The sequence below is a fragment of the Eschrichtius robustus genome, chromosome 5 (assembly GCF_028021215.1).
Source record: "Eschrichtius robustus isolate mEscRob2 chromosome 5, mEscRob2.pri, whole genome shotgun sequence".
Lineage (NCBI taxonomy): Eukaryota > Metazoa > Chordata > Mammalia > Artiodactyla > Eschrichtiidae > Eschrichtius > Eschrichtius robustus.
In genome coordinates, this window is record NC_090828.1 from 29,777,654 (window position 1) to 30,043,501 (window position 265,848).

A 265,848-nucleotide genomic window follows, 5' to 3' on the forward strand; every position below is an offset into this window, starting at 1 on the left:
TGAAGCATGAAGAAAATTTTATTTTTTAATATCTCTACTCGTGTGTCTTAGTTCTTCAGAGTAGAGCCTTGGGAGTGAGGAGTGATAGAGGAAAATGGAAAGAAGGAGCCGAGTCAAATCCAGATGTGCTGCATTTCCAATAGAGGCCCTTTCTTTGAATACATTGGTAGTAATATTCAAGTGTGTGATCTACAGGAATTCATGCAACTATCTTCTTCAATATCTGAATTACCAAATTGATGACCTAATTTTCTATCTACATGCTCCTGCTGGAGAATAGGCTTGGCAAAGAACTAAATACACACACAACACACATACACACACATATGTGCATACCAGACACACACTTGAGTGCATGCAGATCTGGTGAGATCTGAATGAACTCTGTGGGTTGTACCAATGTCAATCTTCTGGTTGTGTTATTATACTATAGTTATGCAAGATGTTACTATGGAGGGAAACTGGATGAAGGGTATACAGGATGTCTCTGTATTATCTCTTACAACGTATATGAATCAGCAATTATCTCAAAATAAATTTATTTTAAAAACATGAATGTTTCTTACTAAAACCCTACATTCGATGAATTTGGCCAAAGTACTTGTGTGCTTCCATCCTCTGTATGTATGATTAGGGTATAGATGCTTAACTTAATAATGTCCAAAGTAGTAGCTAACATTTTTTGACTGTGAGAGCACTTAGCTTCTAAGCACCATGTATGTATCAATACTAATTTAAACCTCACAACAAACCTGGTAAGTAGATATCTCTTTTTATGAGACAACTGAGGCACAAAGAGGGTCAGTAACTTGTCCGTAGTCGTTTGGTCACTACTTGACAAAGTTGAGATTCGAACCCAGCTCCTAAGCCTGTACTCTAACCACTGCTTACACTTTCTCTAAATAAATATTGTTATGGTTCCATTGTTTCACCTGTTTTCTTGATGTGCAGTCCGTATTACATTCAGAGAGGCTCTGGGCTCTTATTTATATGATCCATAACTTCTAGTAATGTTTCCAGAGTGAAATAATGTCCAACTGGGTAGGATTAAGACTAGGTTACCCCTGTTCAATCTCATCCTAATCTTTTTGAATTTGCTTTTCAGCCTATCATGAATTTTTTATTTTGGTTTTGTTGTTCAACATATTCACTCTCCTTCTTACTTCATTCCAGCTTGTTCCTTACAAGTTTGGTAAGTATGCCCCAGCGCACTGGTCAGCAAACTACAGCCCACAGGCCAAATGTGCCCACTGCCAGTTTTGTGCAGGCTGCGAAATTATTACATTTTTAAAAAAATAATAGAAAAAATCAGATGGCGAATAATATTTTGTAACAGTTGAAAATGACATGGAGTCAAATTTCAGTGTCCGCGAGCAAAGTTTTAAAATTGGAACACCGCCGTGCTCATGTATTTACATATTATCTACAGCTGCTTTAATTCTACAAAGACAGAACTGATTAGTTGCACCAGAGACTGGATGGCCCACAAAGCATCAGAAAAAGTTGGCAGCCCCTATTGTGTAGTACCAAGGTGTGGGAGGAGCAAGGGGCAGGCATCTCTTCAGCGATTTATAAGAGGTAATGAGTTTATATAATGGTTTTTAAGAATATGATGCAAGACATTAGAGAAAGTAGCACAGAAGCGAAGCCATGAGCCTCTGTAGAAATGGTAGTCAAAGAGTGGCAGCTTTTAATGCGCTTATTCTTCTAATCAAGTTAAAGCTGAGGCTGGACCCCCTCCCCAGTTCCTTCCCCAGACTTGCTTCCCCTATTGTTAAGATTTGGCTAATCTTCAGATGCAGCTGTGTCTTCTAATAATAACCCTTTGGATAAGATTTTTCGCTTAAGGAGGGCCATAAACCTTCAGTGAAAACACTTACTGAGGCTTCCTTTGGACCTGGGAAAAACAAGTGAAATGCTAACATATCTGAAATTCAAACTGGTTGTCAACCATCAGTTATAATAGAATGGTTGGAGAGATGAGCGTAATTAGAGATAAAAATAACATTGTGTCTGGAACTCAAATATATTTGTTAATTGGACTTCTTTGCTATGAACCGCATTCAAGCCTGGTCATTTGGAGAGCAAATATTTTTATGGGTTCTTTTCTCATAATGCTGTTCATTTGATTTTTAGTTTTCTTTTCAATGTAAAGTGTAACCAGTTATAATCTTAATATTTAATCCAATAGAAAATATGCTGAGAAAAAATTTATACCTACTGCTATTTTATTAGAGTTTGGATTATCATTAATGGTAACATTAAATATTGAAATAAAAAGACTCCAATAACATTACTTGGGGTCGAGAGCTTTTATTAATTTTGTTTATATTAGAAGAATGCTTTATTCACCAGTTTTGTGTTTTGTTTTTTGCTTCACTCAGTTCAAAATATTCAAAAATATTCTTTCAAACAAAATTCAGGTAACTACCACCAATAACTGGTAATTAATAAGCAATCCAGTGGTTAATATTTCAAAGTCATGCAGTGTATTCAAGTTAAATGTGTGGCACTCTAGTTCATTAACAATGTCAAGCATCCCAAAACAATGATCAAGATGAATACAAGAATCTGAGTAGCACGATCCCCTACTTATCTTTGGAAGCTATTTTAACTGTTTCAGACAGTGGGATGGTCTGGCAGTAATGTCGCCATTTGAAGGAACATGCTAGCAGCCTAAAAGAATGAAACTAAGTACTCAGAGAATGTGGCTTAAGAGTTGTCTCTGGATGCTCCCACCATTTCAAGTAAATAAATGATCAGTAGTCAAGAAAAATATATATATATATTTAAATTCCAAGATGTGCATTAGCTCTGAGGTTCAATTTATTTTCTCTTTATTTCCAGGACATCGGTCACTTTTCCAATGAACTTAGACCCACTCCTATGTGCATGCATGCTTATCAAGTCTTCAATCAACTCTTTCTTCTTTAGGGAAGGGATTCTTGGTTGCTGAGGATATACACCTAAAAGTAGAGAAAAGCAACTAGTCATGAGGTCACCAAATTATTTTCAGGCTAATTAAGTATCAATGACTTGGTTTTTAAAAGAATGTTTGCTGTTTCTGCCACTTGGCTATTAATATTCTGTATAAATTTATTGCAGAGGTGTATTTGAAATTTTTATTTATGCAAAACTTTGTGTCCTATGAAGTTTAATTATATAATATGAATTAAGTAGATTATAATAAATACATTTCCTATTTGATTAATATGTATTAAAATATATTTTTCTGACTAAAAAAGTAAAAAATTGTCATCATATAATTTTAATATAAAAATATAAAGAAAAATGTTTAAACCACCCATAATATAATCTTGCAGAGAGAACCATAGTTTTACACATACATACTTTATACCATAATTTAGTTTACCATTACCCTATTATGGGACATTTAGACTATTTCCAATTTTCTGTTGCTATAAATAATATTGCAGTGAAGAACCTCATACTGCAAAATTGGCTACAGCTCTGAATGATTCTTTAGAATAGATATCTAGATTGGTAATTTCTTAATGTGTTGCTTACAAAATTTCTCGGAGTGAGTAAAGTAGAAAATCAAGCATTTGTGAATCTAACTTATATTTCTGAAGCATTGTTTTCTCTTCTGCTTAATGTTTAAAAAATAAGCATTATGAACATTTGCCAGCTAGTTAGACACTGACTGCAAACATCATCAAATTATAAATCTAAATTTTAACTTTCACGTCACGGAGGAAAGCAAAGACTCACAATTTTTCTAGACCATCCAAACTGCCAGGCTCAGGCAGGCAAGTTTTTCTGTTCCTCTCAGGGGCAGAGCAAGATTTGTTGAGGGAAGAGATCATCATTTTTGACACAAACAAGGATGTACTTCAAAATCCTTTCATTTGTATTGAAGCCTTTACTAACCCTTGTGTTAACCTCAACTCTGTTATTTTCTATTTGGGAGATATTATCAGCCTACTCTTTTCCTAAATCAATTTCTCTCTCTCTCTGTGCCTTCACAGAATCCATCATAATTTAGTAGTGAAGCCTGGGTATAGCCTCTTCAGCCTTCTGACTATTTTGGCATTCAGCTGTTAGCTTGTATCTTTCTAGACAAAATAACAATGTTCTTTTGAGTCTTCTCAAACGATGATATCTTTGGCCCTCAGAATTTTTGGAATTCTCATTTCTGGATTGCCTCTGTTTCTGCTTATTAAAGTTATAAACCACCACAATGTCTAGGTCATCACTCAGCTCGGTAAGCGGTCCTTGGAGTAAAGCTCTTCCAGATTCTTTCTATAGTTAAATCCACACTTTTCATACATTTATTGTTTATAGAATCACAGAACTTCAGAACACAGAATGCGAAGAGACTTTAAGGGTCTTCTAATTCTTCCCATATCCCTCGTTTTCAGATGAAGAAACTGAGAGCTAAATAAGTCAATTAACTTGCCCAAGGTTACGTAGCTATTTGATATCTCTTGTGTTCATATTTGCTGACTCAATATTAACAAATATATTAACATACAAAGTTGTATAGGAGTTTTGTGTTTTTAATAAGGCATGATTCATTGCAATATTTCTCAAGTGAATTTAAACTATTTAACTTGAAGACATCAAAATAGCAAGAACCGTTCCGGGTATTATGTAGACACTTATTTTAGTTTTTCCCTTCTGCTCTGATGATGTGATTTCCCTGAGAACTATGGAGACAAACACTTCTTCACCCTCACCCCCATCCCAACCTAGTAGAATATTAACTCCCCAGGGACAAAAGAAAAAATTAGTGAAGAATCTGTGCAGGTACATCCAGAGCCCAGTTGAGCCACTAGAGATTTAATCAAGCCTCTTGAGATGAAATCTCGATGTTCCTGAAACTAACTTTCAGACAGGGTGTCTTCTTGACCCAAGACCCTCTTTGACTGATTATACAATACAAATGGAAAGTCTTATTTCCTGGTCTGCAACAATTGTTTATGTCAAACATTAAAATAACTTCAATAAAGTGAAATGTTTGCCCCTAATATTTGCAAAGCAACGCCTAGTAAAGTTTGCAGACCAGCTGGGTCAATAGCAACTCTGTAGCAAGATGAAGGAAGTGACTTCCAAAGCTGAAGACAAATCTACTTTTTTATTTTAAAAAAGAAGATAGAAATGCCATATTGAAGTATGCTCAGAAAATTACATGTTGTCTCAGACTATTATAGTAGCCTGTTGCAAGCAAGCAAACTGAAAGCTGTTTTTGAGATTATATATATATGTAATTTTAATATACAATTAAATTATATAATATAATTAATTTAATTAATTATAATATATAATTATAGATAATTATTTTCTGGTTAAATTGAACACAAATATTATTTTCATTTATTCTATAGATACTTAAAGTAATTCAAAGTGAGTGCAAAATACAAAAACAAGAAATAGTGGTAGTAATTTGAGTACCACTGTTAAGTAGAGTAAGAATGGAAAAAAGAGCCTACAGTACAGATGAAGAAAATATACAGTCCTTACTGATGCTGATGCCTGGGAAGCCTCTGTTCAAAATATTTTTAAAATATTGGTAACCAACATTTAAAGACAGTCATTTTGTATTTCTGCTTTAGTAGCTAAGCTGCTAAAAGAATATTTCCTTTGAAAAAGGAAATTGGTTTAAGTGACAATAACACTTGCCAAAATAATAAATTTATCTATAAATAATTGTGGTGGATTATCTGGCTTTATGGATCAGCTAATCATAGTTTTTGTTACTGTAAAACAAACTAGATATTTAAATGTTCTACAATATCTTGGGAAAAGATTGATGTGTAACTATTACTGTTAATTGCTATTTTAATAGACTTTTTACAGGAACATATAACAGTTCTCACAATCAAATGTACAACTGCAAAAATTATTTATGCTTCAGTTTTCCACTAGTGCATAAATAGTTACTACCACCCAAACAGCCCTTGCTGCAAGCTTTAGAAGCTCATTGGTTGAAACACCACCAAAAAAGGAACAAAAACAGTATGAATAAGGCTGTTATTCTCAGCTTACAGTGATTTATTCACCCTCTTTCTAATTCTATAAAGCATATTTTTTCTAGTGCCCCTGGAGAAGACTGCATTTGATTACCATATTTACTTCAGTGAAAAATCTCTAAATTTGTAGGAAGTTCCAGATTTCTAAAAATTAATTACTCAGCTTGCTGGAAGTTAATTACTTATTTGCAATTTGTTCAAAAAAAACAAGGAAGAGTGAATTTGCAAGCCAGCTGATTTTTCTACCATTTATCCATCAACTAAGTAAGTACATCTCAAGGAGTCCTTCCCATTTACATGAAAGCAATTAGTTTTTGTTTCTGGTTTTGTTTTTCTATTTAAAAGGGGCAAGAGCTTGTGTGCTGTGAGCCTTCCCCAGGCTTATATTCAAGTCTTCCCAATTCCATAGCAAGTGAACACAGGTTATGACTACCAATGTTCAGCCTAACTGAAAAAAATAATGTTAATTTGGGGGCATCCCTTTATACCTTGATATTGTATTTTAGGGATCCTCTCTTTTCCTACTTGTCTTTCTGATTCTTCTTTGCTGCTGTTGAAGTATGAAGATGAGGACAATATGTTGATAAAAACATCTACTGCAAATTACAAAAGGAAGTGCTATCTATCTTCCTATCACTTGCGCGCTCTTTGGGCTCACCCCTGAGGAGGCTATGTGTGGCAATGGATTCCCCTAAAGCCATTTCCCTCTTCCTCACAATTCAGCACATTCATACTTGATTGATCCTTTCAAAAGACATAGGACCTGGGGTTGACCACCTTTTTTTCTCCCTGTGTGCTGTGGATGCACTGCTGAGATCTTCTCTTCCTCTCCAGCCAATTGCCTCCTTCCTAAGCCATGGTTTCTGGAGAGGACACAGTCCACATAGATGTCCCAGAAGAGTTGGGCCAGATCCCAAAACAATGCCCCATGCTGCAAGTTCTCAGATGACTTCAGGTAGATCATAAAATCCCAGAAACCTGAAACAGTGTTGGAAATTCGAGGCTTCCGCATTCCTAGGAGGAGTACTGAAGAAGATTCCCAGCACTGAGGATCAGCTTGGTTAAGAGCCAGCAGATCTGTCTGGCTGTGACAGAAGAAAGGAGACACACAGCACATCCCCACAATGAGCAGGGAGCAGGTGAGACTCAAGGGGCGGTAGATCCCTCCTCTGTTCCCAGGATCGGCCATGGCCTTGAAACTGCGCAAGATGGAAATATTTCATATGAGTTCCTGCTTGTGCTCCACTCAGTAAAGAAAATAATTATGCCTTTAAGAACCTTGGTGCCAGCAAAGGAAACATACCATCATCTCTGGGAAAAGTCTTATCCTACCTCCCATCTCACAAGCCCCATTCTATCTAAAATGATGCATTGTCAAGCCAGGTAGTATAAAACCAAGATGTTTAGATTAAGAAAGATTTATTCCTAAGATGTGCTCTTTTGTAAGATAAATAAGTAAACTTGTTTTTCTCTAGCACAGAGAAATACAGTTTAAAAGAGTATTAAGTGAAATTTTTCAGTCTTGCTACATGGCTTTTATTATTCTATAATTGCATAATTTAGCCTAGCTATCCTAAACCAGGACTCCCATGCAATTAAGAATTTGAACATATTTTACCCTTGGATGCTTTCCTATTATGGTTCCTTTTATTATTAAAAAAAGGCATAAGAATTGTAAAATGTTATAAATAAAAATAAACACAAGAAAGTGTGATAGAAGCATGGGAACCAAGGTATATTCAACCCATTAGAGCAGAATTAATAAACATTTTACAAACACCTAAAATGTTCTGCAATTCTGACATAATTTTCATAAAGATGATCTTTTCTCATTTTTCTCATCTTGCTATAAATCTCAAGAATTTCAACAAAAATTATTTGCCTCTCATTCAGCTTTTCTGGCTTTCAAAGCTGGTTGCAATAAAACCAAGACATCCATATACACTTTGAAATTATTATGTTACACTTCAGACAAGTCCAATGAGAAATGATGTACTTAAAATAATAATAAACCAATTTTTTTCCCAGCAAAAAAGGTTTACCTGAATCTTCACAAATGTATATGATATACAAAATGTATATTACACTTAAACAACTCTAGTGTAAAGAAAAAGCAGGAGGGCATATACAGCTGACTTTCAGTTTTATATTTCCAAATCTTTTAGATGTTAGTATCATGAAGGCAAGCAAGGCACAGCTCATGGGAATTCTCATGAGCATATGTCTATATTGGAAACATTTCATAATAACACCATGAGATGGAATCTTTCTCTTCTGTACGGCAGCAAAACATATTGAGTCTCCCTTAAATCGGTATTTCAGAAACTGTCTTTGAACAGGCGCATTCCTGAAGAGGCACGTTGAGATACAAAGTTATTCAAAAATATTTCCTCTGTATTTCAGATTATTTACACAGGATACCTACCTGAACAAAATCAAATTTAATATGTCCTCTTCTGAACTAAAATATCAAAGTCGAGGGGCCGTAAAAGTTGTTTTTCCTTAGGGGACAAGTCGAAGCTGTCAGTGCTAAGTTTATTAGAAGACCAAGGGCGGGATACTGTCCAGGGTGCTGAAGTTGGCGAGTCTGGGACTCGCTGCCTGCTCGCGCCGCAGCGCTCACATTGGCTCCGTCAGCTTCCCTTCCCTTCGGAGAGTCTTCCCCAAGCCTGGAAGGTCCTCTACCCTGGGATCCTGCGTGCGTCCTGCCACAAGCCCCGCGCTGTGCTCCCTACGGCTCGATCCCGCACCTGGTTCCACCGCCTCTCCCTCCTCAGGGCGGAGCTGCCTGGGACACCCTGTGTCCTTCGTGCCCCATTAGCCTCCTTACCCCGCGGCTTTACTCCCAGGTCACAGAAGGGAGCCCCTCCGCACTTACCTGCGCAGCCCTCTCTGGATTCCTTGGAGTGCGTGGAGAGAAAATGCTGACTGCTCCCTGAGCAAGTGACGGTCCCCAGCTTCAGCGTCCTGAAGGTTACGGTGCCTCTTCTTAAGCAGCGGGAGTGCTCGGCGCCTCTTCAAGTCTACGTCAAAACGCCGGGAAACGGCCGCCACCTCTTGTCCCCAAGTCCATCTCCTGCACCCTCCTCTTCCCTCCCTCCCCTGAAGATTTCGTTTCAGAAAACAAGCAGGCTTAGCCGCACACACCTCACTGACACTGACCCACACCCCCGCCTCCACCAGCGGAACTGAGCCTTTGTGTGGTTGGGCTTCCCGGTCCTACCTTGGGAGGCGGGACACTGCTGGCGGGAACTGGAAAGTTGGGACCCAGTCCCGCGCCCTTCAAGGAGCAAGTGAGGCTCCCTAGATCTCTACTCTCCAGACGTTCCTTGTTTGAGAATAAAGTGATAGCAGGGAAGACCCAGGACTCCTAGGGTCAGAGAATGCAGGTGGGTGCCCTCCCAGCGGTCAGTAAGGAAATTAAGGTGCATCCCAGTGACATCCTGGGTGTGAATTTCTCCTGCCTGCCTGTGGTCCTGGGCTCTGAAAAGAAACACACCCTTGAGGCAAGAATGTGGGTAGGGACAAGGCACCACTGGAAGCTCCCCTTGACTGGGGACGGGAGACCCCATTATGTCCAGGCTCTGTGGCTTGGATCACCCCAGGAGCCCGAGCTGCTGCTAGTATTGCTTGCGTCAGCCCACTGCTTAAGATTTCACAGAGGGGTTCCTGCTTTCCGAGAAGAGGAGACGTCTGGGATTCTCTTTGGTTCTCAACTCAAAGCTAGTTAATATCTTAGTCAGTCCTGTCACCTTTTGGGGGCTGCTGAGAATTAGGGCCCACCCTAACTGAAATACACCCAGACCAAGAGCCTGAGGCAAAAGTCTTACCTTTGCCACGGTTTCCAGGTTTTGCCCCCTCACCTCAAAACCCTCTAAGCATCCTGAAAACCACTGGTAGTCTCCACTAACTGAAGGCTTTTGTGCCAGCTCAATAGTATCCATGGTTACCTTCCAGAGGGGCACAGGGAGGAACCCAGGCTTATAGCAAGGTTTACCAAAGACATGAGGAACATTCCCTCTACTGAAGTGGTAGGAAGAAAGAGATCTCGAGAGGATTCCTAGGGGTTCTGGGCTTTTTCTCTTCCTCTGAAATCAGTTTCTCAATCTGTGAACTGAACATACGAATGTCTGCTTCTATTTATCTTCTGAGGAAGTGGGAAAAGATCATAAATGAGGGCTTCAACTTGCTTCCTGAACTTCAAGGAGCTCTCAGCCTCTTGGAGAAGATAATTACAGAAGCATAGTGTGTGAGCACAAGGGATAGAGATTGGTGTGGGAGAACCCCGAGAAAGAGAAAGGGAAAGGAGGGGGCAGAGACAGTGTGTTTGAGGAGGTGACTGGTGACCTTCTTGAAGAAAAAGTTATACAGTTTTCCTGGAGCCATAGAGGAAGGAATGGTCTCCTTCAGGCAGAAAAGTTAGCATGATCAAAGGCAGGGAGGGAGCATCCAAGTGGTCCTGTGCTTCTGGGGAACAAAGTCAAGTGATAGGAAGAAGGGAAGTCAAGGGAAGGAGTGCAGAGAGAGAAAGGAGAACAGAGGTAAAGATGTGGGGATTTAATTCTGGTTTTAGACATGTTGAAAGTTACATTACCCTTGAAAATATTGGTATATAAATATGCAGTGCTTACTTTATTTTCAAGTGCCTGTGTGTCAGGCACTGTTCTAGATGCTGTGCACACAGAAGGGATAAAACAAAGTCCCTGTACTTATGGAGTTTATACTGTAGTGGGGGTGGGAGAAGAAAATTTATATTTTAATTTAAAAATTATATATGTATAGTGATTTGTGTTTCTAGTTTCTGTGTTAAATGATGAGTTTACAGCTGTGTATCAAAAACAAACACACAACTAGTTAATTAAATAAACAAATAGTGTCATGAGTCAATAATGAGTGTTTATAATTCTGAAGCCCAAGGAAAAGTATATGTGTAATGTGTCAGTTATGGTAAGAAAAAAACAAAGGATCACCAAGGAAAAGTAAAGTGGGACTAGGAAAGGATAATGGGGGAAGAGCTATTTTATATGGAATACTGAGAAGTCCTTCCTGAGGAAGAGATATTTAAGTAAAGATTTATTAATGTGAAAGAGTGAGTCATGCATATGCATGCGAGAGAATGCTCCAGGTAGAGCATAGGGGAAGCATAATTGCCTTGGAACATATGTGGTGTGATAAGAGTGTTTTCTGGGTATTGTGGTAGGAGATAAGGTCAGAAAGGTGGTCAGAAATCCACTCTGGTTGCCCAGTAGAGCACAGACTAGAGGGGAGCAAGGGCAGAGGCAGGGAGTCCAGTTAGGAGCTACTGCAATAATCCAGATGAGATGTAATAGTGGCTTAGATAAGGGTGGTAGCAGTACAGTTGGTGAAAGTGATCAGATTCTGAATATATTTTGATGGTAGAAAGGACAGGATTTATTGATAGACTGGATGTATTGTGCAAGAAAAAGAGAAAAATTCAAGATTACTTCAAGTTTTGGGGGCTAAGCAAGTGAAGGTTTGGAACCATCAGCTGAGAGAGGAAAAATGGTTTGAGGAATAGGTTTGGGAAAGGGAACTCAAGAATATGCTTTTCTACAAGGATATATTGTACAGCATAGGGAATATAGCCAATATTTTATAATAACTTCAAACAGACTACAATAGATAAAATTTTGAATCACCATGTTGTACACCTGAAACTAATAAAAAAAAGAATTTGCTTTTCAACACGTTAAGTTTGAGATGACTGACATCCAAATGGAGAAGCTGAATAGTCAAGGAAGAGGAGGGGACTAAAGATAAACACATACATAGCGCCCAAGAAAGAAGTCTAAATTCGGGATTTTGTCAACCTGTGGGCAATAGTTAAAAACCTCATAGGAAAGTATGTAAAGTGGGTACAATAGTAACCTAAGGATAGAATCTGGGAAATGCCAATATCTAAGTGATTAAAAAGTAGAGTTAAGAGGAACCAGGAGAATGTGGTGCCTTGGAAAGCAATGAAATAAAGATTTTCACAGAGGGAAGAAATAAACCACAGCACACAGATTCAGAAAAGGGGGTCCATAAAAATGAAGACAAAGAATTTTCCATTGGCTCTAAAAAATAGTACGTCACCAAATTGCTTATTAAGAACAATTTTGACTGAGTGTTGGGGGAGAAATGGTGAGCTGAGGCAGAAATGGAAAGGAAGGAAATGCAGACAGCCCCTGAGAAGCACTTTCTATGAAGTTTAGAAAAGAAGAGGGAGAAGAATTGGAACAAGAGGTTAGGGGTTGGGTCTTTGTCATGTTTACAAGCTGAGGGAGAGAAACCAACAGACAGGGAGGAGTTTAAATTCAAGATAGAAGGATAACTAACAATCTCAGAAGACAGAGAAGCAATAGGGATAAGGGAATAAGGAAGAGTCAGCATTACACAGAAGGGATAGCTTTGCTCTGTGAACAAGGAGAAAGAAAGGCTCCCTCTGGATATGGATACATCTGTGTATGGTATGTTGGATGGAGAGCAGGAGTTGAGAGAGATGGTGACCAACGGTCTCAATTTCTTGATGAACTAAGGTCCGTAGTCATTCACAAAAAGTGAATGAGAGGAGGTATTAAGTAAGGAATTTAAGGAGAGTGAAAAGGCTTTGAATAATCTTTGAAAAGAAAAGAAAGAAGAGAGGAGATAAGAGAAGGGAGAGAAGGAGGCTAAAGGAAGTACTAAATGCCCAGGCAAAATTTGAGACCATGAATTTGTAACAGACCATTTTGCATGCTTGTTTGGCTTTTATGAGGCAGAATAGCATATGGATGAATCTCCAAACTGCCTGGGTTTGCACCATATCTCCCTCATGTGTCACATTTGATTGATTCTTAGATGCAAATTTTCACATTTAACACCACTGAAATCAGGTTTTATCTATCAACTGAAGGCACCTTACAATCAGAATTGCAATATTTTCTTTTGCTTTTTTCAGATAATGAGATGTCTACAATAGACGGTGTCTTCTATTTGATGTAATACTTTGTACAAGTTACTTAACCCTTATGAAACAGTTTTATTGCGTGTAAAATGGGCAAAAATCTCCCTATGGCTAGTGAGGATAAAATGAGTTCATACATGCAAAGCACTTAGAATGGTGCTGCATGTAGCAAAGTGTTTGTTAAATGCTAGTTATTATTTTTATCCTTCAGTGCTCATCTGACTGAATGTAGGAGAAAAGAACGGTCATGATTATATTGATCCTCTGTTAGAACTTTTTTGGGCAAATGCTGATGAAGGAGAGGGATGCAAAGCAATCAAGGGTATACACAGGTTAGAAAAAAAGAGATGAGGGGTAGAGAGATGAAAGACTGGTTGGAAATGAAGAAAACTGAAGCCCTGTTGAAGGGAAAAAACAGGTGTAAGAGGAGAAAAAAGGGGACACTGAAAGGTACTAGTCAGGAAGAGGGACATTCAGGCTTCAGATTTCAGAGGTGGAGCAGCTCTGTATTCTGAGCACAGCCTCTGAAGTGAGAGGCTGAAGCGAAGTGAAGGTAAAGACCACTGTAGTTGGGCTCCAGCTGTACTATAATAAGTAATAATAAGATGTAAGTATAATAAGATAATAAATTGAAATGGTCACCCCAGCTTTATAGCAGCTGAGGGTGTGTGACATTGCCGTCCCAACCAGAAATCCTAGGACAACTCTTGCCAATGGGAGCTAAGACTTTAAAAATATATATTTTAAAAAGCCTAGCTAGTGTCTGCTCATATACTTTTTTTCTTTTCTTTCCAATATAATTACTTGGGACTGGAAGTTTTGACCTTTAGTAAAACTTTTTATACTGGCAGTCTAGAAAATAATATTTTGATTAAACATTTCTCTTAAATACAATTTACCAACTTGCACGTGAAATTTAAGTAGTCATCTTATGAATATTTTTATTTAGAAGATCTTAACTATATATTCTGTTGTAACATACATTTAGAATTCCTTGCTTAGGGCAATTTGGAGAGATCCTTGGAAAGAAATATGTATCTTTAATCTGAACCTTACTAATAACTGCAAGAGGAAAATGGCACACTAATTCTTGCATTTCAATAAAAAGAAAGCCACCATCAAATCATTTTAATGAAACATTTAATACTCTGTTAAACATATAAGTTTGCTTAGTTTGATATCTTATCCCTGTGGTTTCATTTCCACAGACTAGCCTCTCTCTAACAATGACACACATTTGATTAGCACCTACATTTTACCAAACATTATTTTCATATATATGGTCTCACATTTATTCTCCTCTTTCCCCCCAGTTTGCTGCTAAGGGATTTTCCTTGAGTAAGTTAGTTGGTAAGAATTAGAACATGGTTCTGTTTCCAAAACTTAGCTTTACACATTGTCATTTATCTGTCCTAAACAGTGTGCGTGTACAAACACATACACTGACTGTCACTCTCTATTCTCTTCACAGTAGTCTATCCTTATTCACCTATTGGCTCCCCAATACCAACTGGGAGGGAGCATATGGCAGGTACAACTTACAGAGAGAATAATTTTAACAAGTTACTTCTGCAATCAATCCATTACATCATCATTCTGACTTGTTAAACAATATTCAGGAAACCAATGGGTCATTTAAAATGACATGACGCTAAATAACTGGTTTGACTGGCATTTGTCATCCGGAGAGTTGTTTCAGTTTTGTGCGGTTGCAGCCTAGGCTGAAAGAATGACTAGTGGAGAAGTAAATCGCAAGTAGCTGATGTGACCCATGGGTAGATTTTCTGATTTTTGCCACTTGAAGCAATTCTCAAAGACATTAAAAAGGACTTCCGATTAATTTTAATGAAATTCGAGAGCAGTTATATAGATAGTTTGCATCTTCAGCAGTGCATCAATTTGCAAATGATGGGGCCAGCCTTTAAGAATAGGGTGCTTCTTTAACATTTAGGATCAGATAGTAAAAATAATTACTTTCTCTCATTTTTTTATGCTATTCCATCATTTGAAGATGGCAATAAACAAGGACAATTTCCTGGAATGCCCATTGGGATAAGTGGATCAGTCTTTAAGTGTCATCAAATTCATAAGGACAAGTTGAAGTAAGTAGTCAGATGATATTGGACATTGAGTCTAAAATGTGCAGAAAAGGAAAGCTACTCGGGAATACAAGAATGGTTCATTGGGCTTCCCTGGTGGCGCAGTGGTTGGGAATCTGCCTGCCAATGCAGGGGACACGGGTTCGAGCCCTGGTCTGGGAGGATCCCACGTGCCGCAGAGCAGCTGGACCCGTGAGCCACAACTGCTGAGCCTGCGCATCTGGAGCCTGTGCTCCGCAACGGGAGAGGCCGCGATAGTGAGAGGCCCGCGCACCGCGATGAAGAGTGGCCCCGCTTGCCGCAACTAGAGAAAGCCCTCGCACAGAAACGAAGACCCAACACAGCCATAAATAAATAAATAAAATTTAAAGTTTAAAAAAAATAATAATAATGAATTAAAAAAAAAAACTTCAGCCCCTTATGCTTATAAAATTGACTTGTATCGACCAAATTCAAGTGTCATTAGGCACACATATCTGAAACTACTGAAACCTACTAAAATATGCGGAGAGCACACACTGCTTCACCATTCAGCCACTCTGCAATCAGGCTCCTTTTAACCCTCCCCTCACCCCTTCCTTAAAAACCTTCAGAAATTGAGGTGACCACCCTTCCTGTAATGACCAGCAGCTCCTGAAGCAGAGTAAATTTCTTTTAACAGGCCCCATGCTTCTGACATATCTGAGGGTGAAATCCTAGGGGAATTTAAATTTATACATAATTTTTATAGGCATAGATTTAGAAGAGCATATTACATATTCAAATATGTATACACATATCTATGTTTGTATGTATGTATATGTATATCCATCCTATCTTGGGATCCCATATTTTGATGAAGTTTCATACCTAACACATATCTTGGGGCATCCATTTACACATGGCTTTGAATTAATAATCATGCAAGAAAATATCTAGACTCCAACAAATGTGCGACGTCAGCAAAGTCATTGATTAAATCTTAGTGAGAAGTTTACAAATTCTCATATATAAGTTCGTGATTTTTTCCAGCTTGTAAGCCTGATCCAGAGCTGCTATCTGAAAATTGACCCCCTCTGCTCTCAAACATGACATCTGCCCTTGATACCCAACATAGGTTGTCATCACCAGCGGAAAAAGAAATTTGATCTTGGAACAGATTTCTTGAGTTCAATACCTCTTCCTCACTAGGTAACAGGCATAAGTGAGAGAATTGTCCAAAAGATCTATTATACAACCATTGCATTGATCCAGTTCAAGACCAGAAAGATCAAGCAACAAACCACACACCAGAAGCATTTGCATTAAACAATTTATCGAATGCCCAGCTGGTCTGGAAACGCTCTAGTGTCCTGCTGGTTGTAAAGACTGTTGAACCCCTACCTTACCTTCCCCAGTTACAAATGTTTCAGACAGAAAACCTTAGACCACGGGAGAGAATCCGAGCAAACGAAATAAAGTTAAAGTCATGCTCATCTGCTAACAGACCCAAACTCTGTCTCTCACCACTTTTGAAAACTCATATTTACAAATATGACCCACTTCATTTCTAAATCACTGTAGTTCAACCAGTGTCCAGAACCAGGATGTCAGTAAGTGTCTGATACCATGCTTCTCCCTTTCTCTGAAATGGTTCCCAGAACAAGTGTTAGCCCCATTTAACACATTGTATAGTACAGTCTTTCTCACATTGAATAGAAAGGTTAATGCGTTCTCAGGCCCTCAGAGAATCTATAAAAGAGGAAGAACAGTATTATGAGGGGTTGGGATTATTCCACTAGGGATGCTTGCAGGGTTTAATTTTTCCATGGTAGAAACAAAATCTCTTGTTTCCAAAGCAAGATGTCAACATCATTTTTAGCTGTCAACCACTTTTTGTGCAAGAAGTTCAGTTTTAGATAGCAATCACTTTTTTGTGCAAGGAATTCAATACTTATCCTTCTCTTTCACTATAATAAAAGTAAATATATATAAAGCTTTTTAACCAAACTAATTGCAAAGCTATTTAGCTAACTCTCAAATTATTGCAGGAAAGTCACCCAAACAGAGAGATGATTTATGTCACAAAATATTTGTAATAGTCTGCTAACATAAGTGATATGTGATTTGTGGACATATGAATTGTTTGCCTTTCCGGGTAACTAACTGGAAATCCTACAAACTTTGATAGTCAAAGGATTTCTTCCACAAACATTCATCTGTAGTTCATTTGTCTGTAAAAAGTCAAAGGCTTTTTAGTTCATATGGGCAGCTACCTAGTCGGTATAGACCCTGAGAACAAAGCAAAAATGGACTGAATGTCTACATTTTCCTCCTTTCATCTGAGTGTTTCGTCCATATAAATATTTGAGTACAAGGCCTTCTCAGAGTTTTTTTTAACTTTAGTAAAGAAAAAATTATTTCTTTGTTTCTAACCATAACTAATGAAATGTGGCTCCAGGCAACACATCACCAGGAAAGGAGAGGTTACACAAGAACTCAGTGACGTATAGAGCCATTTTGATTACCTGTAACCATGAGTTTCTACTTGGATTGGCTCCTTTTATTTCTTAGGTTCAACTCACATTTCTCAAAATACCAAATGCCTGATAAAATGCCTTAAGCATCTTATCTCTCTGCATGGCGTTGAAAATGTAGTTTTGAGACTCAAGAACAGTTACCACCTTCCTTGTGTTCCACTTTAGGTCATAATGGCCCAGCAATAATATTTTTCTGTGGAGAGCTACCATGATGTTATTAATAAATAGCTACTCTGCTGAAAAATCAATATTCGGCTCCTAATAAGTATGGGAGTGTCGTTCTCATCTCTTGTTTCTGAAATGCTGAATGCTTACAATTTCAGTTTCAGACCAAAATAGTATAATTATGGTTATAGTCATGGAAGTAAGAGGTTTTTTTTTTAAATTCATTTTTTGCTACACAGAGATATGGTCAAAAGTTTCTTTAAGTGTAACCATCCCAATTTTCCTCAAAAAAAATTGTAAAGGTATTTTTATTAACCTGAGGGGGGAAATTTTTTTTTTTTAATTTTTTTTTGGCTGTGTTAGATCTTCATTGCTGCGCACAGGCTTTCTCTAGTTCCTGCAAGGCAGGGGCTTCTCATTGTGGTGGCTTCTCTTGTTGCAGAGCACAAGCTCTAGGCGCATAGGCTTCAGTAGTTGTGGCACGTGGGCTCAGTAGTTGTGGCGCACGGGCTTAGGTGCTCCGCAGCACGTGGGATCTTCCCGGACCAGGGCTCGTACCCGTGTCCCCTGCATTGGCGGGTGGATTCTTTTTTTTTTTTTTTTTTGACAGCAGAGCACAAGTTCTTTTAATCACAACGCTTGAAAAGTGTCACAAGTCACAACTCTGGAGCACAGGAGAGGCCCAGAGTCCGGCCTTGGCCAGAGGCACGGGAGCCCGTGTCCGCCGCAGCCTTCCGGGAGAGCCCGGCTGGCAGGTGGATTCTTAAACACTGTGCCACCAGGGAAGTCCCTCCTCAAAATTTTTTTGAGGAAAAACGGTCCGCTAATCACCAAGTATCAAACCTGGCCTTTAGCATTTACTCTTCTCTCTTTCATACGTTCCACAACCAGCTGCCCAGTTCTGTTGATTCTACGTGTGTGATCTGTCCCACTCCTTTCTGCATTTCCACAGCCCTGTTTCAGTTCTTCATTATCCTGGATCTGTGGTGTGACCCTGGTATCCTAACTGGTTTGCCCACCTCCTGCCTCTCTTACCCACAGCCCATCATATACACTGCTGCCGGACAACTTCCATCCCTCCAAGCCTCAGAAACCTGCTTGCAGCAGCAAAGTCCATGCACAACAGCTCAAGATCTCTACAATTTTACCTGGAGCTGCAGGCCATTCCTCTCTTCCTGCTGTCCCCTTTATACACTCTATGCTCCAAACCAAACCAGTCGTTTGGCGACTGTCCCAGATGGGGTTCCCTGGGAAGCAGACTCCGAGGCAGAGGTTGGTGGACAGAATGTTTATTAGGGAGTGCTTTTCTACAGCTGTGAAAGGGGACAGAAGTAAGTAGGACCGGGCAGAGGAAGATGAGCTTCCATGAAGGCCCAACACAGGAGGAGCTTTTGGAGCCTGTCTGGTCCTGAGTTGGGGTGAGGAGGCTGGGCCTTGAGGAACCCACACTGATTCATCTTTGGATGTAGCCTACTTTGAGGGCAGTTTTCTTCATTAGGGGAAACCTCCAAAAGGGCCAACAGCTGATGTCTGCCTTCCAGCAGCACTCCCAGCAGATAGGGAAATAAACCCTTTATATAATCTCTTTATTTCTCAAAGCAGATCTGAGCAGTGCATCATGCACCCGCCCAAGGGCACTTTTCTATAAGCTCAGTGGCAGGCTGAGAGCTGTCTCTCAGTGCCCATTTCTAAACTTTTTCTTTAGTAGTAATATGCCTCCACCCCTGTTAAATTTCTAGTCTCCTTTGCAACTAGGTGTGACTAAGTTCCAATTTCTCATAGCATACTTTTCAACTCTCAATTTTCTGTTTTCACAGACACCTGGGTATTTATCAGGCTGATTTGTAATTACAGGTTTATATTGGGACTTTATGACCTTAAAAATAGGTTAGGAAAGCTATTCACAATTACTTGGCTAATTAGTGACTAGTTTGTCACCACAAAGCCCAGTGTTCTTTTCAGCACTTTTACTTGGTTTCCCTCATCTTGCATGGTAGACTGAAAAAAACGAATATTCCTTTTTCTGACCAGACTCTCATAAATACTGAATTTGTTACAACAAGCAAATAAAAAGGCCGCTTGGAAATGGGAACTGAAAAGTAAAAGTGATATATGCAACTGCCAGATTGGTACCCAGAGGAACTGATAGGCCTTCCACGTCTCCTCCTTTCCTTTGCTTCCTGGAAGGTAGACAGGCTGATGGGAGCTGAAGCAGAGAATTTGTTCCATGAGGTGAAAGATGTGTGCTAAGGATTTCACAGCAAGAAGATGGAGGGTGTGTGGAGCCATCTACTAGCTCTGGATGGCTCATGTGCGAGACAAAAACTTCTATCTTGTTTAAGCTACTGGCCTTTTGGTCTTTGTTATTTCAGCTGAAATTGTACATCTACAATTGTACATCTAGTTCAATTTGCAACACTTTTCTCACCATTTCCATATGTCCATAGTTCACCAGTTATTCAGATAACTGAATGCTTCCTCATCCAGAGAATCTTGTTGATCTCCCTACACCCCAAAGCAGGAAGTAGTATTTTCCTCTGCTGATCTCCCATGGTAGTTTATCTATTTTTCCTTTACCTAGTGTGACACTTTTATCATAAATGGTCACTCTTGAAATAATGTCATTTATAGCAACACAGATGGACCTACAGATTATCATACTAAGTAAAACAGAGAATGATAAACACCATATGGTATCACCTATATGTGGAATCTTAAAAAAATGATACAAATGAACTTATTTACAAAACAGAAATAGACTCACAGACATAGAAAACAAACTTAATGGTTACCAAAGGGGAAAGGGTGGGGAGGGATAAACTAGGAGTTTGGGATTAACATATACACACTACTATATATAAAATAAACAAACAGGACCTACTGTATAGCACAGGGAACTATACTTAATATCTTATAATAACCTATAATGAAAAAGAATCTGAAAAAGAATAGATACATATATATGTATAACTGAATCACTTTGCTGTACAGCTGAAACATTATAAATCAACTATACTTCAATAAAAAAAAAAGAAATGCTCATTCTTTCCCTATTCTCAGCTCCTGTACTGAACTATAATGTCCTGTAGAACAGCATCTGGGTGTCATATTTTCTGTTCCAGCATCTAGCAAAGATCTTTTATTTAGTAGATGTTTGTATTATTTGTTGACTCAATGAAGTTTTTTTAAAATATAGGATGAAAAGGGACATTCATGTCAATTTTCACTTAGTTTTGTAACAGAAAATGGTTTAACTCAACAGAGGTAACAGAAAAATCCCATTTCTTCTCTCACTTGACATCCTGCAGATTTGCAAGCTGATTAACACATTCCTTCTCAGGTGGAGTAAATTTTGTAGGAATACATTTTTAACTTTTTCCTTTGGTCTTGCTATCCTCTCTCTCTCTCTCTAGTTCTAACAAATGTCCAGAATGTACATTTAGAGAGTGAAGTTATTACAATACAGATCCTCTAAACTGGGACACTCCCACTCTCTTCTAGTGGCAGCAGCAGTGGTTCCAGTTGTGGTTCCCAGCAGAATCAGCCCACAAACATAGGCAGAAACCTCAGCACTCTCTCTAACCAATGGTAGCTATGGCTTAGGAGCCAGGCAGCCACTAAGCTGCTTTAGCAAGCATTGAGATACACCTATTTGCCAACACTGGACCAGTTCATCTCCCACAAATGAGCACATCTGAATAAGCTTAGCACACGAAGCACCACAAAAAGGAAGTAGCTTCAGGCAGGCTGTCTTTGATTCTCTGTGGCTTTCACATCCACATGAAACAGCAGTAAGTTGACATATAAGTGGGCAACTCATGAGAACGCCTCTGTGACCCTTCACACAGCCACCTTCAGCCCTGACTGGGGTCAAGGCCACGTCTGCGCACTCACTGGAACTATCAGACGATTGCAGGGGCCACACGTGAAAACGTCTCATTATTTGATGCAGAACTTGGACCCACTAGGGGCCATAGGCTCAATCCTGTGCAAAGACAAGTTCTGTTTACACTGCCTTTATCCACACAGTGTTTTTGAAATATGAATTGGCTGCATGATTTAAAAACTAGGAAATTTTAGATACATATCTGGACTTAGGGCTTCTCTAGAAAGATAAATGGGAGGGGCAACCAGGGGTCCAATTTTCCACACGGTGACCCTTGGCTGGAGCTGAGCAGAGACAGGGTGTGTGCTCTCCGGCTCAGCTCAGGCTCCTTCACTCTCGCATCTCCTAGACTGAGTTGTCCTACTCATCCAGGGAACTGGCTCCTGCAGACGTTAAACGGTTCACCCTTGCTTCACAGCCATTTCACCTATGTAGGAAGAGCAGTTTAAACCTACTGAGTACCGTCCATTCACTATCTCTACGGGAGTGACATTGGCTCGGTAGCGGAAGCGCTGTCTCTTGCTGCAGGGCAGAGGCCTCCCTGATGTCATTTACCGTTTTCAGTTTTCTCCCTGACACCTGGGTCTGAAGAAGCAGGGAGCTTTGCTGTAAGCTCATTTACCTCCTGAGGCTGGAAGCTATTTAAAGCTCCAAAGAGATCTGAAGAACTCTTGATACCCTCCTGATCATTCAGGATGAAGATTTTTCTGTTTTGTTTTGTTTTGCCTTGTTTTTGGAGGACCATTCAATTTCCTGGGCCGATTTGGCTTTCAGTGATCATCACAGTCAGATAAATGTTCTCATGAGTGAACTCCGCGGGGTCACAAGTGCAGCCTTTGCAGCCACACCAGGGCAAGTGTGTGTGCTCACAACATCAGCTGGCAAAGGTGCATCAGCAGATCCCAGCAGGACAACTATTTTCAGGTAATGAGGGATCATGGCATTTCCTTTCTCTCCGCAAGTCAGGTACGTGACCAATAACTTGTTCTAGTCAAGGAGCCAGAGAGGCTAATAGGTTTTTGAAAAGATTGAGGAAGGTTAACCTTCTCTCCAAGGCATAAAAGATAGATAAACACTAACTTTGGTGGACTGGAAGTGAAGGTGAACTTGGAAAATGATTTTGACCCCTCATTAACTGAAGGACTTACTAAATGTTGCTTTAAAAGCATTTATGGTTCTTATCCACCCCCTCATGCCAGACTGAGATTAGCCAGGGATTTTTATGCTCAGAAAATATGAGAGGTTTACAGGTCAGGTCAAGAAGCCCTCTATGTCATTAATGACAGCCCCAAATACTAAAGACTGATCCATGATGAGTTCATCAGTGGAAAAATATCTAAAAATATAAGGTTTTGATGGAGAACCTCATAATCATCATCATCATCATCACTCAAGCAAAAGAAATCCAGATATCTGAAGCAGAAAACTAGATCTGACTATTACAGGTTATTCTACTCCCATGGCATTTGTAGATGGACTTCCTTCTGTGAACCAAAATGAGCCCTCGTTAAACATAATACGTGATCATGGTTTGAAGGTCCAACTGCACGGCCTTTCGCTCAAGTGCCACCTCCTCTGTGAAACCCTCCTTGATCTCAAGGGCAGGGATAGAGTCTCCCTCCTCTCTTCTGAGGCACTTAATTACTTAACGTCTATTGGGACACTTAGCACATCGAATGTAAATGTTACATTTAAAAGATTGAGAGCTCAGAGTCATTGTGTCCTTAAGACCTGGCACAGTACTGTAGAATTTTTATAGATCAAGTTCAGGAAAGGTAGGAAGGAAAGAAGAAGGTGGGGGCTGGGATGGGAGAGGGGGGTTGGCGGGCTAGCAAAATGGAAGGAAACACGGGCCAGGTGGAAGGAAACAGACATTTAGCACTACTTACCCGAAGTGTCTGAGCTCTTCTTCTTGGGTCTTGAAGCATGCTGCTTCCTGTGCCTTGAGTGTTTCCCACTTTATTAGACTAGTGAACTTGTCATCTTTCAAGATAGTTCAACACTCATTTTTGGAAAGCCTTCCTGCATCCCTCTTCCCACATCAGTTCTCTTCTATTCATTTCCTACATGATTTAGTTTACTTATCACCTTGGGCTCAGAGGTTTTTGACTTTGTGATTTTCAACACGTCTCTCCCTGCTAAATTGTGAACAACTTTAGGCCAAGAATTTTCTTTTGTTCCTTCAATTCCCAGGAAGAGTTCCTGGCATAGAGGCTTAATAAATGCTTGTCGAATGAATAAATTAATGAGTAGAAATCCCTAATTTTGTACATTAACCTAAAGGGGGCCTACATTAAATTTGAAAAGTTACTTAGGATCCCATTGTGAGCATATGGATTATCTACCTATTTATTCATGTCAAAGTTTTGACTCTAGGACTGCTGTTAGATTTTCTAGGAAGTTTTTGGTTTCTGGGTCACCTTTCACAGTCAGTTACCAAGGGAGCAAGGAGAATTCAATACAATGTCAAACTCAAAAAAAGAATGAGAAAGGAAAACATATAAAAATCAGATAATTCCTTTAAAAGTCAAATATAAATTGTACTTTAATGTTCTTTCTTATTTAAAGTATAATATTCATGTTATTTTAAGTGTTTCATATTTCTTTTATTGCATGAAATGACATAGAAACAAATGAACTATGGTGAGTGGACATAAAATTTACATAAGACTGTTCAGACCTGGGCAGAAGAGGCTCTTTGAGGGGAAATGTAAGTAGGGTGACTATGGGAGGATAAGAATTGATGAAGACTAGAAAAATAAACAAGGGTGAGGCCATGAAAAGCAGCCAGCACTTTAAGTCACATTATTAAGTTTGGACTTTATCCTATAGGAAATGAAGACCTCCTGCAAACTCTACCAGAGGAATGATGTGGTCAGATTAGGCTCTTTCCGTGTTAGTGCAGTATATACCTGTGAGGTACACATGAGGTACACGTGAGGTACACGTGAGATACATGTGGCTGTTGAGCACACACCAAAAGATGGCAGTAGGGAGGGAGAGGAAACACTGAGAGACCTTCATGAAGAATGAATATTATTTGATGACCAATCCCATGCAAGGTGTGAGGAAATACCTTCCTTCTTTGAATGTTTCTGATCATACAATTTAGATAACCAAATACTTCTATTTTCTTTTTAGTTTGATTCTAATGGTACCAGGTCAAAAGTGTGGATGCTATGACTAGCCATCCCCTCTTTAAACCCAGAAGAGAGACACTAAAGAAAAAAAAAAAGGTAATGGTATAATCCTAAGGTGGTTTTTTTCCCCTGACTTATAAAAAGCAAAGCATTTCCAATAAATCCACTGAAACTGAATCCTCATCAGCAATATATTTATCATTAATCAGAGATTTTATTTTGCTCCATTGACTGATTAAATTTTTAGTGAGCCTTTGATTAAGAGACCAGTGCTAAAACTCTTGATCGTGTCAGGCACACAGCCACTTAATCAACAATACAAGAGAACACAGAAAAAGGGTTTAAGAAAAATGATCAAAGTAAAAAGCTACAACACTCAATGTTAACAAAAGTTTTAATATACACTTGACTACAGATGCATACAATGACTACTGAATCTCCATCCATAGACAGCCAACAAGGTATGAATGAATTTATTAACTTCCAACAAAACTTCAGGTTGTGCACTTAAAAAACTGGAAACTATTTAAAAATAAAAATTAACAATGGAAGCAATAATGGCTATAAAATATGATGGGATTACTTTAAAGAAAGGGTTCAAGTACTGTTTGGAAAGTTCTTCAGACACTAGTCTTTGAGAATTTTGTGCATTTCCCATCTTTGCATAGTAAAAAAAGAAAAACAGAAACTAAACCCACACACATACCACTTGGTAAAACTCCACAGCTCTACGTGATTCATGTTTTATAACATGCACTTATGTGTACTGCTCATTTATCTAATAGGAGTAGCTCTAATTTGATGGGCTCATGCAGTATCCCAGGGTGAGCAATGAAGTCAGTGCACATCTCCTCATCCATGTGTTATTAATTAATGTAGCAAAAGTAAGCAGGTGAAATGGGAACTTGTCATCACTTAACACTAACTCTTGTTGGGTAACATTAAACAGTGATATGCTTGTGTTTTGAGCTCAAAGGAATAAAAAGGCATATTCACACCACAAGAATCAGCAAATGAATGGCATATGCAAGAGAAAACACAACAGAGTTTGAAACTACATAACCTAATACCATCAAAAATAACTATAATCCACTGTTCACAACTGGTATGGTTGCATTATCTTTCATAGTCATACACAGATAGCTTAAAGCTTGTGTATTTTACATATACACACAAATAATTTAACACTGGAGCATAGGTTTCGTTACCTATGAAATTGCCAGTCTAACAAAAAGTTACACTGACATTTGCCATATGTACATAATATTTGGGGACCACTGTGGTCTGATTTAAAACATAACATCGCACATTTACAATGTTGTTTGTGAAATGCTCAAAAGTTAACAATAGATTTAACTTGTTTGCACTACCATGGTTTTGTATCTATTAAGTCACCAGTGGTGCCTCTGGAACAGCAGTGAAATGTGTACGGTGGACTCAGCAGCAGCTAAGTATCCACTGATGAATAGGACCCAGCAACAGAGAGATATAAACAATGTGGTGACAGGAAGAGATGCCGAGTAATCTGAGTTTCCTCCAAGCTTCCTCTAAGAGCCAATGCCGCTTGGTAGAGGGATACACCCTGTGTCTTATGAAGCCAAGAGTAAGGCTGATAAACCTTGTAGGTAGCCCTGTTAGTACAATATAAACATACAGCTAGTTCTAGAGAAAGACTGCATACCTGTGTAGCACCTAGGACTCAGAAAGCAGTAACAGGATTAAGATGTTAGGTTATGGTTTATTGTAGCATATAGAAATTAAGGTTTCTGCTCTATAATTGCGATACTTCCACAATTAAAGATAACTTGGGAAAAACCCCACTGTTTAAGCAGTACATTTTTAGGACTTAATCCTTTGCAAAGTTCAAGCAAGAGTGGTGAGACTAGTGTCATGAATCTCGCTGAAGAGGAATTTAAAGCTCAATCTAGCAACTAATTTGGTTGTCATGAAGAAGTGACTAGTACAATTGGATGTCCTGTTTCTAAAAACAGGACATTAAAGAAGTGTGGGCTCTTTGGGGGCCTTCAGTAAAACTCATCTCTAGAAGAATGCTCACAGAAAGGATCATGTACAAGTTTTTACATTCAAAACAAAGCTGGGACCAAATTTCTTTATGAACGTATATACTTAACACTTGAACAAAAGCTATCTTGACCATAAATGGAAGAAGAATTCAATGACAGTGAATTAAATTTAGAGGGACCTGGGAACCCAGATTACATCTGCAAATCTGCCTGGAGGGCAAAGAAGGGTGTGAATTTGTATATAGTAGAATCCCGTTGTAATCCAGCGCAACATTCCACGGACCGGCCATACACTGTGGGCCAAACATGGTTTGTTGAAAATACAACACACAGAAGTAAAGCCTATTTTAACAATGCTCACAAGAAGGTAATTGTTGTTTCTGTCCCCATTACCAGCTTTACAGTGGGTATCTACCATATATATTTTGAGGCAGGAAGTTGAAAGCATGAATGAAATATTGACAATAATAGATATGAATAAAATGGAAAGCTTAACTTCTTCCTCAAGCTTTCAACATTTAAAAATTATTTTTTAATTTAAGGCTTTAAGTTTATCCTCCTTTCACATTAAAGACAGGGAAAGAAAATCGTCGGAACCAAAAACTAAAATCATGAGCTTGGCACTTTTGTGATTAATTTGAGAGGGTGTCTACTTTCTTACATTATATACATATGTTTATAATGACATCAAAAAAAATTTAAAGACTTAGTACATATATTTGCATTTACACAATTTTTATATTTTTCATATGGGTTATTTTGTTCTTTGTGTCCCCCACCCTTTGTTTATTTTTGGTTTCAAGCATTTCATCTCATTCAAGCGTTTCATTTTTTAATTGCACCTGTTTTGTGCCCCAAATCCCTGAATCTGTGGCCACATCTGTCTTTTTTTAAGCAAACCTAAGAATCACTGTACAACATGCTACGAGAGAGAAGGACAGAGACAGAAAGAAATAGAGAAAAGAACCCAAAAAGATGGGGAGCAAACAATAAACTCAAATTTACAGAGAACCTTTACAAGAGAAATATTTCAGTACAGACAAGTGAAAATGATGTGTCAAAATCTCTTATTTCCATATTTACATTTATAAAAGAACTGTACAATAGCTTCATTGTTCAAATTCCAGCTCCCATTTCCAAAGGATGCTCGGTCCAGGAGAAAAGACAACAGGAAAGTGAATCAACAAGAGCAGGGGTGTGTGGAGCTCCTTGGGGCCTGGTCTAGACTAGGGGGCTGGGGGTCAGGCAGCTTCCATGGGCTCATCTGTCACCTTCACCTTAGGAATTCAGTTGCAGGTTTTGCTGTGGATTGGCTTGCTAGCTGCTTGTTGTATATATGCCATGCAGATTTTACCCTTTGATCTTCATGCCACCGGAGTGTGTCATTGGTAGGAAAAGAAAAAACAAATCATGCCAAACCATTTAGAAGATATAAAGTGCCAACAGGCTGAGGAAAGAAAAAAACATTTGCTATTTTTTAATGGTTCTTTTATTGCACTTAATTTTTGTTGTTGTTCCTTCTTCCTTTCATTGGAAAAAAAAAAAGATTCTGAAATCGTTCTTTTTATAACATTGTCTTTTGCTCCCTTTTATTGACAGGTGGTGGGAGGGGGTTCTTTGAAATTATTTCCAAAAAGGACAGTTTTCTTTTACCCCATCCCTGTCACCCCAACTTTAGTTCTGTAGTCATTACCACCCAGTGTTTTTGTTTACAGACTTAATAGTTCCGGCAACGATGATGCAAGTATGTCATACCCAGAATCCAACAGTGCGAGATGCCGTTCATCCAGTGCCGCTGATTCAGATGGGGCCTTGCTGAGTAGGATCGAACCTCCTCTTCTTGACATTTCTTCCAGAGTGCGTCAAAAGAAGATGCAAGCAGAGGGGAAAAATCCACAATATTAATCAGATCGTGATGAGAGAAGGGTAATGATAATGACAACAATGCTAGTTCCAGAGCAAAGTAATCAACTGGCCCCCCCGAGGCAGATTTTCCAAAATAACTTGAAATTGAAACACAGAATGGCTCACACTTTTGGATGTTGTTACAACCTCCCTGCCAGTGTATATTCATTTATGAACACCAAAAGAAGCTTCAAGTTGTTCATTGTAAATCACAGAAAGCCTCAGCAGCCCAATTTGTCTATTTCAGAAGTAAATGACATGGCTAATTTTAACTAGATGTAAATTATTCCAGGGAGGCTCTCCCACTGAGGGGGCTATTAGCAAAACTAAGAAAAATTCTGCAAGTCTTAGAGCTACTTCCTTCCAGAACTTGAGAGTTCTGTATCAGTGGATCAGCCTTTGTCAAAGTGGAAAAAAAAAACAAACAACTTTGCTCTACTCAGTTATCTTGCTGCCTTGGTGGTGTGAGCTCTTACCCTACTCTGGAACAAGCATTTTTCTTACCTAGAAAGTTGAAAACCTGAGTGCACAGTAAGACAGTACACTCAAGGGAGAATGGACACAGGCTTGGGTTAGTTAAGCAAATGCAGCAGCTTAGCTTAGTTTGAAGTAAGCAAGTTAAAATGCCTTGCTCATGGTGTCCGGTCTCCTAAAAAGAGGTTCCTACGTTTAAAAAGAGAAAAGAAAGAACCAGCAAGACACTACAAGGCAACAACAAAAGTTAGTTGCAACCTCCCCGTGGTCTGGCTTCATGTGGGGCATCAAGCAAGGGGGCTCATGCATTCAGTCTGCACACTGGGCGGGTGCAACGCAACTGCCACCGCGGCATCATGCAAAACTGGACACCAAGGGGTCCCCAGGATCCCTCATTCCCCTGCCCACTCACTTGGGGCCAGCTGGATACCCTTACAGCCCTAAGTACCAAAAGGATTACAGTATATTCCTCCTCGCCCATAGGTAATTCAAAATAAAAACAATACCAAAGCTCAAAATATGTAGAAAGACATCCTGCAAAGTTCTTTTTTTTTTTTCCAAGATGACCACTTTTATGCTTCTCTTTTGAAATAGCAAAAATAAAAATCTTTAAAGAAAATCTCCCTTCTCTTTAACGTTTTCATTGCGGCATCTTCATTAATGGCTTAAACATGTGGATCACTGGCTAACATGTAGTGCAAACACTATTTCCAACAGTGCTACTTCTTTCCTTTCACCATTCCCCACCCCTTCAACCCTCTTTTGGGTCAGTATTCTTAAAAGCAGCCATTACTGACGCTGCCCAGGAAAGAGGGGAGAACAAACAGGAAGTCTCCCGAGATGTATCTGTCACTGAGCTAGTTTCCTGCAGAGCACAGGACCTGTGTCTCTACCTACGTTCACTGCCCTTGAAGGTAGATGTATAAGGAACCACACGTCCTGTGAGTCAGGTGGGGAAAAACAGGGACTGCTTGACCTTGTGAAATGACCCTGAAGGACTAGGAGCCCCAACCTATTTAGATATGTATTGCTGGAACGCATGAGAAATGTTAAACTAATGTCTCCCCAATTAAAAGCGGATGTGGAGGAAAGATCAAGTGTGCTTATGCGACCCATGTAAATGACTATATTGCCCTCATTCAAATTCAGGGAACGTCAGATAAATAGCCACGTTTACGGTCATAATGGCAATCTGGTTCTTTTTTTTTTTTTTTGGCCGCACCGTGCAGCTTGCAGCATCTTAGTTCCCTGACCAAGGATCGAACCCGGGCCCACGGCAGTGAAAGCACTGAGTCCTAACCAGGAATTCCCTGGTTCATTTTTAAATGGAGATATGAAATTCCATTTCAGCCTGGCATACAGGCAACCTCTAGTGTCCAAAAGCTTGTGCTCCTTTTAAAAGTCAGTTTTTGAAGCTTAGATTGCATTTTTTATACAAAAAATGTTCTACAGTATGACTGGACTCCCAGGGCAGACCAGGAGGCCAAGCCACCCTCCTGTCTATGGGAAAATGGACTCTAGAAACTAATGGGGAGTTCCAGGACCACGTTTCCTCCACTGATGTCCCAGCAGGGAGAAAGTGGAGCCCCGTGATGAAGACAGAGAGGGATACTCCTGCACCAGGCTGATTTTGAGGGCTCCTCAGGGGTAAACTGTAAAACCACTATGGGCCACTGTATGTTGAGAACTGCCTGTCAAGTCTTTTTGTTCTATTTTAATGTGAAAGCACTACTCTCGTGCGTAGGTGCTTGCTGCTTTTCTTCCACAAGTGTTTCCTCTGAATACCTCTGCTCACTAGATTCTGAAGGCAGCTCACCTTTTCATCATAACCTGCAAGGCATTTCTGGATCATTATAAAATATTAGTGTAATCCATAAACCCTGCATTGACCCAGTTTTCATCCATTTTCACTATTTCTGAAAAACCTGTACTTTTGTCTACTATATATTATACTATATATACATCTATACAAAATTTTTAAAAAGCACTTCAGGTAACAATAACCATCTTGGAATTGCAAAGTCTTAGGTCTTCTTTTAAGGGTATGTTTATCCACCACTAAGACCTTCTTTTCTTTCCATGATGAGTCATCACCTGCCCACCAAGAACCCTTTGCCCAACCCCGCCTCCTTGGTCACCTTAGACTGAGTTCCCTTCCCCAGGGGGTTGAGTCAGGGAGCTGAACTGGGTCTTTCTGGCCAACCCAACACCACCACCACCTGTGGGGTCTGAGTGAGAAAGTGCCTAACCCAGGAGTCGCAGGTACTAGAGGAATCAGGCTCCTTACTTTGCACTGGGATATGGTCATGGAATTCAGGTAAGCGGCAATCTGGTTATCTTCCTCATGGAAAGACTACCTAAAATTGATCCCATTTCCTAACTCTATAAAAATGAGAAGCAAAAAAAAGAAAAAAGGACATTTGCTTTTTTGAGAAAACATAATTAGCAATATTAAGTTCCTTTCAGATTTCATCCAAGGTGACATTCAAACAATTCATTTAACTTTCCTTGTGATAATCCAGATGTGGCCCTTTAAATTTCATTTATTGCAAGCACCTACACAGTCTTTTCTTTAGCACTTCCAATGACAAGGAACATAAGCCAGACAGCATCTCCTAGAGTTCAAGTCAGGCTCCGTAAGGACTTGTATCCCAAGTAACTTCTCATAGAGAGGAAACCACATACGTAATTCCACAGACTTATTAAATTAACACTTTTAATGTCAGGAGGAGCCCTGCCAGGCTAGGACGGCCACTCCTGCCACCAAATCCCATGCAGAGAGGAAGCAGCGGAATAATGGGACATGGCAACAGTCTTCCACAGACTGAGATTATAATATGGTTGGAAGAACTCAATATTCCTCCTAAAATCTTGTGATATGAATTGTCAACAAACTATGGCACCACCTATTACCTTCAAGTTCTTTTCCTAGCATCACCTAGAATTCCTCTTTTCTACTACCATCGCCTGTGATGTTGATATACTTTATGGGCATATAAATGACCATATTGTTCACGTCAAAACTCCTGTCTTCAAATTTCAGGAATTCAGCTAAAACGCCATATCTAGGTTAATAACAGCAAATCTGTTCATTTTTAGATGGAGAGAGGAAATTTTCTTTTTATATATTTGTCACTTTTCCTAAGCTTTAGAGAATGATCCTAAATGCTACTAAAACGATCCTTCATTTTCTCGATTTTTTCCAAAGTCCAGGGAAAGCAACAGCGCTAATAACCTAGTGGAGTAGAATTATTATTCAGCACTGGATAGGGGCCATGAGTCTCCATGAGTCAACCAGGACAGAGGTTTGCAATCTTCTGCATCACAATTCGTAGCTTTATTTAGTGTGTGTAGGGATGGAGAGAAAAAAAGAGCATGGGGTGAGTGTAAATCGATGCAGATGTGGTGGAAAGTTGGAGAAATTGGTGTGCCAAGGGCCTATGTTCAGTTTTCACAGGATTTCTCAGAGAAAAATCCTGACACCCCCAAAGACTGAGAGTTCATAGATTGAATTATCCCTTAGCCATCTTCATACTTGGAATATGCAATTAACTGAAGTTACTAAGGTATGCCTACCACATTATCCAATACATCAGAATATTAAAAAAAAAAATAACCTACCAAATGAAGCATTTTTTTCTTTTTAAGAGTTTCACAACCTTGCTCATGCAAGTCTTACTTACGTTAACCAAAACTTTCAGACTCTACTAGTCTGCTAAAAAGAAGTAATCTAAATTCATATTATTTTTTTGACCACAACAATCTTGATAAAGCTTCATTATCACTTTACACACACAAATATGTACACATTCACACATGCATGTACACTCACATATGCTTATGCTTTTACACACACAATATGTACACATTCACACATGCATGTACACTCACATATGCTTATGCTTTTACCACCTGTTTCAGGGGAAATATGGTTTAAAAAAAGAACCATAAAGAACGGCAGACAGTGTCAGGAGTCAGAGTACAGCTGTATTTCTCATGCATACTCTAACAGATTATGTTTGGTATGATACTTCCTCCACATCTATGTTACTCAGTGTTATACCTAAAGAAATGTGGCATTAGGAAAAAGCAGTACTTCCCCTGAGCAGTTAATATATTTTCCTTTAATCTAAAAGTTTATGTACCCTCAGATTCTTCAGGCTACTTTGCCAACTTCCCGTCTAGTAATAAAAACCCATTTCAGGAGGGATTTCCAATAAAGGTATTTAGAGCAATCCTTTTTAAAAACTGTTTTCAACTTCTGATTCTAAAGAAAGCTCTTTTGTGTCTACACTGAACTCAAAGAAAAAACTCGAAGTTTCAGTTCAACTAGCAAATAATTATATTTCCAAATCACCTCTAGACTAATCATCTCCAAAACTGTCCCAATGGTGGGAAAACCTAAGCTTTATCATTCAGCACCCAAAGCTTTTTATTGCAAGGTGTAAGCAGTTATTTAAAGTTTAATACAAACCACATGGTTACTATTAAAATCTAAAGATCTAAACTCTGAAAATATAAAGCTCCTCATGGAGCAACCAGTAGCACAAAGAGTAGCAGCTTCTCCGAATTTAAACGGCTAAAGTGATATGTTCAAGAATTCTGCCTTCATTTTTTTTCTTTGTTTCAGGGCATACAAATATTTACTTCGCACTACTGTGTGCCTCCTACAATGTTTTCCTATATATAAGGGTCATAGGGATGGGAAGGGGTATTGACACAGCCCAGCTGCACATGTGTCGGCACAGCGTCCCCACAAAGGCTGTTTTTCTCACCTCACTAAGTATCCATTTCTCCCCCTCTTTTTGTGTGTGTGTGTGTGTTCTTCTGATGATTAGACATCTCTCTCAGATATAAATAAACTGTACGGGCCTAATCCACTTATATACACAGTGATAAAGGCTTTTTTGTTTTTCCCCAAAGAAACATGCAATTCAAGCTGTGAGCTAGGCCAGGCCACTGTTTTGAGGTCCTGCTACAGAACAGTGCTCTTATCTCCAAATGCTGAAGCGGTACATCTGTCACTGCATGTGGCTGGATGGCAAAGATGCCCAGCAGACTCTTCTCCAGCCCTTTCTTTGAAACTGAGGTTTCCTAACACTAAGGAGGCATAAGCCTGGGCATGAGCCAAATTTATTTTTCTTGAGGCATATTTATGAAAAAGTTCAAAGGAGCATTCTAGAATGATAACAGATCATGGAACTACTGCAACGTACAGTGACATTTTTACAGTAGTGAGACACTAAAAAGTTTTTGCTGGAATTAGGTCAGCCCAAACAAACATATATTCTTTTGTTAGGTACCATGTGAGAGACTCACCATCTGGGCAATATTTTGTTCATACCGTACAAGAAATTTAAACAGGACTTGCTTACTTTGTGTGTGTGTGTTTTTCAAAGCATTTTGATGCCAAAATTACTGTTTCACCAAACAAGTTCAAGTTTATAAATATCTCTGTAGAAAAGAAGTCCCATCTGATAACACCTTTCCAGTTGAAGCCACTCAAAACCTTGTAGGCTTATGCATTAAATCTTAATATAATAACAAAATTAGCAGAAAATGTTGAATTTATTTAAATCATCTATTGGTTTGTTTTTCTTTCATAATCAGTTTCTAATAATAACATTTTACCTGGTTTAAATATATTGAATTCAGAATTCCAAACATAAAATAGAATAAAGTTCATAATTAAGGCAATTATTCAGATACTTCAAGGTCAGAAACTTTCAATTTCAATTGAAACTTTCAGTTTCAATTTAGGTCAAAAACTTCCTCTGTTAAATAACCAGATGGAGGCAAGTGGGTTTTGAATTTGGGTAATGGTCTTATTTCCTGCTTAAATTTGTTTCCCTAGATCTAACTGAAACTGAATTTATCACAGGGAGTGTTTGGCACAGGAGGTCTTATCTACAAACCACAATAATCAAGTCATCACAGCACGAAAAGGTATAAAAGGCAATTATCCAATGAATCCAAGGTATGGAAACATCCAAACTGGATAAATTAGGTCCAAAAATTTGGACCACAATTAAGGTTTGTTTGTGATTATCTGGTGTGTCTATTTAAACAAACTTACTTCAGTGATCAATGTACAATCCAAACTGAAAGGTCATATGAAAACACAAAGGCCTATCAGTCATGTCAATATTAACAGTTCATTAGAAAATAGTAAGTGTCACAAAGCCACAGACTTCAAATTCCAATGAGAAACCAATTCAGAAGGTTAGGGAATTAATAAAACTATTTTTTAAAAATCTGTTTTTATAAAATAATGAAGCTTTTCAAATCACAAAGCTATACATGTTACATGTGAAAAATAAGAACCAAATGGTTACTTAGGCTGTGAAAATTTCAAAATGTCAATGGCATATACAGCAGTTTTAAACAGATACAAGGAACTTATATCCACTTATTTCCAATGACATAGTTTCCTCGATAATCTGCCTATAAATAAATGTTTCTCAGGATGCTTGCTCCTAAAAGTTCTTTTATCAAAGAACTTCTCCTTTAAGCAGTGCATGTGACTGACTTCTACATTTCATGTTTTCCCACTTGCCTGAAGATGATATTTGAGGTTCCATGTTTCTTCTTTTCTGACCCATTTCTGAACAAAAATATTTATTTTTAGCAGTTTTACCATTGAAACTCGAAATCTGGTAGCAGGAACTCAAAACTTAGTTATGTAAGCAGAAAAGAGAAGTGCCAGAGCCACTGAGAAGAAGACATGCGGCATTGCTTACTTAAATCCCCATCCTGTGCCCCCAAGGACAATAGCTGCTACCAGTATGGCACCAGCGATGGAGCCTATTATGAGATTGGTGGCACTAGGACCTGTGACAAAGGATCATGGGAAGAAAGTCATATGAGCAGACCACTTTCATTACCACCAGGGACAGGCAGATAAGCGGTTTCACGAAGTAAGTCCCCTGCGTAAAAGATCGCTAAACACTTAAATCGCCTTTATTTATAGACAGCTACTGCTTGGATTCACCTCCCTGGAAATCTAAAGTTTCTGCACCACTGACAGAATAATTCATTCCATTCACCTTTTTCAGACTTTGAAGCAAATTATGCATGCCCAATTGCTGCCGTTGCCCACCTTTCTTCTCCTCCCCTTTCCCAGTATCACGAATCAAACAAGTAAAAGAGCAAATAAAGAACACGACTGCGTTAGAATTCTTCCAATCTGACTGGCAAATGAGGGCAAGAAAAGAAGGAAAACTATTCCACTGAAATGCTCTTTCAAGCAGCACATAAAGTTGTCTGAATGCTACATTTTTTATCCCCCGTTGGAGACAGTTAAAATTTAGAAGTCGGAAGGAGGGTATCAATAAATAAATAGAAACTTTGAAGCTCTCAAAGAGCTTCACTGCACAGACCTATACAGTGTTTACACAGCAACATGGGGTTCCAAAGACAAGATATAAAGGAAGCATAAAATTCATTCGGGTAATTCTGTAGAAATGGGAAAAAGATTCCTTGGGTTCGACTGAATCTATCTTCAATTTTCTAGTTATTGCTAAGAGAAATCTGAGGCTTAGAGATAGTAAAAAAAATAAAATAAAATAAAAAGAGAGAGAGAGAGAGTCGGAAAGACAGCAAGAAAGAAAATGCAAGGTGGAGCTTCTATCAGTTGTTTAAGAGTTGAAACATACAGTAAATCCTCTCCACCCACACGGAAAACACTTTAGCTCACTATTTTTAAATGTAAGAAACGCTAACTTCAGCACACGAATTATTCTAAGTATCACAACCTCCAGGATGCTAATATGCAGGTCCAGTGCTCCTAACAGCAAGCCACTTCCAGTCCTAACTATGCATCTCTGTTCCAGAAGTCTCGAGGCCAATTTTCATAGCTCCCCTAAAATCCTGAGTTTGTGTATACATTCATTTCTGTGTAAAAAATTCTCTTTTCTGCTCACATCAGTGCCCTCAACTGTGTACATAAATGGATGCCACTTTTAGCAGCACCAAAATTGTGTGCATTATATGTTTTTACTCGGAGACCACCCAGGGCTGTGGGCATGAGTGGGGAGATGGAGGATGAGTGAGTCTGGGGGACAATGGGAGGCTGGGGGATGTGGTCTTCACAGGCTCCTGGGCTGTGACACGCTCTTAGGACTAACCACTGAGGTTCTACAGAACACAAATCTCAGTGGCCTGTAGAGACACACTGAAAATAATAAATAATAATGAGTGCAGGAAAAGCAGATTACCTACTGTATATTGAGCACTTACTACATGCCGGGTGCAGTTCTAAGCTCTTGACAAATATTATTTCATTTGATCCTCACAAAAACCTTACGAGATAGGAACTATGATTATCCCTGCTTAATAGATGAAGAAACAGAGGCTTCTAGAAGTTAATAAGTGACAGAGGCAAAATCTGAACACAAATTTGTCTGACTCTCAAGCTTATGCTACAAATTGAGGGTCAGCCAAATACAGACCACAGGCCAAATATGCCCCCGATGCTTTTTTTGGCAAAGAAATTTTATTGGAACACGGCCACGTTCATTGGTTTACATCCTGTTTATGGCTGCTTTCATGCAGAGACAGCAGAGGTACACACAAGGCTATGACAGACACCCTGCGGCCTGCAAAGCCAAAACAATTTACTATCTTTAAGATGGCTAAACATTATCCCATTTAGCTGTATTTCCTCCCCACATTTTTTTCTGCTCTTGTTCTCTTTTTTTTAATTTTTATTTTATATTGGAGTATGGTTGATTAACAATGTTGTGTTAGTTTCAGGTGTACAGCAAAGTGATTCAGTTATACATATACATGTATCTATTTTTTTTCAAATTCTTTTCCCAGTTAGGTTGTTACAGAATATTGAGCAGAGGTCCTTGGGCTATACAGTAGGTCCTTGTTGGTTATCTATTTTAAATATAGCAGTGTGTATATGTCAATCCCAAACTCCCACATTTTAATAAGGAATCAAATTTTGAAACAAACTTTCAAAAAATTTGCATTGCCATCTACATTCTGTATGCTTTAGAAATGATTTGTACTTTACCAGCTCAGAAAGCATAGGTTGGGATTAGAATCAATACATAATCCATGAGGAATGATTCCTGATTTACAATTATAAACTAAGGAGTAGAAGTAAAGGCAAAAATCCCAAACAAAACCAAAAAAAAAAAGCTCTGTGGACTCCTCAGTGACTAAATGAACATTAATACTATCAGTTGAACCAAAAAGTGTTAAAACCATCTATATGATACTATGTGGATTTTATTTTTAAAAAGCTATATTTCTGTTTTTAGCAATTATGGCAAAATTTAGAATTTGAAGGAAAAAAATCAGTAAACTAATAGACAAAAAGAGTGCAGAAACCAAGTTAAATAAATAAATCTATTTTTTTAAAAAATATATATGCTTATACGGACTTAACCTGTCACAACCAGAAATAGCCACAAACTGACAACAGTGCAAGGGTAGATGAAACAAAGGTTGGTAACAAAGACTATGCTTTACAGCAAAGGCCTTGGACTTTGCCCAGCTCTAAATTTTTCCAAGGCAAATTTATTAAAATTCATCCCTTCTGTTAGTACATTGCAGTTATGGCCAATAAATAATATAAAATGATGTAAAAATGGAATTTATATACTATAAAATAATATAAAAAATGGAATTGGGATGATTTTTTAGAAAACTACCTTTCTTCAAGGAGGAATTTCACATAAATGTATACAGAATTTCTCCTGGAAAAGGAATGTTGCTTCTGTATATAATCCAGTTAACAGACCCAAAGTGAAATTTTACAGGACAAAGTTCTTGTTTTCTCTAAATATTTTACCTCTGTCATATACAAGTAAGTAAGGAGAGATAAAATATTTATTTTCTAACAGGTAAAGAGAAATAAAATATCTTTTCCAGTATTTTAGCTTCCCTTGGGTTAATTAGCTTCACAGTCAATACAGATGGGATGTGAGTTAGAAGATCCCAGTCTAGTCAAAGCCCTTCAGTCAAGGGGAGAGAAAGCTTAGGTAATCTTCAACACAAAGTGAGACCTCTGGACTCCCTCCTCTCTTAATGCTATTTTGGTGCCTAGGTCTCCCAGGCCCGTACTGTACTGTGTGCAGCAACTAATGGGACTAAGGCGGAACGTGTGTGATGTTAGCAAAGCGCCCGTGGTTTGCGGAGGTTGAATAGAGTTTATCTGGTGTTTCCTTAAGATACTAGGAAATCATTCCTGGGCCACTGGGGAATGTTACCACCACTACACTGAATAGAAAAGACAGCATGTGTGGGGTATTTCTGTTATTTGTAAATGTTCTCTCTGTAATTAGAGGGGGAAAAAATCAGGATAATCTTTTAGTCTACAGATTGGCAATCTCATAAAAGCAATATCCCGTGGAGAAATGACAGCTCTTGTGAGGATGTGGATCAAGTACAGGGCAACCTAAATTAAAGCACCAGTGAGGAGAGCTGTATTTCTGTGTAGGGCAAGTGGCACACAGTATATTTATTTATACACTGGTTATTTTTAAGACAAACCCACCAGATAATTTGCAACTGTTCACTTAAGGTTTGCACTAAATATCTTCCCTTTCTTAAGGCTCCTTGTTTCCAAATATTTCTGTAAACTTCTGATTTGAATGATTAACCTATTCTATAAGAAGAAAATAAAGGCAGTATCCTGAATATCTTCTTTTTTTAAAAAAATTAAGCTGAAGCCTCCTATATCACTCTCAATAAATGGAGGAAATATTAGTGGCTACATTTGGATTATCTTTAAAAGGAGCTACAACTGTTGATAATTCCTAGCTGTATACGTGGATCTATTTGACTGGTGAAGATTACACTTGTTATAAGAATCCTAACAAACTCTCATATAAAAGCATTTTTGTCGATAGTTTGTCCAAAAAAAGTCTGTATCTTAAAATTACTTTTACAAATGGAGAAGCAATGGAAGCTTTTGGACCATTGCCTTAATTGTGAAGACATCATAAGCACCCCAATATTATTTTATGCCCCACATTGTTCCAGACAGGAGAAGGTTCTCCACTGCACGAGAAAACCACAGGACACAAACACATCCAAATCACACCACAAAGGGCACTACCACGGGGGACACCGCAAGGAGACAACACATGGGGGAGTCAGATGCCAAGGGTCAGCTCACACGCCAGGAACCAAACAGAAACACTCTGAAACTCAGAAAGATGCTTACTCCATTCCCCACCCTGTGCCTCCAAAAATCACCCCCAGGGCCAGAACGGTGCCGGCCACGGCACCTATTAGCCTGCTTGTGGCCATGTTCACTGTGTGGAGGGAGAAACGGAGATTTTTTTTAACAAAGGAAATTAATTACACACTGATTTCACTATCATACATATAATCCGTTCAGGAAATGCTTTGAAAGTCAGTTAAAGATTGAGATCTTTGCTTTAAGATTTGAAATTAAGATCTACATACACATTGCAAATATTTGAGGATGATTTTGAATTTATGATCAAATTCCACAAATGCTACTTAAAAACATAATCTTTTATAAATACTTTAAACATGTAAATAATCCAATTTGAGTTATAGGTCCTACACGGAGTGAGATAAAATTAAAATGTAATTTTAATTGCATAACAGCAAATCTGTATTTTGGTTATGAAAGTAATAAACCATTACTATGCTTTTTATAAACTTCTCAAACCGTGAAATATGCCCAAGAAGCTATATCTTTTTTAAAATTCAGATCTTATTCAAATTTTGTGAAAATCCTTACAAATTTAAAACAGAATATATTTCAAACGAACCGCATTTTTACCTGGAAAGTTACTTTATCTAAAGGAAAAGCGTATCTCAAATAACCTGTAATGTTTGGGACATACATTGCATTGGGACATTTAGTTTTTGTTTATAGTCTCCAGTGTATAAACTATGCACTGAGAGAAAGTTAGGGTCTCCGGGCAACTGTCTTAATTGCTTCAAAGCATGCAGTAGCGGATGGCTGAGTGGAGACACTCCATCCCCGCACATCACGACTTCTGTGAATAGCTTTAGCATGTTGCAGAATGGGCCTGGGATGAGCACAGGTCCCCAGCGTTCTCTGCATGGGCAAGATGAAGTTTAGCGCTGAAGGAAGAAGGCAGGTTATTCAGGGTTGAACGTGTCTGTGCGGCTGTGACTCTACATGCAAACCTGTGGACAAAAATGCACTTTAACTCACATTTCTATGTGAATCAAAAGTACTGGCTTCAGTCACTTTACCAGTTAAGACCGAAATTAGCTTCCACAAGGCTGCATTCACACGGATTGTGTGTTATGGCAAACAAAGAACTATGACTCGAAGTCACAATTTTTTAAGGCTTAATATTGGGCTTGTTAACATTTTGAGCTAAATATTCTCCCAAAGAAGAGAGAGGACCTTGGTGAGCAACTGTACAATTGCTTCATTTTATCACAGAGCAAATAATCTGAGTGAGAGATTCTAGTTTTATCATTAACTAAGCACAACCTGAGTTGTTCTTAAAATAACGAAGAAGATGGGGGACACAACAGAAAACAGAGAAAGTCTATGGAGAGCATTGAGGGGAAAAGAAAGAAGACCAACATATAAGGTGGTGGCAATGTTTTCCAAATATGACAGTACATTATAATTCAAAATAACCTAACTGATGGCTCAGATTTTCAAATTGTGGAGGTAAATATTGGGATGAAAGGTATTCTAGATCGAGTGCCTTATTTTTTCTTTTTTTGAGTCCTTAGAAAATCATTGCTTTCAGAATACTAAATTAACCAGGATACATCATGTTATCATTTTTTTTTCTTTTTCTGCGTAAGTTTTAGGCATTGGCCCTCAGACCCGAAGTACGTGAGAGTACTATTACCTCGTTAATTCTTATATAAGCTCTATGTGCTAAATTACAGGAAACACACACACATCTCTGTAAAACATAATGATAAATGAATATTTGTTATCTTTATAGTAACTGTATGAATGATGACTAAAAATAGCTATTTTAAAAGGCTTTTTGTATTTGCTATGGATGTAATTTATCACTGCAGAACCGAATTAGGCAATCAATCATGCAGGTGTTAGAAACAACCAGAGGAACAAGACTTCTACAGATGCTTCAAATATGTATTCAAGATAAACAGATATAGTCTGTAATCTCCCCTGAGCAAGAACAATTATCTCCAATTCTTAACTGATGAGTAGTCAACACCAAAGCAACATAAAAGTAAGTGGAAAAATAGCTTTTTCAAAGGTATCCTCTCCCGTCTTTGCTCTCCCTCCCTCCCACTACTTTTAATGGTGGTATACTAAAAATATATGTAAAATCCATTTGATTCTTTATCATGATACTTGACAGGGTTATCTCTTTCAGTAGGTAGCGACTCAACGTCTTTTCAAACTGGCATGAATTCACTGAGTGGCTCACAGGTGGGTGGATTTGTACAGGGGAAAATATTCAGAAACCAAGGTCTCAGCTGCTCTTCACAGCGTCAAAGAATTTATCTTCTCATTGAAAAAAATTCCTTGGATCTTTAGGGGCCTATGATCTAGTTTCATTTCTGTAATAATTTATTTATTATGTAACTGTATTTGTTCATTCACTCACTCATTTGTTATCTACCAAATGCTTCTTCTTTTGGTTCCAGAAAATACAGTGTAAGAGTAAGGGAGCAAAGAGCACAGTCTGGTTAAAGATTAAGTATAGTATTTATTTCTAATCTTAAATTTTGACAAGATAATAAATCTCTGCAGAAAGAACTTTGGTGCATAGAGTACAAATGATGGCTTTGATGCCTCCTGCCTTTGAAGTATTAAAGGATGCAGGATTACAGCCCCTTTTGGCTCTTTGGAATCACATAGATGAAATAATGCAGCTTTTTGTTTCAGAAAGTCTCTAAAAGTAGGAAAAGAAAAAAGCCAATCGCTCAGTTTCAAAAACACAATTTCAAAGTGTCTGAAGCATGACTAGTCTGTGGAAGAATTCTACGTATAAAATAGAAATTCCTAAGAAAAGGAAAAATTTCATAGTCCGTATCTTGATATTATATACGTCTCAAAAATTCTACCTCTTATCACATATGATATCAGGGACCAAGATTAAAAATAATAATAATAATCCAGCAAACAACAGAAAGAGGAAAACAAAACTGAAAACATACTGCTGAATGTTAATAATATAATGCTTCCTTTGACAAGCAATGGATCAGCTAATAAGCTTAATCATTACCTGTTTATTTTTTTCACCCTTTCTACTTAGTACTGCTATGAAAACTAGCAGCATAACTTAACACCCAGCTTTAACTCAGGCTGTGTGCAATAACAGAAAAAAAACATTGGGCTGAAGATCAGGTGATCTACGTTTTATTGTTGGCTCTGCACCTAACTAGCTGTTAACCTTGTTAATTTAGTTTTCTCATTTTTAAAACAATGGGTCTGAACTGAATTGCCACTAAGGCCCCTCCATCTCTGATCCGATGACTATTGTCATGATGACAGGGTCTGACCAAAGCTTCCCAGGACCGTTCTTTGCCCTTATATATATCAATGAAAACATGTGATATGTTCCAGTTTCTTCTCTTTCCTCCTACAATGGTGCTGCCAACCAACCAGTGAGAAAAGTTCCGCTGTATTTCATAATAAGCACTGTGCAGCGATGCCTCCACATTACAAAAATTACTGGTACTCAACGTGGCTCTCCTTACAGCAGGTGGAAATTCTAGGTCTTCTGAACAGAGTTCAAACATATTTTACCCTTGTAGAACAAACCAAAATAACTTCTTTCAGGGAGTTCAGTGGAAACAGGTTGGGAGAAGAGGGACCCAGAAAAGTCTTCATATGTAAAATGAATGACGACGTAGAAAACATGAATGAAGTAATATGTGATAGAAAATCTTTTTAAAAAAATCCTCGCCCACATGGTTTTTGCACTGAGATCCTATTTCTTGTCTTTTAGTAATTTTGATTTGAGAGTTGGAGCAAATAGTCTAGCATGCTTTAAACAGTGGGTTAACAGTGGACAACTTTAGCGAGTACAGAGTGACTTCAATGGCAATACTTTCATGTGTGTTTTTCATCCCTAACCTAGATGGAGAAGTTGAATTTTTATTCTTCCAGGAACCTATAGTTAAAATGAAAGGAATGCCCAAAACACATTGGTTCATTTCTGACCTCCTCAAATCAATGGAAACAGAGTCACAGAATTCACCTTTATTTTTTACTAGTTTGGTCTTGATCCAACACCAGACCAATTCAATCATGAGAAAGAATGTAGAGCACAAAGTTACAGAGAAAAACTTTGGCACCTCATACAGCTGCTGAACCTACAGTCAAGGAAGTACTGATTGTTTCAATACCTTGAGTTCATTACTTGTTACTCTTCAGCAAGGCAATACAACAAATGGATTCTGATAAATGGAAAATCAGCGCTACATGCACCATTTCACTTCCTTTATATATTCCCAAAGAGAAGGGATGTGATATTTATTGAATGCCTACTATGTGGAAGGATGTGCTGACTTTTAAATAGTAGAGAATCAATAAATATTTGCTATCTGGATTAAAAAATAGAAGTAAAGTACCTAGTTTCTCTTTTAGCATCTTCTTTTAACCAGAATATCAAAAATCTACAGTCAAGTGTTTAAATTTTTATTTCTGTTGTTTCCCATTTTCCTAGTGTATTACTGGAGTTTCCTACAGAGGCTGCAAATATATAAACGACCGTTATAGATAGAGCCATTATTTAGTTGTTCTAAAATTGCTTGACTTTTCTGGAAATCTGATAATTTACAATAATAACTGCTCTTTGTTTATATCAATTAATGGCTTTTTTTCAAATGAATCAAGATTATTAGAGATTCATGAGGATTTTAGAAATTTTAGAGCCAATTGGTAGGTTTACTCAAATGATTCCACTGTCTTCATTAAGAATTTAAAAAAAAGGAAAATATGCAATAGGAAAGAAATTTACCAGAATGCTAACATTGATTACCTCTGAGTTGCCAGATTAAGAATGATTTTTATCCTCTTTTTAATCTTTTCTGTATTTTCAAATTTTCCTACAATAAACTTGAATGATCAAGAAGGTTATCTTTAGAAGATAATGAAGACTAGCACCACATTAAATGGGAAGAAAGCAAAACAAAACAAAAGGCAGCTATGGATATTCTCTTCTCTAGAATGTAGTTGTTTACTTTATGCTTCCAACTAAGTTTTCTAGGCACAGGTGAGTGAAGGAACAGGGAATAGAGAGAACCAGACAATTAATAATCCCCTATCCTACATAATGAAAAAGGACAAAGTCTAAGCCACTTTAGCTCTGCTCATCTGTTCGGGCATCCTTATACATCACTTGAGCAAACAGCATCTAGATCTTTAAGAGAATCACAGACATGCTATGGCGAGAAAATTTGGAAAGAATGAATCTCTCCTTCTTGTCAGAGCCTAAATCTTCTCTAAATCTAAGTTCTGAAGGTGGATCCAAGAATTTTTTGTACTAATTTTAAAGTAACAAAAGACTAAATGTAAAAGTGGAATTGGTTCCTTTTTAGAAATAGAAGGAGAACAGAAATAGACTGTGAGGGTGTGCTTGTGATTCTTATAGAATCTTAATATCATGGCATATTAAGCAAACTCATGAGAAGTGTTTTAACACACCCACTCCTACTGAACATTACACATGCACCCAAATCAGCCTAAATCTCTTCAGGAATTGAGGACTATGGAACTTCATATGCTTTCGAAGTCATAGTTTCCTATACGGACAATACTGAAGCTCAGAGTTTAAAGGCACTTTCATCCAAAACTAAGCAGATCAAAATGACACTATTTCTATATGTATTTTTCCCACCTGCAGGAAAAAAAAGCATGATAGTTATTTACAAAATACTGTTAGCAGTACCATGAAAAAGAAGAACCTGATATACAATGCCCATTGGTGCACAACATTCGTTCTAGTAAATTTTTGGTTTCTCAGGTACAATGCTATATAGATGCTATAGTAAGCCTACTTAACTGATGACTTTTCTAGATCTTTGAAAATCATAAAATGGGTTGGGAATGGGAAGAATAGTGAGAAAGTGACTATCATATTTATGATGACATAGGCTACATTATAACACGATGTAAAAAAAGAGAATAGGCCTGAGATTGGGCACTTGGGTCCTGGTCCCAGCCCTGCCTCTGGTTACCTGAGTAACCATAGTATGTCACCTGACCTCAGGAGCTGAGAGTTCCCATCTACAAAATGTGGGTGGTTCCAGTCAGAATGGCCATCATCAAAAAATCTACAAACAATAAATGCTGGAGAGGGTTTGGAGAAAAGGGAACCCTCTTGCACTGTTGGTGGGAATGTAAATTGATACAGCCACTACAGAGAACAGTATGGAAGTTCCTTAAAAAACTAAAAATAGAACTACCACACGACCCAGCAATCCCACTACTGGGCATATACCCTGAGAAAACCATAATTCAAAAACACACATGCACCCCAATGTTCACTGCAGCACTATTTACAATAGCCAGGACATGGAAGCAACCTAAGTGTCCATCGACAGATGAATGGATAAAGAAGATGTGGCACATATATACAATGGAATATTACTCAGCCATAAAAAGAAACAAAACTGAGTTATTTGTAGTGAAGTGGATGGACCTAGAGACTGTCATACAGAGTGAAGTAAGCCAGAAAGAGAAAAACAAATACCATATGCTAACACATATATATGGAATCTAAAAAAAAAAAAAAAGGTTCTGAAGAACCTAGGGGCAGGACAGGAATAAAGACGCAGACGTAGAGAATGGACTTGAGGACATGGGAAGGGGGAAGGGTAAGCTGGGACAAAGTGAGAGAGTGGCATGGACATATATATACTACCAAATGTAAAATAGATAGCTAGTAGGAAGCAGCAGCATAGCACGGGGAGATCAGCTCGGTGCTTTGTGACCACCTGGAGGGGTGGGATAGGGAGGGTGGGAGGGAGACGCAAGAGGGAGGATATATGGGGATATATGTATATGTACAGCTTATTCACTTTGTTATAAAGCAGAAACTAACACACCATTGTAAAGCAATTATACTCCAATAAAAATGTAAAAAAAAAAAAAATGAGGGTGGTTCTAGATGGCCACTGAGACTCCTTCTAACTCTAAACTCCTTTTAATGGCTGGTTAAAACAAAGGTCCAGATCTTTCACGTTTTCTTTTTGAAGTATTAAAGGTCTGTGAAGTATTCCAATTTCTTCCTAATCAAAAGTGTGCTTAAACAGAGCATGGACGACTACAACTTCCTTCTGGAAGGACTCAAGTAGTGAGGAATGACCAGAGTCTCATGTCAGTGAAAAAGAGTTTATCCATTAAAAAACTGGCATAGCTTAGACAAACTATAAAATGATTAACATTTGTGATTATGGAAGAAGAACGAGGTTTAAAGGAAAGAAAGGAAATCGGTATATTTACTTCTTCCCAATCTCAGTTCTAGGCTAAGGGGTACCTTAAACATTTTTTTCAATGTTATATTACAAGAACCCTTAATTCTGCAGTAATATGAATCATACATTTTAATGGCAAAAAGAGATATTCTTATGTGTCTCCTGTCAAATCTATGAAGTTGTTATATTGGCGCCATTGGAAGAGTACCAATGAATTCAGTATGCAAGGAATTGAAACTGAAATCACACAAACCCTTGGGTCCTTCGTCCTTCGGGGGGTGCAGGCTCCTAACTGGATCCCGGATACTACAGTCTGTCCCTGCCCAGGTGAAATCACAGATGCAGGTGGCTTCATTACTACACACCTGTGAAGAACAAAGAACAGAGATGTGCCATTTTCACTGCACTTGGTGGAATAATGGTGATAAATGTAAAAGGGACACGGAACAAGGCAGAAGCTTTAAAACCCATTGGGAATTTTTAAAAATCTCCCATGGTTTTGAATACTAGACAAGGGGAAACAACGTATAGATCCAATAGTTGGATGATGTTCTTTTCAGTTAATTATAGAAAAATCAAGAATAAAAGGAAGAAATTTTTAAATTAAATGTTAATTACTCGTGTTGATATTATTTAAGTACACAAATGTCTGACAATGTAGAAACATACATGCTTAATTCAAGAAATTAAGTGATGCTGGGTTTAAGAGGCATTGCCAGAGATTAAATACTTGGAGGCATAAATCACCAATGCACTGCATTATCTCACCATGCTCAACACAAAAGTCATTAGGTGGCACTCTGCCAGCCAAACACACACCCTCCCACCTTCCCTGCCTGCCCGTGGTATCACTCCTCTCTCAGTCAGCCAGGCTGAAGACCCTCCTAGAGCGATCTTGTCCCTTTCTCTTCCTCTGGGGACCAAGCAGCATGCTGGAATGGATGTGTAATTTAGATGAAATAAATAACCATCCACAAACTAGAGACAGAGTAGGTTAAAGCCCCATCTGCCTGTGAAATACATTCGGAGATAGATTATTTAGAGATGATAAAATCGAATTTAGGCTTATTGGTATAAGAGCTTTTTAACCTGAAATGACATAACATCATGATTATGATTAACAGGCTGAATTTAACCCTTTTTTTAACAAGATGAAAAAGTGGGAGGGGTAGTGGAGACTCATGGGCCTTTTAAAGGCATTAAATTTTATAATGCTTTCAGAACAATAACTGAATAACTGAGAGGTCTGCCCAGTGCTTTTACTTTACTGTAGCAATTATTGAATATTTACTACATTTACTATGTGCTGGGTACTTATGCTCAGTGCTTTGTGTATAGCATCTCATTTAATACTCACACTAGCACCCTGATGGCTGAGAGAGGTTGAGTGACTTGCCCAAAGTCACTGGGATAGAAAGAAGCAGAGCCAGGATTCAAACCCAGGATTCTTTCTAGCCACAAAACCCATGCTCTTGATCACTAGGCTGTACTGCCTCCCAATGAGCCTATGATTTCAACCAAACATGAAATCATAGTCATTGGGCATAAGCTTCTTATGTCTTTCTACCTTGTTCTACGACATATCACCTGTTTAGCTATCTATATTTTGGATTATTTTTACCTTCATTGCAGCATCTTCCTTTGAGATGATCACTCTGAGTTTCTTCATGTCTGTTTTTTCCATTTCAGAAGGCTGTTTAAATTCTGAACTGCTTTTCTTTTACTAAACCCAATTTAAATAATTATTAAAATGTGCTTTTAGGTATTAAACCTCGGTTTGCCAGGAAGCATCTGCCCAAACACTTTGTGCATAGAATTAAAGCTACACGCAGTTGTGAGTAGAGAGTACATCTTCCCTTTGGCTGCCAAAGGTCCAAGCATAACCGTACAACTTTAAACACGTGAATTATAGCAGTGATCCAACCTCTAGTCTAGTGTGATCTTGCACACATAGATACTCAGTATGTTTGTGCACACATAGATACTCAACATGTTTGCATGTTGAGTAGCTGGAAGGCAATTACTGAGAGGCTGTAAATTATTGTGAATGGTACAAAGCAGTCACATGGAGTCTACAGTTTCTTTAGGAACCACATCAATTTTCTTCCAACTCCTTGGATGCCAAGCTATCTCTAGAGACTGCAGTGAATACAAATAGCCAGTGGTAAAAGAAACAACAAAAATAAAACCATATCAACACGTATAGGAGTTATTCTTAGCAGATAAGGATACTAAGGAAATAATCATAGTCAGTGCATAGATATTAACAACAGTCACGGAAGGAGAATGGCTGAACTGGAAGTCCAACCACTGTGAAGCTGGAGGATGCCAGACAATGTTTGCCATACTCCAACTTCAGATTTGGGCTGGACACTGATGCCTGCTTACCCCATGGCCGGAACAGACTTTACCCTTGGAACCGAGAGGGCAGCTGCTCATATTTAGGGCCTGAATCTGTAGGCACTTCCGATCTAAACACATCATAGATGGGCCACATGGTGTTCCATCTTCTACATAGCCCACATCTGTATCATCATCTAAAACCACATGAGCACCACTAAAAAGAGAAAAATAGTCATACAACCATTAGCACCAGACTTAGAAATATAACATCAACGTGAATGAGGTTTGCTCTTTAGGAAACTGAAGAGGCTGTCAGAGGACATGGATTTCTTCTAGCATTTCTCCACTCTTCTCTTCCTTTCCCCCTTTCCCCACCTCCCCTAAATAAAAGAAACTGTCTTTCACTATCATTATTACACTGCAGTTCATCAGAACAAAAAAAATGTAATTTTCACAAAGTGTGTTCTAAATCTTCCCTTGTTTTCAAGACCAACGTTAAAACTAGGGGAGAGGTGTGCATAAACACAAGACAAGCAATCTTATCATTAGCTCTTCAAGACTTTCAGCTGTTTCATGATGCAAAAAGGCAGATGTTGAGCATAAATAGCAAATGAAAATATTTTTTAAATTATTACTTTAGAGGATTGGACTATTCATGATTGAAAAAAATAAGCCGGTTCCTCTCTATTGATACATATAATTCTAAAACCTCAAAATGAAGGACAGCCTGAATTTGAATAATAATCAATGTTATAATTACTAATTAAGTACCTTGCTGAATATTTTTAAAATATACTAGTTTAGAATAAAACAATATAATTTAACAAGGTTGTTGTATCTAAAGACGTGCAAAAATTTACACATTCAAAGGAAGCTTCTGTGCATCAAAGTAACTAGATCTGAGGACTACAGATTTATTCCAGGAAGGATCTTATTGTCTAAGACACTGTTAGAATAGCCTTTAGAGCCATTTAAAAGACAGAAAATCAGCAACCATTTGACCAAGACAGCAATATCCAATTTGGTTCCCCAATCAATTTACTAAATTCTATTCAAAATTACTTTGGGATGTTTCCAAATCTTTCATTCACTCATACAAGAGGAAGGTTTGCTATTTGGGGAATACTAGGGATAAACATTGCAGACCCTGAAGGCAATTCTGTAGGGGGAAATCCCAAAAGTGTTTTGGGCAACGACAGTTATCATCTGAATGAGGGCACAGAATCTTAGAATTATGACTACTTTAACGGGAACAATATTTATTTAAAATATAATATGACTCCCAGTGTTCAAAAATAAGCCTCATATCTTCTGTGCCTTGTACTCGCAGATAACTGGACATCAAATGTCTCACTACAGCTATAAATAATATTTTAGTGTATATTTTCTATATGTGATTAGGCATTAATTAAGCCATCTTCTAAACCAGACACATGCTACATAGAGTATAGCTTAAATTCTTTATTTCTTGTCACAAAAAACGAAACACACAGTGTTCAAATAGTGACATATTTCAATGCTCAAAACTTTAATCATGTGTCAAAATGAATACCGTAAAATTCTACTTTTAAGATTATAATTACGAGGAATGCCTCCCTACTAATAACTGGTATAATTTTTAAGCAAATATAATTTGCAAATCAGTATATAACTTTGTTTTTTAAATGACTTTCAACATGCAAGGTGATAATAAAATCTAAGTTACCATTTCCCTTGATTTTTCTAAATTTGTAATTCTCGCGATTCATTAGGTTTTCCAACATTTAATGTGTTACCTGCAGTCAATCACCCGGCCTTGGTGGTAGAAGGAAGTTGGGATGATCTCACCCTGAAGTTGACCAATACGTGGAGCTCGAGTAAGATTGGTACAGAGTAAAAATCCACAGAACACATCGCTGAACATATTTAAAAAAAAAAAAGAAGAACAAGACAGGAGGAATCAAACTGAAAAAATTGAAACTATTCAGTCTACAAATATTTTTAAATGGGAAATATTCCCTTTTCTTCTAAATAAAAATATTTGTTCAGATATTGTTGGTTGGCGAGGACTCCCTCCTTCCTTGCTAACAGGATCACAGTTTCTTTGGAGTAGCAAAGTGCCCAGCCCTGAAAGATGGCTCATGACTGGTGTCTGAGTTCATCATGGCACCCCCATTTGCTACACCCACTTTCCTAGCCATCCCTCCTTCCCGCCCTCCTGGAGCTAAGAGTGGCCCCTGGGTGTTGAGATGTGAGGAAAAGCCAGCTAGGGATTGCTGGGGAGAATTCTGTGCTCTGGATTAAAGGTTAGAGCCTGACAGGGAGAAGACCTTTTCCTCCTACCCCTGCTTCCTGCCTTTGAGTGTGGAGCCTTTGCATTCGCCTTGCAATCGTGAATTCACAAATGTAAAGACACAAATTGAACATGCTAAGCATTACAAAGAAGAGGGGCAGAAATCATCTGGGTCCTTGGCGACATTGTTAAACGGCTCACCCACCATGAGGGCACCTACCTCCAGCGAAGTAAACAATGAACTCCTTAAAAAATGTGCAAAGAATTAAAGTGGCACATCACAAAAAAGGACATCCATGTCCAAGAAATGCATGAAAATGTACTAACTTCCATTTGTAATCAGGAAAATACAAATTAAAACCACAATAATAAAGCAGTTCACACCCAGCAGAATACCTAAAAGTAAAATGTCTGATAATGCCAAGTATTGGTGAGAATGTAGTACAACAAAATTCTCATACAAATTCTCGATGGTAGGGTTTACTAGTACAACCATTTTAGAAAACAGTGTCACATCATCTGGTAGCACTGAAAATATACATCCCCTATGACTTAGCAATTTTTCTTCCAGGAAAGGCCTTAGAAAAGTATGTGCAAACGTGTCCTAAGTTACATGTATCGGAATGTTCACAGCAGCATGGTTCCTAATAGCCAAAACATGGAAACAATCTAAATGTCTATCAACGTAGAATGGAGAAACAAATCAAGGTATATAAATATGAATGAAAATGAAACAAATGAACAATAAATATGATCCAACAGCTACACATACCATGGAAAACTCTTAAAATAATGAACTTAAGAAGCAAAATGCAAAATAATACATGAGATATGATTCCTTTTATATAAAGTTACCGAAACTTTAGGCAAAATATACGGTTTAGGGCTGAACATTTGAGCAGTAAATCTCTAAAGAAAAGAAAGAAAGCAATTGCCAGAAAAGTCAGGACGACAGTACCTCCAGCAGAGAGACACGGGCACTGTGAGGGGGAAGAATACATTTCTGGAATGTTCTACTTCTTGATCCACATAGGGGTTACATGAGAGTTCACTTCGCATTTATTTGGCAAAATGTATATCTGTATATTAATCACTTTTCTATGTTATATTTCCCAGTTTTTTAAAGTTTAAAAAAACATGCATTTATTTTCTTTAACTCATTGGTGGTTGGCTATTCTAACTGCCAGATATTCAAAAGCTATCTTCTACAATGATCTGATACAATGCCTCCCAACTTTTTGAAGTCACAGAGGCACAGAGAAATGATCAGATTTGTCTATGACATCGATTTAATGAATGAAGCTAATCAAATCCAGAGGCGTCCAACCCCATGGATTTTGACTATTTTAGTCCCCACTTCCTCCCTGGCACCTCGAGGACCGAACAGCTCAGAACATCTATAACTCACTCGTGAGACATCAGATGGGAAGTTCTGTTCTGTTATTTTGGTTTAACTTTAAAGAAGTCAAAGATTTGTTGCCTCCTAAGGCCTCATCTACCATCAAAGACTACATAGAATGGCAAAGTTTCCTAAAGTACGTTAGAGACCATTAACTAGAGGAATAAAACTTCCCTTAAATCCTTGCTCTGCTTCAAAATGGGAGAAGAATCCTCACTGTTATGGAAGGAGAACGGAGGAGCTTTGGTGTATCACTTAGTGGTCCCATAGATCCAAGTCATTGAGTTAACCTTAATAAACTATTAAATCACAGTTTTAACTTTCCTCACCAAATCAAGGGAAAATATTACCAACGTGCTCTGAAAGTATCTCATTTCCTGAGTAAAGATGCCTCCAATATGCACTGACTAGCTACTTTTTAGAAGGGAAAACAGAACTCTAATATAGACATTAGACGTTTAATTCAATCAAATGGTATTACATTCGAGAAATAATTAAGTATATATATTACTTCACTTTAAATGGTCCCTCAAATTATATATACAGTCTATATCTTTTGCTTGTAGAATTCTGTGTATACTAGTACATTCATAGGCCTTTTCTGCTAGCAAAAGTAGAGAATTAAAACCCACTATTAATTTAAAATACCTTGGCAAAGTATCTCTTCAAAACAAGCTTCAAGTAAAATACAGCATGCAAGAACTTTTCTGAATTTTACAGAAATGGTGTGAGTCTGTACCACAGAAATAGTTTAGTTCATAGCCATTTGCCTCTAGCTATACTAATGTATTTTTAAAATCCATACTTCAAAATTTTAAGTAGTCGAATATGTATTAAAAAATCAGTAACATTTATTTTGTGCTCATTTTACATTTGGACCAGGGTTTCCAAGTCCACTCACTATGCTCCCAGAGCTGACCACTCACTGTTTGCTGCACTGGATCCATCGGTCTCCATCCTTCCCGCAGTTGCCTTTCTCTGTGCCTTCTGTATTCAGCTTTTCATAACAGAATTTGTCAGACCCCGAAGCCTCTTTTGGAGATGAGCAAGAAAAGAGAATTAATTTTAGTTCTCTTTGTTATCCATAACCGGTAGTGTGCCAGTAAATATTTTAATAACTGGTGTTTCAGAAAAAGGAAAAAAAAATTCCTAATTTGTAGCACTTGCCAATCTCCATGGTGTAAATTTCCATGGTGTAATACATGGCTAATTTCAAACTAAGAACATGATGTCAACTGGCTTCTAAAATTCCTGAAAATTTAACCAATGGTTCTTATAAGCTAAGACAGGACAGCTCCAACACACCATTGTTTTTAACTTGGGAGACAAATTTATTCCCAATTCTTGTTGGTGGGTTTGAGGGTGGGAGGTAGGATTAATCATCAGCAGGAACTAGTGAAGTGACACAGAGAAAACTAATATCATTCCTAATCCTGCTTTCTATTAATATCAGTAGGCAATATAAAGTCTGAGCTCATTGAGATTTTACACTGGCACATGGATTTTGATATTTAAACCCTTTTAAAAGACAAAAATGCCTCTACTATCTTTCCCTTGTCAAAACTGAAGCACTGAAAGTAAATCTTTCAGTTAAATGACATTTGCCAAACACTGAAATCACTTGTGCATGGGTCCTAGTCTCCTCTTGCGTGCTTTCTTTTCCTGGTGGGTGACCCAGCCTCTGCCAGCAAGGCAGAGCCATTTCTCTCTCTTCCGGCCTGGCCCTCGTGAACTGAAGTTCACTGGCGAGGCACTACAAATGTCAGGAAGAGAATACGTGTACTGACATGTAGGGAAGGTACTGAGAAGCGTGACCATGTACCCGAATCTCTATCTGTCTGCGTCTCACGAAGTACTTGTGTTTCTTCACTTCAAGCTGAGATAATCAATTATAGAATTAAAAACAACAACAACAAAAAAGTCTGGTTCTATCCTGGGGTAAAAGAACAGAAAGCTAACTTGAGGGGGTGAATGTTAAATCCACGGTACAAAGAAAATCAGCCAAGTGGCTGGATAATAAGCATGACCACTGCACTCAATCCGGTCTTTGCAGGAGGGTGTAGCATCCCTTCTGTCACAGCCACAATCACTGATTGGCACTTTTTGGTTCAGATGACAAGTCCCCAACGTCAGCAGTTGTTTGCTGTGGTTTTGTGACTAAGATTCACCATTCTCTTCAGCCTTTTCTAGTTGTTTGTTTGTTTGTTTTTTAATCACCCCCAAGCTGTATATCTCTTTCTGCAAGACTGGCAGTGAACGATATTAAGAGAAACCTGTGTGTGACCAGCAAGCAGGAAACATGACCTACTTGTTCCCCAGATGTACTGACACTGGTTATCCCGTGTCTTGCACTCCCCGTTGTAGCAGCGGCCCTGAGGACAGAACATATGTTATGAGGCACATGCAGCCAGTTCCATTTTCCCCCAGACTCTCACTGCAAGGTCTCCTTTTCATTGTTTCAGACAAAATTGTTTTCTTTTTCATTCGGTACCCTAATACTTTCACAGTGAAAATAAAAGCCATAAACATCTTAAGAGAAGCGTAAGAATGACAGTTACAATTTAAAACACAAAACATACCTCATAGTACAGCTCTTCAAATCCAACTAACTGTCTAAACTTTGAAATTTTATGGAAAACAAAAATTGAGACATTCCTTTGGGTGATACCAATGATTTTTAGCTTTTTTTGCATGTGCATGGTTAGGTTATAACATAGCTTCAGGAAAAAAAACAAACAAACAACCACATTACAACAGATTACCATATTTTCCCATCAGAGACAGGCTGAAATGATTAAAAGATAGTCACAACTCAATAAATTAGATTTCTAATTCATCAGCCATTACATTTTTTTCCTCACCCTCAATCTGGACAGTTTGTACCCAGAGATAAATATAACATATTTGTATTTTATATGACATAAAGCAACTCTGAATTAGAAGACCACTGCAATAATTTACTGTTGTTTGAATTGCAATTCCCCATCAAAATTACATTTATCAAAAAAAACACCTTGAAATCTAATCTTTTTATAAAATCCCATTTAAAACCTAGAGCCCAGCATACCTGATTTTGATTGCATGCATATCCATCTTGCTTATGAAGATTTGGTGGGCACTGAAAAACAAAACCTTTTTAGTTAACATTCAGCATGTGAAGTATCTTCAGATTATGTGCACAATATATTAAAATGCAAAAAAAATGCAAGCATGATTTTATTATTACTTGTGAATTGTGTGCTACAGATCATTCATACCAGTAAAAGTTATAGTAAGTATTTTAAAAATGCAAGCATGGTGACTCTATAATTAGGAAAACATGAGTAACTCTTTGAGTAGGTTATCCAAATTTATTCTGCAATTATTGGTAAAAATGAATCAATTAGGTCCATGCAGTGGGTGCTTTTTATGTTTCTCTGTTTTCCATGAGATGGGCTAAAATAATAATTTACGTTCACTTGCCTGTGGAGTTAAAAGTAGAAGGGATTAAAATGGATAATGAAGGGAACAAATCAGCTTGTTATGCAGGAGTGGACATGTTCAGGAGCTAATTTACAAGACTTCGCTCAGCCCTGTGAAAATGTCAAATTTGCATGGGACACCCATGACACTCACCTCTAGGCCACATTACTGAGAGAGAAGAAATACACTGCCCTTCAACTCAATGTAAGTGCTGTATCTCCATTACATTTCTGACCTCTTGAACTACAGATTTTTTACTAGAACAATCATGATGTGACAGTTCTTTCTTTTTCCAGGTATATTTATCAAATTATTTTTTATAAGTAAAAATAAGGAAAATTTCATTTTCCCCCAACATTACCCTGAGTAAATTAAAATTTTAACTTTCTGTGCGTCTCATTTACTACATTTAAGAGAGCTAAAAAAATTAAGTCAAGGCTCTGCTACGGCATTCAAAACAAATACAAAAAGGAAAAAAAAAAATACATGGGTGTGGCAAGTGAATAAGAAACATAGCAATACCCACTGAGGTCCTCCCTTAGTTTTCACCTTCTCAGTAAATGACAGTCCCACTCTTCCAACTGTTCAAGGCCAAAACCATGGAGTCATCCTGTGTTCCTCTCTTTTTCTCACACTCTCCTTCTAGTCCATCAACAGATCTTGGTAGCTTCTACCTTCAAAATATAATCGCAATCTGACTTTTCTCCATTTCCACCGCTAATGCCGGGTCCACACCACCACCATCTCTCACCACCATCTCTCATCTCTCTGATTATGCAACAGCCTCCAACTGATTCCCCTGCTTCCACTCTACTCTCCTTATAGGCTATAGAGCTACCAGAGTGTCCCTTGAAAAACCTAAACCACCTCATGTTGCTCCTCTGTTGATGGCTTCCCCATCTACTCACTGGCCTTCCAAGTTCATCATGATCTGCTCCTATGCCGGCCCCATCCTCATCTTCATCTCTCTGACCTCATTCCTACTCTCTACCATAAATACTTGACTCTACGTGAATGTACCAGCCATGCTGCCACCCCACGGCCTTTGTCCTTGCTCTTCCTCCAATCTTTGCCCCAGATTTCTGCCTGGCTTGCTCTCTCACCTTTTTTAGGACGTTGCTCAAATATCAACATCTCAGAGAAGCCTTCTCTAACCATGCTCTTCAAAACCGTAACCTCCTTCCCCATGCTGGCACCCTCTGTTCCCCATTCCCTATTTTTTTTCTTCTCCATAACATGTATCACCAACTGGGGATCCGTATATTTTATGTATTTGCTTGTCTTTTGTCTGCATCCTAATGCGAGCACCATGCAGGCAGGGATTTTCTGTCCCTGCTGCCTCCCCAGCACCTAGAACAAAACTGGCTCAATTATTATTGAGATGGTGCTCAATGACAACTGACTGACTGAGAAAATAAATAAATGACCCACACAGATACAATTACGTTATTCTATTCTGCAACAACAAGCTGTTTATCATGGTCACTACAGAAAGATAACAGAACTAATTTAGAAGTGCGAAGAAGCAGTAACTTATGAAGGAACACATTGAGATTAAATGCTTTGGTTCTACATCTTTCTCAGGAACAACTGACTCTCATACAAGCTTTCATTCAACCTAATGGTAACTCTTCAAAAGGTGTAATTATCAGCACGAGAAGTTGGTTTACTGGACCAACTGCCCAAAAACAGAGATCCCTGGGCCTCTTTCATCCAAATCCACTCAAAACACCATCATTTTCTTATTAATCAACTAACATTAATTATTCATTTACTCCAAAATGAACACAACCACACTGGACAAAAATGCAAAAGAAATGTTGCTACTAGAATAGGTACATCAGGGGCTAAACAGGTTTCATATTTGACTTTTGTGATGTTTCAAGAGGAAAAAACTAGTAGGAGTCACTAATTACAAAAAAAAGCTCTTGTTATAAACTGTCACAGCTACATGGAAGAAGATTTCTAATCAATCTATTTTTCGTTTAGGCTAATAAAAGCAAGTTACTTATCACTGAAATGTTTAACAAAGGAAATTATGGATGTCTCTCGTTGTCTGGAGACATTTAAAGCAGAGGGACCATAAATCTGTGTACTTTATTCTGCCTGTGAGCAGAGCTCTGGATTCGGTCTCTAAATGCCATTTGAGCCCCCAGTTCTGCTGTGCAGGAAGGTCCAGTTGAGGCCGGCTTTCACAGTGCAATAGCCTTTAAATGTACTTATTTTTAATTGTGCTATACTCCCATTTTGATGACATATTTCATAGTACTAACAAAACACATTTCCCACATCTTTAAAAAATATCTTTATTAGATCATCCAGACTGTTTGCCCAGGATTTCTCTCAGTTCCACATGTATTACTTTTTCTCTTATAAATTGTGAATTCAAAAAGCAGCTCAGAAGCATTAGTAAATGCTAGTATCAAAATTAAGCAAAAATATACTATAAAATAAAAGAGATCAAGTCATAATGTTGCCAACGATACTGATTTTCAGAGATGCAGAGATTCTCAGAGATCCTATTTTCTTAATCATTATTAGCATCAATTAAGTTCACAGTTCACTGCCTCTTACAAAGCAAAAGAATTTGGGGTGGGTGTTTAACTCCCTCTATTCCACTTATCTAGTTCAGGTTCATTCTGGTCATATAAGGGAATTGTTACTAAAGGTACGTTCTTTTCTACTATGCCACTGAGAATTTAACAGTAGAATTTTCACCTTGGACACATGAGATAAAAAGAACATTTTAAAAATTTGGACAATAGAATATTAAGTTGAACACAGAGCCCTCATTATAAAAACCTTATTTCCAGTAAAGTCTATGGCAATTCAAGAGTTAAAGGTTGAAATGAAAAAACTATACTTTTAAAAGAACTGAATACACAGAACCAAAACAATATATGATGGGTATAAAAATAGTATTATTCTACAAAACTAAAAATATAACTCAGTGAAACAGTATATCAAGAACGTCAGTACACTTGTCATAAAACACTGAATCCACAATTCTTACATTCTGCCACTATATTATTTAAAAATTGCAGAGAAACCTATTTACATATTTATATATAAAAACGGATACACATAAAAATCACAAAAGAATAATAGCCTGAATAGAGTTCACTGTACCATTCCTTTGTACCATATCCACGTGAATCGAGCCTCAGATGATACATATCAAAACCTTTCAAAAAGGTTAATTAGGAACCTTTGTTTTCCTCTCCTCATGTTTCCTTCCAGGGAGGGGAACTCAGTGTAACTCCAGTTACTCTCTGCTCCTGGACTCAATTCTCCAGGCAGGTAGAGTGAATGGCTGGGTTGGTTGGCTGGCTGATTTGATAAACTTGAGAAGAGTAACTTGGCATTCTGGCCCGGTCCTGCCATCCTTCTCTTGCCTACTCACATAAATCACCCTCTCTCTATTGCTCCTCCATGGCATACAAGGATAGGGCTGGCTCTGCAAGGACAGGTCATTCCAGGCCCAATTTTGTCAAAAACGTGTTGCTATAGCCTGAATCTGGGATCTATAAAGAGTCCCATTTAGCCCTCACACTAACTATGGCTTTCAACTTGGCTATTTGCAGTAGCAAAAATGATATTTTGGCTTCTAACTGTACTCTATCAGGAGCCCTACCTGGAAATAGGTAACTCCACTCCTGAGAACTTGTCCTAAGGTGCTAACTCCAAACAAGAAACACTCTTAAAAATGCACAGAGGTTCACGACCGTATTAATCATAATAATGAAATACTGCCAACAATCTAAATATCTACCACCACTGGATGTAGAAGTGACTGGTATATCCACATGGCAGACTTTCATGCAACTGTAAAGAGGATATTTATAAAAACTGTGTCATAGCATGAGAAAATGCTCTTGAAATAACGTTAGAAAGAAATGAAGGTAGAATGAAGTCAAAAATTCTTACCAAGCCCCTACCTGCCTGATTCCTGACTTCCTCTCTGAATTGTTTCCACTATTCCCCAGCTATCCCTGCTTTCATTCCATCTCTTGAAGAAGCCACGCTTCTGTACTCACTGGGTTTTTTGTTCATTTATTTGCCTTTCTCCATCCAGCAGAATGCAAGCCCCGTAAGAGCAAGGACTTTTCTATTTCAATTCCTCCCATATCCCAGCATTCACAGCAGTGCTTGTGAGCAGTGCTTGTGAGCACAGAGCAGGGGCTCCACAAATGTTCATTTGAATGACAAATAAAGACATAAAACAACACAATATAAATGTTTAAAAATGTAAAAATTAAAGAAGGAATGCCGGAAGGCAACCTTAATGATAATGTGATAACTTTAATGTGAAGAAGATCATGCCAAGTGTGTGGGCCATGAAGCCAGGGCTTCGTAAGTGGAGCGAGATGGTGACAGAGCTAAGGAAGGCAGACTTCTGCTCCCAATCCCATTTCAACCACAGCAGCGCTACTCTTCCCAGATTTCTACATTGGGCTTCCATCCAAAATTTTGTTGGTAAGCTGGGACGAAGTGAGAGAGTGGCATGGACATATATACACTACCAAATGTAAAACAGATAGCTAGTGGGAAGCAGCCGCATAGCACAGGGAGATCAGCTCAGTGCTTTGTCACCACCTAGAGGGGTGGGATAGGGAGGGTGGGAGGGAGACGCAAGAGGGAGGAGATATGGGGATATATGTACACGTACAGCTGATTCACTTTGTTATACAGCAGAAACCAACACACCATTGTAAAGCAATTATACTCCAATAACGATGTAAAAAAAAAAAGAAAGGGTTTTGTGGCTTAAAAATGCTCGAAAATAGTACTATTAGCGCTTTATCAGTGTGAGGGTACTGTTTTAGATGTGGGGACCAGGAAAGAAAAATCAATTAGTTGGATATAAGCAATATAAAGGGAACTAATTATGAAGGGGAAATTTGGAAGAAAAGAGATCTTTTAGGTCCAAAAAACCACAATAAACGTTCCTAAAATAAAGGCATGGTAGGAGCTAGAAATTACTAGAAAACAGAGCAAAACAAAACAAAAAACAAAAGAACCAAATCATATTCACACACGTAATCCAAACTGAAAGCTTTACAATATGTATTTGCGAGTAAGATGTATTACCTAAAACTCAGTTTGCCATACCTGGCCAGAGTCTCCAGTACAATATTCGGTAATATCACACCCATTCACAGCATCCCGACATTCATACCCTCGCGGCTGAAACTGCAAATCAAAACTCAATATTAGGAACCAGTATTAATTAATATTTCAAAGAGTTAACATTCTTATATTCACCAACAATCATGACATCCTTTCATAACCACCGCCAAACTCTTTTTATGAATCAGCAAGATAGTTCCAGGATAGAGATAATGCCCAAATACCACTCTGTGTAGTAAATATGAATCATTAACCAAGGCATTACATGGTCAGATTTCAAAATCCACTATCTCAGAGTATTATTTTTGGAAAACATTGTGATGACAATTACGCAAAGAAGAAACACTGGTGTGGCTTAAGACAAGAGAACAAAACACTGAAATATAAACATTTAGGATCTCTCTGAAGACTGATATGCACACCCAACCTGCACTGATTTACCAACTAGCTTGGATATTAGTCTTGCTTTAGCTAAATATACACAATCAGATTTCAATTAATTCATGTGAATTTCCTTCAGTGATGCCAGTGAATGCCTACTGAATACAAGGCATTTTGTTTCTCTGGGTGGTGGGTGGGTAAAAGATGAAGGAAAGAGTCCATCATCTTCAAGCAATTTATAATCTGGTTGGGGACATAAGCAAGTACAAACTAAGCTAGAATCGCCTAGATTACCACATGCATAATATCCCTTTGGTGTTGGATAAAGTTAAATCATATACTTTTATGGTTTTAAAGAATATTAGAGATTTTATAGATGAGAAAAAGGAAAATTTAAAAAACGGTTTTTAAAAATATTAACCAGAGGTCTCTAAAGATGGAAGTAACTGTGTGTCCACACATACACAAGTTGTGCATATACACATATAAACATACATACATAGACATATATTACTTCCTTATCTAGCTTTCTTGCTTTTATAAGTGATTTAAAATATCAAATGTAAAAATATGAGCACTAGGTTTCTGCTCAGGGTCTAAAATAAATTAGGACGAGTTTTAAAGAAAAAGGTTATAAGTAGGGCTTATTAGAAAAAGACCATAAGAATTGTCCCTCTTCTATTCAACTATTTAATTTGGTTTTCACTCATGATAGTAGAGCAATTCTCAATGTTTATTTTGGAAGGATTATAGATATATTTTCTTAGGGAGGTACCAGAGAATAGGATGGTTGGTAGTGAATCATAGTAAAGATAATCGTTGTAACCCACAGAATTTGGATAGATTTATTGATTCTACAAAATCGCCAGGCCAATATGCACAGTGTCGATCAACAAGTGAGTGACAAGTTGTAAAAATACTCAATGTACACATTGAGATATTTGGCCAATATGTCAACGATAAGAAAGATGAAACTGTCAGAGAACTCACAAGACATGAGGTATTATTACAGCAGGGCCCGTCGCTGCAGTGGGCCCCATTGGAGAGAGAGCATTTCTTACAGCACAATCCATAGCATTCCTAGAGAAAACATTTCACGTGAGTAAGTGATGAAACCTACCCACTGGTCATTCAACATTCTCTCCACATGTAACTTATGCGTAATCCACGTGAGGAGATGTATATAATAGTAAGCAAATCTTTTAGGAAAGAATGAACCACTTTAAGCAATGATAGATTCCATCCGGCTATACTTCTCAGCAAAGTACGATCTTCTAAGAAGGGGCTTCTCTACCAAAAAGTAAGCTTATTTTTTAGCAGGCGCCCAACCCTTGGTTAGCTCTGTTATATTCTTAATACTCAATCTAGTTTTACAAAGACAAAAATAATATACAAAACAGAAAGAATTTTCATGAGTTAGTAAAACGTGTCTGAGATGAATATGAGCTATGAATTTTTAAGAGATACGAATTTGATTAGAAGAATCCATTAGGTTTCTTCAGACAGAGCCAATGATTAATTCTAACGTGTCTGAGCTAGGATTAAGCATTGATGAGAGAGCTCAGAAATAAAGGCAGTAAGACCACAATGAATGATGGGGCAGACTTCCCACTAACGCTATTCTTCTGCACTCTGGGTAGATGTGCTGAAGGTAGAAAAGATCTCTTATACCTACCACATGGATTCCACAATCACACTCCTCCCCAGCTTCCACATATCCATTTCCACATTCTGTGGGCTCAAATAGCTGAAAGAGATTAGAAAGATAAAGGGAAACCATTTTAATTTACCACAGAAAATCAACACTCCAATCAGGCTACATACATGGCCCTATAATCAGCTATCATGTGGTATTCTTATATGATCTGTTGTTATGGCATCTTACAAATGTGTCTGTGTGAGAATCACTGTTAATTTATTAATAACACTTCCAAAAAGCATATTTTAAATGGGGTAATATCTCTTGGAGGATTCTGCGGTAGTGGGCTCCAGAGATGACCTCTACCATTAGAGCTACTTTTCAGAGAAATAAGCTGTCAAGAGGAATAGATCACTTTTCATATTTGCTAATGGAGCTAAAATGCACTGCTAAAATAAGACTCACAGATACCTAATTTGTTGACTTATAACCAGGCAGCTGAGAAGATACAAAAACTGTCAAGAAGATAAAAATGCTTCATTCACAGCTAAATGTGATATATGCCATCAAGTAAATGCAAATAAACTTAGGGGAAAAAAATGTTGCTGGAAATCCTTGCCCATCATTCTCAGTGAAAAGAAATCTGCACTGTCTGAATCATATTAAGTAAATGTGCAGACATATGCACAGATGTATAGAAATTTCTCAATCATTCCTGGAGCCATGGGAGAGTCAAATTTCTAGAATGATCCACCCTACTGGTGCTATGAACTTGCCTGCCAAATAAACTGTATTACAGACCAGTTGTTGAGGCAGCTGATTATTTATAAGAAACATTCCTATTTCCCATCACCTGGGGCAAGATTTTTCTGTGTGTATCTACTATACTCAGGTGAAGATTAGAACAGGACATCCCAACCCAAATGCTCAGAGCCATATCTGTGACAGGGAGCAGTACACACCCAAGGAACAGCTGCCTTCCACTGAGTCCACCAAAGAAAGATATGCTCCTCCTTCCACTTCCAGGAAAGGAAAATTGTTATAAGGAGCAAGGAAGTTTTCCACGATACTTGGGTGGGACTTCCCTATGGGAAAATCCAATGACTAAAATCAACAGTCCTCATCTCTGTGATATTTTGATCAGCAGGGAGGAGAAAATGGAAAAGGGAAAGGCAGACTGGAACATGAGTAGGGCTTTATATCAGGACTCCCATGCAACCCACTGTTCGATTTCATTCTTAGGACTCTTCTTCCATCCTGAGACAGGTCACTATCACAAACCATATGGCAAACATGGCAGTTGAGAAGGTTCCCAGAGCACAGAAAAGATGCACTTAGATAATGTGAAAATAACTCATAAAACCTGCATACATCCATCCATTGACTACAACACTTGGAAGAAAGTCAGTTCTTTCACACATACATATAAATTATTCCACTGTAATCCATAGCAGCTGTTAAAAAATTATTCTATATATGTTGTTGAAAAAGAAAGAATTCCATATTTATTAATTTTTAAAATTGAAGATGTATATGTATTTTTATTTAGTTTCCACATTATCCGAATAATTTGCTTTCTACTCACAGGCAATTTCAGAAATCTAATGATGGATCCTTATACACACACTAGAGATCTTAGTATTTTCAAACAACTCAATGTTGTTTCCTCAGGCATGATGCTTATAGTTAGCTGGTGAAAAATTAGCCATGTACTTTGCAATTCAGAAATGCCAACAGCTCACATTAATTCATTATTACTCAATGCACCCATTTTAAACACTCTGAAGCTTTCAGATTTCTGTTGCATTGAGATCGACGCCATGAAAAGCAGGGAGCTGAGTTTAATGATGCAAGGTCACTTTCAAATTCCTGTTTCGTTTTTCTGCAGCTTTACTGAGATTTTATACAGCTGTCAGGCATTAAAGTATCATCCCTAACTTAGCAGTATCACTTAATTATGGGGATAGGAATAAATTATTCTGACAGTTATCGACATCAGACACTGATTTGTTTTAAAAAAGGCTAACATGATTTCACTGCTCTCTCAATTTGCAGAGTTATTAAACATTTTGTATAGCAATGGACTATATTTGACTTATGATGTAGTATCTTAAAAAGAAATATGAAATGTGCAGTGTTAGAATGTCTATGCCATCTGCTAATTCACATCAATCCTGTCCTTTTGCCTGTTAAGCAACTTCGTTTCTAAACATGTTATTGGTCGACAGTCCCATATCCAAAAGCTCTATAGCCTGTGAGTTTAAGAATTCTGGCTTTGCTGGATTTTAGAAAAGTATGATGCATTTACCCTGTTCTATATAACGGCCCTGAGGGGTCTGGTATACACCCTATAATCAAACACATTAACATTTGTGCAGTAACATTTGTTCACTAAGACTTATGAACACTTACACTATGAGGGATAAATAAAGATTTTCAGTTCAGGATAAGTTTTACCATCCACTATGTTTTCTGCAAACTCATAAAAAATACTTCCAATTGTCAGAAGTTTTGAATTAAGGAATTGTGGATAAGAGAATATGACATTGTGTATATAAATTTTAATGAAATGCCAATTGACAATGTGGACCTTCCCAAGTAAAGATATGTATATCTCTTCATATATATATATATATATGCCTGTATTGATGGGGTCCATAAATACTTTGGGTCATTTTTTGGCTGGCTGATATTAGTAATGCTTTCTATCTGGGAGAATGGACCACACATACCTCTCCTGCCAAAAAGAAAAAGAAAGTAAGAAAAGCCTAGGAATTAGTTATACCCCTAGAGAAAATGTCAAGGGGAAATAGAATTTTTGTCAGAGAAATGGGCTAAAGTAATGTATCTTAATCTAACCCACTATCTCTTAGCAGCAAGTGAAGACCCCAACATGAAAATTTCAAAGATATTTTAATTGAAGGATTGTCTGTTTTTTGGAGGGGAGGGCCAAGAGGAGGTACAGCTAGCACTGAAACACCAGAGCTTCAGAACAGTGAAACTATGGTCTTGTAATTCATTTAAACGAGACTTAATCTTTAACGTGATAAAGCCTTTTATAACTAAATATTAATCTGATTGGAAAGAAACCTGCTTTCCAAGTCAAGTATCTGATATTTGGCATAGTTCCATTGTAAAAAAATTGGAGAAATAATTACACTTTCTAAATTACTAACCTTTGTTGGCCTGTTGAAAAGACAGGCTCCACCCCCTCTGTGTAAAAAGTCTCTATACTCCAAAATGCTGCACTTTGAGAACTTTCTGGAATGGGATACCCTGAGGAAATAAAGAATCAATTATGTAAAAAATTTACCAAAAGCAGTCATCAGAGAAGAAAATTAAACCCTTGAATTAGAATAAAATCATCACTCTGGATCCAGATGATTCTACACAAACTTTGACAAGGCACTTATGTTCAAACTGCTAAGTAAGTATGTGTGGTAGAGTCTGTAAAAATAGAAATTCAAAGAAAATCACAGATTTGGGGGCTAGGTTACAATCTCCTTAGCAGTCAAGTCCCTTGGTGCTCAGGCTTAAAAGAGTTTTTGAAAAGTTCATCCCCAAACTTCATCTAGGCTGTATATTAAAATGTGGTTACTAGCACTGACCTATATACACTACCAAACGTAAAATAGATAGCTAGTGGGAAGCAGTGGCATAGCACAGGGAGATCAGCTCGGTGCTTTGTGACCACCTAGAGGGGTGGGATAGGGAGGGTGGGAGGGAGACGCAAGAGGGAGGAGACATGGGGACATAGGTATACATATAGCTGATTCACTTTGTTATACAGCAGAAACACAACATTGTAAAGCAATTATACTCTAATAAAGATGTTAAAAAAAAATGTAGTCACTTTTATTCGCTCTGTCTCAGTAAAGATAAGCAGGTTTTTGTTTTTTTTTTTTTTTTTTTTTTTTTGCCTCTGTCCTGAATAAAAGGAACTCGGGAACCTACTAGATTTTTACTTTGGAGAAGGACGTTGTGAGGGTCAACTGATTAAAGATTATGTATTGCAGGCTTCAGCGACACAATTGAGGTGAACAAGGAAACCCTAAAGAGATGTGTTAGACTATATATGTTTTTATGTGTATATACACACAGTCAAAACAGAATTAGGGTAAGCGCCTTCTGAATTAGAATTAGGTAATAGCTCCTTATTCTCAACTTCAAATACTATTTGGTAATATTCATGATTTTGCAGGAATATAGTGAACCTCTTTGTGAGTTAATCAGATTACTATCACTATGTCAGTACATAGGGGAATATTATACGTATGGTCAAGGTTAAACTGAGTCATACACATTGATTCCTTGGACATATTTGTCATAGTACTTGATTTGAGAGTACTAGGTCACTTATCTAGGATGCGATCCAATAGATTTATATTTCCTTATGTATGAGGGTAGTGTATGGAAGTAGGTAAAATCTGCCATTGTTGACAGTGATCTCTTACAAGAACTATGTAGAAATATATACTTGAGAAAATACAAATTAAGCTTAAATAATTTTATTATATCCTATGGGTAGTCAGTCTAAAAATCTATTTAGAAATTGGAAGTTTAGAAGACAGAAGACCTCTCCCGATAGAACCAGTATTATGAATGGTGTTACCGTTCTGTAGGAGGCCTCAGGGGAGGGGGAGCATGAAAGCTAACGGTTTCAAGTTTAAACTACATTTCTAGAAACATGTGTTCTAAAGTAGCAAGCATAATGGCTGACTCTCTCCTCAAGCCTTCATGCTCACACACCTCTTGTTCCCTGGACTCCTGGTGCACAAATAAGGAAGGGACTCTGTAAAAGTAGGTCAGGGCTTCTGGCAACTGGGGAATCACAGGGAGGGGGCAGGACCAGAAACGGTGATGTGTTGAGCAGATGTCTGGCATGGGCAAAGGAAGTGGGAGAGACACATGAGTGAGGAAACCTCTTCTATCTATTAGGAGTGGGCTCTAGCTTAGGAGGCCTTGTGGCAGTGGCTCCCATGGGGCAGGGGTCCCTGGGAAACAGGGCAATGTTTCTAGGCCTTGGTTCACAGATGCAAAGGCAACCCTCTAGTTTCCAAATTATCCACAATAGGAGACAGGAGTTAGGTGAGCAACTATTCAAGTGTCTATCAGTAGAAGACCACCTAGACATGATAAATCTGTCTTAATTTGTTTAAAAAAGCGTTATTGATTATATAAGGAATACAGTACAATTTTATTACAGTAAACATGTCTATTTACGAGTTCCTTAAAACATAAATTGTTGACTAAATTGGTTTTCACTGACAGACAACCAGCTTTTATCCTAACTGTACTAAAAAATTAATACATCCACTAAACTTAGACGCATTTAATCATGTGCTTCCTTTAAGGGTTAATAGACGTAGAAGTGGTTACTTTATTTTACTTTTATTACCAACTTTAAATAAAAAATTAAAGTATAAAGTAAACTAGCCATTTCATTTTTTAAAATATCAGATAATGAATTATTGAGTTTTTTCTAAGGCTTAGCCTAAAAGACCAGTACCTGAGAGACTGTGTATCTAATTATAGGTAACAATTTCGGTAAAAGGTATATAACAAATGCATGTACAATGAAAATTTACCCCGTCTCCTCCATGATGCAGCCGCCCCAGGATTCTGTGCAGTCACATTCTAGTCCAATGAAACAATAAAAAGCAACAAAAGAAAAGGGAAACAACAAAAGTCACATCTTTAATTTGCATCGCAGCTCTTGAAATAGTTCCTTGTTACCAATTCCATGTCAGACAGGTAGTACAGAATGTGAAGTCTCACCAAACAAAACCTATTTCTTTTAAATCAATATTTCTTTTTCCTTTCCAACACTACAGCTTGCTTCCTAAGATAACAGCTGCAAGAAATAAAGTTGTGCCTCTCTTCATTTCTGTAACTCAGAGAATTCAATTAAGTTCCTAGTGCCAATGTTTAATGAAAAGTACCTGGTCTAGAGATTGTAAAGCCTGAGTTCTAGTCTGAGTTCTGTCTGATGAGAGAGTTTCATAGGCAAGTGACTTAGCATTTCTTGGGTCTCAGTGTTTCCACCTCTAAAACGCAAATGCATCTCTCTATCTCCCAGAGTGGTTCTGGGGCTCACATGAGATGGTAGTCTGTGTGCTCTCTGGGAACTACAAAGCTCTACTGCACAAACGCAATGAGTCCTCACTGAAGTCCTGCTAACAGACCACACCGGACGTTAGAGGAGAGAATTCAATTTGCTGGAGCCAAAGCAAGAATCAGCCAGAGACTTGAAGAACACTAAGCTAAAAGGTTCAGCAAAAGAGAGAAATCTAAAATAGAAATGTAAAATCATCTAAATTAGATAACAACCATAAACTTAACATAGATACCACAGATGGACATATGGATATTGTGACGGGCTGTCCTTTTCATTTATTTTTTCCTATTCTCTTTCCTATGATAGACAAAGATATTTTTAAAGAAAGACTTCCAAATGGATCTTTAAAAATTCAAAGTACAGAACGAATCTACCTAAACAAACAATTCACAAAGGAATAAAGAATTTTCGGAAGGAATTATGCCCGGCATTAGTAATGAAGCCTATTGTTCACCCTACTCCATCATCTGACTCAGCAATATCTCTCAGCTGCCCCCAGCACTGGCCTCTTCCTGGCTCCAGGCTTTTCAAACAAGGACATAAACCTGGTTCTACTCCTTTCTGGTGTTCAGGTATTGATGCCAGCCAATGAAACCTGAATCACTTCCTTTAATGTGTACTATGTGTTTCCCTGGGAAAGCAAATACTCTGAGCAAGAAATTAATAGATGAAAGTTTGTGGAGATTTGCTCAATGCCACCAGACTTAATGTACCCATAAAGTGATGACTTAATATGCCCTTAAAGGGAAGCAAGACACCCTGGATACATATTTTGCTTCAAGTTTCCATAACACTATGTATTAATGACAATTATTTGATAGTAGTCAAAAAATATAAAATACAGGATAATGTTAAGGTAGATTTTTGTCCTCGTCTTCTTTAGGGAGGCTGTGGTAGAGAGGGGGACCTTTATTCCTAGCGTCTGATATTTTCACTGAGGGGAGTAGATTTCCACTTAATTCCTAGGTAACACATTAGGAGTGAATATCTCAGGTTTTTCTTTCCACAGGATCTCATTGTGTGTGCCCTAGGCACTTCCGCCTTCTGCCACAAAAGTGTGTTAGCAATTATATTTTACTAGTGTATTGATATAAAGAGGAATATAATCCAAGTTGGATTCTATACCGATTTTAAAAGAAGTTAAAAACGTTCAAGGGCCCCCTAAAATTATTGTGGGCCTTCAACACTTCGCCCCTAGAATCTCAGCCCTGTCTTTCCATCTGCATCTCCTCTGGTTAAAGAGGAGAGTGACACCCAGCAGCCACCAGCTGTGTTTTCCTACTGGATGGGATTTGTGGCTGCTTCTCTTGGCCCTGCCTGCCCAGTAGAGGAGAGTTTTCCTCTATCATCATCTGCCCCCGTGTTTAAAAGGTCCAGGACAGGACTGCCTGTACGGGAAGCTTCTCCAATGTTTCTGATGGCACTAGGTGGGTAAGTTTAATTAGAGGTAAGTAGATGGGTAAGTTTAATTAGAGTGTGAGCTCCTTTTAACTCTAGGCCTAAGCTATTTTCTGATCCAACTGTACTTGTGGTGGAGCTTCACTGACATCTTGTGTCTATACTCAACTGGTTAGAATCCAGAGGGTGAGTATTCACCACCACTCACCCCAACATTCTGCAGTGTGAGAAAGAGCTGATCACGCCCTGAGAAAGTATGATTTTATGGACTTTGAAAGGGACACTTCTCCAACCCACACAGATTAAGAATTACCTTAAATAGCTCATCTTATCATTTGTTTAGAGGAAGGAGATACACTACAGTTAAGGTATTATGACTTAGGAGGGAAAAATATTTCTTTCTTGACCGGACATGCATTATACAGACAGAATGGCACATGAAAGTAAGAAGGTCAATGTACATACTTGGCTTTCTGCTAGAAGGTTCCCATTGGATTCCAAGGTTTTGAGCCAGGCTCTGCGATAATACTTGTGCCACTGCCATTGGAAGACCATACTGTTTTTCAGAGTTGAAAGTGTGTGGGAAACATTTGAGAGAGGGCACAAAGCTAGTTATTATTTCTTAATCATCACCACATTTCATCTCAGTCCCCTAAGTAGAGCCTCACAGCATCAAAAGACGGCTTACGTTCCTTATCACTTCTTCCTTGCAACTGGGCCCAAGAAGCAGAAAGCCTCTCTTACCATGTGGCACCTCTCAGAACTTGATGTTCTCACATGGAAACATAAAATCATAAAAGGCTGTGCCCCATTTCAATTCATACCAAACCAAGAATAAATTCAACTTACTACAAATCTGTCAAGAGAGGTCTCCACTGAATGATGGCTACTGGGATAACCTGGTATAATAGATTCAGGTACTGACCAAGGTTTAGATTTGGTTGGTTCGACTTTTGGGATGTGTTAAACCTAACATAGGCAGAAGAGCAAATAACTTTTTAAACAAGTCATAAAAGAAGGATAAACAAGCTTATAAGAACTTATCTATAGAGGCCAAGAAATTTCTGGGCCAATCTTTGGTTTGCATCTGCCTGATAAATATGAAAAACTATCATTATGATATGAAGCAATACCTCTTTTCTAACACCAAAGACCACTTTGGGTTCTATTTACTAATACGAACCACTCATACTATAGTCTCAATGTCATTATCACTCTAAACAGGCCTGAAAAGGGAAGTAAACTAGGCCATGGGGAAGAAAGAGACTAGATGCACAGATAAAGCTCTACTTTAGGAAAATTGATAACATTTACCTCATTCACCCCAACTCCCCTTGTGTGAGAACAGACACCTCCAAAGTAACTCAGGCTGCTTCTCTTATAGTGGAATGTCACACGCCTTAGGAAAAATAAGTGCTATTAGGAAACCAATGTAGTGACCATTATGTTTCAACTCTCCGCAAATACGTCTGTTGTCCTACATTGAATACCCCAAACCAACCCTCCTTTAGAAAACCAAAAACTGTATTTTAAATACCTTTAAATGTATGTTATCATAAATACCTTTAGATTAATGTTACGTTAAATAATCTCAGTTGAGCAAACATCAATTGAGCACCTAACTAAGCATCATGTACTGGCACAGGAACTGAGGACACAAAGATAAACAGACCACAGTCCTTGACTTTTTTCTAGTAGAGACTATATAGTAGTTATACAAAATATTGATGATTGTAAATTGGTGATTAAACACTGAGAGAAAAGCAAAGAGTAACAGGTGAGAAGAAAGGAAGGAGGACTTTGGTTGGTTTGATCCCAGGACAGAACCTTAGAGGACTGTCTGAAAACAGCTTAGCCACCAGGCGGGGGGGAAGGAAGCAACTTATGATATCAAAAGTGAACAAAGCACCCCTTTTCCTTAGAGATGAAACGTCAATTTTAGTCAATAGTTCATTTTCACTTTGCTGTACACCTGAAACGAACACAACATTGTAAACCAACTATACCCCAATAAAAATTAAAAAAAAAAAAAGATCCAGCAAATGATTTGTTGGTGAAAGTGATGTGTGCAAGCTTTCAGGAAATCTGCTTTAAAGGAGCTAACTCAGCTGGAAGGAGGGCCCTTTCGCAATCCTCCCTCCCTGGCATTCCTGCTGCCTGTGATGAAGGCTGGAGTGTCAGCAGCTGTCTTGAATCATGAGTTGACCCCGAGGATGGAAGGTCTGAAGGTAGAGGTGTGCTCTGAAAGTAAATCTCATGACTGTGGAACCACCACTCCAGCACTGGGCAGCCTATTTCTGTGCTTCTTATGTAACAGAGGAATCAACCTCAAACTTGTTCAGGATTGATTTATTGATATATAACCCAACTGATACAATAAAGGGATAAAGATCAACGTCAAGCCAAGGGCTGGGGATACGTACGAGATGAGATGCACAGCATCAGCATGCTGCCTGATACGCTGCCGGTATTTGGAGAATTCGTGGAGCATCTGCACAGGGTTGGTGGTGATGTCAATGTGATCCTTCTCAGTCCAGGTCTCTACAGCCACCAGGACAACCCTGGTATTAAGCTGCTCCTTGTAAATCTGAGGGTATACAACAGGACAGGTGCAGGAGGAAAACACTGGGTCAAACATGCACAATCAGTGTTTCAGAATCAGCGGAAGGACAGGAGGGGGAGGTGAGAGGAGAACACGACGTCAGAATTAGCTCATCAGAGAGAATCTTCTTTCCTTTCTCTTTTCCAAGAGCAAAAAGAAAGAACAATCATACAACTCAGCCTCTCCTACAAAGTTACTTCAATCCCAAATCAGCACCTTTAGCGGCCAGGCATCTCACTAGGGGATCTATACTAGGAGTATCATGATTCTAAAGTCTGGACGTAAGTTCAAAACAGGGTTTAGTAAAATCACCCTTTCAAACCTCATAGGAGATAACAGGTTGGAGCCTGATATACTGGTTCTGAGTAAGTGTGATATGACCAGTTACTCCTGCAGGATTGGAACAGATCACTAAATCCTTGGACAAGCACTAACACCATGGCTGGCTTGCCCTTGGAAGCCTTGTTGTATGAAAAGTAAAATAACAGTGGAAGAGAATCACAATCTGAGGCCAAAAGAGGGAAAAGCAGACTTACATTACCTATGTCACCCTCACCACAGGGTGACATCACTCGCAATACTTAAATTGTAATTTTCTGCTCTCTTTTTCTGCTTTTGGCCCAGTAGCTAAATAATTCACACATGTAAGCAATTTTGATGAATGTTGTCATTTTGTCCTATTCTCAAGCTAATTAAGAAAACAATGGATGATCTTAGGACACACTGAGGAAAGGAAATATTATCATGCCTAAATCAACGTGAAGCTATAATGATTTTACAACAGGGAGTGAGTTAAGTGTAATGTCTTTAAAAAAAAATTAGTTGGTCAGCTTCAGAACCTTGTATGGTAAATCAAAATAAAAATGACCCTTTGCAAGATGTGATTCTGTTCAATCATGGTGAAATGACAAACACAGAGATTCTACCAAGTAAACAGCTGGGGCAGAGGGAAAGGTGTGTTTAATATTCTCTTTTTCATATCCACTTATAGTTTTCCTCTGAGAAGACTGACAAGGGCTGAAATTAAAGAAAATTAATAAAGCAGGTGATAACTGGCTTTCAGAATTTCAATCCTAACACTACATGCTACTCTATTACCCTGCACCCATTTTCTACTGCTCAGCTGTGCCTATCAGGTATTATATGTTATGAGTGTTTACATGATTGGAGACTTCTGGACTGTTTAGAAGGCAGTTCTTTAGAGAAAATAAGTATCATTTAGATATTAAGCAATTTATAAAGGTTTTTTTTCCCAGTTAAGAGGGAACATACAATAAATATCAGATAAACATACATTTAGCTGAGCAAAACAGCACTTTACATTAGAATACACAAAATACTATGCTATATTTATGACTAGCCAAATTGAATTATTTATTGGAACATAATGAATAATATTCACATTTATGGATTTCCTATCTAAAGGAAAAAGGAAGAAAATCTTAACCATCATTCTCTGTAACTGACAGAATGAGAGGAGGAAAAAAACTCAATAAGAAAGATTTATAGAAGTCTTTTTAAGAAGATATACATTTTACTGTTTTAAATTAGCTTTATTTTGGGACTGCACTTAATTCTGTCATCTAAAAATAAAGTCTGAAGCATTCTTACGGAGACATGAAGAAAATAAATTTGGGTTCTTTTAAAAAAATTTTTTTTGTATTGCCTGTACCCTCCAAACATAATCCACCTCAATCTATTAGTTCTTCTGCCTTATATTTAAGGTGATAAGCTCATCTGATTATTATTAATGAAGTCTCATTTGCCAAGTTTAATTTACACTCTTTTCGGTAGCTAATTTTCTCCAGTATTTTTGTCCTATCTAGACTCTTGTGACAATAATATCTAGACATCACTTAGAAGCAACATCAATGCATCTTTGGGATCCCACGAATAACTCAACAGTCCCCTGAAACTCTGATAACACTGCCGTTTGTGAATCAGACCACTCTATAATTTCTTATTAGCCAGATGAGATAAGGATAGCATTTTTACTTTTGTCTCAGAAAGAACTAAAGCAGCAAGTAAGCAAACAGAGATATAAACCATGCCATCTTGGAAAAAGAGGTTCAAGAAAACCAGGATACTTACTGAATCCACAAGGTTGACCACAGACTTTGCAAAGTTGTTTGTATGCGCATGAGAAGAGCGACACTTCTTATACTGGGAGGGGGAAAGATATACCAGTCACTGTCAAACCATAATTTAATGATAAATTTCAAAATTCTGTAAAAACAGAAATCTGACAGCAATAGTAGAAATGGGGATTAAAAATACAGAATTCAGTTTGTGCCGTGTTTGGATATAGTGGTGTTCTTATTTTATTTCTCTGTTAGGCAGGAAAACTATAACTGTCTAAAATACCCATGATGTTCCAGGTAATGGAGACAGCCTAGTGATTCTGAGTGAGAAACTTTACACTTGAGAAGTAAGCTGTTAATTCAGTCTCAATGTCTAACAAATGCAATCCTTTTTTTTTTTATTTGTTTGTTTCACGGAAATGAACCTTACCAGTTCATAAAGAGCTTAGATCAAGAAATTTAATCCCAACTGGACACCCTCCTCACTTGAATTCAAGCGCATACAAAGATCAAGAAAATTTCTTAGGCAACACTTCAGATTCAGTCCATGATATGGAATGCATCTGTCGTACATTTTGGTATATTCTTTCAGAAGAATGCCTTCTCCAAACGAAGCCTTTTGCTTTTGACGGCTCAGAAGTCAAAACACAGAAGAGACAAAAAGTAAAACTGAAGTGTGCTGATAGTGTATAGTTGCTTATGGTTATTTATGATCACTTAAGAAAATAAAGTAAATTAATAGAATAATTACATAACATCTGAAGGGCTACAGTTTTAGCAAGGAGTACTGCAATTAATATGGCTTTGAGAAGACATTTAAAAACTGAAGTTCATCACAGGGGGATCATGCCCTCTGCTGAGGAAAAAGAAAAACATCCTCAAAACTACTGAATCAGGTTTGCACCATGTCTTTAAAATTTGACTTCATTTATAATTATAAAAATAATGCATCTTCATAAAGATTAAAAATACTTCCACGTTGGAATATCATGATATTCTTTTCTTCTCCTTTGCCCATTTTCACATTATAAATTTGTCAGACCCCCTTCATTTCATTCTCTCTTTAACCCTGTTACAATGTTTTTTAAATGAAGAATATGTCTTAATGCTTATAGATCTGATATATATTTTTTTAATAATACTGAGCATACTGACAACCTATGATAAATGTGCAATAACTCAGTATTGTGTTATTAGTAGCATTCATTAATTTATGACTATTTATAATATTTGCAATGGTGTGAATGTTTGTGTGCCCCCAAAATTCATGCTGAAATCCCAGCCCTCAAAATGATGGTATTAGGACATGGGACCTTTGAGTGGTACTTAGGTTATGAGGGTGGAGCCATCATGAATGGGATTAGTGCCTTATAAAAGAGGCTCCAGAGAGATCCTTAGTCCCTTCCACCATGTGAGGACACAGTGAGACATGTTAACAGTTTTTTTTTAAACTTAGCATAAAGAAGTTGTTGTAAAGAGCTCAGCATTTTAAGCTGCCTAGCAAATTCCACAAGCTGAAAAACTTCAAAGATATCTTTTAAAATATTGGGTTGGCCAAAAAGTTTGTTCGGGTCTTTCTGTAACATCTTACTTTTTGGCCAACACAGTAAAAGCAAAAGTCTCAACATTAAGTCTCTTTGGGGTGATGAAATGTTTTGAAACTAGACAGAGGTAATGATTGCACCATATAGTGAAGGTATGAAATGTCACTGAATTGTACACTTAAAAAAAAAAAAAGTCCTGACATGAAGAAGCACTTATCACAAAAAGAAAGGGAAAATATTAGCTGACACCTATTCTAATGCAGTGGTGTTACATATCTATTCAAATGAATTTTACTTTGCTTCCGAACATTTATTTGTCCTTTTGGGATATGTCTTTTTGTAGTATAATGGTCATGGAAAACATGACATGTAAGTTAAAAACAATGAGGACCTTGGGCTTCCCTTGGTGGCACAGTGGTTGAGAATCTGCCTGCCAATGCAGGGGACACGGGTTCGAGCCCTGGTCTGGGAAGATCCCACATGCCACGGAGCAACTAGGCCCGTGAGCCAAAATTACTGAGCCTGCGCGTCTGGAGCCTGTGCCCCGCAACGGGAGGGGCCGCGATGGTGAGAGGCCCGCGCACCGCGATGAAGAGTGGCCCCCGCTTGCCACAACTAGAGAAAGCCCTCGCAGAGAAACGAAGACCCAACACAGCCAAAAATAAATAAATAAACAAAGTAAACAATGCCTTAAAAAAAAAAATTCTTAAAACAAAAAAAACAATGAGGACCTTAAAAGTTTATTAAAATGTGATGTTTTCCATTTATTTCATATTTATAACTTCCAATTCTCTGATTTTCTTTATTTTGGGCCACGTGGCTTACAGGATTTTTTAGTTCCCTGACCAAGGATCGAACCTGTGCCCACTGCAGTGGAAGCGCAGAGACCTAACCACTGGACCGCCAGAGAATTACCTCTGGTTTTCTTTTTAGAAAGATCACTCTGCCTGCTGAGGTGAGTGAATTAGAAAGGGTCAAGAATGCATGCAGAGAGACCTGTTGGGAAACTGCTGCAATAGTCCAGGTTAAAAAATAATGAAGGCTGGACATCATTATAGGATGTTGGAAGGTAAGGAAAGAGAAGAAAAAAAGATGACTCCTAGGTTTTGAACTTGAATAGCTGGGGGTGGGGGAGCTGCCATTTAAAATAATGAGAAAGACTGGGGGAGGGCAGTTTAGAACTAGGGAACCAAGAGTTCTGATTTAGAAATGTTAAATGTGAGATGCCTATTCAATACTGAAGTAAAGATGTCAAGTAGGCAGTTGAATATAGAACTATGGAACACAGAACGCTAGAGTATAAAGTTGAGAGTGATGAATTTAAGTCATGATATATTTTAAAGACTTAAGATGGGAAGTGATCACTTGAGGAAGAGTTATAGAAAGAAAAGAGAGCCCCAAATCAAGCTATGGGGCACTCCCATAACTCTAGAGGCCAGACATAAAAGACTAAGAAGAAATGGCCAGTGAAGTGAGAAAGATATTGTGTCATAGAAGCTGAAAGATTAAGAAAATGTTTCAAACAGGAAAGAGTAATCAACTGTGTCCCATGCTACTGAGAAGGCAAGTACGATAAGGACAAAGAATAACCACTAGATTTATTCACTTGAAATTCCATATAATTGAGTACCTAGGATTTATTAGGGTCTATCATTAGTGTTTCTCCTACAACAAATACTTGCTCCTCACAACTCAGTGAGGTAGGTTTTATTATCCCCATTTTTATAAATGTGGAAAGTGAGGCTCAGAGAGGACAAATAACTTATCCAAGATCACAAAGCTGAAATTCAATGTTTACCCTGGGTTGACATAGGAGATAAAACTTGTTCAGTTAACAAGTCATATAAAATAGTTTATGTATGCTTCTAGTAAATCATGATTATTGATGAGAAATCATAATATGTTGGGTTCCTATAAAATATAGTGGCTTTCAAATAAGGAAAACCAAATGAGGTTTAAATTAAAAAGTATATGAGCTATCCTTTCATGTTTGCACCTATATACATAAGGATATAGCAACAATGTAAGAAAAACATTTGTTTTTCATGCACTTTAAAATATTTCAACTAATTTTCTAATAGAATAAGGTTTTTAATATTTATATTGAGCTGAATTGGCTCAAAGAAATGTTTGGCAGACCACTATAAGGCTTTAATTGGCTCACAAATTGGACTCTGCCAGCCTGCTACTAAAATGCTTTATACAAAATTGAGGGATTTTTCTTTTCTAATTGAAAGCTACTGATAATATATGATGCTTGTTCAAAATAAGATATCTGCATTTTTTCTGAAAGGTTACTCTGAATTAAAGCGGTAAGTGTGAATGTAAACGTAGGCAAATGTTTCTACTTTCTTCATGAATGAGAATTAATTTTACAAAGAAAAACATGAAATCTCCATTTATGATAGAATTTATTTCCACATTTTCCGATCACTGAATATAATTTACATTTAAAGGGCCAAATTTGCTTTTCCTGTCTGAATAAACACAATCCTTAAGGTATCTGCTTTTTGAAAAAAATTAAAATTAGAGCTTGACTTTCAACCTGAGGGTGATAGTTATCAAAATAAGTGTGCTGCCTCATCTAGCACAAAGATTATAAAATGAGTACTGTCAGTGGGATGACATTTTAAAATCCAATAGCAAATCTCCAGTTATTTAAGAATAGATGTCAATTATTCTAGTTTAGTTTTACTTTCAACACATGAATTTAAGTACTCTGATCCATGTTCTGATTCATCCCTTCTTTGAAGCATTCAAATTCAAAAACTATCTTCATCTCATATAAAGCACACCTTTAAAAAAGAACTTCTCTCAACTCTCAAAAGAAAAAAAATTCTTATAAAATGACACACTTATTTGGGACTATTATGGACTAGAGTGTAACTTGGTCTTAAAGGAAAAGGAATCTATTTAGTTCTGTTGTATCGATGCAATATTTATTTAAATAGTAGAAATCTAACAAGGACCTACTGTATAGCACAGGGAACTATATTTAATACCTTGTAATAACCTATAATGGAAAAGAATCTGTGTAACGGTATCACTTTGTTGTATACCTGAAATACTGTAAATCAACTATACTTCAATTAAAAAAAAACAATAGAAGTCTTCTTAGGTAATTTCTTTCTACTTTAGGCATTATTATCACTCAATAATAAAGGCTTTCATTTTTTTTTCATTTCCTAACATGTATTCCCTCCAAACTTATCAGTACAAATTACAGGGTTTTATCTGGTTTCAAAGATAGATGTATACACATTCCTAGTTCTCACTCATTTTAATAAGAATAATAAAACAAATTACCAAAATTTACCATTAAAAGATTTGGTAGTCTAAATAACATAACTTTATCACAGACTATACGGTATAATATTAGAAAATTTCTATTTACAAAAACAATATTTTAAAGGAGGGCATTATTTTACTATTCATAAGATAAAGACAAGATTATTTAAATGCTTCCCATTTTAAAAGATTTACAAATAAATTCAAAATATATATAATGTTTAAAAAATTATCATTTCCTATTTGTATAGTTACTGAAATCTGCTCTCTGATTAATAGGTTCATGTATTTTCCTAATAGAGATTTGGTAGAACAAGAGATTTGGAATTACAAGTCATGGGTTGGAGAATTCTTCTATCAATTACCAGCTGTATGTGAACGCACGTTGTGAATTTAAAGGCACTGTATATATCTTAATTATTTTCACTACTCTAAAAGTATATATTGGATGTTGGAAAAAGTTTAACCTTCTAAAGCCATAATTTCACAACATGCCACAATGTTAAGGATTGAGAAGTAGCTGGACAAAATCTCAATGTCCCAATCAACAAAAATAATTCAGATGAAAAAATTATCTTGGGGTTTCAAGGAAATTAATGTCCATCAGAAACTCATATTTTAGCCTTCATTATCTAAAACGGCTACCCATCCATTTGGTTTTCCTTCCTATCAGGGAAGATCTGTCCTAAATTGTATGTAATTCTTTTTTTTTAATTGTATGTAATTCCAATAATTCTGGTTCTTACCGACATATCTCAAGCAATGTACTTGAAAGCTACTGGTACAGAAAATAAATCTGCATTCCATACTAAGAGGTATGCTATTGCATAACTTCTTGTTCAGCATAATTGAGCCAGTGTTTGGTAATTAATAGAAAACACCTGTTAAAGTAGAGACTCAGAAGTTTATATATAAATTAAATCATCATTTTAAAAAATGTATGGTTTCAAGGTCTTTTCTACTGATTAGAATTTCACTTTTTCATTTTTGTATGAAACACAACCTTATTCTATAGTCTACTAATCTAATTTTGATTTCCTTAAAGAAAAACAAGGACTTCAAGATATTTGCAAAGCAATCAGAATTTTTGCTGCAATCTTTCACAAGTTTTTCACCTATACCTGACTCTTAGGTATGTCTTAAGAGTCTCACCTTTATAAAGTCTCTCCAGAGATGTAACTTAGTTTTCATAAAGCAAATTACTCTTTGTCTTAGTTTATACAATTTAAAAAATTAAATTATGTAATTACAACAAAAATTACAAGTGGCCTAAACAGTTTGGAAAGTGGGGCAGTGGGTTGCTGGAGCCAGCTCCCACCAGTTCAGGATTCAACTGGATGCATCTTTTCCCAGGTCCTCATTTAATGACCTCACTTTGGTAGCCTGAAATCAGCCACGGTGGGAGTATTTACACCATGGATATAAACAAACATTATAAATCAAGGCTTTTTTTCAGAGAGCCAGGTATTAAACATTTACCAGCACGGCACAAGTACTGAGTACACAGCTGTCCCTCAGTATCAGAGGGGGATTGGTTTCAGGAGCCCCAAAGATGCCAAAATCCACTGATGCTCAAGAGCCTTATATAATCTGGTGCAGTACATTACAATGGATTCAGTCGGCCATCTGCCTCTGTGGATACAACTATACTAGCAAATAGTGTATTGACCAAGACCCTTCAGAATGCTCTAGGCTTCAACCAAGATATTTTTTTAACTCTAATATTTTTTAATTAATTTTTATTGGAGTATGGTTGCTTTAGAATGTTGTGTTAGCCTCCACTGCACAACAAAATGTATCAGCCATACACATACAGATATCCCCTCCCTTTTGGACTTCCCTCCGATTTAGGTTACCACAGTGCACTAGGTGAGTTCCCTGTGCTATACAGCATGTTCCCATCAGTTGTCCATTTTATACATAGTATCAGTAATGTATGTGTGTCAATCCCAGTCTCCCAATTCCTCCCACCCCACCCCTTTCCCCCTTGGTATCCATACATTTGTTCTCTAAGTCTGTGTCTCTATTTCTGCTTTGTAACTAAGATTATCTATACCATTCTTCTAGATTCCACATATATGCGTTATTATACGGTATTTGCTTTTCTCTTTCTGACTTACTTCACTCTGTATGACACTCTCTAGGTCCATCCACACCTCTACAAATGACCCAATTTCATTCCTTTTTATGGCTGAGTAATATTCCATTGTATATATGTACCACATCTTCTTTATCCATTCTTCTGTCGATGGGCATTTAGGTTGCTTCCATGTCCTGGCTATTGTAAATAGCGCTGCAATGAACATTGGGGTGCATGTGTTTTTTTGAATTACGGTTTCTCTGGGTATATGCCCAATAGTGGGATTGCTGGGTCATATGGTATCAACCAAGATATTTTATAAGGGAAATGGTTAAGCAGAGTATGGTTAAGAAAGTTCCTACTTTATCTTCAAGAAGGGCCAATGGAGGACAATAATTGTTTTCATATGTCTTTTAAGCACTGAATCACATTTTATTTTGACAGAAGTTAACAAAAGATTATTATTCTTTCTTAAGTAAGCTGTCGGATCTAAAATTCATTGATTCTATATTCTTACCGTTTTATGATCATTAACAATCATAAGTTCCAAATATTTCATTTCTTCAAACACACCACGAGATGGCTGTGGAAAATAAAAATATGTGGTCAGAATGGTGGTTGATAGAAAATATCTCTGATGCTGACTGTTAAGTGGTAGACTGACTTTGAATTTCAGAAGAACTCTTTGCTGCTCACTTTATGAACATCCTCAAAGAAACTTGCTCAGGGAAATGAAAAAAAAAGTGACTGTAAAGTGTGGGTAAACATACAAGTATTCAGAAAAGAACTGTATTTAATTATCATTAAAGTATTCATCCAGATAGAGAGAGCTCATGTTGTTTTTATTTGATTTTTATATGTAAAAATATTCTAGAGAAAAATGTTCAGTGTAATTCTGTTAAAATAAATAAATCTCAATTTCTTTGGCATTAAGATACGATAAAAATATTCACATCTACTCAAAACTTCAAAGAAAAACTGCACAAAACTTTAATAAGAATAGCACAGTACATCTGGAACAGGTACCAATGTAAGCATATAGAAACCTTAATTCAGTGGAGTGAAATTCTCATAATAATGTACTAATTCTTAACCACACAACTTCTCAAAGGAACAAATGTTGACAGTTACAATATTCTGAATTCTTCTAAATTTTGATTACTACTAGATAATCCTTTAAGAGCAAGAGCTAAGGATTTTAGCTGTCGTTTGGACTTTTATTTCTTTTTCATAGTTGGAAGAGTACATGATCATTGATCAGTTGTATTTGATAGGGGTGGGCTGTAGTGAAACATCAATAGCCTATATAAAACTTATTACCAACTGCATCTTCAAGAGTAGGCAAAAAGAGATCTCTAAGTTAAAAAAAATTGTTTCCATAATCACCATAATACAAAGAGCAGGCTCGTAAAAGAGAGGACGATTTGACCTACAACCAAGTTTTTGATGGCTGGTGGTCTAATTTTTTCACAAAAGTACATTCAGCAAAACATTATCTAAAGTGTGCAATTTTCAGTATAATTACTCATTAAGTTATCTAGCAAATTACCATGTAATCTATATGCCGTGGAATTAATTTTCGGTTACATAGCATTCACGATGTAATTACTAAACAGTCCCCATCATTACAGCTTTCTAATCTATTATGAAATAGACTAGGAAGATAATTTCAGTTACAAAGCCCCTATACATTTATCAATACATGGGAGCTCTATGACAGTTGTTGATTATATAATTACATGATTCTTATTTAGTAACTATCATGATACTAATGGTCAAAGAGATTTATTCTGTTCAGAAAAACACATCCAGCTTCTAAGTGTGGTATAACTGTTTTTAATTTGAAAAGAAATACAAATAAGCATGATTAGTCAACATTTCAAAACCTAACTCTTCCCCTACTTTTTTGTTAGTAGATTATTTCATATGATAAGTCATACCAGAAAAAAATAAACAAATAGAAAGCCTGCTCTACTTTCAATAGAAAAAATGCACTGCAATTTTCATACGAAAAATGCTTTGAAAACAGAGCTAAAACAATACATTCTTCAGATGCCTTCAGGGTTCATAGAACATCAAAATCAGTTTATATCACTTACAGGGAAAGCTGAATAAAAAGCACCATGCCCATAAGACTCAAATCATAGGGTATTTTGGTTTTGGGTTTTGTTTGTAAGAGGAAATTGCCCAAATCTAAACCGTTTTAGGTACACTTAGCCACAGTGTGATGACAGGCACACAATTTGAGTGAAAGAGCCCCACCTACGACTCAACGCCACACTCACATTCACTGCTCTCTTCCTTCTCCTTTTCAACCACTGTAATTCAGATAGGAAGGGCCACTGGTCACTGCTTTCCATACCTGTGCAAAAGAAAAAGAATACCAAAATTTATGTTTGACTGCATTTCAATGGGAGAATGTTTTTTAAATATTCTATGAAGGAATAGTAGCACTGATAGCATTTGTCATCTCAAAATCAAAATAAACTAAGGTGAAAAAATAAATAAATAAATAAACTAAGGTGAAAAAAGCACGCCAATCATTAAATATTTCACATTTTCATAGTCACAAATATTAATATAATTCAAAGGTATAATTTTCTTCCAAACCTCATGAAAAACTTTACGAGCTATTCAAGACTCCTTGGAATATGCGTACTTCATCTACAACCACCTGACCCTGGATATCTGAAAATTTAGAAGAATTCTACTATGCTTAATTCATTTTAGAATTAAAAATAATGTCTGGCATAAGCTTTTGCATAAATTACTAAAGATTTTGGGTATTAATATACAGAAGTAACATCACATACTCCAATAATCCAAAAGAAGCTTTTGCCAAATCAGCATGCTTGAGATGCCACAGGACGAGAGCATAAGACACTACAAGTTGGTTAAAGAGCAGCAAACTTCCAGGAGAATCTAAGGATGAACCTCCCTGTAAATCACTCTGTTAAATCTGGCCACACTCTCCAGTTCCTAACACAGCTTTACTTCTGGGCTTCATATTTCAGTCTTTCCATCAGAAATGGCTCTCCATGCTTCATTACATGAAAGCCACAGTTCACTCCACTGCCCACCCACACTGCTCACGCCAGATCTCAAACCTACTCCATTTCCCAACAAGCCTGCATGTCCACTGAGCTCCAAGTCAAGGCTCCTAGCACATAAAATAGAGTGGCTTCCTTAATTAAAACTTACTGAGATTCTTCATTTGCTTAGAATATTGTCCTGCCAAGGTTTTCTCGATTATGTGTGGTCGACCTGTGCTTTTCTGAAACAAAAACAATTGTAGTCAATTAAAAAGCAAGATGTGATCACACCTCTACGGAACAGTGTTAGCACTTTCTCTAATATCTTTCCTAAAATGGAAACATTTATATGCTGATGTGTTAGTTATCAAAAATGAAAAGTAGACGGTTTATTGAAACTTGAATTTTAAATAAAATAGAGCATCATCCAATTGCCCCAGTTTAGATAAAAGCATAGTTTCATTAGCTACTCTTAAACCTTGGCTTTCTTCAAAGCCATGAATAGGAAATTCACAAGAAAAAAACACAAATGGGCAATGAATATATTTTTTAAAAGGTGAATACTACTTGAACACTCCTTCAAAATGCAAATAAAAAGATATACCAATTACTGACATCACGTTGGCAAAGGTTTAAAAATTATGATAACTCTAGTCAATTATAGTTGCAAGGCAAAACAGTTTCACACTGCTGGTAGGAGTAAATTGGTAGCATAGTTCAGAGAGAAATGTAGCAATTCTATCAACAATCTTGAAAATATTCATATCCTTTGCCCTAGATACTACACTTTTAGAAAAGTCTTATTTCCATCACTACTATTAGCTTCCATTACTGAGTGCATAGTATGTGTCAGCCAATTTAATCCTCACAAGAGAACTCCATACGTGCATATTTTATCCCCATTTTACAAATTAAAATATTGAGGCTCAGAAAGATACATTGTTGAGTTAAAATTATATTACAAAATAATGATCCAATTTATTTTTGAAAATATGGGAACATATCATTGAAAAACTGGAAGAATGTACACTGAAAGGTGAGGAGAAGTTATCTCTGGGGGATGGGATGATGGATAATTACTACTTGGTTAAGTATTTGCTTAATTTGCTTTTCCAAATTCCTTACAGTGTTTTATAATCAGAAAAGTTATTTTAAAAAGTGTTCTTAATAGATTACATAAAAGACTTACAATAATGAAAAGTTTTGCTCTTTATTTATTACTTGAGAAATAACATGAATTCTTACTATAAATACTAGATCCATATTACTGGACTTATTATAAAGCATACTAAAATTAATAATAATAAACTAAACATCAAAAATCTAAATTCAGACTTCCCTGGTGGCGCAGTGGTTAAGAATCTGCCTGCCAATGCAGGAGACACAGGTTCGAGCCCTGGACCGGGAAGATTCCACATGCCGCGGAGCAACTAAGCCCGTGCGCCACAACTACTGAAGCCCGTGCACCTGGAGCCTGTGCTCCGCAACAAGAGAAGCCACCGCAATGAGAAGCCCGCGCACCACAACGAAGGGTAGACCCTGCTCGCCGCAACTAGAGAAAACCCGCGTACAGCAACGAAGACCCAACACAGCCTAAATAAATAAATAATATTTTTTTTTTAATGGACTGTATTTTTTAAAAAAATCTAAATTCAAGTAGACTAAACTCTTAATTCTGGTATCAGGTGAAAAGAAAGATACATAGAGTGATGAAACTCACAACTAGCAACATAATTTTAAAAACTAATTTAAAGTTTCAAGCACTGTTCCTTTCCCTCTACCCATGAAGAAAATGAGGATAAATCATTACATGATTATGTAATCATTACATCATGAATGAAAGTCAGGCAGTAAAAAAGGAAGGCAAAAAAGAAAAGGCATGAAGTATATAACAATCAGCTCCTAAAGAATATGATTATGGGTTTAACAATGCAAAACCAATGCTTTAAACATTATGATAATAACAGTTTATAAATCTCTTCAAGAGTTTAATAGACATAGTCACATATATTTATTAATTCATCAAATGTGTAAAATTGTCCTACTAGGGATGTAATGAAAAAATTATCTCATTTTACCTATTTAAAAACTCAAGGCTTAGGGAGTTGTTATTTTGGGTTTTTTGTTTTGTTCTTTGTTTCTGTTTTTGTTTTGTTTTGTTTTGTTTTAGATTCACAGGGCCATTAATCAATGCCAGAAATCAAAGTCAATTTTTTGCTGTATGAGTCAAATAATTTTGCTGTGTACAGGTTATCTACCTACAATTGGAGTAGGGGAAAAATATTTTACTTAATGAAAATGTCTTTATCTAGGTGGGATGGTCTTCATTATCTGGTAATTTTTATAATTACTAGTTGAAAAATAATACTGGTTTATTCAAACATAAAACATTTAAAACTTAATGACTTTTCTGCCTCAAATTTGAGATTACCCCATATTCATACATACACAGCAACATAAAGAAAATAAACGTTTGTCAACTGTTCTTGTCAATAGACTGAATGACTGTTTCCTGTCTCAAAATTATTTTGTCTACATTTGAAATCTCTAAAGATTAAAAAAAAAACATTTTCTGCTCCCCATCAATGATTGCAATATCCTGACTCTATCACTTTCAAAATATTCTTTTCCCATTAGCAGTTCTTTTCACTGATATGACTCCCCTACTGTTACCTCTTAGTGCCTTCACCTCCTACCATCCTCCCCTGTCTGCTCCTCTCCAACCTAGTTGGGTTCCTCACAGTTCCTAGAACACACTGGGAATACTCCTGCCTCAGGGCCTGTGCATTTGCTCTTCTCCTGCAATGCTTTTCCAGCCCCCTAATTTCCTGAGGGTCTTCATTCAAAACTCACCACCTCATTGTGTGTTAAAATATAAATTTTAACTCTCCTCTCCACTTTCCTGGCTTCATTTTTTCTCCTTAGCATGCACTATCTAACATACCATATGCAATTACTTATTCACCTATTTATTCCTGTCTCTGCCACTGTAGATTACAAGCCCTACTAGGCTCAGGCTCTGTGTCTATTTTGTTCACCACTGTATCCCCAGCACCTAAAATACTACCCAGTATGTAGAAAGCCTTCATTACAATATTTTTTAATATATATATATTAAATTTGGTTGCCTTCTATTAGTGAGCAATATGATTAGAGTACATGATTTACTTTTTTTCCAGTTTTATTGAGATCTTATTGAAATATAGCATTGGATAAGTTTAAAGTGTACAACATAATGATTTGATATATGTATATATTACACAATGATCACCACAGTAAGTTTAGCTAACATCCATCACCTCACATAGTTACACATTTTTTTCTTGTGATGAGAACTTTTAAAATCTATTCTCTTAGCAGCTTTCAAATATACAATACTGTATTGTTAACGATAGTTACATGTTGTACATTACATCCCCAGAATTTATCTTATAACTGGAAGTTTGACCTTTTGACAACCTTCACTCATTTCCCCCACTGGCCTCTGGTAACCACTAATCTATTCTCTGTTTACATGAGTTCAGTTTTTTTAGATTCCACATGTAAGTGAAATTATATAGTATTTGTTTTTCCCTGGCTGATTTATTTCACTCAGCATAATGCCTTCTTGATTTCTTATCTAGGTTGCTGGCCTATACATGACTCCTAACATTATTTTCTCCCCTATCTCAAAAGAAAACTAATATTGTATAATGTAATCATAGTTCAACCCACAGATTTCCCCACTGAAGATTCTTAGACTCACAAAAGTTATGTACTTGCTTGCAGTCATACAATTATCTAAAGACCGTGAGAATAAAAGCTAGCTTAAAGGAAAACAAGGTGGTCAGTACAAAATAAAGCATCCTCTCTGCTCTTTCAGTAGACTGGGAAGAACTGGTCTTAGCTTCAGAAAACCTAGGTTTGATGCCTCTTACCATGCCTTACTGGCATGTGGCCTGGGATGTGTAACTTAAGCTTCAAAACTCATGGTATCAGTCCAAGTGTGAAATAAGGTGCTATAGATAAATGCACTTTGAAATCTACCGGATTGTCTCTTTATTCCTCAAAAACAAAGATGCTGGAAAAGTAAGGAAAAGGAAACCATAAGGAAACTGATGTCACAGTCAGACTCATCTCATCATGAACCAGCTCAGACTCACCTCATCATGAACCAGCTCCAGTGGTTCTATCATATACACGAAGGTATTATCTTCAAACATACCACTATGAAAAGAAACCACAGGAGGAGACAGTTAACAAATATAGCACACATAGTATGTCTTTAAAAATAAAGAGTGTATCTGAATAAATACCTTTATACTGTCCCAAATCAAATTCACACACCTGCATGGAATCACACTGTGGTCCCAGCACTGCACTAGACAGCGTATAGGCTACAGAGAGTGTAAAAAGTGTACACCAAGAGCATACACATTATACCTGGCATAATTAGTTTTTGAAATTAAATGGACAGATAAGAAGATTAAACTGGGATAGAACTATTCATGCTGTTCCAGTATCTCAAGTTATTATTACAGAACCATGTACAACTAGCACAAATTTGTTATGCAAATCCAGTATCATCTGTGAGAAAATAGGTTCTTCATGTGTAAGAAAAAGCTAAAACCATCTGATTCTGAAGAGGCAAACAGAAGTATCTTTATGCTTGCAAATTGCGAATTTCCATTAAGACTCTGTGTTGAAAATCACATTTAATTTTGAGAGACACAGGATTTTTTATAAAGTGTGGAGACAGGATTTTCAAGATCCCTTTCATCACATAGCCACAACAGACCTTTACATGAAGTGTTACTGTGTTCGAGTCTAAAAGGCACCTACAGATGTTTTTTAAGAGCCTGCCTGAAAGCCGAAGCATGGGCTCCTCTCTTTCGAACCCCACCCTTGCCTGGCCACCTCCTGCTTATCCTTAGGTTACGCTGAGTGATAGTTCCTCTGTGGGATACCTCTGGGAAACCTTTCTGGACTAGGGTCGGTCATCCCAAAAGTCCCTGTCCTTCCCCTTCACAGTACCCACCAAAATGGCAATTAAATAATAATCTGTATAATCATTTGTTTAATCTCTAAATCACCGGCAAACTCTATGTGTTAAGAGAGCAGGGACTTTGCCCTCCTTGTTCATGACTCCACATCCACTCTCTAACCCAGGACTGGTACAGAAGAGTCACTAAAATAACTATGAAAGACAAGATGCAAAGGGTGAATGGATGAAACCAAGTTCATTCTCCCAATGACAGTCCCACATACTGAAGTCCATTGCAGGTCGACAGAGCCACCCTGGAGTCCTTGATACCTCTGATGTTTCCATGGTAATAACAGTGCTCTCCACCCTGCAATGCAGAAGAAGATTTCATTGATAAATTATGCTTTCTCCATCACGATTCACTCTTTGGGATGATTCTGTAAAGCAAAAAAGAAAGGCAAGGATGATCCTAGAAATTCCTCCTGTTTGATAGGAAATCTCAAAGAGCACTAGGCAATTTTTCAACTTTTCTATAAGAAGCAGGTGTATATTCAATGTAACGAAGGAGAAAAGCCTTTAACAGAGGAATACGACACCAATGCAACTGGAACAACTTATATACCTTTCCTAAGCATGTGAGGGAGTACACACTTACCAGACATTGTTAGGGAATAAAGTCTTCTACATCACTGAGGAGAGGCCCCCAAAGGTGCTATTTAGAATCATTTTTTATGGAAAACTACACAAAGCTTGGGGATTTGCTTTCTTACCTTTTAAAATCAGTTTTAAAATTTTCTTAGAAATAATATATGAACTTAGTTTTCAAAGGCAAATAGTAACTGTGAGGACTGTTTTAAAAAACACAGCAATTTCCTGTCGCTTTCTCTCACCACCGACACATTTTTAACACTTTTAGCTGTTTCTTCTGTTGTTTACCAATGTATTTCTGAATGGAATATTTATACTGTTATGTCCTGATTTATTTCACTTTAGAAATTACCTTCCTAATATAGAATCTTGAAATCCCCTCTCGCCCCCCATACATTCCAACACACATCACAGGCTTTTGGTTAAATTGATATTTAGTGTTTGTATTATGACTATGCACATATTGTTCATAGCTGTGCCACTCTGATTACATTGTCTTTTTTGCTCCATTTTAAATTTTTTCGAGAACTTTTATTTTCTTCTTTGCTTTTCCATGTATTTAGCACATACATAGACCCTATTATCTAAAACATTATCTACAACTCTTCTAGTATGGTCAAGCACATCAGGTAATTTATCACATCCATTTTGTTCCTGGAGACAACCCTCCTGCTTCACCCTCCTGCTGGGCCTGATGCACAGCTGCTTTACAGGACTTGTCTGTAGCACCATCCTGGGAACTCCTTTGTCCCCTTTCTGTATTGAATCCTAGATCCCATGTCTTCTCCATTCATGGTCCCCTTTCCTGGAGGTATATATCCCCTGGTAATTTGTTGAAAAAGTGTTTGTAGAAGATAAATTTGATGAGAACTTGCATGTTTGAAAACCCCTTTTTCTATCTTCACACTAGATTGATCTTGTGGGTGGGTAGAGAATTCTAGATTGGAAATTATTTTCTCTCAGCATTTCAAAGGCATTGTGCACAGTCTTAAAGCTTCTAATGTTGCTGTTGAGAACTGGAAATTATTCTAATTGTTGACATTGTCTATACAATCTATTTTTCCCCTTTCAAGAAGACTGTAGGAAATTCTATTCACACCCATTTTCACGAAATCTCAGGATGTGCCTCAGTGGGGACTTTGCTTACTGATTGCACTGGGCACTCTGTGGCACCTTTGAATCAAGAAAATGCACTTTACCCAATATTCTGTAATAATCTATATGGGAAAAGAATCTGAAAAAAAATGGATATATGTATAATATATGTAACTGAATCACTTTGCTGTACACCGGAAAGTAACACAACATTGTAAATCAACTATAGTCCAATATAAAATAAAAATTAAAAAAAAAAAAACTCAGACTCCTCATGAAACATATTTGAGCCTGTGGCAGTGCAGGTAATAAATAATATATCCATTAAAATATTTTAAAAAAGAAAATGCATGCACTTCAGTTCTGGGAAACTTCTATTATTTCTCTGATAACCCCCCTCGTTTCCATTTTCCTCTACAAGCTGAGCTCTTCTACCAGAGTAGAGAAGGAATGGCTGCCTATCTATCTGGGGTAGGGAGTAGATCAGGAATTTAGTACCTTCTCCATGTAGACTTTCAACCAATCTTTCTGTTTTCTGGCACCTTCCATTCCTGGGGCTTTCTGGGTGCAGGGACACAAGTTGGCTTTGTTCTGCTTGGTTTTGTCCCAGTGGAACTTAGCAAAGCAAGAAAAAACTCAAACCTAAGACAATTACTCCTCATCCGTCTGCTTTCTATCACCTACAATTTTATGGACACCTCTGGTCAGCTGTCTTCTCTTCTCTTGTCTTTATCCTTGTGCGTTTATACCCTTTTTAAAATTCCTTAACTGTTATTTGAGTGGGTTATTACCAGGGAATTGAGATAAATATAAGTACTGAATCCACATTGCCTAACCAGAAGCTTCCTATTTGTTTTCTTTTATTTATTTATTTATTTTATATTGAAGTATAGTTGATTTACAATGTTGTGTTAGTTTCAGGTGTATTGCAAAGGGATTCAGTTATACATATATATATATATATCTCATTTTTTTCAGATTCTTTTCCCATATAGGTAATTACAAAATACTGAATATAGTTCCCTGTGCTATACAGCAGGTCCTTGTTGGTTACCTATTTTATATATAGTAGTGTGTATATGTTAATCACAAATTCCTTAAAGAGAATACTGATTTTGACTTTTTATTAATGATTTACATTCATCTTGATCACTGCTTATTAAACTGTATTACAATAGCCTCAGAGGCTATTTAAGTGCCTAAAGGGGTTCACCCACACATCAAATGACCACTCCCCAACCAACTCAGTTTGTTTCCTTTTAGTAACTATAATACACAGTTTCAATGTTGGTTTCTAAAATTGGTATTATAATATTTTTACTATTTTGTAAAGGATTGCTTTTCCATTCTCAAAGAGCAACTCTGTATATAAATATTCACTTCTATATAATATGTCAAGTTCTATTTGCATTTTCAACTCTGGAACTTATAAGCACAAACGGTATCACACATTTCAGTAATTTGAGAATCCAGGTCAATACTCGGCAATTAAATTTCAGACTCTTCCCATGATTCTAAAAACAACCATAGGTAACTGTAAATTCCATGAAACCAGTTATTTAGCACTTTGTGTCACACCAAAAGGCTATCTTAAGTCAGGTGATTGTTAGAAGTACACAGCAAACACTGTCATATTTACTTGACCTTTCTAAGAAAAGCTCTGTTTTTTAGATTTTCCTACAAACAATCTTTTTCCCCCCAGAAAATATTCCCAAGTCCTTTCTTAGATTTTAGTTTCATTCACTTGCTGAAGGTTAATGCTCTCTCAGTATAAAGGTCATTGGTACCTGTTTTAACTAAGGCAGAATATTATCTGAAGGGAACTGTTTGGTTCACTGTATATCTGGATGTGGATCACCATATTTTCTGGACTTTAAATGATATTTGTAGTAACATCTAATCCCTGATGTTTGTCATCATAAGAAAGCTTTAATATCTAAATTGTGGAATTATATTAAGCACTCTAAGCAATTTGGCAGGTTCTAATTTAGTGTTAGTATTAGTAGCATTAGAGGATTTTCTGAGTTTCTTATTGCTAAATTTATACCAAGTTTTTGAGAAAGCATTACCAGAAAAATACTGTTTGGCAACTCTCCAGATTATGCAGCATTTTGTTAACACCACTACAAAGTAACATCTTCGGGTATTTCATATTAAATAAATCCCCGTTAAGAAGACATATTCCCTCTTGGATATCAGGATGACAGGAGCGGGTCACTGCAGAGGGGCCCCTTGCAGAGGGCCTCGTTAACGAAGACACTGAGTAGTCAGCTCTGGGTGTGCCTCCACCCAAGGAGCTAGCCATCTGGAACCCTCACTGTCTCACTGTAACTGCTATCTCTATGCACAAATAGGAAGACACTCACAATGTGCTAAAAGGCTCTGCCAAAGACAGCAAAAAGCCAAACTAAATCCCCCAACTTCAGGCTCCCGTGTTTCTTTCTCCAATCAGGAAGGCCTCAGATAGTTCAAGAGTGCTGGCCAGACCCTTCGAGATCACCACTTATGAGTGGATCACAGATCTGTGACTAGGTAAACAGCAGGCAGGAGAACCAAAAAGGGCTCATTCAGCACATGACACAAGTCTATGTGTGCCTCCATGGGCATCAGCATTTTCAGATTAAAAACTGTCAGTCAGTTACTTATATTCAACAAAAACGGAACATCTAATAAATGAAGATTACTGGGTAGTCAAAGGAACTTAAAAATCCTAGTAAGCGTGCTCCCCAACTTTCTCAGCCCACCACTTCCATATAAAATCCCACAAGCCAGATAATGCTCGAACAACCCCATTGGAAACCATCAGGCAACTCCCGCAAATAATGAAACACCGAAGTCATGTGCATCCTTTAACACATTTCCTAATCAGATGTGTAACAGCTCTGTGAGTCTAGTGATAACTTGGCAAGGGAAAAAAAAAGATTTGGCTCCCTGGTATTATTGACTGAATGACAGGAATGATTTGATTCTACTCACTTTATTTTTTTCACTTTTTTTTGTTCTTTTTTTAAAATTGGAATATAGTTGACTTACAATGTTGTGTTAGTTTCAGGTGTACAGCAAAGTGATTCAGTTTATCTATCTATCTATCTATATTCTTTTTTAGATTCTTGTACATTATAGGTTATTACAAGATATTGAGTATAGTTCCTTGTGCTACAATATAGTAGGTCCTTGTTGGTTATCTATTTTATATACAGTAGTATGTATATTTTAACCCCATACTCCTAATTAATCCCTCCCCCACCTTCCCCTTTGATTTTACTCATTTTAAATAGAACCTATTGGAAACAGAATCTATCATTTCAATATAATTTATTTTAAAATTGCCCCACCTTTGTGTCTGTTTAATTATCTCATCTGCTTCAGTAAAGTTCAATCAGCCAATTCTTATTATCTTCATTGCTTAAGAAACCCTCATAAACCTGGGCATTCATGGTGACCAGGAACTGATGTTTTCAATCAACTCCTGTACATCTGGATAAACATTTGAAAAGAAACTCCACAGGCCACATCTCACAAATGTGTATATTATGATATTCCAGGTTCTGAATATGGTAATTAAAAACTCTGACACTACACTCAAGTGATTATTCTATATGCATATCTTTAAATACTTCAAACTTGTCAACCAGCATGATATATCAATCTATTTAATAAATCATTGGGCTGGTTGCAAAAAAAGAAATAAGTTTTTAATAATCTATGGGCTTCCTTGGTAGCACAGTGGTTAAGAATCCACCTGCCAATGCAGGGGACACAGATTCGAGCCCTGGTCCAGGAAGAGCCCACATGCCGCGGAGCAACTAAGCCCATGCACCACAACTACTAAACCTGCGTGCCACAACTACTGAAGCCTGAGCGCCTAGAGCCCGCGCTCCACCACAACAGAAGCCACCGTAATGAGAAGTCCGTGCACTGCAACTAAGAGTAGCCCCCGCTCACCACAACTAGAGAAAGCCCACGCGCATCAACGAAGACCCAGTGCAGCCAAAAATAAATAAATAAAATTTTTTTAAAATCTATAATGGGACACATGTACCTGAATTTGAATACTACAGAATAAGGATACAAAAAAATATTTCAGAGAATTGGACAACTTGAGAGCAAAACACCAGTTTAATTATTTACCTTCATTAAACTCAAGGGGAAAAACATGTTCGGGTATGAGAACAGTTTGGCTGTACTATATATATTTTAATGCTATATACATTTTTAATAGTTCACACAAATCATATTATTCAAATTTAAAATAGCTTTGTGAGGAGCCAGTGTGGTCTGCTCTCTTGATTTCCTGGGGAATTTTTTTAGCCTCCCAGTCAGGAGCTTTGCCCGCAGAAGCCCATTCCCTCTGACAACAATCCCTGCCAAGAAGCCTTCATGGACGAAGTGAGCTTGAGCTGAACCATGGTAATGATTTAATATGGAAAGCATAAAAAACATTCTAGGAGGGAGACGTGATTAAAATGACAAAAGAACAAAGGCGAGAATAGAATATAGAACCCACAAGGACAGGGATTTTTATCTGCTTGGTTCACTAATGCACATCCAGCCCCTAGATCAGTGACTAGATCAGAGTGAGTGAAATCAATATCTGTTTAATAGATAAATAAGAATGGCTTCTTCATGAGTCCAAGTGACAAGACCAATCTGAAAGGACCAGAGGATTTATGTTTGTTGAGACAGTGGGTAGATAAACTCCCATTACCTACCTGAGAAGTTTTTTATTTTGAGATGCTCTTTTATAGAGTATAATTCAGTGGTTTTTAGTATATTAAAACAGGGCTGTGTAACAATCACCACTTTCTAATTCCAGGATATTTTCATCACCTCAAAAGGAAATCCTTTGCCCATTAGCAGTCATTCCCCATTCCTCCTTATACCTCCCTAACCTCCCCCAGGCCCTGGCAACCACTAATGTACTTTCAGTCTCTGAATTTCCCTACTCTGGACATTTCAAATAAATGGAACCACATAATATGTGGTCCTTTGCAACTAATTTCTTTCACTTAGCGTAATGTTTATAAGATTCATCCATGTTGTAGCATGTATCAATCAGTACTTCATTCCTTTTTATAGCTGAAAAATAGACCACGTTTTGTTTATTTATTCACCAACTGATGGACATTTGGTTTGTTTCCATTTTTTTGCTATTATGAATAACACTGCTATAAACATCCATGTACAAATTTTTTCTTGGACATACATTTTCAATGCACTTGGATATATACCGAGATGTAGAATTGCTGGGTCACAAGATAATTCTATTTTTAATTTTTTGAGGAACTGCCAAACTCTTTTCCAAAGCAGATCCACCATTTTCCATTCCCATCAACAGTATATGAGGGCTCCAGTTCTCCAGATCCTTGCCTGCACTTGCTATTGTCCATGTTTTTGGTTACAGCCATCCTAGAGGGTGTGAAGTGGTACCCATCCAAGTTTAAAATCAAATGAGGGAGTGACAAAGGTGAAATAGGGATCAAAATATCACCTTCAGTTTTAGTGTTGCTACATTGGAGGAGAGGATCAGCTGAGAATCCAGTGGGCCTACTAATGCTGCCCCCTAAGTTAGCCAGACTTACCCACCAAGGCACAGACAACATGGGATAACCAACACCCTCCCCCAACCCACCCACACCCACAAGGGCTGCCACTGCACAACTGAAAACAAGTAGAGAAAACGTGCTCTTCTTGTAGGGAGGTGGATCTCACCCAAAAAAGGGAGGAAAGGACTATGTAGCCATGCCCAGCTCCTTCCCATCAGTTAAGTCGCTCTTCTTTCCCTGAGCAAGAGGGAGCAAGGGGTCAGGAAGAAGCCAGGGTGAGAAAATAGAGCTGGGAAAGGACGATTTCCCCACCCCCTAAGGATGAAGAGTAATAAAGGGAAGTAGGGACAGAAGTACTGTATCTATCTATTCAGTCTTACACTGTTGGCCAGGTGGCAGTTCTTTTCATAAGAAGAGAAACCAAAGTATTAGTAAGCATTTAAAGTTAATGGTTCACCTAAAAGGGATTTAATAGAAATATATAAAATTTGAAAATAACTATTATACCATCATACTGATGCCTAACTCCTTTAGAAGAACTGACACACTAAACATTAGCTTATTTTTAATAGGTTCATCAACGAAGTTGACCAACAAATCAACAAAGTTGTTTTGTCACATACTGAGTGCAAAGCACTGTGCTAGGAACTCTAGCAAAAGCTATTGCTCTGTTGGTGCAGAAGGAAAGTTCTTCCACGTGCGTTTACTAATACCTGGCACCTATTCTATACTGCCTACTTAATCTGTTGATCTCTCCAGTTCCTATATTTGCTTCACAAGGAAAGAAGCCCATTTAGTCCACTTTCGTCCAATAAAAGTAAAAGCCTAAGACTTTAGCCTCTTCTTAACTAGAAGTGGGAACTAGGTAGGGGTTTCATAGCTGTGATATGGGAAGACCTAGACAGGTTCCTCCAAAGTGTGGTTCATCATTTTGTTCGACTCTAATTCCCAGAATATTTTAAACGTCCACATTTAGATTTCACTTCAAAGCCAAGTAGCTTATTAGTGATTCTGTTCCTCCCTAGTCATGTGAATAATGGTGTGTGTGTGTGTGCACGTGCACACGCATGTACTTTTGTCTAAATAGTTTTGAGATCTTTGGAAGAAAGGTTGCACGGGTGTAAAAACAGGTTTATTTAATCTAGCCATTCTTACATACTGATTTTCTTTTCTGGTACTTGATACAAAGATTTTCTTAAACAACATGGAAGGCAATGTGAAGTTTAAAAACATGCTTTTAAAAATGTGTATGTAATGGTAGTAGGAGCATGAATTTATACAAACTTTCAGAAAAAAAAACTGTCAATATGTAGCAAAAGCCTTAAAAATATACCAACTCTTTAACCCAGAAAATTCCATTCTCAAAATTAATCCTTAATCAATTATTAAAGAAGTGTTCAAAATGTATCTGGAAGGCCTTTCCTTAAAGTTATTTGTACAGTGAAAGAGTAGAAGCAATCTAAATGTCTATCACTATGGGATTAAACAAATTATAGCAAATGAATTGGAAACAATATGATACATTTTTTAAAACTAAAAGTTTAGATGAATTTTTAATGCATGCTAAAATGTTTATAATATTGTTAGCTTAAAAAATTCTCCCACAAGATAATGTGTACCATATCATCTCAGGTTTTGGAGTGTTTGTATAGATACATACACATAAAAAACAGACTGTTACCATTCATTCATTACATATAAAGCAAGTAAGTTTGGGTATATAAACTGGAGAAAATGGGTCATAAATAAGAAAAAAGCAATGAATACAAAAACAAACTGCAATGAACACTTCTTTTGTCAGAGTTAAAATACCCTTTGTTTTAAGTTTTAGTTACAACTGATGCAAGATTTGACGTGTCTTATTCATGATAAGGCCTCCATTTGGGACCTCAAATGACCTCTGAAGGCCAATTAGCTATTTCATTTCTTTAAAAAAAAAAAAGACCTTCTTAGTGAGAAGTTTGGATCAGGTTACCGCAGCCTGCAAAGGTGGTTCATTTGCTGAGTCTGTAAAGGTCTCATGCAATCTTCTCTTCTCCAGACTCATGATTCAGCATCTGCAGTGCTCACAGCACTGGTACAGCTGACAGAAGCTTTGTTTCGTACAAATGCCAGGCAGCACTGTTCCCATGCTTGATTTAGCATTTCTGTTCACTTTCCACAGCATTAACTTTTAGGGAGATTCAACAACCCCCCAGATGCAGCCTAAGGTGAGAACTGACAGACTAGTAAGAATAATATATGGAAGTTCTTAATCTAGGGCATAAAATTCAAAGGTTTGGAACGCACATCAAACTACAAACGTCCCAACTGTTAGTTGGACAGTTATAAATCCTGAGAAATGCCATGACCCTTGGGCAGTAATCTCAGTTCACACCACCTATAAATACTTGTTGAGAGGTTATCGGACTGACAAGCCCAGGTCTCCACACTGTACAACCCAACAAACCCATACATGAAAAGTCCACTTCTGTGCCAGTGCTCATTAGCAATCAAAGAAAAAACCCAGTAATGTTTCCCCCCTTTTTTTGTTTCCCTGTTTGTGTCCCATTCCCATGGCACCCATGGACACTGCTTAGGCTCAATGGCACTCTGTGGCCTTCTTACAAATCAGAGTCTCTGGATGCAGCCATTCCAGGGATTGTCACCCTGACTGGTGGAGATCAACTGTGTTCCTTACATACAAGTAATCTCTCTCTCTTGTTTTAATCTAAACCCACTTTTCCTTATCGATCTTCCAGGAAAAGAACAGTTAACCTCCAAATGAAGGAAATCAAGCACCCCACTGCATTTATATTGCAATGCTTGGTGGCCTTGAGAAGGCTTATGTGTCCTCTTTCCACTTCAATTTCTTCCTTTGAGCAACAGGAATAATAATACCCACCTCAGAGAACTGTTGTGAAGATGGAGAGGGAGAATGTTCCCGACATTCCTTTCCCCATCTGTCCTCTGTCCTTCTTGGGTACCAAAGTCCCTTGGACTAAACAGTCACTCTAACAGCCCACCCAGTCTGGTCATTCAATTTCTCTGCCCATGAGTCTAGTGCTGCCAAGGAACTGGAGAGCTCTTGATACGTTCACTTACGTAAGATACTCTACGTATAACCAAAACAATGATCATTTCTTTATTGGCTGGGGTCTCTAATGTTATCTCAAACATTTGTAAATTTTAATCAATTTCTCCTAAACTTATTTTAAATCTAAAAATAATAGCCTTGCATAAGAGGCCAGAGGATTTTAGTGAGATAGACAACAAACAATGAAGTGTGCAATGAACAGTTCTATGATTAAGTATATTTATACTACAGGATGTCCATATGCTATTGACCATACCTTAGAGTACTGTGGTTTCCCATTTTTGTAGTGAATCTCCACATAATCAGAAGACAGCAAACCACTACAAAGGAAAGAAAATAGAGTGATTTCCACATCTAAGACACTTGGAGGTTTAAAAATAACCAGCTCAATAAATGGATGTGAGAGCCTTGTAAAGCACAAAGGGCTCCAGTCCACAGTAAGGACAGAACAGGTTATCATCAAGAGTCTCAAATGTTAACCAGCAACAAATCATTCCTCGTCTGTTAAAAAAGATAAAATACAAATAATTTAAAGATGAACCCCTTTTATACACACATTCATCATTTGATTGATATGTTAATATGGAACAAAGAAAAAGGCAGGTAACGGGAGAAGACAGGCTCTATATAAATCCCACAATTACGCTCTAAACAATTGGGATCTCAAAACAATCGTTGAGGAAGAGCACAGAGAAAAGACCAGATAGAAAATATTTCAGGCTTTTCAAGCCACAGGGTCTCTATAACAACTACTCAACTCTGCTGTTTTATCACATAAGTAGCCACAGGCAGTGCGGTTATGTTCCAACAACACCTCATTTAGGGACACTGAAATCTGAATTTCACATAATTTTCACCAGTCAGGAAATTTTTCTTCTTTAATTTTTTTCAACCATTTGAAAGTGTAAAAAACATTCTTAGCTTGAGGTCTGTACAAAAACAGGAATGCTGGATTTGGCCCACGGGCTATAGTTTGCTAACTCCTGGAATAAAGAATAACAGTTAAGAATATAGATTGTGAAGTCGGAGTGGGGTTTAAAACCTAGCCCAGCTCCTTGCTAGTAGTGTGACTGTGGGCAAGTTACCCAACTCAGCCTTTACATGAGTCACATGGAGACAACAAAGAGTGTGAATCTCATACACACCAAGAGGATTACATGAAAGCATGCACATGAGAACTCAGCGCTGAGTATGTGCCCAGTAACGGGCATTGCGGCTGTCACTATTTTTAACTCAGCTTCTTCCAACACATTTCTCCCTATACAATGTGGGAAATAAGAAATATGTGCCTCCGAGGCAGCTCTGGATTGTTAGGACATCCGGGTTCCTGTCTGGGCTCTGCCACTAGAAATAATGATTATAAGAGATCGCTCACATTGACTGAACACTTACTACATCCCAGCCACTGTTCTAAGGACTATAAAGGTAGAACTCATTTAACCCTAATGGTAACTGAAGGACAACAGTAGGTTCTACAACGAGCTGGATGTGTGCCCTGCATTTAGGCCTCCATCTCCTCTTCTGCAAAAGGGTTGGAGCAGACGATGCCTCAGGTCCCTCTTGCTCTGACATTCTATTTTCTATAATTCTGCCTAGGAGTAGGTTTTCTTATTAGGAAAACTTGACACTGCTTCTTTAACAGAAGGATGGGAGGACCCAATGATTTCGCATCATTTTGAGAGCTGCACCCGATGTGGCTCTAAAATGACCCAGTGCGGAGGGCTGGAGGAGGCTTGGAGCCAGTCAACAGAATAACTGGGAGCCACGTGTGTGCCTGGTCCAGCCTGGCTTCCTGTGTGAGGAGAAGGACAACCTTTACAACATGGAAATAAAGCAGGTGCTTGTACCTTGGACAGGTTTTCCTATTGAAATGACTAATCAAGTGTGTGTCTACTGATGATTCGACATTTGAAACTAAATTATGGTACGTCTACTCATTCCCTTTTCAAAATCTCAATAATGATAAAAGTAATGAGAGTTCTTAGCTCTCTAGACTTGAGAATACCTGAGAAGATACAGAAACGTCTTTCAGTTCTAGTTAATGAAGTCAGCACTGCGAATGTACGTAAACAGGGTTGTTGCTGGCAACATTTCTCTGAGGAATCTTTCTGCAACACCAAGAGGCAGGGAGGTTGCACTAACTGCATTTTAATTACCTCTCTCTACAGGTAATTCATTATTTTCAAAATTCTCAACCACACCATCACTGGAGCATGTCTAACAGTTGAAAACAAGGTTATTTTAGACCCCAACTTTTGTTTGTAATTACAAAAGCAGATAAAAACATTCTAACCATTAACCACCAAATGGATAAAGGTCACTTTAATTATCGTATTTCTCTCTTTTCAAGGGCCTTTTCCCCACCATGGACATACCTATATCTAATATCTCCCGCATTTGAGAATCTTTTTTTTTTTAACTTATTTATTTTATTTTATTTAGTTTTGGCTGTGTTGGGTCCCACACAGGCTTTCTCTAGTTGTGGCGAGCGGGGGCTACTCTTCGTCGCAGTGAGCAGGCTTCTCATTGCAGTGTCTTCTCTTGTTGCAGAGCACAGGCTCTAGGCACGTGGGCTTCAGTAGTTGTGGTGCGCGGGCTTCAGTAGCTGTGGCTCGCGGGCTCTAGAGCGCAGGCTCAGTAGTTGTGGCGCACGGGCTTAGTTGCTCCGTGGCATGCGGGATCTTCCCAGACCAGGGCTCGAACCCGTGTTCCCTGCACTGGCAGGCGGATTCTTAACCACTGCGCCACCAGGGAAGCCCTGAGAATCTTAAAGAAGAAAAATAGCTACTTTTCTAGGACAGACAGAGATAGACATAAGACCATATCTTCCCTTTCACAGAGACACTCTACTCTCCCACCTCCTATAAATAGCACCGCATCCCCATTTGCACTATCCTTCCCTCCTGTCTGACCATTCTTCCCTTAAAACTGTTTCTTTCACTTATCACAGTGTCCCCAGCACCTGGCATAATGCCTAGTGCATAGCAGATGCTTAATCAACATCTGCTGAGTGAGCAAACATCTTCCAATATCCACTATACGCCAGGCCCATACCATGTGCTGGGAAGTGGGGATGAAGAATGCAACTCTCTGAAACCAAAACTAAGCAAATCAGTACAAATGTATGAGATTCGCCATCTCATCCTAGAATATTATTTGTAATCTTCCTGAAAGTGAATTAATGTCAACTGAAATGTAATCTAATTACAAAAATCTTAACATAATTTTGAAATGAGACTTTTCAGTGAGGGGCAAGTAACACTGGAAAGGAAGAACTGAACAGCTAATTGTGTGGTGGTGTGTCTCCAGCTCCACCCTGCAGAAAAGGAACAGGTCATCTGTATCTCTGTAGGCCTGAAGATGAGTTGTCTGGCAATCTCCGCCTGCAGATGTTCTCCAAGGCCCTTTCTCCACCTCTGCTCTCTGTAGTTTCCCTAGTAGGACTTCCTGTTGGAAATACAATGTTCTAACATGCCAATACTGATCTACTTAGCAATTATGGTCCCGACTATAAATAGTCATTGTACTTTCTTGATCAGCCAGTTCGGTGTTTGGTTCTGAGTTGTCTGATAACTTGGGGGGACTGATGAAAAGGAAGTTCTGAACATTCTAAGTTCTGAAATAAACATCCTATCTCTAGTCATTTAAGTTACAGAAAAGCTATACACCCCAGCTACTACAGTCCTTCTCATGCAGGTTATCTGGTGAAAGAGAGGTGGCTTTGGGAAGTAAGGAGATAAATGTAGGATGGAAGTTCAAAGCAAGGTGAAAGAGAGTGGAAGAACTGGAATAAGAAAATTCTCTTTTGATTATTGTTACGGAACCCTCTTGCCCACCGCCTTCATGGTGAATCTGCATCACAAAGGTAGTGAAAAGAACTTGAACTAGACAATATGATTTTACTCAGCATATGAAGAACAAGTATAAGCACCTTAATGATGCTGAACTCCAAGAGAAGGAGAATGGCAAGACTATTAAAACATGGCAAATGAGCCAAGAGTCAGATCAATGAAGGGGACTGTGGCAGAAATAATGCTGAGTATCCACCAAATCCCATTTCATCTTCCCCTTCCTAGAACATTAAGACTGTATTTCACAGCTTTCAGAGCAGTTAGGTTAGGGTCAAGAGATTGAATTTTGGCTCATGAGATATGGGGGGAAGTAATGTCTATTCTTCCAGTTTGACCATTAAAATCCATGCTTGATTATCCAAGCTCTCTCTTCCCTGGAACCCTGGCAGTCACATGCCCTCGTAGCCACATGCCCTAGATGGCATAGCTACAAGGTGAATGCAGCCTAGGTTCCTACATCTTGACTGGAGAAGAGCTTCCTAGGAAAGCCACTCAAATTGCATTAGACCGTAATGTGGGTAAGAGACAAAATATTACAGTGTTAATTCTCAGATTTCATCTTTACTATTGAAACATGGTCTAAATGATTCTAATTCCAGCATCTATCACAAAAAAAGTTTTAGAAATTTATGTTCAAAGAATTTCAGAGTCATCAGCAAATACACAAAGAGAACTTCTATAAGATCTAGGTATTGGAAAATCACACAAAGAGAGAAGTTTTGCCTATATAAATATTTGTTGGAGTCCTTGAGTTTGAGATTTATGTGTCTAATGAAAGAAGGTACACGAATAGTCAGGTGGTCAAAACTCCAAAAGTTTATATCTTACATTCCTCCAAGGAGGCTCATTATGGAAAAGCCAAGGATCTGAGTAATTGGAAAAGTAACTTACCAAGAATCCCTAGTGCCTGGAAAAGTCATTAACCAAGAAGAGTGAATGACTTCTAGTTTTTTGGAAGATAACTTGAATCCCTTACTTTTTTTTTTTTTTTAAAACATCTTTATTGAAGTATAATTGCTTTACAATGGTGTGTTAGTTTCTGCTTTATAACAAAGTGAATCAGTTATACATATACATATGTTCCCATATCTCTTCCCTCTTGCATCTCCCTCCCTCCCACCCTCCCCATCCCACCCCTCTAGGTGGTCACAAAGCACCGAGCTGATCTCCCTGTGCTATGCGGCTGCTTCCCACTAGCTATCTATTTTACCTTTGGTAGTGTATATATGTCCATGACACTCTCTCACCCTGAATCCCTTACTTTAAAGAAAGAACTATATGCCTTCTTTTGGACAATCCCGGTCATGGTGAGCTGTGAGTGGGTTAATCAAACAAATTAAATTGTTCAGAATGAGATGACATAGAGAACAGGGCCTTGAGCTCTAAGGAAGACTACTAGGAATGGCAAACATTGGACCACAAGATGTGGTCATCTGCCCTCTTACCAATTTCTGTTGATTAAAGAGTCCAAGGATCTGGCTTGGTAACACACTCATTCATTTAGTGACAACAAATGCTGAGCACTCTGGAGATTCTCAACTTCATGGGGCAGCAAGGATGACAGCGTTGGACAACGAAGCACCATGCCTGCCCCCTCTTCCCACTAGAAGCTTCACATTTTTCCTTTTATACACATAATTATTTTAATTCATTAAATAATTACTCTAAGTTGTAAAGAGGAGAGACACAGAATTTAAACTAGTACATTCATACAAGCAGAAGCTTGTAACTTTACTATTATCCTACTGTCCTTACACTGCTTTCCTTTTTGAACACAACAGACTTAAAAAGTAAGATGATTCTTCAACCACCACTTCTCTCAAGTCTTAAGAAAAAGTTAGACTCATCCCACCTAAAATAATTTGTATGCCAAAAGTTATTTCAGCTAGGAAATATACACTCCTTTGAGTGTAGACAATACAGTAAGAGTTTTAAAGCTGTGTTCAAAGATTGTAGACATGGAGAGGTTGAGATTTAAGAGAGTAGAAATGATACGTTAAATGGGTGAAAGTAATTATAGGTTGAATTGAGGCTTGGTGTTAAGTCAAACAAAGATGGTGTGGTAGGCAAGGGCTGGGGAATGTGGGCATATTTCATAGGAACAGAGCCGGAGGTGGAGACTACTCCTAGCACAGGCAGCTTGTAGAGATGTAAGCTTCTTTGAGGGTCACGACAGGAATTTAATGAGTTCCTAAACCACATAGGAGGTTGCAGTACTTTAATGTGTAGGCACTCATAAGTGATGGCCCATGCACCATAATACAGTGAAGAACACTCAAATATAATAAGAATAGGAAACATAGGCAGGGCTGCAAGTTAATAGGTAGGGCAGTAGAGAGAAGAGGAATTAGGGGAGAAATAAGGGATGAACTTGAGGTGATGTAAAAGCTGAGGACCCCCACTTGATCAGCCGATAAGAGGAGCCAATTATGAGTTCCCCTCTGAGGAAGTAGCATCAATAGAGACATTTTTAATTACACACAAAAAAAAGATGTCTAATTTCTCCTCCCCAGTTTTTAAGCCATACCACTTGAAGTGGCTAATACATTCCTAGCATGGCTGCCAGCATCTCTATAAGTATACCAGTAATTTTGAGATTCCTCTATGATAGAATTGTAGTTACTTTCACACAAATGGGTAATTTTACCCCCAAATGTCATGAAACAAAAACAATTTTAAACACAGGGAAAACTGAATCCAAATAAAGATAGCATATCTTTTGAACACAGTTATGCATAACTGAAATGCTTTGGTGCACCATTTTCAAAGCTAATAATGAATATTATAGTTTGTTGAATATTGCTAATATAGGTTCTTTTCTGATCTGCCCAATATTTATTTATACTATTATCAAACAAGGCTTTACATGCAGTAAAATAGTAGAGAAATAGATATGGATCTATTATCAGCCTTGCCTTCGGGTAACTTTGTCTCGAAGAAAAAAACTCTCCTCCAAGTCTAGTTTTTGCCATCTCCCAGGACAAGAGCTCCCTACTTCTTTCATTTTTCAGTCTATAGAGAAAAAGTGTACATTTGTTTATACAGTGTCCATCCTTCCCAGGTATACATGAAATAGTCAAAAGCGTAAAAAGGAAATGAATGGGAAAACTACCAGAAATAATAAGAATTAAGTAAGATAGCCAGTTATAAGATATATATGCAAAAGCAAAATACATTTCTATGTGCACAAGCAAAAATAACCTAGAAATAATCCAGGGGTAAAGTTTCTACTAACAATGACAACAGTGGCAACAAATGTTATATACGTATTATGCATGCGGATATTTACACATATACGTATAGATGTACATGTACTCTGTAACATTAATGTAATTCCAAACAAAATCTCAGAAAGTTTGTTTAACTTGATGAAATTATTCTAAAGTTCACCTTAAAGAATAAATGTTTATGACAACCCAAACATGTTTTTCAAAAGAGGAGTAACAATAGGACCTCATATTACTACTACAGTAAATGAAATACAGAGCACTGGCCTGATTAGATGGACAGCCCAAAGGACAGAACAGAAAGTCCAGAGATTCAAGTTCATATAAAAAATGTAATATATGAAAATAATGACACTTTAAATTGGTAAAGAAGAGAATAAATAGGTTTGGGACAAGTGACTAAACATTTTGGGAAAGTTAGATCCCTATATCAGATCTTATACCAAATAATAATATATTCTTTAAAGGAATGTATGTTTTAAAATAAACTTACTATAAAAATACAGTTGAATGTTAGGAAGCAGAGACCATTTTATGCATGATCTTAAACCCAGAAATAATTTTTAATAACCAATAAGACTATATAGTTTTTTTAAATTTCCATAAGTTAAATTTAAAAATACCATAAACAATTGCAAGGCAAACTGAGAAAAAACAAGTATATGAAAAACAAAGGGTTGCTATTTTTTGACATAAGGAGCCAAAAACAAATAAAAACAAACAACCCAACAGAACATAGGCAAAGGACATGGGCAGATGATTCACAAAATATTATGTACAAAATGCAATTCACAGAAAAAAGAAAACAGAAATACTAACGGTGATCAATCATATACAAATCTACAATTGTATTAGTAATAAAACACCTGTAAATTAAAATAGCAATATGAGACCATTTTCCCCCATCAGTTCAGAAAATTAAAAATGAGTAATAGTAGCTAGATCTGGCGAGAGTATAGAAAAATTGGCACTTCACACATTACTGTGGGGAAAATGAATTAATATGTCTTTCTAGGGGACAATTTACCAATAGCCATCAAGCCCTGAGAGCATGTTCACCTTAAATCCATAAGCTTTTATAATCTTATAAGAGCTACTTATAAAGGTTTCCTGAGGAAATAGCTAGACAAGAGCAAATAAACACACACACACACACACACACACACACACACAGCTATTCTCTGCAGGTGATGTAGCTGCGAGTAGGTTTAAATGTGCTTTTACATAACAGATGCTTGGAAACATGGGAAAGATGTTCACATCATTCACTGAAAAAAGCTAATGAGAGGATGTTATGATGTTGTCTGGTAACTTTTTAAAAGTATGTTTATACGTGTATATTCACATATAGAAAAAAAATCTGCAAAGATATACACACAAATATAATAGTAGGTTATTGCTTCCTGTAGAACTTTCAAAGGTTTTTATTTTCTTCCTTTTGTTTACCTATAATTCCTAAAGTTTTTACAATGAACATACTTTTGCCTTTTAAAATGAGAAACCACAATACAAGCTATATTTTTTTAAAGGAAGAGAAACATAGCTCTTTAGGAAGGGGATGAATTAATTAACTAATTAATTAATGACTAATTTCAGGCCCAGGAAAAGAAAAGAGTCACAGGCATTGACAACCACCACTAACCTCGCTGGGAGCAGTGGTCAGGCCCGGCTGCCTCCATCCCCTCACATGGAGGTTGGGGTGAGGACAGAAAAAGAAACAAAATGCAATCCCCACCCTCAAGGTGACTATAATCTCACAGCTAAAATAAGACAGGACGGCATGTACCCTAATATCATAAATAGTAAACCATCAAGCTGCCCCAAAGGGAAAATTAATTTCAACTAAGATGATCAGGAAAGCAGGGCCAGGGCAGGTTCAGGACAGAATATAGGCAGGGAAATACAGGCAGGAAAGAGCAGGTCACATAGACAGGAACCAGGGTGTGCAGCCAGGGAGGATATTCAGGGTACGGATAGAAGTCCAGTGGCCAGGGCATAAGTCACGGGTGGATGGTGTTTAAAAGGCAGGATTGGGACCAGGCAGTACACAGATTTAAGCAGAGGAGTTGGAACTTCTGAAGGAAAGGGCACCCTAGGACCAGGAACTCACACTTGGAATTGCTGAGAGTAAGCACTGCATTTGTGTCTTCAGAAGCTGCAAAGTCTTTAGGACCTGAGGACTGAACACAGATATGGCTCTTTTACTGGGTCAATTAGAGCCATCTGCAAAGTAATTAATATTAGCAGCAGGAGAGAATGGCATGAGACCAGCAAAGACACTAAGAAAAGGCCTTTCCACATGTGAAAACCTGTAGATTTAACTTTCCTTCACTCATTCAATTAATGGCTGAAGACTGGATGAGAAGCAAAAAAAAAAAAAAAACAGAAAACAATAAAATAGATGAAGGTTAGATAAAGAAATGATTTTTAACAAAAAGTAAAGATTATTTCATTTTTATTTAAAATTTCCATTTCTTTTTTTATTTGTATTAATGCAGTTAGTTTTATTTTTTAATTTTTTAATTTCTATACAATTTTTAAAGGTTACTTTCCACTTACAGTTATTAAAAATATGGGCTATATTCCCCATGTTGTACAACACATCCTTGAGTCTAGCTTACACCCAATAATATGTACCTCCCACTCCCACACCCCTATGTTGACCCACCTTCCCACTGGTAACCACTAGTTTGTTCTCTGTATCTGTGAGCCTGCTTCTTTTGTGCTGTATTCACTAGTTTGTTGTATTTTTTAGCTTCCACATATAAGTGATACCATGCAGTATTTGTCTTTGTCTGACTTACTTCGTTAGCATAATGCCCTCCAAGTCTGTCCATGTTGCTACAAATGGCAAAATTTCTTTAAATGTTTTTACTGTGAATTATAGATATTTGTCCTAAAATTTAGTTATGCAAATACTAGCGTGAACAGCGATTTTATGCTGTTCTAGTAAAGAGTAAGATTTTTGTAGAACAATTACAGTTGTCTTTTGTGTGCTCTCCTCCTCTTTTTACCCTACCAAGGAGGGGCCTAACCATTTCTTTCTCTTGTGTTGACACAGTCTGAGCATGTACGGTATCTGCTGGCTGACCTGAGACCCAAGGCCTCCACAGAACCTGCACGGCCCTATAAAGGAAAAGGCATTTGACGTTGTCATTTCTCTGCACTGATCAGAAACCAACATTCTGTGCAATCATGGGATCTTTCATACATAGAACACAGGGACCTTTAGAGATGATAACCGTGGTCCTTCTAAATACTAGATATGTTTATGAAATTATCAGAATGTAGCAATTAGAAACACAGCTCTGCAGTAATATCAAACCAGTACAGCAGCTAAGACCACCACATAGCAAGAAGAAGACGAGGAAGGAAAAGGAGAACTTCTTTGTGGTTTCTTCAAGACACTACAAAATTACTCTTATACAAAGTGACACCTATTTTTTAAATTAGCACTATAGAAAAATGATCTTCAAACTTCTGAGCACATTTCATGGCATCGAGAAATTATTCACTGGGCCTTTAATCGTTTAAAAGAAAAAGTCATGATTTACCTAATTGCTCTAACAAAAGAGATTTTTTCATTCTTACAAATTATGTACCATTTCAAAATAATGACAACAGACCTCTGAAAATTATAGAATTTATTGGAAAAACTACCATTAATTTGTAGCTTCTTTGGAAAGGGGAATTCTTCCAACTAGCATGGACTTTCCGATTCAGTATAGTTCGTTCGAGTGTTATCTAGGCCTTTTTCACTCTGCTCACTGTTATACCCTCAGTCAAGGAAGAATGCCTGAACTAAACAGGCACCCAGGAGCCATTTGTTGGTTGAATTAATGAATGAATAATTAATGAATGAACAGGTAACAGAAATCAGGAGATCCAACTCCTAACCTGACTCTTATTGTTTCTGAGTCCTTCGAGAAGTCCCTAACATTGTGGAACAAGTTTTCTCCCTTACAAAAACCAAGATTGTTGGATTACAGGATCTCTAAGGAAACTTCCAAGTCTAAAATAGTGAATGCATGACTGCCATCATCTCCTACCCTAAAAGTATAGCTGTGCTAAGCTGGGACTTGGGATTGTTAACACACACATATCATCTATAATATTTGGTACCTGCTTTGGGCTTCCCTGGTGGCGCAGTGGTTGAGAGTCTGCTTGTCAATGCAGGGGACACGGGTTCGAGCCCTGGTCTGGGAGGATCCCGCATGCCGCGGAGCGACTGGGCCCGTGAGCCACAATTACTGAGCCTGCGCGTCTGGAGCCTGTGCTCCGCAACAAGAGAGGCCGCGATGGTGGGGGGCCCGCGCACCGCGATGAAGAGTGGCTCCCGCTTGCCACAGCTGGAGAAAGCCCTCGCACAGAGGCGAAGACCCAACACAGCCATAAATAAATAAAATTAAAAATTAAAAAAAAAAAAATTTGGTACCTGCTTTATCAAATAATCAACTGTCTGTATATTGGGATGACTTCGGGCCAACTTTTCCAGAATGGTGCTAAAAGAATGGTTGCATTCATGTTCCATATATACTGCAAAGAGCTGCTTTATAATTTTTTTTCTAATTCTACATATTTCTACGTACCTCAACCAAAAAAGAACACTTCAGTTTCCAAGAAGGAAAGTGATAAACTCTTCCTACAGATTAGATTAATAAAGAACAAAAAACCTTTACATAGAAATTAAACTGAGCCATGATCAAGATCTGCTAAAGCTACATTGTATTAACACCAACCTATTTAAGGGGTGTGTTGAAAATCAGACAACACAATTACAGTACTGTTACTTGACTGCAACTAAAAATAAGTCAAAAATTTAAAATCAACTATCATGCTTTATCATAAAGATATTGAAAACCAAAGAAAGCAGGGAAAAATAAGAACTTATCCTGTGTAAGTTGCTTATGATAAGCAAATCTGATGACACCTGATGTCATTTTGAAAGACATGTATACAACAGTGACTACAGCTGTGTAATTTAATCTATTCCAGTTTTATTATATCGTCTGGACATTTTGCATAATACTAAAACTGAATTTTTATCTCTCAAAAGCTACCCAGATCATTAGTTATTTGCACTTGATTCTCTCTTAAAATTCACTTTAAATAATGTATAGACAGACACCTTCCTTCTATTTTAAGAAATATAATGTGTCAGTAATAAAATCAAGTCAGTGGTGGTAGAAAAAAGCAGAACAACAAATCTATAAATCAGAGTTTTAAGCCAATTCCTGTAAATGGGCCTTTCCTGCAGCAAGACAACTTTCATTAAATTGTATTAAAATTTTAAGTCCAAGTAGATAATCTTACCCACAGTCACCATTAAAGTGCCTCTCAATGTTTGGAGGAAAAGCAAAGCCTTTATAAGATTCTAGAAGCAGCCAAATCTCAGAGAGACTGACACAGAAAAAAGGAGAAACTATTCTATTTAGGTTCTTTCAGAGAAACTGTTTTTAGTTTAATCCTAAAACCAGACATTTTTAGAACCCTGGTGGAAATTCTAACAATTAACTATGTGATCCATAGTGGCAAATTCACTGGGTATCAATAGTATATTCAAGGATCATGAGTACTTAGGGTTGGGGATGATGATGGGGAAGAAGAAAGATCCTAAGCGAACTGATTCACATCCAAGAAAGCCGTACCAAGGTTGGTAATTCACGACAGGGATAGAAAATGGAGTGGATTACCTTCAGAGAAAAATCCAGAAGCTAATAGTCTGGTAGAGTTAAAACTCTGGGCCAAGAGCATATTTAGGAGTTGAAATGCATATAGAGTCTAGAGATCACACCAGCATGTAAACAACAGATAAGCAAATGAGATTCTCCAAACTACCATCCCACAGAAATGGCAGGTACCATGTAGTATCCATAGCTCTTGGTATTGCCACCTACACAGAGGAAGCATCTAATCAAGTTCTGTGGCTGATGAGCCCACAAGCCAGGAAGCTCAGAAGAAACAAAAGACAAGATGGCACGTCACACTTTAGTCAGAGGAATCCTCAGGAACTCGAGGGTCCTACAAGCAGAGCTCAGCCCCCCAGGTAGGCAAGGTGAGGCCAGAGACAGTCCGTGGCAGAAGCAACAAGAAAACTGAGACTCAGGCTTCTTTCTGTCTGTCTGGTTTTTTTTTTTTAATTAATTAATTTATTTATTTATAATTAATTTATTTTTTAAATTTATTTATTTATTTATTTGGCTGCTTTGGGTCTTTGTTGCTGTGCACCGGCTTTCTCTAGTTTCAGTGAGCAGGGGCTACTCTTCATTGCGGTGTGCGGACTTATTGCAGTGGCTTCTCTTGTTGTGGAGCGCAGGCTTCAGTAGTTGTGGCACACAGGCTCAGTAGTTGTGGCTCAAGGGCTCTAGAGCGCAGACTCAGTAATTGTGGCACACGGGCTTAGTTGCTCCGCAGCATGCGGGATCTTGCCGGACCAGGGCTCGAATCGGCATCCCCTGCATTGGCAGGCAGATTCTTAACCACTGCGCTACCAGGGAAGTCCATGTCTCTATCTTTTACAGCTAGGTATCCATGAAGTCAAAAGCCAATCCCAGGTAGTCAGCCCATGAAGAGTGGAAATATATGGCTGAAAGAAGAATTAAGGATGAAAGCAGATGTGATTGTAAGATTACTCTAAGAGCAGTGTTGTTTACTATTTCAACACCTATCTAGAGCTTTATGAAAGGGGTGTGCGTGTGTGTGTGTGTGTGTGTAATTTCTTAATGGGCTATCCACAACAAACAGTAAGACATGGAAATGCCACAAGTATATATATCCTCAAGGACCAAGAGTCAACAAGATAAGGAGAAGTTGTGTACTCTCAATATGATAGACCAAGATAGGACATTTCTAACTCTTCTTTATAACATCAGACGAGGGTATGTTGCATAACAGTCCACTGAATATTTTCATGACATATGTTTGAACCTTTCATGTTACTCTAATTCTAATTTCAATAAGACAGCATGAATAGCTGAACCCTTTCAAGAGTGTTAATTCTCCTTACAATCTTAAACTAATTTTTCTTTTACAGAAATGTAAGAAATAAACATGCATCCACATTTTCTTTATTTTCTTCTGAAAACTCGATTGTGATTATTCATTATCACTATTTTGTTTTTTGTGTGTGTAAAAAAACCCCCAAGGGCTTCCCTGGTGGTGCAGTGGTTGAGAATCCGCCTGGCAATGCAGGGGACACGGGTTCGAGCCCTGTTCTGGGAGGATCCCACATGCCGCGGAACGACTGGGCCCGTGAGCCACAACTGCTGAGCCTGCGCGTCTGGAGCCTGTGCTCCGCAACAAGAGAGGCCGCGATGGTGAGAGGCCCGCGCACCGCGATGAAGGGTGGCCCCCGCTCGCCGCAACTAGAGAAAGACCTCGCACAGAAACGAAGACCCAACACAGCCAAAAAATAAATTAATTAATTAATTAATTAATTTAAAAAAAAAAAAAAAAACCAAATCTCCTACACAGGCTTTAGGATGAGCAGTTTCCTGGGTGGGGGATGGGATGGAGGAAATGTTTTGGTGAAGGGACACACAGAGAGCTTCTAAGATATTAGCCATGTTCTATTTCAACCCAGATGGTGGGCATTATACGAATATCCATTTTATTATTCTTCTTTAAACTGTAAAAATATATTTTCACTCCTTTATGTGTACATTTTATAATTTTAGTAAAATAAAGAAAAAGAAATCCAAAATATCTATAAGTAATAAAAACAGAAGAGCCTAGTCCAATACTGACATTGAAAAATTTGAGTATGAGACAACTTGAGCCAGAAATGGACCAAGGAAAAGGCACCTGGAATTAGAAAGTTATCACGACTAAGACCAGAGGGGAAAAAGACTTTAAAGAACAAGTGGGAGGTGAAAAGCACAGAGAGAAGAAAAGGCAACTTTCTCCTTCTCTAAAAATAGCAGGCTTATTAGGCCACTTTTAGAGCCAGTGTTCACGTGGGAGTCCATTTCTATTAAAAGAATAAAACTTAGAAAGGGAAAAGAAGTTCCTGGAGGATACCAAAGTATGGAAAAGAAAAGTTCAGAAATGTAACAAAATGTAATAGACCAGACAGAATTTGAACTATATATGACTTTATTATCAAAATATTTAACTCTCAGACTAAAGAGCTAAAGGAACAGAAAATGAGAGCGTGAGGCAAAGAAAATCCTTCCACGCACTGATTTTCTGCAGAACTACACTTAAAAAGTGAAGAGTGTGTGTGGTGTAAGGTTAAGTAAACCTTATAGAGAGCACTGCCATGGCAAATGACTGCTTTCCAAATAAAGTGGCAAAAGATACCATCCTATACCCTTCACTGAAATACTCAAACTTAAATTTAACTTTAAAAAAATCCTCATTTTCAATCACCAAGACTAACATCGCTGGAAAACATCAATCTCAGTTGTTCTGATAATCATTTACAATCACATTTATGAATTCGTAATGCCAACAATATCTTCCCTTTCTCACTCCCACATTCTCCTATTGTTTAAAAGACTTATCTGTACACAGGAAGGTGGAATTTATGGATGACAACACCAACAGTGGGTCCGAGAACAAGCAAGACCTGTGTCACAGCTATACGAAGCCCTACTCATGTTACACAATACAAGCCACTTCTAGACGTTTTATGCTCAACAAGATAAAATCTTCTCCAGAGTTCCTATTTTTCATCAAAGACAATGTATTACAGTGTTAGACATTTAAAACATCCAATAATTCTAAAAAAGGTTATTCGAGGAGTGTTTTCACATGCATGCTCTGAGGGTCAAATAAGTATCTCTATTTTTATACACAATTTTTTAAATCCTAGGGCCATGTAATGGCACTTAACAGCCTTTTTGGATGACTAAGAACATCTAAAACCAGAGAACAGTTTTGAGATGACTAATAACTTAAATACCCACACTAAACTTCAACCCCAAATCAGAAAGGATGAGTGAAGTAATAACATAATGAGGCTTTTTCCCTTTTTTCCATGCCTCAGGCGCAATCATTCCTATAATTCTTAACTAGAAAAGAATTTTAGTTTGCTTATCCTTTAAGAGGATATTAAACAGCTTGTACAAAAAATTGAAAGATAATTCTCATTTTTTATCCCATAAGCTCAGATAACAAGCATGTGGCTATCAGTTCTCTTTAGCTCTTTTATCTGGATTCTAGGCATTGCATCATTTTCTAAAGTTGCCTAAATTCTACCACAGGTGTCACTGAAACAAATCCCAAACCCCAGTCATCTCCACCTAGTGTTGGATAACTCAGTGAAAGTTCCTAGTTAATAGACCCTCACTGTTACTAAGTCATCCATTCTACAAATTCTACAAATTCACTATAAATCCATTCTACAAATTCACTATAAATACCTAAGAGAAATACATGATGGTCACAATACTTCCAAAGACTGAAAATGTTCCCCTCCCTCCCACTTTCCATCTTAGACTATCATTGATTTTTTTTCCATGTTCATATTCCTTACAAGGATTACAAACTCCTCATAAATGACAAAAGAAGAATAAAAATTATAGGAACAAAAAACTACTGCATTTCCCTATAAAGAGAAATGGTCCTAATTTCAAGCTACTAAAAACTATGAAGCTAAATACTGGGAAATCTGAGCCAACATACCCTTTCCCAGAATTTGAATAGGTCAGAGCAAAAATTTCATATCCAGCCCAATTATTCTTCAAGTATAAGATTAATAAATATTGTTAAGCATTCAGGAACTCATGAAATCTATCTTGCACTTATACTCTTCAATTAATTCCGGTCAAGCAAAATACAAATAATCCAGGAAGAATGGAGAAACCATGGTAAAGGGACTCACAGTGGGTGCTGAATCCCTTAAGTAAAGAACGAATGCTTATTATGGAAATTGTGGTTGCTGAGCAAAATGCAAATGTTATACACCTTGACGATGTAAAAAGTATTATAACTAACAGGTGAGGAAGGAAAGTGGAAAAAGTATAAGTGTGTTTATTTTACCTTCATTCAAATATACAGTCTAGTTGAAATAAGTCTTTTCTTTTTTTTTCTTTGATGACTCCAAACAATGTTACTCACAACTTTGGTAAGACATTTTTAGCAAGTAACATTTCTTGTTATGAAGAAATATTCATCTGACTTTCATAAATCTCTTTAATTTCACTTGTTTTCTTTTGTTAAATTTAGTATTCATTATATTTGCATTTTGTTAAGTGTAATCATTTATATTTAAAATATTATTATAATATAACCCCATTTTTGCAAACTATCTATCACACCTTCTATCTGTATGCATAGAGAGTTCACGGAATAGAGTGTACAAATAATAGTAATGGTTACTTCTGAATGGTAATTTTTAACTTTTCCTTTGCACTTATTTTGTACTGACTTTAAATTTTATAATGAGCAGTATCATTTTATGAAAACAACAAAATATTTTCATCAGAAAACTGCTTTTGCTATAACAGCTACTCTTCTATGTCTCAGAAGTACAAAGATTTCTGACAGTGAAGTGGAAACTAACTGAAACATTCACCATTAGCTGCTTCTCATATGGTAGTTGGGTAACAGCACACCTGTAGCTTCAGTGTGGAGGATTAAGAGGTAACAGGGGAGATCCATCACTTGGGAGAGCCATTACTTCATCATGGCAAGTTGCCATTTTAATGAACTCCTGCTTCAGGATGGAAATCAATTAATACAGCTTTGCCAGCAATCTCAGAGAGAAAAGGTGAGAGAATTATCTGCAGAGCTACTAAGGTGCTTTTTTTTTTTTTTTTTTTTTTTTTTAGATAACCAATGCATGTTTATTGAAGCAAAGGAGGAAGTACAGGAGGCCCAGGCTATAGGGAACTTTGCTCCTTAGACGGAGAGTTACACTTCTCTAGCTAATTTTCTTTTTTTAACATCTTTATTGGAGTATAATTACTTTACAATGTTGTGTTAGTTTCTGCGGTATAACAAAGTGAATGAGCTATATGTATACATATATCCCCATATCCCCTCCCTCTTTCGTCTCCCTCCCACCCTCCCTATCCCACCCCTCTAGGCGGTCACAAAGCACTGAGCTGATCTCCCTGTGCTATGCGGCTGCTTCCCACTAGCTATCTGTTTTACATTTGGTAGTGTATATATGTCCATGCCACTCTCTCACTTCGTCCCAGCTTACCCTTCCCCCTCCCCGTGTCCTCAAGTCCATTCTCTACGTCTGTGTCTTTATTCCTGTCCTGCCCCTAAGTTCATCAGAACCCTTTCTTTTTCTTTTTTTAGATTCCATATATATGTGTTAGCATATGGTATTTGTTTTTCTCTGGAACCTCCATACTTTTCTCCACAGTGGCTGTATCAATTTACATTCTCACCAACAGTGCAAGAGGGTTCCCTTTTCTCCACACCCTCTCCAGCATTTATTGTTTGTAGATTTTTTGACGATGGCCATTCTGACCGGTGTGAGGTGATATACTCACAAAAGGTGCTTTTGTTACAAGTCTATGTTGTCACTGACTTCTCAGAAATAAGACACGATCTTTATTATCAAATACAAAATGCTTACGTCAGCACCTGGAACTTGCTAGTGCCTGATAACATCTACCTTAATTAAGTGCCATCTAAAAAGCAGAGGCTTTACTGAGCCCTTTTCTAAGTACTGTTGGGGAAGTAATTTAAAAATGAACTAGGCAATTAAAAAAAAAGAAAAAAGTTATCTTTTTATCTCCTCTTCTCCATTCCCTCCCTACCCTTACCTCCACTGGAGAACAGACCTAGTAATGAAGGAAGCCCAAGCAGGCTGTACAGTGATCACTGCCCTGCAGATCTGTGCTCTATAATCACTGTCTGTTCCCAGCTTATAAAAATAAAGGCTGGAATAAAGTCTACCTGGAAAAAAGGGCACTCCTGAAAAGTTTAAAGACACCCACAAATGTAAAACCATGTTTGCGTTTTTTATATCAGTGAGACCAAACACAAGCATGAGACTATGACTTTAAAATACACAGCATTGGACATTCAGACAAAATATCATTAAGAAAAGTGCATTTTCGAATGAAGCCCTCGAGAAAACTTCATACAGTAAATCCTATGAGGCAAGGATCTGACTGCAACTTGTCATCCAGAACGCCATGACTTTGTCAACTGTCAAAACTTTAAATACACTTTCTTCTTGTTAAAAAAAAAAAAAATAGCCCTGCCTTTATTTCTAACTATGGCAATGCTGAAAAGCAAGAGTCCTTAAATAGATGTGAATTTCCTTTTATTGCAAGATAATGTATAATCCCACAATATTTTTCAGATCCCCTGAACACCTTTTTACTTTTTTAAAAAATGATTTCAGCCATCCTATCCTCTTTCATTTATACTTCTAGGTTTAGACAATCATTAATTTTGACAAATGTCTATCTTTCTGTGTCAAAATACAAGTATGGTTGACTGGAAAACAAAATTTTTCTCATTCCACTTAGACAAAACTAAGGGACATAACGACACATCTGTTAAAGACAAAAAAGTTGTTTTGTCAGTAACAGAGAAGTTAAAAAATTTTTTTCCAGTTGATAATAAAACATAGGAGGCTTTATCCTGCCAACAGCAAACATCTGTAGAAATAAAGAGAGTGGATCTCAACACTAAGACAAAATTCAAATGCAGGTAGCCTGTTTACCTGGAAATGCAAATATAGATTCAAGCTGTAACTGAGGAAAAGTTAGAAAGAGCAAAGGCTGGAAAGTGGAAACATAGGAATATTAAGCTGTATGATAGCTTGTGTTGTGAGTAGGTGAGGTAGCCCTGGAGAAAGAGTCCTGACTGAGGTTCTCTTCTACCTAGCAAAAACACCAACCACTTGGTGAACGTCAGGAACAGAGGCTTCATTTAAGACCACCCATTTCACTTTTCAGCTGAAATTACTACTGTTTGTATCCTCCCTCTCCCTCTCCCTCTTTATTCCCCCCACCATCCTGCCTTCTCCGGGCTCAGCATGTGGTAACGAATCTATTCGTATAAGCTCTTTCCTCTGAAAAACTTGCTCAAATATAACAAAGAATCACCATGTAGATAAAGACCACTGTCTTGTAGAGACTGTAGTGGTGAAAAAGAATGCATGGTTTGTCTAGAGTCTTAGTAAGAAATTCAAATCAACCTGGTGACCCCCCTGAGAGTCAGATGTTAATTCAGGGGAAAGAAATGATGCTGTCTTGTAAGAGAACTCTAAACGTTAAATCTAACCCTTCTTAATGTGATGATGCGTTTTATAAAATGTCAACAACACAAGTAAATTGAAGCCAGACGTTCCCAGGAATCAGTGTAAATCTGAGTTGCCCCCCAAGATACCCAAACTCTCTCTCTCAAGGAAAGTAAAAAGCTGGGTGAAAATCTAGATTTCCTTACAGCTAAATGGGGTTACCTCTCTAGAGAGAAAATGGAGCTCTAGAGCTAAAATGGGGATTAAATCCCAGGGTTACCACTAACTAACTAGATGTGTGATTTTAGCATGCAACACCTGTCTAAAATATGATACAAACAAACTTATCTACAAAACAGAAATAAACTCACAGATATAGAGAACAGACTTGTGGTTGCCAAGGGGGAAGGGGATGGGGGAGGGAAGGATTGGGAGTTTGGGATTAGCAGAAGCAAACTATTATATATATAGGATGGATTAACAACAAGGTCCTACTGTATAGCACAAGGAACTATATTCAATATCTTGTGATAAACCATAATGGAAAAGAATATGAAAAAGAATATACATATATGTATAAATGAGTCATAAAAGAAATTAACACAACATTGTAAATCAACTATAGTAAATTTTTTTTTAAATGTGCAACACCTAACTTCTCTGTGCCTCAGTTTCACCATCTATAGAGGGTGGGTAATAATGTACCCATCACTTGGGTTATCGTGAAGATTAAATGAGTCAGTTCACATATGACACTCTGAACTGCAGCACACCCTGGAAGTGATCAGTAAGTCATTTATTATTGTCATTTTTGCCCGAATTCCAAGTCCTGCTAACTTAGTCTGTCTGGTTTAAAATTTTTATCCCTTTGCTGATAATTCTGGAGGTGAAAACCAGATCTAAACCATTCTTGTTAGAAGCCTTAGTTTGCAAATATATACCCACTTGCAAATTCAGTCACTGGGAGGCTTGGTAGTCCCTTCTTTGTTCTGCAAGCCACCTGGCTCTACCAAGGTCAGGAGAGGAAACTTCATGGGAATCAAGTCTGGTATTTAATACCTCAAAACCTACCTTCTCAGTCCCAGAATCCTCATCAAATTTCTGATACACTCATTCTTTCTTCTACTTTACCTGTGCTATTTAAATAATTTGAAATATTTAGGTACAGAGTGTACGGTTGAATAATATCATGTATATAATCCATAGTCATATACTTAAGAGCCCTACAGGCAATGCCTTCCATATTGGGAAAGGAGAATGACAAGAGCCAGAAGTTATGGGTCCTGGGACTCAACGTATACCAGGGTCACCTTGGGCAAAACAGCTTATTTTTGAATTTCAGGGTCTTCATCTGTAAGCGGTGAAATTTGGTGCAAACTCTGTGACTCTACAAAGTATGTATCAAATTGATACATACGCTTCTACAGTTATTCTGTTATAAAGTAAAATAATACCCCTTACTTTCCTCAGATTCATGATACTCTTAACCACCTGGAATGTGGCCAGCATGCAGGACACAAAGCAAAAAGGCTTACTGAGTCTTTGAAATCACTATTTTAAAGGCAGGGTATCTCTTACATATGGATAAAGGAGACCTCAAGTCTTTATTCAAGGTTACTAACTCTTACATAAAATGCTAACAATTTTGGTTATTTCTTATTCTGGCTGTAACATATGAAAAACAATAAATTAGTAAGACCTGGGCTAAAATGACAGGTTCACTGAGAGAAAAAGCTACAGCCTACAGCAGGAAACCAGACAGAATACCTATTATATTGCTGGTCAGGCAAGCAAAACAATAACCTTGCATATTGTTCTAAAGTTAAATTACATCTAAAATATATTCTATCAAAGAAACAGGAAGATATGTTACCCATTTTAGAAGAATTCTTTCAAAAATAACTCTTTTTTTAAAGTTTAGCATGCCAAGGAACAAACTTTAGTTATCTGGAAAACCCACTTCGTGTGGAACAATCCATTCCCTAGCAACCTTGTGTAAATGAAGTTTCACAATCCAAGACCTTTAAAAATAGTCTTTTATAGGTTTTAGGTGATGGGAAAAAAATAGGTCAAAATTTACATAGTTTCAGCATACACAATTGTGTAAGTGAAGTGGTCATCATTTTGAATGGTTTTTAAATAGAACCTTACTATAGTTTTCAGTCAAGTACTTCCATGAATAGCAAAATAGAAAATAAGGGACTGTTTAGAAACCCTTACACCAGCCATCAAAAAGGCCAAGACTAAAGTCAACTTATGACAGAATATTTTCAAAAGATTCTTAATGGTCAGGAAACAGAAATATGTACTTTACTGAAGGAACTGAACACCTGTTAAGTGTCTATTATATACACTGGTCTCTTTCACAGATGGCAACTTGGTTAGTCCTCCCATCAATTTCAGTTCAGTTTAATAAACTGAGGCTCAGAATAGTTCTGGGATTTCCCCAAGTTGCAAAATCAGAATGCAAATCAAAACATTTAGCTATAAATCTAAAGCATACTTTCCACCATACCACACTACTAATTCACTCATCACACAAATATTGACTGCATCTCTACTGCATGCCAGGCAAGGTTCTAGGTGCTAATGGACCATGTATTCCTTCATCCCTCTTCCTTTTCTCACCTCTTATCTCCTCTCGTCCAACTTTCAGACAGGTGCCTTTTTATCTCATCTACTGTAAGAAGTCATATACATAAACTTTTCTTCTTATGCCACAGGTACAGGTGCTCTCTTGGCATATGGTATGACCCTTGACTTTAAGTAAATATGAATCCAATTCTACAAAGTGAATATGCTTCTCCTTTTTAATTATGCTAGTTTTTCAATTAACACCATGACAATATCAGACAACACTGTGCACTAGAAGAGTAAAAGTCCGTTTCCCGAAGGATCACAGTGGCCTGACCAAATTCATGAATCCCAAGGGAAGTAATTTATACAGGAGATAATGCTTCACCTCATAAGGTTTAATCTTATACTTCTGAAATCATTAACCAATAAAAACAAGCAATCAGTTTCCCAACATACAGAAAATAACTATGCCTGGAGGGAAAAAAAAATCACTTGATCCATCCCACAGATGAATGGGATGATCTACTGAGCATCAGGCCTTGCTTAAGAGTAGACTAGTGCAGCCTTTCTTCAGGGTAACTCTGCAGTACTTCATCAAATTACGTATAAACCTGTCTACAATGTATGATCCGGCATCCTCCTCCTGGGTACATGCACCGGAGAAATTCTTACACAGGTCCATGGGCAATGGGTCCACAGGTCCATTACAACCTGGCTTGTGGTTGTAGAGAGCCGAAGGGAATCTAGACTTCTCCCTTGGGAGAATGGAAGAGTGTTGGACATACTCCATAGGGTACTCTCCAACAGTTAGGTATAATGGACTAGATATACACAGTCACAGGCATAAGTCTTTAAACATTGTATTGAGTAGCATAACACCATTTATATAAAATAAAATTACACGCCCACAAAACTGAAATATATATATATATTGACAAGAACACATACAAATAAAAGATCATGTAAGATACCTTAAAATGGTTGCCTCATTTGGATAAGGGTGGGGAGAATAAGAAGGCGACTGGAGATAGACCAAAATGAAAACAGCGAACAATACTGGGGCTTTGCCCAGATCAATGACACAGTATATTATGTCATTGTCGTATGTATTTCCAATACATGAATGAGAAAGATGATTAACGGTCTGGTGTTTGTGTCACACTAACCCTCTGCACCTGAAGTTCATGTGGAAATTAACAAGCTATCAGTCATAATCACCAAAACATGCTATTTATAGGTGCTTGACTTCTTTTCTACTGTTCTTCAAAGTCAACGGAAAATACTGATTTTTACCATTAATATTTGTTTTACATGGTAAAGATTCAATTAACAGCATGCTATTGAAAAAGAACATGCTTTAAAAAAACAAACTTTATATCCCTTAACCCAGAGGAAACGTTTTTGCTGGTTCACAGATAACACAGGAGAAAATAACTACAGTTATTTATGAAATCTTTTAACATAAACTCATCAGAAGGTGATCTGTTTTGAATAAAGAGGATGGTCAAACACTTAGCCAATTTAAAGGGCACACCCTTACATACAGGTGCCTGCTATGTGTATATAAAAAGAGAATTTTCAATCAGATTTGAATGGTAGATATGTTAAGAATAATAAACATAATAAATAATAAATTTAAAAGTATGGTATTTCACACTGACAGTTTTTAGATGATTTTTCTATGCACCACCCTCACTCTCCAAACCAGGGCAAAGGAAGTTAGTGTGTTTTTTATATTATCCTTCCCAGTACAATCAGATCAGATACAGATTAATTTTGGACATCAAATTTGATTTTTGAAATAGCCTAATATTTTCTCCAAAGAAGACACTAAAAACATATTTAGGTTACTGCATTTCGATTCTAACCAGAATGCTAAAATGTTTTATCATATTTCAATGCAATTTTAGAAACAAAACTAAATTATATTTAATACATTGGGTTGTATATCGATTAATGGGTAGTTAGTTATTAACTGCTCTCTTAATAGACTGTATTAAGTTCAGCTCATCTGTAAAACATGTTGAGATAGCAAAAATCTGGCAGAATTCAACCTGAATTGCTTTCGCCTTGCAGAAAGTTCTTACAGACTTCAAAATACCATTTTTTAGACTGCAAAAAGCTCCTGCTGTTTAATGGTACTGAACACTGGCAGGGAGAAACCATAAATGACTTCTTACATGCTTAAAAAATAGTACTTTTCAAATATGTGAAAAATGATCTGCATTCTTACTTTGTATTCTAGGTGAACACCTTATGAACAGAGTCTTGACTATTTTGGGGGGACAACGGGAACCACTTTCTAGAAAGCGCTGATAATTGAATGAAGTAGACTAATATCTAGTCTCCATGAATGAGTGGATTTTAAATACAAAATCTGAGACTCGGAGGTAAAAAATTTCAGACAGATATTTTTAAAAGGACTGGATAAATCAGCACAGTCTAAGAATCAGCTACCTGAGGCCTGAAGGTGTTCTGGAATACACTAGAAGACTACTCAGTGGGGATAAGAAAGGATTTGAGAATCAGCTAGGGAGCTGGACTGCTTGACTTTTAAGAATTTATCTAACCTCAATGTCTCATGATTCAAAGGAAGCTCATAAAAGAAGCTGTAACTTGTTCTTGGAAACAGGAACCAAATACACAAATATACCTGTAATAGTTTTCATTCAGGGATCACAAATAAAGGTGAAAGAAATTTCACCTTCATTGAGGTATAACTGACAAAAGTGTAAGATATTTAAAGTACACAATGTGATGATTTGATATACATATACATCGTGAAAACCCTTTTAATCAATTCAGCAGCCTTTGTAAATCCCTCCAACTTCAACGTGGAGATTCAAAAATCATACACTTTAGCCAAATCAAAAGAGGAAGCAAGGTCACCTAGCTCTTAGCCTCTTTTAATTCAAGAAACGAGACCTTTAAAAAGGACATTTATATATTGACTTTTAACTCTCAAAAACACCAGAGTAGGAAATAATGCAATTAAGTCCAGCTCTCAAAAGATAATTTGGATCATGCTTTCTTTAAATAGTAAGAAAACATTTTCTATTTTTAAAAAATAATAAAATAAATATGGGATTGCTACGTTCAAAGCCCTAAATCAGAAGTGGAAGATGGCAGAGGGATTAATGGCGGCAGGAAAGCATCCCCCAGCTAACCACGGGCTCCTCTCACGGATGAAGGCAGATCAGAGTAGACCTAAGTACATCTAGCTCAAAGACGCACACTCTCACGTTCTTGGACTTACCCTGATGCCAAGAGCAAAGCAAGGATAGGACTGACCCTCTGGATTTTGCACAAAAGAGAGGAGAGAGGCACCTAAGCTGCTCTACAAAAAGCATTGCTACAGAGCTGCTAGGGAAATTCTACTAAGAAAAACATTTGGATTCCAGAGTCCTGTATCATCCTCTGCTGTGACAGAGATAAGTCTTAGTAACATAAAAGGTTTTGTGTCCTTCTTAAAGGCCAATTTTCATGAATGTAGTAGTATCATCCATTATCATGGCTACCCACCCACACACCTGTGCTACACACATGCTGAGTAACACCTAAGGATTTGTGAGGCTTGTACTTTGAGGGCCATGTAATTTAATTATTATTTACCGGGAAGTGGCCTTCAAAGAAAGAGCCAAAAATATTGGTTTTCTGTTGGCTTTTTATGTAGCTTTACTATAAGACAATGGGGACGATGCTATAAGATACTCTACATCGACATCAGTATCTGATCAACACCACCAGATATTCAGCAAGCCTTATATACTGAACCTTGCAGGAAGAAAGAAAAACATCCTGCATATAAAACAGAAAAAAATTATTTTCAAATAAGTCATGCAATATTTGAATTATAAAAAGTACTTCCAAACAGCATATCTTGAGGAGAACTATACAGTCAAAACAAAGAACGCGCAATATGGGCGTCTTGCTGATGGTGCCGGGTGTAGAAACAGTTTGACGCCTTTAATCCTCAGACCTGGAAACCTTGCCTCAAACTGCTCTTATGAAAAAAGAATAATTAATAGTGTATCGCAGTTTGCTCATTTTTTATAGTTCACCAAATCAAAAGCGCACAAAGAACCCAGGTATTCAAAGCTGGATGAAAAAAGGTAGATGTGTTATTTACTTCTGAAAGCACTGCTGTCACTAAGTGTTTGCATTCCATCATGAGTACATTAATGATTTCATGGGAACAAGGTTAACTAAACCTCCCCCAAAGAAAAGGGCACAGATGAATTTTTAACCTCAGTAAAATAACAATACTTCATTTTCACAGCCCATAAAACTGCTCCTGACTATTAAAGCTGTATCAGGTAGAGATACTGGTGGGGGAAAAAATGCAAAATAACTACCCTGTATCAACAGCCCATCACTTGTATACATCCAGTGAGCATTCCATATCAAACACTGACTCGCCAGCAAAAATAAATGGGTGCCCAAAAGAATTACTGCCCCCCCCGCCCATCCAAAAATATTAAACCACTCATCTTTGAATTACTCATCCTTCAAAATTCGGCTCAACCATCCCCTCCTCTGTGTAGCTTTCCCTGATTCCACCCTACTTTGTGGGCTCCATAAGGAGACTGCATCTTATTCTTCTTTATTTTCCCTTAACCTAGGACAGTGTAGAGGGACGGAGCAGGGGGAGGATGGTCAAGTGCCAGTAGTCACATAAAGAAACCCTTTACCATTGTCTGAATAGCTTTAAAGAGCAAAGCATCTCCTTAGGGTCAAGTACCAGGTCGGTCAGCATTCAATGAATAAATACTAACAGCAATGAGGAAGAGCCTCAGATGCAATTAAGTCTCTAAGAAATTCTACCGATTTATAAGAGACATAGTCTTGTCCTTATGCTGTGAGATCCTTCTTGTCACATAGTTTCATCTGATTTATTACACGTATGAAGTGTTGGGCAAAAAAATAAAGGAAGAAGAAATGAAATGTGCATTCTACAATGTATTAGAGATTTTCAGCCTCTTGTTTGAAAAATATTCCTGTAAGAAAGATAGATAATTTAATTTTAAAATTATTTTTATTGAATTAAAGACTTGAAATTTTTGCAGGAATGGTCACATGAAAAAGCCTGTATAGATTTTGTCTTTAAACACAATCAAAATACTAAAGCACATGGTTATCGTCATGGAAGATGAGTTACAACTGACCACTTAGAACACTTTTATCAACAAATCATAATAAACCATAGTTTGGGTTCTAATATTAGAGATTCTACTCTTACAGTAATTTTAAAAGATTAGGGGAAATGATCCTACGTGATGATTCTAGTCTATGAATCACGAAAAAAATTGGTTCTAGAAAACAACATAATTCTAATTGGCAGCAGATGATGACCAAGAATCTTAATGAGCTCTTTTATCGGATGTCAAACCCTTACTTCATATAGATTTTACAGTACTTAAAGGAAATTTAATAAATTACTGTTTGGGACTAGATTTATGCAAAATATAGGAGTAGTGAAAGCGAAGCGAGATGAAAAAGTCAAGTGATATAAAACTTATGTCTCTATTTATTTATAGCTAAGGTTCACCTTTGTAGAGCTTTTGAAACATAACTTCAATGGGATTACTTTATTGCTGAAAAACATCTCAGCTCTCAAAGGCTTTGACAGTGGGTGAGACCGTGAATTCTGATGCCAGTTCTGTCACTTACTGCGTGATTCTTTTTTTTTTGAGAGTAGGAAAAAAGACTATTTAATGAATTAAAAGTCAGAACATGGCATAAAATAAACTGCCAGGATACAGTACATGAAATAATATTCCATTAATTATGAAAACTATACAGAGAATAGCCATTATATCAGAAGCAGGTTGTAGAAGATTTCGGCAGGTCAGCCATGCTTCCCTTGTCTATCATTTCCTCTGTGGAGGTTACATGGGGAGGAACACGGACCATCTTTGTTGGGACAAAATTCTGCTGGATGTACTAAAACAGCAATTACTGTCTATTCAGAGCAAAAAAACAATTTAAGCAGGTGATGAGAAGAATGTAGAATTCATTAACCTTCCTGCCCACAGCTCCTATAGGAGAAAAAAATCCTATTGCTTAAAAGATACAATTTGAAACATAGCAATTGGTGGTACTTTCAGGTGTGTATTTACAAAGCTGCCCCAGACATACCACCCTGCCATGACAAAGTTTCTATTTTTTCTCCAACTTGCTGTGTGGTTTTATCAATTTCTCCAAGCCTGCACAGAGTCAGTGTTTGATATGGAATGCTCACGGGCTGTATACAAGGGACGGGCTGTTGATACAGGGTAGTTACTGCCTCACCTCTCTTGCCTACCTTTCAGGCCCTCACACTCTCTGACCCTCAAACCTTTGGCCAACTCTTACACTTTAGGTCTGGGCTTAGACATTTAGTTCCATAGACTTTAACTTCCTATTCAATGCCACCCCTCCTACGGGAGATAAAAGCTTCCTCAATTTTCCCCACCATGGCGCTCCCCAGACTGTATGCAATTGAGATGCCTGTAGGATCGTCTTTCTCCTTCACTGTTCTATAAGCTTCATGAGGGAAGAGTTTCTCTCTGGCAGCTTCAACATTGTCTGGGACTTAGCAGGTACTCAGTAAACATTTCTGGAAAAAAGTGCTTGAAATGGTTCATAAAAGGCTTCAATCAATAGAAATCTATCCATCAATCCACTGAGGTTAGAAAGTATGTTATGCTTGGCTACTACATGAGAAGTCCATTTATGTAACTTTTCTGGTCATTCACAAAATCATGGTTGCAGACGTCAACCATTATGCTACCAAATGTTCTGCTACATCAGCACCAAAGGGATAAATTTCTCCCTGATAGGAAAACATTTATATCTCTAGACAGACAGATAAACTTCCTTTATCAGATAATGGAAATTATACACCCCAGCACCTGGCCTTTCCCACTTAACTGTCAGAAAAGTAAGATCTAAAATCAGTAGCTTATGCACTTAACTCATCTCAGATGCCTTATAACAGCTAATCCTCTGTGCTTTTCAATTTTTTTTGTCAAAATTAACTTCTGCTGTAATTCTTCATTAATCATTAGTCTGTCTTGAGTTCTTTTCCCATTTAGGTTATTACAGAATATTGAGCAGAGTTCTCTGTGCTATACAGTAGATGTTTGTTGGTTATCTGTTTTAAATATAGCAGTGTGTACATGTCAACCTCAAACTCCCAGTCTATCCCTGCCCCACCCCATCCTACCCACCCTGGTAACCATAAAGACCAAGAAGTAGTCTGAAGAATGAACTAAGTTCTAGTTTAATTTGGCCACATTCTGCATGGGGGTGGACACCTGCAAAGGGTTTCCTTTAATCCATCAGTCAAGAAATAGTCTCTTGGGCTTCCCTGGTCGCGCAGTGGTTAAGAATCCACTTGCCAATGCAGGGGACACGGGTTCGAGCCCTGGTCCAGGAAGATCTCACATGCTGCGGAGCAACTAAGACTGTGAGCCACAACTGCTGAGCGCACGTGCCTAGAGCCCGTGCTCCACAAGAGAAGCCACCGCAATAAGAAGCGCGCGCACCGCAACGAAGAGTAGCCCCTGCTCGCCGCAACTAGAGAAAGCCAGCGCGCAGCAATGAAGACCCAACGCAACCAAAAATAAATAAATAAATAAATAAATAAATAAATAAATAAATTTTTTTTAAAGTAATAGTCTCTTAATTCAATACATCCCAGATTAAAAAAACAATGCCATGTGATCCCATTGACAATTAGATCCCTTTGATTCTGCTAGAAAATCTTAGATGCCTATTTTTTTTTCTTTTCTGTGTGAGAGGCTATCACCACAGCTCCTCATTTCTGGGCAATCACAGTCTTCTCATTTCTTAGAACTTAAGAGAATTTAAATCTAGCTCCTATAGCCCTCATGATTTCCTAAGTCTGGTGTTTAATTTCCCTGGATCCCATTCACCCATAATAATTATTGTCAACAGGCAAGAAGGGGAGAGGGTAATGAAGTCTCTTACTGCAGGTAGAGGGCAAACATCCACAGTCCTTCACCACTTACACTAGATCTCATCCACCTACGGAAATCAAGAATCAGTACAAATATACCAATGGTTTAATTGTGATTTTACTTTTAATGCTTCTGCTATTACGTTTAATTGTGGAAGTCATTCTCAACCCATTTTGAAAGTAGGTCAGACACACATACTAAAAAATAGAATTAGAACCTACTAACATTTAGGCAATACTTATTTTAAATCTTTTCAAGAGTTTCAGGACCTGGTCTAGCAGCTTAAAGATGGGTCATCAAAAGCAAATGATAATGACATTATCCAAAGCATTCAATATAGGTTTAACTCTTCAAACAGGAACGCCCAAGGGAGACCTGATAGGTACTCACCTGATCAGAGAAAGTAAGGCAAAAAGAACTACCTTGTACTATGGAATCAAAATGCTTAAAAATATACAGGAAAGGATGACTTAAGGAGAGAAGCCCCACAGCAACTCATTCCTGCCAGCACTGGAAATCTTAGAACACTACTGGGCCTCTAGGACATAGGAAAAGCAATATTTATCTTCATCGTATTGCACATGGCACAGTGGCAATCAATACTCACAGCAACTTTGGGGATCTGTGCCTCTTAAGGTTCCTTATTATCACAGAAACTTTTTCAAAATTGCATAAATAGTTCTACTCTCCCTGAAGTACATAAATGCAAAAGAGACCATAATCTCTCAGAACAACACTTTGAAATTATAGCAGCAGAATTAGCTACCAGAAACAAACAGACTTACCCATTAACAAGCAGCAGCTTAATGCTGACTGTCCCACTGCAATAAACAATAAATGGATGAGGCTGGTGTATTTGTTTGCTAGGGCTGCCATAACAAAGAACAACAGAAATTTATTTCCTCATAGTTCTGCAGGCTAGAAGTCTAAGAGCAAGGTCTGGGCAACACTGGTTTCATTTTGAGGCCTCTCTCCTCGACTTGCAGGTGGCTTCCTTCTCACTATGTCCTCACATGGTCTTTCCTCTGTGCACACACAAGCCTGTATCCAAATTTCCTCTTCTTAAAGGAAACCAGTCATACGGGATTAGGGCCCACCATAAAGATTTCATTGTAACTTAATTACCTCTTTAAAGTCCTTATCTCCAAATACAGTTACATTCTGAGTTACTAGGAAGTTAAGTCTTCAACATATAAGTTTGGTGGGGGGACAAAATTTGGCCCATAACAGATGGTCTGGTCTGCTCAACAAACAGGATTATTTTTACTAAGAGGGAAGTTTATAGCAATGCACGCCTTTTTCCAGAAACAAGAAAAATATCAAATAAACAATCTAACTTTACACCTAAAGGAACTAGACAAAGAAGGGCAAATGAAGTCTAAAGTCAACAGAAGGAAGGAAATAATAAAGATCAAAGTGGATTAAATAAAATAAGAGACTAAAAAGAGAACAGAAAATATCATTGAAACTAAGAGCTGGATCTTTGAAAAGGTAAACAAAATTGACAAACCTTTAACTAGACTCACTAAGAAAAAAGAGAGAAGGCTCTGCTAAATAAAATCAGAAATCAGAAAGGAGAAATAACAATGGACGCCAGAGAAATACAAAGGATTATAAGAGAATATTACAAATACCTACATACACCAACACATTGGACAACCTGGAAGAAATGGACAAATTCTTAAAATCATATAATCTTCCAAGACTGAATCATGAAGAAATAGAAAATCTGAATAGACCAATCACTAGTTAAGAGATTAAGAGAGTAACCAAAAACAAAAGTTCAGGACCAGGTGGCTTCACAGGTAAATTCTCCCAAACATTTGAAGAAGATTTAATACCTGGCCTTCCCAAACTCTTCTCAAAAACTGAAGAGGAAAGAATGTTTACTAACTCATTTTATGAGGTCAACATTACCCTAATAACAAAACCAGACAAGAACAACACACAAAAAATTTACAGGCCAATAAGTATATGACAAGATTCAACACCAAAAGCTCTCAATAAAGTGGGCATAGAGGGAGTGTACCTCAGCATAATAAAGCCCATACATGACAAACCCACAGCTAACATCATACTCAATGATGAAAAACTGAAAGCTATCCCTCTAAAATTAGGAAGAAGACAAGGATGCCCACTCTCACCACTCTTATTCAACATAGTATTGGAAGTCCTAGCAAGAGCAATTAGGCAAGAAAAAGAAATGAGGCATTCAAACTGGAAAGGAAGAAGTAAAACTGTCACTATTTGCAGATGACATGATTGTATACATAGAAAACCCTAAAGACACCACAAAAAAAACTATTAGAAATAATAAATGAATACAGTAAAGTTGCAGGATACAAAATCAATACACAAAAATCTCTTGCATTTCTAACGCTAACAATGAACTAGAAGAAAGAGAAATTTTAAAAACAAGTCCATTTACAATCACAACAAAAAGAATAAAACACATAGTAATAAATTTAACCAAGGAAGTGAAAGGCCTGCACTCTGGAAACTATTAAGACACTGTTGAAAGAAATTGAAGAAAACACAAATAAATGGAAAGACATTTCATGCTCATGGACTGAAAGAATGAACAGTGTTAAAATGTTCATCTTACCCAAAACAATCTATTTCAAACGATATTACAAAGCTATAGTAATCAAAACAGTATGGCATTGGCAGAAACCAGATACACAGGTCAATGGAACAGAATTGATGGCCCACACATACATGGTCAATTTACAACAAAGGAGCAAAGAGCATACAATGGAAAAAGGATCATCTCTTCAATAAATGGTGTTGGGAACACTAGACAGCCACATGCAAAAAAATGAAACTAGACCACTATCTCACACCACATACAAAAATCAACTCAAAATGGACTAAAGACCTGAATGTTATTTCTGAAACCATGAAACTCCTAGAAGAAAACATAAGCAATACACTCTTTGACATCAGTCTTAGTTATATCTTTCTGGATATGTCTCCTCAGGCAAGGGAAACAAAAGGAAAAATAAACAAGTGGGACTACATTGAACTAAAAAGCTTCTGCACAGCAAAAGAAACTATTAACCAAACAAAAAGACAGCTATCAAACGGGAAAAGATATTTGCAAATCACATATTTGATAAGGGGTTAATAGCCCTTATACATAAACAACTCATACAACTCAACAACAAAAAAACTAACAACCCAATTTAAAAATAGGCAGAGGAGCTAAACAGATATTTTTCCAAAGAAGACATACAGATGGCCAACAAGCACATGAAAAGATGTTCAACATCACTAATTAACACAAATAAAAAAGAGATATCACTTCATGCCTGTTAGAATGGCTATTATCAAAAAGGCAAGAAATAACAAGTGCTGGCAAGGATGTGGAGAAAAGGGAACCCTCATATACTGTTGGTGGGAGTGTAAATTGGTGCAAACACTGTGGAAAACAGTATGGATAGTCCTAAAAAAATTAAGAATAGAGTTACCATATGATCCAGCTATTCTACTTCTGGGTATTTATCCAAAGAATAAGAAAACACTAATTTGAAAAGATATATGCACCCCTATGTTCACTACAGCATTATTTACAGTAACCAAGATATTGGAACAACCTAAGTGCCCATCAACAGATGAATGCATAAAGAACATGTGGTATATATACATAGAAAGAAATACTACTTAGTCATAAAAAAAAGATGAAATCTTGGGACTTCCCTGGTGGTCCAGTGGTTAAGAATCCTCCTTCCAATGCAGGGGACATGGGTTCGATCCCTGGTCGGGAAACTAAGATCCCACATGCCGCAGGGCAACTAAGCCCACGTGCTCTGGAGCCCGCGCACCACAACCAGAGAGCTCGCGTGCCACAATTAGAGAGAAGCCTGAGCGCCACAACGAAGATCCCGTGCACTGCAACAAAGATCCCATGTGCCACAACTAAGACACGATGCAGCCAAATAAATAAATAAATAAATATTTTTTAAAATAAAGATGAAATCTTGCCATTTGTGACAACATGGATGGACCTTGAGGGTATTATGCTAAGTGAAATAAGTCAGATGGAAAAAGACAAATACCATATGATTTCATTCATATGTAGAATATTGAAAACAAACTTAACTAAGTAAATAAACCAAACAAAACAAAAACAAACACATAGATACAGAGAACAGAGTAGGGGTTACCAGAGAGGAAGGAGCAGGAATGAGGGCGGGGAGGTGTGAAACGGGTAAGGGGGATCAATTGTACTGATGAATGATAACTAAATTTTGGGTGGTAAGCACACTGTAGTGTATACATGAGTAGAAATATAATGTTGCACACATGTAACTTACATAATGTTATAAACCAATGTTACCTAATAAATTTTTTTTTAAAACAACAGGATTATTTTAAATCCTATATGGACCTTCTGCATTTTCTTTATACTGTTAAAAATTGACTGAAATAGTTATATTCTTTTTTCTCACCTACTGTGAACAGATGAGCAATCATTAGAATTATGCCCAGCTCCCTTGTAAATGTATAGTCCAGTGCTGTGATCAAAGCAGCCACAGAAGAAGACTCCAGACAGACTGCCCAGGCTGCACACCAGCATGTGACTGAGTGTCACCAGGTCTCAGGTTGCTGGAAATTATCACATCTTCCTTCCAGGGTTGGTGACAGGATTTAAATTGGAGAATATGGGTAAAGGGCTTAGCACAGGATCTATCACCATCATTACTATTGCAGTAGATAGCCTTCCTTCTACAGACCCCAGAAATTAGGAAATAAAGTATTTACCCTATGAGTTAGCAGCATCTTAAAGACATAGAATTCTGAAATGGAAAGCAAGGTTACTCGTCATTTCTAACTCCTCTGGACTCAAACCCAGAAAACATGCCTCAGCTGGCAGCCTCAGCAGCAAGTTTGAGACCAAAAGCCTGAATTCCGAAAAGCCAGTGCCTTCCCTCGCCCAGATGTGTGAGAGGAGTTCCAGCAGTTGAGACTGATAGGCAGATAACAGGAGAGAAGCAAGGGGTCAGCACTGACACGTATGGCCAGCCAACCTTAGGTCAGGAGTCAAGCCAACTCACGAGCCCGCCCCGGACTGCACTGCAGGTGGATCTGCCTCACTCTTCTCCAGCCACAGCTCCTGCTCCTATTCATTCACAACAGGAAAATGGGGCAGGAGGCCTGTCTCTCCTCCACACGCTTCTCCTTATAAACCAAATTTTAAGTTCAAATCTCCAAATTTGCAGAGCTGGAAAGACAGTCAACAGAACAAGACTGAAATTCCCCCTCTGAATCCAGTGACTCCAAGCAGGAAGCTTGCCTTCCATCTGCTGATTGGTGGTTCAGGCTTCTTTGACAGAAGGGGTTCACTAGTCTTCACTCATACCCAGGGTTCGATGCTTTCCTGCTCTCAAACCTTTGCTCTGCCACTTCCCCAAGTAAAATGCACCTTTCTTCCTACCACATCTTCCCAAATCGAAGCATCTGTAGCAGACTCCAACATGCCCTGCCCACATGCCCTCAGCATAACACGCTGAAGGCAGGTGACTGGAAATACCTAAGATTTCTGGCTTTTTTTCTACCTGAGAGGAGGCACGAGGGACATACTGAAAAGTTATTGCCCCCAGAAACAGCTCTCAACCAACAACAGACTGGCACTTGGTGAACAAAACTCCAGCTTCCTCACCCCTCAGTTCAATAATATTCTGGCATGTTCTAGAGGATGAATCCATGGACTCCCAGGGTTTCGTCACTGGGAATGAGCCCCAGTTGGGCACGTGGGAAATCACCCTTTTTTAGCTTCCTTCCCTTCCACTTGTCACTCCTCAGCTCCCTAAATGTATTTCCTGGAATTCTTGCTTCAGGATCTGCTACCAGGGGAACCAAAACCAAGACAGCATCCTTTAAGAAAAACATTAAATCTCATCTTCCCCATAAAACCTTCCAACACCAAGGCTTCCCAAGTCACTTCCTATCATGTTTACTATAATTTGTATATATTTTAATCTCTTTTCTCTGCTATGGGCTCTTGGAGAGGAGGGATTCTTTTACACAGCTCTGAATTCCCTGGGTTGCTCAGCACAGTACCTTACACAAACTAGATGCTCAATAAATGTTTGTTGGCTGAATAAAGAATGAATTAACCATGCTAATCAGCACGAAAGCCAGGGTCTTTATTTAATCTAGCTGAAACTACATCAATGTGGCTGTTTTCTTCTTTCAAAAGCATTGCATGAACTACATTTCATGAGCAAACTACTGTGTGCATATATTTCTTTAAATCAGCATTTTCTAGATATTCATCTTAAATCAAATACCCCCCAAAATCAGAACAAAGATACCATAAACTGGGTGGTTAAACAACAGAAATCTATTTCTCATACTTCTGGAGACTAGAAATCCAAGAACAAGATGCTGGCTGATTCAGTTCCTGGTGAGGACTCTCTTCCTGGCTTGCAGATGGCTGCCTTCTTGCTGTGTCCTCACACAGCAGAGAGAGAGGGAGCAAACTCTCTGGTATCTATCTTATAATAACACTAATCCTATCAGATCAAGGCTCCACCATATGACCTCATTTAACCTTAATTACCTCCTTAGAGGCTCTGTCTCCAAATACAGTCACATTGCAGGTTAAGGCTTAAACATAGGAATTTTAGGGGGAATTCAGTCCACAGCATGAAGCATGCCTTTCCAATTAGCAGACATGTATAAGTACCACACATTATCTTAGTTAGTCCTTACAACAACCTATAGCTTAAGAAGGAAACTAAAGCTTAAGAAGCTAAGAATATATCCATACAATGGCATATTATTCAGCTACAACATAAATGAACCTACAACATAAATGAACCTTGAAAATATTACACTACGTAAAGAAGCCAATCACAAAAGGTCACAAGTTGTATAAATCCATTTATATACCAGAATAAGAAAATTCATAGCGACAGAAAGTAGATGAGTGGTTACCAGAAGCCTGGAGGGGAGGAGGAGGGGGTGTGACTGCTATAGATACAGGGTTTCTTTCTGGGGCAACAAAAATGCTCTGGAATTAGATGGTGGTAATAACTGCACAACTCTGTGAATATAATAAAAACCATTGAAGGGAACACTTTAAAGGAGTGAATTTCATGGCGTGTGAATTGTATCTCAAACTATTACTAAAAAAGAAGTTAAGAAATTTGCCCAAGGTCACACAGCTAGTAAATGACAGCCTCCAGATTCAAACCCAGGTCTGTTTGACTCCAGAACCTATGCTCTCAACCATTATGTAACTCTGATCACAATTATTCCCAGTTAACATTTGCTGAAGACACCAGCAAATTTAACTGTAGGTAATATGGCATAATTCCAATCACACATATCGGAGAGACAATCTTCAGACTCCCTGAGGGCTTCCAAGGATCGACAATACACATTAAGAATTGCTGGGGACTTCCCTGGCGGTCCAGTGGTTAAGAATCTGTGCTTCCACTGCAGAGGGCAAGGGTTCGATCCCTGGAGATCCCACATGCCGCGGGGTACAGCCAAAAAAAAAAAAAAGAATTGTTAATCTAGTAATCCTTTTTAAACCTTATGTAACTTGGAACAATGGTCATTCTAGAGAAAAAAACAAAACAAAATTGAAAAGGGGAGTATCCTGAAAGGAGTATGACAAAAGATCCTCTGAAGCCACAACTAGGACTTCTTGGGCTAAAAAATATGTAAACCCAATGGTGTGATGCCTGTGCTTCCTGCCCTCCAGTGGCGTCCTACGCTAATGCCTCCCCGTGGACAACGGCCCTTCACGGTCTGGCTACACGGCTTCCTCTCTGACCTCATCTCCTCAGTCTCCCACCATCCCCTGCCCCCTGCTGCACTCCAGTCACAGCAGCCTCGGTCCTTCTTGAACATTCCACGTTCTCCTCAGCACTTGCTGTCTCACAGTCCCAGCTGAGTGGAACCTTCTCACCTTCCAGCCTCATGTGGTGTCTCATCTTGGATGATCAGGTCTCAGCTCAATGTCCCTCCTCAGACAGACCTTCTGGCTTCTGTGACATGTAAACCACACTGGCCACTCCCAGCTGAAGTCTCTCTCCATCACGTAGCCCAGCTATATGTTTTTCAACGCGCTCGTCTTTATTTAGTGGTTCACTGTCTGTCTCTTCCCCTGGAACAAAGCTCCATGAGGGGAGACAGAGAACTTGTCTATTTCACTCCCAGCAGCATCAGCACCTACAGCAATTGCAGGCATAGAGCAGATGCTCACTCAATATTTGTTGGCTAAATTAAAACACGCGCCTCTGCCACGAGATGCCTCAGCAAGCCAAGGTCTCACTTGTTCAGTCCATGAAAGCACAGACTCAGAAAGCTCTCCTCCCAGGAACTCACATCAGGGCAGTCTTCACAAGCTGGCAGTCCAGCCCTGGTGAGGTCATTAACCATTTAGATTCTGCCACTTTGATTAGTTTATGTTAACACCTTAATGCTTTCTTTCCTTCACTGAGCTCGTATACCTATCATACACCTTTTGCCCTTCCCCTCCTTAACAATTTAAAATTGTTGTAAATAGTATGGCAACGACCACCCTTTGGTGGAAATGAGATTCCTCTTTGCTCAGAAGCTCTTTCTCCATGACTGATTTTAAAAATTCTCTTGACTCTTTACGTTCCTTCTAATGGAGCAGCCATTGAAAGTTAGTGAATCACAGCCATCGAAAGTTATTTAAACTAGAGACCCACCCTGGCCAACACTTGTCACACTCTTACCCAGTTCCCTTGTCTCCGGAGGTCATGTGAGTATTGCACACACACGCTGCACTCAGAAGGCTCGGGACTCTGAACAGGGGAGATACCATGTGATTATAGGTCTCATGGTCTCCCTCTCACTGCATTTACTTGTCCCTACAGAGGCCTCCATTTTCTCCTGGTCCTCTTGACCTCATCTCCATTCTTACCCAAACTGGATCCTGATAGCAAACTACCCTAGTTATTCACCAGTATTCAAAGAGCTCTGTCTCCACTGCTCTTCCTCTGAGTCACCACCAGAAAACATGAACCCTGCTCCACACGACAATCTACCTTCCTCCCCCACACAGTGCGGTGACGGAAGCACTGAGCACTCCAGGTTAAAAAAATAAAATAAAACACCATCAGGTACAATGGCACAAAGACCAACACACAATATACGACTCCTAATGAAGATTGCTCATAAATTCTTTAACACGACCTTGGTGAGCGCTTCCTCACCCATTTCTCTCCGTGTTAGCCTAAACTTTCATCATTTTCCTCAAGCCCCACCCCACCCTCCTTCTCCATCCCAATGGTAGATAATGCTGTCTCCAAGAAGAAGGAAATCTTCAGAGATGCACTGAACTCCATCCCTTCTCCTGCAAACTTGTCTCTACCTGCCCATGCCCTAATACCTTCATACAAGTTAGGAATGAACTGTCTCTCCTGGTTCAAAACTAAGTTGCCCTTGTGCTCTTGCTCTCACTCCCTTCTATCTTCACCCAGATCGTGTGCCATAAATTATCTCCTCTCTTTTGTATCTTCATCTCTCACTCTTAACATCTCCATTTGTCAGCCTAACACCTGCTCTGTTATCCCTAAAAACCCCTTCCTACACCCCAATGTCTTCTTCTGGCTACTGCTCTAGCTCTCTTTTCTTCTCACCCAGACTTACCCAATGAGCAATGCCGTCCCCAAACCATCTCCTCTCAATCACTCCCAGCCCACTGTAACCTGGTTTCTGCCCCAAACTTTACGGAAACTGCTGCCTTCAGACCATCAGCGATTACTTAATAGGTAAATACAAAGGCAATCTTTGCCCGTTATCTCACTACATCAGTCTACTGCCTGTGAGGCTATATATCACAACTTTCTGTTTTGAAACTCTCTATTCAATCATGCTCCTGATTCTCCTCCCACTACTCTGATCACTCATTCTCTGTCCCTTCATTGGCTCCTCTTCCTCTCCTCAACGCTTAACAATCTTCCCAGCTTATGCTCTCCTTATTTTACCCACCCTTCCTGAATGAACATGGTCTCATTCACAACCACATTTGTCATTAACATTCATATGGAAACTACTTTCAACTCTACTATCTCTAGCCCCCACCTCTTCCCTGAGCTTTAGACTGTTATATCCACTTACTGCCTAGACATGGCTTCATGTATGTCCCAAAGCCCCTCAAATCAATTATGTCTACTCTGATTTCACATTCTTTCCTCTTCACCATTTAACCTGTTTTTTCCCTGTGCTGCCCATTTCACCTGGATACCACCTTCCACCCAGCTATGCAATCAAGGTACCTGTTAACTTTAACTCTTCTTTCTGCCTTGTCACCCATATCAAAGCAATCCTAATGATTTTTATCAATCGAAGACTTCTTAAAAGCATTCCCTCTCCATGCCTTTTAGCACTTCCTGAGAACAGAACTTCTGTTTATCTGCTGACTTCATTTTTCACAGTCTAGGGGATAATAGCCCAGCACTGAGCACGACATACAAGATCTTGCATGAGTTGAGCTGTCCCCGGGCCCACCTCTTCGGACTCACCTCCCTCAACCTTGTAATTTACCAAGAAATTCAACAAAAGACTCATGCTCCCTTTAACATGCCACACTGCTACATGGCCCGCCTCCTTAGCACACACTCTCTCCTCTGCCTAGAACACAATTCTCCATTTTCTCTCTCTCTCTCTCTCTCTCTCACCCATCCATCCCCAACACTTCCCTTCCTCACTAGCACTTGCCCTCCAAGATTTAGCTCAAGCATCACCTTTCCTAAGATGCCTTTTCACACTCCTCCAGCCTGGAGAGCTTCCTCTCTAGTGCTACCATAGCATTCCATGTTTATCTCCAGCACAACCAATTTCACACTGCTCTAAAATTATACATTTATCTATTAACCTCTCCCAAGTAGACTATAAGCTCCTTAAAGCAACGACTGCTCATAGTAGGTGCTCAGTTTGATTCCTCTGCATGTTAAATATTAGTGGTAAATAATTGTCTGATGTGTCTCCAGACCTCTAAGTACCCCGGATGCCCCCATATGACCCTTTTGCAGGCACAGTGCTGACCCAGCATGGTGAAAAGGAACTCAACCAATGCTCAGCAGACTCAAAGAGGAAAACCTGCAATATCTTCAACACAGGAAATTCTGAGTTCTGCTGATTCATTCTGACTTAAAGCTGCAATTACACTTGAGTAAGGAGCACCCAAGCTGACCCTGCATCTTTTTTTCTGCAGAGCTCACAGAATTTGGCACACAAGAAATTTAATAGTTGTTCTTTATAGTCTTCTGCAATTTCTCAGATATTGACTGTGGTCACCCACATTATAGTGTCTGATAGCATTACGTGGTATTTTTCTGGCAAAAATGCAGTCTTGGTCAAAATACTGATGAGAGTTTAAAATATTGACTGGAGCGTCTTAAACTAAAGAAAACCATGCAGGAAAGCTCTTTCACCAAAGAAAGGCTCACTGCTGGCTCAATTCGAGGCTGAAGAGCCCTGCTTAAGGCAACAGCTCTTGTTCATGCTTTGTACAAAGACATCTGTGCAATTGGTTCCAACTTGGGAAATAGCATTTAAATATCAACATAAACACATGCTCAGAGAAAAATCGGGTAAATCTTCATCAGGACCAAAATTTCTAAGAAACTGTATTAGAGCAAATTACGAAGCAAAGAACCTTCTCAAAATAGGTATTTGCAAGTCATCATTTTCTTCTGTTCTTCTGTTCTTCATACAGAAGTCGTGTGAATTGCATACTGAAAGGTAAAGTGGAATTTCTAGACTGAAATCTAACTATACTTGAGTCAGTAATTTATCATGCTTGCTATATATTGTAAAGATTATAGTTAGCACTTAATTAACTAGCATTACTTTAAATATTTGTACCATTTAAAATCACAATATCTAAGTACTGTATTTGAGATTTTTAACAAATTAAATGTTAAATGCCTCTTCTTTCAGGAATAAAAAGACATTATTATTATTAAAAGAATTAACTTCAGACTTTTATATTTTTCTTTAAGTGCTATATGACATATAATCAGCTAGAAAATATCAGTTGCTTCAACAACAGACATTATTTTGACTAAAATATTATCATGACGTAGAGTTTTATTGCACTTACTTCTTAACAGGATCATAACTAAATACCTACTTGTTCAGTGTGAGGTCAAGAATGAATTTGGAGCCGAAGGCTTCAATCTGGAAGCTTGCCTGGGCCAGATGGACAGCCTATGGATTCAAAAAGACAGAAAGAACCTTAGCTTACTTTCCTATCTTTAAAGCTGATTATACTGATATCAAGAATGATATTTAATAAGAAGAAAACTTTATGGACTGATTCATTTCTTTATGGATCCTTATGTAACAATTCATTTCTTTAAGAAGAGATCAGGTGCATTGTCATGGCCTTACTTGGAAGACCTAAATATCTGTGCAGCAAGGAACTAATAAAAGTCCTTTAAAAGGGACCCATCGTGACAAAGATTAAGAGCAGATTCAACTGGACTTTCAAAGGAACCGTGATGAATTATGCAAAAGTCTGACTAATTAAAGCTTGATTTCAGCCTATTCTGTGCACAAAGCTAACCGATTCTTTCTGCACACCTAAGTGAAAACTCATGTCAGCGCTCTGCTCTTCATCAGGAACTGGAACTTTCTCTAAATGATGTATCAGCAGAATGTGCCGGTAAAATGGGATAGCACAACCTATTAACTTCAGAAAGCACTTCAAACCAGGCCCTCCGTGGATAACGAGAGTTTATATCCCCCCTTGAAAGTCACACATTTACAAATACTGTCCTCATTGTGATTTAATCCAAATACAAAGATAATCTCATCTAAACATGAATCATATGTTCTAGGTATTAAAGATCGGTATAGCTCACAGAAGCGTCTTGCATAACATCAATGAACAAGTCAATGAAGTTTGGTTAAAGTATTATCCAAGATAAAACTCTCTTTTGTCACCCAATCAGGAAAAAAAAAAAAAAAAAAGAAGGACAAGGATGCATGCAACACCTACCCCCTACACACACACAAACCTCCTTCCTCCAGACCTCATTCCTAAGGTACAGTGGGTGTCGTATGTGAAGTGCTACATGCATGGCAACCAGACACTTTCCACTCCCCCTCCCCTCAATGCCACCCCATGCTCCTCTTTGCCTTTCTCCTCCACTTCGCATTATCGACATCTTACTCCTCCTTCAAGCGCAGCCCAACGCCATTACTTTCCAGGAAGCTTCCTTCACATGCCTTCTGGGAACGAACTCAGGACTTCAGGAGCACTGCATTTGTCCCTCCCTCCACAATGATGTATGATCGCTTCCCACCCTGTACGGTTTGCTCCACAACTCGTATCACAAGGGTTTTGCGAACAGTTGTACATTAACAACCCTTCCCCCAAATACATGAACTTTCAATTAATTAACCAAATATTTATTATCAGGACTCTTTTACCATGCCAAACTTATAAAATACTATAAATAAACCATGACTTCTACTTCTTGTCAAGCATAACTGCTGATCAGATAGTCACTCTGTAATAAATAAATAACATTAAAAGGAAATTAACATATTAAATTTTAAATACAGAGCAATGAGAGAGAAGGCACCTCAATCCTTAATACCACAGGACGCCATGTCTACCCCAAACAACCATGTATCAGTAGAACAGGGTCATAATCCTTGATCTGAGCTTCCTGTATTCAGACAACTCCTTGAGAGAGAAAGAAATTTCTGTCCTGTCAGGTATGGTCTCTGTCATCTGTAGCAGAACCTCTATTTATCTACTATAAATACCACAGAGTCTTTAATCTAAATTCATTCTGTGTCTTGAAGCATTAATTTTTGCATGAAAATTTTTATTTGATGAATAATTTGTACAAGGGGAAATTTTTCATCTCTGGGTCCCAAAAGTTTAAAAAAAAAAAAAAAAAAACCTTACTTCCTGAGAATAAGATAGGTCCTTAGGCATATTTCTCTTAAGAATATTAAATAGTAGAGAAGAGTTCATTACTGGCACCCTGACCTAAAAGAGGTGATAAATGTACTTCTTTGAGCATCTTTATAAACAAGAATATATTGTGGTAAAAAGAGTAACTACACATAAAACAAAAAACTACACATAAATTATGACTTAGCAAAACAAATGAAGCAAAACTTCCAAATGAGTATTCCAAAGAAAAGTGTTTTGAATTCAAATTTAGGCAAATCTCTGTATGTCTGTTATTGATGTAAAGAACCTCCCAGCAAAAGGCTCATTTTACAGCAAATAAGCAATGAGACAAGTACAAACCCCAAGAAAACCCTGTTGCAAAATAACGTAGCCCAGTAGTAACTGCTTACTCCATTTTAGAGAAATTGCTCAGAGTCAGACAATTTGATCGTTGTGAAATAAGTTTATACCGAGTCAATGTGACAAGCTTCAGTTTAACAGAATTCAGTGAAAGGGCTGGCAAATAATATTAATACTGGGATTTTCCTTTGCTTATTTTATTTACTCCTTCCACACACACACGCGTTGAGTCCCACCCTGTGTAGAAAGATGGCTGGGACACAGCGCCACGCTCAAGGAAGTGGCGGCCTCCAGAGAAGCAGGCAGGGCTGCCATCCTCCGTGTGTCTAAGGGGCCACAGGGACCAAGGCTTCAGTGACAAGGTGCGGTTTGAACAAAATTTTTTTAAATGAGTAAGAATCTTCCTGCCAAGAGAAGAAAAGACATTCAGGACCTGGGAGGAAACATCTGTAAAAAACAGAGTAAAAAATGAATATGGGAAACAAACTTTAAAAAAATTTTTAATGAATATGGCCTGTAGAAAAATGGCTTTTGGAGGAAATGTCAAACAATGAACCTGAAAAGGTGGGCAGGAGACTGTGGGGCTTTGTGTGACGTGATCAATGACGTGTCTGCTCACATATATACACATGTGGCCAAGACACAGAGCTTTCCTTTAAATGTCCCCCACTTACTCAGCACAGTGTCTGGCATATGTCGTCATCATCATCATCATCATCATCAATACCAACACTATGATTCAAACATATTGACAGATTACTTTCCCCAACAACTGAAACAATTAGTGCAATGTCATCAACAGCATTCTTGTTTCTCCATAGGAAAAAAAAAAATCTGATTTTGTTACCTTTATCGGGAAGACTGTTTTAACATTTGAATTCACTTTAATGCTGAGAGGCAGCACATTTTCCTATAAAATGATTTAAGATTTCCTTAAACAGTCATCTTCCTTGCATAGATAGCAAATGGAATTAGTATATTCATCTAAAATATCTGTATCCATTTTAAGTAATTTCAATCCAGTGATTTATGTTATTTTTCTTACATTCCGTTTCTCTTTCCTTTGCTATACATTCTGCATTTGTACACAGAGTACAGATTCTTCTCTATACCAAAATAAATACCTGACAAATGCTACATTTCCCTATCATTCTGTTATTTCTGCTCTGTCCTAGAAATGATTAAAGTAAGTTTTAACTTCTGGTATCTCTATGTTATTCCATATCAACTGATCCATTTTTCTTTAACAAAATACCACGCATATAGTTTTGATAACTGTCAATTTTAAATATGTTTTCAAATCAGGTAAAATGAGTCCTCATCATTGTTGTTTTACAAATTACATTTTTTGATATTATTTGTTTTTATTTCATATTAACCCACTTCTTCCAAATGATAGAAAAATTAGAAGAATGGCTGGGATGGGTAGAAAGTTTTTATAATATACAGCCATATCACTTATGGTTTATTAAATATTTTAGAGTTGACTAACTGACCAGCACCACTGAAATCCACTGAAAACACAAAGACTACCTCAAAGAGTATTGCTCTTCTTTTACAAAGAAGGACCTGCACAGCGAGATTTAGGAATGTGTTCAATGATACAAAATCACGGGAATACTTCAGAGAAGACTTCATGAACCACACGTAAGGTCATAATGGGCTATTTTCTCCATTGGGCTATCTGCTAAACAGACTTAAAGATTAACACATGTTTTTACAAGACCTGTCACTGTAATAGCACTGTGGAAGAATGCAGGGTTTTAAAGTCAAAGAGCGTCATTTCACGACAAGAATAAGCACAACCCTGGGCTCAGAATTACCACCCTGAAAGACTGAGAACAGCTGTTGCCTAAGCACTTTGAGATTTTTCTTTTGACTCAGGATCTGGCACAGGGAAATTACAGGAGCTCTATAAACAGAAACAACTAAACTCAATTACATACACAAACCTCCTTCACTGAAGAACAATTTATACATCCTAACAGTGTGCTTTTGTTTTTCTGTTTTTTTACCTCATGGTATCATATTAAATAACTTTAGAAGACTTTTAGGTTCCTCACCTAAGATTGGCCTTGCATTTTTATCCAGCAATGTTATGCTACTAAGCAATCATAAATGCTCGGCTTTGGGTAAGGTACATTATATAAGCTGAAAGACACAGTTATGTTTTCTTGGGACTTATAGTCTAGAATAGTTAACATTAATATGGACATGAAAACAAGAGAAAAAGATGACTACTTATGGAAATAAAAAGCAGGTATTTCCAGGATATATATGTTTTCATGCAAAAATGAATACATAAGAAGTATTCAATTAGTATTCTTTACTACTTGTAAGGAGTTGTAAATTCTACAGAGTGTGTGCATAACTGAATATGGAAAATGAACAGTTTACACTTTCTCAGAATTCAGAAAATATTACAAGACTGAATTTCATATTTCAGTAGAAAATGAGCAACTTGAATTGAGATGTCTACACTATCAATCACAACAGCCACTGAGCATGTATTTTACTTTACTATGCTCTATAAGGTACATGGTTTGGGTTAAGAGAGGAAAATTTAGAAGAAGTTTCCCTGCTCCTAAGATATATTCAGTTTATTTAGGGAGACACTCATTTAAGTAACAAGGGAAACATATCCAGAATGGCATAGCAATAAGACAAGAAAATGCTTTACAGACGGAGAGCAGAAGACCTGGAAGGTATCAAGCAAGCCTGAGCAGACACCAGGAGGATGATATAAGCTCTGCTTCCTAAAGAGGAGAGCTGTGGGCTTCTAGGAAAGAAGGTGCCTGAGAGAGAAAAGTGCTATAATTAGAGTTAGAAGTCAAATAAATAAAACTGTCTTCTCTGCCAGAAGGGATCATGGAAAACGAAAAACAGGTAAACAGTTGATTACTAATGAGACTGTAGGTAAATTTTTTTTGGTTTTTTTTTTTTTGGCCGCATTGGGTCTTTGTTGCTGCACGCAGGCTTTCTCTAGTTGCAGCTAGTAGGGGCTACTCTTTGTTGTAGTGCGCAGGCTTCTCATTGCGGGGGCTACTCTTTGTTGAGGAGCATGGGCTCTAGGTGCACAGGCTTCAGTAGTTGTGGCACGCGGGCTAAGTAGTTGTGGCTCGCAGGCTCTAGAGCGTAAGCTCAGCAATTGTGGCACACTGGCTTAGTTGCTCCGCGGCATGTGGGATCTTCCCGGACCAGGGATCTAACCCGTGTCCCCTGCACTGGCAGGTGGATTCTTAACCACTGCGCAACCAGGGAAGTCCCTTTTTTTTTTTTTTTTTGGCAATCACTTTGGGAAATAAGGTTCCCTAATATATTTATCACAGAAAGATATGCAAAATATTAATATGTCCATCAAGTAATTATTATATTCATCACATTATAAAGTACATCTTAATGCAGGAAAAATTTTCTTTCTTCTTATTTTTGTCAGAAAAATCAGAGAATTTTCCCCACTTAACCAAATTTGGCCCACATAATTGGAAGGAAATCACAAAACTATGGAGTCACAGATGTTAAAATTTCAAGGTGCCATTCTGCCATGGGGGATGCATTTTAATCTTTTTACATCATCAGAGTTAATTGGAGGAAATGCAGAACAATATTGGCTCACAGACAGGGAGCTGGAAGCGGGTTGCACCTGGGCAGAATATATTTCTAAATTTTGCCTGAATTTTGCACATGAAGAAGCTGAGACCAAAGAGGGGAAATGATCAGGACAGTCTCATGGCTGGTGAGTAGAAGAATGAGCTGGAGCCCGGGGCAAGGTCTCCTGGTTTAGTATTCTTTCCAGCATTGCCTCCTTAGAAAGTGCACAATGACAGTGAGGGTCCTCTATATAAGAAGTCAGGAGGGTGTATTGTACACTTTAAAAGATTTTCATTAAAATGATGAAATACACAATGTTTTTACTTAAAGAAAGAAAAATATGTCCATATATATGGGAAGTCCCTTTTCTTTTTTTTATTTCCCTCATTGCTATGATAATATTGTTTATTCTATGTTCATTAAAATATCAAACATACATGGTGTCTGTGTGTGCACACGTGCATAAACTATAACATTTTCAGGAAATTTTTTTCCCTCCCTTTATCTTTTTGCTCATGGTTTTTTCCCCTACTCTCAATGATTTTTCAATAGATCTAGATCCTTCAAGAGTTTCCACCCTTTTTTCTTCAAATACAGTGGGAAAAGTTCATAGAATTTCAAAGACCTTCTTCTTTTGAGTTCCAGGACATTTATGGTATTTCAGAGAAGACAGCTTTGGAAATTCCCCAACTAAGAAGGAAGGAAGAGAACCAGCTAATCAGATACTAGAAGCATGCTTTGTTGTAACGGGTTGAGTTGCTGAAGAAAGAACGGGTTGAGTTCCTTCACCAGGGAGTCTTGCATCAATCTTGGTTGCATAGTATGTTTTTCTCTTCATAGAAAAACAGGAGACACAGAATCCAGTGACCCAAATAATTAAACTGCAATAAGAAATAAACTGCCAAGTTTAAATTGAAATCAGTTTGAGGAAAATACGTCACTTTCTGAAGAATAGATATATATAAATATGCATAACTGAATCACTTTGTTGTACACCTGAAGCTAATACAACATTGTAAATCAACTATACGCCAATATTAAAAAAAAAAAAAGAGGAAGTGAGAAAGGAGCAAAATGTAAAAGAAAATGTCAAGCAATCCCACTATCAACAGATTTTCTCATAAGTCTTATAAAATCACAACTTGAGAACTGAACTGATCTAATATTCTATTGCATAAAGCCATGTAACTGAGATTTATAAGCAAAAATAAATAAATAAATAAATGAGAAAATATGTTACTTTCTTTGCTCATACAGGCTTTTCTGTACATGACCAATCTGGGTCTATCCCACAGCTAGAGAAACATAAAAGTCCAGTTTGTGGATCTTTTTTCTGTGTAATGCAAAAACTCAAATATGGGAATATGTTTTAGGAGTCTTGAAGAGCAAAAGAAAATATCAATAGGACATTTTATTTTTTTTTATTTTTTTATTTTTTTAATAAAGTCTCTTTATTCTTTTTTTTTTAATTAATTAATTAATTAATTTATGGTTGTGTTGGGTCTTCGTTTCTGTGCGAGGGCTTCCTCTAGTTGTGGCAAGTGGGGTCCACTCTTCATCGCGGTGCGCGGGCCTCTCACTATCGCGGCCTCTCTTGCTGGGGAGCACAGGCTCCAGACGCGCAGGCTCAGCAATTGTGGCTCACGGGCCTAGTCGCTCCACGGCATGTGGGATCTTCCCAGACCAGGGCTCGAACCCGTGTCCCCTGCATTGGCAGGCAGATTCTCAATCACTGCGCCACCAGGGAAGCCCGACATTTTAAATTATAATCTAGTTCTAATCCCTTATTCTAAGTTTGCACATTGGTGATCACCAATGTGATCAAGACTCATATATAATAAAAATAATAACTCCCTATATTTCTTGTGTTTTATCTCAATTATCTAGAATAACATAAAGCTAGTAGGGCAGACTTTTTTATTATCCTCTTATAGAAGAAAAACATTTTTAAAAGGCACAGAGGGGTTAAATGATATTTTTATCCAAGGTCACATATCAAAGAAAGAAAGATGAGGTTCAGTGAGAGAAAGTGCCAAGTTCATGCCAGAAGTCCTTAAACCTCCAAACCTCAATGTTTCCTGGTCATTAAAATATAAATAATAATAGCTTACCAACAGGATGTATGTGATGATTAAATTATATAACAACATAACAAAAAGTTCCTAGAAAAGGTTGGCCACATTGAAAGAGCTCAATAATTTAGAAAGGAGGGGGTAAAGTAAAAGGAGGAAGGGAAAAACAGAAGAAGAAAACTATATTAATGTTTTGGAAAGGTTATCAGTCAAGCTCTACCTTAAAAACTCCCTCCCAATATAGCTGGGCACCTCCTAGAAAATCCAATGTGCATTTAGACTCTGCAAAATTTGCAAATTTTTCTATTTGCATTGCTAAATACCATTAGGTATTATGCTTTGACCTTGTTCAAGTTGTCGTGTCTTTAAAATAATATGAATCATTTTCCTGAGAAGTGGAACAGCTGCAAATGTTACATGAAGGCAATTTTGCAAATTAATTTGTTCAATGTTCTTCCCAAGATGCATTTAAATAGGTAGCTCGTGGGAGAGAATATCATCATGTTTACTTCTAGCATGTTCCATTTCACAGGATTAACAAACTTGCATTGGTTTGGTTAACCCATTAACAAACTTGCATTGAATCCCTACCTTGGGTGAGATACTGTGGCAGATACACAGATATAGAAGAATTAGTATTTAGATCAAAAAGTTTATAATCTGGTTAGAGAAATGAAATAAGAAACCAAAGAGAAATACAATACTTCAATTAAATGATAATAGTAAATATTATTTGTAAAGATGTCACATATTATTTAAGCATGATTGACTACTCAATTTAATATGAACGAGTGTACGGTATGGGTAGCAAGTACATTTAAATATGAGGAATGAGAATGCTGAGGGCTAGAGAGAGCTAAGAAAAGCTTGCTGGAGAGGTCTTTCTCAGAATTTAAAGATAGAATTCAGATAGCTCTAGGACTGAATTAATAGGATGAAATTTCAAAGTGTGTCCAAGTGTTTGCTAACAAATAGAGACTTAAGAAACATGCCTTTAAAGTAAAAGACAGGAAGTCTTCCACTCTGGAGGGTTAAACTATAGTTTGGACTATAGAATTTAATTGTGAGAATTAACAAATGGTAATTTATTACAAAATAAGCATTGCACGAGGTCAGTAAGTCATGTGAACACATACAAGTCCAACAAATACTAAGGTATTTTGTTAATTAATCTATCCTTTAACCTTAAACTAGGAAGCTGAAGTCCTAGCCTAGATGGATATTACAGAAACAACACCAAAACATCAGCAAAGCAGAGTCTCCTCATAGGTCACAGCAGATCAGCATCTCCCAGTGAAGGAAGCAGGTCACTGTATGACCTTGTTCTCTGTGCCAGCCTAGCCAAGAAAGATAGAACGTCTGCTCTGAAAGAAATCAAGCCAACATTCAATTATCCAATCTGATAATACAGAAAAAAGGATAGCAGGTTGAATTCTGATTTCTGACCAAATCTTTTACGGAGCTCTTTTCTAAATAAACCAGTTTTAAAGAGAATCCAATTTCATCTTCCTCCCTTTTCTTACCTACCCCTCAGTTTGAAGTGCTCTCAAAGTCTGATACAGACAAAAGATAGACACTGAAGAGAAAGAGAGAAAATAGGCATTGATAATCCAAACAGATAGTCCAGTGAATAAATTATGAGTTCTCTCTACTGAAAATGTATTTGTAAAATTCCTCATGACCAGCCAAAGAAGAGAAGCTACATCTAATATTATTGAGGGTGGCGGAGGGAGTCACACTAAGATCTTCCTTAGTGATCACTCGGCAACCCAGGAGAACTTTGTAACAATACACTTTCACTGATAAACCATCTTTGGACATTTATATGAACTGTCTTCTATACACTCACCCTCAGTGATTAACGTTGGCTGGATATTAAACTGACAATGCCAACTCAAGAGAGAGATGAAATCAAGCCTTCAGAGCTCTTGCTATTTGAAAATGAGTAAATCATTACAAGTATCACTAGAGCTATATTATTTGGCTTTCATATATTTTCCAAAAGATGAGTAAAAATACAACTCTGACAACAGTTACCATGGAAGCGGTTTCTTTCTGCTGTCTTTCCTGAATAGTAACATTTAATTTGATGCATTAATCTAGTAGCTGAGGTGTGATTCACCTTGTTCTTTTTCCTCATCAGTTTCTATATCACCAAACTGTGCATCTCCAAGGAGTGCGTCTCTCACTGCTGACACTTTCATCATAAGCAAGAACAAATTCTGTCCTTCTAGCCAGAATTATTGAACACCCACTAAATAATTTAAATAAAAGAACAGAGTAGGGTATAAGGTTTGGAAAACAAAAAACATCAAGCTCCATGCTTAATGGCGTTGACTCATTACCCGACAGGTTTTTTTAATTTGCTTATATAACCTTAATACTTTCCTGAAAGGAAAAAGCCTTTGAGAGGCAGCTCTCCATGATGAGCCCTACTTTCTTGGCCTGCCCACTCCGGTCCTTGGAATGCCACGTACAACAGCCCAGTGGACTCAAGTCAACTCAAATATCTATCTAGAGCAAAAGGAGGTTCTTTCACTTGGATCTTTATGATGACCACATACAGATTAGTTAAGAATGAATGAGTCTGAAATACAAAATGAGAACTATGATACAGTAATTACACAGTTCACTTAAGCATTGTTACATACAGCAAACCATAAATGACATACAGTAAATTCAAATATTAACTTCCAGATCTCCCTCATTAAAAAACAACTGGAAATGTATAACCAAGGGAGGTTTAGCAGACCTGTACAGGCCAGATCTCTCTTCTCTTGAATCACCTTGATTCTATTGATCTTCACTGGTGGATCTAACGCCGTTCTCACCCAGAACTGATTTGTATTGGGATCTCTAGACCAGCTCTGTTATTTCTATTTGAAGAAATGTTTCAGGCTCTGCTTATGAATTCATGGTAAATACATAGCTGTTTGACTAACAGTATTCCTAAGAGGTCTCTGCTTCCCTTAACTACCCTCTGCAAGATGTGGGTCACAAGTTCTGTGTCACTGGAGTGGAAACTCCTTTTGTCCACAGGAACCCAGCTCTGTCTACATCTATGGATTAGAAAGAGTTCTGTGTTTTCTGGTTCTCAGCTGTGTCTGGCTTTGTCCTTTGCTCTGATCTTAATTATGACCATGGATCGGTTGCATTCTGCCCTTTTGGATGGAAAGAGTAACTTTCAAACTGGGGGCCATGCCAAAAATGGATTTTCCCATTTTACAAACATGCAGGTGCCATTAGGCTTCCTAAGTCACACCATTAAAGTGTGTTCCCGGATATAGTGGCTCACAACTGTCATGTAACACAATTTTACTCAACCAAATATCACGTGCACTACACATACCTTATTCAAAGTTAGATGTGGAAAAGCTAATATTGATGTGATCTCATTTTTTCTAATATGTTAGAAAAATGTTAGAAAAATTCTTCCATAGAATTCTTCAAAATGCCAACTGCACAGCCTGTAGTCACATAATTTTTAAAACTAGCATTTAGAATACTGACTGCTATGCAGAATATCCTGACTATTTTAGTAAGCAAACCATAGATCTCACTATGTCTACAGAATGTCTTAGGTTCATTAAAGCTCATTTTTATTTCCAAATGAGAACTTATAATAAGATGGAACCTTGAAGACATACAAAAATAAAAATAGTACTTCGAAATACATCTACTTCCTCAGATTATATGCGACCTCACTGGCTTCTACATCACATATGAAATCATTTACTCATTCAACAAATAATTATTGTGTCTACCATGTTTCAAGCTGAAGCTTTGGTTTTCTGGAGTTTGCGTCTTAGTATGTATTGAGGGGCAGTGGGGAGAAATAGAATCAACAAATAAATTTAAAGCAAGTTGGATGGTGATAAATGCTATAGGTAAAAGGAATAAAGTAAGTAAGAGGCAAAGGGAGTGTATAGTATAAAGAGGTGATAATATTAAATACAGTGGACAGAGAAGAACTCTTTGAAAAGGTGACATTTGAGCAAAGATTGGGAGGTGAAGGAACAAGCCATATGGATATCTGGGGAAAGAGAATTCCTGGCAGAGGGAACAGTGGTTGCAAAAGTTCTGAGGCAGGAGCATACTTGGTATGTTAAAGAATTGCAAGAAGGCCAGTTTGGGTCAAGTGGAGTGAGTCAAGGGGAGTGTCGTAGGCACTGAAGTTAGAGAAGCAACAGGGGGTCAAATGTATAGGACCTTGTAGGCCACTGTAAGAACTCTGCTTTTTACTCTTCATGAAATAGGAAGTCACTGAGGTTTTCGAGCTGAAGAGTGACATATCTGCCTTCCATTTTTCAAAGTTCACTCAGGCTGTTGCGTTGACAATAGACTAAAGATGAGGGACCAAGGGAGAAAGCAGAAAGTCCACTTAAGAGGCTGTTGCAATAATCCAGGCAGGAGCTGATGGTGGGTTGGACTTCGGTAGTAACAGTGGAATTGATGAGAAGTGGTCAGATTCTGGGTAGTCAGTGAAAGCAGAGTCAACAGAGTTGCTTACAGATCAGACATTGGTTATAAATGAAATAAGGGGACCAAGGAAATCGCCAGAATTTTTAGCCTAAATAACCAGAAGGAGCGAGCAATGTATTGAGATGGGGAACACGGCAGGAGGAAAAAGTGGCAGTGGGAAACCAGAACTTCTGTTTTAAACCTATTAAGTTTGATATGCACATTATATATCCAAGTAGATATGTGGATTTAGCAGTTAGATGTAAGCATATAGATATAACTTTTCATTAGCATTTATTGAGTGATGATTAAATAAATGATTGAGCATATGAATGAATGAATAAATGAATGAATGCTGGGGATACAAAAAAATTCCAGTAAAAGAACTAAAGAGGAAAGTATCATTCAGCAGATAACTTATTGTCTGAAATAACTTGGGCTTAAATGAGAAAGCTAAGATAACTGGGGAGAAAGGGGGAGGGAGAGAAGGGGACTATAGACCTCAGTACAAAGCAACCCACTCACTGGGTTTTACAACAACATTTTCTACTAAAACAATATCATTTTGCAACCCAAGAGGTATAATATGCACTACAAATTTCTCCAAAAAAATTCAAGTCCGGGGGGCGCCTTCAAGATGACGGAGGATTAAAACGTGGAGTTCACCTTCCTCCCCACAAATACATCAGAAATACATCTACATGTGGAACAATTCCTACGGAACACCTACTGAACTCTGGCAGAAGACCTCAGACTTCCCAAAGGCAAGAAACTCCCCACGTACCTGGGTAGGGCAAAAGAAAAAAGGAAAAACAGAGACAAAAGAATAGGGACGGGACCTGCGCATCTGGGAGGGAGCTGTGAAGGAGGAAAAGTTTCTACACACTAGGAAGGCCCTTCGCGGGCGGAGACTGTGGGTGGCGGAGGGGGGAAGCTTCGGAGCCACGGAGGAGAGCGCAGCAACAGGGGTGCGGAGGGCAAAGCAGAGAGGTTCCCGCACAGAGGATCCAGTGCCAACCAGCACTCACCAGTCCGAGAAGCTTCTGTGCTCACCCACCGGGGTGGGCAGGGGCTGGGAGCTGAGGCTCGGGCTTTGGTCAGATCCCAGGGAGAGGACTGGGGTGTGAACACAGCCTGAAGGGGCTAGTGCACCACAGCTTGCCGGGAAGGAGTCCAGGAAAAAGTCTGGAACTGCCTAAGAGTCAAGAGACCATTTTTTCGGGGTGCGCAAGGAGAGGGGATTCAGAGCACCGTCTAAACGAGCTCCAGAGACAGGCACGAGCTGCGGCTATCAGCGCGGACCCCAGAGATGGGCATGAGACACTAAGGCTGCTGCTGCAGCCACCAAGAAGCCTGTGTGCGAGCACAGGTCACTCTCCACACCTCCCCTCCCAGGAGCCTGTGCAGCCCACACTGCCAGGGTCCCGTAATCCAGGGACAACTTCCCCGGGAGAACCCACGGCGCACCTCAGGCTGTTGCAACGTCACATCAGCCTCTGCCACCGCAGGCTCGCCCTGCATTCCGTACCCCTCCCTCCCCACCAGCCTGAGTGAGCCAGAGCCCCCTAAGCAGCTTCTCCTTTAACCCCGTCCTGTCTGGGCAGGGAACACACATCCTCAGGTGACCTACACGCAGAAGCGGGGCCAAATCCAAAGCTGAACCCCAGGAGCTGTGCGAACAAAGAAGAGAAAGGGAAATCTCTCCCAGCAGCATCAGGAGCAGCAGACTAAATCTCCACAATCAACTTGATGTACCCTGCATCTGTGGAATGCCTGAATAGACAACGAATCATCCCAAAATTGAGGCAGCGGACTTTGGGATCAACTGTAGACTTGGGGTTTGCTTTCTGCATCTAATTTGTTTCTGGTTTTATGTTTATCTTAGTTTAGTATTTAGAGCTTATTATCATTGGTAGATTTGTTTATTGATTTGGTTGCTCTCCTCCTTTTTTAATTTTTTATATATATATATTTTTCTTTTTTTTTCCTTTTGCTCTGTTTGTGAGTGTGTATGTGTACGCTTCTTTGTATGATTTTGTCTGTATAGCTTTGCTTTTGCCATTTGTCCTAGGGTTCTGACTGTCTGTTTTTGGTTTTTGGTTTTGGGTTTTTGGGTTTTTTAAGTATAGTTTTTAGCACTTGTTATCATTGGAGGATTTATTTTTTGGTTTGGTTGCTCTCTTGTTTCTTTCTCTTTTTTTTTTATTCCTCTTTTTATTTTTTTATTTTTAATAATTTTTTTCTATTTTAATAACTTTATTTCATATTCTTTCTTTCTTTCTTTCTTTTCTCACTTTTCTTCTGAGCCGTGTGGCTGACAGGGTCTTGGTGCTCTGGCCAGTGTCAGGTCTGAGCCTCTGAGGTGGGACAGCCAAGTTCAGGACATTGGTCCACCAGAGACCTCCCGGCCCCACATAACATCAGATGACAAAAGCTCTCCCAGAGATGTCCATCTCCACACTAAGACCCAGCTCCACTCAACAACCAGCAAGCTACAGTGCTGGACACCCCATGGCAAACAACTAGCAAGACAGGAACACAAACCCACCCATTAGCAGAGAGGCTGCCTAAAATCATAAGTTCACAGACACCCCAAAACACACCACTGGACGCGGTCCTGCCCACCAGAAAGACAAGATCCAGCCTCATCCACCAGAACACAGGCACTAGTCCCCTCCATCAGGAAGCCTACACAATACACTGAACCAACCTTACCCACTGGGAGCAGACACCAAAAACACCGGGAACTATGAACTTGAAGCTTGTGAAACGGAGACCCCAAAACATGGTAAGTTAGGCAAAATGAGAAGACAGAAATACACAGCAGATGAAGGAGCAAGGTACAAACCCACCAGACCAAACAAATGAAGAGGAAATAGTCAGTCAACATGAAAAACAATTCAGAGTAATGATAGTAAAGATGATCCAAAATTTTGGAAATAGAATGGAGAAAATACAAGAAACATTTAACAAGGACCTAGAAGAACTAAAGAGCAAACAAACAGTGATGAACAACACAGTAAATGAAATTAAAAATTCTCTAGAAGGAATCAATAGCAGAATAACTAAGGGAGAAGAAAGGATAAGTGACCTGGAACATAAAATAGTGGAAATAACTACCACACAGCAGAATAAAGAAAAAAGAATGAAAAGAATTGAGAACAATCTCAGAGACCTCTGGGACAATATTAAACACACCAACATTCAAATTATAGGGGTCCCAGGAGAGGAAGAGAAAAAAAAGGGACTGAGAAAATGTTTGAAGAGATTATAGTTGAAAGCTTCCCTAATATGGGTAAGGAAATAGTCAATCAAGTCCAGGAAGCGCAGAGCGTCCCATACAGGATAAGTCCAAGGAGAAACAAGCCAAGGCACATATTAATCAAACTACCAAAAATTAAATACAAAGAAAAAGTATTAAAAGCAGCAAGGGACAAGCAACAATTAACATACAAGGGAATCCCCATAAGGTTAACAGCTGATCTTTCAGCAGAAACTGCAAGCCAGAAGGGAGTGGCAGGACATATTTAAAGTGATGAAAGGGAATAACCTACAACCAAGATTACTCTAGCCAGCAAGGATATCATTCAGATTCGACAGAGAAATTAAAACATTTACAGATAAGCAAAACCTAAGAGAATTCAGCACGTCCAAACAAGCTCTACAACGAATGCTAAAAGAACTTCTCTAGGCAGGAAACACAAGAGAAGGAAAAGACTTACAATAACAAACTCAAAACAATTAAGAAAATGGTAATAGGAACATACATAACGATAACTACCTTAAATGTAAATGGATTAAATGCTCCCACCAAAAGACACAGACTGGCTGAATGGATACAAAAACAAGACCCGGACATGTGCTGTCTATAAGAGACCCACTTCAGACCTAGGGACACATACAGACTGAAAGTGAGGGGATGGAAAAAGATATTCCATGCAAATGGAAATCAAAAGAAAGCTGGAGTAGCAATTCTCATATCAGAGAAAATAAACTTTAAAATAAAGACTATTACAAGAGACAAAGAAGGACACTACATAATGAGCAAGGGATCAACCCAAGAAGAAGATATAACAATTGTAAATATTTATGCACCCAACATAGGAGCACCTTAATACATAAAGCAAATGCTAACAGTCATAAAAGGGGAAATTGACAGTAATAAAATCATAGTAGGGGACTTTAACACCCCACTTTCACCAATGGACAGATCATCCAAAATGAAAATAAATAAGGAAACACAAGCTTTAAATGATACATTAAACAAGATGGACTTAATTGATATTTATAGGACATTCCATCTGAAAACAGCAGATTACACTTTCTTCTCAAGTGCTCATGGAACATTCTCCAGGATAGATCATATCTTGGGGTCACAAAGCAAGCCTTGGTAAATTTAAGAAAATTGAAATCATATCAAGTATCTTTTCTGACCACAATGCTATAAGACTAGATATCAATTACAGGAAAAAAATCTGTAAAAAATACAAACACATGAAGGCTAAACAATACACTACTAAATAACCAAGAGATCACTGAAGAAATCAAAGAGGAAATCAAAAAATACCTAGAAACAAATGACAATGAAAACACGACGGCCCAAAACCTATGGAATGCAGCAAAAACAGTTCTAAGAGGGAAGTTTATAGCAATACAGTCCTACCTCAAGAAACAAGAAACATCTCAAATAAACAACCTAAACTTACACCTAAAGCAATTAGAGAAAGAAGAACAAAAAACCCCCAAAGCTAGCCGAAGGAAAGAAATCATAAAGATCAGATCAGAAATAAATGAAAAAGAAATGAAGGAAACAATAGCAAAGATCAATGAAACTAAAAGCTTGTTCTTTGAGAAGATAAACAAAATTGATAAATCATTAGCCAGACTCATCAAGAAAATAAGGGAGAAGACTCATATCAATAGAATTAGAAATGAAAAAGGAGAATTAACAGCTTACACTGCAGAAATACAAAGGATCATGAGAGATTACTACAAGCAACTGTATGCCAATAAAATGGACAACCTGGAAGAAATGGACAAATTCTTAGAAAAGCACAAGCTTCCAAGACTGAACCAGGAAGAAACAGAAAATATAAACAGACCAATTACAAGCACTGAAATTGAGACAGTGATTAAAAATCTTCCAACAAACAAAAGTCCAGGACCAGATGGCTTCACAGGTGAATTCTATCAAACATTTAGAGAAGAGTTAACACCTATCCTTCTCAAACTCTTCCAAAATATAGCAGAGGGAGGAACACTCCCAAACGCATTCTACAAGGACATCATCACCCTGATACCAAAACCAGACAAAGATGTCACAAAGAAAGAAAACTACAGGCCAATATCACTGATGAACATAGATGCAAAAATCCTCAACAAAATACTAGCAAACAGAATCCAACAGCACATTAAAAGGATCATACACCATGATCAAGTGGGGTTTATCCCAGGAATGCAAGGATTCTTCAATATATGCAAATCAATCAATGTGATACACCATATTAACAAATGGAAGGAGAAAAACCATATGATCATCTCAAAAGATGCAGAAAAAGCTTTCAACAAAATTCAACACCCATTTATGATAAAAACCCTCCAGAAAATAGGCATAGAGGGAACTTACCTCAACATAATAAAGGCTATGTATGACAAATCCACAGCCAACATCGTCCTCAATGGTGAAAAACTGAAAGCATTTCCACTAAGATCAGGAACAAGACAAAGCTGCCCACTCTCACCACTATTATTCAACATAGTTTTGGAAGTGTTAGCCACAGCCGTCAGAGAAGAAAAAGAAATAAAAGGAATCCAAATTGGAAAAGAAGAAGTAAAACTGTCACTGTTTGCAGATGACATGATACTATACATAGAGAATCTTAAAGATGCTACCAGAAAACTACTAGAGCTAATCAATGAATTTGGTAAAGTAGCAGGATACAAAATTAATGCACAGAAATCTCTTGCATTCCTCTACACTAGTGATGAAAAATCTGAAAGAGAAATTAAGGAAACACTCCCATTTACCACTGCAACAAAAAGAATAAAATACCTAGGAATAAATCTACCTAAGGAGACAAAAGACCTGTATGCAGAAAACTATAAGACACTGATGAAAGAAATTAAAGATGACACAAACAGATGGAGAGATATACCATGTTCTTGGATTGGAAGAATCAACATTGGGAAAATGACTACACTACCCAAAGCAATCTACACATTCAATGCAATCCCTATCATACTACCAATGGTGTTTTTCACAGAACTAGAACAAAAAAATTTCACAATTTGTATGGAAATACAAAAGACCCCAAATAGCCAAAGCAATCTTGAGAAAGAAAAACAGAGCTGGAGGAATCAGGCTCCCTGACTTCAGACTATACTACAAAGCTACAGTAATCAAGACAATATGGCACGAAAACAGAAATATAGATCAATGGAACAGGATAGAAAGCCTAGAGATAAACCCAAGCACATATGGTCACCTTATCTTTGATAAAGGAGGCAAGTATATAAAATGGAGAAAAGACAGCCTCTTCAATAAGTGGTGCTGGGAAAACTGGACAGCTGCACGTAAAAGAATGAAATTAGAACACTCCCTAACACCATTCACAAAAGTAAACTCAAAATGGAATAAGACCTAAATGTAAGGCCAGACACTATAATACTCTTAGAGGAAAACACAGGCAGAATGCTCTATGACGTAAATCACAGCAAGATCCTTTTTGACCCACCTCCTAGGGAAATGGAAATAAAAACAAAAATAAACAAATGGGACCTAATGAAACTTACATGCTTTTGCACAGCAAAGGAAACCATAAACAAGATGAAAAGACAACCCTCAGAATGGGAGAAAATATTGGCAAACGAAGCAACTGACAAAGCATTAATCTCCAAAGTATACAAGCAGCTCATGCATCTCAATATCAAAAAAACAAACAAACAAATCCAAAAATGGGCCAAAGACCTAAATAGACATTTCTCCAAAGAAGATATACAGGTTGCCAACAAACACATGAAAGGATGCTCAACATCACTAATCATTAGAGAAATCCAAATCAAAACCACAATGAGTTATCAGGTCAGAATGGCCATCATCAAAAAATCTATAAACAATAAATGCTGGAGAAGGTGTGGAGAAAAGGGAGCCCTCTTGCACTGTTGGAGGGAATGCAAATTGATACAGCCACTATGGAGAACAGTATGGAGGTTCCTCAAAAAACTAAAAATAGAACTACCATACGACCCAGCAATCCCACTACTGGGCATATACCCTGAGAAAACCATAATTCAAAAAGAGTCATGTAAAACAATGTTCCTTGCAGCTCTATTTACAATAGCCAGGACATGGAAGCAACCTAAGTGTCCATTGACAGATGAATGGATAAAGAAGATGTGGCATATGTATACAATGGAATATTACTCAGCCATAAAAAGAAACGAAATTGAGTTATTTGTAGTGAGGTGGATGGACCTAGAGTCTGTCATACAGAGTGAAGCAAGTCAGAAAGAGAAAAATAAATACCCTATGCTAACACATATATATGGAATCTAAAAAAAATAATAATAATAATGGTTCTGAAGAACCTAGGGGCAGGACAGGAATAAAGATGCAGACATAGAGAATGGACTTGAGGACAAGGGGAGGGGGAAGGGTAAGCTGGTACGAAGTGAGAGAGTGGCATGGACACATATACACTACCAAATGTAAAATAGATAGCTAGTGGGAAGCAGCCACATAGCACAGGGAGATCAGCTCGGTGCTTTGTGTCCACCTAGAGGGGTGGGATAGGGAGGGCGGGAGGGAGACGCAAGAGAGAGGGTATATGGGGATGTATGTATATGTATAGCTGATTCACTTTGTTACACAGCAGAAACTAACACACCATTGTAAAGCAATAATACTCCAATAAAGATGTTAAAAAAAAAAAATTCAAGTCCAAGAACATCATTTTCGTATGTCTTGTATATATGTGTTAAAATTACAAAAGAATGATTAGCAAATGAGGATGTTAGTTCTTTAACAAACCACACGGGTTAAAAGCATTAATGTATCTATATTAAGTATTCCTAAGAAACAATACAATGCTTATCATTGATTTCCCAAAAGTCATCTTCATATTCTGAAAGTCGTGCTACCTTAACTACTTTTAATATTTCAAACTGGTCACTGCTTTTAGGTATACATTGTCACATACCTCATTTTAGGAATTTTTAAAGGTATACACCTCATGATTTTAATTTTCTAACTGTATCATCTTAGGGGTCTAACCTTTTTTTTTACTGGATTTTTCTTCTCTTTATTAACAAGAAACATTTAGCCCATTTTCTCAATTTCTTAATTCCCCTGGAGAATTAAAACATACAACTTCTAAATATTTCTTTTTTATTTTTAACCATTTTTTAAATCGAAGTATAGCTAATTTACAAAGCTGTGTTAGCTTCAGGTGTACAGCAAAGTGATTCAGTTATTTATATGTATCATATATATGTGTGTGTGTGCATATATATATTCTTCTTCAGATTCTTTTCTATTATAGGTTATTACAAGACATTGAATATAGTTCCCTGTGCTATACAGTAGGTCCTTGTTGTTTATCTATTTTATACATAGTAGTGTGTATATGTTAATCCCAAACTCATACTTTATGTCCCCCTCACCAACCCCCACTATCCCCTCTGGTAACCATAAGTTTGTTTTCTATGTCTATGAGTCTATTTCTGTTTTGTAAATAAGTTCATTTATATCATTTTTTTAGATTTCACATATAAGTGATATTATATGATATTTGTCTTTCTATGTCTGACTTACTTCACTTAATATAATAATCTCTAGGTCCATCCATGTTGCTGCAAATGGCATTATTTCATTCGTTACTATGGCTAATATTCCATTGTATATATGTACCACATCTTCTTTATCCATTCATCTGTCAATGGACACTTAGGTTGTTTCCATGTCTTGGCTACTGTAAATAGTGCTGCTATGAACATTGGGGTGCATGTATCTTTGCGAATTACAGTTTTCTTTGGATACGTATCCAGGAGTGGGATTGCAGGATCATATGGTAACTATTTTTAGTTTTTAAAGGAACCTCCATACTGTTCCGTAGTGGCTGCACTAATTTACACTTAGGGGTTTAATCTTAAATTGCAGAAATTAAGGTATATCCCCCATCCTACTAAATAATGTAGGTTTCTCAAAGTCTCTAACCAATTTAGTAATTAAAGTTCATATTGCAAAATCTAGGAATGAAAAGACTCAAGATCATTGTACAAATCTCTTCATTCCTACATCTGTTTCTTGGGCTGCTACTTAAGTTAGTAAATAACAGGAAGTAGACTTTTCCTCAACATACTTTTTTTAAATCACAACGCTTCTATTTCATTAGTGGCAAAGAATAAGAAGCAAAGCAATTTTTACAATTTTATTTTATTTCAATTATAGTTATATCAAGTGACTTTTTTTTTTACCTGAAATAAGCAAATAACTACACCAGGGCAGTATTTGATTAGTCATGACTAGCAAGGGCACAATGTTAGTACTACTTGATAAGTAGTCCAAAATAAAAACTGCTTACAGAATATGAATTTTTTTCCTAAAATATGACTATAATAAATTTAACACTTTCATTTTAGCCCCCCAAAAAGCCATTTAAATTGACTTCAAATCCTCCTTTGTGCCTTCCATTCCAGTTAACACTAAATTAGCCAGTTCCTCACAAAATAAAAATTACAGAGTCTGCAAGAATGTTGTAGTACTTACATCAGGGCAACAAAACAAAGTCTGCCAGCTCAGTGTGCAACCAGATTTATGTAGGAAGAGCATATATGTTAAGGGACAGAAAGATAATAGTTCCCATTTTCCTAACCTGTAGGTTTACAAGTTCTATTACAGGGTCTGCCAACCTCTGCACTACTGACATTTTAGGCTGAGTACATCTTTGATGTGGGTCGGGGTTGGGGGCTGTCCTGTACACTGTGGTATGTTTGACAGCATCCCTGGCCTCTACCCACGAAATGCCAGTAGTATCCCATCCCCATCTCGACATCCAAAAATATCTCCCGACATTGTTAAATGTCCCCTGGGGAATGTAAAACTGTCCATGGTTGAGAACCCTTGATCTATCTGTTCAGGAGATATATGAATGTATATAGATTCCTCTAGATGTGTTGCCTTTACACAAAATTTAACCTTAATTTCAAAGCTCACTGTCAATTGTCACCAAAGCCCTTGAAACAAAACAACATGAAGCAACCAGTACCATCAGAAAAGGGGAGTATGGTTCTCTCAAAAGTTAAAGGTTATCCACCTGACAAGAAGCAAATTCTTAAAAATTTATACCCATAAAAATCCCTCCAAATTAAACTATAGGCTTAAATCTGTTAAATGAGCCCATATGTATTCTTCAAAAAAAAAAAAAAATGAAGAAAGAAATACTGCAACTATCTGCACACTCCAGAAATTTGATCTTTTAAAAGGTTGCTTAATGTTGGGGGTTTTTTTCCTTCTGAAGTGGCAGGTTCTTATTATCTTTTGAACTGTCATTTGGTGACTCAAAAGAAAACAACTGTAATTTAAACAGCAAGAAATGAGGGGGAATAAGTCTGTATGTGGCCTCTGTTTGGAAGTTACTAAGCTGTCTTTCCATGATTTTAATGTAATATGCTTTCTCCAGGGGTGTAAACCCCAGGTCTCTAAATACCATTTATATGTTGGTGGCTCCCACATATCCATCGTATCCTGACCTGCCCCTGAGACCAGGGCCAACTCGCCCATCAACTTATCTGTATGATGACCAACTGTCCATTTGAAGGGGTCAGGTTCAGTTTTCTCTCAGCCTTCTTTCCTCCCCAGCCTTTCCCATATTGGGAAATAGTAGCACTATTCCCCAGGAAAAAGCCTTATTGTCATTCTTGACTCCTATATTAATTTCCTATTACTGCTGTAACAAATTTCTATGATTTTGTGACTTAAGATGATACAAATAATTTTCTTACACTTCTGGAGGTCAAAAGTCCAAAATCAAAGTCTAGAGCCTAAACTGAAGGTGTCAGCAGGGCAGTTTCTCTGGGGGGGCTCTAGGAGAAAATCTGTTTCCTTACCTTTTCCAGCTTCTAGAGGCTGCCTGTATTCCGTGGCTTGTGGACTGTACACAAATATTGAAGAAGTCTATTCTAGCAGACCCAACCTGACTGAAAATCCAGATATAGAAACGTTTACAGACGGGAGAAGCTTCATAGACCAGGGACTCTGAAAGGCTGAGTATGCAGTAGTAACTCATCAGGAAGCCTTAGAAGTGGAAGCCCTCCTTCCGGGTACATCTGTCCAAGAGGCAGAGCTCATAGCCCTCAAGAGGGCCCTGTGCCTTGGGGCTAAATAAAGGGTCACCATTTATACTGATTCTAAGTATGCCTTCTCTGTCGTGCATGCTCATGGGGCCATATGGGAAGAGAGGGGTCTCACTAACATCAGGAAGAAAAGAAGTTAAACATGCGGAGGAGATACTGGCCTGATTAGACTCTGTTATAATGATGGAAGAAGTAGCCATAGTACATTGCCTGGGCCCCCAAAAGACTGATAGTTATATAGCTAAAGGAAATAATTTGGCTGATCAGGGCACAAAACAGGCAGCCAGAACCAAAAATCCCCATCCTAAGGCCCTAGCACTCATTCCGAGTGTGGACCTATCCCTGTTTAAACCTCAGTATTGGGAAATGGATCTAGAGAAAGCAGACGAAGGGGGATTTCATGCTGACTTGAGACTTAGATGATCAGTACCAAACAACCAAAGAAGGCTGGATTTATAATGAGCAGGGACTAGTGCTTATACCCGAGCATTTAATGGAAAGAGTTATTATCCATCCACATCAAGGAAACCATTAGGGGCGTGACCTAACCAATCACTGGCTACAGAAGTTTATTTTTGGTCCACAAATGCAAAGGACCAACGAAAGGGTAATACAAAATTGCCTGATTTGGCCAGAAACAATCCAAAAAGCAGGCCGCCCCCAATAATAAAAGGCGTGCAAAACCGAGGGACAGAACCAGGAGATAGTTGGCAAATAGACTTGACTGTCATGCCCAAAGCCGTGAGAAATTACAGATATTTGCTGGTATTTATAGACACCTTCACAGGACTCATCAAATTTTGTATTTGTTGTCTGTCTCATATATTTAGAAGGCCTCCCCACACGCATGATGATTGCCTAAGACTTAAGAGTTCAAGGTGGGACTTGTGAATATTTACAATTAAGTGCAAAACAATTTCATTCCTCTTATAAAAATCCATGCTCCTAATCAGCAGGAAGCATCTAGGGCGATATCACCCTATTTCCTTCAAGACTGAGGAATGTATAAAGAAATAGGGGGAAATTGAAACAGCACATAAAACACTGACCAGCTTAAACTGGCTTTGCTTCCTTAAAACAGGTTGTTGATTGTTTAAACCTGTAGTTATTTTACAGAGACAGCACTGTGCATGTGCAAGACGGGAACCCATGGTTCCAGGATGACCCCGGAACCAAGAATCTTGAGTTTGCAAAACTCAAAGAATAGAAATGTTGCCACTGGAGCCCTTTACAAAGTGAGAAGTCCTTCAATAAGGAAAATCGGCTTCTGGATGGACTGATTTGAGACTAGCCAATCAGCTTTTGCCAAGTTCGCCCTTAAATTTTGCCCTGAACCCTGGATGGGAGAGACAGATTTGAGTCCTGCCTTCTGTCCCCTTGCTGGTCAACCTCGCAATAAAGCTCTTTCTTTCCTCCAAAGCCAGCGCCATAGTACTGGCTTCTGTACACGTCGGGCAGCCGGCTCGGTAACAATCCTTCCTCGCATCTCTCCAACCTCTGTTTCTGTCATGACATCGCCTTCTCTGACTCTCATTGCTGTAAGGACCCTGTGATGACACTGCCCACTCAAATATTCCAGGATAAACTCCCCATCTCAAGATCCTTAACTTAGTCACATCTACAAAGTCTATTCTGCCATGTGAAATATTGTGATTTATAAGAAATATGTATATTTGGTCAGATGACCAAAATATTTTTTCATATATATTTGATCTTCATCCACAGTTCCTGGCTCACAGCTCCCTGGGAATTTCCTGGGCAATAAGAGCAATAGGAGAATCTTTTGTCATAATATTTGGTCTCTGTCCTTAGTTCCTGAAAGTACTTCAGAGCCATAAAGGTGTCCTGTTATTCATAACAAGCCCTTTTTCACCACAACTAAGTTTTTGTTAATGAGGTGACTTTTGGAAAGCACCTAAGGATGGGGGCTGGTTGCTGGGGAACCAACCTTGAAGGGAGAGTTGGAACTTTCAGTTCCACCCTTTGACCTCTGGGGAAGGGAGAGAGGCTGGAGGTTCAATGGCCAATGATTTCATCAACCAGTCCTATGCAATGAAGCCTCCATAAAAACAACAGAAGAAGGAGGTTCAGAGAGCTTCTGGGTTGGTGAACACACGGAGATTCAGGGAGAGTGGTGCGCTCGGAGAGGGCATAAGGGCTCCACACCCTTTCCCCATACCTTGCCCTCTGTATCTCTTCTGTCTAGCTGTTCCTGAGCTGTATGCTTTGATAATAAATCAGTGATCTAGTAAGCAAAATGTCTCTCTGAGTTCTGTGAGTTGCTCTAAGCAAATTAATCGAACCCAAGGAGGAGGTCATGGGAACCTCTTATTTATAGTCAGTCGGTCAGAAGCACAGGTGATAACCTGGGTTTGCAACTGGCATCTGAAGTGGTGGGGAGAGGGGCAGTCCTTTAGGACTGAGCCCTTAGCTTGTGGGATCTGACACTAACTCCAGGTAAATAATGTCAGAACTGAGTTGCAGTCTCAGATACCCTGCTGGTGTCCTGAGAACTGCTTGTTGCTTTGGGAAACCTCCTCCACGCATTAGAATCTGGTGATCAGAACCACCTTTTACCACCACATAAGGTAACATAGTCACAGTTTCTGGGATTAGGATGTGGACATCTTTGGGAGGCCATCATTCTGTCTGCCATGATTCCTCTCCTTTTCTAGCTCACCCGCCCCACCACATCATCAACAATCTGGAGGCTCCACCCCTAAAATATACCCCAAATCAACTACTTCCCTGTAATTCCTCTGCTACCATCTTAGTGCAGGGCCACACAGACTCTGCCCTGGACAACTGTGAGCATCTCTTAACTGGTCCCCTTGCTGCCACTCTTGCCCCTCTGCAGTCCATCTATAAAGCTGCCAGAATGATCTTCTTAAAATATAAATCGTATAATGTTATTGCCTTGTTTAAAACTCATCAGTGGTTTCCCACTATAACCAGAACAAAATTCTAATAGATACTTCATCCTCTGGTCCCTTCTCACCTTTAAAAAATAATAGAGAAGAAAGAATGCAATTTTTTTCCTTCACAAAATTTCTCTCCATCCCTCACTTCCACGGCCTTGTATGCTGACAGCAGCTCTTTGCAGCTCATCAAAGGGAGGTACGTGTGTTTGAGCTGTCCTTCTGGGTTTCCCCAGACGTAGAAGACAGCAAATTACCACATAATTCTAAACCTTTGCCCTCCCTCTCCAAGTCTGTTTTAACTGTACATTCCTGCTAAAACTACCAGAAAATTTAAAATGTATAAGAAATGAAAATCAAGAGATAGAGGGAAGAAAGGAAGGAGCACAACATAGTATAATATATTCTTCACATTTCGTAACAGGCAGACAAAAGATAATGTCTTAGGTTGATGGATCTAAAAATAGTGCAGATAAATTATTTAACGTTAAGAGAACTAAAAATAAAAGTTTTTTTATTCCTTTGGGGAATGATGGGAGACAGACTTACACTTTTCATTTTATTTTTTATGAACTCTGAATTCGTCGACCATGTAAATAAATATAGTAAAGCAGCTACTAATTTTGCACAAATATTTACACTAATTTTACCCATAAGGGTGTGCATGTTTATATATGCACATTGGTCATCAGTTTTTCACCTATTGTAACATTTCTTCCCTCTGATTCCCAACACTGTTCTTTGGAATTCCCCCACCGGAAACCGTCCCACCAAGGACTTCTTGCTAATAAATCAAAGGGCACTATGACCCCACTAGCAACCTCTCTGTGGAAAATTGTTCCCTAGGCCCTCTTCTGCCTCTGTTTCCCAAAAGCTCTTTCCTCCCTGAATCACTTCACACCAACTACTTCTGGAGCCAGCTATTCTTCTCACACTTTCAAATAATGAGTCTACACTTTATAATTCCTAGTCTTTTTCCAATATGTCAGAATCTCGGGAAGCAGCTACTCCAAAAATGCAGGCATTGCTTGGAATAATAAACAATCCCTAATTCAACCACCAGTATCCGTATTTCATTGTCTCTTATGAACGCCCAGTCACCTCTCATTGGAGGATATTTCACAGAATTTTAGGATCAATAAAGGGTTGGAGAGAACAAACTCACCCACATCAAAATAGCCTGAGATATAAAAATGCAAACCACTGGACCCCATACAGACCTACTAACTCAAAATGTTTTCAACAACCTCCCCAGGTAGTTCCCATGCACACAAAAGTTTGAGATTCCCCAAATCAACCCAATCTAATTATTTCTGAAATGAAGAAAGTTAAATCCAGAGAGTAAACGACTTGTCCAAAATTGCCCACTTAATATACGACCAATTCATTATTCTAGTCATACATATTCTGGTACCCTTTTAAAGGAACCTGTGAGATAAAACATGCACTAGAAAGAAACTACCTCAACATAATAAAAGCCATATAAGAAAAACCCACAGCTAACATCATACTCAATTAAGAAAAACTGAAAGCTTTTCCTCTAAGATCAGGAACAAGACAAACATGCCCACTTTCGCCACTTCTACTCAACATAGTACTGGAAGTCCTAGCCGGAACAATTAGGCAAGAAAAAGAAATAAAAGGCATGAAAACTGGGGGGGTGGGGGGGGGGGGAAGACATAAAATTATCACGGTTTATAGATGACAGGATCTTATATAAAGAAACCCTAAAGATTTCACTAAAAGAAAATCCTATTAGAACTAATAAATGAATTCAGCAAAGTTGAAGGATACAAAAACCAACACAGAAAACTTAGTTTCATTTTTATACACTAACAATGCAAAATCGTAAAAGGAAATAAAGATAGCAATTCTATTTACAATAGCATCAAAAAGAAAAAGTACTTAGGAATAAACTTAACCAAGCAGGTGAAAGACTTGAACTCTGAAACTCTAAAACGTTGATAAAAGAAATTAAATAAAACACAAATAAATGGAAAGACACCCCATATTCATGGACTGGAAGATGTCAGTACTACCCAAAGCAATCTACAGATTCAGTGCAATCCCTGAATTAAAATCCCAATGATATTTTTTGCATGAATTGAAAAATCCATCCTAAAATTCATATGGAATCTCAAGGGACCCTGAATAGTCAAAACAATCTTGGAAAAGAACAAAGGTGGAGGTCTCACACTTCCTGACTTCAAACTTTACTACCAAGCTACAGTAATCAAAACAGTATGATACTGACATAAAGATAGACATAAAGACCAATGGACTAAAGAGCCCAGAAATAAACCCTCGCATATATGGTCAAATGATTTTCAATGACGGTGCCAAGACCATTCAACAGGAAAAGGACAGTCTTTTCAACAAATGGCGATGGAAGAAAAACTGGATATCCACATGAAAAAAAATGAAGCTGGACCCTTACACCATATACAAAAATTAATTAAAAGTGAATCAAGGGCTTAAACATAAGCCTGAAAACTACAGAACTCTTAGAAGAAAATATAGGGGAAAAGCTTAATGACACTGGATTTTGCAATGATTTCTTGGCTATGACACCAAAAGCACAGGCAACAGAAGAAAAAAATAGGTAAGTTGAACTTCATCAAAATTAAGAACTAAATTTTAAGAGTAAAATATCAACTCACAGAATAAGAGAAAAACATATCTGATAGGGACTGATATTCAGAATATATAAAGAACTCCTAAAACTCAACTAGAAAATAAACAACCTGATTTTAAAATGGGGAAAGAATTGAATGGACATGTCTCCAAGAAAGATACACGAATGGCCAAAAAGCAAATGAAAAGGTGTTCAATGTCACTAACCATCAGAAAAATGCAAATCAAAACCATAATAAGATACTATTTCACATCCACTAGGATGGCTGTTATTAAAAAAAAAAAAAAAAGCGTTGATATGAATGTGGAGAAACTGGAACTCTTGTGCATTGCTGGTGGGAATGTAAAATAATGCAGCTACTATGGAAAATGTTATGGTCATTCCTCAAAATATTAAAGACTAGAATTACCATATAATCCAGCAATTCCACTTCTGGGTATATACCCAAAAGAACTGAATGCAGAGACTCAAACAGATTTTATATATCCATGTTCATAGCAGCATTATTCATAATAGCCAAAGGTGGAACAGCCCAAGTATCCGTCAACAAATGAATGGGTAAACAAAATGTGGCATATACATAAAATGGAATATCATTCAGCCTTAAAAAGGAAAGAAATTTTGATACGTGCTACAACATGGATGAACCCTGAAGTCATTATGCTAAGTGAAATAAGCCAGTCAAGAAAAGACAAATACTTTATGATTCTAGTTATATTAGATATCTAAAATAGTCAAATTCACAGAGACAACAAAATAAAATGTTGATTGCCAGAAGCCAGGGAGAGGGAGGAATGGGGAATAAATATTTAATAGGTACAGTTTCAGTTGGAGAAGATGAAAAGCATTCTGGAGATGGACGGTGGTGATAGCTGCACAATAATGTGAATATACTTAATACCCAGAAATGTACACTTAAATGGTTAAAATGGTAAATTTTATGTTATATCTATTTTACCACGATAAAGAGAATTAACATGCAAAAACTGAACTACTCATCTTTCTTTCTCTTAAACATTATTTTAAACAAATAAGATTTGTTTTAGTCATCTAACAATTAGCAAATCTCAGCTTCCAGCAAAACATCTCCAAATACTCCTTTTGAGCAATTTCCTTCTCAGAGCTTCAGCTTATACCCACCTTTCTGTGATCATCCACTCCCCGTGAAATCCAATGGTTACAGTACAATGTTTCCTTTAGCTCTGATATTAAGAGCTCCCTCCGAAAATTCTGTGAAGACTCCTGTCCCCACCAGGAAGCTTGTCTTCTTTGGCCTCAAGCAATTTCCCCAGCTAGCAAAGAAAGCACTGCTCTTCATGGAAGTAAAAACTGTGGCACTGCTACAACAGCCATAACCCTTCTCTTGTTCAGCCCATTGTCTGCTGACCTCAGAAGCACCATCTATCTTTTTTCAAATAAATAATAAAGTATAATCTTTTGACAAGCCATTGACATATCAAAAGCATTTTTGCACAGTACAAGGTAATCTTGAACTTGTCACAAGGTCAACAAATATGTTTGGGTGTTATTCTTGTTTTGTGTTTTATTGTTACAATTAAAAAATACTCCATTTTAATTTATGGTCTATGGTTTGAAAATAGGAAAAATCAAAAAATTTTAATTAAAATGTGAATGGGACAAAGTAGGTAAACCTATTTTTTATAATATTTTTAAGCCATGAGTGAAAGTGATGTTTAAATCTTATTAGTTTTCCTAAGTTGTGTGTTTAAACACACAAACATAAAGAGTACTTCCTGCTATCAAGTTAACAGCTAGCAGTAGTTTAGTTTTCGTCAGTGACTACATTATGATTAGGAGAGGAAAAAAGTCACTCTGAGTGAGATGGGAAGCTCTTGCAGGTTATTGAGCTGAAGAGTGGCATGATCCCAGTTAGTATTTAAAAGAATCACTTTGCCTGAAGTGTGTAAAACACACTAGAGCCAGACTGACAGGAATAGGACAAAAGCAGGGATAAGAGGTAGGAAGATATTTTAATAATACAAGCGAGAAGTAATGGTAGATTAGACCAGGTTGGCAGCAATGGAGACAGTGAGAAATGGTCAGATTCTGAACAGCTCTAAAGGGAGAACCAATAAGATTTCATGGCTTGGGGTAATGCTTAAAAGAAATAGAAGGGTTAAGTCTCTTGAGCTTAGCTGGAAGAAGGACCTTCTATTTACTCAAATGGGAAGAACGTGGAAGGGGCAGGTTGGGGTAGGAGATATTAGAATCAAAAGTTCTGTTTTGGATGTATTAAGTGTGAGTTGCCTATTAGATATCCAAGTGTAGATACAAGATAAATAGCCGGATATGTAGTCTGGGTATCAAGGGAGAGATTATACTCTCTGTGAAAGAACCAAGATTTTTAAATGTTACACGACAAAGAAGCGTTTCACACAAATTAATCAAATAAGTTCCCAAACTTGTAACACATTAGGGTGTTAAAAACATGTCAGGGGAAAGCCAGAAATTCTAGAAAACTAAAATGGAAAAACAATTTAAGATCTGATAAACAGACAGGATAGTTTATAAATATACTATTCGGGTAATAATCTTAAAGTGCATCAGCAGATCTTAAAAGGATTAATGTCCCAAATAAAAGAATAAAAAAAATACAGATATATTTCTTTAGAAAGGGAAACAAAAATAGTTAACTATTTCCAAAAAATGTTTTATGCACTGTTGCAAAGCCAAAAATAACAAGACAGCATCATCCCAATGTCCCAGTGGTTCTGAAGGGAACAAGTGATTGCTTTTATGCTGCCCAGGAGAGATAAATGCCTCGAACTATGGTCTGAACATTCTACAGAGATGAAAGTCCACTACATTGTACAGGGCAGACCATAGTAATTAACAAGAGTTCACTAACTATTTTTAGCCATGATTTATAAGAGAAGGGGAGTCAGTGTATGAACTTCTCTTGGTTAAGGCAGTTAAGAGGCAAAGCCCAAAATTTCACATCTTGGTCATAACCTGTTCAATAATACCACAGTGTCCCAATAAAAACAGAATTGTATTTCGGATGTTTTTACCCTGCTAAATGTTTCTGGCTGTGAGGACTACGTACTATTCTATTTGTCATGGCTTTATGACTGTTATACTCCATTCCAAAGCCAGAAAATTACCAGTGGCAGCCAAAAGTATTTCTTGGGTTTTGTTTTGTTTGGCGAATTGGGGGGAGAAGAGATGGGTGGCTGTCCGACTGGGACATTTCTAGGGGAAATTATCATACAAATGTGTGCTATTTATAGTGTTTGGTGCCACACCATACCCACGTTGGCAATTAGCTAGACAGAGAAAACCTTACAACTCGCCAAAATGCCTGATTCCAAGCCTGCCCTGAGTGCACTGATCATTGGCAAAGATTTAGGGAAAACTCCTCTACCTCACAGAGTACAAATACCATGTATACACCCTGCTGTTTCCACGTGGTTTAGAGGGTTGCAGCCTCCAAGGCATCTCAGTACATCCTTGAGTATTTATTCCTGCATAAGCACTCCAGTCTCACCTGAGGTGAATCAGTCAAGTTCATCAGCAGCCACAAAACCGGGAAGACTCTGAGAGTCACCTCTCCCCACAAATGTCCTCACCATTACTTCTAAACCCACCTTCTTTTCTAATAAAACAACCCCTTGTTCATAAAACAGCAGTTCACAGCTTGGATCCCCTAGGCCTCTAGTCAGTAGTTAACAGATAACATTTACTGAGTACTTCCTACATGCCTGGCACTGTGCAAACCACTTTACATGGGTGATCCCATTTTGGTCAAGCACAGCCTCTGGGGCGGGCACTATTATTAGGTCCATGTTATTGATTAAAAAAAAAAAAAAAAAAGCTGGAGCTCAGAAAGACTAAGTAACTTGCCCAAGTCTAAATAGCTGCTATTAGCAGATCTGTCAGACCCCTGACCCTTGACTCCCCATCCATTCTTCTTCCACTATGTGGGAAAGGAGTTGAAGATAAATCAACTAAAATCTGACATTCTAAACTGCCTAGTGTGAATCATATTTATCCCACAAATAAATGCCTATCCTGTATCATTAAAATACCAATTTCCCTGCTTTGCACTGAAATAATATCATGTCTGTGTGGGAACACTGGTTATCACATGCTGGCAGAAAGTTTAAATTGGGTGTTAGTGAAAAAGAGAAGGTAAATTAACCAGTTCTTAGTAGATTCAGCTTGTTCTGAAGACCTATTTCTTCATGATGCATGCAGACTTCTATATTAGAAAATATTTTTTTAAAATTTAAAGACTCTTCTAGAATGGTCAAATGTCTGACACATAATTTGGAGATACCAAACATGAATACCCTTGTTCAGTAAATAAGGCAGAAGGGGAATCTGATAGAGGGAAAAGAAAGTTAAGGAAGATCAACCAGCAAAGGTAAGAAGATAAGCAAAACACTGTAAAAATGGCAGCATTTTAAACAAGATTATTTATCTGAAGTATTCATTTAGGAAAAAAAAAAAGTCAAGAAAACCAGCTGGTTGCAGAGGAGTACCAGGGGAGGCGTGTATGTGGCTGTGTCCCCATGGTGTGATTAATTCATAGGCCCTTATCATCAAGAGGAGAGGTGTCTAAAAGGGTCAGAAATTTCCCTAGTCAACCCCCAGATGTGCTGTGATACAAGAACAAGGGCCTGGAAGTCTACAGACCAAGGTTCTGGTCATTCTGGCCATGCCAATAATTCCCAAGACCTAGAGCAACTGACCTGGCCTCTTTGGACTTAGTTTTATCATCTAGAACACAGAAATAATAATCATCTAATAAAAAAAAAATTTGCTTTATTGCTGTGAGGATCATGTGAGATTATAGATATGAAAATACCTCAACAAAACTGTTTAGGTTCACTGCAAAGTGAATATTGTATTTGTTACTACCAGTGTATTGTTGAGTGAGTACAGGTTGGTTTAATGCATTCTATCTTCTTAGCTGAAAAAGCAAAGGGCAAGGAGGCACATGCAGGATGGAAGACTCCTCTAAGTGTTGACTGATTTATATTATTAATGGAGGCCATCTGCAACACAACTATTAACTATTATGGTATATGGTATTCACAAGCCTGTTTGCAATTAAAAGACAGCACAAAGCACCCAATTAAGTGATCCAGACTACAACTTGATATAGCAAATTTTTGAACATCCACAATAAGGGAAAGGAAGCACTGGAACAGATATTAGAATTCAGTAGATACTCAAAAATGAATGGCTCCGAAATGTTTTGTATGATACGCCTCTAGGTGTGCTTCGATTTGACTTCTAAAATTAATCTTTAGCCCCACTGAGGGCAGAAGGAGGTGGTCCAAGGGCATGTGATTACCTTGTTCCCCCTCCCACCTAGGATTTAAAATGTGCCAAAATGACTCCCTCACGTGGACACTGCCATGCAAATAAGAAAGAGATGAATGTCCCCAACTATATAATAATAGATCAAAGCTAAAGGGCAATAGAGTCACTGGTTATAGGCTCCCATTTACACTTCTCTGTTCATTGGTGTGTTTGAACCTAACTCTCTGTAATTAGTGTCTATCAGTAGAGGAGACTTATTTGAATTTCTATCCATTCCATGTCTAAATAGAAAGCTTTGAGAACATTTAGCGTTAAGGTAGTTCTTGTTGACAAATAAACAGCTTTTACAATAGACTTGAACATAGAGTTCGAATTCACTAATTTGTAATGTTCCAGATGAGGAAAGTAGCCTCTGTCTACTCTTTAACCAGAGAAGACAACAATATAACAAAACCTTATTTGGAGCACGGAGCTAATTCACAGGTCTGGCTCTGTCCAGACTGGGTACCCAGTGATGGAGGATGGACCACTCACGTACTCTGTGAAATGCAAAAACTGTACCTTGATTTGCTGTGAATGAACGTAATTGTTTTTAACTTCTCATTATTCTAACTAAAATAACTGGATCTACCCTTTTATAATAGAATTCCTAGCATTGGATTTGATTAAAATTGTACTGAGCTTATATAAATTCTAAACACAAAAACTCCTTTGTAAAATTGCAAAATTCAGATGCTAGGTGGATTATGAATGAATGAATGATGTGAATGAATGAGTCTTTCATAAGACTATGGATACCCACATCATTTGTGAATTGAATACTTCGTGTGAATAAAGCTTTATGATTACATACGTATTTGAGAGGAATAAAATATTTTCATTCAGAAAACTTATTCTCTAGGAGCAATTAATTACTCAGATCCTAAAGATGGAGAGGAAGGACCTTCTGAAACAGGAATTTAACAGTATTTGAACCTAAAACAAAAGCCTGAGAACACATTACTGACAGTTTGGGTTACTGCTACTGATCACAAGGGTTTTCCATAACTAGCCCTAGAATTTGGACAGATATCAGTGGAACTGTCCAGATAAAATTACCTCCTGCCATGCACTGACCTGGGTAAACAGGCCTGGAAAAAATGCTGAAAGGAGAATGGACCAGCAAATGTGTAGTATTCAGAAGGGGGGCAGGGGCAACAGCTCTCCTCCAGAGCATTTCACTTTCTCCCCTTCACTCCACAAGGAAAATTCATCTGCTGAAATCATGCTTGTTGCATGTGGATAAAAGGAGTCACGTGATGCACTATGTGTTCCAGGAAGATTAATCTGTCAGCAGTGGGACTGATGGATTGACAGAGAAAGAGAGAGAGAGACAAGAGGTGATGACAAGAACACAATACAGAGGAGGAGGGAAGGACGGATTTGGGAGAAACGTCAGGACTTAATATGTGACTATTTATAGACAGAAGATGAAGGAGAGAAAAGAGTCAACGATGACTCCCAAGGTTCACTCTTAGGTGGCTGGGAAAATAGCACTACCACTGAGAAAAGTGAGCAGGGCAGCCAGGACAGCTCTCTTCCTGCCTGTCTTTACCCTCAGCCTGCGTGATGCCACCAACCCTAGGCAAAGCCACTGAGCAAATAATGCTCTTGTTATTTTTTGACTGGCTATAGAGAGAAGGATAGTGGCCCAATCTGTTAACAAAACCTGAGAATAAGTGAAGACAGAATGACACAAGTAGTTATATAGTTAGCAGGAAGGAGCCAACCCAGGAGCAGAGAGAGCAGAAAATATTACGTAGGGACACACGCAGGCTAAAGCAAGACCTCGGACAGCACGACGTACTGCTGGAAAGCATGGCGGCCATCAAATCAATCCAGCTGGGTGAAATGATCAAAAATAGTCCAGACTTTGTGGGAGAGAAGAATCAAAGACTAGGGTCCAAACTCAAATGCCTACAGGAGCTGGGGGAGTAACAGAAATGAGGACGGGTGGCATTCGGCAACAAGGAGTGCAGGTGGGGGCCAATGAAACAGCACGCGCCCACCCCATCTAAAGAGGAACCACAGTAGGTAGGTTACTCTCACCCAAGACCGTAGGCCCCATCTTCCAATTCTTCAAGAGCAACCATCCCAGCCACCATTCTCCACCACGTACGCTATTTCATCTTCTTCGAGCACTCGTCAATACCTGAAATCTTTGTGCTGCTGTTGTTCTTGTGTTTATGGTCTGTCTCCTCCCACTAGAAGGTAAGCTCCCTGAGGAGCCACAGAATTGGCACTCAATCAATGCTCAACCAGTCACGGGCTCACCTCTGGACGCATCAGGAGGTGAGCCATGTGATACAAAATAAATCCAAACCCTTGATCTCTTCACAGTCTTCACAGCCTTTCCCCTTCGCCGCCTGCCGTACCCTACACACCCTAGTCTCTCTCCAGCCTGGACTTTGCAAAGGATAAGACCTGGGTTTGTGAGCTTCCCTGGTGGCACAGTGGTTAAGAATCCGCCTGTGAATGCAGGGGACACGGGTTCGAGCCCTGGTCGGGGAAGATCCCACATGCCACGGCGCAACTAAGCCCGTGCACCACAACTACTGAGCCTGCGCTCTAGAGCCCACGAGCCACAACTACTGAGCCCACAGGCCTAGAGCCCGTGCTCCGCAACAAGAGAAGCCACAGCAATGAGAAGCCCACACATCGCAACGAAGAGTAGCCCCCGCTCGCCGCAACTAGAGAAAGCCCGCACGCAACAACAAAGACCCAACTCAGCCAAAAATAAATAAATAAATAAATTTATTTTTTAAAAAAGACCTGGGTTCGAATCCTGACTCTGTCTGCCACTTACTAGCTGTTTGTCCTTTTTGAAGACACTAATTATAACTCTCAACTGCTACATCTGATAAACATGTATTGGATTTCTAGAGGAATCAAGTGAGCTTTTTAAAAATTGACCATGAATGTAACAATGATGTCCAATTCTTTTAAATTTCCCACACTTGGGTTTCCCCTTCTCACACTCACCACACTGTCTCCAGCAGGGCAGAGCCTTTGCCTGCTGACTGTGGGCCCCTCTCCACCTCCTCCACCCTCCATCCTCTTTCCACCTCCCGAAAACTTGTCTCCTAGTTGCTCTTTAGGGCCAGCTCCATTGTTTCTTCCTCTCTGAGGTTTTCTTTGACTTTCCTGAGTCCCCACAGCCCTTTGTTCCTACAACTAGCAATGCACTGACAGGAACCACACACACACCGCCAGCTGCCTTGTTTCTGATGCCCAGCAAGTCACAAGCAAAGGTCGGGACTGAGTGTTACTCTTCCTCGCTCTTCCCAGGGTCTAGCACAGTGCCTGATTCAAAACAGGTATTTGCCAAGCAGAACTGAACGCCTCACAGATGTAAATCTGATTGACTGGAAACTATATAGGTGGACACCTTGGGCTCCACCATTGAGAATTAACCAGTAGCAATGACAAAATCTCCCACGTGGTCAGCTTGTGATTACCCATGTTAATGGTAGGTGACAGTGATAGGGATAATCTAAGAAGTGTTAATACAGGTATTCTCATGATTTTAGGTAGTGTAAGTGTGATTTATGCAGTGCGAATAACTTGAGACCAAAATTCTCTCTCCTGCCGCTCTGTCACAGTGCCAAAAATGCTTAACAGTAACTTATGGCACTTTTGAATGTCAATTTGATTACAACATGAAATTTCACAGAAAGCACTGCACTCTTTCTAACATAGGAGTGCTCAACCATCGATTCATTCAACAGATATTTACTGACAGCCTACTATATGCCAGACATTACAAGGAAAACCATTACAAGCCTGAATTCTACGTACTACAATTCTGTAATGACTGCTTAGGAAGACCTAGAAAACTTGGGAAGGCCGCTGAGGCCAATACCAAAGTTTGTATTACCAAATAAACTAATAGTTGTCACACGACCAGTTCTAAGGACCCAGTATTTCTTTCTACTGATCCACACCAAGAGCAATGGGGCAGCTGGCTTCTGGATGGTCAAGAAACATGGAACCAGCTTTGCCCTGAAGCAGAGTAGGAAGTGATGATAATCATCGTGATCTAAATTTACTTAAAACTTCTCTCTTCTCTCTCTTCAGCCTGGGGCGGTGGGAATAAGTGTGATGAAAGAAACAACTTTTGTTTTTCTGAGTTGCTGCCGAGACATTTTACAGACTGGAAACCCTGCTCACACCTAGAGTCTGGACATTTAGATAAGGACTGCACTTTGGGATTCCTACCATAAGTCCCTCTTTGCTTTCCCCAGATGCTTTTTAAAATAATCACTTAGAGTTAAGCCTGTGAAAAGTTAGTGACCTCTGACCCAACCACCTTATAAGTGATAGATGCTTGCTACCCTCTCTATCTTCTGCTTATTGGTGACCTGGGACAAAGGACTGTCCTTCCCCACCCTCTCTTCGTTCATTGCCCCCCAACTTTTTCTGGGATCTGTGAATAATAAATCTTGTGACTCTACTTCTTTTGTGTGGGTGTATTGAAACTGTGTCTTCAATCAAAACGACCCAGTGGTTTTCACTTCCCCAAAGTGGAAGCTTGGAGGCCGAGGGAGCTACTTGCCGACCCATGTGGGTGGCTTGTGCCCCCTCATTCAGCAGGTCATAATCTGTATGTTCTTAATTCAATACACCGGGTCCAACTCCCCAGCACAGCAGGGAAGGTAACAAAAGACTGAGCCATATCTCAAGTCCAAGGAGATGACTTTCATCTTTCCCCAGACCCTGTGCTGTACATAATGCACCTCTTCCATCCCTTCCCAACTGCAAGAGAAGAGAATCTAAATAAGTAGGATTCAAGGCAAGTAATTTTTGACTAAAGGCAAGTTTCAGGAAAAGGTTTGAAGGGGAGCAGAATATACTATCCCAAAATATGCCTCTTTGGCATAAACATTATTTTCGGCTGGTTATTTTTAAGAAACAGTGGACACAGGAGCAGCTCTGTAAACCAAGCAGAAGTTACTCTTCTGTAAGAGACATTTATATTTATAAGAAATCTCCATTTGTAAGGGTGTTTCCCTCTCTGTACCAGAAAGAGGAGGATACCCGAAATCTCCAGAAACACATTATCAGCGTAAAAGGCAACGATTTAAATCTGTGTAACAACCTTACCCTCATTTACTGTGCTTTTCCTGATAGCGTCCCATCACTGGCTCCCCAACATCTTGTCTTTAGCTGGACAGTTATTTAAGCTGATGGCTGGGCCATTTCAAAGTTACTCAGTTTTCCTGAGTCTCTCCCATGTACACAAGAGGCATACATGTCATTAAACTTCTAATTTTCTCCTGTTAACCTGTCTTTTATTACAGGGTATGTCTCAGCCAAGAACCTGGAAGGGTAGAAGAAAAATTATTTTTCTTCCTCCACAGGTTCGTTAACATTCTCAGGAATAGATCTCATAGGATTATCTATGAATGAATGAATTAATTAATCTAAATTGTTTCTGCCTCTTTTTAAATGTATATTTTATCAAAATATTGAATGCTTATGTTTAGTAATCATAAAATTCCATCTATGCTTGTAAAAGTTCTACAGGTGAAGAAGATAAGTCTTGATAACAAAGCAAAACGAAATGTTTCCATTTCAGACCCTATTACTTCTACATGGTGGTAAATTAACCTCCTAGTTAGTAAGAAAAAAATTACAATAAATCATCAGAAAATAAAGCTGTCTATAAAGAAACCTGAATTGGGTTAAGTGCCAAAACTCAAAGAACATAACTGTTTAGATCTGCGATGACCATGTTCCTAGCCTGCCCTGACCATCTAGGTTTATGCCAATTATCCTGGCATAATTATTAAGCGTGCCTACTTTCACTCTCAAAAAATGTCACAGTTTGGACAATAAGTTATATATAACCCTACCTGGAGATAAAAAGATTCCTAAACAATCTTTGACAAAGAAAACTTTAAGATTTTCAGAAACACTAGTATTACAGCCTGCTTTGCACAGTCTGCTTTTAAACTTACCAATTTTGAAGGAGTTAACAAACATCTTAAGTCTCACAACTGTAAAGTAGTAAGGCCTGCTCAACTTTAAATACTTACAAAATAAATATGGAGCTCTGCCCTATAACCTATATCTGGGAATTTCCCTCTCCACCTCTACCCCCCAATCTAGGATTCCAGGAGAATGGCACAGTGATTCAGCATTTCTAAGGCATTCATTAAAATGTGCTTGGGTGCAATGAAATCAGGGGAGAAAGAAAGGTACTTAACACACAGATATTAAAATCAAAACTTCTTTTATAAAAGCAAAAATCATGAAATTCCATACTTTTTCTCTTACTGAAACATTTGGAAAGCAGCTGAATTGACAAGTATCTCCCATCACTATGATTAGGCAAGTCATCCAAAGATACAGCACAAAGCATATGCAACACTTTTTGTCAACTAGTTCAAGAGATGCTTCAAAACAGAAGTGCAAGGGAAATCATAGAACACAGAGGGAAATTTCAGGGAACCCATACAGGAAGAACACTGTTTATCCCTGTATGAGAGTACTTTTTAGAATCTTGCTTATCTCATTCTTGTGTCTCCTGGAGGACAGACCTTGTCTTGTTCATCCTTGTACCCCTTATCTCTTATCTCTGAATATTCAGCATACTACTTTGCACGTGAGAAACGTGCAACAAATACTTGTTGAATCAAGCTAATAAGAAAAGAAGAAAAATGTTTTCAAATATAATTTCTACATAAACATTTTTTTTGGGAAGATAAAAGAAACCTAACCACTATGGGGGGTGGAAGTGGAGAGCTAAAATCACTTCAACAGCAAGTATGTGCTCCCTACTAAGAAATCTTTTCCTCTACATGAGTGGTGGGTAAAGTTTTAACAACCTTACTATCAAAAAAATTCAGATACATTGTAGTCAAACCAAGTCCCACCAAACAAAGCAACCAAATAAGGTTAGACTAGAAGACAGGAGTTAGCCATAGCCACCGACAGCTGAGTTATTAGAGAAGTTCCACTAAAGTTCCCTTCAAGTCCCAACTCGAGAGGGTTTGTGCATTCCTTAAAATAGGCTTTCAGGCCATTGTTTTTCTTCCTCCAGCACCTTATGCAAAGGCACTGGAATTTGAGAACTTGTCACTTAACCATAGAGGATCTTATTAATTAGTAAGAAAACCATAAAATGGGCCTCAATGCCTTTATCAAGAGGACCTTGGATTCTTCTTCCTTAAAGACACCACCCACTCCTCCTATCAACAAGACAAACGGGTAGACAGGATCCAGGAGTCAAGCCGTCAAGTTACATATGAGCAGATCAGAAAAGGGCCACGAGCAAAGAGTTCCCTTCATCTCAGCCAAGGCGGGTAGCAGCCACTTCACAGCATCGTGAAGCAAAGTTAAGTTCTCCAATAACATCCGATATGAAGGAAGCATTTTCTCAGAAGCCTGACTTGTAAATATTAAATATTCAGGCCTCTTGAATTTTACATCAGCTGTTTTACAATCCTGGGAAAGTCACCTGAAGGCCTTAAATTTCTAACTCCCCATTTGTAAAATAGGAATAAATACTGTTACCACTTACCCATATTTTAGAAAACTAATAAAAACAATGATGCAAACCATAGATACTTTCCTTAAATTCTAGATGTTTAGACAATGACTGTTCTTCTCAACTGAACAGGTATAATCTGTAAGGGTTCAGAACGAGCCTCCCCCAAAGTGTGTCATTTTTGCATGAGGATTATTTTGAACTAAAGGCACAATCAAGACCCTGCAGGTTCAAGAGAAACTACTGCCCCTCCCTTAACTACCCAGCAGAACTTAAATTGAGGGTTTTTCCTAGAAAAGAGTTATTACGAGAGGTAAATTTTATCTAAGTGGCCCCATCTATATGCCAGGGCAAACATCTAATTACCAAACATCTGCTCTTTTTATTGTCCTATGAATGACCCTCCTGTCCTTGGAAGCCCAAGGCCCCTATGCCATTCCTTAGCTCAGGATGGCATATACGCCTCATTTTACCTTTCTGTCTCTGAACCTCTCAGGTATGTGGGGCCTCTGACCCTCACATGTATACATACGAAATTAATTTGATTTTCTCCTGTTAATCTGTCTCATGTCAATTTAATTCTTGGACCAGCCAGAAGAACCTAGAAGGGTAGAGGAAAGTTTTCTTCCTATCCTACAAGTCCAAAGTAAAATATTTAACATACGGACTCTATTTTCTGCTCCTAATAAAGAAAAGAGGCACTGATAACCCATTGTGGACATCTGCTCGGGGTCCAAAATTTTATTAACTCAAATAATGACTAGTAAGCAGGAAAAAAAAGATCCCTTGAACTCTTTGGATATTAAGCACCTTCATATTCCACTGAATGCCTTTTTAAAAATCAGTGACACTTTCTGAACCAATCTGCAAGTAAAGCTACTGCTCACAATGAATGTAGATAAAGTCTTGAAGGATTGTGCTGACCAAAACTGGTCTCTATATTATATAAATTGTTTGTTTATATTCACCATAATCTTTTAAAATGTCATATTGTTTACCTACTGAAAATATAACCCAAAAAAAGTATTTTTTTCCTACTGACCAACTAAAGAAAGAAAGAGGTTGTTTAAACTTAACCACTCAATTTCTAAGTGAAAGACTGATGGGGAATCTGCAGCCCAACAGCTTTTTATAGCAATTTTCTGGGCGCAGATTGAAAGCAGTTTTCGTCATGGGACGTAGAATACTGCACCCTTACATAAAGCCTCACAGATAAAAGTCAGGACCATCAAAATATTCTCTTAACTACTGTTCAGTGTTCAATGCACCTACAAGAAAAATGGACCACATTTCAGCTGCTAAACTTATAAGGCGATAAGAAAATTCCAATTCCAGTTTAGTGTCAGAGAGGAAAGACAAACAGCAACACTATCCCAGTAGATCCCAGGTTAATTCCCTCCAGTTTCTCCCCTATCATAATATTAATTGGTTTCCTAATAAAATGCTGCAGTAACATTTGTGAAATCAGATTCTGGCAGAAAATCAAATCAAAGGACAACTAACTCTTCATGGCAGCCACTTTTGCATACCCAGACCCTGCCTACCTTCTTATGTTTTTGCTGGTGTCTTGCCTTCGTGTCAAGAACATGGTAAGGGCTTTCCGAGTCTTGGTTGATGTAATATACGAGTCTTGAAGGCAGTGTGATTTCCTTCTGCATTGCATTGCTGTAACTGCTATTACTGCTGCTATTCTGTTGCAATGTGTTGTCTTCATCTGCCAGGACTCCCAAATTGTTTTCTGCAGTTTCATTCCAATGCAGAGCTGGGGTTGGGGGGGGGGGGGACACAAACATACACAAACACACACATACCCTATAAATACATAAGTACTAAAATGCATTTTTCCATTAATTGCAAAAACAAAGTTTTCTACTTTTAAGCAGGTAAGGCGTAGAGACACAGGAAAGCAAGTTATTGCAACAATGAAATGGCCTGGATAGGTTATCAGCCAATAAGGCTTATACAACAATGTACTGTTTATAGTCTTAAATCTATACTTCTAAGTATGGTGGTGGGGCTGAGGGGGAATGGACTTGAAGGAAGGGTCATTAAACGATCATGCTCAGGGATTCTGCCCCTCACCTGCCCCCCTTGGGAGTCTACAGAAGCTCAATGGGACTAGGAGTATCCCACCTGAGAGCTAAGAACGCTCCACAGATAACTTGAGTGCTGAACTCATGAACACGGAATGTTAACCGATTCATTTAACAAAATGGACAATTCCCTTTTCTTTTAACTTTGAGATGAGCAAAAATCTTTTGCCATAGAGGGGTGCAGATGCTGGCAGCTTTCCAATTTCTTCTTATTTTCCTGCCTATGGCCAGCTATCTGCTGTCACTGATGTCCAATCATCAATGTATTGAACATCATATTATCTTCGTTGTTCATTATAATGACAAGCATTTTGAGAAATTACAAGGCAAAGTTTATATCCCCGAAGTTTCCCTCCCCCACCTTAATTCCAACAGCAGTGAATAAACCCACTAGGCAATCTGAGGAAACACATTACCACTCTTCTCATCACATCCCCCCGCACTCACGTTCAGGCTCCACCACCCAAGAAAAAACTTGCTCCCTCGCTGCATTTCCCAACCACCGGTTTCCCCAAGTTGCACAGAGATCAGTTAGGGACCCCGCCTCCACTGAATACCTTCCAGTGGAACCGGCAGTAATTTAGTGAATGCAACAGAAAAATGGACTTCAAAAAATGAACTGGAATGAACGCCGGTTTGGGAATGAGAGAGGCGGACAGGCAGAGAGAGGCTCGGAAAGGCCGAGCCCTGGACGTGTCCGGAGCGCACGGACCCGCGTGCCCTTCGCTCTCCTCTGCAGGGCCCCGTGGGCAAGGCAATGCAAAGGGCACCTGGGCCATACCCACCGCTGGGTGCAGCAGCCCGCCAGGCGCGGGGCCGGGATGAGGCGGCGAGCGGAGGCAGCAGGAGAAGTACGAGGAGCAGGCGGCAGGGCGGCGCGCGGGCCGGGGCGCGGACGGGCGCCGGGCCGGCGGGGCCGCCGCGGGAGCAGCTGGAGGCTCGGGGGAGGCTGCAGCCCTCCACGGGCGGCCGCCTGGAGCTGTTGCCGGGTGGCTTCATGGCTCATAGCTCCCGGGCGCCGCTCGGTGTGGCCAGCGAGAGCGCCGGGCTAGGCTGCGGGGAAGGCTGCGGGCGGAGCCGGTCACGCCGGCTCGGCGCGCATGGTGCGGCCGCGGACAGGGGGCTCGGAGCTCGGGGCTAGGGGCTGGGCGGCGCCCCCTCCCCTGCTCGCCTCTCAGCCCCTCCCGGGGTGGCTGCTGAAGAGTCCGGGGGTCCCAGTCGCTCCGCCAACTTGGAGCCTCCCCAGACGCTCCTCCCTCCCTGCGGCGGGCGCGGCAGCTCCAGTGACTGCGGGGGCTGCCGCTGGGGCTGAGGATGCTGAGGCGGCGAGCGGGAGCGAGCGGCGCGGGCGTGCGCCCCGCCCTCGAGAGCGCGCCCGAGCGCGGCTTCGCGTCCTGATGCTGATGCTGTTGCCAGGCACGCGACGCACTGCGCATGCTTTATTGTGGAAGAGAAAGGAGAGAGGGAAAAAAAAGGAGCAGAGTGATGCAGCATCAGAGGTGACGGTGGCACCTCCAGAGTTGGGGGCGGGGGAGAGAGGAAGCTGGCAGTCAGGGATTAGCCAGAGAGGAAGAAAGAAGAGTGTGGGGATTTCCAGGACAGAATGATCTGGAGGAAACAGCCAGCCAGAGAAATCGGCCTGCCTTTTCCACCACCCCAGACCTCACATACCCCCTCCTGTTCCAACCGCCACCTTCTCGGGTAAAACTTAGGCCAAGCATTTCCCTCTGAATCCTTTATTTATTTCCTTCCTGCAAATATATTGATATATAAAGGATTGCAGCCGGGGAGGTAAAAATAGCACTGCTCCTCATTCAGTTCGCCGGCAGAGCGGGGAACGAGGGCTGGTTGGCGCGTGGCGGGCTCGCTGGCCAGATGACGCCCAGCGGCCTTGCAGAGCTCAGGCGCAGGGATCCCCCGAGCTGGGCCCTCCGCCCTGGACTCTGTCGCCCGGGCCTCTGTTACCCAGGCTTGTGCCCAGGGCCTTTGCGGAAAGCAGATGGAGCTCAAAAGTTCAGAAAGGATGACTGGACGTGTTCCGGAAGGATTTAGAAATTCTGGCGGGGAAGAAATAGGGAGATGAGAAACCGAGTGTGTGGCAGCTATCATGGGAAATCCAGCATTTGTCGAACCGGTGGGCGGGCGTGCATCGGAGAGGGCACATTGCAGATTTTGAGATCTGGTCCTGACTTGTGCAGAGAAAGAAAGATTTTTCTCTCACTGCTGTAAAAAATGAAAAAATGAAAAAAAAAAAAAAAAGCCCCTGAATTGGGTGGATGAGCAGCAACTAAATACGATGGTTTCAAATCAGGACCCGTGGCATATTTCTGCCCCCGAACTCCCATAATGCAAGCATTCACTTGTTCGCCCTCCCAATGACAGTCTGAGTAATAACAATGTCGTCTTTCTCCGTTATGTGTATTTAAAATGGAGATAATACCATCTACTCTGGGGGATCAAGAATCTCACAATAAAGAGAAAGGATGTGGGTATAATGCACCACAGCAATGACAGGACTCGGTATTGTTAGCTGTCTTCTCCACCCCCAGTTAACAGAGGGAAGGGGGAGCAAGACAGACGAGACAGACACACACACACACAGAGACCAGAGATCTCAGAATTGTTAGAGAATTAAACACTAATATTGGCTCTTCCTCTTTCTATCAGAGCTAGGATATCAATTTGTTATCACACATATATTCATGTGAACTTGTCATTGATGCTACCTCCCCCAAATGTGGGCAGCAACAGTTTTCCTTTTGGCTCAGTTTGTGTCCCTAGAACCTAGCGTGGTGTTTGTGGCACAGAGAAGTCTCTCAAAATATGTCATGAATGAATAGACCAGCGGTGGTACCAGTAGCAGGAGGCACATGGGGCAAACTGGTGAACATGCCCACCTCCCCATAGTTCCTACTTGCAGCTCAGTGCTCTTGGGGGTGTCTCCCTCTAGACAAGCATGTCCTGGCTAGGTTTTCCCAATTTATATTTGATATAATGATATAATCCCGGAAAAGGGCTTGGGGGCAAAGGAGGTGGACAAGGAATGAGAAGGGAAAAGGAAATGAAAGGCAAAAGATGCCCAGAGGCAAAGTTCTTTAAAAGGCATCTCTTACAATTGAGTAACAACCTCTCAAAGCCTCTTCCAATAAATAAAGCCGTGAGTTACCCAGACCACCTGCATACCAACAAGTCAGCAGTCACCATCCCATGCACTTGGGGAACAGGATAAGGACTGAATTCCATTTCTAGTAAGGAGCGGAAGTATTTGCAAAAAAAAAAAAAAAAAAGATGTTTTTCTTTTGCACTGTAATCCATAACTGCATTTATTTACAGAACTTTAATGTTTACAGACTCGACCGGAGCCTAGATAATGTATTAGTAAATGAGATAGTGAGTCAGAGAAGGAGTAAATCACTCAGAAAAGAATGTACTAGAAGTTTGGCCCTTAAACCATATATTTAAGGGGAGGTTAAGAACAGAATCAAATATTCTTTAAGCAGTTAATTTGTTCGATTTAGTAATAGTCTCATTAGGTAGCTTGGAATGTTTATTGTTAGAGAGTCTAGTTCTAAATAGTCTCCTCTGTGCTTATAATATTTGGTAATTTTGTCCATCATCATCTACTGCTTTGCTCTATATTCATGTCTGTGCATATCATCTTTCCCCTGTCAAGAAACACTGAGACTTAAGCTGTGTCTCATTCATCCCTGATCTGTAGAGCCTAGCATAGTACCCAGAATGGAGTCAGCATTTGATAAATGTGTATTGGGTAGAGGGGCACTCACAGGTAGGAGGGAGGGATTCAGCAAGCTGGAGTGGAATGAAGGGAGGAATGTACCAGAAGTTTGGGTGCTGTAATAGCTCTGGTTAGACATGTGTGCTGGATCCCAAGAGCATCAGGGACCACTGGAGTGGCCTGGTGAACTTAGTAGATGCGAAAAACTGCTGTAGTCGTAGGTGAAAGCAAGCGGCCAGAAGGTCCATGGGAAGAAAATTACAGCAAGCGATATGGATACGAAGTGAACACAAGGAAGGGTGTGTGCAAACAGCATCCACAAAGGGTAGCCGTGCTACTCCCAGAAGTGGTTCAGCTGGGCCGGTGAGGGAAGACACCAGAAGTCCTCTCTTTGCTATCATTTGTTGCAGGGGGCAGACCGGACCTGCCTTGAAACCAGTGAGGAAACTGGGCCTGCACGAGAGCAAGTAAAAGGGTAGAAATATTAGATTTGGAAGGCATCTGCCTCAACTGGGCTGAAATTCTGGGAGAGAAGGTAGAAAAAAGGATCACAGAAGAGGGGCCTTGGAAGATGAAAGCAGGTGAAAAAGTAGGGCAACGTAGCCAAGTAGATTCACAACAGCAATTAGAATGGAAAAATCATTTGACCAAAAAGCCAAGGTCAAAGAAGGTGTGCAGCAAATTGGTGGATGGCGATCATGCTGAGGAGCGGTCTGGGGGAGTGAGAGCAACTGCACAAACGAGGGTCAAAGGGCGGCAGCTCTGATTCAAGGGCAGCTCCATCCAGAGAGCTGGCTGGGAGCAGAGAATTCCGTTACAGACTCTGCTAGAGGAGGTTCTTCATTCTCTTTTTAGACTGGCTGTGAAGACCGATTTTACAAGTGAAAATTAATGCCTCCAAGGGAAAAAGTGTGATGAGAAAAACAACTTTTGTTTCTCTGACTTGCTGCAGAGGCATTTTACAGTATGATAACCCTGCTCGCACTCAGAGTCTGAACAATGTGGATAAGGGCTTGACTTTACGATTCCTGCCTTAAGTGCGCATGGTGCTTTTCCTGGGCACCTCTTCACATAGCTACTTAGAGTTAAGTCCGTGAAAAGTCAGTGACCTCCGCCCCAACCTTCTTAGAAGTGGTAGCTGCTTGCTGCCCTCTTTATCTCCTGCTCACTGGTGACCTGGGACAGAGGACTGCCCTTCCCCCAGCTCATTACCTCCCACCCCCAGCTTCTGGGATCTGTAAGTAATAAATCTTGTGACTCTGCTTCCTTTGTGTGGGTGTATTGAAACTGTGCCTTCAATCCACATGACCCTAGGGATTACACTTCGCCAAAGTGGGATCTCAGATGCTGAGAGAGCTACCTGCCTGCCCATGTGGGTGACTTGTGCCCCACACCCCGCCCCGACCTTTCAGCGGGTCATAATCTGCATGTTCTTAGTTCAGTCCCCCAGCTCCGGCTTCTCAACACAAGACAGCGTACTTTCTGGTAAAAGCCAAAAATAAGTGAGCTCTATTATTTGTACTTTCCACAATGTTCTGGGGTCAGCAAACATTTTCTCTAAAGAGTCATATAGTAAATATTTTAGACCTTGTGTGCCATATGGTTTCTGACGCATATTCTTGGTATTTTTTTTACAACACTTAAAAAAAATGTAAAAATCATGCAGCCTGCAGGCCCTAGTTTGTCAACCTACCATTTTAAGCTATGTATATATTTATATTGACTTAAGGTTAAACTTTTTTATCAACTGCATTAATATGCGTGTGAGCAGAAAAGCATGTGCAACAGTATACATAGCTCTAACTGCAAAAGAGCTAGCTCTTCACTGAACTTTACTATTTGTTTAATCAGTAATTGCTTATTTCTTAATAACATTCAGCACTTGAAGGGATTCCTAAAGAAAGAAGCATTCCTCCATTTCGAGATCATTTCCAGACTTAGACAACAGAGAGAAATGTCAGAAATCATTCGCCAAAAAAATACAGATACAGAAAAGATTCCAGACTTTTTTCTTTTTTTTTTTTTTGCCAAGATATATTTTCTGGTGAGCAGAGAGATGCTGAATGAAGGCTACAGTCATGACAGGTCAGAGGATGGAGTAACACACCCAGTGACAGCCCTTTCTGGAGCCCATCACTATAAGTGCCCTGCGTTTGTGTTCCTCAAACTCAATCCTGAAGAGTGGCTGCAAGGCAGCCAGTATACAGAGCCGAACAGGCAGCCTTGACGTTCATGAAAAATAAGTCTGCGGGTCTATGTTAAATACACCTGCTCATTCTGAGGGACAGACCGCAGTGGGCCAATTTCAGAAGTCAAGGTGCGACTTTACTCAACACTACTGGGCAAAGCAAAAGTATTTATTACCAAAACTGCAATGGTCACAGACATATTTCTTTTCTTTTTTTTTTTTTTTTTTTGGCCACATTGGGTCTTCGTTGCTGCACGCGGGCTTTCTCTAGGTGAGGCAAGCGGCGGCTACTCTTCACCGCAGTGCGCGGGCTTCTCATTGCAGTGGCTTCTCTTGTTGCGGAGCACGGGCTCTAGGTGCACAGGCTTCAGTAGTTGTGGCTCACGGGCTCAGTAGTTGTGGCTCGCGGGCTCTAGAGCGCAGGCTCAGTAGTTGTGGTGCACGGGCTTAGCTGCTCCGTGGCATGTGGGATCTTCCCGGACCAGGGCTCGAACCCATGTTCCCTGCATTGGCAGGAGGATTCTTAACCACTGCACCACCAGGGAAGTCTGACATATTTCTAAAAGAATAGTTGAACAGACAAAAATGTGTCATAGTGTCAAAGCGTGAAAATATCTGAAGAAAGATAACCACTGGAGACACGTAAAATTTAGTTCTTAAGGGATATTATGTTAAACGAAGGTTAAGTAGGAACAGGATACATTTTTAAAACAGTTGATTTTTCTCCCCACTATGCAAACATTCGGCTAGTTTATCCCAGTTTGGTGCACTTACAAGCTGTAGTACAAAGGGATAAACAAGCATGTCGTGATGACTTGCGGGGATGAACTATGCTATGCAAAACTTGGAAGAATTGTGTTTATTGAGAATAATCACTGAGGTGACACATCATTATTAAACCCTCTCTGGGTCACAGAGCAGCACTTGGAGTTTCTGCAGAAGTAAATTGCTATGTACTAATTGGGGAAGGAAGTCCTCAACTACTTTTAGAGACTGCAAGTAAATTTTATATAAAAGGTTAGAATCCCATCAGCAGAATTAATATACTAGTGCTAATCCCTAGCATTTGCATAACAATAGTTAAACCCTTTAATAAAGCCTGCTTTAATCATTACTATGTGTTTACACATCACAAAGTGCTTTTATCTATTTTATTAGATCTTCAATTCTGTCACACAGAGAAGACAGTTATTGCTATTCTTTTTAGGAGCTCCATCTTGGATGCAAGGACACTAAGGCCCCCTGGTTTTTGCAGTGATCCTCAATCCTGGCTGCACGTTCTAATCACCTGGAAAGCTTTAACAATCTATTGATGGCTGAGTATTTAGAATCTTCAGGACTGGAATCCAACATCAGTGTTTTACAATTCCTCCCAGTTTAATTGAATGTGAAGCAGAGTTAAGATACACTAGGTAGAGGGATTTCCCAAGATCACACACCAGAACAAGACATCAAGAACTCGAATTGGAACCCTGAATTCAAGCCCTGCGCTGTTCCCAAGGTCTTCTTCCCTATTTCTGCTTTTATAACAAGTTAACCCTGAACGAGGAAAGCTTAAAAAATTAGCTTAGTACAATTGCTGCAAAATCTAAGAAAATACAGCATTAGAAAACATTTGAGCCAGAAGTTACCTTTGAAGTCATCTAGGAGTTCAAACCCATTGTTGTAGAAACAAAGATGCAGACCTTATTGCCCAAGGTCACACCAATCTGTGGTGACTTGGGACTGGATTCAGAGTCCCCTTTTCCAGGCTTTCCAGTACTTTCCATTGTACTTTGTAAATAGTTTGTTTTTAAAAAATTGACTTGCAAAAATCCTGGTCAGTCTGCAATGTAATTCATTTCCGGTCTTCCACTTGACATTGCTATGTAAAGATAAAGAAGCACATAGCTACGAGGTCTAGGTCCCAACAGCAGCAGTTCCTCTAAGCCCAGTTCCATAGCTTGGCAGCATAACTATGGGGAGAGGTGCCACACATCTTTGGAGGTAATTCATTCAAATAAAATACCTATTGTTCTCCTACTTCTCTTGTCTTTTGTGTCTCAAATATTTCCAAGGGACAATTTTCTCATCCAATGAGTTTCTTGTAATACCCTCAGTATATCCTAAGAATTCAACAACTGCAGCATCTTAAATCATGTTTTAGGTAGTGCCAAATTTGGTGAGAAACAAAAAAGAACACAGGAAATGATAATAACAAAGAGAAGGAGGAGGAAGAAAAGATTATTTATGCAGCACCTGCAATATGTGCTAGATACCCTGTTAAGCATTTTACCTGAATGATCTCGTTTAATCCTCATGCAGTTCTATAAAGGAGCCACTATCCCATTTTGACTGATGAGGGAACTGAGGCTTGCAGAAGTCAAATAATTTATCCAGGGTCATATGAAGCAGGACTGGGTCAGGAAGCATGTTTGCCTAACTCCAAAGAATAAACTCCCAACCACAACATAATGACTCACAAACCCTATCAATTTATCAAGTGTAGTAATAAAATTCACCAAAAAATTACTAAAATTCAATCCTCTACCCATTCCACATTTAATTAGAAATTAATTTTGTTTGAAACTGGAGCTGAAAAACACTGATGCTGTATAATTTATTTGGCCACAGCCCCAAAACAAAACACTTAAAATGATCTGAAATTTTCTTCAAAAGCATTTTGAAATCATGGCACTTGGCTATAAATAGAATTTTTAATTTTATTTTTGTCTGTTTAAAACCACAGACACATTGACTCATGCACAAAATGTTCTGAATTATGTTCCTTACTTCACATTACAGACTTTTGAATACAGCCATTCTATACAATTATTTGTATAACTCCAAAACAAAACCTAATTATGGTCCAGATATTTGTTTCTTACATTGAAATAGCATTCCACAAGAGAGGGCCAAGATCCTCCCTTACCAGAGAATTTAATTTTTTCTAAACTTTAAATTAACCAACATAGCCACCTATTCAATTTAGTTTAATTATAATTATAACTAGCAACATTTATTAATCTACCTTTATCAATTAATATTAGCTTTTGCCAGCATATTAGCATGTTCAGATTTCTAATGACATAACAAAGAAAGCTTAAACCCTGATCAGCATTCATTAAATATTTTTATCCTTTTGTTGTTCTGAGGCAAAAAGAACGGCTAACACATAGCTCCTTAAATCATATAATTTGCTTTTGCACAATTTTGTCATTTACTATATTGCAGCACATACATTAAAACTGAACTAGCTATATTATTCCTGTTAGATTGTCATGGTGTTAGACTATTCATGTCATGGATATAGACATGACTTGGAGATAGAAAACAAATGATAGAGACAGACAATCACTTCTCTAGAAGAAAAAGATAAACTCTAGCCTTCTCCAGACTCCAATTCTAAGACTTTGTGTTTGTTATTCTGATAAATTATCTGAGAGATAGATTGCATGCTGAAAATGCCCTTGCAGAAACCATGAAGTTTTTCCATGTAATAAAATGTTTGGATGAACTGAGATAAACTGTAAACAAAATGTTTTGAAGCTGTGTGACCTGGCCAAAAAAACTAAGAAAAGAATTTCAATATCAACAAGTAAGTTTTGGAAAAACTAATCTAAACTATTTGTATATCTAAATAGCTATACATCCCACTCTCAAATATCACGGCACACGTAGCTTATTATCCATATCACAGCTGGCAATAACACACACACACACACACACACAGTCCACACCAACATGGGAAACAGACTGTGGAGTTGACTGTCCTTGAACAAAACAACTTTATTTTAAAATGCCAACAAAACAATATTGATAACCAAATAGAAAATATGATCAAAATTACACCAAACTGGGCTTCCCTGGTGGCGCAGTGGTTGAGAGTCTGCCTGCCAATGCAGGGGACATGGGTTCGAGCCCTGGTCTGGGAGGATCCCGCGTGCCGCGGAGCAACTAGGCCCGTGAGCCACAATTGCTGAGCCTGCGTGACTGGAGCCTGTGCTCCGCAACAAGAGAGGCCGCGATAGTGAGAGGGCCGCGCACCGCGATGAAGAGTGGCCCCCGCTCGCCACAACTAGAGAAAGCCCTCGCACAGAAACGAAGACCCAACACAGCCAAAAATAAATTAATTAATTTAAAAAAAAATCACACCAAACTGTGATGCACAAGCCCTATAAATAAATTGGACATGATCCAGGAGTATATCTGTTTGCTACGGCAAAATGTTAAAAACGACAACACTAGCAACAAGATACAGGCATACCTCATTTTATTGCACTTTGCTTTATTGTGCTTCACAGATGTGGCATTTTTTTTACAAATTCAAAGTTTGTGGCAACTCTGCATCAAGCAAGTTATCAGTGCCATTTTTCCACCAGCATTAGCTCGCTTCCTGTCTCTGTGCCACGTTTTGGTAATTCTCACAATATTTCAAACTTTTTCATTATCATTATATTTTTTATGGTTATCTATGATCAGTGATCTTTGATGTCACTATCGTAATTGTTTGGGGGTACCACAAAACATGCCCTTATAAGATAGGGAACTGAATAAATGTTGTGTGTGTTCTGACTCTCCACCAACTGGCCATTCCCATCTCTGTCCATCTCCTTGGGTCTTCTTAATCCCGGAGACACAACATATTGAAACTAGGGCAGTTAATAATCCTACTATAGCCCATTGAACACTTGTTCAAGTGAAAGGAAGAGGCGCACATCTCTCACTTTAAATCAAAAACTAGACATGATTAAGTTTAATGAGGAAGGCACATGGAAAGCTGAGATAAGCCGAGAGCTAAGCTACTTGTGCCAAAGAGTTAGCCAAGTTGTGATGCAAAAGAAAAGTTCTTGAAGGAAATGAAAAGTGCTACTCCAGGAGCACACGAACGATAAGAAAGTGAAACAGCCCTTGTTGCTGATACAGAGAAAGTTTGAGTGGTCTGGATAGAGGATCAAACGAGACACATTTCTTTAAGCCAGAGCAAGGCTCTTACTCTCTTCAATTCTGTGAAAGCTGAGAGATGTAAGGAAGCTGCAGAAGAAGAGTTTGAAGCAAGCAGAGGTTGGTTCATAAGATTTAAGGGAAGAAGACATCTCCATAACATAAAAGTGCAAGGTGAAGCAGCAAGTGCTGATGTAGGGACTTCCCTGGTGGTGCAGTGGTTAAGAATCCCCCTGCCAATGCAAGGGACACGGGTTCGAGTCCTGGTCTGGGAAGATCCCGCATGCCTCGGAGTAACTAAGCCCATGTGCCACAACTACTGAGCCTGCGCTCTAGAGCCCGTGAGCCACAACTACTGAGCCCACGTGCCACAGCTACTGAAGCCCACACACCTAGAGCCCGTGCTCCACAACAAGAGAAGTCACCACAATGAGAAGCCCACGCACTGCAACAAAGAGTAGCCCCCACTAGCCGCAACTAGAGAAAGCCCACGTGCAGCAACAAAGACCCCACACAGCCCAAAGTAAATAAATAATAAATAAATAATTTTTTTAAAGTATTGATGTAGAAGCTGCAGCAAGTTATCCAGAAGATCTAACTAAGATAATTAATGAAGGTGGCTACACTAAACAACAGATTTTCAATGTAGATGAAACAGCTTTATATTGGAAGAATATGCCATCTAGGACTTCCATAGCTAGAGAGGAGAAGTCAATGCTTGGCTTCAAAAGACAGGCTGTCTCTCTTGTTTGTTAGAGGCTAATGCAGCTAGTGACTTTAACTGAAGCCAATGCCCATTTACCATTCTAAAAATCCTAGGTCCCTTAAGAATTATCCTAAATCTACTCTGCTTGTGCTCTCTAAATGGGAGAACAAAGGATGACAGCACATCTGTTTACAACACGGTTTACTGAATATTTTAGGCCCACCGTTGAGACCTACTGCTCAGAAAGAAAAGATTCCTTACAGCTCATTGGCAATGTACTTAGTCACCAAGAGCTCTTATGGGGATGTACAACGTTACAGATTAATGTTGTTTTCATACCTGCTAACACAACATCCATTCTGCAACCCATGGATCAGGGAGTAATTTAGACTTTCAAGTCTTATTATTTGAGAAATACAAAGCTATAGCTGCTACAGACAATGATTCCTCTGATGGATCTGGGCAAAGTCAGTTGAAATCCTTCTGGAAGAGATTCACCATTCCAGATGTTATTAAGAATATTGGCGATTCCTGGGAAGAGGTCAAATATTAACATTAACAGGGGTTTGGAGGAAGTTGATTATAACCTGTAAAGATGACTTTGAGGGGTTCAAGACTTCATTGGAGGAAGTAATTGCAGATGTGGTGGAAATAGCAAGAGAACTAGAATTAGAAGTGGAGTCTAAAGATGTGACTGAATTGCTGCCATCTCATGATAAAACTTTAATGGATGAAAAGTTGTTTCTTATGGATGAGCAAAGAAAGTGGTTTCTTGAGATGGAATCTACTCCTGGTGAAGGTGCTGTGAAGATTGTTGAAATGACAGCAAAGGATTTAGAATATTACATACACTTAGTTGATAAAGCAGTAGCAGGATTTGAGAGGATTGACTCCAATTTTGAAAGAATTTCCACTGTGGGTAAAATGCCGTCAAACAGCACTGCACGCTACAGAGAAATTGTTCATGAAAAGAAGAGATCATCGATGTGGCACACTTCAGTATTGCCTTGTTTTAAGAAACTGCCACAGCCAGCCCAGCCTTCAGCATCCACCATCCTGATTATTCAGCAGCCATCAACATCGAGGCAAAAGTCTCCACCAGCAAAAAGATTTTCACTCGCTGAAGGTTCATATGATGGTTAGCATTTTTTTAGCAATAAAGTATTTTTTAATTAAAGTGTGTATGTTGTTGGGTTTGTTTGTTTGTTTTGACATAGTGCTTTTGTACACTTAATAGACTGAAGTGTAGTGTAAACATAACTTTCATATGCACCGGGAAGCCAAAAATTTCATGTGACTTGCTTTACTGCAATACTCGCTTTGTTGTGGTGGTCTGGAACCGAATCCACAATATCTCCGAGGTATGCCTGTATTTTTACAACATTTTATTTTAAAAGGTACGCAGTAATATCTGTTAAAGTTAAATGTTCTGGGAGGGCTTTAGTGCTTTTTAACATTTTGTAATTTTGTTTAACATTTTGTAATTTAAATAGATGCAGCATGCACTCGAAACCAAAAACTTCGTGTGACTCGCTTTACTGCAACATTCGCTTTATTGCGGTGATCTAAAACCTAACGGCAATATCTCGGAGGTCTGCCTGTAGCGCAACTGACATGGAGCTGGGCTGCCCAGATGCCACTTAAGAAAGGACTTGTTGCCCCAGCTGCTGGGAGTGGTGTCAGCAGACAGCCCTTAGATGTCAGCCCTTTTGGGGATTGCTTCAGTAGCAGAGAGTAATGCCATTCCCAGGGGTGCTCAGGGTCACACCATCCCCTGAGTGATCCACATGCAATAACAGACCGGGATATAAAAGCCTGCCCATTTTGGCTCGCACTGCCAGCTGTAGCAGATGAAAATACAAGACAGCCAGCTAAATTTGAATTTCAGATAAACAATGAATAATCTTTTAGTAGAAGTATGTCCCATTCGAATTTGAATCTGAAATTCAAATCTAACTGTGTGTCCTGTATTTTATCTGGCAGCCATAATTTACCCTAACGCAGTAAAACTCTGATGAGCCATTTTCACTCCACAGCCCCCTGTGGGGTGTGCCAACGCAGCTCTTAGGTCAGCTCTCCTTCTCCCTTTGCCTCCCTCCTTCCCCCACCCTTCCACAGGGCATTGATCCCAATGCTTTTCCATGAAAAACATCCTGTATGCCAAACTCCATCTTCGAGTCTGCTTCCCAGAGACCCCAACCTGCAACAGAATGCAACAACCATCTGTTCTGCCCAACTTTTGAAAGATGCAGATCATAAAAATAATACCACAAAAGTTCTCCTAAATCTAAAATGACAAGAAAATAATTACTAAGTAAATGTTTAACTGATGGTTACATTTTTTAAGTTTTAAAAAATATTCATTTATTCATTTAGAATAATATTAATAACCCATTACATATCAAAAGAAATAGTATATTTTTATAAAAATAACTATTTCCAAAATAAAATAGTGTAGTGAGAAGAGTGGATCTCTTTATATTTTATATTTTTGCAAGTTGCATTCTTGTCGGTCTTTTGAGAAGATTGTTGGACTTTCATGTCTGTTTCTGCATTTAATTTGTTATTATGGTTAAAGGATATGAAAAAATTCAGCCTCACACATATATATATGAGTATTTTTAATAATCTTTTCAGATAATTATGGATTTTCGTCTTTGATGCTAAACTAAAACTACACGAGTGTTGGTTTCTGAAAGGTTAGTTGCAATGTAGAACCTAAAACCCTGTCATTGAATATTTTTGTACTCTGTTTCATTAAAATACATAGGTCTGTCTTGCACACTTAATTGATGGTTATTTGAACCAGCATATTCACTTTAGGTGGGTGGTATTTATGATAAAGGAGAGCTAGAATTTTTCCAAACTTTATATAAACTATGCTATATTTGAGCCCTTGTGTAATCAACACGTATAGACATTCCTTTCCATTTTATAGGACTTAATTTTATTATCTTTTAAAGAGGAAATTCTGTAGTTAATCTTTGATTTATTTAATATGGTATTTCATGTTTTAAGTGAAGAAGGCAACCCTCAATTATAACATTATTCTTTGGGGAGTACACAATCGATTTTGTGGTGATTTGCTATATTGAAGGGCTTACAGAAAATGCATTTTAGCAAAAACCAGGAACTGCTAAGAGCATCAGAAAGGCAGTACAGTACAGTGGCAGGAGCATGCAATTTATGATTGGAAGTCACGTCTCATCACAGTGTTATGAGGAATTTTAAAAGGCGTATACATGCAATCACTAGATAAACTCTAACATACTGCAAACTTGTCAATTATCATATTTTGGAATTTACACTTAGTTAAATGTTTGTGGTTGATATAAATTATTAAAGCAGGGGGACTTCCCTGGTGGTCCAGTAGTTGAGATTCCACGCTTCCAGTTCAGGGGGCACAGGTTTGATCCCTGGTCCGGGAATTAATATCTCACATGCCGCGTGGTGTGGCCAAAAAATAAACAAATAAATAAATAAAGATGCAGGTTTGACAATCCAGTTCTTCTCTAACATCAACATAATGTTTATTAAAAAAATAAATTATTAAAGGGAAGTAACAGGTTGACATATGGCTCTGATATTTGATATTTATGTCATGGAAGAAAAAGAGGCTTTATTGTAGCATGAGCCTTGGGACAGATCATGGGCTTTAGTTTGGCGATACCCAGGAATATATACTCTATTTCATTTTCTGGGACATATCCCAGAGATGGGGCAACATTTGTGAGTGAAAAGCCACCCTATGAGGTAAAGTGCTGCATATATATGTTGTATTGTAGTGGTTTCATCATTATTAATATACATATTCCTTAGTATCTAGGGTTTCTTTTCCTTTTGTCATAATATCAAGTGTTCATCAATTTATCAGCTCTCTGTCAATAATTATAAAGAAATGAGATAACAAGCCATGGTCAGTCAACGAGATGAGGCAAGCACAAAATTAACCCACCACCAGCCCAGTACCAAATTATCCGTAAAGGTGACAACAGTAATCAGAATCCCTACTTGACAAAGTTTATCCTGCACCCACTCTGTAATGCACCCACACTTTGTTCTGTCCCTTTCCTGTCAGTCCCTCCTCTGCCCTACTGATGCCCCCTTGACCATCTGGCCTCCCCTTGTTTCTATCCCCTGACATCCTTTGCATGCCTTTGCATGTTTTCCTAGCTTCTCTAGAATCATTCCCTGCCTTATCTACTTCCTCGTGGATCAGGTTTCTTTGTGCTGACTATGGACTACATAACCACTCTGTCATGGCTTTGGAATCACTTCTCAAAAATTAAGCCATGCTTAGCAGTCCAATAGACCAACCAGGAACCATGTAGGGTGCTGTGAGGCCTTGTTAAATAGTGACTTGGGAGGGCAAGCTGGGACAATGCACCTACAGCAAGTATTCAGGGGAGCTCCCATTCTCAGTGATGGAGCACTGTGAGGGAGAAGTAGTGCCTCTAGCAAATTTGGCCACATCCCTACTTGCGTGGGCTCAGGCCTATCTACAGATCCTGTTCCCTATTTTTATGCTAATGCCAGTTGAAAACCTCACATAGTTGCTCTAAAGGAAAAATAAATATTACCAGAACAATGAAAATGAAATAACGAGATGAAAAAATGATAATGAAAATAGCACATCACAGGAGGAAACCGGTCTTATTTAAAATGAGATTAAGTTATACATAAATGGCCAAAGAACTTGGAATCAGAGAAGCTGTGAGTCAAGAGCTATTGAATTCATTTTCCCTCTCAGTGTAGAAATTCCCAATACAACAATTGTTGAAAAGTCAAATGCCTACATAGGGACCAGGCAGGTAATGAGAAAAGTAGACGCCATACAATAAGGAATGGTGAGGACTGTGGCAAACAGTAAAGCACATGCCTTGTCTACATGGGGAAGACCTTACAGAGCTCTGTCCAACTGTTGTCTTCAGGTAGGTCCAGTGGTGCTAGTTCAAGAAGAACCTGAAATCCAGACTTTTGGTGACTTTTTAAAATTACTAAATATTAACTGCTTATTCGAATGTTTTAAAACACTGCCTGAAGTCAAAGAAAACATGAAAGTTGACCAGACGTGACTCACAGTGGTGACTTTTTCCCTATGAAAATCCTGACTGATAGCCTAATACACATTTCAACACCTCTAATCCTGAGCTCTTCCTTATACTGAACCAAAGTTTTCAATATTAGCATAACTTCCACTTTAGATTATATAACTCTATCCTCTGGATCAACACAGGATAAGCCTGTTCCTGTATTTCTTTTTCATTCTTGAAGTATGTCTTCCAAAAACAAAATGCCTAAGCCTTAATTACTTCTTTCCTTTTCTAACATCCAGTCCCTCTTTGCTCTCCAAACTTTTCTTTAAATTGTGCTTTTCTTTAAATTGTTTTCATCTTGCTCCTTCTCAAGTACCTACAGTGACTCCCTATTGCCTTTTTTTTTTTAAACATCTTTATTGAAGTATAATTGCTTTACAATGGTGTGTTAGTTTCTGCTTTATAACAAAGTGAATCAGTTATACATATACATATGTTCCCATATCTCTTCCCTCTTGCATCTCCCTCCCTCCCACCCTCCCCATCCCACCCCTCTAGGTGGTCACAAAGCACCGAGCCTATTGCCTTTTATTTCAAGAGCCTCCATGATCTGACCCCCAGTTACTGACATATATCTCCCAGTTTGTATCTTCTGCTCTAACATATCATTAGCAGGAAATGATGCTGCTTTCCAAGGGAGTGGAAGTCTACTGCATTCTGCTCCTGGCTTCTCTCTGTCCCTTCCTGTCTCTACCTCTGGGATACAGAAGTGATTTGTCTGATGAGTACATTTGAGGTGAATATACTGGGCATGTGCAGATCAGCTTTCCTTTTTCCTACTGGGACTGAGCTACCCACAGAGGACAGAAGTCCTCCATCAGAATAGAGTGACGTTTTGGCCTCCAGCCTTCTTTCGATATGTACAGAATCTGGTTAGAGAACTGGGGAACTATTAATTGGGCCCCCTGAAAAATATAATCCACCATATTCCTTCTCACCTCAGAAGATTCGGAAATGCCACAGATCATTACAACTGAAAGGAACCTCGGAGAATATTTAGTTCAGAACCATCATGTATCAGAGGTAGAAAAAGTAAGTCCCAGAGAATTCAGTAACTTGCCCCCAAACTAGCTAGTTAGTAGTAGGCATTAGTTTTATGTTGATAACAGCAATAAAGTTCCTTATTTTTTCATTCTAAATGCAACCATTAGGCGATACTTGATAAGAGTTTTCAAAGTAGAAGATTAAGTAAGGCTATGTCGGAGAAGGATCTAATTAGCATGCAAGGAAAAAAATCTTTGGCAAAAATATCAGTGAGACTAAAACAGACTCATTGTAAGCTTGAAAAAGACCCCATTCAACTCTGTTTTCATAATCTAGTCTGCAGTCACTGGTAGACTTGAGGATGGCAGTTAAATTTTGACATTTTCTGTACCCTCTCCAGCCCAAACAACTCCAGCTAAGTTTTCAAATTTAAAGCATTTCTAGAAACAAGACACTGTTTAACATAAAGACAATAAAAATATGATGTCTCCTTTTTGTCTTTTTCATCTTCAACATGTTTTACTAAGATTCATTTATATTAGTGACAGGTGTGGAGAGCTAGCCAAAAAAAGGACACAGTCTTCTGCACATGGTCAGGGAGACTATCTTTCCACTGATCTATGTTGACATGAACTAGCAACATGGCTGACATTTCCCCTCCTTGGAAGTGAATTTTGCCCCGTTACTGAAATACCTTCCTTGCGCTTCATAAATCTGACAGTGTGAGCCTCAGGAAGCCCAATCATCAAAGTACTGGCTGGCACTACCTCTAGTGGGCTAGAAAATGAGCAGTTCTGTGTTTCTAAGGACTCTGGCTATTTAGGGTGAAAACAGAAAGGACCCAAGGGAGCTATCAAGATGCAAAATCATTCAAACAGTGAAATTTATTTTTTTTCTGTTCTTCAGACTACAATCTGCCAATCACTTTGGATTTTAATGTGCTGGGAATTAAAGGAATTACTATAAGGCAGCGTTTTAGCTGGTAATGAATTATCAGTTTTAAACTAAGACTTTTTTTCCAATGGAGCATTTAGTGAATCAGAGAAACTATTCGCCAAGAAGCCTCCTTCTCCTCATCACACCCTGAGGCCATAACCCCGGTCACTCTACCATAAACACAAAGGTTCATTGATACAGTAGAAGATCCTTTGAAACCCATCCAAACACTTCTCTCTATTCCCTCTATTCACACGTCTCTAACATTAAGGTAAAAAATAGAAAGCACATACAGATAAATAAATGTCAGAGGTCTATGGAGTAAAATATAACGAAAGATGGACACTGGCACAGAGGGTGCTAGCTGCTCACCAACTAACACATAGCAATCTAATCTTTCTCTTTTCTGGGCACATAGCAAAACTACATTTCCCAGCCTCCCCTGCAGTTATGAGGAGCTATGTGATTGAGTTCTGGCCAACGGAATGCAGGCAGAAAAAAAGAACATCACTTCCAGACACGGACCGTAAAGATCTCTCATGCGCAATCCTCTCTCTCTCTCACCTCACCCGCCAATAGAATGAAGAAGCCCCCAAGAACATAAGGACTGAAAGAGGAGAGCTGCCTAGGAACTATTTGTCCAGGAACACCTATGTTGAATTATTGCATGAGCAAAAACCAAACTTTTATTATGTTAATAAAAACATATGTTAATATGTTTTATTATGTATTTCCCACTGAAAAGTTGGGATTGTTTGTTTTAGCAGTTAGTCTACCCTGACTAAAAAAGATATGATTACATGAATTTAAGCAACTATAAAAAGAGGCATCTACATAGAGAAATTCACCTATTTTTCACATTCATGATGAAAAACAGAAACTAAAAATGACAAAGTTGATATTTTCAGCCCATTGCTAAATACTTTGAATTGCTGTTTGATTTAGCAAATCACTTGTTCTATGAATACAACATTTGAAACTTTTTTGCATAACTTGGCTGCCATAAATCTGAGAACTTCACATCATTCTACAAAGGTTGTGATTTAGATTTGGGTGAAGGCATCCCAGAGGATGTAATACTTCAGCTCAGTCTTGAGAGGTGTAAGAGTACAACAGATGATTAGTCCTAAAATAGTGCTAAAACATTAGTTTAATGTCAATATAGATCAGTGAAAAGTCCCTTTCCAACATGAAAGGGTTCTTACAGATGAGAAAACTAAGATCCAGAAAAGTTTGAGCTTGTCCAAGGTCACACTACTGTATTGTCATAATTCTTAGTTTAGATGAGGAATTCCTTGGCTTCCAGTCAAGTGTTTATTATGTCACATTCTCCCCTATATCATTTCACCTAACAAAATGTTAATGTTCTCTAAATCATCTGTCATAAAGCAGTGACTGCATGCATTTTCAAATTTTCAAATATCTATCTACACACACACACACACACACACGCACACACATGCACACACACACACATACTTAAATATATGTAGGAAGGTTCCTAGCTGAACTAGAGCAAAACATAATACAATCATGTCTTTCATTAAGGAATAGTACCCCATTCTTGCTGTTTTCAAATAGTAAATATCTCACCACAACACTATGTGGTAGCTAGTGTTCAAAGACACCTGCCAAAGTGCATGCCTATGGTATCCATGCCTTCTTTATAGTCCCCTCCTACACTAACTCCAGATTTCCAATAAAATGTGCCAGAAGTGACACAATACCAATTCTAGCCTTTAGGAGGATTGGCTGCTTCTCTTTTCTCTCTCTTGGAACATTCAGTTTGGGAAGTCAAGAAACCCAATATAAGAAGTTCAGGGACTTCCCTGGCAGTCCAGTGGTTAAGACTCCATGCTCCCAATGCAGGGGTCCCAGGTTCGATCCCCGGTTAGGGAACTAAGATCCCACATACCACAACTAAGCCCACACACCACAACAAAGACCCAGAGCAGTCGAAAGAAAGAAAGAAAGAAAGAAAGAAAGAAAGAAAGAAAGAAAGAAAGAAAGAAAGAAAGAAAGAAAGAAAGTCCAGCTACCCTACTAGAAAGATGATATAGGGAGGTCACATGAAGAAAAGAGTCTGAGACTACACAGAGAGGGAGCCCCAGCTGCCCAAGGATTCCAGTTACCATCTGACTGCAGCCATGAGAAAGACCACAAAAAATGCCAGTAGAAGAACTGCTCAGGTGTTCCTAATCAACACACAGAGCAATGAGAGATAATAAAATAGTTGTCATTTTAAGCCACTAACTTTTGAGGTAGTTTGTTACATATCAATAGGTGACCAAACCAGAATTTGGTACATAGAAGTAGGATGTTGCCCTAATAAAAACCTAAAATATATGGCATTGGCTTTGGGATTCAGTGGCAGGCAAAATATGGAGGGATTTCAAGGGGATAATTAGTGAAGGCTTGAAGAACACTGAAGAACTTGTTATTGGAAGCTGAGAAAAAGTGGCCTGAATTATGTGCAGACCAATTAGTAAAACTGTCACCTGTAACTTGGAATGTAGAAGGGGTATCTTTGCTTTGTGGCCCAACATATGATTGATCCTGGAGAATGTTCTGTGTGTGCTTGAGAAGAATGTATATCCTGTGGCTGTTGGGTTAAATTTCTATATATATCTGTTAGGGCCATTTGGTCTAAAGTACAGTCCAAGTCAAATGTTTCCTTATTGGTTTCTGTCTGGATGTTCTATGTATTATTGAAAGTGTTGTATTAAAATCTCCTACTATTATTGTATTGCCATCTATTTCTCCCTTCAGTTCTGTCAATGTTTGCTTTATATATTTAGGTGCTGTAATGTTGGATATATACATATTTATATTGTTGCATCTTCTTCATGAATTGACCCTTGCATCATGTAATGTCCTTCTTAGTCTCTTGTGACAGTTTTGACAAAGTATATTTTGTCTGATGTAATTATGACCACTCCTGCTCTCTTTTGGTTACCATTTGCATGGAATATCTTTGTCCACTCTTCACTTTCAGTCTATGTGTATCTTTAAATCTAAAGCATGTCTCTTGTACACAGCATATAGTTAGATCTTGTCTTTTTACCTATTCAGCCACTCTCTGTCTTTTGATTGGAGAATTTAATCCATTTACATTTAAAGTAACTATCAGTAGATTAGGACTTGATATTGCCATTTTGTTAATCCTTTCCCTGCCCAGGGAGAAGGTGGTATTTGGGACTTTTCTTCTGCTCACTCTGCTTTGAGGAGCTCTGGTGGGTGACTGTGTACTAATCCAAGCCTTTGCCTTTGTTCTCAACGACCTTCAGGAGTCTAGATTATGCCAGTCCCACCAGTGCTCTGAGGTGGGTGAGACAGATATCAGTCTCTCAGACAGCACTATGAAAAAGTTGGAATCTTGGATGTATGTCCCACCACTTTCTCTCCCCAGGGAGAAGCTGAGATTTCAGATTTTTTTCATCCTTTAACTCAGTACTGAGCCAGGAGGAAGGGCTATGGTAAGTGCTTGCATGTTAATCCAAAGAGCTGCCTTTGCTTTTAATAGCTCCCAACATAGGGTCTTTCCATACCAGCACTCAGATTCAGGCAAGGAAGAAACCAGTACATGGTCAGAATGTTGGACGTTCAGTCTAATCCTTTCTTTCCTTCTCCAGGGAGAAGCTGGGAGCTGGGGGTTTCCTCCCAGTCACGTACCAAAGGGAGGGATTATGGCAAAATGGAGCCTCAAATTCTCCTACCAGCTCCAGTATGGCTGGTTTTGCTCTCGCCTTGGTAGTAGAATCCTCTGAATTGATTTCTGGATCTCTCACAAAGGGAATTGGTCCAGGTAGTGGTGTTGAATTGGTGTGTCCATGAGGGAGAGAATGATAGAAGTCTTCCTATCCCCCATCTTGCTCTATCTTAAACATTTTTAAGTGTACACTTCAGTGGCATTAAAAACATTCACATTGTTGGGGAATACCCTGGCAGTCCAGTGGTTAGGGCTCTGCGCGTCTACTGCATGAGGCACAGGTTCGATCCCACATAGTTGGGGAACCAGCATGACCAAAAAATTTTTTTTTAAAAATTCATGTTGTTATGCTAACTTCACTGCCATCAATCCACAGAACTCTTTTCTTCTTATGAAACTGAAACTCTATATCTATTAAACAATAATTTACCGTTCTTCCCTCTCCCCAGCTCATGGCAACCACCATTTTACTTTCCATAAAATATCAATGAATTTGACTACTCTAGGTATTTTATATAAGTGGAATCACAGGATATTTGTTCTTTTGTGACTGGCTTATTTCATTAGAATAATGTCTTCAAGGTTCATCCATGTTGTAGCATGTGTTGTATCTCGAGTCCTTGAAAATTACAGGGAAAGCTGAATCTAAAGCCAGCAGTGGAAACGACAAAGACATGATTCAATTTACACATTAAAACTGTCAAAAATCTCAGAAACTGACAGTGCCAGAAAACAAAGAGAAGAAAGAAAGAGAAAGACATGGAACAGAGGAAATGGGGATGCAACAAAGGAGAAAGGGTATGAGAATCCTCAGAATGACAGTAAAGAGAGATGCCTGATGACAATGGTCCCCAGATAGAGAGGGGCAACTGGTTCACATTGAAGAAGGTCAGAGGGCTCTGGGAGAGGTTTTGTCAAGAAGATAAATTGTTAAAAGACAAAATACAGCTGAATATAAGAAAAAGAGATTAAGACAGCTAGAGAAATTTGGCCTTGAATCAGTGATATATACACAGAAAAATAAGCAAACATAAAAAGTAAGATAATTATTAAGTCCAAGGAAAGCAAATTTGGGCAGAAAAGGAAAAGTTGTCATATAATATCAGCTATCAGTAGCATTTTATAACAATAAAAACATTAACTCCAAATATTAATCTAAACAAAATTATGATATGACTGTATTAAGAGGTCAGATATATGGGAAGGGTATGTTCTCATCTGCCATAGCATCTTCCACAGCAGGAAATCAATAGATTTTGTATAAGCTCCCCTAAAAATATATAGTAATATAAACATGTTATTTAGGTACATGAAGGTAAATATCAAAAGAATCAGCTAAGATATTTTAACATATTTGCTTCTGAAAAACGAGAAATGGAGAAGATAAAAAAGTCAAGGTAGAGACTGCTATTTTTTTTCTCATAAGAAACATTTTGGAATTATTTGACTCTTTTTTTTACTTTTTTTTTTTTTTTTTAATGTGGACCATTTTTTTTAAAGTCTTTATTGAATTTGTTACAATATTGCTTCTGTTTTATGTTTCGGTTTTTTGGCCATGAGGCATGTGGGATCTTAGCTCCCCAACCAGGGATAGAACCTGTACCCCCTGCATTGGAAGTCAAAGTCTTAACCACTGGATCACCAGGTAAGTCCCTGGAATTATTTGACTCTTTAACTACATATGTTTAAACCTTCAATGCAAATTTTTCCTTTTTTGGCTGCATTGGGTCTTCGTTGCTGCACATGGGCTTTCTCTAGTTGTGGCAAGTGGGGGCTGCTCTTCATTGTGGTACATGGGCTTCTCATTGCAGTGGCTTCTCTTGTTGTGGAGCGCGGGCTCTAGAGTGCAGGCTCAGTAGTTGTGGCACATGGGCTCAGTAGTTGTGGCTCACAGGCTCTAGAGCGCAGGCTCAGTAGTTGTGGCGCACGGGCTTAGTTGCTCCACAGCATGTGGGATCTTCCCGGACCAGGGATCGAACCCGTGTCCCCTGCATTGGCAGGCGGATTCTTAACCACTGCACCACCAGGGAAGTCCTTCAGTGCAAATTTAAAACTTAAAATAAGGACAATAACCATACTCTTGCAAATCATCTCCATCCATTCCCACCAACATAATGAGCTTGACTGAGAGTAGGTATGACTCAATATGGCATTTCTTATTTTATGATTGCTATATACAGTCATCTAAGAAAATAAACACATGCATGTTTTTAATTATAAAATTAGCAGGTGCATGACAACTAAAAACAATATGCAATCCTGAATTGATCCTGGACCAAAAGACAGATCTAACTATCTATCTATCTCATTATTGGAATAATTGCCAAAATTAGAATAAGGTCCATATTATTATTAGATAATAATATTCTATCAATGTTATTTCCTGATTTTGATAATTGTACTATGGTTATGTAAAAGAATTTCCATCTTTTTTAGAAATATACACTGAACAATTTAGGGGTAAAGGAACATCTGGTCTACAGTTTATTCTCAAATAGCTCAGAAAAAAATATTTACATCTATATCTACCTTTCTAAACAGAGAGGATGCTCACAGACTTAGAGGATGAATTTATGGTTACCAGCGGGGAAGGGTGGAGGGGAGGGATAGACTGGGAATTTGGGATTGACATGTACACACTGCTATATTTAAAATAAAATGCCTTTCCATTAAAAATAATAAAATACATTTGCATCCAAAAAATAAATAAATAAAAAATAAACAGAGAGAATGATAAAGCAAATGTGGGAAAATGTTAACAATTAGTGAAACTGAGTAAAGGGTATATGGAAGTTCCTTGTACTAATCTTGCAACATTTCTGTAAACTTGAAATTATTTCAAAATAAAAATAATAAGCAAGGCAATAGATGACAGTAATAAGTGGCTAGAAAGATGGCCAACACATTCCCCCTCAGTTCACATTCGATTCTCTAGTCCTTATATATGCAACTCCCATTTCTGTAAAATACAGTGGTTTGAACAGCTAAGAAACTCACTTAACTCAATCTAGATATCATAGGGGTTCAAATATTTAAATTGATTGGCATATTCATTGAAAAACTCTTCTAACAAGAGTTGTGAAGGAAATATTTCCTATTCTCTTTTCTTTAAGCCTATGTTCTTATCTAGTGCAGGTCAGTTAACTTGTATTTCTTTTACTTTAGCCTAGAATTGACCTAGTCACTTTAGTCTTTCAAAATATAGATTAAAGGAGCCAACTATTTTATTTCCACACTGTATCAATTAGAAATGCATATGGCTTAAAGTACATTGACAAAAGCTAATTTCCCTTATATGACAAAATGTCCAATGGTAGGTACTGCTGGCACTCGCCCAGCTCAATGCGACAGGGCTGGTATTTCTATGATTCTCCTGGGCTGGCACTCATTCTCAAGATGGCTGTCACATTTTTCAAACATTAATTTCAAGGCAAGAGGAAAGAGGTAGGAGCAGCACTAACCACATGGCTCCTCTTTTTCGTAGACTTCCTTTTACATCTTATTTATTAGAACTGGGTCATATGGTCATCCCCAAGGAAGGGTGAGGGAGGCTGGCAAAGCAGAGAGCAGGATTGTCACAACTGGCTTCTTGGACCATGGGTTCTACTTGGGAATTCTTCTTGCTTAAGACTGAGCACATTGCCACCCTGAATAAAATTAGGGCTCTGTTAGCAAAGAAGGAGGGAGAAGGAAGATTGAGAAGGAAACCAGAAGCATCTCCCACACCTTCCTCATCCTAGTCATCAGACTATTATAGCCTAGAAGTCCCCAAAACTGCGATTCATTCAAGTAGATGCATATTAAGACCTTCTTCGGGGCTTCCCTGGTGGCGCTGTGGTTAAGAATCCGCCTGCCAATGCAGGGGACACGGGTTCGAGCCCTGGGCCGGGAAGATACCACATGCCGCGGAGCAACGAAGCCCGTGCACCGCAACTACTGAGCCTGTGCTCTAGAGCCCACGAGCCACAACTACTGAGCCCGTGTGCCGCAACTACTGAGCCCAAACACCTAGAGCCCGTGCTCCACAACAAGAGAAGCCACTGCAGTGAGAAGCCCGCGCACCACAACGAAGAGTAGCCCCCACCCCCTGCAACTAGAGAAAGCCTGCGCGTAGCAACAAAGATCCAACGCAGCCAAAAATAAATAAATAAATAAATAAATAATTTTAAAAAAAAAAAAGACCTTCCTGTCAGTTAAGAATAGAGTCTTACAGGTAATTATTTAAATTCAAAATCAATTTTATGAAGGCAACACACTGGTAAAGAGAAGGTGAGCTGTCAGAATAATTCTATAACTTATATGTCATCTGAATACTTGGAGCCTCTGCAGCTTATTCATCATAGTGCCTGTGGCAGAGAAGTTAGGAGAAACTTCGGAAGCCGATCTGTGGAAAGTGAGATATTTTATACTGGCTGAAAAATAGCTTTACTATTCTAGCAAACTATCCAATAATAAAGGCTACAGTGATCCAAGTACCATCAGCCAGGTTTGCAGTTATACATAATTGCACAATTATTCTTGCGACTACCATTTTCATGCCTTTAGGCTATAGGAGGAAATTGAAGCCATAGGAGAAAACAGGTTGTGTAGGAAGAACACATAGGGCGAGAAAGGAGAAAAGTGAGAATCAAAGATCGCTCTAAAGAGCACCTTCGGACTTCCCTGGTGGTGCAGTGGTTAAGAATCCGCCTGCCAATGCAGGGCACACAGGTTCGAGCCCTGGTCCGGGAAGGTACCACATGCTGCAGAGCAACTAAGCCTTTGCACCACAACTACTGAGCCTGTGCTCTAGAGCCCGAGACCTACAACTACTGAGCCCGCGTGCCACAACTACTAAAGCCCACACGCCTAGAGCCTGTGCTCTGCAACAAGAGAAGCCACCGCAATGAGAAGCCCGCGCACTGCAACGAAGAGTAGCCACTTCTTGCTGCAACTAGAGAAAGCCCACGCGCAGCAACGAAGACACAACGCAGCCATAAATAAATTTATTTTTTTTTAAATTTTAATTAAAAAACATAAAGAGCACCTTCATGTACAAGACTGTCAGAGGAAGAGGGGAAATGTAATATTTATAATATTATTTAATTCCAGTTCACTAGAATGTTCTTTTACTGTGTCTAGTATAGTGTTTGCCCTATTAAACTTTTTATTTCATTAAATTTATTTTCATTCTCACAATTTCTAATTGTTTTTTATTTGTAATCTATCAGTTCTTTACTCAGATCTGCCTATTCCTGTTTTGTAATTTCTTGTTCTTTATCTCTTTGAAGATCTGGAACCTAATATTTTTTAATCATTCAATATGTTTGCATTTCACTAGGAGTGAATCCATCTGATTATTTTGCTGACTCACTTTTTTAGTGGTAGTTTTCATAATGGTGAGTTTATATTTGGGTTGGTAGGCTAATCTTAGGTGGGACTGGGTTTGTTGTTGTTTTGTCTTATGTTCTCTCTCTGTGACCACGCCTCTCTATGTATAAATTATGTGGTTGCCTCCACTCAGCCCCCAGGGAGACCCACCACCCAAGTCCAGAACCAGGTCTTACACTGGAGGGACAGCTCCAAGTGCAGAATGATGGGGCTATTTTAGATCTAGTTACTGAGCTAAACAAATCCTGCTGCTGGGCTTGCTCTACTTCCTCCTGCCCCCCGCAGGAACTCAGCTTTATAAAGCCACAGCTTCACGCAGTGATCAGAGCCGTTTCCACCTCCTTTCATGGGCATGGTAGGCCCACCTAGCCTTGGCTTTTACACGGTGATGCTGGCCCTGGTGCCCTACCACATGTGGACCACTTTGGTTTTCATTCCACTGCAGTAGTCACCCTCCTAACTCTGTCTATTTCTGGAACTATAGCCCAGCAGGCCTATGCTGCAGTCCCGGCTTACTGCCGAGTGTTTCCATTTCTGGCCTGAAAACGTTTAGTTATTGTTTGGATTTTTTTCCCCATTGCTATGTCTTTTAGGTTTGGAGCAGAGGGGAAATTTTTAAGGAAACACTCACAGTACCACTTGATGGGGAAATCTGGAAAGAAAAAGTAGGGTGTGGCTATAGATAAATCTGTAGGTCAGGAGTCAGAAGTCGAAGAATATCACAGTTTCCTTAAGGAAGGCCCTGTTTCCAAAGACATGGAAATAATCTAATTAAAGGCAGCAGGCATGTCAGCTGAGGAATGAATAATGCTCAAATGCATATTTACTGTAAGACTGACACAGATACATTCTAAAGAGGAAAAGGGAAAAGAGAAAAAGGCATTGACAGGATAATCCATGCAATTTTTCAGAGTCCATTCCATCACCCCTCATGACCTTAAACCCAGAAGAAATGCAATCAAGAGATTAATTGTGATACTAAATTCCAAATTTTATTGAAAAATCCATCACTCCTGTAAACTGTCCTTTTTATTGCATGACTCAGAAATTTGCACTGAGGGTCCCACCAATCCCCAGTGCTTTCTAGGATTCTCTTCTTATTGGTGTTCCTTCTGCATATTGAAAATTTCTTAAGTTGCTTTCATATTTATTCCCTTATTCCTGGTGCCCAAATGCTGGAATGAGTTTGAACCCCATCTAAGAGTACAGGTTCTTCTCTCTTATAATAGTTCTTGCCCATTTACAAGAGACATCTCCAAGCACCCAGTGTATTCTTCCCATAGTTCCAATTTCCTGCTCATGTCTGTTTCTCTGTCTCCCACCAGATGCTGTATGTTTGTTTGTTTCAGGTCCTATGATGCATCTATGCCGAAGATGTTGCTGTTTTAGACTCTGGCGTCTAAAGTTTTTTAGTCCTAACAATCCTACTTCCTAGGTTAATGTTTCCTTCTGCTATCACATTTGTACCAGCTGGAGAATCCTTCCATCGATGTACTTCTGAGCTGGAGTTACCACTGGTAACATTTCTCAAGGCTTTAGTGGTGTAGGAAAAAGCAATATGTCTTGTCCCATGGGTTTTCTAGCTTTCTTTCAGGCCAACAGAAATACTGCTTTCTCTACCTCTTTTTCTGCAGCAGCACAACCTAATTCCTTACTCTTGCGTTCCATTTCCATTCCCTCCTAAGGAATCCCTATTTCTCTCAGTTAGAGTCAGATTTTGGGGTTTTTTTTTTCCCCAAACTTCTACCTGTGCCAAAGTTAGTCTCATTCCTCCTCTACAACATGTAGGATTACACTGTTTGTCTGATGACATCGTTTCCTTTATGTTCTCTTTCCATTGGACTGCAAGACAAAAATGTATTTTTTTTGTTTTTTTGGTAGCATTGGGTCTTTGATGCTGCGCACGGGCTTTCTCTAGTTGTGGTAGCGGGGGCTACTCTTCGTCGAGGTGTGCAGGCTTCTCATTGCAGTGGCTTCTCTTGTTGCAGAGCACGGGCTCTAGGTGCACAGGCTTCAGTAGCTGTGGTACGAGGGCTCAGTAGTTATGGCTCACAGGCTCTAGAGTGCAAGCTCAGTAGTTGTGGCACACGGGCTTAGTTGCTCCATGGCATGTGGGATCTTCCCAGACCAGAGCTCGAACCCGTGTCCCCTGCATTGGCAGGTGGATTCTCAACCACTGCGTCACCAGGGAAGTCCCAAAAATGTATTTTTAAAGCTAGTCTTGTTCCTCTCCATGCTCCAGACTTACCACTTGTACATGAAGGTGCTCTTTAGAGCAATCCTTGATTCTCACCTTTCTCCCTTTCTCACTCTATGTGTTCTCTTACACAATTTGTTTTCTCCTATGGCTTCAATTTCCTCCTATAGCCCAAATGCATGAAAATGGTAATCGCAAGAATAATTGTGCAATTACATATTACTGCAAACAAATTTAGGCCCATGTGATCAAAGACTCCATGAACAAAGCTAAAAGATAAGCAAACCTGATTAGGAGAAAGTATTTGCCACATACTTAAAAGATTATCTTACAGATTAATAAGAAAAAAACTAAAGCTATAATAGAAATGCAAACAGAGGTCATGAACAGACGATTCACAGAAGAGAGAATACAAATGGCCAATAAACATGTGAAAAGATGCTCGATCTCACTAGTAACCATGGAAATACAAATTAAAACAATAATGACAATATTTCTCTCCATTAGATTGCCAAAACTGGTTGATTTTCTTATTGAGCCTTTGCAAGGTTTTGAGGAATTGAGTACTTTCAGATATTACTAGTGGGAATATAAATTGGTTCAACCAGTTTGTACATTCCCTACAACTCATAAGATCCACACACAGATTTCTTTTTCTTTTTTTTTTTTTTTCACACACACACACTGTATTTTATTTTTACAAGAGATAAATAGACTGACACCAAGCATTGTACATGGATGACCACAACAAAAGCACACACAGATTTCTATCACAATATGGCACAGACATTTATATGAAGGTTCAGTGCAGCACTGTCTATAATAGATAAAAATTAGTAATATTTTAACTGTCTATCAAACAGGAAATAGCTAAATAAATTAGATTCACAATAGTATATTATATAGCAGTTAAAAGGAGTATACTAGATCTATTTGCATCAACATGGATAAATCACAAAACATAATTGCTAATTTAAAAAGGCAAACTACAGAATAATATGTATAATATGACACCATTTGTTAAACACGCACACACACACGATACTAAAACAATATTCTGAAAACTCATAATAGTGGTTACCTCCAGGAACTGGGGGAAAGTACACATCGCAAGTGGAAAGCAGGGTAATAATAACAAACATTTTTAAGAGCTTATTAAATCTGATATGGTGTTTAAGTGTTTTACATAAATTATTACACTTTATCCTTAAAACCATCTTGTGAGGTAGGTTATCTGGAGAATGGAAATTAATAACATTTCCATTCTCCAGATAAGGAAACTTAGGCACAGACAGGTTGAGCAACTTGCCTAAAGTTGCACAGCCAGTTAATTGGTAGAGTTAAACTTAAGCCAAGGCAATCTGGCTATAGGCCTCCTTTAATAACAATGCTTGGGATATGCCATTGGGGTAGTGGGGTAGTGCTCCAAGAGGACTTCACAGCAGCTTTAGCGTTCTAGGTTTTTGAAAGGAGAATGTATTCAAGAACCACTTATATAGCTAAAAATCAATTTTAAAGAAGAAAAGCAATTATTGATACATCTTAGATGGAACCACATCAAAAAGGAAAAGAAGAATGAATGAACAAAGGGAAGGGAGAAAGGGACGAAGGAAGGAAGGGAGGGATGGAGGGAGGAAGGAAGCCTTCTCCCAGGTACTTTCTAGCTTGAAGGAATGAATGAAGGGAGGGAGAGAGGTAACAAGAAGGAGAGAGGACTTTCACCCCTCTTTATCTGTTTAGTGATGAATTTCAGAGCTCTGGTTTATCAGACACTTCTAGTGCTCCAAAATCCATGCCATTATCAGGATTTATCTCAGTCAGATTGAGAAAAAGGAGATACAAAGGAAAACAAAACCCTTGGATTGTGAATACACTCTCCTGTCCACAAATGCCGGCACTACAGGCCCAAAATTCTCTACAGAGAAGCTCTTTCTTTTCTGAGATGAGCCCTCCTTTGCCCTTGAAACTAATTCCCAACACAGGACAATCAGTTCTGTCTCATTACCCAGAGATGTTACCTGGCCTGAAGTTATCCCCATTGTTTGTCTCTGATGGAGAGAAAAGACAATTCCAGTCAAATTGCAATTAAAGAAAGGAAAGAAAGAAAAGTTTTTCTTAGTTCTTAGAAATCATCCATTGTCCCCCAAGACCTTCCAGGGGGCAACAGACCACATCTGTCTCTGATTAAAGAGGAAGAGCCCTCTTTAATCACCCCAGCTGTATGGGGAAACCAGTTTTCCTAAAAAGCCAACCAAAGAAAACCCTACAATATGAGAACCCAAAAAGAAATTTACCACCAGGAACCGCATTTACCCTTTACTTCACCATAGAGAAAGTTCCAGGCCCTAGCACGGTGCCCTAAACTGTGTTCTTGGATTTGACCAATCCAATGTCTGCTATCAACCTCTTTGCGGGTGGAGTAATAACTGAGGGAAGTGAGATTTGAGCTCCCCCAAGTGGCTGAAGCCTTCTGCTAACCTGGATGGGCGGAATAGGCTTTTGCGGTGTCATGGATTTCTCGGCTCTGTGTGCAATCCATTTATCTTCTTTTGATGTGTTTTTTATAGCGTTTTCTGAAATAACATCATTTTGTGACGAGTTCTTATCCTGAAACATTGAATACTGCAGTGTTTATGACTGGGGTTAGCCCAGAATTTTTCTCAATAATAGATAGTACAATCTGCTATTCCTTCCTTTCTCTTTTTGCCAACCCACGGCACTATATGTGAACTCATTTTTTTGAGCAAGTTTTTGTTTTTAGGGCTGCATTACAATTAACTTAACATCAGATTTTCCAAATATTCTATGACCAAGGAGAGAAATAACGCCTGTGTGTGATTTACTCTAAGGCAGTCCTCAAAACAAGGCATCTAGTTCTATGATTAAGAACAAAATAAAACATACTAAGTTTGATACACATTCCTCACGCCCAAATACCTCAAGAACACAAAACGCAGAGCCCAAGCTTGCGGTACTTCCTGTCTGCTCTGTCTTACGAACTCCTTCCACATATAGAACAAGTCTTGAATTTGGCAATTCCTCTTGCTGCAGCAGCATATTTTCTCATTTAAAAAAAAAAAGTTCTTTCTCCTAAAGAGTAAGATAACCAAAATTAAAAGGTAAACCACAAAAGGGAAATACTGCAACTACTATGATAAAGCACTTATATGAGACTCTCAGAGAAAGACTATTACCTCAATCAATAAAAAGATATAAATATTATTTCCAAAAGAGGAAACACTAATGAGCAACAAAATTTGCAAATACTTCACCCTCTAAAGAGATCAAAGAAATAAAAATTAAACAAGGTAACATTTTTGTCTATCATATTAACAAAGATGTTCAAAATGCTAAAATGATGCATTTACATACAGTAAAACAGACATTGGACAATTTATTTTTGAAAGCAAGCTGATAACCCCTCCTACACTGTTGGTGGGAAAGTAAATTGGTAGAGCCACTATGGAGAACAGTATGGAGGCTCCTTAAAAAACTAAAAATAGAGTTGCCATATGATCCAGCAATCCCACTCCTGGGCATATATTTGGACAAAACCATAATTTGAAGAGATACATGCACCCCAATGTTCATTGCAGCACTGTTTACAATAGCCAGGACATGGAAGCAACCTAAATGTCCATCGATGGATGAATGGATAAAGAAGATGTGGTACATATATACAATGGAATATTAGTCATAAAAAAGAATGAAATAATGCCATTTGCAGCGACATGGATGGACCTAGAGATTGTCATACTGAGTGAGGTAAGTCAGATAGAGAAAGATAAATATATAATATCACTTATATATGGAATCTAAAAAAATTGTATAGATGAACTTATTTACAAAACAGAAATAGAGTCACAGATGTAGAAAACAAACTTATGGTTACCAAGGGGGAGGGGACAAATTGGGAGATTGGGATTGACATATACACACTACTATATATAAAATAGATAACTAATAAGGACCTAATGTATAGCACAGGGAGCTCTCCTCAAGTGGCTGAAGAGAGCCTACATGGGGAAAGAACCTAAAAAAAGAGTGGAGGGACTTCCCTGGCAGTCTAGTGGTTAGGACTCTGCACTTCCACTGCAAGGGGCACAGGTTCGATCCCTGGCCGGGGAACTAAAATCCCGCAAGCCACGCGGCGTGGCCAAAAATATATAAATAAATAAATATTAAAAAGGGTGGATATATTAATATGTATAACTGATTCACTTTGCGGTGCAGCAGAAACTAACACAACATTGTAAATCAACTATACTCCAATAAAAATTAATTAAAAAGAAAAAAGAAAAACTGATAGCTTTTAAGTCTTATTCCTCTCCTTTCTGCTGCCCCACATCTGGGCAAGCTGGTAAGAAAGTGCAGATGTTCCCTCCTTTGATTCAGATAAGAAGTTCCAACTATACAAGCCCTTGCCTGTGCCTGGGAACCCTCACTGGTAGCTCCACCCCTTAACCCAATAAAAGCCAAAGCCAGTCACCCTTCCTGCTCTCGCAAGCCATTTTCAGACATGCTTGGGAGCCTACCCTACTCCTTTCAAAAAGCCTCAAAATGTGAGTAATAAACCTCTTTCTATCCTCTTGGGGTATGTGTGTTTGTGTGTGTGTGTGTGTGTGTGTGTGTGTGTGAGATCACCAGTCTCGACACCTGAACCAACTTTGGGTAGGAGGTCCATCTCACCTGTACAAAAGCCCTGCTAATAGTTGAGATGTTAACTTCACACGATTAAGACAGTATTTGCCAGATCCTGAAGAGTGTGAAGCTGTGTTTTTCCCCTTTTGCAATAGATAAATATTTTGTGGAGAGATAACTATGTAAAATCTGATTCTTTACCTCACTTTCCCTTACTAGTTTTGACACCCACTAATGTTAATTATTACTCTAATTTTTGCCAAATGGAGATTTTCTAATATCGTCAATTCTTCTACCTTTAGTAATTGGCTTTCTACTCAAAGGAAGACTTTTCTAGCCTTCCTATTTGTTTATTTATCCAACTTTACTGAGATATAATTGACATATCTCATATAATTGACACATAACATTGTAAAAGCTTGGGGTGTACAAAGTGATGATTTGATACGTGTACATATTGTGAAGTGATTACTACAGTAAGGTTAGTTAACACCTCCAACACCTCCCATAACTACACTTATGTGTGTGTGTGTTGAGAACATTTAAGATCTACTTAGCAACTTTCAAGTATATAACACAGTATTGTTAAATATAGCTACCATGCTGTACATTAGATTCCCACTTATTTATCTTATAACTGGAAGTTTTTACCCTTTGACCAATATCTCCATTTCCTCCACCCCCTACCCCCAAGCAACCAACACATTACTCTCTGTTTCTATGAGTTTGGCTTTTTTAGATTCCACATATATGTGAGATCATACAGTATTTGTCTTTCTCTGACTTACTTCACTTAGGATAATGTCCTCAAGTTCCATCCATATTGTTGTGAATGGCAGGATTTCCTTTTTTATGGCTGAATAATATTCCATTGTGTGTATATATTCCACATTTTCTTTATCCATTCACATGTAGATGAATATTTAACGTTGTTTCTATGTCTTGGCTATTGTGAATAATTCTGCAATGAACATGGGGGTGCAGATATCTCTTCAAGATACTGATTTCATTTCCTTCATATCTATACCCAGAAGTAAGATTGCTGGATCATATAGTAATTCTAATTTTAATTTTTTAGGAAACTCCATACTGTATTAATTTGTGTTCTCACCAACAATGGACAAGAGTTCTAATTTCTCCACAACCTCATCAATACTTACTTGTTATCTTTTATTTTTTGGATAATAGCTATTCTAACAGGTATGAGGTGATAGCTGATTATGTTATTAATTTATATTTCCCTGAAAGTTAGTGATGTCAAGCATCTTTTCATGTACCTGTTGGTTTTTTGTATACCTTCTTTGGGAAAATGTCTACCCATTTTTAAATCAGATTATTTGTTTTTTCCTATTGAGTTGTATGAGCTGCTTATATATTTTGGATATGAACATCTTATCAGATACATGGTTTGCAAATACTTTCTCCCGTCTTGTAGGTAACATTTTCATTTTGTTGACACTTTTGCTGTGCAGAAGTTTTTTAGTTTGATGTAGACCTACTTGTTTATTTTTACTTTTGTTGCTTGTGTTTTTGGTGTCATATCCAAAAAGTTGTTACCAAGACCAATATGAAGGAGCTTTTCCTCTATATTTTCTTCCAGGAGTTTTACAGTTTCAGGTCTTACACTTAAGTCTTTAACCAATTTCAAGTTAAGTTTTGTGAGTGGTGTAAGACAGGAATCAAATTTCATTCTTCTGCATGTGAATATCTAGTTTTCCCAACATTGTTTATTGAAGAGCTTATCCTTTCCCCATTGAGTATTCTTGGCTCCCTTGTCAAATATTAGTTGACCATAAATGTGTGGGTTTATTTCTGGGCTCTCGATTCTGTTCTATTGTTCTACATGTCTATTTTCATGCCAGTATCATACTGTTTTAATTACTATTGCTTTCTGTTTCTGTAGGTGGGACCACAGCAAGTCAGCCACGTGGTTGTGAGCTTGTTTTGCCAAAACAGCTCTCCTTGGTCTCGACCTGAACCAGGGTTTTACAATCTCCTACCTGGTACCCAAAACTCCCATGGAGGCACTTTTGTTTGCAGATTTTTACTATTTTTCCAATGCTATGCTGATACCACACTGCCTTGACTATAGTATCTTTATAATAAGTTTTGAAATGAAGCATTATAAGCTCCCAAACTTTCTTTTTTCTTTTTCAGAGTTGTTTGGTTATTCCAGGCCCTTTGTATTTCCATATAAATTGGAAAATGGGATTGTCAATTGCTACCAAAAAAAAAAAAAAACTTTTGGGACTCATACTAGACTGTAATTTAGGGAGAATTGGCATGTTAATAATATCTAGTATTTTAATTCATGAACATAGTTTCTCTTTATTTAGTTAAGTCTCTTTTAATTGCATTGTTTCCATTGAGACGTCTGTGGTTATTCTTATCTTTCTTCTTTCCATGTGTCTATTTTCTCTGCTTGCTTTTATGATTTTTCTCTTTGTCACTGATATTGAGCAATTTGACTATGATGTGACTTAGTATAGTTTTCTTCGTGTATCTTATTCTTGGAGTTCTTCTCATATCTGTGGATTTAGAGTTTTCATCAAATTTGGAAAACTTTTAGCCATTATTTGAATTTGAGTTTTTTTTTCTGTTCCCACTTACCTCCTTTAGGATCTCCCGTTATATGTGTAGTAGGCTGTTTGAACTTGTCCCAAGTTCACTGAAGCTGGGTTCACTTTCTTCAGTCTTTTTTCTTTCTGCATTTCATTTTATATAGTTTTTATTGCTATGTTTTTGAATTCACTAATCTTTCCTTCTGCAGTAACTAATCTATTAATTCCATCCAATATATTTTTTTATTTCAGACATATTTTTAATCTTTGGAAGTTTGTTTTGAGTTTTTAAAAATATTTCATGACTCTACTTAATGTATTTAATTTTAATCTAGTTTCTTGAATATATGAAATATAATTACAATATCCATTTTGATGTCCTTGTCTACTAATTCTATAACGTATGCTGTTTCTGAGTCTATTTTTATTGATTGATTTTTTCCATTGTGGTCCACGTTTTCCTACTTCTTTGTATATCTGGTTAATTTTTTTATTGGATCACAAACGCTGTTAATTTTACCCTGTTGGGTGCTGGATGTTTTTTTCCATATTTCTACAAATATTCTTGAGCTTTGTTCTTGGAGTAAAGATATTTAGAAACAGTTTTACTTTTTTAAGGCTTGCTTTTATACTTCTTTATGTGAGACCAGAACAGCTTTTAATCTAGGGCTAATTTTGTCCCACCGCTGCACAGCATTACCCTTCTGAGTACACTCTCTGACTTCCATAACTTACAAGGTCTATCCACCCTGGCTGGTGGGAATACAAACTCTTCTAAGCCCTATGTGAATCCCAGTGATTTTTCCTTCTAGTCCTTTTAGGCAGTTCTTTCCCCAAACTTGAGTAGTTTCCTCACACAAATATGCTTCTCAGTACTCAGATGAAAACTCAAAGGGGCAGGGGAGGGGGGCTTCCCTGGTGGCACAGTGGTTAGGAATCCACCTGCCAATGCAGGGGACAAGGGTTCGAGCCCTGGTCCGGGAAGATCCCACATGCCGCGGAGCAGTTAAGTCTGTGCGCCGCTACTACTGAGCCTGCGCTCTAGAGCCCGTGAGCCACAACTACTGAGGCTGCATGCCACAACGACTGAAGCCCACACGCCTAGAACCCGTGCTCCGCAACAAGAGAAGCCACCGCAATGAAAAGCCCGCACACTGCAACTAGAGAAAGCCCGTGTGCAGCAACGAAGACCCAACGCAGCCAAAAATTAATTAATTAATTAATTTAAAATTTTTAAAAAAGAACTCAAAGGGGATATGCTCTTCAGATCTTTAGAGCTTTATTGCTCTAAAGAGTCATCTCTTTGGTACTTTGTCCCATGAACTCCAACTGCCGTGGCCTCCCTGGACTCACACTGCCAACCCCTCATAGGCTCCAAGGAGAATCCAGTCCTTAGTCTACCTTGGCCAAAAGCAAACATTTCCTTAATGGCATTTTGATGAAGAAAGAAGGGAGAAAGAAAAAAAAGTAAGAAAACAAATACTTTTTAAGAAAAAGAATGGAAGGGTAGGGAAGGAGAAATAAAAGAGGAGGTGGTAAAATTGCTTATAAAATTTTTAATAATACTGGAGAAAGCTTATGACACAATATTTTAAAGAATACAAAAGTGTACATACACAATGTGGTCTCAATTATGAAAACACACACACACACACACACACACACACACACACATACACACACAAAATTGGGCCAGGACTAAGAAAGATGCTTAAAACACTTGCCCTTTGGAATAAAATTTTTCTTATTTTTAGTTTTTCTGTATTTTCTATCATTTTAGCAACAATAAGTAGAATTTTCATAACAAAGAAGAAAAAACTATAACTGAGATGAACTGGATTCACCTTTAAATAAGAAGGAAAATAAGGAGAAAAAGATCAAAATGTCTCAAATTTTGTAACAATTATTTTAGGTAAAAGGCTTCTATGAGTTTTCATATCAAGATAAGAAAGTCCACTTATTTATTTATTATTTATTTATTATTTATTTATTTATTTATTTATGGCTGCATTGGGTCTTCGTTGCTGCACACGGGCTTCCTCTAGTTGCGGCGAGCAGGGGCTACTCATCGTTGCGGTGCCCGGGCTTCTCATTGTGGTGGATTCTCTCGTTGCCAAGCACGGGCTCTAGGCGCGCGGGCTTCAGTAGCTGTGGAATGTGGGCTCGGTAGCTGTGGCTTGCAGGCTCTAGAGCGCAGGCTCAGTAGTTGTGGCACACGGGCTTAATTGCTCCGCGGCATGTGGGATCTTCCCGGACCAGGGCTCGAACCTGTGTCCCCTGCATTGGCAGGCGGATTCTTAACCTCTGCGCCATGAGGGAAGTCCCCGGAAAGTCCACTTATTTAACTTCCCAGAACATCACCACTCACCACCATCACCGCCGCTAAAAATGTAGCCACCAAAGATCCAAGAGACTTGTAATTCCAAATAAGACGCTACACAATACTAGGTAAAACTGCCTTCTCCCTTACACTAACCTGAAGACTCTCCAATGATAGTCAGTGGCCAAAAGCCTGCTGGCATTTGAAATGAATGCCAGAAATTGGGCTCCAGCTCTCCAAATTCTTGACTTACTGCGATGATGTTACAAATAGGTTTTCAGATGGGATACTGAACTTTGCAGTAACATTTAAACTCCATAAAATTCAAAGAAAAAGGGAATGTTATTTTAAACAGTCCCAAGAACAAACAAATCTGTAGGGGTTACTGCACATGAAAACCTAATTCTCTTTGCTAGACTTATGTGCAGCATGTCCTCCAACCATGCTTCCTCTGCCATCTTGTATTGATAAATTCAGTGTTTGTAGGATTTAAAGAGATTTTGTGTAAAGATAGTTTATCTAAATGAACATAAACAAAATAAAAATAGTCTTTCCCCAAAAAAGCAAACATTTTGCCTCTTTGTTCACTGATTTCCCAGTAAAATTCAGTGTTTCTTCTTCTATGTAAACCTTGTATTTGCCATGGCTAACTCAGTTTTCTGCTATTCTGTTCATACATATTAAAGGACTCAATGACATAATTGGCTTTGCTTTTCACTCAGTTGCTTAGGGCTTATAAAAATAAAACGCAAATACCCACAGCTGTTCAAGGCAATCACTCAGCTCTTTGAGAAAAAAATACAGACGTAGGGACAGGTGGCCTCAGTCTCAGCACAACATTCAGAATCAAGGGTGCAGCAACTGCAGCTGTGTTTCCAGGAGAAAACAGCAAAGTCCCTGGCTTTCTAGGCTAATTATAGCTATCATATGGACAGGCGAGATCAAGAGAGTGATGTGTCTTGAATCTTGCTTCTCCTGGAAATTGACCAACCGATATCCAAAGTCTTCCTCTCTGGGAATACCTCAGGATTTCTGATTACCCAGGGGAGGTAGTTCAACAATCCAGAAAATGAGGAGTTAGCAGCAAACTGATTTCTGGTGGTGAAGTCGGTGAAGAATGTACCAGGAGGTCTACCCGCCCTTCCTGCAGATAGCCTGATTGCAATAACTTGACGTTCTAAGTACAACTGAGCAAAGGCACGAAGATGGAGCAAGGGAAGGCGACAGCTGAGATGGATTTGAAGGAGAATAACTAAGTGGGTGATACTGTCTGGTTCTACCCTTAATATGCTTACAGCACGCAGCCTAGTCAAGGCTTCCAACTGATACCCAGGGGGTGTGAGATCGCAGAAGTCATGACTCTTGTTTCAAACATGGCTGTCCTAGCTGCTTCCAGTTCCCTTCAGCCATGGCTACCCCCAGAGCTTGCCTTATGACCCCTTGAATCTCAGGATTCCTGCACAACACTTTTCAGCTTTATTTACATTCCTAACTTCAGATTCATCACAGAATTGGGTTGGGAGTCCCTACTCCATGTCTCAGTCCTACTGGCCACAGCCCTGACCAGGTCCTCCCTCCCCGAAGTGGCAAGTGAACCAAATAGCAGCTTAAATCTTGATACTATCTTTCTACCCTAAATTACCATAAAGCCTTTCCAAAACAATTCAGCCATTGATTTATGGGCTATATTGGCACTTCTCAAACATTTTTTATGGCAGCTCTTTTACCTTATTCATTCCTAATTTCCAGTGGAAAAAGAATTTGAGAAGAAAAATCAAGATGATGATACAAGAAAAAAATCTAACAAAGGGAAAACCTAGCGGTAATTTTTCATATATGTTAAGAAATATTTATTAAGTTAATGAATATGTGTATAACAATGGCACACCATTAACCAACTCAAGTCAAAACTGATGATGCACTCATAAAGATCAGTCCTTCCAAACTTTATGGACATTCCAATCATCTCCTTTTATGAATTCTAAATTTTAAGAGGTTAGAGGATACCTGCTTTCACTGCTTCTATTCAGCATAATACTGGAAGTTCTAGCCAGAACAATTAGGCAAGAAAAATAAATAAAAGGCATCCAAAATGGAAAGGAGAAAGTAAAATGATCTCTGTTGGGAGATGATAGTAATACCAGAGCTGTGCTAAGCCATATTGGAGCTTATGACAAAAGGAAAATTCAGTCATACTGATTCTGTATTTAATTTAAAATTTGATATTTTGTTCATCATTGACTTTTACATTAATTTTGATGTTTTAAAATATGTTTATCTTGACCATTTAGTTTTTTGGTGCTTCCTTAAATTTTGTACCTGAGGCGAGTGCCTCACTTGCTTACCTTAGTCTGGGCCTTGTTTAAAACTCAGCAAGTTTCTAGTTTGTAGTCTTAATCATACCCCCAAAATTATGTCACTTTTCTGTAAGAATGGAAGGAAAATCTTATATCTGCGGATTATTTCCTAACCCATCTGGAGGCTCTTTACCATCTAGAGCTTTTGCATTTGCTGTGCCTTGCCCTGCTTTCTCTTCCCGTCTTCACATGGTTGGCTGTCTCTCATCATTAACAGATTAAGTGTCTTATCAGAGAAATCGTCACCAAACTCCTTCTAAAATGGGTTTTTTAATGTCTCCTTTATTATTTGGAACACAGAATCCTATTTGTTTCTTTCATAGCGCTTAAAAAATCGCATTTATGTACGTGTTTGCTGAGTTCTTTATCATGTGTACTCCCCCCTGCCATTACTCTAGAAGCACCAAGAGGACAGGGACCCTATCTTGTTCACCATTATATCACCATTACCTAACAGAGGGCCTAACATACAAGTAGGTTCTTAATATATATTGATTGAATGGGTGAAGAAGCTAAGGGGGATTCAGAAACACCCAGATGAGTTGGGGACCTTCCCAGACAGAAGACTTTTGCTCTGCTTCCTGTTGAACATCTGGAATGCAATCACCTTATCAGTTCCCCCTACCACCCACAAGAGACCCAAACTCTGAAAGTAAATCAGGTGGTGAGCATGGTTTGGGAGGCGTGATCTAGATGGGATTCAGTTATCGCTGAAAGCTGGTAAGGGGGTTTGGAAGAAAAAGTACTAGTCAGGGTAGAAGTGGAATGTGTAGTGGGAGGGAAGAGTGTTGTTGCACCAGGGCCAAATGGGAGTTATAACCAGACTTCAAGGGGTTTCCCTAGTAGTAGTCAGGACTGGGGTGAACCCGGTCAGCCAGGGAAACCACTGGCCCTGATCAAACCAGAGAGGCCAGAACACAAATTACACTAAGCAACGGCTTCGCCCTGGAATGCATTCAGGCCTGGCACCAACCAGGTGGATGACAGATATTACTAAGGAGCCAGCAGACACAGGTTTATGAACACAGGACGCCCTCTACTCAATACCATAAGATTATATAAGCAAATACACCAAGACACCATCTTGGAGTGAAGCAAGGGGGAAGAAGAGGGGTAAAAACTAAAAGACCAAAGACCAAAAAGAATAGTTAAATTGTTTTTTTTTTTAATATTCACTAGTTCTTTTCTTTTTCTTTTCAGTAATACTTTTTTTTTGGCCTTGTTAGAGAATTGTACAATAAGCAACTGATTTGCTGTTAATCTATTAAAAATAGAGAAGGATAATTGAAAAATATGCTGAACATCAAAGCTGATCTGGTGCTCAATGGAAAAAACAGAGAACGGACGCTATCATTTTATCTCAGTCTGCTTAACTTTAGGTTTAAATCATTGAATTGGGCTAAGTTTGTTTTTCTTCTTTCTCCTGTCTTGTAAAGAAGACCACTTCAGTCTTGGAGAACTAAGAATCTACATTTTCTTAACACATTCAAGAGACAGTGTAAGAAAATTAAAAGATTTCACAGCAAATGAACGAAAGAACTCTGATGGGCTATGATTTGGAAACATGGGTCTATATGGCTGATTTGAATACTACCTATTGCTGCTTTTTGTTTGGTCCTAGAATGATTGACTTACAGACTACTACAGCTGGGCAATTCCTTAGTACTCACGTGTTTCAATCTTCCTTATTTGACAAATGAGGAAAGATATTATTTGTTCATCCCAGTTTTGTTCCTTTAAAATGCCATCCTCACCTCACAAGTCATGCCAGAACTCATATGGAAGATGTCCCCACTAAGTTACATGGATCCTCCACCTTCATTGCCCTGCACTCCCATCCTGTTCCAGGCTCTCACTCTCTGTTAATGCTTCATCCAGACTCTCCCTCCGGTGCATAACTCAATGCAGTATCTCCCCCTTTAGTGGTCTGACTGCACAGTCGGCTCCATTTCTAAGCAGTTACTCTTGCTATGGCTGTGCAGTAAAACGATCTTATGAGTAGCTCCTATCTAGATAAGCTTCTTCCTGGTTTGACCCGGCCCTCAAGACTTCACACCAGTATATTGATCAGTAGGCAACATTCTCAGGTCTGTTTTGACCTTGGCGATGAGAATAAGTATCTTTTTTATTTTTCTACATCTTGATGTCTTCAATTAGATTATAAATTCCTTGAAACAAGGATTATTCATCTTTATATTCTTCCCCACATTACCTAAGACAGTTGCTGGCATATAACTAGTGACAAAAGTATTGGTTAATTGATTTAAATCACTCCCTGATCGCCAATACAACCCTCCTCCATATTCTGAGTGAGCAGGGTAGGCAGCTGCTGGCTTGATATAAATTTAGAATTTAGGAAAGCTCTCCCAGCCCAAGGACTGTTTCTCTCTGCCAGAATCCCTAAAATAACCACATTACTCACTGCTTTGAGTCAAGGCCTTGAAAATTCTTGTTAAAATGCAAACGTCATTTGAGAGAGATAACATGAAGTTATCAATACCTATTAATAACATAGAATATTATTAGTTTAGCAGAGAATATCAAAGATCCAGAGGATGGAAGGGCAGACTTAAGTCAACCCCAAAATTTAGGACCTGGTAAAATCAGGAACAGTATCTTGGCAATAGGTGGATGCGTATTGAAAGGAACAATTATCTCAGAAAACTCAAATGAGGTGATAGTAAAAATGCACCTGATACAGTGAAAATATGATTAATAGTAATATAATAACTATTTTTTAGGTACATACGCTGTGTCAGATAGTTTTCTAGGTGCTTTACATATTTTAGCTCACTTTTCATTTCTTCATCTCTAAGATAGGTATAATTATTATTCCACACTTTTAGTTGAAGAAACCAAGGCAGAGAGACATTAAGTGATTTGCCCAATGTCACAAAGCCAGTACGGGGTAGGGCTGGAATTGGAACAAGCTCTCTGGTTCTAGAGCCTCTAGGTTGAACCTCCAAGCCACAGCCTTCGATTGTTGTTTTCGTAATATGGTCATGATTTTAACCACAGAAAGAGGGTTGATCATTCATTCCTCTCAAGCTCACTCACCTACAATCTATGAGTTTCTCCATATGTCTATTCATTTCCATTCCTCCTACAAGCTAACCCAAGTTCTCTTTATTTCTTTTCTAGGAAGCACTCACTGTCTGCCAAGCACTGTGCCAGACCTTATCTCATTTAAGCCTCAGATAAAATATTAATAATTTCTACATGAAGAAACTAAGGCACAGGAGGCTCATTACCTGCCCCCCGCCAAAGTCATTCTGTAATATTAGTCCTGGGATTTGAACCCACAAAGGCTGATTCCAGAGCCCTTAGTCATATTTCCTGAGTGACCCAACCACATGGTTATCCTACAAGTTTCCTAACTCACCTCCCTTTGGCTGGTCTGTCCCTCAACCCAACTCCCACATCTCAAACCCTAAGGTCCCCTCTCCTGGCTCCTAATCTGTTGTTCAAGGAAGTGGAGGCTCAGGCTCCCACCTTCTTCTTGTTTCTCCAGGTATAAGTACCTACTGAATAGCTACTAACACATTTGACTACATTTTTAAAAAGAAGAAGAAATTAAACATTTCTCCAAGGCCACAAACAATTCAACAAACAAAGGGCAACTCAGTGGGGAGTGGGGAGGGGGGAGGGGCAAGAAAGAGGTAGAGGATTAAGAGGAGGTACAACTACTATGTATAAAATAAGTGAGCTACAAGGAGCTCTTTCCCATCTTGCAAGATGGCGGGTGAAAAAGCTGAGAAGCCAGATACTAAGGAGAAAAAACCTGAAGCCAAGAAGGCTGATGCTAGTGGCAAGGTTAAAAAGGTGAAGAAGGTTAAGAAGGGGAAGCCCCGCTGAAGCCGAAACCCTGTCCCGGTCAGAGGAATTGGCAGACATTCCCGATCGGCTATGTATTCCAGACAGGCCTTGTACAAGAGGAAGTATTCAGCAGCTAAAGCCAAAGTTGAAAAGAAAAAGAAAAAGAAGGTGGCAGTTCTTGCTACTGTCACAAAACCAGTTGGTGGTGTCAAGAATGGTGGTACCCGAGTGGTTAAATTTTGCAAAATGCCTAGGTATTATCCTACTGAAGATGTGCCCTCGAAAACTGTTGAGTCGGCAAAAAACCCTTCAGTAAGCATGTGAGAAAACTGCGCTAGCATCACTCCTGGGACCATTCTCATCATCCTCCCCGGGCGCCACAGAGGCAAGAGGGTCATCTTCCTGAAGCAGCTGAGCAGTGGCTTGCTACTTGTGACTGGGTCTCTGTCCCTCAATTGAGTTCCTTGGCGTAGAACACACCAGAAATTTGTCATTGCCACCTCCATCAAAATTGATATCAGTGGTGTGAAAATCCCGGAACATCTCACTGATGCTTACTTAAAAAGAAGCTGCGTAGCTCTATTTACAATAGCCAGGACATGGAAGCAACCTAAGTGTCCATCGACAGATGAATGGATAAAGACGATGTGGCACATATATACAATGGAATATTACTCAGCCATAAAAAGAAATGAAATTGAGTTATTTGTAGTGAGGTGGATGGACCTAGAATCTGTCATACAGAGTAAAGTAAGTCAGAAAGAGAAAAACAAATACCGTATGCTAACACATATATATGGAAGCTAAAAAAAAAAATTGGTTCTGAAGAGTCTAAAGGCAGGACAGGAATAAAGATGCAGACGTAGAGAATGGACTTGAGGACACGGGGAGGGGGAAGGGTAAGCTGGGACGAAGTGAGAGAGTGGCATGGACATATACACACTACCACATGTAAAATAGATAGCTAATGGGAAGCAGCCACATAGCACAGGGAGATCAGCTCGGTGCTTTGTGACCACCTAGAGGGGTGGGATAGGGAGGGTGGGAGGGAGGGAGACACAAGAGGGAGGGGATATGGGGATATATGTATACACATAGCTGATTCACTTTTTGATACAGCAGAAACTAACACACCATTGTAAAGCAATTATACTCCAATAAAAATGTTTAAAAAAATTTTTTTTTAAAAAAAGAAGCTGCGTAAGCTCAGGGACCAGGAAGGTGAGATCTTTGACACAGAGAGAGAACCACGAGGTTACAGAGCAGAGCAAGGTGGATCAGGAAGCTGCGGACTCACAAATTCTGCGAAGAATCAAAGCTGTTCCTCAGCTCCAGGGCTGCCTCCGCTCTGTATCTGCTCTCACAAATGGAATCTATCCTCACAAAGCAGTGTTCTAAACTTCTTACAAAGAACCTAATTAAATAACTGACCCGTTTGAAAAAAAAAAAAAAAAAAAAAAGCTGCAAGGATATATACAACACAGGAAATAGTACAACACAGGGACTATAGCCAATATCTTGTAACTATAAATGAAATATAACCTTTAAAAATTGTGGGGCTTCCCTGGTGGCACAGTGGTTGAGAGTCTGCCTGCCAATGCAGGGTACACGGACGGGTTCGAGCCCCGGTCTGGGAGGATCCCACATGCCGCGGAGCAACTGGGTCCATGAGCCACAGCTACTGAGCCTGCGCGTCTGGAGCCTGTGCTCCGCAACAAGAGAGGCCGCGATAGTGAGAGGCCCGCGCACCGCGATGAAGAGTGGCCCCCGCTCGCCGCAACTAGAGAAAGCCCTCGCACAGAAACGAAGACCCAACACAACCAAGGATAAATAAATAAATAAAATAAATTTTTTTAAAAAAACTGATCTCCATTTAAAAAAAAAAAATTGTGAAACACTATGTTGTACACCTGATACTTACATAGTATTGTACCTCAGTTAAACTATACCTCAATTAAAAGGAGGGGGGGGGGCGCAATTCAGGAAAATATTTATAGCGTATGTAGCAAAGGGCTAATTTTCTTCATTTACAAAGAGCTCTTAGAGATATGTCTCTCCAAAAGGAAAAATTGACATGGGATATAAACAGGTTAAGTCCAATTTAAAAGATTTGCACTTAAGAGATGGGCCAAGATAGCGGAGTAGAAAGACCCTGAGCTCACCTCCTTTCATGGGCACACCAAAATTACAACTATTTACAGAACAACCATCAGTGAAAAAGGCCAGAACCTACCAGGAAATATCTTCCACAACTAAAGATAGAAAGAAGAAACCACAACCAGACACAAGAAAAACTTTCTGGCCTCCCGCTCTGTACCAGGAAGGGCAGATCGATTCTCAAATCATCGGAGACAGCACTAGATGCTTATCAGCCCGGAGATGGCGCCAGAGAAACCTACGGAACAAACCTTGCTAAGAACAACACATTTTCCATTAGTTTCCTTTATCTATTTACCTCTCCACAATTTGCCATCTCCTAGAAGCCCAACGTGCTTTTCCTTTGTTTTGTCACGACTCTAAAAGCTTATTGTTCTGTATTAAGATGCTATAAAAACCCAGCTGACACCTTGATCTTGGACTTTCCAGCTTCCAGGCCTGTGAGAGATAAATGTTTGTTACTTCAGTCACCCAGTCTATGGATTTTATTATAGCAGCCCAAACGGCCATAAAAGGCCCTTAGCTCTGGGGTTTTAAATTACTTCTCCCTACTCCTTTTCCACTCCTCTTCCTCCTTCCCAGTCCGATGCACCATATGACCCAGCAAAACAATTCACTCACAGATTCTTACTTCTGTATGCTGGGAGATACTCCTCCATGGGTCTCTCGCGTTCCTACATGTCTTACTGAGTGTGCCAAGGATGCGAAGCCCTAACTGGTCTTTACCAGGACCATTTCTCAGGATTATATAGAACCTTTGTAGATGAGGCAATGGTGTCTTCCTCCGGGACAAAGAGCAGACTTGCTTACTGCTTGCTATAAAACAACGGGTTCCCGAGCTCAGTGTTTCTCTCTTGTAATACAACCCACTACATGTGCAAACATGCACCTGGACCCTCTGTGTCACTGTCATGGGGCTTAGGAAATAAGGGAACTGACACAAATAATGCTGATTGATTCTTACGCTACTAGCCAGGCTGTGAGTAATATTGTCCTTTGTATCTTACCCAGGAATCTTGTGTCTTCTACCAACACCCATGAAGCCATAGTAGGACTTCTCTGGTGGCACAGTGGTTAAGCATCCGCCTGCCAACGCAGGGGACACAGGTGCGAGCCCGGGTCCGGGAAGATCCCACATGCCGTGGAGCAACTAAGCTCGCACGCCACAACTACTGAGCCTGTGCTCTAGAGCCCTCAAGCCACAACTACTGAGCCCACGTGCCACAACTACTGAAGCCTGCGCTCCTAGAGCCCATGCTCCACAACAAGAGAAGCCACCACGATGAGAAGCCTGCACACCACAACGAAAGAGTAGCCCCGGCTTGCCGCAACTAGATAAAGCCTGCTCACAGCAACAAAGACCCAACACAGCCAAAAATAAATAAATAAACAAATTTCTTTTAAAAAACCATACTAGGCTAAGTTATTAGCATGTAAGTAGAGTAAAATCAAACTTACCTGACAGTGGAGCCCCTTCTCCACTCCTATGCCATTGCTCACACATTCTCTTGCAACATTCTTTCCTCCTGCCTCTGCTTCTTTGTTTCTTCTTCTTCCTTTCCTTTTTTGGTTATTCCAGTTTTTAAATTCCTTTTTTCCTACTAATTTCAAAATTATACTTTATATTTTTATTCTTTTATTCTCCTTAGGTCATGCTCCTGTACCTCCAAAAAAATGTTTAATCAGTATCTCCTTTCCTCTTCCAAACTCTACGAAGTTTCAGCATGCTTTAACACCTATTACACAACCTCTTTTTCTATGTTACGGTTGTCTTTTAACTTAATTTCACCTCATTTTAATTTTCCTCCCCTTTCATTAGTTTTATTTAGTCTGCTATAGGCAATTATTCAGGTTTACCACGCGCTTACCAATTGTTTTGCTCACCATTGCCTCTTGCATCCCAATCCTTCCTTCGAGGTTTCAATCTTTTCTTAGAGTGAAGTATGTCTTTCAGTAGTTCTTTCAGCAATGGCTTGTGAGAAGTAAATTCTTTCAGCCTCTTTATCTGAAATACCCTTATTTCATCCTCACTCTTCAGAGATTGCAAAAGCAAATGTTTTTCACATTAGTGTACATAAGAGTGATCTGGGGAAATTTGTCAAATGCAGATTCTTGGGTTCCTTAGAGCTTCTAGTTTAGTAGTTTGGGAAGGGATGGGATAGGATTAAATCTTTTCAATTACCACTCAAAGTGATTCTGATGTAAATAGGTCAAGGCCACACTTTGGGAAGAAATAGGTCTACAGACAGAGGGATGCCGTGGAAAAGATTTTTAGTTTGTTTTTTACATTTTTTCCTTATAAAAGTTATACATACACATTAAAGGGATTTTAGAAAAATGAGAAAGAAAAAGGCATTTAATTATATCTTATATCCAAATATAATTGCTGGTAATATTATTTACAGTTGATGTTCATTATTAGCAGATTCCAAATTTGCAAATGCACCTACTCCCTAAAATTTATTTGGAACTCCAACATCAATACTTGTGGACATGCACACAGCGCTGAAAATTTTGAGTGGCCTATTGGACCTGCACTGGTTTCCAGATGAGGAAAGGCACACGCTCCCTTCTGGTTCAGCTCTCGTGCAGAAGTGGCCAGAAGATGGAGCCGGTAGGGGGCAGTGTGGTGTAGCGAAAGAAGCTCCGGCTCCAGGATCACCTGGACAGGACTTGAATCTCAACTCTGGTTCCTGTGCCTGATGAGATGGTCTCAGGCAAGTCACTTAACAGCCCTGAACCTCATGGTTTTCTACCATGATGACGTCTTTTTAGTATTTAAGATTATGATCTATGTGAGAGACATACATACATGAATATATTTCCTCTAGGAGCAATGATTCAGTACTTGCTAATTCAGTGTTTCCAGACTTTACGGAACGTAACTACCGTTTTGAAAATTGACTGTATTTTCTCCCAGACTTTTTAATATGCTTCAGGTTTTTGCAATATTGCTGTCGAGATTTGTATATATCTTACCCAGGTGAGCCTCTCCCTTTCCTGATCACCATCTCCAAGGCAGTGGTTTCAACCTGGCTGCACATCAGAATCACCTGGGGAGCTCTTACAAAATACTGATGCCCAGACCCCATCTCCAGAGATTCAGATTCAATTATTATGAGGCGAGGCCCAGGAATCAGTAGACTTTGAGAGCTCCCAGGTGGTTCCAGAGCAACCTGGAGCAGAACCTCTGTTTAGTTTCTTTGGCAAAGAAGCTAATGGTCTCCGTACACTTTGGAGCCACCCCTTTGGCAGCCCCGTATCCCTAAGGAATAGTACTACCCCCCCACCCCCAGCCCTGCTCTGGCCATGGCCCATTCCTCTACCCGCCAGTGCCTGGAACTCACATCTAGTGTCCTTCCCAGGACAATGCTACTATTTGTGCCACTGAGTTCGTCGGAGGGGTGAGGTGGGAAGGGACCCGTGGTGCTTTTACTGACCTGCTCCTTAATCTCCCTTCCACAGTACCACACAAGGCTGAAAGAATAACAGGCTTTCTGGAAGACTGGAGGTAATGGAAGGGAGCCGCAGAGCAAAGCAAAATGCAAACCAGGCACCAGAGGTGACTGTTCTAATAGTCCGGGGTAGAAGAGCCGTCACCACCAAACCTGTCTGTGTGCAGACCCAGATCCCTGCCTCTGCCTTCTTCCTCTTAGGAAATCCACGCGACACACCCTCAGTGGAGCATCTCCCAGAGTTCTGAGTTTCTCAGACTAGAATAATATTCCTGGAGAGGTCGAAAGGGGTCTCTACCATTATAAGCTAAAGATATGCATCTTCCTTCCTGACAGATTCAGCAGATAACCACTGAATCAAATGCACACACACACACACAGAGACAAAAGATAATTCTCAGAGCTCAGTCTCAGTTCAGACCAAGGGTTTAGAGAAACAGTTTCCTAAATGTGAGTTAACAAGGCCTCCACATACATCAAAGATAATGTTTTACCTTATTATACGCAACAATGTCAACCTCAACACCCCACAACTGTCTGCTAGTCTCCCGCTCACAAACCCTTCCCAGGTCTGTAATTTCTGCATCTTTTTTAGGCATCAGAGCCACCTATCTCTGATGGCCACATCTGGCTCCACAAAGAAATTGGAAAGTACTGAAAACCCTTCTTGCTTTTCTATTATATCAAATCATTTTCTTAGGCAGGGCATCTCCAAGACTAGCTTTTGTCAGTAGTAGAATGCAATATAAGGTTTATTAGCCTTCCCTACCTCACCCGGGGCAGGGGGAGGGGTGGAGATGGGAGGAAGAAAGGGAAGGTTTCAACTCTTTTTCTGTATTTTATGTTTTTAGATTTTGATACAGTTTTGTATTTTAACATGTTTACTAAGCTTTGTTGCATAGGTACTTTCCTATGCTATAAAATAGTGTAATTAGGTATTTTTAGTTGCTGAAAAATATTTCATTGACTGGGTATACCATGGGCTACTTAACTATGTATATGTACATTGTTTGTTTCCAATTTTTATTATCTTAAATAATGCTGCATTAAACATCTCTGTATTCAAAGCACCTTGCTTAGGACTACCTGCTGAGGATGGGTGCTGCGAAATAGAACTGCCGAGTCACAAGACAGGTATATTTGTTATATTTCTCAAATATAACAAATTGTGAATTTCTCAAATTCTTGAGAAATATTGGCACCACTTTTCCAAAAGACATGTACCAACTTGCATCTTCCCCAGGAGACTGGATGGCAATGGCTTTTAAAAGAGAAATGGCATGATCAGATCTGCATTTTAGAAACGTGTCCGGCTTCATGTCTAGGCCTGGTTAGGTGGGGTTTTGGTAGTCCAGGTGTAGATGGTAAGGGCCTGGTAAAAACCAGAGGGAAGGTTTTACTAAGTAGACTCAGTCACCAGACAACCAGGATAGAAGCAAGGTCCATACTGGCCTTAAAATCACCATGAATATATCACGAAGTTGAAGGGAGCCTAGAGCAGTATTCCCCTCTCTACCACAATTGTGACATCACGTAGTGTCTGCTAGATTTGGTTGGAAATTACTGCAGCATCTGAGGACCCTTGGGGATGTTTTCTATCCACATAAAATTACATTGTGCAGAAATGCCATCTACGTGGATATCAGAGTATCAAGAAGCATACAAATAATGAGATATTTTTCATAATCAAGCTTTTGTTTTTTAAAAACAATTAAAACACTTTCCTTTCTTTATTTCTAATTGCAAAAAATAAGCCATGCTCACTCTCCTACTTCTAATTTTCATGCTGATTCTCCCATGTTCGAGAGAGCTTTAATGCCTTCAGAATAAATTTCCCTCAGGATTACTTTAGAACCCAAAAATAGCCACTACAGCACTAGAGTTCCCTTTTACTTCACTAAGAAAGATAATTTTTATAAATCATTTTAAATTGTCCATTTACAAATAACTAGAACTTAAATTTCTATTTTAAAGACAGTAAAACTTGCATTTTAAATTCCAGTACACAAAGTATATTGATCTAAACCTCAAGTCTCGGATATATAAACTCTAACCACGACAGCAACAATTTTAAGCAAAAAAGATCATCATCATCAAAAAATCATCAAAATGATAATAATCATCAAAAAAGGTGAAGCATATTTATTTCATGTAGTTTTACCTAATTTTTTGTTTATCCTTTATATCTGTGGAAATTTTTCTAAAGATTAAAAAAAAAAATCAAAGCTTTTCATGGGGACAACATGAAAAAACAATTTTTCAGGATAAATCTTAGCGGTTACTCTATTTATCCATCTCTTAGGTATCTGTCTCAATTGGTTCTTGCATATGTGATGCTTTTCATTAAAATCGGAAATGGTTATTTTTACAACAGAATCTGCTCCACACCCTTAGAATTTTCAGTCTCATTTAAGGATACACCAAAAGCCATGGAGTGTTGGGCACTTTCAAGAACATAATCAATTTCTTCAGATAATTTTCTGCAGACTGTTAGTTGGCTTTCCTCTAATACCAACGCTGGTTTTAATTACATTGAAGAATAAGGTTTTTGACTATTCTTTTGACTGTCAAATACCAGGGAGATAATGCTCTATATTGTGCCAAAATAGTGAAATACAAAAATTGCTTTGCTTGCCAAAGTATACTAAGGGTCACACTTTACCAGATAACAATGGATAATCGCCCAGTAGCCTGTGGGGAAACCTTCACTTAAAAAAAGCTGTTTTCAAAAAAAAAAATTAAAAAGGTCATGAAGAACCTAGTGGCAAGACGGGAATAAAGACACAGACCTACTAGAGAATGGACTTGAGGATATGGGGAGGGGGAGGGGTGAGATGTGACAGGGTGAGAGAGTGTCATGGACATATATACACTACCAAATGTAAAATAGCTAGCTAGTGGGAAGCAGCCGCATAGCACAGGGAGATCAGCTCGGTGCTTTGTGACCGCCTTGGCGGGGGTGGGATGGGGAGGGTGTGAGGGAGGGAGATGCGGGAGGGAGGAGATATGGGAACGTGTGTATATGTGTAGCTGATTCACTTTGTTATAAAGCGGAAACTAACACACCATTGTGAAGCAATTATACTTCAATAAAGACGTTTAAAAAAAAAAAAAAAGCTTTTTTCTAAGACAGGAAAAGAAGCAGAAATGGTCAGCTACTATTGAAAACTCTGCATATAGTCCTAGAAGCATAATTTGTCATTTCCTTTTATGGTCCTTGTCTAAGCCTGTCACTCTTCTGGAAACCACTGATGCATAAATCATGTGTCATATAAGCCGTAACTGCCCAGCACTACTCTGTTATCCTACTTGCTCTCTGCTGGGACCCAGAAATGCATTTCCAAATGAAAATTACTTCCTAATTTAGGATAAAGAGAGAAGAACTGAACAAAAAATAGTTTTCTTAGCAATTTTCAAAATTTAGCAGAAGGAGTAGGTTCAGAGGAAGAAAGACCTAATCTACATGCTTGTTCTCCAAGACAGGTCTCTGCTCCCCACACAGTCCTCAGCCCCTCCCAGTCTCGAGAGACTGGCAGTGGCCAATAGGTTTCTTTGGGGGTTTAATGGGGAGGGGTTGGCAATCGGGATGAGTTAATATATACGTGAAGCCCTTAGAACAGCTCCTGGCACACTGTAAGCTCTCTGATCATCAGGATTATTATCACTGACATTAGGAAATGGTGAATCAGTCTTATTCCTTCTCAATACTCTGGAACATTTTGGAAATTCTGAGCCAATGAAGAAGACCCCAGAGTGTCTCATGACAAGTAAATGTACAGGGTCCTTAAGTGCTTCTGATCTTCTCCATTGGCCAGGCAGAGTCTCTGCTGCTTCTGTAGCACCAGCACCGTAGCCTCCCCACTCTACCACAGTGTAGTGGTGAATAGCAGGTGCAATTTCCACAACAGCTGCCACTCTCATCCACTGCTGCTGATATTGCCTTTGCTGTGTCTATCACGACGGCTAAAGGTGATCTCATCACCAGGATTATGGTCCTTCTATATGGACCACTTCCATATGGCTCATTAAAGTGTAATCTGACTCTTCCAGGTTATTTTCTCAAGCAAATAGAGACACGTGTCCTTAAGGTTGGATCAGAAGACTTTTATACGACAACGTGCGGTGCCTCCCTCGCCACAAACCCCAAACCTTAATTAATTCCCAAACTCTTAATGAGTCTCCTTGAGAACAGAAGTGCCGGTGGCTTTTTATGGACAATGACATTTCTTCTATCATTATGCAGATTAGATTTCCCCCCTTTACCCTCAGGAATATGTTCACTGCATTCACAACAGTGATGACAGTGACTGATTATGAGCTCTCACAACCTGTTCGCAGTCAAAGTGCCAAAGATGACTGAGACGAACACTCAATGGTTATCTTAAAGTATGAACAAGAACAAAGTGATGGCGCTTCCCTGGTGGCGTAGTGGTTAAGGGTCCGCCTGCCAATGCAGGGGACACGGGTTCGAGCCCTGGTCTGGGAAGATCCCACATGCCGCGGAGCAACTAAGCCCGTGCGCCACAACTACTGAGCCTGCGCGTCTGGAGCCTGTGCTCCGCAACAGGAGAGGCCGCGATAGTGAGAGGCCCGCGCACCGCGATGAAGAGTGGCCCCCGCTTGCCACAACTAGAGAAAGCCCTCGCACAGAAACGAAGACACAACACAGCCATAAATTAATTAATTAATTAAAAAAAAAAAAAGAACAAAGTGATACTCTGTGACAAATGAAAGAATACATTTGAGATATGCAGCTGAGGTCCATGTTGGCATTTTTAAGAATAACAGGTTTGTGGAGACAAATGTAAAAGAAATGTAAAACCAAGAGAAGTGACACATAATATTTAGTAATCCAGGAACATTCTGAGAAGTCAACAGTAGATAAAAATCTTTAGGATAGATCAGTACTCAAAATCTTGTGATTGTAATCAAGCTTATTTGATTGTCACTCTTACTAGGCAATTCCTCATTCTCGCACTCCTACTGAAACATTTTGAACTCTCTGTAAGCATTCTGTTATGGGAAAGTGAGACTGATTTTTTTTCAAATAATGGGACTTCAGGAGCATTCAGAAACATGATAGAGGCAACATTGACGTGGATATGGGGAGGGAATAGAACAACACTTTCATTTAAATGTAGAATATTTCATAGTTCTACATCTTAGAGCCCATTTAAATTATCTCATGAAAATCATAGTCTCACAATATTGGATGTTTTATGAGAAAGCATGCCTCACAATTTTTACCTCTCTGACCAGACATTAGAAGCCAATGGGAGTCTTCTCCTCAAAGCCTGTGAGTCTCTCTTTGAATTCTCAAGGATACATTTGATTCCAAAAAACACAGGTAAAAATTAGTCTGGCTGTTGAATAGAAAACACTATTTTAAATATAGTTACATTTTCCTCTTCTTAGAGTCGTGAGGAAAGTTCACTTAGGTCTCGAAAGTTCTGCTGATGACAAGCAAGATTCCATGTGAACTTTTTCCAACTATTTGGGAATGTCAGCAGGCGCATCATGGACTGCAGCAAAAGTGTTTCCCTAAAAAGAAAAAAATGTTTCCCTGCTCCCTGCTTTGCATTCACAAATCAGTCATATGCACTCTGTTCTTTTGTCAAGGTGACCAATATTTATATAATGCCAACTATCTTTCCAGTACTACCTTAGATATTGAGCAGAATTCAGACAGATAGATGGATAGAAGATAGATAAAAGATAGGTAGATAGGTAGATAGATTTTTAAAAACCACATAGTCCCTACTCTCTAAAATCTTACAATTCAATTGGGGAGCTAGTTATGCTCATGAAATAACTAGAAAAATGATACAAGATGGTATGGAGTCAAGTGTTTGAGTGTGTGAAACAAACTGCCAATGTTAAAAGTATTCTCATATGAAAGAGATCAAAGTGGGCAGATAGGGAAGACAGCATGGAGTGTTCAGTTGTTACTGAGCTACAATTCATGAATCGGGTAAGAATTTGATTGAAAGAATGGACACAGATGGGTGGGAAAGTAGGAAGAGAAAAGATGACAAAAGCAGGAAAGATTCCATAAGCTAGTGGGATTGCTCATGGAAAATGAAAGGGAAGGGAAAGTCAAAAACACCAACTAGTCTGAAATAATTTATGCTAGAAAGTAAAAGGGGGGACTTCCCTGGTGGCGCAGTGGTTTAGCATCCACCTGCCAATGCAGGGGACACGGGTTTGATCCCTGGTCCAGGAAGATCCCACATGCGGAGGAGCAACTAAGCCCGTGAGCCACAACTACTGAGCCTGCGCTCTAGAGCCCGCGAGCCACAGCAACTGAGCCTGTGAGCCACAGTTACTGAGCCCGAGTGCCACAACTACTGAAGCCCGTGTGCCTAGAGCCCGTGCTCCGCAACAAGAGAAGCCACCGCGATGAGAAGCCCGCACAGCGCAAGGAAAAGCAGCCCCCGCTCGCCGCAATTAGAGAAAGCCCGCGTGCAGCAACGAAGACCCAACGCAGCCAAAAATTAATTAATTAATTTTTTTAAAAAAAGAAAGTAAAAGGGGGTTCATTCATTCATTGAACTGTAACTAATGATAATTATGGGTAACGCCTGGCTCTGCTGTTAGGCAGAGTTCAAGTCAAGTTCCGAGACTAAAGAGAGATTCTTACAGAAAAACAAAAACAACAACAACAAAAACAACAGATATGGTGGAGGAGGTAACTCTGGGAGAAGACCTAAAAATATCCCCACATACATCCCTACTGTCTCCATTCCTCACCCCTCATCACCAAGACTAAAATTATTTTGGAGTTGCTAATTTCAAAGTAACTGTGGGGAATATAAGACAGAGAGAGCTGAGGACAAGCCAATGGTGGGAAAACAAAGCATGTCTTTGAAGAGCAAGAAGCAGAGTATAAGGCCGGGAAACAGAAAGAAATCAAGCGTCACAGGCATATGAGGTGATGGCAGGGGCCTCAACATGGCAAGCAGGAAAGAACGGGACAGGAAAATTCCCCATGGAGGCAGAGCATATTGAAAGACTGGGACTCCAGCTGGTTTTTTGTTTCCATGTGGCATCTGAAGATTTACGTGTTATACGGTCTTCTGCTCAGCAAGCCATCCCAAGCAGTAAATTTCCCAGGCAGACCATGTGAGAGGGAATACCCAAAAGATGGTACAGAGGCACAGGGCAGAGACAGTTCGTTGCATTCAAATAGCTATTCCCACCCTTTTCTTTGGCCGAGACTCCAACATTTACTCAAGCACATTGCTGCCTGAAACAAAGACTACATTTCCCAGCCTTCCTTGCAGATAGGTATGGCCTGTAACTGAGTTCTAATCAATGAGGTACAAGCAGAAGTATCAAGTGGATCTATTAGAAAAGCACCTCAAAAAAACTGAATCTTGGAAGACTCCTTAAAAAAAGCCACTGATTTTCTTTTTCTTTGGGGAAATGTGAAAAATAACTAAATCCTACTTCATGGTTGATGGGGATCATACCAGATGTAGAGACAACCACCATCTGGTTAAATAGACAATATGCTATAGAAGTTCTTTGGAAGGAGATATGAAAGGTTTGAATGGGTAAAGTGAGAGCAGCAAGAATAGTGGTCAGGGACTTCTCTGGTGGTCCAGCAGTTAACACTCCACGCTCCCAATGCAGGGGGCCCAGGTTCCATCCCTGGTCTGGGAACTAGATCCCACATGCTGCAATTAAGAGCCCGCATGTCACAACTAAAGATCCCGCACGTGGCAACGAAGATCCCGTGTGTCTCAACTAAGACCCACCTCAGCAAAAGGAAGGAAGGAAGGAAGGAAGGGAGGGAGGGAGGGAGGGAGGGAGGGAGGGAGGGAGGGAGGAAGGAAGGAATGTGAGCAATTTTACTAGGGCGATAAATGGCAGAAAGTATCAAGAGAAAATACTAATATTTGCATATTCTCATAAACTTTCCAGAGAACTACGATTTAATGGGATGGTTATCACAATGAGCATTTTCAGGACCATGTCAAACTGGCATGGCAAAAATTGGGGATCAAATGGACCTTTCAGTAACTCTTAAATCACACCATATATGTAGGTGACTGATAAATGAAGGGAGATAAATAAGGGAAAAACCTTTAAATCAGCTATATATTTAGTGAATACTTACCTACTAGGCATTCAAAGATGAATAAACATAAGTCCCACTTATATATCCATCTTATATATCTCATCTTATATATCCATCAGATTTTCAGTTTATTTCCAGAGAAGGGGATAGCTACTAAATAACTACTAAAAAGCTCTTCAATGTGACCAAATTACTGTGTTCTAAAATAGTTTGGTCTCAACTAAATCAAAACCGATCTCCTTTGAGCTCTGAAGACCTGTGATGCAACCAGGATCAGAACAGTTTATATGCCCAAAAGATTTTTACGATAATTGTGTTTACTGTAAAATAGGTACACCCTGCAGAAACTATCTTATTCAATTCTGAATCATAGTCTAGCCACTTTCTGTCTCTTCTAAAACGGAGGAAATAATATTCCAACTCCAATTAGCTCAGCAATGAAGATAGTGAATTAAACCAGAATAGTGAGCAAGACAGAAAAGACAGTTTCAGGGCCCTCTCATTTAAACTGAAAATGAGATGTTACGCTGAGGACAGGGGAGGAAAATTAGTGCAAAAGACAACATTGGAGTTATGATAGCTCTAATGCGGTACCGTAATGACAGGCTTTTAACCCATGATTAATTTAACTATTCACATGAGTCAACCTGCCAGTTATGTCAAAACAAGTTGGCCTGAACAATGAATTCTGGAAATAGTTCCGGCAGACCTGAGAGCAAGGGGGAAAGGGGGTGGAGAGAAAGGGGAGGGTGGGGAGGAGATTAGTCAGAGAAAATGGGTCTTGGATGTGAAGCAGAATTCTATTCACCTGCCAATTCACTGGCTTTACTTCAGCACAATGAACTCTTCAACACAGGCTCCATTCAAAGTACCTCATAAAGGAAGAAGTAGTCTAACTCCCAGTAAGACACTGCGTGTTCAGATTTGGAACCAATTGTTCATAAAGTCAAAACTAGCAGTCACCTACCTATATGGTGTGATTTGAGAGATACTGAAAGGTCCATTTGCCCCTAAATTTTTGCACTTCCAGCTTGGTATAGAACTTGAAATCCTCACTATTATAACCCTTCCATTAATTTACATCATTCTCTGGAAGGTCTCTGGGAAAATGCAAATATTTGTACTTATGCCTAGTCCCGACTGTCAGACCATCTTGTTACACTCCTGCCTAGATATCCTTTTTTTTTTTTATCGTGACTGGGGTTTGCCAAAATTGCCTGGGTTAATTCTGTGACTAGGCCTGTGGATTCTGACAAGTGACTAACCCAAGAGTGTATGCACATTGTTAAATACGTGGCTCTTTAGGAGATACTGACATATGCTATATATACTGCATATACTGACATTCAACTTACAATCCAGACTTAACCCCATTGTAAGTCGAGGAAGATCTGTACTTGAAATTTGCAGAGAGTAAAACTCAAGTGTTCTCACCACACACACACAAAAAGATGAGAACTATGTGAAGTGATGGATATGTTAATTAGCTTGATTGTGGTAATCATTTCACAATGTATATGTGTTTCAAAATATCGTGTTGTATATACATTTTTAATATGTCAATCATACTTCAGTAAAGCTAGGGAAAAACATGGGCAATGGACTTGAATAGATATTTGTCCAAGAAAAATATACAAATGACCAATAAGCCCTCGAAAAGATGCTCTACATCACAATTCATATAGAAATTATGTAGGGAAATGTAAATCAAAACCACGATGAAGTAGTTCCCTGGCGGTCCAGTGGTTGCAGTGGTTAGGACCCGGCGCTTTCACTGCCATGGCCTGGGTTCAATCCCTGGCCAAGGAAGTAAGATCCCACAAGCCACATGGTGTGGCCAAAAGCAAAACAAAAACCACAATGAGATACGACTTTATACCCATTAGGATGTCTATCATCAAAAAATCAGAAAATAACAAGTGAGAATGTGGAAAAATTCGCTCATTGCTGGGTAAAATGATGCAACTGCTGAGGAAAATGTTATGGAGATCCCTCAAAAAATTAAAAATAGAATTAGCATATGATCCAGCAATTCCACTTCTGGGTATATACCCAAAAGAACTGAAAGCAAGGACTCAAACAGATATTTGTCCACCATTCTTTTTTTTTGGTGGCTGCACTGGGTCTTTGCCGCTGCGCAGGCTTTCTCTAGTTGCGGCGAGCAGGGGCTACTCTTCGTTGCAGTGCGTGGGCTTCTCATTGCGGTGGCTTCTCTTGTTGCGGAGCACGGGCTCTAGGCACACGGGCTTCAGTAGTGTGGCACGTGGGCTCAGTAGTTGTGGCTCGTGGCTCTAGAGCACAGGCTCAGTAGTTGCGGCACACAGGCTTAGTTGCTCCTCGGCATGTGGGATCTTCCTGGAGCAGGGATCAAACCTGTGTCCCCTGCATTGGCAGGCAGATTCTTAACCACTGGGCCACCAGGGAAGTCCTGTACACCATCTTCAAGCAGCATTATTCACAATAGCCAAAAGGTGGAAGCAACCCAAGTATCCATCTACAATGTGGTATATACATTCAATAGAATATTACTTAGCCTTAAAAAGAAAGAAAATTCTGACACATGCTACAAGATGGATGAACCTTGAAGACATTATGCTGAGTGAAATACGCCAGTCACAAAAGGACAAATACTGTATGATTCCAGTTGTATGAGGTTCCTAAAATAGTCAAATTCACAGAGACAGGAAATAGAATTGTGGTTGCCAGGGGCTGGGGATAGGAGAGAATGAGAGTTACTGTTTAATGGGTACAATGTTTCAGTTGGGGAAGATGAAAAATTTCTGCAGATGGATGGTGGTGTCTGCACAACCATGTGAATCTACTTAATGCTTCTGAACTGTACACTTAAAATTGGCTCAAGTGGTAAATTTTATGTTATATGTATTTTACCACAATAAAAAAAAAGTCAGCTACAGCAAAACACAGCCCACAGCTGAAGCTGTACTCACAGTCAGTACTTCCTAAAAGTAATGCAGGGCACTGGACCATGCCCGGTTAACTACACAGGAATTACTTTCAGAGCTTGGCCAAAATATAAGCTATATATAAGGCCCACATCAAGATTCTAATTCATGATGTCTGGGGTGGGGCCTGAGCATTATTTTTATGTTCCCCTGATGATTCTAATATGTAGCCATGTTTAAAGGCTGCTATTCTGCAATTTCACTCTATCAGATTTAGAGGCAAAAAAGCAATTATCTATCTTTTGTTTGTAATTGACTCAACTCTAAAAGGACTAATTTTACATAATAAAACATGGTGATATTTGTTTATTTTTTACATAATGCTATATTGATATATAGCAAAAAAGTGAAGTCTGAAAACTTGACTTAGACATTTACTACTTAATAAAAAGAATTCATGTGAATCTTTTAAAATTAAGTTTTTAGACACATTTTCCCAATTCTTTCTGTTAACTTTGTGTTGAAATTTCTTAGATGTCCACAGAATACTTTCTAAGCTAGCAGGAAAATGTCATCTCACGTGAGATTTGTCTTGGTAGATGCTGGCATTATAAAAATGTTTGATTATTTCCTCATGGGTACATCACAGTTTACATTTTAAAAGTCACCTTCCACCTGAAATAATCAGTGTCTTTTCAGTGAAAGCACGACACTGTAATTATATCCCATTTGCATCTACAGACTCATTCATTATTAACAACTTTATGATTTTACATCTTTATGATCAGCATCTTTCTGAAGCCAGGAAATTTTTTTGATTACATGCTAAGTCAACAGCCAAAAGATATCTACAAGCAATTCTTGATAAGTGGTGACACATGGTGTCATGGAAATATTGAACTGAAACCAAAGGCCTGGTGTCTAGACTATGTGCCACCCAGGTCCCGTGTTCAGAGCTAAGTACTCACTGCCTCAGCTGAATGAAAGAAAATACCCTCAGTCAAAAGGTTATGCTTCCTCCCAGGGTCAACCTACGTACAATGACTCATGGACCCAGACCTCTTGCCTCAATCCACACATCTCTGAAGGTCCATCCCTGCTTTAGAGTTTCCTGGCTAAAGCTTGCCTATGATAACAGCTGCATCACAATTCAACCTCTCTCTCCCCAGTCCTGCTTTCCTCACTCCCAAGAGCAAGCTCTAATAAATCATTGGCAACAGCATCGTCATCCCAGAGTCTGTTCCCATGGAAACCAGACCTGCATCACCAATTTTCTCAACTAGCTCTGTAACCATAGTAAAATCACTTAATCGCACCTCCCTCTGTAATGGAAGAAGACTTACTGAGCTTGGAACCGCTGGAAATTTCCAGTGCCACATCGAACAATGTTCAGCACTGGTAGAGACCTGCCCTTGGGACTCACCTGCTGTGACCAAGTTCATACGTTTTCCAATCTATCCTTTTGCATCCCACCCCCTTTAAATGGCAAGGAGGGGAAATTCTGTATCACTACCAGGCACTATCTTTAACGTCCATCAATTCCAAAGAAGACTTTGGCTTTCCACTGATAGAAAATATACTGGAATGGGGGTAGCTTAGGGTGATCAGGGTTTACCTGGGTTTACACTAACAGACTCATGTACCAGAAAGGCTCTCAGTCCCAGGTAAACCTGGTCACCATAACATGGCTCCATATATCCCCTGGTCCTTGGATTTGCACAATTGGTCATCATCTTGGTGACTCTGGCTGCCTGACTATACACAAGACAGAATATAAGTCCCAACCCACAAAACTAGGTCAGATCTGCTGTACACATTCATGGCCCTCTCTGTTTTTCCTTTGTAAGACTTATCACAACTGTACTTTTTAGTTATGCAACTATTTGTCTAATTTTTGTCTCCTCAACTAGACTGTAAGTGCCAAATGGACCCATATGCCTTGTTCATGGTTGCATCCTTAGTGCTTAGCAGAGAACCTGACACACAAGCAATGACTAGTAACCATTTGTTGGATAAATTAATGAAGTGGGAAGGAAGGAGATGTGTAACGCCTGGGACCCACTCAGAGGGTGAAAGACTAGAAGAGGATAAAGTGCAGGTTACTAAGAGTGAAAATAGATAAATAGGGAGTGGAAGACTGTGTGGGCATTCAACCTTGTACCATGTTTCCACTTTCCTGTATCATATTACTAACTACTGAACTATTGGCAAACATTTGGTTAATTCCAACACTCAGATTTGACATATATTCATAATTTTCTATCAGATCAAGTACACTGTACCCGGAATATAGTAGGCCCTCAATTTAAAAAAATAAATATGTGTTGTCTTAATGAATGAACTGTATCACCACTCTGAGGATTACTGTTTCAAATAAATTCCCTGACAAGGAGATTTTAAGCACTTTATCTAGAAGAAACCTTGGCAGATATTTCGTCAAACCTTCCAGTTTCTCTCTTAAGGCAACTACATACCACATCTTGGTTCCCTGAAAGTAGTAATATCTGTAGAATTCTAGTTTCTTCTAACTGGCTACTACTAGAATAAAGCAAGCCCTTTCAGAGCACTGGAAGACACACCGAAATTCCCCTTTTGTGTAGCTTCATGACCATAATAAACATTTTATAGTATAACTCCCCACCCACATAACAGCTTTTTGACCTTATTGATGCTTAACCTGAGACTGGACTGAATTGAACATACGTTTAAAAAAACATAGAATCTTCTGTGTTCTGTGAAGTTACTAATCAATAAATGTTATCCATTTTGAACAACAATTCATAGAAACAAAATTCATATTGAAAACGCCATCCTCTTAGATTCTGGTGTAATTAATTTTGGAACATGACAATGGATTTTGCCAACTTGAGATTTCAGAATTGCTTTCTGCCCCTGTTCTTGGCTCTTATAAGTGACTTTTATCTTTGGACCACTTAGAGCTCTGTAGAAGCTGAACAGCTTCATTTGTCAAGCTGAAAGATTATTGTATCTCATCAATCTATATCATACCATAAAAATACTTATAAAATTTTATTGATTTAAAATTCACTGCTGTAGCTTATAATATAAACCATGTGAACCAAGTGATATAAATAAATAAGCAAACAAGCCAGATGATAAACAGATAACTGGTAGATTAAACAAGTCAAACCTTCTTTGTCTCACACCTAACTTCACTGCAAAATTGTGAAGTTTGCAGGCCCCTACCTCCACTATCAAGGCTCCTTAAGCTGAGATGATGGGGGGCTTAAAGCTCCTAGCAGTATTGCATTCAGAAAAAGATGCTCTAAGGCAGCAGTTCTCACAGCATGACCCAAGGACCATTGGATATCTGGGACACCCTTTCAGGGGGTCATGAGATAAAAATTTAATTTTATAATATTACTAAGACATCATTTGAGGGTTTTGCCCCACCATGTTAACATTTCTGTTGATAGCACAAAACAATAGTGACTGAAAGTGCTGGCACCTAATTACATATCAAGATTGTGGCGCCGAACTGTGCTAGTGGTCATTATATTCTTTACCAAAATGTACTTATTGAGAAAAAAAAAAAAACAGTTTCATTTAAGAATGCCCTAGATGAATCAGTAAAAATTATTAATTTTATTCTATCTGGGCGGTTAGGTACATGTCTTTTAAATATTCTGTAAGATGAAATGGTAAGTACACAAAGAACTCCTGTGTATTACACCTAAACCTCTGTAATATTGTAAATCAACTATACCTCAATAAAAAAAATTAAATTAAATAAAAGAGAACAACTGTGTACTAAAGTAAAATAGTCTCCAGGAAGAGCATTTGTGTAGTTGATTTGCGAACTGGACTTTTTCCGGTAACCCCATTTTATTTGAAAAAACAACAAATGGGCAAGGTATGCTTATTCAGATTTGGATATCTGGCAGACGTTTTACTGAAAATAAACAAAATGAACCTTTAACTTCACGGAAAACAGCTGACAATACTGTTGCCAATAATAAAATGAAAGCTTTCAAGTGAAAATTAGGATTTTAGAAAACTGTATCCAACACTGTGAACTTAACAGTTTACCAATACTTAAAGACCTTCCTGATGAAATTGGTAGTAACATAAATAATTTTTTGATATTATATAATGAAACAGGTCAACATTTGAAATATCTGCATATCTCAGTGAAATGGCATTTTCCAAATGACCAATGCATTGTATGTTACAAAATCAAGCATGCATTCAAAATGCAAAATAGACCAATGGATTTTAATGTTACAAAACGTAAAACCCAGTCCTTTGAGTTCAGTTTTTTTGTCATTTGCAACTAAAGTCAGAATTGACATAGAGGAAAAGGAAAGAAGTTAAGTTTCAAGTTTGGCATCACATCAATGCAGAGATAAAGAATCAGCTTCAATATTTAGAACAAAGAACAAAAATTCAGCCAATGTAGAATATAGGAGGCAGATGACTGAAAATTCAAGCCTTCTTCACACCCCCTACTTAAGGATCTGTAGAAATATTGAGGATACTTAGACTTGGAATTGTCTGAGTATCCTCAATATTTATTTCAAATATTATCCTCAATATATATTTCAAATTTATTCAAAATACTGAGAGGAAGGCTGATTCAAACTGACATCAGGTAATGTAAGTTTCTAATAGAAAATTTTCTCCTATAGAAATTTGGTTTCAAGAATTTGTACCCAAATGCCCATCACTGGTGAATGGATAAGCAAAATGTGATATATCCATACAGTGGAATGTTATTTGGCCATAAAAAGAAATGAAGTACTGATGCTTGCTACAAGGATGAACCTTGAAAGCATTATGCTAAGCGAAAGAAGCCAGATCTAAAGGCCACGCGCTGTAAGATTCCATTTATATGAAGGGTTCAGAGCAGGCAAATCTATTAAGAGACGTAAAGTAGATGAGTGATTGCTAAGGACTGGGGTAAAGGGAACTGGGGAGTTGCTGCTAACAAGTTTGGGTTTCTTTCGGGGGTGATGAAAATGTTCTGAAATTAGATAGTGGTAAAAGTTGTACAACTTTGTGACGATACGATACTATAAATCACTCAATTATACATTTTTAAAGGGGAAATTTTATGGTATGTGAATTATATCTCAATAAAAAATTACATTAAAAAAGAAATTATAAACCTGGTGCATTAGTTTCCCGAGGCTGCTGCAACAGACAACCACAAACTTGTGGCTTAAAACATCAGAAATTTATTCTCTCACAATTCTAGGGGCCCAAAGTGTGAAATCAAGGTGTCCGTAGGGTTGTACTCCCTCTGGGAGTTCTGGGGGAGAATTCTTTCCTTGTCTCTTCCAGCTTTGATGGCTGCTGGCATTCCTTGGCCACATTACTCCAATCTCTGCCTGTCTTCACATCACCTTCCCGTGTGTGTGTGTGTGTGTGTGTGTGTGTGTGTGTGTGTGTGATATTCCTCTCTCTAATAAGGACCCTTGTGATGGCATTTAGGATCCACCTGGATAATCTCATCTTAAGATCCTTAACTTAACCATATCTGTAAAGACTCTTTTTTTCCAAATCAGGAAATATTCACAAGTTCCTGGGATTAGGAGGTGGACATATCATTGCAAGTCATTATCAACCTACCACCTTAGTTTATATATAAATAACTGACGTAGTATGGTAGCCGTAGAGGTGTGCCACTTGGATCTGCCAATCAGCACAAGGAGTGAAATTAGCAGACAGCCTCCAGCTACAACATCTTCAGGATTTGCCATACTCTGCCTGGCAGCCCCAAGCCAATGACTGAGCATGGCATGTGTGCAAGGGGCTGGTCATCTCCCAACATGGGACCCCTCTACCAGCAGTCCTTATGCCAGAGCCTTCCATTGAGCTGAGTGAGATTTAGTCCTTCCTATTTAATTCATCTCTCTTCTCCCTCTTTTTACCTGCCTGTCCCTGTTGCCTCTCCCTTTATAATTCACAGAGTCACTCTCATGAATCTCTTTCATTGCCAACTTGGACTTGACATCTTCTTCCCGGAGAATCCAAACTCAGTCAGTTGATCCTGAGAGTGGTCCATCCATGACAGCAGATAGCAAAATGGACTTTCAGGACTAGGTTACACATTGCCCAGCTGCAGATGAGGACCCCCATGCCCCAGTGGCATGGATAGTCCCTGGCACAAAGTGACAGCTTATTCACCAAACTTTTACCAGTGCTGACACAGGACAGTGTTCTGATGGAGAAGACTTCTCTGGCCAGTGCAATAATTCAGGCATTTGAGAGTGAACAATGCATACAAGGACAATGGGATTGGCTGGTTATTAAGGGATACAAAGGGGTAATGAGAAACCGAAGGCAGTTAACACTTAAAAACTAAGCGTATGAGTCAAAGGACATCTTTGACAGCTTATAAAGAGATGTTATCTCCTGCAGTTAGAGAACAGACACAGCTGTGGAGCAAATTCAGCACAGCCAAATTTCAAAGACTATTGAACACACAGCCAAGGCAAGTCTGTTGTGCTAAGACCAGGGCTCTGGCTAGAAAATACAGGACACTAAAATATGGGATAAGCATGGATTTCCCCAAAAGACTTTGGCTCTGTAGACTACCCTGAACCCTCAGAGACTGCAGAGGCTACCTACCCCTCCCTATGAAGACTTAGTATTTCCTGCATGAGGCTCTATTCTGAGTTAGTACTTCCCCTATGAGAAAGACACTGCAGAGACCTCTCCCCCGCAAGCCAACCAGCGCCCCACCTCAGAATCTGTCCCCATCTCCTCACTTGGCTGATCAATAACTGGGGTGAAATCCCAACCTACTACAACTGGACACTTGTTGGAAATCATAAGGGAAGAAGAGATCATACCCTAAAGGACCTGCAAGGATTAGCTAGGATATACTAGTAGAAGCCAAAGGACTGGATTTCTGAGTGTGCTTGATTAACTCCTGTACAAGCAAGAGTTTACTGACTTAGGGACACTATATCAGAATACACGATTTAACACCCTGGCAAGGACCCAAAGGGATGAGAGAAACTCACTGGTAGGGTGGCTTTAAAAACCTGGAGAAAGCAATGACCCACGCTAAGTGAATTTGAAATGCATGAGTTGCCCTGGCAGGCAGTGGAAAAAATCATTTAAAGCCTCAGGGAATTGGACAGGTTGGGATGCATAGATATATGTGGGACCAGAAGATCGATCAGAGAATAATATTCCACAGGAAAACCTATAGGACACACCGTTCACAAAGGCCATTAGAAATGCTGTGGGGAGAGGGGCACCCATGTCACTAAGAAATTCAGTGTGGTCCTCCTCTGCAGATTAGGGCTGATCGTCGGAGAGGCAGTCACAGAGAGTGGCTCAGAAATAGCAATAGTGATAATGGCTCCCTGAAGTAGTAGAGACCAGGCACATAAATGTCCAGCAGAAGCCCCTTATAAGATGGAAAAGATATGCCTGGGATCAAGCTCATGCTAGACAAGAGAGCATGTGTAAGTTGCTTGGGGAAGTAGTTCAGACTCCTATTTGCCTTCCTTGGTTGCACCAATGTTCCTCCTTTAGCTTACACCTCATGGTCATATGGAGGGTCCCACATGAACAGCTGAACCAAGAGGAAAAAACCTGAGCTTGGTTCACAAATGGATTGGCTCTGAATGTGCGGGAAAGCTGAAAATAGATGGAGACTTCATTACAGTCCCATTCAGGGTTGACTTTGAAAGACAGTGGTGAGAGAAAATCTTTACAATGGCAGGAGCCTCACCTGGCACACCTGATCATTCACTTGTGTGGAAGGAGAAATGGTCCAAGGTGAAAATATATACAAAATCATGGACAGTAAAGAATGGCCTGATAGGCTGGTCAAGGGGTTAGGAGGAAAATTCTGAGTAACTGGAGAAAAGAGTTCTGGAGTAGAGGCAAGTGGATGGGCAGATGGGAATGGGTACAAAGTATAACAATTTTTATATCAAATGCTAACCTCCACCAGAAAGCATCCACCACAATGGAAGCAATAAACAATCGAGTAGATAAAATGGTTCAGCCAGTTGACATTAGCCAATCTTCATCATCAATCACTTGAGAACTGGGAAGATGGACATACAAATAGAGTAATCACCATGTCAGAGATGGAGGCTGCACATGGGCCCAACAGCATGGACTTTTACTTACCGAGGTCCATCGAGGTACTGCTATCTCTGAATGTCTAACCCACCAACAACAGAGACCAATGTTGAACCCATGATTTGGCACTATTTCTTGAGGAAACCAACTAGCCACTTGGTGGCAAGTTGACTACTTTGGACCCCTTATGTCCTGGAAAAGCCAGTGATTCATTCTCTCAAGAACACTTATTTCAAGTAAAGGGTATATCTTTTCTGCCTCCACCTTTCCTACCAACATCCATGATCTGGGGGCTTAGAGTGACTAGTCTGCAACCATAAAATCACATACAGGGACTTCCCTGGTGGCACAGTGGTTAAGAATCCGCCTGCCAATGCAGAGGACACGGATTCAATCCCTGGTCCGGGAAGATCCCACATGCTGTGGGGCAACTAAGCCTGTGCGTCACAACTAATGAGCTTGTGCTGTAGAGCCCATGAGCCACAACTACTGAGCCCACGCACTGCAACCACTGAAGCCCATGCGCCTAGAGCCCATGCTCCGCAACAAGAGAAGCCACCACAATGAGAAGCACGCGCACCGCAACAAAGAGTAGCCCCCACTCGCCGCAACTAGAGAAAGCCCACGCAGCAACGAAGACCCAATGCAGCCAAAGATAAATATAATAAAAATAAATAAGTTATTTTAAAAAAAATCACATACAGCATAGCATCCAACCTACCTCACAGCAAAGGAGGTACAGTAATGAGCTCATGACCATGGGATTCACTGGTCATATTACACACAATACCATCCGAAGAGCAACCAGTCTGAAAGAGCAGTGACATGGCTTGTTAAAGTGTAAGTTTAAAGGCAATACTCTATAATAAACCCTGATGAAGCTGTCCCTCCAAATGTGGTTGGAGAAGAGGATTTGCACAGCTCAAGGTGAGGACTATGGTAACCATGGAGATGCACCTCTCGGATCTCCCTTTAAGAAGAACTCACTGGTCAGCAACCAGGAATGCAGTTAACTGACAGCCTCTAGCTGCAGCATCTTCAGGATCCACTAAGTGTTTGAGCTGAGCCCATAAGCCTCCTGGACAGCCCCCAGCCAATGACTGAGCCATTGCTACCCAATGTGGAACTCTTCTATGGGTCATCTTTACCTTGGAGCTTCATTTTGGACTGGCCAAGACTTTATCAGACTGTACCACAGTGGCTCTTCCCACCCAACCCTCTTTCTTTCTCCCGCTCCTTTCCTAGGTGTCAGACACACACTACATTTCCTAGGTGTCAGACATACACTACATTTGAAGACTTTCTCTGCCTACTCTTGCTCCCTCCCTCTTTATATTTCACAGGCATTTTTATTTGACAAGCATGTTTCACAACAAGCCTCTAGTTGCATTTTTGACTCTATCCCAGTGTTTCTTCCTGGAACACATGCAATAATTAAATTGGTCTTTTCAATCAATAAAGCTAAATTAACTTACATTTCCTGCCTCACCACTACCCTACCAATGGGCCTCTACTTAACACCATGCAATTCAAGCACTTGTTAATGACTTCAATATGTATTGTTAACTACAGCACCTATAAAAAGTCCAGAGTCATTAATTTATTTATTCAAAAATTATGTATTGAGTACCTACTCCATGCTAGATGCAGGCATTGGAAATACAGTATTAAACAAACCAGAAAAAAGTCCTTCTCTTCATGGAACTTACTTTCTATGGGGGCAGAGAAACAATACAAAAGACAGACTACCAGAAGTATGCCTATCTGTATTATATTGCTTTTTTTCCTCAATGGAATTTCCTTCCACAATATGACAGCACAAAAATTAGCCTCAGCTTTTTATTATGGACCAATTTAAGGAAGATTCATATGTTAAATCTCTGCTGCACTTTTTTGTTAGAGCAACTAATTATAAAACCAGTTTAGTCTACATTAGAAAAGGCACTTATTAAAAATGCACATAGGCTGTGTTGCAACAATTTTATTTCTAGGAATTTATCCCAAGAAAATCATCATGAATATTCAAAAAGCTTTATCCACAGGAATAGTAGTTGCAGAGTTTTTATACTTGCAAAACATAAACTGAAAACCATCTAGTATATGACAATCTAGAATTATTTAAATAAACATTTGGCCATCCATGCAACGGGATACTGCACGGCCATTAAAAAGTATGTTATTCAAAAATATGGCAAGGAAAGATGATCACAATGTATTTAATGGAGGGAAAACTAGTCACAAAACAATACTCCATACGCTATTTACAGGATCATCCCATTAAAAGGAATCTGGAAGAATATAAACCAAAATACCAAAACTGTGTTATTTCTGGATGATGAGATTATGGATAATTTTAATTTTCTCAGTTTGCTTGTCCATAGCTTCAAACTTTTCTGCAACAAACAGGGAAATTTATTTTATCTGCTACCTTAAATTTCTTAAAGTTGTGCTTTCATTTTTGTTTTTGGTAAAGAAAAGTCACTCAACATCTCTGACACGAACATCAATAAGTAAATTCGTCAAGTGACTTCCAGATAGCTAGTTGATATTCTAGAGATAAATATTTTGATGGCCACAGCTCTTTCCCTCATAGCATTCTGGCTGGAAGGGGTGAAAGTGTCCTGTGCCCCCTAGTAACTAGCCTAAAGGAAAACTACTACCCAAACACCAGTGTCCCGAAGTCTCTGATAAGGATGCAGAACAAGCACTCAGATAGCTGCTGAGGAATACAATGCTCCTTCAACATTTATTGACCATTGATTGATTATAATAGGTCTAACCTCTCTATGTCACAATTTTCTCCCATATAAGAGGTCTTTCCCTCTCCCTTACCTCTCCTAGTTAAGAAAAAACACACATGCGAACACATACACATGCACGCACAAACATACTCACAGGATCCTGCAATAGCAAGTCATTAGAAAGGACTTTGTAATGAAATTCAAGGAAGGAAGAAAAAAACCCTCTTCTGCATAATAACAAGTCAAAAACTGCATGGCAATTGACAAGAGATTAACTCTTCCAGAATCCCAATGTTTGAATTTTAATATATAATTTACATATATTTTTATATATGTATAATTTTTTCCAAGGCCAATCATAAAGAAAAAAAAAGCATGTTGCCACTCCAAGTGCACACCCCTCAGTGAATTTTCCCCTCTCCATCCTCAGGATCTTCTACTCAACTTTCAAAATTGGAAAAAAAAAAAAAAAGATTCATACACCATACCAAAGTTTCAAAAATTGAAAGCTATCTACGAGAAATAACCAAGATCTGGACTTCAAAGCATATGGGCTGAGTCCTGTAGAGGAGGGGAGGCATGGCCAGGTGAGGGAGAAGCACGTCACACATTTGGGTTGAGAGGACTCCCACTCTGGGATTAGGGCCCTGTAAAGGACACAGCAGCAAGAAAGGCCAACGCTGGCTACCAGATTCAACTGGTAAAGACACATTAGCTCTTTTTAGATTTAGACAGTTTATTGTTTACATTGGAAGCAAAAGAGTAGCCAAAACTCCAGCTCCTTGTCATCCTTGTTCTACACAACAAAAAGGATGACCCACTACAAAAATAGAGGCCAGAAGATTGTGACACAAGCTGTGAGACATTCCATTGGTGCGGACCCAACTCTGAACTGCAGCTGAGGGAATTCCCTGGCGGTCCAGTGGTTAAGACTCTGCGCTTCCACTGCAGAGGGCGCAGATTCATTCCCTGGTCAGGGAACTAAGATCCCGCATGCCACACAGGGCGGCTATAGATAGATAGATATATAGATAGGTAGATAGATAGATAGATAGATAGATAGATGATAAAATAAACTGCAGCTGAGTGGTTTTGGAGTCTGCAGCTCTATTCCGAAGTGGCAAGGCAGAAAACTTTATACATCATTAGTACCCCGAGGCAATGAAAAACTCAAGAGTGATGGCCTTGGACCAGCTCATCACAGACCTTCCTTCCACTCTTGTTCTGGGAGATAATAAGGTGTTCAGCCAAGACTCAGATTAGCTGTGGCTCAGGTCTTTGCCTGCATGACCTATGTAGATACGTGTAAGGTTGCTAGGGTGCCATGTGGAGTTGTTCCCCTACAATCTCCACATAAGTTCTATCATGGTGAATTTTATGTAAAGACTCAAATAAACTTTTGGAGCTCTGTGAATACTCATTTGTATAAGACAGGAAGAAAGCAATCACTTAACCAACCATACTCAGTAGGGTAAACCAGGGAGGCCCAGAATTTCCTGGCCTAGAGATCATCTGATTGTTAACCTACACAGTATGCTAACCAAACCAATTTTACTAATGGTCTTTCCTACCTCCAAGATAAGGAAATTAGTGACTGGATTTTAGGGGTACTGATAGGCATCCTAGAGTAATTAAGATAATATATATAAATATAGTACAGCGCATGATATAGAGCAGATGCTCATCAAATGATTGTTCCTTTCATTCATTAATTTGTTCATAATTTATTCATTCAACATATATTTTTTAAAAAGTCACTATCAGCCAGATATTAAGTCAGATGCTGGATAGATATTGCTGAATAAAGTAGACAAGACTCAATTCTCTTGAAGTCTCCAAGCTAGTGAGGAAGACAGGCACACAATAAATATACATTCACAAATTATGTATGCTATGTGCTAAACAGGAAAACTACGTATTACACTAGACACACTGAAAGACGCAAGAATGTAATTTACGTGGTAACTATTACATCCTTAAGGAGCCTACATAACCTACTAAGGAGGACAAGATCAATAAGCTTTTAAAGAAAAATGTATGAAAAACTTTTCAACTCCAGAATTTCTTTGGTTCTTTTTTCCAATTTCTCTTTATTAATATTGTCTATCTGGTAAAACATTGTTTTCATACTTTAATTCTTTAGACATGGTTTCCTTTGGTTCTTTATATTTATATATTTATAAATACTAATTTCTATACTTATATTATAGATTGCATATCTATATTATATATAATGACTGACTTAAAGTCTCTAGTAAGTGCAACATTTGGGTCCCCTCAGGGACAGTTTCTATACACTTTTTTTTTCCTGGGTATGGGTCATACTTTCCTGTTTTTAAAGAATATTTTTAAAAATTTTATTGAAAACTGAACATTTTTTCTTTTTACTTAAGCCATAGAAATTTATTTTCTCATACATCTGGAGGCTGGGGAGACAAGATGAAGGTGCTGGCAGGACTGGCTTCTGGTGAGATCACTCTCCCTGGCTTGCAAACACCTGCTTTCTGTGTCCTCCCATGACCTTTTCCTTTGTGAGAACACATTCCAGGTGTCTCTTCTGCTTTTGATAACAACATCCATCTTATTGGATTAGGGCTACACTGTTATGACCTTATTTAGCCTTAATCACCTCCTTAACAGCCCTATCTCCAAACAAAGTCACATTGGGGGATAGGGTTTTAACATATGGATATTGGGGGAACACAGTTCAGCCCCTTTATACTAACCTCCCAATTTGAAAACTGGACATTTTAGATAATATACTGTGACAACTCTGGAAATCAGATTTCCCCCACCCCCAAGGGTCTGTTGTTATTGCTGTTTTATTGTTGTTGCTACAACTGTTTGTTAGTTTAGTGGCCTTCCTGGACTAATTTTATAAATTCCGTATTCTCTATAGTTGTGTAGCCACTGAGTTCTCTGATTGATTAGCTTAGTGGTCAGCTAAAGATTGGTCATAGATGTCCTTAAATGCCTTGAACCAATAAGCATTCCAGCCTTTGCTGAGAAGCTCTGTGTGTAGGTATGTTGGTACATGCCCTTGACACACAGGCAGTTTACATCTCTGTCTTAGCTGTCACTTCCTGCTTGCACAGGGTCTCTAATCAGCCAGAGGTGAGAGACTGGGGCCCTCTTGAGTCTTTCCCAGGCATGCACACAGCCTTTCACATTTGTAGAGACTTTTAGACCCCCAAGAATATATCAGAGTTTTTCAAAAGCCCTGTGGACACCTCATTCCCCAGATCTGCCTTTTAAGTTTTGACCAGGCTCTTGTTTGCCCCCAACTGGTACCATAGCTTTGTGATGTTACACAATTGTACTGGTTGTTTTTGACAAATGCCCTGAGTATGGGGCTCTTCCACAGATTAAACTCAAAGTCAGGACAAAAAAATAACAAAAACAAGCAGTTCTAAGAGGGAGGTTTATAGCAATAAAGCCTACCTCAGGAAACAAGAAGAATCTCAAATAAACAACTTACATTTACACCTAAAAGAACTAGAAAAAGAAGAACAAACAAAACTCAAAGTTAGTAGAAGGAAAGAAATCATAAATATCAGAGGAGAAATAAATGAAATAGAGCCTAAAACAACATTAGAAAAGATGAATGAAACTAAGAGCTAGTTCTTTGAAAAGATAAACAAAATTGATAAACCTTTAGCCAGCCTCATCAGGAAGAAAAGAGAGAAGGCCCAAATCAATAAAATCAGAAATAAAAAAAAAAGAGAAGTTACAACTGACACGACATAAATACAAAAGATCATAAGAGATTACTACAAACAACTATATGCCCATAAAATTGACAACCAAGAAGAAATGGACAAATTCCTAGAAATGTACAATCTCCCAAGACTGAACCAGAAAGAAATAGAAAATATGAATAGACCAATTACCAGTAATGAAATTGAATCAGTAATTTAAAAACGCCCAACAAACAAAAGTCCAAACTAGACAGCTTCACAGGTAAATTCTACCAAACATTTAGAGAACAGTTAACACCTATCCTTCTCACACTACTCCAAAAAATTGCAGAGGAAGGAATATTTCCAAACACTTTCTATGAGACCAGTATCACCCTGATACCAAAGGCAAACAAAGATATTACAAAAAAAAGAAAATGACAGGCCAATATCACTGATGAACATAGACACAAAAATCCTCAACAAAATATTAGCAAATCGAATCCAACAATACATTAAAAGGATCATACACCATGATAAAGTGGGATTTACCCCAGGGATGCAAGGATGGTTCAATATTCTCAAATCAATCAATGTGATACGCCACATTAACAAACTG

The 265,848-nt window shown here is 38.7% G+C and overlaps 2 protein-coding genes and 1 pseudogene across 2 annotated transcripts; 1 reads left to right on the forward strand and 2 right to left on the reverse strand.

Annotated features, from left to right (window-relative positions):
- Positions 1–2,826: 2,826 nt before the first annotated feature.
- Positions 2,827–7,182, reverse strand: FAM237A (family with sequence similarity 237 member A). Its single transcript, XM_068544026.1, has 2 exons — positions 6,771–7,182; positions 2,827–2,966 (listed from the first exon to the last, which is right to left on the reverse strand). The coding sequence occupies exons 1-2, from the start codon at positions 7,180–7,182 to the stop codon at positions 2,827–2,829; spliced, it is 552 nt and encodes a 183-aa protein (XP_068400127.1).
- Positions 7,183–28,474: 21,292 nt separating this feature from the next.
- On the reverse strand, positions 28,475–189,602 carry ADAM23 (ADAM metallopeptidase domain 23). The gene is made up of 26 exons (XM_068543812.1): positions 189,389–189,602; positions 188,055–188,272; positions 144,517–144,593; positions 101,874–101,937; positions 91,537–91,619; positions 90,432–90,495; positions 86,459–86,531; positions 85,543–85,619; positions 83,775–83,840; positions 76,356–76,427; positions 74,086–74,249; positions 72,977–73,061; positions 72,128–72,218; positions 69,735–69,783; positions 67,323–67,422; positions 64,183–64,254; positions 63,498–63,587; positions 62,109–62,189; positions 56,602–56,652; positions 55,843–55,906; positions 54,461–54,566; positions 51,639–51,758; positions 49,909–50,077; positions 47,774–47,885; positions 35,871–35,961; positions 28,475–28,600 (listed from the first exon to the last, which is right to left on the reverse strand). The coding sequence occupies exons 1-26, from the start codon at positions 189,600–189,602 to the stop codon at positions 28,552–28,554; spliced, it is 2,502 nt and encodes an 833-aa protein (XP_068399913.1). The 3' UTR covers positions 28,475–28,551.
- Positions 189,603–234,062: 44,460 nt separating this feature from the next.
- LOC137764782 (large ribosomal subunit protein eL6-like) lies at positions 234,063–235,541 on the forward strand (annotated as a pseudogene).
- Positions 235,542–265,848: the final 30,307 nt, after the last annotated feature.

Bases quoted from the DNA above. Each gene is read 5' to 3' on its own strand.
- FAM237A (XM_068544026.1), bottom strand. From the start codon at position 7,182: ATGGCCGATCCTGGGAACAGAGGAGGGATCTACCGCCCCTTGAGTCTC. The intron at 2,967-6,770 runs GTGGTCAACCCC...CTCTACTTTTAG, and splicing joins GCACACAGGGAGAAAAAAAG to GTGTATATCCTCAGCAACCA.
- ADAM23 (XM_068543812.1), bottom strand. From the start codon at position 189,602: ATGAAGCCACCCGGCAACAGCTCCAGGCGGCCGCCCGTGGAGGGCTGC. The intron at 83,841-85,542 runs GTGAGTGTGGCG...TATTTTCCACAG, and splicing joins GAAGGAAGAGAGCAGTGAAT to CCATCTCGTGGTGTGTTTGA. The intron at 62,190-63,497 runs GTGAGTTCTCTG...TTTGATTTGCAG, and splicing joins GTAATAATACCTCATGTCTT to TTTCAGCCGCGAGGGTATGA.